The sequence below is a fragment of the Typopeltis vanoorti genome, chromosome 24, assembly GCF_054136105.1.
Source record: "Typopeltis vanoorti isolate ZY-2024b chromosome 24, IOZ_Tvanoo_1.0, whole genome shotgun sequence".
In the NCBI taxonomy this organism is placed as follows: domain Eukaryota; kingdom Metazoa; phylum Arthropoda; class Arachnida; order Uropygi; family Thelyphonidae; genus Typopeltis; species Typopeltis vanoorti.
This window is the reverse complement of record NC_143572.1, coordinates 43,760,259-44,048,616: the sequence shown is the minus strand read 5'-3', so window position 1 is coordinate 44,048,616 and position 288,358 is coordinate 43,760,259. Positions and strand designations below refer to the sequence as shown.

The window sequence follows — 288,358 nt, the reverse complement described above, 5'->3', positions numbered from 1 at the left end:
TTACTAATATTGAAAGAAGTTGCTTTCTTAAAAATAAATGTGGTTATGATATTATATCCTGATAATCTTTTCGTTTCTAACACCTTCCTAAACATCCATTATATTGAAATAAATATTGGGACAGCACAGTATTTCAGAGATACCTGAAACAACAAACATTTCAGAAACATGTTAGCCCTCCTTTGCCCTCATACTTTTCATTCTTCTGCAGGCACACCCTCCATCATGCTATGAATCAAGTAATTTGAACTATTCTTCATTCACTCTGATCTAGCTCATATTGTTGGAAAACAAGTCAGCAGACCTGGCTGGCATCCCAAATGTGTTCTTTTTTTTTGGTATGAGATTAGGACTGTACAGGCTAGTTAATATTTTTTACATTTCTTTTCAAACCACGTATCCAGAGCACTTGCACTTTGTGTGTGTGTGTGTGTGTGTGTGTGTGTGTGTGTGTGTTATTGAAAGAGACGGGTGCATTCGATAAAACTTCTACAATTTAGGAGTCATTGCCATATCCAAAAATGTTGCGTATTTTTTGGCATTCTTTCATGCATGCAATACAACCAAAGGTTATAACAGCTCCAGATCATTACACCCCCCCCAGCTCCAAACTACACAACTGAGATGATGCCATTGGGCATCCAGAGATATACACCACATTATACTCACACTCACCCACCCCATCGTAAAAGTGTATAAAATAATTCATCGCTCGATCACGAAATACTCACGTCCTTTCCATCAGTGTGGTTCTTGCTGTTCATTGTCATGTTTTTTTTTGTTCTGTGAAACTGAATTCCGGAAAACTATTTCAACTTCTAGTGGATTCTCAAATTAGCCTGCTGATATCAGCTGCCTATGCGTTTTTGGGCTGAAGTAACACCGTCACATTTCTATTGGCTGATATTATTACCTATAATTATTGATCTGGAATTGGGTTGTGTACTAAATGATTTTTACGTGTTGGCATGCAACTGTTGTCACCAATAATAGGAATTCATGTTGATGTAGAAACGAAAACACGTGGCAAAATCTTAACTTTGTTTTAAAGTTCTGAAAAAGATTCGAAGTAATTGTTAGTGAAATAATTTCCAGCAGTTGCTTGTTTATTCGACGAAATAATAATTGGATTCTGCTTCATCGGTAATCAAATCTTTTGGGGCATATACCTAAATTAAGATTCATTTCTTAATCATTTGTTGACTTAAAAGTAATTTACTCCTGAGAACAACTCGCTACTAATAACAGAAGACGTTATTAGAATTATCAACTAAAAGAATGGGTCTAGGAGATTAAATGAAAGACGTTTGTCTCACTGGATTTCTGCGAATTAGATTCACGTGCAGCATAATAAACCAGAGGCGTAGCTAGGGAGGAGCGGAGGGGGCGGTCTGCCCCTGGTGGCACTTTGAACCTTTTTGAACTTTTGCAGTTAATTCTAAAATACAGTCTCGAGAACGCATTTCCAAATATTGAAATACTACTGCGAATTTTCCTCACAATTGCTGGAAGTGTTGCTAGTTGTGAGAGTTTTCCTAAATAAAATTGATTAAGAATTACCTACATTATTATGAAATAGACTTCGCCAATGTCATCGACGATTTTGCTAACAGAAAAGCAAGAAAAATAACATTTTAGAATGTTGAAATTAAAGTTTTACTTCAAAAATAAACATAGTGTTTTAATTTATTTCCCTATACGTCGTTTTGACTTTTTGTAATATTTTTGGTGTGTATTGAGAGGGGCGGCAAACTTAGGGTCCGCTTCGGGCGGCAAAAGCTCTAGCTACACCACTGTAATAAATTATTCATAAAAGAATACTACTGCGTTGAAACAGCCTGCGTCGATTTTAAAAACGGCTCATCATTGCTAGGCATGTTTAGATCAAATGTAACTGCCAGACTTAAATTGGTAATTTTTTCAATTTATTTTACTTCTAAAAACAAGGGGCTTTGTCACCTGGTGTTCAACTATTGAAAGAGCCTTTTCCATAAGCAGTAAATATCAGTAAAGTTATTTTAACTTTGACTAACAAGAACTTTAAGTGAAACTAACAATAGTTATTGTTATTGTTATTTTTTTACTTAAATAACAATAACAATAACTTCAGAGTTATTTTTACTTAAAGTTAATAATAACAGTAAAGTTATTGTTATTTTTAACTTTAAGTAAAAATAACAATAAAGTTAATTTCTTTTATTTACGTAATTAATTAACTGTTTCGCAGTATTTCTCTATTTTTATTTTTATTTAAAAAAAAAGTCACCAGAAATCCACAAGAAATTAGTTTGCTTAACGCCATCTAGGAGAGAAATATTTAACTAGACACACAACGATTTCGCTTGAACTATTATTATAAATTTATGAAACGTGATTAAACATTTTCGCAAATTATCTTTATCTTGGAAGGTCAAAAGCAGATGTTGGCCAATCGATATTAACGCTTTGAAAGGCTCTTAATAATACAGCATATTTCTAGAGTTTGTGGCATTTTAAAAACATTTGTAGAAGTATTGTATTTTTAATTCGGCAAATCGCGTGATTTTTTATTTTCATTTTTTTTTAAATTTTACTGGTGTCATTAAATATTCTTATCTTCGGGATGTTATGGAATACCTTTATATTTGAGGTTTTGACCTTTGACAACAGCGGCCGAACTACGATTGTTTAACTTCCTGATGTGAGTTTGCACTGAAAGAACGTTTTCAGAATCTCTCAAGATTTTTACTAAATTCTTCTAAAATCAAACGTCTGCCTGCATTGGCGGATTTGTTGCTACCTGCTACAATTGTCACTTCATATGTCGCTTGCTATTACAGATATCATCGATTTTTGCCGATGTCATATACGAGTATATGGCAACCCAACCTTATTCAAGAACATAAAAGAGAGTCATGATGCTTGTGAGAAGTTTTATATATATATAAACTGTCATATATCCTAAATGATAATAAGTGAAAACCATATTGTGATAAGTGAAAAACATCTTTATAAAATAACGTACGTTAAAATGTTTCAGTCATTTATTTTGGATCGGAAGCAAAATATGCGAGCCATGCGTATCATAACAATAACATGTTCATCTTCAAATCTTTCAATACAATAAAATAGTTTATAAAATAATCCGTTAACGACTTTCATTCCCTTATAGGGGATAGGCAGACGTTTTACTCCTAACTTTAGGAAACTGAGGGAGCATTTCAATCTCCACTGGCAGCCAATCAGAGATGGCTGGCCCATGTCTATCACTAATGTTAAGCGGCATTAAGTGAAGAGACGACTGACAAGTGATGCGATCTCCTGGTCCTTAATCTTAATACAATGCCTGTAATAGAGTGGGTTCTAAGGTTAAGTTTCTTGAGTTTACAAGAGACTAAAAATTCGAGTTTCCGAAAGAAAAATCCACTTGTAGTTGCGAGAGATCGACTTACTCGGGAACGGGTCGAATAAATGCTTAGAAGGCGATCCTTAGTCGACAACTAGAATTGAATTTAGGCGTTTCTTCGGACAGCCTAGCGATGTGGATGCAAACTTCACTTCCAATGAGCTACACAGGCATTTGAAATGGTTTAGCTTGTAGACAATTTCTATGTTCTAATGTATAGCGTAAAAATAATAAGCCTATAAATTCTAGTATATCGTAAGGCTAAAGAAAGGGTAAAATTGTCACTCAGTGAGGATGCTGTAAATATTATGCATTTTTCTCAATTTTTGCTTAATTTTACCTAAATGAATGTTGAAATCAAAATAATCCCTTGATCAGTTTAACATTATGTCTTATGTTTGCAAATACACAATCTGCTAAAATTGTCAAGCAGAGTTTCTTTAACCATAAGTAACCTTTTGAAGATGGCGAGGGAGACGGGGGGGGGGGGGAGTTTGCATCCTGTGACCTTTCACTCATAGCAAACTCAAGCTATCCGTGAACCGGCATTTCAGGAGAGACCACACGCCAGACATCCATCTCGTGATTATAAGTCGTAACACTCGTATTATTATTACTATAAGCGAAGAGCTTTTTTTTAAGATGCGGAAGAATCCCTACGCGCCAGAAATCGATGCAATTGGTCGAAGAAAGGTTTAGAAAAAATTCTTCTAGTTGGCGACTGGAATCGAACAAGTGAATGCCTTTCTTCGGGCAACCTAGTATGCTATGGAAGCAAACGGCATTCCCACAGGGCTACACAGGCAGCACCTACATAGAGTATTACATAAAAACAAACATAATGATTTCAGTTAATTGATTTTTTGGTTTTTAATGCGTTCCACTTAAAAAAAAAAAAAAGCTTTTATACTGTGCGACCACAGATGCGAGACCCCTCGACACTTCTGCTCATGGCAGAAGGCGAATCCATTCCGATAATGGGGTAATCAATGCGTTTTGTGGGATGAGTGTTTATTATTATACGTCGGAAAATTATCTTATTTTTTAATGAAAATTCTAGTTCTTAAAGGGGTAACTATTTTGCTTGTACAACAGTTGGAAGATTTTACGTATAAAGCACGTGATTTCGCGTGTTTGATAACGAATTCGTACATCGCCTTATTCCTTTCTCCCTTTCAATATGAATTGACTCTTCTTAGCAATCTGCAGTGACGGCTCTCGATTCTGTGGTCGCACAGTATACATGTTTAGTGTTTACTACATTATTATTTTAGTGAAAAGAATATACAAACAAACAAAAAAAGTGAACATGTGTGGGAGAAAAGAAATTACTCAGTGGTTTATGTAAATGGAGAAAAATTATTCTCTCCATCTGTGTAAATGGAAATTTCGCATTAAAATTTCAAGTTTCCATTTAGAAATAAGTCTGCTAAGAGAGAGAGAGAGATGTAATTGGCGAATTGGTTAGAAGGAACCTTAAACTCTACCGAAATAATATGCCGACTCTTATTATGAAAGCTAAGCCCATATACGTTTATGTGTATGCACTTGGCTTAGTTCCATTCAGGGGCGAATGCTAGTCTTGAAATTCACGCTTGCTCCTGTTATCATTCAGGGAGTGAGAAATGTGATTGAAGTCTGATTAGCGGAATAATGAATTACTGACCATTTAAAACTAAATATTTAGAAATGTATGTACATTTAATCATACAAATACAACATTTATTTTACAAATGATGTTCTATCTTTTTCAATTTAGCTACTTGAATACAAATTCTTCAAAGGCCTGTGTAACTTTTCTAAGCCTTTCTTCGGCCGATTCCCCAGTTAATCTATCTCTGGCACAAGCAAGCAGGTTTTTCCTCCCGGAAACTTGGGGTTTTTATCCCGTAAACTCAAGAAAATCGATCGCAGTACCCACATTATTTCAGACAGTAACATATCTTGTTAGGGTTAGGTACCAAGAGATGGCAGCATTTGTTTGCCAGCCTCTTCGTTGGTGGCTGCTATAATTAGTGATAAACATGGGCCAGCTATCTCTGATTGGCTACCGGTGGAGATTGAACTGCCCACTCAGTTTCCAAAAGCTAGATAGGGTATAAAGACCTCGCCTACTCCCATAAGGGGAATAAAAGGCGTTAGCTGATTTTTTTCTATTTTTAATACAAATTCTACCCTACAGTTCTTCTTTATGAACTGGTGAATAACATCGTCATAAAAAGTTGGTTGTAACTTAATTTTCCCAAGCAACACACACACTGGTAAAGGCTGGCTGAAGCTCACTGGCTAGAGCTACTTTCACTGCGTAGGGCCTGTGTTTAAGCAACAGGGTCAGATGACGTGGAGGAAGCGGAAATGGCTATGCGCGCACATGAAATCACAGTGCTGAAACGAGGACCTGGATGCTCCCACAACCGAGAGAACCAAGGTAGTTTGACTAGCGTCGGCCTTCGATACCTTTACGTCGTCGGCCTTTACACAACGCAAAGCTCAATTATTGCAGCGCAAGCTTAAAACGTCTTTTGTCTACAAAAATAAAAGCCTAAGTGGAATGCTTATAAATGCATGCATTTATTAACAAATAAATATTACTTCTTTCTCAATTAATGAGCTTGCGCAGCAAGCATGGAGAATTCGCCACTGGTTCCATCAGATGTCAACTTGTCCTAAAGCAATAATTCCATAGAGTGTATTTTTTTTTTTAATTTTCATCATTAATACATCTCAAAGTGAAGCCTTTGACAGATTTGGTATTTATCTTCGTCAACTAGTCCATCCGAAGACAGTTACATATTACTCTTCTTTTGCGACAAAGGCGTGTTGCACAACACCCTGTTAATTCTTGTGTACAAGGACATTACGTCGAACTAATCTCTCTTTCTCTCTTCAGTTGAAAAAAACTGAATAATTAAGGAACAGATTGAAGCAAGAAGTACACCACAAATGATAAACGATACAATACGTTTAGCTTTTTTTTTTTTCCATTTAAACAGGACAGTTGATAGGTTTGATGATTGTCACGTTATGGTTTCCTTGTGAACATCCAGGCCTTTCAGCAAGTACCTTAAACATGTTTTGTAACTGAAGGTAGAGGTTTCCAAACTTTCTCGGTTCACATTGTCCTTGGTGACTTAGTAATTTTTTAACGGCTCCTCTAGGCCAAAAGAAATACCTAAGAGTGCCGTTTATTAAAATTTAACTAAGTAAAATTGCCTAAATTTTAAAATATCTCATGAAACCCTGGGAGGTTGCGCCTCATAGCTTGGAAACCACTGACTTACGGTCAGGACCAGCTCAGACGTTGGTTTTTCGAGCCTCAGACTGACTCCCCGCACTCAAAGGGAGCCGCACTTTCAAATATTTAAGAAAATTTGATAATAGAATTTTTGATGTTTCAGAGATGTATTGATATGGGAAATATTTTAGCATATAACTATATGTACTGTATTTAATGTTTCTAAATTATGTTTAATAAAATTATATTATATAAATCAAGTGGATATTAAATCCAGCAATATTTCGACGCCGAATGCAGAAACTATGAAAGTTTCGTATGAAATTTGACCAGAGAGCTTACGGAATACATTCACCGGCATTTACGAGTTGCCTTAGCCGGACCTTATAAGAGAGACGATCGCTGCCCAAGCGTTCATATATTCGCCTTCTATTTGTCCATTTTGATAGGTTTCACTGGCCTGACAGCTGTTTCGAACTTGTTGGTTCTCCTTTGAACTGGTGTGATATGCAGAAATTTCATTCTGTATCTACTAGATGGCAGCACAAAAAATAGTAATTACAGTGTTATCTCGCTAATCCGAACCTCTTTAGTCTGAACCCTCCAGTAATCCGAACTGCGGTTTGAAAGAAAAAAAAAGGTTTTATTTATTACGTATTATTATTTTGTGTACTATTATTTTTATTTAATAATTATTATTTTAACTATTATTATTTATTTTATTATTATTACGGTACAGTATTTTTTTCATACTGTCAATTGCACGGTTATACTGGAGGCCTATTTTGATTTATTGTGTGTTCACGTTTGTATTTTTATACTGTAAAGTACGTACTGTATTGTCGGCATGAATCACAAATATACACAAAAAGAGGAAATTCAGAACATGCATAATTTGGTTAAAAATATAAATTCAGATGTTGAAATTTTACAAACAGATGTTACAGAATGGGTTACAGATAGAACCGAAAGTGAATTCGAAATCAAATCAGATGCTGAAATTATAAATATGACGCTACAGAATGAATTAGAAGACGATGATGACCATGAAGAACTCAAAGAAAAAAAAGTAAAACGTGAAGAGGCAGCTGACAGATTTAATATGTGTATAGAATGTGCTAAGCAGAATGATACGCCATTCCACAAAATTTTGTTGCTAATGCAACTCCGAGAAGAAGCATTCGAAAAAAGTTTAGTTTCCAAGAAGCCAAAGAAAATCAGTGACTTTTTTTTAGAAAGAAATAAAAAAACTCTTTTTGTGTGTGTTATTTTGTGAAACTTTTTTTTGTACAAGAAAACGATATTTTTTACGCAAATTAAGTTACGTACTGAACTATGCAATTTTATTAAATCAGAATCCTCATCAATACAGGTACATACAAATTAAATTTTTTACTAAAATAAACTTGTGTACCGTTTTTTTTTTTTGTTTTGTTTTGTTTTACATTACAGTACAGTAACTTTTTTCTATCAGTTAATTTATTTATAGAATTAAATTGATGTACCATTAGAATCTGATTATTTTTTCTTAAACGCTAGTTATTGTTGTCTCTTGGGATGAAATTCGCTAATCCGAACTTTTCGCTAATGCGAACGGGCACGGTTTTTATTAGTTCGGATTAGCGAGATAGCACTGTACTACAGTTAGATTGGCATGTTACTTTGATCCAAACGTACATTGAATAAAAATGAAAACAAAGTAGCGAACTCCTCAACTAAAGTAATGATCACTCATTAATTCAAGGGCTGAATTAATCGTTAGGCAATGCACGCAAATGCATAGATTGTAATGAACCCCATAATGTGTTGTAGAGAAGTCACTCCGCACTTAGATGTGTGGAGCGACTTACCGCTGTGGAGGTGGATGTCATGTAATAATAAGACCAGGAAGTAGCTGTGATTAATTACTAGAAACATGGTAAAACATGTGATTATTGTGATCACATAAAGTTTAACATTTTATTTTAAATACTTTGTCTGAAACAACAGAATGAAAGTAATAATAATAATGGTTGCATCACTGTGGAAAAGTAAGTTTCACTTGTTGAGAATCATTAAAATTAATACCAAGAAATGTTAGTGAAAGCTGTGTGAAATAATTATTGCACTTTAATTTATACAATACAATTATTGTTTGTATCCATTTACTGTTTATTAACTGTATATGTTCTCTGGCTGGTTGACTGTTTATTTAGGAAGAAGAACCAAAGCTTCCGGAAAGAAAAACTGATATCTCCACACAAGAGTGGATAACTCAACTACAGTTGAATATTGACTATAAATCCTTGCAACACAGACACTAACTGGATTTGAATCCACGCTTTTCCAGCTATACAGAAACAGAAAGATCATTTCCAAAATTAATGAAGTTAAAATTTAGAACTATAATTTAAGCTTCTGAACCATGCTGAACATCAGAGCCAACACTATCTTAGGATTTTTGCAGTAGTCAGTACTGTGCCTCACAATAATAAAAGAAAAGCAATTACTATACTTAGTATAGATTACTACATCACATCCTAGAAAATAACACAAAACAAAAGTCTTGGAAAGTTGCAGCTTTATATGGGGGCAGTGCACCGTAGACTAGTTGAAGAATGAAATGACTATACTCTAACACTAGTTGGCCAACCAGCCAGCATGGTTAGTGTATTCACCCTCCAGCCAAATGGCTGTGGGTTCGATATCCTGTCTGAATACAGGATATCGAACCCTGTATATCCTGTCTGAATACAGGATATACAAGAATTTTCACAGACAATCACAAACATCCATGCTGTGGGCATGGATGTTTGTGATTGTCTGTGAAAATACCAGTGTTGGTGGGCAGTAGATGGTGTTGGTGTAGATGATGCGGTTCGCTGTAGTTAGTGGAGACAGGTTTGTAGAGTATGTGCCCTCCCTCGATGAGTCTTTGGACTCCTTGGAGATGTCACGTAATAATAATTCACTTGTTCAGTTTACACTAAATCAAGCAAAATCAATGAAGTAAACATTTAATATCATTGATTTTGCTGATTTTTCACTATTTCTGTTTTTATTAAAAATTAGAATAACATAAGTTTCTGCATAAAGAATATAAAAAATTAGATTAATATAAAGTTAATTGTAAACTGCAATTAAAGTTGGTATTTAAGTTGAGCGTAATGGACTGGATAATAGATTAAGGAGATGGATAAGAGACCGAGTATCTGATAGATACCAACAAGTTGTATATAGAAAAGCCAAGTCTTAAAAGAAGAAAGATGTGGGAATTGAGATATGAGGAGTGATAGTCGACAGGGATCAGAAATTCAAGAAATTACTGCAAGACCACATAGCATATTGCTGTTGTGATGAGGAAGAGGATGCTTGGCAAACAGAAGCTCACAATGTATATTAGAAGTGGTTTCTAATATATAAGGACTCGATCTCACCATACTTGGACTATTGCACACAAATTTCCTCACTTAGTTTCTGTAGTGTGGGACTCTAGAGAGAGAGAACTTTAAAATATCACTTGTGAGGAGAGTTGACATGCTAGAAACATTTAAGTTGGCAAGGAGATTATTCATTGATGATAGTAGTGCAATTTTATCTAGAGAAAGCATTGAGAGAAAGAGAGACAAACAGAAGAGTGCAGCTTGATAAGATGTTTCTATAGGCCTGGGAATGAATGCAAAAGGGTTATGACGAGGAAATGCATAAGAAATCAGGATGGCAAACAAGAAAACGGTTGCGAGCATTTGGAATGACAGCCCAAAGAACGAAGCCTATATAGAAAGTATATGTTGTCTACTAATTGCATGTCTTCTTCTTCCAGTTTCCCTGCTTTGCAAGATGAAAATTCATGGCAGTTCCATATGACACTGGCTAACTCCTTCATATATAAAATAAATCCTTATAAAGGATCTTCACATTCTATGTGGGATTTGAACATAGGGCATCATGCAGATAAGAGAGGGATTGTTGTTATGGTAACATTGGAATGAAGAGATGACATCCAGGAGCATGGAAAATAAATTTTGAGTTTTTGAGAGACATACTTTTGGCAATATTAGCAGAGAAAAAAAAACAAGGATTGAGAACCATTAAGTTGTCCATAGCATCAGATATGTTATGTTACTGCAAATGAGGTTTCAAATTGCTTCTGTGAAGAAAGGGTATGTAGTATGTAAAACTATAAAGCTGGTGATTATGGAATGCTCAAGAAAGAGAGAGAGAGCTTGGAATGAGGAATTGGGTGGAAAAGAGATCAGTGCTACATCGGCACGCACTGATCAAGAACTGTTCAACAGCAGCAATTTCTGATGTATTTTGAATATCAAGAGGGTATAAGATGGGTGTAAAATGGATAAATAGAGAGATTACCATGCAGCCTGGAAGAAGAAGAAGAAGAAGGCATTATGAGGACAGCATAAAGCAAATGGTAATAATCAGTTGTATGTAGACTATAAAGAATGGATAGGAAGGTAACTCTGAGTTGGTAAGGGTAGCCAAAGTATATAACAAGCAGCAGGTCATTCATGTGAAAGGAAAAAAATCCAAGAGTTCTTCTTTTGATATATGCTAGTGAAGAAAGGGTGATTAGAGTTGTATGGTGCTGGTTGATGAGAATGTCACTACTGAAGATGATGATATAACTGAGATGTTTAATCTCTCAAATGTGATACAGATGAAATATATCAAAAATATAAGCTTAATATATATATCCATGTTATTTCAATAGTATCCAAATGTTATAAGAACTTTATGGGCACTCTGCATCCATGTAATTATTGATGTGTAAGCACTTCAAGGCCAGTTCCCATTAACCACCAAACTGGTGGTTAATGAACAATTCATCAAGGTATTTCATCCCCATAAGTGACATCTTGCAGAACTTAATAACAAAGGGAATGACTGAGGAGGGATTGAAAGTGAGTGAGCAGGAAGTATATGCGGAATTAAATGAACTCCATGTGGATAAGGCAACAGGACCCAATGAGATATCACTGTATGTTTTAAGGGAATTTTCCTGCAAGTTAGAAAAAGCATTGATAGGTGATTCTTTTTGGTGAAAAGAATCTTTATATGGGATTTTTCAGTTGAAAGTGAGTTAGTTAATCCCATAAGGAGGTAGCAGAGCCCCCCCCCCCTTTCCTGGAAACTTAGGTTTTTCATCCTATATAAGAAAATAGATTGGTCATAGAACACAAATGCAATTAATAAACAAAAAAAAAATACTATTGGTGGATGGTGTTGTGTGTAGATGGAGATCAAATAGTGGAGATGATAGATTGTGTGGAATGGAGTGCCCTCCCACAATCAGTCCTTGGATTCCATGGAGATGTCATAATATATGTAATAATAATAGATATAATAATAATGTTATAATAGGTGTAATAATAATAATATATTAGAACAGGGTGATAAACGTATCCGATAAGGGGGATGCTGGTGCAGTATTATATTTAAATTTTACTTCACAGTTTAATCAACAACTAGTTTTGTGAGAGTTTACAAAGACTTTGGTAAACTCTCACAAAACAAGATGTTGATCAAATTAGGAATGATGGGTTTAGATAGCAGATTAGTGAGTTAGATGAGAGATTGTCTATGAGACAAAAGGTTTCCGTAAGTTGTATGAGACAGTATATCCTGGAAGAGGAAAATAAATAGCTATGTGCTGCCATAATCTGTTTTTAGACCCGTTTAACTGGTAATCTAATGTTATTGAAAGAAGGAAGAAGGTTAGATGAGAATATGTAGTTGTTTTTTGATTATGCAAATTTGGTAGAACTATGAGGAGTAGAATAGATAGAATAGCTATAGCTTTACAGGAGGATTTGATAAACTTTCTGATGGGAAAAGGTGATCGGCACTACCAGTTCAATTTTGTGAAGTGTAAAGTTTTGAAATTTGGAAGGCGAGATGGGATGCGAAGTATCAAACTAACCTTGGAGGAGTGGAGGAAATAAGATCTTTGGGAGATGGTGGACAGAGCCTGAAATTTAGAGGTCACATTGCTAGAATAGTGAAGGCATTATAATGGATTACGTCAGTGATTAGGAAGATGTTCACATGTAGAAGTAACAAGATCATGGTTTCACTGTGTCAGGTATTTTTTATTATTATTTAAGAAAATACCTTATTTTAGATTACCTTTTCTTCTATGATAAACCATCATCCTTTGAAGTTAGATTTCAGTAAATCTACTAAAGCAGTTCAAAAAAGGAATATTATTGCTTGCATCAGAATTTTGAGTTTGTGTTATTGCCTTATACCTGCAGTGGTTCAAACAAGTTATTCAAAATTCTTAAAAGTGAGATATTTTGATTTTGAACCTAGTGAGATTTTGATACTTTGCCATTTCTTACAAGGTGATTATGTTGCAACATTACTGATAGATAAAACTGATCTATTAGCATCTTACTAGTTTTTTTTTTTTTTAACGAGGATTGAACACTTGTGGTATATGTGGTATTTACAAACATAATTGTGGTACAATTATGTTTGTAAATTATTGTATGGGCATGTATGTGCTCTTCTGGCCAGTTTGCTGGTTTTGTTGGATGAAAAAAAAAAAACTAAGTTTCTGCCAGGAAAATTTGTTACACTTCTGTGTGACTCTGGCTAACTCACCTGAGGTAAAAAAAAAATCCTTATTAATGATCTTTGCATCCTACACAGAATATGTACCAGAATAATTCTAGTATTATCCAATTCTAGTTAATATATATTCATTGTCTTGATTTTCATTTATTATAAGACTCCTGAACAATCCTGATGTAGATTTTACAAATTTTAAATACAAGAAAAAAAAAAAGTCTTTTGTATCAGGAGAGATTAGCAAAAAATGTGTAGAATTTTAGCAGTTGGTCATTGTTTAAAATAACAGAGTAGAAGGAAGGGATAGTGTATTATGAATGGAGGAAATTCAAATTCATGAAATATCATTCTCTTGATATAAATGAAATAGGGGACAGAATGGAATACCACTGTTTCACAGAAAGTTCTGGAATTCAAAAATAACATACACAGTGTGTCCATTAAGTAATGACACAACAATTATTAGATCAAAACAAAGAACTATATTTGGAATTGTCAATTACACAGATTCAGAATAATCTCCCTCCAACCCCCCACACAACACTTACATCTGTCATGGTAGAAGTCCCGAATGGGAATCTCCATCACTGTCTGGGTCACACTACACTGGATGTCCTCAATGTCACTAAAGCACTCCCCTTTGAAGGATCAATTCATCTTTGGGAAGAGGAAAAAGTCTGCGAGAGTCAAATCTGGTTAATAAGGGGGATGTTTGATCACACAAATCGACTTCGAAGCCAGAAACTGCCTTCACAGGCAGCACACAGTGCATGGGCATGTTGTTGTGCAACAGAAACCAATTGTTGTTGTGGAACAGTTCTTTCCTGGCACGTCGCATGTAGGCATATAGACAGACATTGCATTACTTCTAAATAATACTGACTATTCACTGTGATGTTCTCGGAAACAAATTTGCAGTGGATAATTCCAGCAGCATCAATAAAAACAATGACCACTTGTTGTCACGTGTCTTGACATGTGATTTTTGCAACCTGACTTTCTTCTGCCAGAGAGAAGTCTGGCATTTCATTTCATTTCCGGATCAAACAGAAAACACTAACTTTCATCACTAGTGACAATTCTTTGCAATGCATCACGATCTTGATCAATCAGATGGATGAAATTTTGACAGCATGCAGTCCGGTGCTCTCTCTCTCTTTCTTTTCATGTGTCAACATGTGAGGCACAAACCCCTAAAAAATCTTACTTTTGTGCAAATCTCTTTCTAAAATTAATCTGGCCATTTCCTTACTGACACCAAGATGTACAGTGAATAGACTAGTGGTTATTCTCCTATCATGGGCAATAATTTTCCCTAGCTTCACTACATTTCCATTTGTCCGTGCAGAAAAAACTGGCTGTTCATAGCGTGGTTTATCCTCCAGAAACTCCTTCCCCTCTTTAAACATTGAAAACAATGGAACACTTGTGCATGGTTCAGATGTTCATCGGCCTAAATTTTTTAGGTCTTTGTACACTTTTGTAGCAGTTTTTCCTAATTTACAGTAAAATTTTACCACAACTCTTTGCTCCATGATGCAACTTCTGACACACTCCACTCACAAACCCTAACCTGACTCGAAAGTTGCACCTGCAATTATAACACACCCTAGTGTTCAAAACTATAAACACATTTATTACTTTTATTTGAAGGGCTGTCCTGTAAAAAAAAAAAAAAAAAAAATCAATCTCATTGCTTAATGGGTACACTGTGTATAATGTCTATTTCTTTTTATGCCACTGCAATGTGAGGATGCAAGTTGTCACTCTTTCTCTCTCTAAATTGTAAAACAATAAAATTCTTTAGTACAGTCATATTTGAAGATATATTGAGTATAATAAAATCATAACCATAAGTATAAAAAAATCATAATGAAATCATAGCATTGCTGGCCTGCTTGGCCGAGTGGTTAGTATATCCATGCTCCAGCCAAAAGACTGCAGTTTCAAATCCCATCGTGGGCATGGATGTTTGTGATGGTCTGTGAAAATACTAGTGGTGGCGGTGGGCGGTAGATAGCATTGGTGTAGATGATGATTGTAGTTGCGATTCATTGTAGTTGGTTAATTGAGTGGTGGAGACAGTGTTGTAGTGTAGGTGCCCTCCGTTGATGAGTCTTTGGACTCCCTGGAGGTGTCATGTAAACAATAATAATAATAACAAACTACCAGCCTAGTTAACTGAGTTCTCTCAAACCTGCAGGTGAGTTTGAATTCCATTATGGCAGTGAAGTGATAAGCCAAGATCCATGTGACCCACCCCCCCTTTACAAAAAGGCACTGGTTACTATTATCATTATTAGGAATGCCATTCACAACGTAGCTATATATCTACCTATCAAGTTAAAAGAAATTCAGTACTTCAACTCCACTGTTGTTACCAGTTCATTACATTTCTCTAACACATGTATAATTAGAAAACCACTGCTGATTGCTATACTTACTGATTATTTATACACCTTTCACCAGTAAGACTCAATTCCACTATCTTGTATTTACTAGATAGGTCCTTTAACTAACTTAGCTGTAACACCTTGCAAAAGTTGTTTCTAACAAAATGGATGATAACTGAAAAGCAGCTACCCAGGGTTAGAAATACTTTACTATATGCCATGGACAAAACTAGCAAAACCTGCAACTGATACCTTATCTAACTGAATTTCCACCATTACTAATGCCAGAGAAGAGATCACTGCCACCTGACAGGCTTCATATATTGGTGTTCTGAGTAGGTGCTGTTACTTTATCAGTTGAATATGTGCCAACCAAATCCTTGATATTTTGAAGCATTTTCTGGTAAAGTTAGTCTGGTTATGAAGCCATCAACAACCAACCTACCTTTCACTTCTAGGCTTCAAATCTGAGGAAAACAGACCCCCCCCCCTTTCCATTAAAAAAAATTGAAGGCTAGATTTTTTAGTATATCTAAGAACTAAGCACTGAAAATTCTAAAAGCAATGAGAATTCTAAAGCTGGCTAATTTTTTTTACATCACCTTCATGCACAAGAGGTTGCAAAATCTATAGCAGCATTGTGTGTGTATTAGGGAATTTTATCTTGACTTCAGCTTGCAACCCCTGAAGTAAAGATGTACAGTTAATATATTATACAATTAATAGTAGCTTACTGTAACTTATTCATAAAAATACAAACAAGAGGATTCTATTACATGTGAAATTTGAAATTTCTTAATTGTTTTCTTTTTGTGTGTGTGCATGTGTGAAGTAAGACTAACCAGTATTAATTAATTAATTAGTGCAAGTGCTGGTTCTTTGTTTATATATATATATATATATATATATATATATATATATATATATATATATATATATATACTCTATAATATATATATATACTCTATAATATAAAATGATAAGCTTTTTTTGTAACGTTTTTTTGTCAAGTTATTTGAAACGTTTTGAAACTCAGGGGCTACCCTGAGTGTCGAGTCTTCAAAATTCGAGTCATCAGAATTCAAGGAGAACTGGCCTACCAGTCCGCAATTCGGGGGTGGGGGAATCGCCCCCCTTTTGAGTTCTCAAAATTCAAGTCATCAGAATTCAAGAAGAACTGGCCTACCAGTCTGCAACTCAGGGGAGTTGGGCACCATAGATGCCCCCCCCCCCCGGGGGGGGGGGGGGCAGAACCCCTTTTCGAGTCATCAGAATTCAAGGAAAATCGGCCTACCAGTCCGGAACTGACGCCTACGGCGCCCCCCCCCCCCTTCCCAGGTTCCGGGAAGGGGGGGGCGCCGTAGGCGTCAGGGGGAAGAGCCCCCCCTAGTATATATATACTACTGCAGATTGAAATATTCATAAATATTAATAAAATTTATTTTATCAAAAACAGTAGTAGTTGAAACATTTTTTGTAATAAATGCTGAAGACTATTTGGTAATAGTAAATATTATGTTTGATTGTTAAATAAATTGCATCAATGTTAATTTTCAAAATTTTTCATTAGTATTCATAATTTATTATTATTTTTTTCTATTATGTTCTTTCATTTTAACAGTAATGTCTTTATTGTTTCTTGTCCAAATCATTTTTTGTTTATTTTCATTTATTCACTAGGTGGACCTTTGCAAGTATCATAAGTAGACCATTTTGTGATTTGAAGTTCTTAGAGGTGATAATGCCTTAATGTTAATGTTTTCTAGTTAGTGTAAAACCACATTATCTAATACAGTTTCACACTCAGGATTTAATCTTGGACGGGGCCGAGTTGAGTAGACGTTTTGCGAATACACACTACACATCGCATATGACCTACAACTGAGCATCTGCAGTGATCGCTAATTCATAAGTAGCACACAACACAAATAAATAAAATGAATTTTAATTAGGAAAAGATTTTTGGAAATTTTTCTAGTGTTTTTTCCTTTTCTTTGGGGGGTGCCCAGGCCCCTTTCCCCCCCCCTCTGGGTGTGCCACTGATCTAATAAATGAAATAAATCATCATCACTTGAAATTTGGTTCTATGTTTCAATGAACAAAGGGTGTATATATATATATATAGTCTTTATGACGAGGCAACTCACAATAATATCAGGGATTTCCAGAAAACACTGAAGAGGATAGGCCTGAATATCAACAGGTTAGTGTTTCTCAAGTGCTATAAATTCCATGCCTTCTTTCCTAAGTTTATCTCCTTTAAAGAAAACATTAAAACGGAACGGGCTAGAAGGATTTATCATAGAACAAAGTTAGATCTTCTTGCCAAGAGGATATTGGATACTAAACGCACTCTGGCTTTGTTATTTAGTAAAAAAAACCACATTATCTCAAAAAATTGAACAATCTCTAGATGGTGACAGTTGGAATTTTCTTAAAGTGAGAATTGAATCTCATGCCACCAGAATTCAAAATGACAATAAACTGAAACTTGTTAGAAAATTCGAAGCCCTTAAACAAATACAAAGAAATTCAACTTCTTCGAAACCACACCTCCATCCCGACAAAGTTGTTATTAACAAATCAAGTTATAATCTTTCCAAAGCAGAGAAAAGTGTCCTCAGTAAAGGCCTAAATTTTGTTTTATCTCCTAGATCTATTCCTAAAGAATTATTACTTTCAAAGATTGAAAAAGCTACCTCCTTTCTTCCTACCCAAGAGGCAAACCTACTCTGCATTGAATCCATTTTCATCATCAGTAACGCCAAACCCCCTACAGACAATATCTCTTCATTGGAACAACAGGCTATTAAAAAGTTAAAAAACAACAAAAATATAATTATTCTTCCAGCAGATAAAGGCAACGTGCCACAGTTCTTAACATTGATGAATATCATAACAAGATGATGGAATTGTTATGGAGTGACACTTACTCGATCCTTGAGAGAGATCCCACCTGTGAACTCCACAACCGGACCAACAACCTACTGAAAACTACCTCTGAACGAACTACCTATACGCCTTTCTCCTCGTTCTCTTCATCCGCTTATTCCACGTTTATATGGACATCCTAAAATTCATAAAGAAAATATCCCACTTCGACCTATCGTAGAAGGAATTGATTCTCCAACATATAACTTTTCAAAATATCTGGCTAAATCTCTCAAATATTTTTCTAGTAAATCACTAAAAATTAAACACTTCCTTAATAATAATTTAATAACATTAAATTATTATTAACAAAGATGAAATCATGGCAAGTTTTGATATAGTCTCCTTATTTACCAATGTTCCTACGGACGAAGTGCTTGTACTACTCAAAGATAAATTATCTAAAAAGATCATGGCCTTACTTACTCATTGCATCCAATCAGGATACTTTAAGTTTCAGGACACCATCTATAAATAAAATTTTGGCCTTGCAACAGGTAATCCATTGTCACCTGTACTTATGAACATCTATTTAGAAGATCTGGAAGTTAAAGCCATCTCTTCTTAAAAAAAAAAAAAATCAGCTAACGCCTTTTTATTCCCGTATATACGGGAGTAGGCGAGGCCATTTAGCCCTATCTAACTTTTGGAGACTGAGTGGGCAGTTCAATCTCCACTGGTACCCAATCAGAGACAGATGGCCCAAGGCTATCACTAATTAAGCGGTACGCAGTGAAGAGAGACGGCTCAAATGTGCCGCCATCTCGTGGTCTCTAACCCTAACACAATATATTTAATGTCTGAAATAATGTGGGTTCTACGGTCGATTTTCTTGAGTTTACAGGACGAAAAACCCGAGTTTCCGGGAGGAAAAACCTGCTTGCCCGTGCCAGAGATCGACTAACTCGGGAACCGGTCGAAAAAAGGCTTAGAAAAATTTCCTCTAGTCGCCGACTAGACTCGAAACCAAGACTTCCTTCGTGCGGCCTAGCGCGGTGGTGTGCAAGCGCCACATCCACTGAGCTACATCTCTTCTTATCCTTTAAAACCAAGAATTTGGAAAAGATATATTGATGACATTTTCCTGATTTAGAGCCATGGCTGTGAATCTCTCCTGAACTTCCTAAAACATCTGAATAATCAGCATCCGAACATAAAATTTACAGCCGAGTTTGAAGCTAATGGTTCTCTTCCTTTTTTGGACATCAAACTGACCCATTCCTCAGAGATATTAAAAATCTTGATTTACAGAAAAGCTCCCACACCAACAGATATCTCCACAGCCACTCCCATCATTATCCTCCTCAAAAGTTTGGAATCATTTCTACACTAGGACATCATGCCCGCTCTCTTCTTGATGATGAGATAGAACTTAATAAAGAACTCAATTTTCTCAGGTCTACTTTTCAACTAAATGGTTATTCACAAAAAACAATTGACAAATTCTTATTAAATCCACCCAATCACAATAATGAAGAGACCAATAGGATGAAAGGTAATATTTCTATACTATACATAAGCTCTGTCTCACCCAAATTGACCAAGATTCTTAGGAAATACAACATAAGAACTTTATTTACTCCTCTTCCAAAAATTCGCTCCTTAGTGAGCCATCCAAAACCTAGACATCACAACATTAAATATCCTGCTGTTTACCAGATTTGGTGCAACTGTGATATACCATACTTTGGCCAAACAGAGGAATCAATCGAGTCACACATTGATGAACATAAGAGAGACGTCAGTTACAGGAGAACACGAGCCAGTGCTTTTTCTAGTCATGTTCTGTTCTCGGTCAATTCTAATGAAGAAAACCTTAGCCATACAGTCCTATGGGAGAAATCTGATAACATTTTCCATTGCCAGGATGAATTAGAAAGATAATAGAATCAAAAGAAATCATTCTCAATCCCCTACATCTCAACAACAACCTGAGTTACAACCTTTCAGACTGTCATTGTGCTAAGATCAAATATGCATATGCCCAACAATGAAGCCAATGAGAGAACAGTTTTGAATGCGCAGACTTCAAGTATATATATGCTAACTTTCCATGTTGTTTACAGTTATTTCCTCTATGTTTACTGGTTATTTCTTCTGTAATGTGCACCTGAAGAAGGCTGATACAAGCTGAAACTAGTTGTGCTATTAAACTTTGTTGTCATTTTTCTCGGTTTCTATTCAGTAAATATTTAAATTATATATATATATCTTCTTCTTCTCTTCCATCTAAGTTGAGTCTTCTTTTGAGCAGGATCTTCCAGTCTTCTCTATTCCTTGCTGTCTGAAAAAGTTCCTTATGTGTTCTGCATCCTGAGATGTTCTTTATTGATTTATATATATATGTATATATATGTAGAGAGTTTTTTAACTTGGGTATATTATGCATTCAAGATACCAAATAATTTTATATAAACTTGGTTTTAATCCTATTTCCCAAGTAAGCAAACAGTTGAAACTTGACATATACTTGTCTGTTTGCTTACTTGGGAAATAGGATTAAAAACCAAGTTTATGTAAAAATACTTGGTATTTTGAATGCATATATATATGATGAGATGCCCAGCTTCTTGCCCAGCTTCCATACATGAAAGCTGGGCAAGAATGTGGTTAGCAAGGGTGTTAGAGCTAGGTTTTTTACTTGGAGAGTGGTGAATGAGTGAAATAAGCTGCCAGAGTCTGTTGTGGGTGCTATGACTATGAATGAGTTCAAGGCGAGGTATGATAGATATACTGTGTGAATGTCGAATAGTTGTTCTTGACATGATGTTAGGGCCTCCCTCGATGAGTCTGTTGACTCCCTGGAATTGCCCGTAATAATAATACACACACACACACACACACACACACACACACACACACACACACACAGTATATAGGGTATAGAGTGGCTGGGAAATACTTGCAGAATTGTATTTTCTTGAAAAATAGCTTGGTATTTAAACTTATTTTATTTATTTATTTTTCTACATGAGGAAATTAATCTAATAATACACAGGTCTAATTATTTTTTGTTTCAGACTGTTTCTGCTTATTTTGAAAGCAGTTAAAATATAATCAAATTTCTAGAAAATATGAAAATAGCACATTTGTCACTTTCCTTCATCTAAGAAAGCATTCATTCATGAACAGCCAAAACTTTCTAGTAGCTTAAGACAAGTACATTCTACCTTAGTATTATGAATATTTAAAATCTAATATTTAAAAATATTTCTGTCTGTTATGTAGTGGAGTCTTCTACTGGAATACTGCAGGGGAAAAAAATTACATCAGAAATAAAAAGTTACACTATCATTTTTAAAAGCAATCAATTGAAGCAAATTATTATTATTATCATTACCATACAGACCCCTTTGATGTCAATTACTTGTGAAATTACCACAGATCCTACTTAACTATGCCCTTTCATACTCTCAGGCAATGTAAACCAATCACTCTCCATACAAAAAAATCTACTCTTCAGTCCCTGCTCACACCTTCCTTTATGCAACTTCTGATAATATCTTGTTCTCCCAATCTTGTTTTATGCAAAATCTCTTCCACAGTAATATGGTAAAATCTCTTTACCAACTTATATGTTTCAAGCATATAAGCTCTCCTTCTCTTGTCCACTGATAATCCACTGTATTTATTATTTTTATCTAAACATCATGTCAGGCACTATGCAACATTTGCGCAGAATCTATCATACTTTTCTTTGTACTCGTTCACAGTCATGGCACCCACAATAGACTCTGGCAACCTATTCCACTCATTCACCACTTTCCAAGCAAAAAAACCTAGTTCTAACATCCCTATTAACTACACTCTTACTCAGTTTCCAAGGATGACCTCCAGTTCTCCCATCACCAGACCTGTTCTGAAAAATCTTGTAAAAACACTTCAGTAATTTATGTCTCAATTATATCACCCTTTTCTGCCTGTCAACCATTTTCTGTAACCCACAAATCTTCAACCTGTTCTCTTAAGGTTCACTGCTCGTTTGGTTACTGAAGAATACTTTGCTCATCAAAGTATTCTTCAGTAACAAAGTAATCTGATGAGCTGCTTTAGCCACTTTTGCTATGTGCCTTCTAAATTTTAACTCTCTATCCACTAACACCTCCAAATTTCTGGCTTCATCAATTTCCTGGAGTATAGTTCCACCAATGTGGTATAGAGCTGGAAATCTTTTCACACCAAATTGCATAACCGTACACTTTACCACATTACACTGACATCAGCCACGTGGTTAGCCTAGTGGCCATCTGCTTCTCCTGGGAAAGGAGTGTCCTGGGTTCAATTTCCATTGGCGACATGAGGAGCTTAAGGGTCTTTCTCAGTCATAGCCAAGTTAGCCGGTCTTCAGCATGGACTGCAGGGTTTTTCTCTCCAGTTTATCTGGAGATTTTTCCTCCTGCAAGCAGGCAAATTGGCCCCGTGAACCCATGCATCTACAGACATAGGACACACTGGGAGGCATAGGCTAGTCACCTTATCCTCAGGACGGATATGGCTTAGAAGGGCAAAGGATAGCCCCGTAATAAGCCACTAGGCCTAATATGTGAAGGGAAGAAGAAAAAGAAACTGACATCCATTCTCCTTTGCCCAGACTGCTAGTCTATCCAAATCATCCTGCAAAATTTTAACATCATCTGTATTAACTATTGCTCTACCCAACTTTGTATTATCAGCAAACAACTGAATAGTTAATCTCACATTCTTTCCTATATCATTAATGTATAAATTAAACAGTAGCGATCGAATAACAGAGCTCTGTGGCATGCTACTAGTCACATGCCTTCTTCTGGACTCTACTCCTGAATAAACTACTCTCTGATATCTCTCCATCAACCATCCTCTTATCCACCTTACCAACCCTATATCCGTCCTCATGTGCTGCAGTTTACTGATTAGAATTCCATGTAGTATCCTGTCAAAAGGCTTTTGCAAAGTCCAGCAGTATCACTGTAAATCCATTACCTTTATCCAACTCAGCTACCACTGTATTATAGAATGTGACAAGTTATTGAAGCATGACCCACCCTTCACAAAACCATGTTGTGCCTTATACAGTATCCCATTTCTGTCTATCCACTCCTGTATTTTGCTCTTGACTAACTTCTCCAGTACCCTGACAACAACTCCTAAAAGGCTGACAGTTGGTAATTTGCTACATCAGTCTTGTAGCCTCCTTATGCAGTGGAACTATTTCTCCCTCTTATAGTCCTCAAGGCCCATGATCCACCTAAATTGACAGTTTTTGTAACTGTAATTTTAGGATAAGGTGGTCTTATGCCTAAATATTTATTTTTGTGTGTAAATTGTGTGTTCACCTGATTGGTCTGCCTGGTTATTGGATGAAAACGTTTCTGGGAAGGAAAACCTTGGCACCTCGCCAGCTAACTTCCCCTTCAGTTGAAAATTTTTGATTAAGGTTTTTCACATAATAGATAGGATTCAAACCTAGATCTTTTTAACCAAAACACTGCTATTGAAATTAACTAAGATGCGCCTCTTATCCATTAGGCTTTGCAGATAGCAATCCCACAATCTCTTCTCATACCCACTATTACAGAGATCTGATACCACCTTAAAAGTTACTCTTCTCTAACCACTCTTTCCACAATATGTTCATCCTCTAGAAAATGAGGTGACATAATCTGTGCACAGTAATCCTGATAAAGGCCTTAAACAGTGGAACCATCACCTCTTTATTTCTATTTTTAAGTGTCTTTCTAATCATCATTGCAGAATGCACCTAAAAACAGAATAAAAAATATTAGGACTAAATTAATGCTATCATAAATGTTTGCTTTTGTCTTTTAGTCTTATAAGCTTGCTTCTTGACATAAGTTTGAAACTTATAATTTTTGGTATTTCAGTATCAGTTTTATTTATAATAAAATTTTATAGTCATTCTGTATTCCACAAAGTGAACTTGCATACCTGAACTGTTGAAAGGTAGTTATAGGGTTGAGGGACACTGAGGGAGTTCTTTTCTTGGTGGAACAGGGGGAAGGAGCAAGGACAAGGGGCCATCTCCAGAAGTTATGAAAGGATGCTGTGAGCAAGGGGGGGGGGGGGTGAGGAGTGGTTTCTTTGCATAGAGAGTGACTGAGCTGTGGAATGCATTGCCTGATAGAGAGTGGCGAGAGCATGAATGATCAATGAGTTCAAGGAGTGGTATGATAGACTTTGTGTTTTCTAGGAAGAACCTTCCATGATGAGTCTTTTGACTCTATGGAGGCCTGAATCATAATAATGATAATAATACCTGAAATACTAGTTGCAAATTACTACTAGAGTAATTCTCCTGTACAATAAAGATATCCAGTTGCTAAGAAAAACAGATTTGAAAATCATGAAAGTCATTATGCATACCAGCAAGTGGACTAAATGTCACTGTAGTGCAAACCAAAGTAAGATGCCTGAATCTGAAAATTATTAGTATTAATATTAATTTTATTATACTGAAACCTTTGTAAAGTTAGACGACTCATCATGGGAGATCAGCACTAGCCATTATTCACACATCAACAGTCATATATCACCTTAAATTAATTCACTGACAAAGCTCATGACCTTTTCTGGCAATCCATTCCACTTATTCACCATTCTTCAAACAAAAGAATCATTCCTGGTAGTCTACTACTTGTCCCATAATAACTTTCTTATTTCTCTTGTTGATGAGAGAGAGGCATGGGAATGCTAGAAGAGAGAATAGCAGTAGAGGAGAGGGAATGAGAGAGACCTATGGGAATGAAAGAAGAGGAGAGAATGGAAACAATAGGAGAGAGGGAATGGTAAGAGGTATAATGTATGGTGACTCAATGATCCGTAGTGTTCAAGATAGGATGCGTGAGGAGTGTTTGCCAGGAGGAACAATAGAAAGGGTGGCTATGGCAATTAAGAGAGGTGAAAGGGTGGATGAGATGATTGTGATGGTAGGAACAAATGACTTGAGTGGTAATGTAAGTCGCGCAGCGAGAGATATGAGATTTTTGCTTGAGGCTGTACAGAAGAAGACAGAGAGAGAGGAAAAATAGTGTACATGTTGCCTAGGTATGATAATGATGAAATGAGCAGAAGAGCAGTAATATTGAATGACATAATAGCTAGAATGTGTGACAAGAGAGGACCAGTATATGTGGATGCTTAGAGTGCGTTTGAGGAAAGAGAGGAATTGTATGCGAGAGACCGCTTAATTTGAATGAGGAAGGACATAGACATCTGGAGAGATTGCTGTTCTGAACGAGTCAGTGTGTCCCAGGGAGGAGATGATAGCGGGGGGGGGGGGGCTCTTGTGGGAATGGATACTTGGGAGAAGGGAGACGACATCAGGTAACACTGAGCCCAGTGGAGTCTAGAGGGGATAATGCTGGGTATAGAAACAATGGCATTTATATGCTTTATACTAATACCAGGAGTATCTAGAATAAGGGAGAGGAATTGGTGGTGCAGATAGCATCAGCCTGGCCAAAAATTATTGGGATCACTGAGACGTGGTTGACAGAAGGGGATATAATAACAGGAATAGAAGTCGCTGGGTACAGCATTTTTCGGCAGGATAGGAGGAGAAAGCGTGATGGTGGGGTACTGCTTATGATAAGTGACGACTTATGTCCTCTAAGAGTGGGGGCTTTGGAAGGCAGTGAGACAAATGATTTTGAGAGCATATGGTGTAAGGTAGAAGTGGGCAAGACAGGATATTTAGTGGGGTGTTGCCACAGACCCAGGAGCACAGAGGATGGGGACCAGGAGATGTTTAGACAGTTAAGTTTGGCAAGTGCAAGAAGAAGAAGAATGATTGTTATGGGAGATTTTAACTACAGTAGTATAAATTGGGGAGAGAAAGATGCATGTAGCAATAGAGGAATGGAATTTCTAGAATTCTTGAGGGACAAATGTCTTAGGCAACATGTAAAAGAGGGAACAAGAGGTTCAAGAGTTTTGGATTTGGTTATAGCATGAGAAGAGTTGATAATAACTAAGATGACATCTCTCCCACCAGTTGGAGAGAGTGACCATATGGTTTTAACTTGGAAAATGAATAGACATGCAGGAGTATCAAAGAGACGGGAACTTATGTGGAATTATAAAGCAGGTGATTATAATAGTCTTAGACATCAACTTTGGGAAGTTTCATGGAGGGAGGAATTGGAAGGCCATGATATCATTAGTGCGTGGGAAATTGTGAAAGAATATTTGTTAGCAGCAATGGTAAGTTGTATACCACGAGTGAAGAAGAGGACACAATTTGGAGTAAAGTGGATGACAAACAATATTAAACAGGAATTGCATGTGAAAAAGAGGCTATGGAAGAGATATAAGGAGACAGATGAAGAGAAGATGCATGAAAAATATAAGACACAAGCCAGAAGAGTGACTAGTGTGGTAAGGAAAGTGAAACTAGAATATGAGAGGAGATTGGCCCTAAGATCCAAAGAAAATCCTAGGGAATTTTTTAGCTATGTGGACAGTAAGAGGAGAAATGACTGTGGAAGAATGATATTGTGGGATAAAAATGGGAATAGAGTGACTGATGCAGAGGACATAGTGGAATTGTTCAATGAACACTATTGGAGTATTTCATCCTAGAGGAATCAGTTTTAATGCTAGAGGGATAGGGCAGGTTCGAGGTTTAGAGGTACAGGAGGAGAGTGTGTTTCAGATACTGAGTACTCTGGATGTCAGTAAAGGTTTGGGACTGGATGGTATTTCACCACGAGTTTTGAGAGAATGTGCTAGGGAACTGACAGTGCCTTTAACCTGGCTTTTCAATGAAAGTCTGGCTGTGGGAAAGGTGCCCAGGGAATGGAAGGAAGGTAAGATGGTGCCATTGCATAAGGGTGGTAACAGACTGGAAATGTCTAATTATAGGCCAGTTTGTGTGTCATCAGTAGTTGTTAAGATCTTGGAGAAAGTAGTGAGGGACCATATACAGCATTGGGCAGATGAGGGTAATGTTATCTTTGAGAGTCAACATGGATTTGTGAAAGGGCGCTCTTGTTTTAGCAATATGGTAGCCTTTTATAATAAAGTTACAAGAACAAGATGAGGGAAAGGCATATACTGCAATTTTCTTAGACTTAGTGAAGGCATTTGACAGGGTGCCACATGATAAGCTGATATTTAAGTTGCAGCACATGGGTCTGGATGTCAGATTGGTCAACTAGATTCAGGATTGGCTGTCTGATAGGTATCAGAGAGTTGTGTATGGTGGAGCAGTTTCAAGGAGGCAGAGGGTTACAAGTGGGGTCCCGCAGGGCTCATTACTAGGACCTATATTGTTTAACCTTTATAGCAATGACATTGCAAGGGGATATTCAGTTGTTTGCAGATGATGCGAAGCTGGGAAGGATTATTAGTAATAGTGCAGATGTGGTAGCCCTGCAAGAGGATCTGAATAAGCTAGATAGAAGGGCAGATGAATGGGGGTTTCAGTTTAATGCAGCAAAATGTAAGGTCTTGAGGTTTGGGAAACATCGATGGGATGCTGCATACTCTATGGGAGGAGTTATACTGGAGGAAGTAGGAGAGACAAGAGATCTGGGGTTGATGATTGATAGAAACCTGAAGTTTAGGAACATATTGCAAAGGTAGTGAAGGTAACACAGAGGATTGCTGCAATTATGAGAAGGACACTGACCTTCAGAGATAAAAGGGTTATCATTCCGTTGTATAAGTCTGATCAGACCACACTTAGACTACTGTTCTCAGATTTGGTCCCCAGGATTTGAAGGGGATAAATTAACTGTGGAAAGCGTACAAAGACGGATGACAAAGATGGTTTCAGGACTGTACAATTTTGGTTATGAGGATCGGCTGAGGGAATGTGGAACTGCAGAGTTTGGTGGATATAAGAAGGAGAGGTGATATAATTGAGACTTTTAAACTGTTGAGAGGTGGTTACAGGGTTGACACTGGGGAGTTCTTTCGCTTGGTTGAACAGCGGGAAGGAGTGATGACAAGAGGCCATCCCTGGAAGTTACGAAAGGAAACTGTGAGCAAGAGGGTGAGGAGTGGTTTCTTTGCATGGAGGGTGGTTTAACCGTGGGATGCATTGCCTGATGGAGTGGTGAGAGCGAGAACGGTCAATGAGTTTAAGGAGCGGTATGATAGACTTTGTGTTTCTTAGGGGGAGACCTCCCCTAGATGAGTCTTGACAGACTTTGTTCTTAGGAAGGACCTCCCACGATGAGTCTTTTGACTCCATGGAGGCCTGAATAATAATAATAATAATAATAATAAAAAAATGTGTTCTTCAACATCCATGTGATCCTCAAAGCAATTTTGTCCACCTTTTTGCAATATGCTTTCTGAATCTTAACACTTCCTGTCTGCCATCCTGTCATTCCTCCCAATCCTTAGTCTCATCAGTTTCTAGCATTTCACTTCTGTCAATTTAGTACACAGCTTTTTGTATTCTTTTCTAAGTGGTATAAATTACATAGGCAATACCTACACTTTAGAAAGCTGTGCTGCCTCCTTCTCCTCCCATGGGATATTATATTTCCATCAATCCATTCGTTCCCAAATTCTGGCTTTAACCAACTTTTCCAATACCTTAACCAACTCCAGTGAGATGCTGACTGCTCTCTAATATGCTACCTATGTCTTGGAGCCTCTTTTATATACTGGAATTAGTTTGCCTTCTTTCCACTTCCTTGGTCCTATCCCATCTGAGACTTAAATGAAACATCCTAGTCAAGGACATGCCAATTCTTTGGCACTTTCTCATAACACAAAGGCTGATTCCATCCAGTCCTAGAGCTGTGTTCACATTAAGAGTTCATATCTTAACCACCTCAAGTTCATCACCCTCTATACCCCAGTGCTTGTTACATTAACTGTTGTGTGATCTCCACTTGAATAATACACTCTTGCAAAGTGATCAGTTGATATTTTTACCTCTCTACCATCTGCATTCATCGATGCTATCCTAGTGTATTCATTCTCTTTTTTACTCTTCACATTGTAAAAGAAAACACTGAGATTTTCTTTAGTCTGCTTGGCTAATTTCCTGTCATTATTTGATTTTGCCTTCTTAACATGCATGTCATTCTTCTTGCCTATGCTTTGTACTGTTCATAAGCTTGCTGATCACGTTTTCTTTATATTTCCTATACAATATTTTCTCTTTTTTTTGCATTTCCTCTGTAATGGTGCTACTCATCAAATTAAATAATGCTACTTGTATTCCTAGATATGCAGTTTGATGCTATTTCCCTCAAACACTTCTTGATAATTTATTGTGCATTACCAACATCCTTTTCTTGCAGATTATTTCTCTAAGCCGTCTTCTAAGTTTAACATAATCACTAGCTCTGCAGTTCCACACATATCCCTTCTTAACAGAAAATTCCATATATTTTACCCCCCTCCCAGGTCAATCATTGCATTATCATCCTCTCCATTCAGAGGGAAAGTTCATAATAATAACAACCTTGGTTATTATTATTATTACACCTGACAATTCTCCATGTAAAAACCTACTCCTTACATTCCTCTTAATCACACTCTCACACAAATTCCAGAGACGGCCTCTGGTTATTCCCCTCTCGCCTTCTACTCTTTTAATAATCCCATCTGGATTAATCCAATAAAATCATCTCACCAACTTAAATGCCTCTATCATATCAGTGTTTTATACAGTGGCACAACCATCTCCTTATCATTACATGTTAGTGTACTTCTTATCATAGCACCACTATGATGTTGCAGTCTTTGCAAAACTTGCAATATGCCCTCTAAACTTCAGTCTACTGCCAACCATCATTCTCAAATCTCGAATCCATCCACTTCCTGCAGTACAGCAAAATCAATATAGTGCATAGCCTTATGTTTCTGCACTCCAAAATGTAATGCCTTGCACTTATTAATATTAAAACTACAACTGCACTCTTTTGTCCAAGTCAAAAGTCTATTCAAATCTTTCTGAATGAATTTAACATCAGCAATGCTACTTATAATACTCCCAAACTTTGAAGATCACCAGTCAGTCCACATGATATATCATAAAAAAAAAATTTAGTCTTAATCCCAGTGATCATGCAAAAAAGAGCCTCAAGAATTAAAAAAAAAAAAAAAAAACCTGAATATTTGTGCTGAACAAGAATAAAGTCAAAAGAGAAATGCAGTTATGCTGACTGGCTTTTAATAATTTTCAAGAAAAAAAAAACTGTCAGCAGAAATCAGTCACAAGAGAGACAAGAAAGGTGAAATGAATTTCCATGAGAAGTAGATGGAAAGATTTTGGAGCATTTGATTAGAAATCTTTTGGACATTGACAATAATTAGGAAAGGGAAGTCAGTTTTGGTTTAGAGACTTAGTTGCTGCACAAGTTCCAGAACCTTCCAAAGATTTTGAGGGGTGCTCCAGTGGTCAAACATCAATACTGAGTACTTACTAATCCTCCTAAAATATAAAGAGATGTACTTGCTTTAGCTTGACTTTTAGGAAGGGAATATGTAGATCATCACTGCTGATCAAGGTGTATTGTGCTGCTCCATAAAAACTCTGTGGCACCAATGAGGTTGTAAAGCTTCAGTCAAAAATGTTTTGGGGGATGGAAGGAGAAAGGCATAGAATTCAGAATACTATCAGGAAGAATTTTTAAGAAAGTTTTGGACAAAAAAAAAGTGATTAAGACAGAATAAACCCCTCACTCAATACATTAGTGGTCCTGACTATTGGTAAGTTTGTATACAGTTGAGCTCAACTGCATTGCTCCTACTCAGTTGAACATAAATTGCCAAGGAACTCTTTTTTTGGGGGGGAGAGAAGTTTAATGGAAGGGATCAATCAAATGCTGGCAATAGAAACAGAGCCTTAATTTAACTGTGTTTGTCCACCTTTCAACTGCTAGGAAACAGCATGAGGGAGGAAGAGAGGAGCAAGAAGAAAATAACTAATAAGAAATTTAAGAAGAAAGAGCTGTACAGTAGCGAACAAATTAATCCAAACACTCACATTTTATTATGAGTTCAAGGAGTGGCATGTTAGACCCAACCTAGAAAACACAAGCTTACCATGCCACTCATTGACTGTTCGTACTCTCACCACTCTATCAGGCAATGCATTCCACGGTTCAACCACCCTCCATGTAAAGAAACCACTCCTCACTCTCTTGCTCACAGCTTCCTTTTGTAACTTCTGGGGATGGCTCCTTGTCCTCACTAAATGAAAGAACTCCTCGGTTTCAACTCTGTAACTACCTCTCAACAGTTTAAAAGTCTCAATCATATCACTTCTCTTTTTTCTAACTACCAAAATCTGCAGTCCACATTTCCTCAGCCTGTCTTCATAACTAACATTGTACAGTCCTGATACCATCTTTGTTATCTGCTTCTGCACCCTTTCCATCTTAACCCTTTAACTGCTACGGTCGAGTTAACTCAAGTGTGGAAAAAAATGGCACCCTCAAGTGGGCACTCCTTGCAGATTATGCAAATTTTATAAAACACTATTATTGCCATTTTTGTGAGTGAACAAGTGTATATCAAGAATGTATGATGCTGTCCAGACTTCTTACTTGTAAGAATTTTAATTCATTTTATTTATAAATTTTTTGCAAAATTAATTCAGCACATGGGACAATGTCAGTAGAATATAAAATCAGCAGTTAAACGGTTAATTTATCCCCTTCAAATCCTGGGAACCAAATTTGAGAACAATAGTCCAAGTGTGGTCCGATCAGGGCTTTATACAACTCTTTTATCTTTACAAGTCAGCATCCTTCTCAGTATTGCAACAATCCTCTGGGATACCTTCACCACCTTTGCAATATATTTCCTAAATTTTAGGTTTCTATCAATCATCATCCCCCAGACCCCTTACCTCCCCTACTTCCTCCAACAGATTATGCATCCTCCCATCGATGTATCCCAAACTTCAAGACTTTACATTTAGCTGCATTAAATTGATACTCCCATTTATTTGCCCATCTCTCCAGTTTATTCAAAATTCAAATCGCAGGGCTACCACATCTGCACTATTACTAATAACCCTTCATCATCTACAAACCACTGAATATCTCCCTGCAATCCACTGACAGTGTCATTGATATAAAGGTCAAACAATATAGGTCCCACTACTGAGCCCTCTAGAGCCCACTTGTAACCTTCTACCTCCTCAAGGACATTGTACCCTTCCCCCATACACAACTCTCTGATACCTATCGGATAGCCAATCCAGAATCCATTTCACTAACCTAACATCTAAATCCATGTGTGCTGCAACATAAATATCAGCTTATCATGTGGTACCCTATCAAATGCCTTTATAAAATCCCCCCAAAAAAAAAAAAAAAATGGCAGAAGATGCCTCTCCCTCATCAACCACTCTTGTTACTTTATTATCAAAGGCAATCATATTACTAAAGCAAGAGTTCCCCCTTAACAAATCCATGTTGACTCTCACAGATAACATACCCCTTATCTGCCCAATGCTGTATATGATCCCTTACTAATTTCTCTAAGATCTTAACTATTGATGAAACACAAACTACTTTAGAGTTTGAAGCTTGCAGTCTGCTACCACCCTTATGCAATGCCACTATCTTACCCCTCCTTCCACTCCTTGGGTACCTTTCTCTTGGTCAGAGAAAAGCCATGATGGCTTTTCTCTCCCATTGAAAAGCCATCATGGGAGCTTCAGTTCTTTAGCACATTCTCTCAAAACCCGTGGCAAAATTCCATCCAATCCCACTGCTTTATTGATATCCAGAGTACTCAGTATTTGAAACATGCTTTCCTCTTGCACTTCTAAACCTCGAACCTGCCATATCCCTCTAGTATTAAAACATACTTTTCTAGGATTAAATACCCCAATAAAGTGTTTATTTTTAAAAAATTTCAATTTTGCAAGAAAATAAGTACAAAAATTAAACTCCAACTTTACCTAATAATTTATATGTGCTCCTCTGTTCCTAATAAGTTCATTAATTTGCTTAGGCATGGACTCTACCAACATAGGACACATTTTTCTTATTTCTTCGTCTCGAAACCATACTTTTATAATGGATTGTATTAAGTTATCTTTTGTATCACAATTTAATTTTGCAAGTCCCTTTTTCACTATGGCTCACAAATTTTCTCTTGGGTTAATGTCAGGAGAGTTACCTGGCCACTGGAGCAATTGAATGTTGCGATTTTTGAGGAACTCTTTCACTTTTGTGAAGTGTGGCATGGAGTGAGATCCTGTTGGAAGATGAGTTCTTTGTCTTTCTGGATCTGTGGGACCACTCTTTTCTCCAATATTTTATGTATTGGTCACTTTAATCATACCGTCAACAGGCATGAGTAATCCTGGACCATCATGTGTAAAACAACCTGGAACATCTTTTTAGTTAGGTGTTTAGACGTTTGTTGAAGGTGGGTGGGAGAATCTCAGCCACTGATTAGCAAGCATAGGGTACTTTGACAAAGAAATGGCTCTCATCTGAGGATATAACCTCCTCCCACTTCTCAACAGTCCAATCTTTATACACTTTTGTCCACTGGAGCCTCTTTTTCTGCATAGCCTTCATCAATAGTTGTTTCTTTTTTTGGTCTATGGGCAGTCCTCCCTGCTTCCAACAGTCTTTGATGGACTGTCATGTCAGAAACATTAATCCCACTAGTTGCAAAGTCTCTATTTAAGTCTCCAGCATACAATCTTGGATTCATTTTGATTTTCCTAAACTAGTAAACGATCTTGATTAAGTGTAGTTTTCCTTTTTTGCCCAAATTATTATTATTATTATTATTATTATTATTATTATTATCATTATATATTATATTATATATATTATATCATTATATATTATAACAGAGTCAGAGACTCATCATGGGAGGTACATTGCACACAATGCTCATCCAATCGTGCCTTAAACTGATTCAGTGTGTCTACATCCACAACACATTCAGACAAATACATTCCACTCACCAACCACTCTCCATGCAAAGAACCTACTCCTCTGCTCACACCCTCCTTATACAGTTCCCTGCAATGTCCTCTTGTCCTAATCCCAGACTCTCCCATTCTATGAAAATTCTCCTCCATGTCAACGCGATAACAGCCCCTTACCAGCTTATATGTACGTCTCAATCATATCCCCCCTTCTTCCTATTCACGAGGCTCTGCACCTTACATTCTCTCAATCTGTCCTCATACTCCACATTCCAAAGACCACTGACCACCTTTGTGAGTCTTCTCTGGACCCTATCCAACATATCCTCATCACCATGAAAACTAGGCGACTAAATCTGTTCACAATAATCCATATGAGGCCTGATCAAGGTCTTATACAATAGTATCATAACCACCCCATTTCTGCATGTTAGGGTCTTCTACATTAATTGCCATTATCCGATGTGATATCTTCTTCACAACTTGTGCAGTGATCTCTGAATTTCAGGTCCTTGTCCACCATTACTCCTAGATCTCTCATCTTCTCTACTTCCGTGTTAACGTTCCCCCCCCCCCCCCCCAACTGTATACTTGGCATTCCATCATTGCTTACCAAATCTTAAAACCTTACACTTTGCAATATTGAACTGACAGTTCTACTTATCTGCCCATTCAAGCAATCTATTCCAGTCCTCTTGTAAGGCCATAACATCTGCTCGACTCTGCATTGCTCTCCCGAGTTTTGCATCATTTGCAAACAGCTGCATATCACTAGTTAACCCAACCCAATATCATTAACATGCAAATTGAACAACAATAATTACCCCAAAACTGACCACTACAGCACACCGCTAGTGACCATTTCTCTTTCGTGATACCGCACTTACATATGCAACTTTCTGATATCTATCCGACAGTCAGTCACTAATTCCAACTCAAAAGTCTGTGTTATCCAATCCCATCTGATTCGATTTATATAAGAGCTTGTCATGTGGCAGTCTATCAAAAGCCTTTGCAAAATCTAAGTACACCACTGTATATGCATCTCCCCTTTCCAAGGTATTTGTCACCTTGTTATAGTACATAAGTAAGTTAGTGAAACATGATCTCCCCTTAACAAACCCATACTGATAACCACAAAGAATACTGCTGTTATCAACCCATTTCTGTATCCTACTTCTCACCAATCTTTCCAGTACCCTTCACCACAACTCCGAATATACAGACCAGCCTATAATTTAAAGCTACAGCCTTATCACCACCCTTATGCAGTGGAACAACTTTACCCCCCCCCCCCCCCCTTCCACTCCCTTGGAACCTGTGCTGTTGTAAGACTTTTATTAAAGAGGCATGCCGATGCTACTGCCAATTCCCTGGAACATTCCCTTAAGATGCATGGTGATATGTCATCAAATCCTATTGCCTTATTGACATCAATCTTATTTATTTCCTCGAATACCTCCTGCTCACTCACAATTAAGCCATTCTCTCCTATGTCCTCTACACTTAAGGTCCTCATGATTCCACCCTGATCAGGATGAAATATGCTTATACATTGATCCCTGAATACCTCAGCAATGTCTTCTGCAGCAGTTACCATTCTACCACTTTCATCCATTAACTTCATCTTACCATGATCATTCTTCCTTCTACTTGCCACATATCTAAAAAAACTCTCTAGGGTTTTTCTTTGCCTCATTTGCCAATTTCTGCTCATACTGTACTTTTGTTTTCCTCACTAACTGAGTCACTCTCCGGGCTTGTTCTTTATACTCGTCATGTGATTGATTATTACTATTATTCATCTTGTACTCCCTCAAGAGTACTTTCTTTTTCCAGATTTCATGCTTAAGCTCCACATTCCTACATTTTACACCTACCTTATTCAGCCTTTTGGCCTTCAGAAAAAATTTTTACTTTTCTTTCAGGAGAAAAGGTACCTATCTCCCTAAACCTCTTTAAAATTGCATTAACTACCCAAACCAACACTACACTCATTGGCAATTTGTGTTTTTAGTCATGGATGTGTGCTGAGAAAGAGTATATATATTTTTGAATGCTTTCTTGCAGATATATCCATTTTATAGCTACACAAAATGAATAAAACACTACAAATGTCAATTGGTTTACACTAATAAACATGCACAACACTATTAATAAACATCGTAGAGACAGTTTAAACGCACAGCACTCAATCAAAATAGTAAACTAAAACCAAACTCAAAATTATTGTGAACTGAAACAAAAACCAAATCAAAACCAAAAACTTGCAAAAATTCGGCTTGTTCAGATTAATTTGTTCACTACTGTAATTCTATAATATATCATTCCCCTTATGCCAAAACAGTGAATGTGCATTTTACCATAGTCATTGTTTCATCATTGCAAAGTGGGAAACACATTTTTGTATGGCAACATAACTACACATTTTTCATTGCACAGATTTTTCAAAATTAATTCAGATCTGCACTTAAGTCTAAATCATTTCTGCACATTCATGATTTTGGTTAGAGGAATGATATATTACTGTACATGTCAAGTAATTTTTTGAGCTATCTTAGAAATCTTAGCAATATGTCCTCTAAACTTCAACTCTCTGTCTACCACCACCTCTAAATCCCTAGCTTCATCTATTTCCTGGAGTACAGTTACATCAGTGTGGTACACTGCTTGTAAGCGATGTATCACAAAATGCATAACTTGACATTTCTCCACATTAAACTGATGCCATTATCTTTTGCCTATACTGACTGCTTATTAAAATCATCCTTCTAGCACTCCACTTTGCCTTGATTAACTATTACCCTACCTAATTTTGCATCATCAGCAAACAACTGAATATTTCCTTTCAGATAATTTCCTATATCCTTTATGTACAAATTAAATAGCAGTGGTTCTAACACAGAACTTTGTGGCACACCAGTAGTTACCTGCTTTTGCCTGGATTCTACTCTTTTGTATACCATTTTTTGATATCTGTCCAGCAGTCACCCTCTTATCCATAACCAGATTTCCATGTGTCAAATGCCTTTGCAAAATCCAGCAAAATCATCATGTAGCCATTTCCTTTATCCAACTTGGCTGTTACCCTGTTACCATGTTGCCTGTCACAGAGTATCATATTTAAATTGTACATATTTGGTCTGATGTATTAAAATAAAGAACTTTTATTATTAAAAGACCAGAAGATAAATGATAAAATATACAAAGAGCCAACAAGTTTCACTAGCCACTGTCTAGCATTTTTAAGGCTGAACTGGTGTGAAAACAAATGCATTAAGTTACATTTAAAACACACACTTTAGTAACTGTAAGGCCATTACATTTGATCATTCATGTTTGATGGCGTGCATGTGTTCGAATGCTTCAGTCAGAATCCAGTACATGACCACGTCTTGTTTAGTTTTTTGCATATTGTAGTTCTGTTGAACTGAGAGAGATAATGAGATTTTTCCATATGTCTTTAAGAATAATACCTTGATTTCTATTTAAATTATTGCCTGTGCGTAGTACCACAGCTACTTCTTTTAAAGTTCTGTGTCTGTAGTCATTCTCGATGTAAGGCATAGAACTGTTTTTCCAATCTATAACGTGATTTGATGTTGAGAAATGATGAGCTAAACCAGATGTGATGATTCTATTATGATTGACATCCCCCACATGTTCCTTCTGTCTTATTTCAAAACTTCTAGAAGTCTGACCAATGTAAGAAAGGCCACACATGCATGGAATTTCATATACTCCAGGACATTTGAAGAAAGGTACCTCATCTTTGGGTGATCTTAAGATTTGTCTGATCATGGTAGTTGGTTTAAAAACAACTCTGATGTTATGAGCTTTTAACATTCTCGCCAATTTTGTGGAAACTGAATTAATATATGGAATGACAGCTGTGGACACATATTGGGGCACAGTGATACGTTGGTGGTTGTCTTTAAATATTATTATTATTATAATTATTCAGGCCTCCATGGAGTCAAAAGACTCATCGTGGGAGGTCCTTCCTAAGAACAAAGTCTGTCAAGACTCATCGAGGGGCGGTCCCCCCCTAAGAAACACAAAGTCTATCATACCACTCCTTAAACTCATTGACCGTTCTCGCTCTCACCACTCCATCAGGCAATGCATCCCACGGTTAAACCACCATCCATGCAAAGAAACCACTCCTCACCATCTTGCTCACAGTTTCCTTTCGTAACTTCCAGGGATGGCCTCTTGTCATCACTCCTTCCCCCTGTTCAACCAAGCGAAAGAACTCCCCAGTGTCAACCCTGTAACCACCTCTCAACAGTTTAAAAGTCTCAATTATATCACCTCTGATTCTTCTATCCACCAAACTCTGCAGTCCACATTCTCTCAGCCGATCCTCATAACTATCCTTGTACAGTCCTGAAACCATCTTTGTCATCCGTCTTTGTATCCTTTCCACAGTTAATTTATCCCCTTCAAATCCTGGGGACCAAATCTGAGAACAATAGTCCAAGTGTTGTCTGATCAGAGACTTATACAACGGAATGATAACCCTCTTATCTCTGCAGGTCAGTGTCCTTCTCATAATAGCAGCAATTCTCTGTGTTACCTTCACCACCTTTGCAATATGTCCCCTAAACTTCAGGTTTCTATCAATCATCAACCCCAGATCTCTTGTCTCCCCTACTTCCTCCATTATAACTCCTCCCATAGAGTATGCAGCATCCCATCGATGTTTCCCAAACCTCAAGACCTTACATTTTGCTGCATTAAACGGACACCCCGATTCATTTGCCCATCTATCTAGCTTATTTAAATCCTCTTGCAGGGCTACCACATCTGCACTATTACTAATAATCCTTCCCAGCTTCGTATCATCCGCAAACAACTGAATATCCCCCTGCAATCCACTGGCTATGTCATTGATATAAAGGTTAAACAATATAAGTCCTAGTACTGAGCCCTGTGGGACCCTACTTGTAACCCTCTGCCTCCTGGAAACTGTTCCACCCTACACAACTCTCTGATACCTATCAGACAGCCAATCCTGAATCCAGTTGACCAATCTGACATCCAGACCCATGTGCTGCAACTTAAATATCAGCTTATCATGTGGCACCCTGTCAAATGCCTTCACCAAGTCTAAGAAAATTGCAGTATATGCCTTTCCCTCATCTAATGTTCTTGTAACTTTATTATAAATAATAGCCATTTGTTTATAATTTGTTTATAATTAAATAGCCATTTGTTTAAAATGTTAGAAGGGTATCCATTAAGAGACAGAGTGTTAGCTATTAGTGACAGTTCTCTCTGTACATCTGCTTCTTTTGAAATAGACCTTAAGGCTCTATTACGGAGCATGTGAATGATGCTGTGTTTTTGTGATCTATGATGGTTGGACGAATAATGTAGATATCTACTATCTGTGGGTTTCTTGTAAATGGACAGTTGGATATTGTTATCTTCTCTCCTCACTAGGATGTCAAGAAAAGGAAGTTCTTTGTTCTTCTCTAGTTCTATAGTGAATTTGATCTTATTGTGTAGTGAGTTGATTTTGTTCAGAAACACGAGAAGGTTTTCCATGGTATCCTTCCAGATGATGAACACGTCATCGACATATCTCCACCAAATTGATGGTTTTGGTGAAATGGTGGAAAGAATATCTTTTTCAAGTTTTTCCATAAAAAGGTCTGCACATGGTGGTGACAGGGGGCTACCCATGGCTAGACCTTCCGATTGTTTGTATACAGTGTTGTTAAATTTGAAGAAATTTGATTTCAGGCAATGATGTGAAACAACTGTGTGATGTCTTGAAGGAAAAGATCTTTCAGAATGTTGACTACCTCTACGATTGGTACATTAGTAAATAAGGACACTACATCAAGACTAGCCATAATGTCTGTTTCTGATATTTTAATACTCTTGATTTTTTCTACAAATTGTTGAGAGTTTTTAATGTAGGTCTCTGTGTGTCTAATTGTTCCTTTCATTAATTTTCCCAGATGCTTTGCTAGTAAGTACGTAGGTGAGGATCTTCCATCAACTATTGGACGAAGAGGTACGTTTTCTTTATGAATCTTGGGAGCCCCATAAAGGCGTGAAGTAATAGGATGTAATGATTTAAGTTGTTTTTTAAGTTCATCCGACCAACCGGTCATATTGCGGATCAGAGCGTTAGTCTCCAGATGATTACTCATGATGGGATTTTTATCTAAGACTTGGTAAGTGGAACTGTCTGCTAGTAACAAGTTAATCTTATCAAAGTAATCTTTCGAGTTGAGAATGACCGTTGAATTTCCTTTATCGGCTTTTGTTATTAAATGTCTTTGTTGTTACGTAAGTTGCAGATAGCTTTCTTATCATAAGGAGTAATATTAGGTATTGGTGGTTTTGCTGAAGCAAGAATAATCGTACTATTGAACCTAATAGCATTTGCTGTAGCCTCTGGAAGAGGAAAAAGACTTTTTTCTATCCCACATATGAAATCCATTTTAGGGATAAAATTAGGGGAGATGGCAAAATCGAAACCTTTTTTAGGATTTCTGATTCATGATTAGAAAGCTTGTAATCTGAAAAGTTAAAAATCACTTTGTTGTTAGGTAGACTGTGGTGCGACTGGAATTTTTTCTTATACAGAACTTCGAATTTTTTAATTTGTCTGATTTTACTCGTTGCGAAAGTTTTTTCGTAGCTACGATGTAATATGTGGTCTATATTATTCCAAGTCATGTAGTCCAAACTGTTAGATATGTCATCAAACTGATCTCTACACTTCGCGTCAATAATGTTAAGCTCATACCTGGTATGTTGTATCCCTTCTCTTATTAGCGCTAACGAAGTCTCGTGGTATATTCTTTTTGCTGTTGCAGATTGGATATGCCCTTTTACTACTAAGAACTTCGGGATGATAGCGAAATCTCTACATCTCTTCAGAAATGTAAGGTGGTTTAGTAACTTAGCGTTTTTGCATTTGTTCTTCTCAAAGCACCGAACTTTATGTTTCATTTGTGAACTTAAATTGTACATATTTGGTCTGATGTATTAAAATAAAGAACTTTTATTATTAAAAGACCAGAATGGAGACCCTTCTAACATTTTAAACAAATGGCTATTTAAAGACAACCACCAACAACGTGTCATCACGGTGCCCCAATATGTGTCCACAGCTGTCATTCCATATATTAATTCAGTTTCCACAAAATTGGCGAGAATGTTAAAAGCTCATAACATCAGAGTGGTTTTTAAACCAACTACCATGATCAGACAAATCTTAAGATCACCCAAAGATGAGGTACCTTTCTTCAAACATCCTGGAGTATATGAAATTCCATGCACGTGTGGCCTTTCTTACATTGGTCAGACTTCTAGAAGTTTTGAAATAAGACAGAAGGAACATGTGGGGGAAGTCAATCATAACAGAATCATCACATCTGGTTTAGCTCATCATTTCTCAACATCAAATCACGTTATAGATTGGAAAAACAGTTCTATGCCTTACATTGAGAATGACTACAGACACAGAACTTTAAAAGAAGCAGCTGTGGTACTATGCACAGGCAATAATTTAAATAGAAATCAAGGTATTATTATTAAAGACATATGGAAAAATCTCATCATCTCTCTCAGTTCAACAGAACTACAATATGCAAAAAACTACACAACACGTGGTCGTGTACCGGATTCTGACTGAAGCATTCGAACACATGCACGCCATCAAACACGAATGATCAAATGTAACGGCCTAACAGTTACTAAAGTGTATGTTTTAAATGTAACTTAATGCATTTGTTTTCACACCAGTTCAGCCTTGAAAATGCTAGACAGTGGCTAGTGAAACTTGTTGGCTCTTTGTATATTTTATCATTTATCTTCTGGTCTTTTAATAATAAAAATTCTTTATTAGAGTATCATATTCTTATCCACCCATTCTTGAATTCTATTTTTGACCCATTTTTCCAGTACGTTTACCACCACTCCTGAGATTGGTCTATAGTTTGCTACTGCAGTCTTAGAACTTCCATTATGCAAAGGAATTATTTTGCCTTCTTTTTACTCTCTTGGAACTCTACCATAGCTGAGACTTAAAGAGCCTAGTCAGAGGTATTGCCAGTTCTCTTGCACATTTTCACACCTGTATTGGGATTCTGCAATATCCTAAGAACCTCCAATTCACTACCTCTGTTTCCACATAAGCCTCTGTCACATATACTGCTCAAATTAGAGGATATTTTGGTTTTCTTGTAAATTATAAAGTTATAAAAATAATTTACAAATGTAACAACAAGCCATGCAAGGAGCATGGCTTGTTGTGTTCACTTCCACAGTGCATAATTATCACTTCAATCATAAGCTCGTGTCACTTAATACCGATTATTTTGTTAAAAATGGCAGATGAATATGATATTCTGGAATCCATGACTTGGAGAGCCACTGGTCATTTAGAAGCTGGACAAATGCAACAAGTTGTGGCCCAAGTGTGTCTCATATCATATTGTAATTTTGAGACTTTGTAATCGCTTTCTGGAGATGGGAAATGTTTGAAATCGTCTTCATGCTATAGGTTTATATGCTCGACGACCAATGGTTTGCATTCGACTTACTGCAAATCACAAAAGAGCCTGGAGAATTTGGGCACAGGAGCACTGCAATTGGACAAATGAGAATTGGGCTCATGGACTTTTTAATGGCAAGTCCATGTTCAGTCTGTAACCAGATAACCTATGTATCTTGATATGGCATGAAAGTGGAACAAGAAATAATCCATAGTTTGCTCGTGAAAGACCCCAACATCAAGGTGAGAGTTTGATGATATGGGCTGGAATAAGTATAAGTGGCCATACCGATCTCTATTTTAACAGAAACGGTTCCTTACCAGCCCAAAGGTATCGCGATGAGATTCTGGAACCTATAGTTTGTCCATATGCTGCTGCAATTGGCCAAGAATTCATTTTTATGGATGAAAATGCTTGTCCGCACCATGTAAATTTGGTACAAGAGTGGTTTGAGGAAGAAGGTATTGAATGAGTGGACTGGCCTGCTTGTTCACCGGATTGTAATCCAATCGAATATGCCTGGGATACTTTAAGTAGGCGCATTTCTGCTCGACTGGTGCTACCACAATTGCTTCAAGAGCTCAAAATTGCTGTCACAGAAGAGTGGAGAAATATCCCACAAGAACTGTTTGATCATATCTGCTACATGCAATCAAGATATACTGCTGTTTTGGTTGTTAATGGAGACTATACACCCTATTAAAAATTAACAAAACGTTTTTGGCTATTCTTGTTGTTATTCTTATTAAAATTATTTCATACTAAAATGTATAATTTGTTAAATTTGCAATAAATATCAATTATTTAAACAATATCTCATCAATTACACCCTATCCATAAGTAAGAAATATTTATTCATGTATAAAGTACCCAATAGTTGTAATTATTTGCAGACATTTATAATTATCCGACAGAAACTAAAATATCCTCTAATTGTTTTGAGCAGTGTATGTTACAGCATTGACCTTATTTGGATGATATATCTTTGCAAAGCGGTCAGTAACTCAACTATTTCATCTGCTTCTATCACCTCGTCACCATCGGTACTCATTAAAGTTATTCTTGCTCTTACTTGCTACGTAATGAAAGAACTCTTTGGGATTTCCTTTGGCCTGCTTGGATAGATTCTTCTTATAATCTGATTTGGCTGTCCTTGCCATGTTGGTCACCTTTCTTGCATGGCCCATGTACTGTTCAATTTGCTGGTCACCTTTCTCCTTATATACCCTCCACAGCATTTTCTTTTTCTGCAGCGCATGGCATGCTTAATGATATTACCCATCCATTTAACTCCTACCTGATTAACTTTCCTTAGGTATACAATTTGATATTGCTTCCTCTACATCATCTGCTATTAGCGAAGTCTCACTAATGTCTATAACTTATGGCAATGTTGCACTAACCAATGCCAAAAATTTCTACCCTTTTGTTTCTGATTCTTCTGGCATTAGTATATAGAAACTGCAGCATCCCTTTAGGCCCCAACCATCTTTACTTCCTGAATTGACTACCCTATTCTTGCTTGAGAGACTACATTCTGCAATTGTTGGTCATTCTCACACTCACTCGCCTCATGGGTGCCTTCACATACACTCACCTGCATCCACCGTAATTGCTTAAGTTTTCCTGAATATATATGCTTCAGCATTCTTGGTGAACAAAACTCTCTCTAGACAGCTAATACCAAAACAATTTAGATGCAGTCCATCAGCATTATACAGATCTTTCTTTCTGTAAAACTCAGACCATAGGTCCACAAATCCTACATCATTTCTTCTCCAACCTGCATATTATTTGTTTGCTATCATTGCCCTCTCCTCTATCATAGCATGGCAGGAGACTTACAATTTTTGCCTTCTTGCTCTTCAGTTTTGCTTTGTCCAACAACTCCTTCACATCTTCTCTCATAGAATATTTCTCACCTCTCAGATCATTAGTGCCAACCAAGACAATAGTTCTTTCACTTTACCTTTCTGCATGCATCTAGATGGCATGACTAATAGGATTAATTTTTGTGCCAGGGAAACATGATTTTGTCATACTTTCATTAAGTACTCCTCTGATCATAGAGTCTTCTTACATAATTTTCTCCTTATCTTGTTTTTCTTGTTTATCACATGATCTTGATTCTTACCTCAGACCACCTACTTCTTTCTTTTCCCAGCCATGCTAATCTCTTGATGCTTCTGCAACTTTTCAATTTCACACTTTGTCTTATTAAGGATGTTCTGTTCACAATTTTTCTATTACTGTATTTTTCTCTTTTAAAATAGATACATTGTTTTATCAAAAAGAATTTAAAGAATACAAACCTCTCTCATCATAAAAAAAAGTTTCTATTTCTTATAATTTAATTTAATTTAAAAGAAATTCAAATGCCCATGTTATTTAAAGTACTATCTAAATACTCCAAGCAAGGTAGTTCCATTCTCATAGCAAGATAATGGCCAATGCTTAAAACGTTCTTCTATCCTTTGCATCTTCTTCAGAACCAGGTAACTGTTCACTACCTTCAGATACTAAAGGTGAAGCAGTAAAACCATGTAAGACACGTAATATATCTGTCAGTTGCAGGAGGAAACATTCTAGCTTCCAGAAGAAAACATTCTGCCACCTCCATCTGAGAATGGCTTACTCCACTTCTATTCTTTGTGAGAGAGAGACAGAGAGTGAGTCACAAGAGAAATGACTAACAATTACCTCTGTTTTATAGAGAGGTATAAGCAACTGTTTAAGATGTTCACTATAGAGACAGCAATATCTACCCTATAGGACATATATTATTATTATTCAGGCCTCCATGGAGTTGAAAGACTCATCGTGGGAAGTCCTTCCTAAGAACATAAAGTCTGTCAACAAGACTCATCGAGGGAAGGTCCCCCCTAAAAAACACAGTCTATCATACCACTCCTTAAACTCATTGACCGTTCTCGCTCTCACAACACCATCAGGCGATGCATTCCATGGTTCAACCACTCTCCACGCAAAGAAACCACTCCTCACCCTCTTGCTCACAGTTTCCTTTTGTAACTTCCAGGGATGGCCTCTTGTCATCACTCCTTCCCGCTGTTCAACCAAGCGAAAGAACTCCCCAGTGTCAACCCTGTAACCCCCCTCTCAACAGTTTAAAAGTCTCAATCATATCACCTCTCCTTCTTCTATCCACCAAACTCTGCAGTCCACATTCCCTCAGCCGATCCTCGTAACTATCCTTGTACAGTCCTGAAACCATCTTTGTCATCCGTCTTTATACCCTTTCCACAGTTAATTTATCCCTTTCAAATCCTGGGGACCAAATCTGAGAACAATAGTCTAAGTGTGGTCTGATCAGAGACTTATACAACGGAATGATAACCCTCTTATCTCTGCAGGTCAGTGTCCTTCTCATAATAGCAGCAATCCTCTGTGTTACCTTCACCACCTTTGCAATATGTCCCCTAAATTTCAGGTTTCTATCAATCATCAACCCCAGATCTCTTGTCTCCCCCTACTTCCTCTAGTATAACTCCTCCCATAGAGTATGGAGCATCCCATCGATGTTTCCCAAACCTCAAGACCTTACATTTTGCTGCATTAAACTGACACCCCCATTCATTTGCCCATCTATCTAGCTTATTCAAATCTTCTTGCAGGGCTACCACAACTGCACTATTACTAATAATCCTTCCCAGCTTCGCATCATCAGCAAACAACTGAATATCCCCTTGCAATGTCATTGATATAAAAGTTAAACAATGGTCCTAGTACTGAGCCCTGTGGGACCACACTTGTACCCCTCTGCCTCCTTGAAACTGTTCCACCATACACAACTCTCTGATACCTATCAGACAGCCAATCCTGAATCCAGTTGACCAATGTGACATCCAGACCCATGTGCTGCAACTTAAATATCAGCTTATCATGTGGAACCCTGTCAAATGCCTTTGCTAAGTCTAAGAAAATTGCAGTACATGCCTTTCCCTCATCTAATTTTCTTGTAACTTTATTATAAAAGGCTAGCATATTGCTAAAACAAGAGCGCCCTTTCACAAATCCATGTTGACTCTCACAGATAACATTACATCTGCCCAATGTTGTATACGGTCCCTCACTACTTTCTCCAAGATCTTAACAACTACTGATGACACACAGACTGGCCTATAATTAGACACTTCCAGTCTGTTACCACCCTTATGCAATGGCACTATCTTACCTTCCTTCCATTCTCTGGGCACCTTTGCTGAAGCCAGACTTTCATTGAAAAGCCAGATTAAAGGCACTGTCAGTTCCCTGGCACATTCTCTCAAAACTCGTGGTGAAATACCATCCAGTTCCAAAGCTTTACTGACATCCAGAGTACTCAGTATCTGAAACACACTCTCCTCCTGTACCTCTAAACCTCGAACCAGCCCTATCCCTCTAGCATTAAAACTGAAACTGACTATATATTAGCATGTAATAAGGCAACCAGCATTATAAAGTAAAAAGAGAAAGAGACCTTGGACTTTGTCATGCTTAATTTTGCCAGTATTTTTGCACCAGAAGCTCAAGAAGGAAAGTCAACATTGCTTTCCCTACATTTTCTTTGGCAACAGCTTCCTTAGTGAGAGACAGAAAGGTTTCTACTGCATACTCATGAGCGTTGTGTTTTGTGTGTAGTGGTGATAAGTCTTATTTTCTTACATAGCATCAGTATATTCTTCTTGGTATTGTGTGAGATGTTATAGGCTTAAAATATATTATATCAACATGGCGATTTGTTTGACATGACTACCAAATGGTTCCAGTGCTGCTATTCACAGATACAGCTAAGTCACATAATCACAGTGATCATTTCTGATTTTGGCACTGGCAGCAATAATTGTTAAATCAGATATTACTAAGGTGGCCTGTTTTTTGGGATTATCTTTGGTTGATGCCATCCTGTTTTTGACATAATACCATTCATGTGTAGCTTGTGGTAAATTTGGCAATGATTATTATTATTATTATTATTATTATTAAACAAGACCTCATGGAGTCAAAGACTCATCTAGGAGGTCCTTTTATCTCACACACATCTCATCATACCGGGTCTTAAACACATTCAAACTCCTTGCAGACACCACACTCTCAGGCAAGGCATTCCAATCATTCACAACTCTGCACGAAAAAAACCTGCCTCTCACTCCCCTACTCACACCCTCTTTATACAGTTTCCAGGGATGACCTCTGGTTCTCCCCTGATCTCCCACTATTCGCTGTAGAACTTCTCCACCATTGATCCTATAGCAACCCCTTACCAACTTGTAGGTCTCTATCATATCTCCCCTCTTCCTTCTCTCCACTAGTCTCTGCAAATTACATCTTTTCAATCTTTCCTCATACTCGACATTCCAGAGGTCAGAAACTACCTTAGTCAGTCGCCTTTGGACCCTTTCCAACATCTCCTCATCCTTCTGAAAACCAGGTGACCAAATCTGGGCACAATAGTCCATGTGTGGCCTAATCAAAGCCTTATACAATGGAACAAGAATCTCCCTACTTCTACACGTCAGTGTCCTCCTCATCATTCCCAGAAGTCTTTGTGTTGTCTTCACAATTTTGGCGATGTGACCCCTAAATTTTAGATCTTTATCCACTATCACTCCCAGATCTCTTATTTCCTCTACTTCCAACAATATATTCTTACCAAGCATAAATTCTGCATCCCATCTTTGTTTTCCAAATTTTAAAACCTTACATTTTGCAACATTGAACTCACACCCCCATTTGCTTGCCCAATCACTCAATTTATTCAAGTCTTCTTGCAAGGCCACAACATCTTCACTACTCTTTATGGTTCTTCCCAACTTTGCATTATCTGCAAACAACTGAATATCTCCATCCAAATCTTCGCCAATATCATTAATATACAAGTTAAATAGTAATGGCCCTAAAACAGATCCCTGAGGCACTCCACTAGTGACTTTCCTTTTCCTGGATATTGCACCCCCATACACAACTTGTTGATACCTATCAGATAGCCAGTCTCCAATCCAATGCACTAATCTAATATCCAACCCCATCTGCTCTAGTTTGACTGTCAACTTATCATGAGGCACTCTATCAAAAGCTTTTGCGAAATCCAAGTATATTACTGTGTATCCTTCTCCTCTGTCCAAGGAAGCAGTCACTTTATTGTAATAAGTAAGTAGATTACTAAAACACGACCTCCCTTTAGCAAATCCATGCTGTCCATCAAAGATTATACCATTGTTGTCAACCCAACTCTGGATTCTAGCTCTCACAAGCTTCTCCAACAACTTAACCACAACACCCGACACACAGATAGGCCTATAGTTTGATGCTTGAGTTCGATCACCTCCTTTATGAAGTGGCACAATCTTGCCCTCCTTCCACTCTTTAGGGACTTGACCAAGTGCAAGACTCGTATTAAAAAAATATGTCAAGGCAGGTGTCAACTCTCTGGCACATTCCTTCAGAATACGTGGTGATATATTATCAAGTCCCACAGCCTTATTTACATCTAGTTTACTCAACTCCCCAAACACCTCTTGCTCACTTACAGTCAGTCTCTCCTTCCCATCATCAACTGCTCTTAATCTCTCCATGAAGTCACATTCACAAGATTGAAAGATCTTTATGAACTGCTCATTAAGTATCTCCACCACACATTCTGCAACAGCTGTCTTTATACCATTTCCTCCAATCAATGTCATCCTTCCATAATCATTCTTTCTTTTGCTGGCTACATATCGAAAGAACTCCCTAGGATTCTTTTTAGCTTCATTAGCTAACTGCTGTTCATACCTCTCTTTAGCTACTCTCACCAACCAAGTCACTCTCCTTGCCTGGTCTTTGTAGAACTCATGAAATTGGTTACTTCCACTTCTCTTATGCTGCCTCCACAATGCCCTTTTTCTCTGTATTGCATGCTTAATCTCTTTATTCATCCATCTCACACCTAACTTATTTAACCTTCTCACCCGTGGTATACATTTAGACATTGCATCCACTAAATATTTTTTGAAAATCCCCCAAGCTGCATTGATCTCTTTTCCAGCTAACTCCTCATTCCATGCTACACCTGCAAGCTGTCTCCTGAGCTCTTCATAATCACCCCCCTTGTAGTTCCACATATACCCTTTTTTCACAGGGGTCCTTGCACTGCTGGCAACCACCCAAGTAATCACCTCATGGTCACTTTCACCAATTGGTGGATGATTTGATACCTCATTGATAATTACATCCTCCAATGAGATGACCAAATCCAAGACCCTTAATCCTCTTGTGCCCTCTGTTACATACTGTCTGAGGTAGTTATCCCTCAAAAACTCAAGAAACTCATTTTCTTTACTTCCAGTTGCTATCTCTTCATTCCAGTCTATATTGCCATAATTAAAATCACCCATAATGATCACCCTTTTCTTATTTGCTTGGCTTATTTGACTATACATTTCACTATCACCACCATCCACATTACCAGGTCTATAACAACATCCCACCAAGTATTTGATTCTATTCACCTCTATCTCACACCATACTGCCTCAAAACCACTGGCCCCATTTCCCCCTTGCATCTCTACCTTGTATGGACATAACTCTTTCTCTATCATCAATAGCACTCCCCCTCCCTTTTTACCCCTTCTATCCTCACGAAACACATCATACCTTTCCATCTCTATTCCTGTCAGGATGTCATCCTCATCTAACCATGTCTCACTTATTCCGACAATCTCTGGGTGCACAGACGCAATTAGTGCAACCATTTCATCTGCCTTGTTTCTTATACTTCTAGCATTGGTATACAAACACAACAACTCATTTCTGGATCTACAGCTAGTTCCACTGATACCACTCACTCGATGTGATCTCTCCATGCTGGACTGGGGCCATTTCCCTTTCTGCTTCTTCATTTTAGAACCCTTTGCAATTCCATCTGTTTCCTTTTGATCCCTGATCATCCCATTACTTTCCTGCCTACACATTCTCTCACCTCCTCTTGCAGCATCCACCTTTCTCACGCTGTGTATCCCTGTCCACCCTGAGCCTCCCCGTTTCCCTGCTCCTCTTGCACACCCATTCTCTCATTATCTATACTCATACCACTCACTTCCACATTCATTTCCACTCCTTCAATCTCTCCTGTCTTACTCTCCTGCTCTTCCACATCACTCCCCTCTTGATCTGATTCATTCTCTCTATTCACTTCTCTACCTTCCAGCAGCAGTCTCTCCAAGCGACTCACACCATAACCACTCAAATGCAGTCCATCGCTCCCATACAGCTCACTTCGTCCCTCAAACTCATTCCACACATTAACAAACTGTACTCCCATCTCCTCACACATTTCAGCCAGAATATCATTCATAATCCTTGCTCTCCGCCTCATTTCACCACAATCATACCTAGGCAACACACTGACCACCCTTCCTGTCACACTATTCTCCTTTATCTTTCCAAGCAGTCTCCTGACATTCATTTTGACATGCTCTTTGTTCTCTCTCAAATCATTTGTTCCAATTAATACAATTAACTCTTTTGCTCGTTCCCGCCTCATGTTCAATGCCTCAATCACTCTACTCATTTTACCGCCTGGAAAACATACCTTGTGCATTTTATCCTCTAGCACACCTTTAATAATGGAGTCGCCATACAACGCCACTCGCTCATCTTTTGTTAACTCTTTCATGCCATCATGATTTATTTTAATAGTTTTGACCTGCATTCTCTTAATTTCATTCCGCATCCATTTCATTTCTTGCTTCATCCAATCCAATTCACCTTCTGAACCTCGCGACACATTCACTCTATCATTAAATCTTTCTAACTTTCTAACTCTCGACCCTCTCTTCTCACTTTCCCTCTCATTCATCCTTCTTTGTTTCCGTACTTTCGGTCCAAATATCAGCAGCATTTATCCCATTTTCATCACTAGCAAAAAAAAAAAAAAAAACAGACAAGACAGTCAGACATCTTGATTAAAAGATGTCCAAATGATGTTCAAAAAACAAGTACAGTGCATATTCTAAATTTGTGTTCTGTTATATGTACGAGGGGGTACCTAAAAATAGCTGTAATTATTTTTTAAAAACATTTTTATTAAAGTTTATAATACCATATTCTAGCCTCCCTCAAAGTACTCTCCATGTGAGTCAATGCACTTGTCCCAACATTTTTTCCACTGCTGGAACTGTTCAACTGGAATATTGTTCATGGCCACCAGCGACTTTTCTTTCACTTCGTTCACATCAAAGAATTGCTGCCCTTTCATGGTTTTCTTTATCTGTCAGAATAAAAAAAAAGTCACATGGAGAGAGAGATCGGGTGAATAGGAAGAGTGGGGGACAACCACCATGTTGTGTTTCATCAAGAACTGTTGGACAGATAAGGACGTATGGGCTGGAGCATTGTTATGGTGCAGCAACCAATCTCACTACTCCACATTTTTGGCCATTTTTTCGCACACTATCACAGTTTTCTAGAAAACGTTGAGATGAAAATGTTGGTTCACTGTCTGTCCAAGAGGAACAAATTCTTTGTGTACAATTCCATTCACAACAAAAAAATAATTGAACATTGTCTTGATGTTTGAACAAATTTGACATGCATTCTTGGATCTCAGTAAATTTGCATGTTTCCATTGGCTTGATGCTTCTTTTGTTTCTAGATCATAACTGTAGCAACAAGACTCATCCCTGGTCACAACTTTTGAAAGAAAGTTCTGGTCATTAACAACTTGCTCCCTCAAATCCCAGCAAACATTTACATGATTTATTTTATTTTATTTTATTTTTATCCTTTGTGAGCAAGTGAGGCACAAATTTAGTGAACATGCATTTCATTTCCAAATCTTCTGTTAAAATTCACTGGCACAAACTCCATGACAAATTTGTCTCTTCAGAAACTTGCTCAATGGTCTTTTGACAATTTTTATTGATTACCTGGCAAACCTTTTTTATGTTTTCATCATTTCTGCTTGTCGAAGGTCAGCCAGATCATGGTCTTCAATTGACATGTCCCCATTTCTGAAACAGGAAGACCACTCAATTGCATTTTTATTATTATTATTACGGGTATCTCCACGGAGTCAGTAGACTCATCGCGTGAGACCCAAACTAGCAAAATAATATCTGTCATATCTCTTCTTGAATTTATTTACAGACGAAGAGCTCACAACTAAGTCAGGCAATGAATTCCACTCATTCACCACCCTCCAGGCAAAAAACCTTGTTCTAACACCCTTGTTAACCACCCTCTTCTTTAATTTCCAGGGATGACCTTTTGTTCTTCCATCACTATCGCACAGCTGAAACATTTCCCCTGCATCAATGCTATAAAAACCTTTCAGTAATTTAAATATTTCTATCATATCCCCTCTTCTCCACCTATCAATCAACCTCTGCAATCCTCAATCTATCAATGTAGGGAGCATTTTTTACATTACTTACCAACTTAGTCACTCTTCTCTGAACCCTCTCCACAGCCTCCTCATCTCCAAGGAATCCAGGTGACCAGACCTGAGCACAGTAATCCAAATGTGGAAGTATCAACGCTTTATAAAGGGGAATAATAACCTCTTTATCTCTGGATGTCAGTGTGTTCCTCAACAACCAAGTAATCCTATGTGCAATCTTGGACACCTTAGCAATGTGTCCTCTGAACTTCATCTCCCTATCTACCAACACCCCTAAGTCCCTAGCCTCATCAATCTCTTGGAGTACTGTTCCATCAATGTAGTACACAGCTGGTAATCTTTTAATCCCAAAACGCATGACTTTACACTTTTCCACATTGAACTGACATCCATTACCTTTTGCCCATTCTACCAGCTTATTTAAATCATCCTGCAAACTTTCAACATCGGCTTGATTTTTTATTGTGCTACCCAACTTTGCATCATCAGCAAACAACTGAATATCTCCCTAAGCCATTTCCTATATCATTTATATACAAATTAAACAACAATGGCCCAAGCACAGAGCTCTGAGGCACACCACTGGTCACCTGCCTGATCCTGGACTTGGCTCCTCCATATACCACCTTCTGTATCTCTCCTTGAGCCATTCTCTTATCCATATCACCAATTTAGTACCCATTCCCATCTGCTCCAATTTGCGTAACAGTGTTCCATGGGGTATCCTGTCAAAAGCCTTAGCAAAATCCAGAAGTACCACTGTGTAGCCAGTTCCTTTGTCCAACTCAGATGGCATTTTATTATGAAAAGTTAATAGATTGCTAAGGCAGGATCTACCTTTAACAAAACCATGTTGGCCTCTATAGAATATCATATCCTGATCCACCCATTCTTGAATTTTGTCTTTAACTAACTTTTCCAATACTTTTACCACTACTCCTGAGATGGTGATTGGTCTGTAATTAACTACTGCAGTTTTAGAGCCAGCCTTATGCAAAGGAACCAATTTACCTAACTTCCACTCCCTAGGGACCATACCAGAGTTCAAACGTAAATTAAATATCCAAGTAAGAGGGGTTGACAATTCATTTGCACATTCACGTAACACCCAATCTGATATTCCATCTAGGCCTACAGCAGTGTTTGCATTTAAATTTTGCAATATATTAAATACTTCTGATTTCTTAGTTTCAGTTCTCCCATTAGTTATTGCTACAGGTACAGAGATATCCTCACTTTTGAAAAGTGATCACTCAGTAACTCGACTATTACATCTGATTTTGTCACCTCAATACCATCAGCACCCACTAAAGTTATCCTTCCGAAGTCATTCTTCCATTTACTTGCCACATAGCAGAAGAACTCTTTGGGATTACCCTTGATCTCTTTGGCTAAGATCTTCTCATAATCTGATTTAGCTTTTCTTACTATGCTGGTAACCTTCCTAGCTTGAGCCTTGTACTGCTCATGGGTGTACTGATCACCTTTCTCCTTGTAAATTCTCCATAACATTTTCTTTTTTGCAGGTCAAGCTTGATACTACTGCTCATCCATCTAACGCCTGCCTTGTTTGACTTCCTGACCATGGGGACACAATCTGATATTGCTTTCCTCAGATACCCGCTGATTTTATCCCATGCACTGCTAACATCTTTCTCCTGCAATATGTTCTGCCATGGAATGGCTGCAAGTTCACTCCGAAGCTTGTTATAATTGTCTAACCTGTAGTTCCATATAATAATAGTTTCAGCTTCAGTTTTACCCAAAAGAAAACAAAATTTCACACACATTCTCTATTCCTTGTGGTCAGCCATCACAAAATTGCCAAACTTGCTTGTAAGCACTAACAAAAAAAAGCAGCCAGAACAATAAACCAGTTCACACAGGATGATGCCACTTGCTGGACTGGTGTGGAAAAACTGCAGTTAAAGATGATGCCTAGCAGCAGCAGCAGCATCTGTAACTAGAAAACTCATGTGCATGTGCCAAGTTCAGATTCTGTTTATATTTGGATACCCCCCCCTTGTATGTGAAGTTATGTGAGATGGTGCAATTGCTCGCATCTTTGTGAAACATACAAATTGTCCATTCATTTATCACATTTTTCTTAAATTTTATGTTAATCCATAAAATATTTTCTGCAATTCTATTATGACTGCACTGGTTCCTAAAGAGAGTTTTACTGACTAGAAACTGATTTCATTTTGAATTGAATTTACCATAAACTGTCTTGTATGTAATATGATGCTGAGTCTTGAATTTCTCAGTTCATCTACTAGAAGCTTAGTTAGCAAAAATTTCAATTTTTGCTAACTGAAACTGAAAGTGAAACTGAAACTGAAAGTTAGCAAAAATTTCAATTTTTGCTAACTTTCAGTGCCTTTTCTAGAATTAATAGCTCCTCCAAATGAGATACTTTTTTTTTTTTTTTGTATAAATGGAACAATACCTAAAATGATAGTCCGTAATATTGTGTCAGTCCTCCATATTTTGCTTAGACTTCATTGCCATTTGCAGTTCATGTTCTGAAGATTCAATTTTTTTTAACAAATCCCTTAGACTGCCACTCAACAAGTTGGCAAAAAACTGGATAGAATTAGATAATAGGTTAGTGAGCTGGATGGATGAAATGGCTGTGATATAGGCATCAACAAGTTATACATCAGTATCCTGTAGAAGGAAAGTTTCCAGTGGACTTGCCCTAGGGATCTGTTTTTGGGACCAGTATTATTTACTTGTATGTTAATAAGAGTAAGAGAGATTTAAATGGGAATATGTAGTCAGTGCCATTTACAGTGCAACTGGTGGATAAAGATCTGAAATCGAGAGGACACATTACTAAAATTGTATGTATATCACAGCAGATTATGACACTGATGAGGAAGATGCTGACATGCAGAATTAAAAAGGTTATGGCTACACTGTGTGTAAAGCTTTTATCAAATCAAGCCACATATATCATGTGTACAGATTTGGTCACTTAGTGTTAAAGGGAGTCAGAAGAGGGTCTGGAGAAAATTGAATAAGATAGTGTAGGTTTCTGGGATGTTGGGTATGAGGATAGATTGGTGGAAAGCCATTTGCAGAGTCTTGTGAATAGGAGGAGGAGGAGGGATGATATCACTAAGACATATAAGTTGATAAAGGATTGTTACCAGTTAAAATTGTGTGGAAAAGATTTTTCCTGGAATAGAGAGAAACTGAGGTGGAACAAGAGGCCAAGGAGGATGTGAGCAGAGAGTAAGGAACAGGTTCTCTGCATGGAGATTGATTGGTGAGTGGAATGTATTGCTGAGGGTGCAAAAAGAGTGAATGAGTTTAAGGCATTGAGCTTTGTGTGTGAGGACTTCCCATAATGAGTCTTTTAACTCCATGAAGATATAATATTGATAAAATAATAATATTTATGTTTTCCTTAACTTAAATTTTTTCAAAGGAAACTTACACGCTTAATTTTTATTCCTGAAAGACTGGAGAGTATAAAATCATATGTTACTAAAATGCATCCACTTTTTGAATATGTCCACTAACGAAGATTTCACTGTATTTTAAAATCATTCTGGAACGTGATTATCTAATTTATAGAGCACAATATCAAAGCAACTTATAGTCATTATGACCTCAGAAGTAATATAACAGTGAGCTGCATTTATTTCAATTTCTGGAAATATATATTCTTATTTTAGAAAGAAAATTATTATTATCCAGGCCTCCATATAGTCAAAAGACTCATCTTGGGAGGTACTTCCTAAGAAACACAAAATCTATCAAGACTCATCGAGGGGAGGTCCCCCCCCCCCCCGCTAAGAAACACAAAGTCTATCATACCACTTCTTAAACTCATTGACCGTTCTCACTCTCACCACTCCATCAGGCAATGCATTCCATGGTTCAACCACCCTCCATGAAAAGAAACCACTCCTCACCCTCTTGCTTACAGTTTTCTTTTGTAACTTCCAGGAATGGCCTCTTGTCATATTTATATAGGCATGTAAATACAAAAGGTACCAGTTATTTTAAAAATGTTATTGTTCCATGTTGCCTCTTTAATTTATATTTTAATTTCACTAATGGATTCATGATGCATGACTAGAATCTGATGTTTATTACTACCATGAGAGTTAATAATAAACATCACATAAATAATAATAATAAACATTGTAAAAACAATCCCTTCCACTCAGAGCATTCTCAACCTAAAATATTCTATATAACTGCCAGTGGTATATGGGATGGCTGAAGGTGATATGAATGGCTATGATTACTGTGAAATCTTGCAATGAGGTGGGTGTAGGGAATGACCAAGCTTGTGTCCGATTATACATCATATATAAATGCATGTGAAGCTGTTGAAAGAGAAGGATATAATTACATGGATACAATGTCAGGCTATATTTGTATTTTCAAGGAGGACAAAGAGAATGGGAAGGAGTATTGCTGATGACAGTAGAATTCATCAAGAAAACAGAAGCAGGGGTCATTATCATAGCCAGCACATCTGAAACTATATGGTGGAAGTAGAGCACAATATACACAGTTTAGTGCATCAGCAAATTGTCTCGATGAGTACAGGTTGAATAATTATCATGTGTGTTGAGTAATTATCAATGTAGGGAGAAAACTTCATCTATAATGCATAGATTGGAAGGAGGAAATGGACTTTATGCAGTTACTGAGAGATGATTACCTAAACCTATAATGCTATGCATTATGGGAAGGGTCATACCCAGACCGGTTTTGACCTTTATTGAGGTCTCATCAGTGGAAGCCAGACCCAGAAGTGATACCAAAGTTGAAGTAATGCAGAAGTCATATTTTTATATACAAGTTGCCAAATGTGGTATCACCTCTGGATCTGGCTCCCACTGATGAGACCTCAATAAAGGTTGAAACCAGTCTGGGTAGTGACCCTTTCCATAATGCATAGCACTATACATGTCTGTAAGAGATGTGCTTTGTATTATGGGATACTAAGGCAAGTGATGTGAAGTCATACCACCTTTACCACAAGTTGCCCCAGTCCTGAAGATACTTCAGGTGCAAACTTTGTTTGCTTACACTTGGATAAAAAATTAAACCACGTGTATAATTTCTTGGTATCTTTAATTTATGATTTTTGTTGTTTGGTATCTAGAGCAGGAAAGCTGGCTTATCTAACCACAGCCCAACTATGGTACTTAAATGTACAATAATTTTACAACCTTTGGATAGGTGTCTCTCTCTCTCTCTCTCTCACATACGCACAAAATACTAATTCAAAAGTAGCCTCTGAATGGAGAGAAAAATCGTGCAGTCTTGACTTGTGAGGTGACTAAGCATCTACAGTTTCTGTTCAAAAGGAATATATGTGGAACTACAGAGCTGATGATTATGGCAAACTTTCAAAGCAGCTTGAAGTAGTACCACAGAGTAAGAAACTGCACAGAGCATTCCACAGACCTATTACATCCATGGTTACTTGCTTCTGAATCCTATGGAATGTGCAAATGCAGTTAGCAAGCACGAGGACTTGATTTCTTTGCTTCAAGAGCTGAATGAGTAAAATGTGTTGTCAGAGGCAACTGTGAGTACTCTGTAAGATAGATATTGTGAATAGTGATGTGTGGGCCTCCCATGCTGAGTCTTCAGACTTCATGTGTCTGAATAATAATAATAAACTTTAGAATTTAATAGCCACTATTTAAATTTCATTCATAATAATGCACATGATCCTTCATTGTTAGGCTGTCTGCTTATATCAACTTAAATTTGATATCTTACCAGGTTCCTCCCATTATCTATACTAAATAAACATGTCCCACATTCCAGAGTCTATAAGGATGGTATGTTACAGTGTTGTTTTCTTTTCTATCTCTTTTTCAATAAGTTTTATAATTAAGCTATCTGAGTTGTATTGAAAATGATGAAGTGGTAACATGCAATCTCCCAAGAAAGCATAAAAATCTCTGTTTTAATTAATAATATGTTATGATATGACTGTTCAGATTGGAGTTGACATATAAAAACAAAATAAAATTAAAAAGAATTTTAAAATGTATTAGGAAACATTTAATGTAATAAATTTATTTCCGGGAATAAATAAAAATCCAGAAAATAATTTCAAGTAATATTTAAACTTACATGCACAGATCACAATGAAGGCAATTCAGATGACTGGTAGTGAGTACATTATGAGTTTCTCTCCAATATTTCAAGGAGATTCTTCCTTTCTGCTCAAGTATAAGCAGAATTACTGATTACATCTTATAAATTTAAACAACTATACACTTCCAAATTGTCTTGCAAAAATATCTACTTCACCACTTAATGAAGCCTTGTCTGAAGTAGATTAAAAAACACATATTTTTTCACTTTTCACAGTGCTTTTATGAAAACCAAATGTGTTATAATCAGTTTAAACTTCTAAGGAATTGTGTACATACATTGTAAAAGTTACAAATTTTGCCAAGTGCAGTGATTAAAAAACTGAAAACTGGATGCCAAACATTCAGTTACAACCTTTGTTATATCTATTCATGTTCATTCAAAATGTCTGTTAATCAGTAAAATTGTAGAATCATTTGCCTAATACAAGACAAATCCAATGTTTAATCCCAAAATGTAGTTCCCCATAACATCCTTTCTATAAAACACGTACAGCTGACTTTACTGGACAGACTGGTGGACTGTTGGAGGAAGGAAAGTACACCTTGATACCATAACTGGGGTGTTGCAGGTGATATGCCATTAGGTGTAGCAAAGTCCACTGACCTGGAAGTACACTATTACACCTTCTCTTTGGAGCAGCGCATCATCTAGCTGTGTTGTCAAAGTTTATATCATTCCCTCCACACACACATGCACACACACACACACACACACACATACAATTAGACACTTGTAAAATGCCATTTCTTCAAAGGCAGCATGTTTATGGGTTGGTCCTCAAGGAGTGGTATGTGGGCTGACTTTCTACTGGTTCATTTCACTCTCTTTCTCTTCCTGTTATATTCCCTGGAGTTTGAGTACATCTAAAAAAAGTAAAAATAGTCCCCCATTAGAAATATTTAACTTGCTCTATCATATCTAATATAAAATTTATTTATGAAAATTGTACAGATACAAGACATCTATATCAGTTAACCATGTACCAACTGTGCAGCAAATAATTGAGAAACTAATTATCAACGTCACTGTTTACATGATAGGAGACTATCACATAAGTTATTAAAAGATGAACATGGTTAGAATTGATGTGGAAACATTATTGCTTAGTTTAGTAACTGTTAGTAGAAATAGTGTTATGATTATTCAAGAGGGTATTATATATATATGTATATGTATATGGTGTACATATTTATTTGGTAGATAATGTTATGAAAAAATTTGTTTGAATGACTATAATACCAAGAATAAAGTTTAATGCTGAGATACTACTAGTTTCGTTGAACAAAATTCAACTTCTTCTTCTTCAGGTATCAAAGACAAAGAATTATGTAAAATAACAGACATAATAAAATTACATGAACAGAACTAATATAAAAGACCAAAGTACAGTTTAAAACAGAAATGCATTGGAATTCCAATTAAAGTTGACTACATTCTGACGCACACAACAGTCCAATATTGGCGCTCTCGTGACAACTCTCGCTTGTAGTCAACTTTAATTGGAATTCCAGCATGCATTCCTGTTTTAAACTGTACTTCGGTCTTTTATATTAGTTCTGTTGATGTAATTTTATTATGTCTCTGTTATTACATAATTCTTTGTCTTTGATACCTGAAGAAGTTGAATTTTGTTCAACGAAACTAGTAGTATCTCAGCATTAAACTTTATTCTTTTTATTCTCAGTATTATAGTCATTCAAACTAATTTTTTCATATATATATATATATATATATATATATATATGACAGAATGATCATTGACTCGGTTAACATACATAGTTTTATGAAAAATATTGAATGACTGGAACCGAGATATATATATATATATATATATATATATATATATATATATGTATCTATATGTATATATAAAGAATTGAATGACTAGAACCGAGATTTAAGTAAAAAGGTTTAAATATAAAAACATGACTAGTTTTGGCTTGTAACAGCCTTCATCAGGTGACATTATAAAAGAAAGAAAAAACACTGAAGCTTAAATAAACTATGAACATCATAGAGAGTCTCTATACATAATTGACATTAAATCATTGTGGTTGTATTTAAAGCTGTTCTTTCGTTTATTGTATTGTTGGGAAAGTGCGTGCTAGTAGCATCTCGTGAACGCCAGTACATGATTACAGCTAAATGACAATCTGGGAGGTTGTAGCTCAAGTTATTATTTAGATGAACAGGATTGAAGATGATTTCTCTAGATTCCATGATTTTTCTCTCTAGTTCATCATTGCAACAGAAGATGTTAGTAGATTTTTCCCAGCAGACTTTGTGACTTTGGTTTTCATCATTAGGATTAGCTGAGAAAAGGATATGACTAGATAATGCACTGGCTCGTTGTCTCTTGTAAGTAATTTTAACTTTCCCAACAATACAACAAACAAAAGAACAGCTTTAAATACAACCACAACGATTTAATGTCAATTATGTATAGAGGCTCTCTATGATGTTCATAGTTTATTTAAGCTTCAGTGTTTTAGTGTTTTTCTTTTTTTTCCCCTTTCTTTTATAATGGTCACCTGATGAAGGCTGTTACAAGCCGAAACTAGTCGTGTTTTTATATTAAAACCTTTTTACTTAAATCTCGGTTCTAGTCATTCAATTTTTTATAAAAATATGTATGTTAACCGAGTTAATGCTAATTCTTTCACACACACACACACACACACACACACACACACACACACACACACACACACATAGTATAAAGATGAAATATACATACAAAACAAAAAATCCATAAACCAGACTTACTTGGATGATTCAGAGAGATTTGTTCATGTTAACAAAATATTAACTTGAACAACTTTTTCTTCATTTTATTCTTATTGTTATTATAAGGGTATTTCCATGGAGTCAGAAGACTCATCATGGGAGACCCATACTGACACACAATACCTACCATACTTTCCCTTAAACTCGTTCACTGTCAGGACATACACAATGAATTCTATAATAATAATAAAATATAAGTCAGCATGGCTAGCCTATATTTTATTATTCTTATTATTACGTGACACCTCCAAGAAGTCCAAAGAGTCATTGAGGGAAGGCACCTACTCTAGAACTCTCTATCTCCACCAACTACAGCAAACAGCATCATCTACCCCAACGCCATGGGGCGTTGCAGGTGATATGCCATTAGGTGTACCAAAGTCAACTGACCTGGAAGTACTATTACACCTTCTCTTTGGAGCAGCGCATCATCTAGCTGTTTTGTCAAAGTTTATATCATTCCCTCCACACACACATGCACAAACACACACACACACACACACACACACATATATATAATTAGACAATTGTAAAATGTCATTTCTTCAAAGGCAGCATGTTTATGGGTTGGTCTTCAAGGAGTGGTACGTGAGCCCACCACCACTTGTATTTTCACAGACAATCACAAACATCCATGCCCACAGTGGGATTCGAACTGCTGTGGGTTAGTGTATCTGCTCTCCAGCCAAAAGGCCGGATGGCAGATACACTAACCACTCGGCCAACCAGGCCAGCATCTTTTTTTTTTATTCCTTTGTATTAATTTCTTTTAATATTAATAAGAGAATGAGCATGACTAAGTGGAGTACCTCAAGACTCAATACTGGGGCAGGCCACTACTCTTTAATTTATATTAATGATATAGGGAATGATTTAAGGTTTTAAAGGAGACACACAGCCAGCATGGTTGGCCGAGTGGTTAGCATATCCTCTCTAGCCAAAAGGCTGTGGGTTTGAATCCCACCATGGGCATGGATGTTTGTGATTGTCTGTGAAAATACTAGTGGTGGTCAGCAGTAGATGCCGTTGGTGTAGATGATGAAAGTAGTTGTAGTTGGTGGATTGGGTGGTGGAGACAGAGAGTTGTAGTAGAGTAGGTGCCTTCCCTGGAGCTGTCATGTAATAATAATCATAATAATAATAATAAGTTGTTTGCTAATGATGCAGAACTGGGAAGAGGAATAGTTGATAAAGGTGATGTAGATATCCTGCAGGATGATTGAATAAATTGGCAGTGTGGGTTAAAAACAAGAGTTGTAAATTTAATGTTGCATGAAGCAAGCCCATATAGAGCCAATTCCAAAAACATTAATAAGTGTCTATCATCAGACTATTGACTTATTCCTCTAACCTCAGCGTTGTCTCGAGTAATGAAAAAGGTCATGAACAGTCAACTTCTTTGAAATTTAAGAGAACTAACAACTAATAACCAATATGGATTTCTCCAATCAAGATCTACAGCAAATCTCCTGGCTTTGCCTTCCTCTACACATGTATAATGGAAAGGTTTGAAGGAACTTGTGCTGTTATGCTTGACATTTCCAAGGCATTGTCTAGGGTAGAGATTCCAAAACTTTTTGGTAGGAGACCAAATTGTTTGGGAATAAAATATAAACAGTTTGGGACCAAACTGTTTATATTTTATAAACAGTTTTTTTAGAAAATGTTCCAATTGTCTTGAAATATTCAAGGTCTTGTCTTTGTCACTTTTATTAGTATGCTGTTTTTTTTTTTTAAATGTTCTTTCATTTTTGAAGGTTTCATAGCATCATTACTAAATGTTTTCTCACATAAAATACACATGGCTCATGTTTCATTACTGGGAGAAGACACAAACCTGAAATTTAAATATTCTACTGAATATTGAGCACTTCTTTTTTGCACCAGGCATGATCATTAGGGGGTTTTCTGTAAGAAATTATTGCAACCCAACTCGAACTCTTGCTAGAATAATTGTTTTAATAAGAAACTATTACAACAGAATGAATAATCCACTCCCAAACACTGCAGAACGAAAATATCCAATGACACTAGAAATAGTACTGGAGTTTGACGACAGCAATGGCGGTAAAAGGAAAAAACCTAGCATGAGCATTTGGAATAAAATCTGCTTGGACACTAACTACAACAATTTATGTTTTCAAGGGCACACAGTTGATGTGCTGCCAGGTGCACAAGGATAAGCCACTTTGCTGACTGCCTGAGTTAACAACTTGTTTTGTTAATGACTTGAGTTAAATTCTTGTTTCATATACTAATTCTAGATTTCTAGAATTATCTTTATGAAGAAATATTTTTCTTTAAAGACCCCTAAAATAATCTTACTGATTACCACTGGCTTTATTAGGAACTAAAGATTTCCTCAAACTTGCCCAAGTCCCCCCCCCCCCCAAAGGGTCGACATTAACCACTTTGGGAATCCCTGATATAGGGTACTGAGGGCGTCTCAGCAAATTACCAACTTATGTCCTACCTTCTTCCCTTCATAAATGGATTGTTAATTTTCCCTCCAGTTCACTACTTGTGATAGCGAAAAGTATTCTCTCTTTAGATTTTCCTGTTAATGCAGGTGCCCCTCAGGGCTCTGTTATTTCAACCATCCTTTCCTTGTATATATAAAGATGACCTGCTCTCATTGATCTCATATTCTATTCACAGTTTTGCTGACAACAGCACTCTTCACTCACCCTACTCATATGACAAACCCTGCAGTGACTCAAACACCTCTAGCTTTAAGATAATCTCGAATAAGTGCCCTAGACCAGGGTTTCCCAAACTGTGTTCTGTGGAACACTGGTGTTTTGCAGAAAGTGAATAAGTGTTCTGTGAAAAATTATCAAAATTAGTATGAGCTGGAATGGTTTTAAATACTGTGACAGATTCAAACATGTTTGAAAATCATTTTGTGTGTGGTTTGTGCTATTAACCCTTTAACTGCTGAGAACGTATTATTACGGGCTCAGAAATACACGCCTGCTTTGCTGAGCCCATATATGTAAGGTTGGTGCTCTTTATATATTTTGATTAATTTCTACATAAATGAATGTGTGTTAATTAGCATAATCAAGTGGACACACCCTTGATTATGCAAATGTTATAAAACACTATTGTTGCCATTTTTGTGAGTGAACAAGTGTGTATCAAGAAAGTATGATGCTGTCCGGGCTTCTTACTTCATTAAGAATTTTAATTGATTTTATTTATAATTTTTTTGCAAATTAATTCAGCACATGGGACAATGTCAGTAGAATATAAAATCAGCAGTTAAAGGGTTTATAAAATATAAAATCAGCAGTTAAAGGCCAGCACGCAATGGCCTTGACTCAGCGCTCACGGTTGTCGACACCTCCAAGTGCAAGTGAAGTACAGAGGTATCTATTTTAGGAAATGTGGTGTCGCAAGCAAGGTCAATGCGATGCGCTGCAGCCTGGCACGCCTGTCGTGTGCACTGTTACAATTTTGCGATGCAATACAGTTCGCTTAGCTTTACATTGAATACAAGACCAATGATACTCGACTCTAACCAAGGTGTTCCGTTAAAATTTCAGGATTTGTGAAGTGTTCTGTCATAAGAAAAATTTTGGAAAACACTGCCCTAGACCACACTCCCCCTCCCATTGGGGCAACAACCTGGTCACCTTCAATGCTTCCAAAATGCAGTTTTGTCTGTATTCAAAAATGACCTTAATTCTTCTTCACTAATCTTTGATAATGCTCAACTTAACAGTCAAGACCAGATCCCTCTTGAATTGACTCTTGCTCCCAGTTTTTCTGCCATAATCACATCTCTTCTATGGCATCTTCAGCTTCCAGAAAATTTGATATCCTTTTTCACTCAAGACATTACTTCTATTCAGTCCATTTGCTTACTCTGTACAAATCTGCCCAACTTGGAATACTGCACAAACATTTGGGATGGTATACCTAAGACCTTTTAAAAAAAAAAAATGATGCAGTTCAGAAGAGAAGTCGGTTAATTGATGACTCCTCTCTCTTAGACTCTGTTCAACTACCATCTCACTGATAGTCAGTTTCTGTTGTGTCTCAGATATTTCCACAGGTGTTGTTCAGCATCCATTATGTCCCCATTTCTGCTAAACCTAGGAACCTGAGCAACACCTGTTCAACATCCTTTTACAGTTGAACTGCTGACTCACTGAACCTGCTATTCCCTTTCATTTTTTATTCGAGCTACCTATGTTCTGTGGAACACTTCACTCTTGACCCTACTAGCCTACGCACAACATTTATTTGTTATAGGTCTTTGCAGCCTCTCCCGTGTGGGAGTGATACGAAAAAAGTGGCAATGTGCAGGGATAAGGATGATACGTACACAATGGATATATATTTGCAACATAACTTTGCAAAGACCTTTGACAGACTTTCATGTGAAAAGTTAGTATTTAAACCGTGGGAGAGATGGAATTAGATAGCAGTCTGATAAATACTGAGAAGCCGTATCCCATAAGAAATGGGCAAGTTATATATTGGTGATGTTCCTTCACCAACTGTGCAGATCAAGCAGGCACAAAATACTGATTTAGAAATATCTTTTTTTTTTTATTATTGTTCCGGGAAACTCTAAGGAGTCGACAGACTCATCGAGGGAGGCCCTAACATCATGTCTGGAACAACTATTCAACATTCACACAGTATCTATCATATCTTGCCTTGAACGGTCGTAGCACCCACAACAGACTCTGGAAGCTTATTCCACTCATTCACCACTCTCCAAGTAAAAAAACCTAGCTCTAACACCCTTGTCAACCATGCTCTTGTCCAGCTTCCATGCATGGCCCCTAGTCCTCCCACCACCAGTCATATTTTCAAAAATATCTTCTGGATCAATCTTATAAAAACCCTTCAGTAATTTGAATGTCTCAATCATATCACCTCTCTTTCGTCTATCGTCCAATTTCTGCAACCCACAAATCCTCAACCTATTCTCATAAGGTTCATTCCACAGACCTGCTATCATCTTGGTCACTCGTCTCTGGACCCTCTCCACTTCCTCCCCATCACGAAGAAACCCTGGTGCCCATAACTGGGCACAAGTCCAGATGGGGTCTTATCAAGGCTCGATACAGAGGAACAACAACTTGCTTCTCTCTGCATGTTAAAGTATTTTTCATAAGCCAAGTGATTTGGTGAGCTGTTTTAGTTACTTTTGCAATGTGCCCCCTAAACTTCAACTCCCTATCCACCAGCACTCCCAAATCCCTGGCCTCATCAATCTCCTGGAGTATGGTTCCACTAATGCGATATACTGCTGCTATTCTTTTCACCCCAAAGTGCATAACCTTACACTTTGCCACATTAAACTGACATCCATTTTTCCTAGCCCAGTCCTCCAAACTATCCAAATCATCCTGTAAAATTTTGACATCCTGTGCACTCACAATTGCTCTACCCAACTTTGCATCATCAGCAAACAAGTGAACACTTCCTCTCAAATCCTTTCCAATATCATTGATGAACAAATTGAAAAGCAGTGGTCCAAGAACAGATCCTTGTGGCACACCACTAGTCACAGGCCGTCTTTTGGACTCTACTCCTGAATAAACCACTCTCTGATATCTCTCAGTCAACCACCCTCCTATCCATCTCACCAACCCTATATCCATCCCCATATGCTGCATTTTACTGATTAGAATTCCATGTGGTATCCTGTCAAAGGCCTTAGCAAGGTCCAGTAGAATCACTGTAAACCCATTACCCTTATCCAGTTCAGCCGTCACTGTGTTATAAAATGTGAGCAAGTTACTGAGGCCTGATCTACCCTTCACAAAACCATGTTGTCCCCCATACAATATCCCATTTTCATCTATCCAATCCTGTATTCTTTTCTTGACTAATTTCTCTAAGACCTTGACAATGATCCCTGATATGCTAATCGGTCGGTAATTTACAACAGCGGTCTTGGAACCACCTTTATGCAGTGGAACTATTTTCCCCTCCTTCCACCCGCTCGGGACTAACCCAGACCCGAGACTCAAATTAAACAAAATGGTCAAGGGTACTGACAATTCATTAGCTGCTTCTCGTACTACACGAGCTGGTATACCATCCAACCCCACAGATGTATTGACATTGAGGTTATGCAATAGACTACTCACCTCCACTTCATTCACCACAATTCCCGTATAATCTACTGGTTTATTCGTTTCTGCAATGTCACCACCTGGATGATATATTCTTGCAAAGCTCACTCAGTAACTCAGCTATCTCAACTGATTCAGTTACCTCCCTACCATCGGTATTCTTTAAAATCATTCTGCCATGTACATTTTTCCTTTTACTTGCTACACATCTAAAAAACTGTTTAGGATTCTCTTTAGCCTGCATGGCCAATGTTCTTTCGTAATCCTTTTTTGCTTTTCTTACCACACTCGTCACCCTTCTGGCCTGCGCTTTATACCGTTCATGTGCCTGCCGGTCACCTTTCTCCTTAAATTCCCTCCATAATTGTTTCTTTTTTTGCAGCTCAAGCTTAATGGTGTTATCTTCAATGATCTTACACAAATTATATGTACCAAAATATCATATAACCGTAACCATTCTCCAAACAATCTAGATTTTTTCCTTACTGGTGATCCTTCTTCTTCTCCTCCTTATAACTATAAGAGACCTCCATGCATTTCCTTGCAGGTTAACAGGGCTTCTGATTAGTATCCAATCCTTACTAGGTATCTACTAGGATACTGAACAAATGATGAAGGAGAATGCTATATTTGATTGTTGTATTTGAATTACTCAAAGGTGTAAAATTTGGAAGAGAAGGATAATGCTTACCTCCTTTGACTACAATACTGTTTCCCATTGTAAATATGGGCAAAAAAAAGTTATAAATTTATCTAATATTATATATTTAAAACTTGTCTATATTATACATAAAAACTAGGCTAACACTTCATTTCACACTTCATGCATGCAAAACAGACGAAACTCAGAAAACATTTGGAAGAGGAGGACAAGGCTTACCTCCTTCGACAACAATCCCATTGTAAATATGGGTAAAAAATTTATAAATTTATCGAAAATTATGATGACAGCAACTCATGACAAATGACAGCATTCAGTTGAATCGGTTGGCACAATAACCAATCACAGCCTCTAGGTGATATTGTCTGAAAGCTTGTCCTGCTTTGCTTTCAGAGGTTTAAAACTACTAGAATGCTAAGAATTTGACCTGATGCACCATCTATACATCTTTTCAAAGGGCTCAAAGGTGTATGTATTTTGAACACACATATGGGCTATTAACGTGAATGTGATGCAATGTTTACACATTGAAAAGTATCCTTTTTCATGAAGTATTAGTCATGGTACCAATGTTTCAGTTCAGTATTTATTCTTTTCAGTGTTTACAAATGAAGTGCAAAGCATTCTGTACTGAGGGCATTGCAGGCCAACTATTATATTAATGGAAATTTGCTGCAAGTAGTTAATGAACTAGAGAACCAGGATTGGATAATGGATAAAGTTTACAGATCACACTGCTAAGGTGGTCAACGTCATCACATCAGATAACTGCAGTGTTGAAGGAAACACTAACTTGTAGGAATTAAGAAATATTCTACCACCTTATAAGGTTTGATAAGACAATATCTCAACCACTCTGTAGAGGTAGATGATATGCAGATGATGCTATGCATTACAAAAGGTATAATAGAACTGGTGATGCCTCAAACTAGGCTCTTTTCTTTCAACTTTTGCATGGTCTTAAGGTAGTAGAAAGAGGGCAAAAGAGTTCTGTTGCATAATGGAAGATACAAGACAGAGGTAACAAATTATAGACTGATCTATATTTCAGGAGTGGTGGCAAAAGTATTTGAAAAGTTAGTTTAGGGCAGAATTCAGGAATGGGTGGATCTTGCATTAGTTGTTTACTCACCTTTTACAATAAAATGACGCTCAAGTTGGATAAAAGAAATACCTATACCGTTATACAGCTGAACTTTGCAAAAGCATATGAGGATACCAGATGGAACTCTATTCTGTAAATTGAAACAAATGGAGATAATATGAAGCTTCCACAGGATGGCTGTGGAAAGACATCAAAAAATAGTATATGGCAGATTAGAATCAAGAAGACAGGTGACCAGTGGTGCCACAGAACTCTACTGGTTGTTATTATTATTATTATTATTAAGGCCTCCATGGAGTCAAAAGACTCATCGTGGGAGGTCCTTCCTAAGAAACACAAAGTCTATCAAGACTCATCGAGGGGAGGTCCCCCCCCCCTAAGAAACACAAAGTCTATCATACCACTCCTTGAACTCATTGACCGTTCTTGCTCTCACCACTCCATCAGGCAATGCATTCCATGGTTCAACCACCCTCCATGCAAAGAAACCACTCCTCACCCTCTTGCTCACAGTTTCCTTTCGTAACTTCCAGGGATGGCCTCTTGTCATCACTCCTTCCCGCTGTTCAACCAAGCAAAAGAACTCCCCAGTGTCAACCCTGTAACCACCTCTCAACAGTTTAAAAGTCTCAATTATATCACCTCTCCTTCTTCTATTCACCAAACTCTGCAGTCCACATTCCCTCAGCCGATCCTCATAACTATCATTGTTTAATTTGTATGTTAATGGTATAGGGCATATATGGCAAACCTATGGCACGTCCAAGAATTATGTTGGCACGTCAACGATTTACAGGTGATATCCTTTTATATGCTTATAAATTATTCAACCTTTTTTTTTTTAATTGTTACAATACATACAAGTTAAATTTTGTTTTACATGAGAGAGCAGCTATGAACACATGCATATGATTGGTGTGGTATTAACAAAAAATCATGTGACCCAAAGACAAAGGCAACCGACAATTGTTAAGTTGAAATGCTAATTCTCTTCAACCGAATTCCATAACATCTGAAACTGTCATAACAACATTCACTATATATTTCTTAGTTTTAACACATTCATTATGGGGTGTTGTTTATCGTTCTGACGGAATCTTTTAGTGGCTGGCTCAACTCACAAAGTTTCAACCCTTGGTTTAATTTTATTGCTGCTTGTATGCGTTTGAGCTGGCAGGGGAACTCACACATGTGTTATATGGCATATTTCAATTCATGGTAGAATTTTATTTGAGGTTAGCCTTTGCGATCTGTCATAATGACATCGAGAATTTCAAATGCAATAAAACGCATTTAAAATAAAATGCAATGAGGGGGACGTGATTCATTAGTTAGTGCCGTTTTTGTTCCAGCTGTGTCTAATTGCACTATTTTTTGAGAAATATATTGCACAGACTGCAAAAGCCTCTGTACCGTATTCAGGGATATAATAAAACTGCTTGTTTTTCTTGCATCTGTAGTATAATGGCTGTTGGGGAGGGCGTGTTGTTAACCGCAGGGAGCAAGTTACTATTCGCTCGATGTGATAGTAAACATATTTAAACATTATTCGTGTGCAAGGCATATGCAACACTTTTTAATGTCTTTTTTTGTAAAGTAAAATCAGGGATGCCAAGTATACACCAGGGGGAGTTATTTTCGAGTAAATACGGTAAGCGTTTTGCCGACAAGTTGACATCCTTCTGCTGCTTCCCCTGCTCAGCTAACTTCAATGGTGAGTCACAACACATAAATATTTTTCTCACTACCATTTTTTTTTTCAAACCACCATCATTAAAATCAATTTAATAATACAATAATCAATTTTACACTGAATAATATTATAAATTTATATATAAATAAATATTATAAATAAAATATTATTTATAAAATTATAAATAATTATTTATAAAATATTATGAATAAATATATATATTATAAATAAATTAATTAAGTTAGGTTAATTTTTCCCCTATTAAAAACTGTTTGGCTTGTCAGCGACTCGATTGGTACATTTTTTGCATGCGCCGGCACGTCAACAACTCGATTTGTAAATTTTTGGCATGCGCACATAAAAAGGTTTGCCACCACTGGTATAGGAAATGATTTGACAGGGAATATACAGATTATATACTGTGAGGGAATATTGGAAAATAATGATGTAGAGAACCTGCAAGTTGTGTACGGTTGACCCTCACTACTGCAAACTCGTAGAAATTACAGAAATAATTTATTATTATTATTATTTTCCTAATCCATGGAGATTAGATCTTTGTGTTGACATCTCATGATGAGTCGCAAGACTCATCATGAGATGTCAACACAAAGTCTGTCATACCACTCCTTAAGCTCATCTACTATCTGCATGTTCACATCCTCTCAGCCAATGCATTCCATGCTCCTGCCACTCTCCATGCAAAACACTTACTTCTTACCCTTTTACTCACCACTTCCTTTTTATTTGTTATAGTAGGTAATCTGCTATAATAAATTTCTTTTAGAATAGATTATGCCTATGGGGTTTTTGTTGGGACTTTCTAGTAGTTTGTTATTGTGAGTGAGTTTGTTATAATGCTGCTTGCTGTAGTGAAAGTCAACTGTATCACACTGGTGGAAGACTAAATTTTTTTGCTTGCACATTGGTGATAAGTGGGAATGAGTTGCTAGAAACACTCATGAGTGTTCTATTGGTTAGTGTGAGCCTCCTGCAGTGAGTCTTTGGACTCATGGATGGACTCTGCGTAATAATCATGCAAATGATTCTTATATTTGCTTCATTGGGTTTGATTTTTTTTTTCTTCCACTACCTATTTAATACTAGCAATTCTTCAGGTTTTTCTCTCTCCTATTGAAAACTATGCATTATTGCTGTCACAAAAAAAAAGAAAAAAAAAAAGGAAAAAAATATATAAAATTTTGCATTTTATGTTCTAGGAATTGTTAAATTTATCTAAAACATGTACCTAATTATGTTAGTTCAATTCTGTGAGAACAGAAAGAAGAGTAGACACATTTAAACAGTTTATGTACAGCATCTTTTGAATAAAAGTCTCCACAGATCCTGATAACATACAAATAACCGATAACAAAACGAAAGTTATATAAATCACAAGTGGTTATCTTTCAGTTTTGCTGAAAGATAACCACTGGAATTATGTAAATGACTTGCACTGTTCCACAGTTTGTAAGAACAGAAAGAAAAGTAGATGCATTTAAGTGTTTATGTACAAGCATCTTCGTATGAAATATTTGAAATCAAGTTAAAAAAATCAGTGTATCATTTTTTGTAATGTAATCATAGTAATGTTGTCTTAGAAGACAGAAATATAAGATCTGATAATGTTGGAGTCTTGACAGGTAACAGATTGATTTGGAGGAAAATTGTAGATAGGAAGTTAGGTATGATGTAAATATTTCATGTAGTACTATCATATCCTGTACACCCCTAGAGGGCACATGTCAGGAATTTGATGATGATGATCATAGTAATGCAATAGAATCTGTGAGGTCAGTTATATTATACAGTATTTTCATTATATATATATATATATATATATATATATATATAATATGATTTACAGACTATTTTAAACACATAATATTTAACTGCAACTTACTCTCAGTTTTTTATGAAAAGGTAAATCTTAAATTAGCTAAATGTTGCAAAATTCAGAATCTCTAGTACTGCATTTAGAAGTTATATTTAATACTGCATTTTAAAATAATATAATTATATAGTATTCAACGTAAATGAATAAATAAAATTAAAATAAAGTTACTTACTTCTTGATTTTCTCAGCAGCTTATTAAAATCTGTTTCATCTGAAAAATGATTTTTGAATGCAACTTTTAAAAATCAAATTAAAAAAATGAGTATATCATTCTTTGTAATGTAATCATAGTAATGCAATAGAATCTGTGAGGTCAGTTATATTATAAAACAGAAAAGCTTTTCCTCTTGTCTTTTTTTTTCAAAAAAATAATTCTCACTTTTGTTAAAAACTATAGAATAATGGTAGGTCCATGCCTTATGCTGAAATAAGTGGTGAGACAATGTTATTCAGATTACTGCACACATTTCAACATAGTGGAGCATTCTTTGACTCTGATCACACTTTCCACCCTTTCAAGGATAATCTGTGATAAGTATTTGGATCATTCTTCCTTCAACATGGCCAAACCATGTACTATTACTGTATATGCTGGTCTGGCCTGTAACTAAACATTCCACATTCATCCCAAAAGATGTTCTATTGGGTTGAAATTAAGATGCAGTCAGGCCAGTCAAGTTTTTCTAGATCATTTGCCTCAAACTCCTTAGTAGCACTTTTGTCAATTTAATTCCAAGTGAACAGTATCTCCATTCTCAAACCAATAAATACCATTATGGTACTAAAACTTATGGAAATCTTTAGATGGTGATAATATTCATTGCCCACTGTGAGACCATCATTCTGCTTACTGAAGGTCGCCTGAAAAACTATCATTTCTCGAGTAAGATTATTCTGAATTATCTAATCGCTGAGTACTAATTTGGTGTAATTTTTTATGTGAAAAATGCATATGGACATAAGTGGGAATTATCAATTTAAAAAAATGTTGAAATATGACATGGAAAGAGAGATGGATCATTTCCACAAACTACCATATTGTTGGAATGCACTGCATTTATTATGAAGTGTTTCATATATCAGTTGCATCCTTCAAACGCTGCAACTTTGGTTGTAGTGAATATACTGAAGGTGAATAAGTTATAGCATTCCTTGTCCATGAAAAGACTGAAGATGACTTCAGTCTTTACATAATTCCATTACACTTCTACCAAACAAACTAGTAAGATGCATGTAGGCATAAGGTATTCTTGTGCCTCCACCAAGTCATTTCCAAGTCACTGTCCATCCAAGCAGAAAAGAATATAGCAATTTATCATTCCATATCACAGACTTCCAATGAGCTATGGACTAGTCACAATGGTTGTGACACTGGTGTAATCTATGCTACTGACTATCATGATTGATGTTTAGCTTATGTGCAGCTGCTTTCCTTAGAAACCAAGACTGCACATTTCTTTATGTAATCTCCTACTCTTTGAACACCTGATTAATTCTTTTGGCATCAAATTGCTGAAATCTCTGTACACAACTGAGCATCCTTTGGTCTCTTGTTGCTTTTTCTGTGCATTTCTTGACTGAGGTGGCACCCTCACATTTCTATTCACCAATAGTGTTGCTTCCATTTGATTTTAGGTGATACAGTTTATTACCAGTGTGTGTGTGTGTGATTGCAGTTTATTACCAGTGTGTGTGTGTGTGTGATTGCACACGTATGTGCATATCACAAATAGGTGATAGGCCACTGATGGCATCATGTAATAACACCTCTTTCAGGGTCCATAAATTTTCCACATGCCACTGACAGTATTCAGATGCACAATCAGCTCTAGGGGTTTATTATTGTTACTCAGGCATCTCCATGGAGTCCAAAACTTATTGTGTATGGTCAACTCTCTTTGAACTTATTCACTGACAAAGCATTCACAATCAATATCACTCATTCACCATACTCCCAGCAAAAAATCTAGTCATCATGCCCTTGCTACTGACCACACTCTTGCACAATTTTGAGAGGTGACTCCTTGGTTCCTCCCTTCTTCTCATGTATTAAAAAATTCTTCTGCATAAATCCTATAAAATTCCTTTATTAACTATTAGTTTCTATCACATCTCTTTTTTTTTCTGCTGTAAATTAAACTTTAACTTATAAACTTTCAGTCTGTCCTCATAAGGAGCATTTCACTTACCATTTTGGTCACTCTCATATAGATCCTCTCCAACACTTCCACATCTCCAGGCAAACAAATCTGTGTACAGTAGTCCAGATATGGTTGTATCAAAGCTTTATAGAGAGGGACAATAACTCTTTATTTCCTTATCTCTACTTATCCCTGCCTGTCCAGCTGGCTGAGTGGTTAGCATGTTGACTCTCCAATCAAGAGGCTGAAGGTTCAAATCCCACCACTGGCATGGATGTTTGTGAATGTCATTAGGTGGGAGATGAAAATTCATTGCCTGGTGTGGGACCACTTTTCCACTTATTGCAGGCTTGAAGTAGCTTGAAAAATTTCCTTGTTTAGTCTTTTAGAGCAGGATTTTCACATTATGTAAAAAATGAATAAAATACAATATATATATATATATATATATATAATCAAATAAAAAAACCTTTTGTAGGTGGGAGTCACATAAAAATAATAAAAACCACTTGTATGTTCTATGCTACTCTCAAGCAAAAAATCTAGTCATCATGCCCTTGCCACTAACTACACTCAAACAGCCAAAATATGGTATTGAAGATCACCATTTTTTAGCTGCTTTGCAATATACCCTCTGAACTTCAACTCCAACATCTTTCAGATCCAGCCTCATCAATTACTTGTCCACTTCCATCAACATGATAAACAGCTTATAATTAAAGCGTATAAGGTAGCATGAGCATTTTAATATTTACAGTGACTTTTTATATTTATAATATGTTAACATTTACAAAGAAAATTTTGATGGTGTTAAGAGCAGTACAAAATATGTGATTGTTCATAGAAAGTTCATTCCTTGTCCTTATATTCTGATTATTATTCAGATTTGCTGCAAAATAAAATCTACATCCATATGTCATGTATCACTGTTAATAAAGTTAATAATGCCATATTATTGTATACTCTCCAAAAAAACCACAAAATAACAGTTAAGTTCTGTACAAGTCAGCATGATAATCGAGAAGTTTGTAAAGAAAAAGGTCACATAGAAATAGTAATAATAAACTATATCAAAGCATTTTTGTTTTAATAAGATTTTTTGCAGATTTAAAAGACTTCTGTGGCAAAAAGAGACTGGAATATTCAATGTGAAAGCAGTTAATCACATAATGGTCATATGGATGAAATATATCAATTCACTGTACTGTTTCAATAGTATCCAAATGTTATTTCAATTTCAATAGCACACTTTGCATCCATGTAATCATTGACATGTAAAGCACATCAAGGCTGGTAATGGAGTTAATCTGAGAAATTTGTGAGGACTTCTTAGTTTACCTAGAATTGTGATAGCAAATTCCAGCTGCAAAATTTTTGTTTTTACATTTGTGAAACATTTGGCATTTCAATAAATAACGTTCAGTGATTTAAGAGCCATACCACACACATATATACATACCATGTCAATATTATTATTATTTTATTGCATCTTGATGGAGTCCAGGGACTCATCATGGTAGACCCAAATTAAACATTATACACACAAATCATATCATACCTCTAATTGAATCCATTTGCCATCATGGAACTCACAACCAATTCTGGCAATCCACTCACTCACCACTCTCCATGCAAAAAATCAGGTCTGCACACATCCCTAATAACCACACTGTTACACAACTTCCATGGATGGCCCCTAGTTCTCTATTTGTCATATATTGAAAAATTTCACACAACTCGTTTAATATCTTAAAAAGTTTCTATCATATGGAATACATAAATAGAAAAAGCCATCAAAAGCCTGAAATGTGAAAGACAGCTGGAGTAGATGATATTCAACCAGAAATGCTCAAGTATGGAGGTATAAAAGTCTTACAGTGGCTGCACTGCATAGTTCAGAAGGCCAGGACAGAGGAATGAATTTCAGATGATTAGAGTAGAGCTCTCATAGTACCGATATATAAAAAGAAAATAAAACTGAATGTGAGAATTACAGATGTATTTTCCTACTGAGTGTTCCTAGTAAGATTTATGCAAGTATACTTGAAACGAGAAGGATTGTGGAAGGGAAGCTTGGTGATGAACAAGCTGGATTCAGGCCAAATATAGGTCAGGATCAAATTTTTATGTTACGACAAATAGTTGAGAAATTGTGGGAATATAACAAAGATCTGTATTTAAGTTTTGTAGATCTGGTAAGAGGTACACCCTGTTAGGAATCTACTTGGATACTGAACGAACGAGGATGGGCTGGCAATTTGGGATTTAGCCGACCAAATTGTATTCTTATTAGTTTAAACCAATATACAAAATGATGGTCAACATGACAAAATTTCATGCCAGCTGGGGCATCGCCCGGTTAAACAAGGCCCCCGTTATTTTCGCCAGGGAACCAGGGCAAACAGTGAAAAGTCAGCTACTGGAACAAATCTGAAATCACACCCCAACTCAATATAACCAGAGTTAAAGATTGGTACTATCAACATAAGAAGCCTGAATGGCAAAGAAATGGAGCTAGCTGAGGAATTAGATAAGTACCAGATCGACATAATAGGGGTGACTGAAACAAAAAAGACAAAAACTGGTGAGATCTTTCTGAGCAATAAATACAAAATGTTATATTCAGGCAATGACAATCAAGGAAAAGAAGGAGTAGCCATAGTATTCAACACAAAATACGAGGCTAATCTTCTTGAATGGCAGTCAGTCTCAAGTAGAGTAATGTGGGCAAATATGAGAATGGGGAAATGGACAATGAGACTTATTTGTGCCTATGGTCCCACAGAAGGTTCTACTAAGTTGGTCCTTGTTGGGGATCTAAATAGCAGAGTAGGAAACGATTGTGAGACATACAAAAATATTTTGGGAAAATTTGGAGAAAAGAGCAAAGCTAATAATAATGGCAAATATTTGTTGGATTTCTGCTCAGGACATGGACTGGTTATTACTAACACCATGTTCCAACATAAAATGTGCACAAATTCACATGGAGAGAAGAGGCAAGGAATAAGAAAAGTCTCATTGACTATGTTGTTGTTGATAGTGCCCCTGGTGCAGGACACCAGAGTGTACAAAGGATTTGAATTTCATATTGAAAAGAATAACACGTAAGAAAGTTTTAAAGCGAATAAAAGTTGAGCAGCTCTCAGATGTGAACTGTAGACTAAAATACACAAAGATTATTGAAGAAAAAAATGAAAGAGTTTGAGAACAGGAGTCAAACCTTGGAGATTCAGTGGCAAGCCTTGAAGAAAGCCCTGATTGATTCATCTAGAGAGGTATGTGGTGAAGTTGTCTGCAAGGATAGAAAAATTTAGAACTTCATGGTGGACACAGGAAGTTAAAGAGGCAGTGAAGGAAAAGAAGAAAGCCTAAAGTTCCTGGCAAATAAGTCAGCTTGTGCTCTTAGAGAATACAGAGACAAATGCAAGAATGCTAAACACTGTGTAAAACTAGCTAAACAAAAGTCATGGGAGGACTTTGGCAAGAATATAGAAAATAAATATCAAGAAGGTGGCAAAATATTCTGGAGGGTGTTGAAGAAGCTTAGGAATGGAGGAAAGAGTGCTGTAAAATGAGTTAGAGATGATAAAGGTGACATGAAAATGGGAGAAAAAGATATTCTTGAAGTATGGAGTAATTACTTTGAAAAACTGCTAAATGAAACAAGCAGTGATGACAGCACAGTGGTAAAAAACACTGACCAGGCATGCAGTCAGGAATGCATATCCATACTTGAAGTAGAAAAAGCCATCAGAGGCTTGAAATGTGGAAAGGCAGCAGGAGTAGATGAATATTCGACCTGAAATGCTGAAGTATGGTGGTATAAAAGTCTTACAGTGGCTGCACTGCATAGTTCAGAAAGCCTGGACAGAGGGACGAATTCATGATGATGATTGGAGTAGAGCTCTCATAGTACCCATATATAAAAAGGGAAATAAAACTGAATGTGAGAATTACAGAGGTATTTCCCTATTGAGTGTTCCTGGCAAGATCTATGCAAGTATACTTGAGAAACGGTTGAGAAGAATTGTGGAAGAAAAGCTGGGTGAAGAACAAGCTGGATTCAGGCCAAATAGAGGCTGACAGGATCAGATCTTCATTTTACAACAAATAGTTGAGAAAGCATGGGAATATAACAAAGATCTGTATTTAAGTTTTGTCGATCTGGAAAAGGCATATGACAAGGTGCCAAGAGAGAAGCTATTCAATACGCTACAGTTATATGCTATCAGTGGGGCATTATATCAAGCAATACTTAGTCTTTATTTGAGTTGTAAGTCAGCAGTTAGAATTGAAGGAAGTACAGGAAGATGGTTTATTGTTAAATCTGGTGTGAGACAAGGATGTACATTATACCCTCTGTTATTCATTATCTATATGGATCACATGATGAAGGAAAGTGGTATTAAACATGATATCAAAATTGGAGATGTTAATGTCAGCGCTTTGCTTTATGCTGACGATGTTATACTTCTAAATAAATCCACTACAAGCCTGCAAGATTCCCTGACTAAATTGAATAACTGTTGTAGTAGATATGGTATGAAGGTCAGCAATAAAAAGACAAAGACAATGACAATAGGCAGAATCGTTGAAAATGTTACTTAAGTATAAAGAGCTAATAAGCTTCATTTCGGCAATGAAAACATTACTTAAATTATGGGGATATTAAATCCCACATAGTTTTAAAACTGAATAAGAAACTCAGAGATTGGAATCAGAGAGTTTCTTGCCGAATATAGTAAACTATAAAGTATCGGCGACACTAGCGTTAGCCAATGCAAGTGATCCTAGTACGTAGTACAATACCTGGGCAACTCGTTGCAAAGGTAGGGGAAGTTCAGATCGCTATTCTTAGGTATTTTCCCATAATGTAAAAACACATTTCCTAGGAAATGTATGCTGTTATTACATTATGGAGGGAGGTCACTACCCAGACCGGTTTCAGCCTTTTTTGAGGCTTCATCAGTGAGTAGCTAGACCTAATACTAAAGTGTATAGTGAAAAGAACTTATGTACTCTGCGAACGAGTTTTCCAAACGGGTGCAACCATTAAGTTACTTAAGTATAAAGAGCTAATAAGCTTCATTTCGGCAATGAAAACATTACTTAAATTAAGCTATGTGGGATTTAATATCCCCTTAATCCTCTGAATCCTCTCTACCACCTCCTGGTCCCTAAGAAACCCAGGTGACAAATCTGTGTGCAGTAGTCAAAATGTGGCCAAATCATAGTCTTATAAAGAGGGGTTTTATTAGCATGTTTTTCAGCATCCCAGTAATCTCTGAGCTATTTTACCTCTTCTTCTTCTTCTTCTTCCTATCATGGAATATAGGCCATGTGGCCTGTTCCGGTCTCATGCCATCTCTTTCTTGGTCTTCTATTTTACCAACTTTTGCAATATGTCCTCTTAACTTCAACTCTTTGTCCACCATTATCCCTTAGTCCCTAGCCTCATCAATTTCCTGCAATCCAATACAATCCATAAGATACGCTTATGCAACCTTTTAAACCTGAAGTGCATAACTTTACATTTTGCAATATTAAATTGACAATCATTATCCTTTGCCCACAATGCGAATTTATTTAAATCATCCTGCAGGATATCTATATTATGTTTATCAACCCAGCTGACCAGATCTGCACACAGTAGTCAAGATGGAATCTTATCAAGGCTTGATAAAGAGGAATAATAGCCCACTTGTCTCTGCTCATCAAAGTATTCTTCAGTAACCAAGTAATTGTATGAGCAGCTCAGCCACTTTTGCTATGTGCCCTCTAAACTTTAACTCTCTCCACTAACATTCCCAATCTCTTGCTTCATCAATTTCCTGGAGTACAGTTCCATCAATGTGCTATACAGCTTGTAATCTTTTCACCTCAAAATACATAACCTTACACTTTGCACTACTAACGTCTATTCTCCTCTGTCCAGACTGCAAGTCTATTGAAATCATCCTGAAAATTTTTAACATCATTATTGCTCTACCCAATTTTCTATTATCATCAAACAACTAAATAGTTCTTCTCAGATCCTTTCCTATATTGTTAATCTACAAATTAATTATATAGATATTTCTGTGGTTGCTCTTTAATATAACTAACATCCATCAGGAAATATGATGATGACTACCACAGTCATTATAAACATCATCATTTCCTGATATGCACCCTCAGTAGGCATATTATTATTATTCAGGCCTCCATGGAGTCAAAAGACTCATCAAGGGGAGGTCCCCCTCCCCCCAAGAAACACAAAATCTATCATACCACTCCTTAAACTCGTTGACCGTTCTCACTCTCACCACTCCATCAGGCAATGCATTCCATGGTTCAACCACCCTCCATGCAAAGAAACCACTCCTCACCCCTTGCTCACAGTTTCCTTTTGTAACTTCCAGGGATTCAACCACCCTCCATGCAAAGAAACCACTCCTCACCCCTTGCTCACAGTTTCCTTTTGTAACTTCCAGGGATGGCCTCTTGTCATCACTCCTTCCTGCTGTTCAACCAAGTGAAAGAACTCCCCAGTGTCAACCCTGTAACCACCTCTCAATAGTTTAAAAGTCTCAATCACATCACCTTCTTCTATCCACCAAACTCTACAGTCCACATTCCCTCAGCTGATCCTCATAATTATCATCGTACAGTCCTGAAACCATCTTTGTTATCTGCCTTTGTACCCTTTCCATAGTTAATTTATCCCCTTCAAATACTGGGGACCAAATCTGAGAACAATAGTCCAAGTGTGGTCTGATCAGAGTCTGATACAATGGAATGATAACTGTTTTATCTCTGCAGGTCAGCATCCTTCTCATTATTGCAGCAATCATCTGTGTTACCTTCACCACCTTTGCAATATGTCCCCTAAATTTCAGGTTTATCAATCATCAACCCCAGATCTCTTGTCTCCCCTACTTCCTCCAGTATAACTCCTCCCATAGAGTATGCAGTGTCCCATCAATGTTTCCCAAACCTCAAGACCTTACATTTTGCTGCATTAAACCGACACCTCATTCATTTGCCCATCTATCTAGCTTATTCAAATCCTCGAGCAGGACTGCCACATCTGCACTATTACTAATAATCCTTCCCAGCTTCGCATCATCCACAAACAACTGAATATCCCCTTGTAATCCACTGACAATGTCATTGATATAAAGGTTAAGCAATATAGATCCTAGTACTGAGCCCTGTGAGATCCCACTTGTAACCCTCTGCCTCCTTGAAACTGCTCCACCATACACAACTCTCTGATACCTATCAGACAGCCCATCCTGAATCCAGTTGACCAATGTGACATCCAGACCCATGTGCTGCAACTTACATATCAGCTTATCATGTGGCACCCTTCGCTAAGTCTAAGAAAACAGTATATGCCTTCCCCTCATCTAATGCTCTGGTTACTTTATCATAAAAGGCTAGCATATTGCTAAAACAAGAGCGCCCCTTCACAAATCCATGTTGACTCTCATAGATAACATTACCCACATCTGCCCAATGCTGTATACGGTCCTTCACTACTTTCTCCAAGATCTTACTAACTACTGATGACACATAAACTGGCCTATAATTACACACTTCCAGTCTTCTACCTATGCAATGGCACTATCTTACCTTCCTTCCATTCCATGGGCACCTTTCCCGCAGCCAGACTTTTGTTGAAAAGCCAGGTCAAAGGCACTGTTAATTTTTAGCGTGTTGATGACACCTAGTTTTTGTGTTGGGTGGTGGTAGGAGTTTATGCGTATATATTGTCCTGTATGTGTGGGTTTTCGGTAAACAGAGAAAGAAAGATTTTAGGTTTTTGATAGTTATTCTTGGTGATCAAGACATCACACTAGAAGATATTTGAAGGTTTTAGAGGGGAGGAATCTAGGGCAAGTTGCTCAAAATTGCCCTAGATTCCTCCCCTCTAAAACCCAAAGTCTGGCTTAGATACGTTGATGATGTTTTCACGATCTGGTCCCATGGCCGCCAGACATTAGATACATTCCTTAGCCACCTAAACAAACAACACAAATGCATACAGTTCACAATTGAAATTGAAAAACACAACACACTTTCTAGATACACTTGTCACACGTCTTCCCTCGGGCAATCTTTCCTTCACTGTTTACCAAAAACCGACACATACGGGACAATATATACACATAAACTCCTACCACTATCAAGATCGAAACGTCAGGATAATAAAAAAAGTTTTTAACATGGTTGTAAATTCCATAAAATTTGTAAAACAAATCTGGTCTTGACTTTATCGAAGATAAGGGGAGAAGAATTAAGATTTTTTTTTTATGATCATGTGGAAAAAAAAAAAAAGAAAGACAAAATTGTATTTTGGAATTTTTAAATGATGATGTTGAAAAAAAAAAAAAAAAAAAAAAAAAATTGTGTTTTGGAAGCATTGAAGGTGACGAGGTTGTTATCATTCCACTGAAGGGGTTGTATGAAGATCAGAGTTTAAGGCACTGATTGTAGATGATTTTGAAGCTTGAGGTGTCTGAATGGCAAAATTTTTCATATGAAGAGCACTATCATTTTTAGCAAACTGTGAATAGTTTTTGATCCCAATGAGAGAACATTTATGCATATGAAGAAGAGTGTGCAGAGTAACAGAGCCCTGAGAAACACCTGCATTAATGGGAAAATTTGAAAAGAGAGAGAGAGAATACCCTCCATTATTATAAGTGGTGACCTCACTGCAGGAGGCCCATACCAACCATTATTCATACTTCTCCTTGAACTTGATTCTAGGACTCATTCCACAACTCTAAAACTCATTTCACCACTCACTAAGCAAAATATCTATCCCTCATGCCTTTACTAACCACATACTTAAACAATGCTAGGGTGACTCTTTGTTCTCTCCTTTCTTATCATTAAACCATTTCTTTGTATCAATTTGATAACACTCCATTAGTAACTTATATGTTTATATCATGTCTCCTCTTTTCCATATATATTAACTAAACTATGCAGCATACACACCCACAAACCTTCAATCTATCCTACAAGGAGCATTCTACACATCTGCTGCGATCTTGATCTCTTACCTCTGGATCTTTTCCACTTCCTCATCCCCCCTCCCATAGAACCTAGGCTACCAGATCTATACACACTAGTCCAGATGTGGCTGCATCAAAGTCTTATAAAGAGAGATAATAACTTTCTTATCTCTGCTTGTCAGTATAATCTTCGACATTCAAGTTATTATTACTATCATCAGACTACCATGGAGTCAAGAGACTCATTTCAGGAGGTCCCACTCACACACGCAGCTCATCATATAATGACTTAAATGCACTCACCACACTTTCAGCCAATGCATTCCAATCACCCACTACTCTCCACACAAAAAGCCTACTCATCATGATTGCTTACATCTTTATACAGCTTCAAGGAATGGCATCTTGTTCTCCCCCATCTCTGGCCATTCTATTAAAAATTTCATGCACATTAATATGGTAATTACCCCTTACCTAACTTCCATAACTTGATCATATCTCCCTCCTTCTTCTATCCACTAGACTCTGTAATTTGCATTCTCTCAATCTGTTCTCATACTCAATATTCCAAAGACCCAAAACTAATTTAGCCAGTCATCTCTGAATCCTCTCCAACTCTTCATCCTTTTGAAAACCGACTAAATCTATGCATAGTAATCCATATAGTCCAATCAAAATGTCATAGCATAACCTTATGCTATGACATTAAACTGGCAACCATTATCCTGTCCCATAATTCCGTCTACTTTAATCACCCTATAGATCTAGACATCACCTTTATTAACCACTGCTCCCAGTTTTGCATTATCAGCAAACAACTAATTTCATCTATGATCCTCAAATCATTTCCTGTATAATTGATATACATATTAAATAGCAGCAGTCCAAGTACAAAGCCCTGTGGCACATCTCTAGTCACCTACCTCCATATACTACTCTTGAAATGTATCCATCAACAACCCTCTTATCCACATCACAAGCTTCATATTTGTTCCAGTTCATGTAACACATTACCATGTGGTATCCTGCCAAATAACTTTGCAAAATTGCAGATTCACCAGATAGCCAGTTTCTTTTATCCAACACAATTGTCACTTTATTATCAAAGTGAGTGAATATACCAAGGCAAGAACCTTTAACAAAACTGTTCTGTCCTCCATTCCCACCAACCATTCTACATCACCAGCTTCCTATTTGTTCTAGTTCATGTAACACATTGCCAAGTGGTATCCCGCCAAATAACTTTGCAAAATCGCAGACTCACCAGGTAGACAGCTTCTTTTATTATTATTATTATTATTTTGGGCAACTCCAAGGAGTCCTTAGACTCATCTAAGGAGGCCCTAAACATCATGTCAAGAACTATTCAGCATTCACATAGCATCTATCATACTTTTCTTTGAACTCATTCACAGTCATGGCACCCACAACAACAGATTCCGGCAGCTTATTCCACTCATTCACCACTTTCCAAGTAAAAAACCTAGTTCTGACACCCTTGCTAACTACACTCTTGCTCAGTTTCCATGGATGGCCCCTAGTTCTCCCACCACCAGACCTGTTCTGAAAAATTTCCTCTAAATTAATCTTGTAAAAACTCTTCAGTAATTTGAATGTTTCAATCTAATCACTCCCTCTTCTGCCTATCAACCAATTTCTGTTACCCACAAATCTTCAACCTGTTCTTGTAAGGTTCATTTCACAGACCAGCTACCATCTTGGTCACTCACCTCTGGATCCTCTGTACCTCCTCCCCATCACCAAGAAACCCTAGCACCAGATCTGTGCACAGTAGTCAAGACAGGGTCTTACGAAGGCTCAATAAAGAGGAACAATAAGCTGCTTGTCTCTGCTCGTCAAAATATTCTTCAGTAACCAAGTGATCTGATGAGCTGATTTAGCCACTTTTGCTATGTGCCCCCTAAACTTCAATTCCCTATCCCCCAACACTCCCAAGTCTCTGGCTTTGTCAATTTCCTGGAGAACGGTTCCACCAATGTGATATACTGCTGATAATCTTTTCACCCCAAAATGCATAACCTTACACTTTGTCACATTAAACTAACATCCATTCTTCTTAGCCCAGTCTGCGAATCTATCCAAATCATCCTCATTGGCAAATAACTGAACAGTTCCTCTCAGATCCTTTCCTATATCATTAATAAACAAATTAAATAGCAGTGGTAAAAGAACAGAACCTTGCAGTGCACCACTAGTCACAGGCCTTCTTTTGGACTCTGATATCTCTCCATCAACCACTCTCCTATCCATCTCACCAACCCTATATCCATCCCCATGTGCTGCAGTTTACAACTGTCACTTTATTATCAATGTGAGTGAATTTACTAAGGCAAAAACCTTTTACAAAACTGTTCTGTCCTCTATTCCCACCAACCATTCCTGAATTCTGCCTTTGACTAACATCTCCAGTACCTAAATTACCACTCCTGAGATACTGCTCAGTCTGTAATTTTGACTTCTGTCTTGTATCCTCCTTTATACAACAGAACTATTTTTTCCCCTTTCCACTTGTTTGGGATCCTACCTTAGATTCAATTTAAACAGTTGGGCTGAGGATTGCCAAATTACCTTGCACATTTTTTGTACAATGGGCTGATATTCCATTTAATCCCATGGTTCTATTTGAATTAATTTTATGCAGTATCCTAAGCACCTCCAATTCATCTATCTGTATTTTCACATCGGTCCCTCTCACATCTGGCACTGCAATATCACCTCTTGGATAAATATACCCTCGATCACTCAACTTAACTATCATCACCCTACAATCAGCATTCATATAAGTTATTCTTCCACGGTCATTCTTCTTTTTACTTGCCACATAGCAAAAGAACTCTTTGGGATTTCCTTTGGTTTATAAGCCTAATTTTCTCTCATAATCTGATTTTGCATTTCTTACCATGCTGGTCACCTTCTTTCCTGCAATATGTACCATTCATGACTTTGATAATAGCATTTCTCCATATATGTCCTCCACAACATTTTCTTTTTTTGCAGTTCCTGATTAATGAATGATACCACTAATCTTGCTAACTCCTGCTTGATTTATCCTCCTAACTATGGGTACAATTTGATATTGCCTTCTTCATGCATCCCTGACCATCCTTCATGGCACTACTTCAAGCTGCCTTTGAAGCTTATCATAATCACTTACCCTATGGTTCCATATACACCTTTTCTTTAATGAAGATTTTCATGTTTGGCAACATCCCTAGTCAAGATAGCATGGTTACTCTCTCTCCAGTCAGAGGCAATGTGGCTGCTATCTTAAATATGGAAAGATTTTTTGATCCTATGATCAGATACAGTACTCTCTCAAACTCCAAGTCCCCTTCATCACATGCTATTTAATGTAATTATCTCTTAGTAGGAGGATAAATTCCATTTCCTTCTTGCCATGTGATCTTTCCAATCTTTGTCCCTGTAGTTGAAGTCCCCCCAATAGTGATTACTTAACCTGCATTAATTGTGCTAATTTACTGATGCACATCTTCCCTTGCACCCCCTACAGCAACAACCAACTGTATATTTTGTCCTGTTGGTCTCTATCTCACACCAGATTTCCTCAAATAAACTGCCTTCTACATCTCTGCCTTCTTGATGATCCACCCATTTTGGTTACAATTCATATGATATTCATCAGCAGTACCTCTCCCTGTGTCCTTTTCTCTCTGTTGCTCTTTCTTTTTTTCCATTCCCCCTGAAATACTGTACCTCTCACAAGAATCCCTGTAACTATATCACTTACTGTCCACCAAGTCCCACAGTGGCTATAACTTTTGGCAGGATTGCATCAGCCATCGCCTAAATCGCCTCCTTATTTCTTATTCTTATGACATTAGAAATAAGTTGTGGGATACTGCAGTTTATGTTAAATACATGAACTGCAGTGTCCCACAACTAATTTTACACCTCGTATTGACTTCTTCTTCTTCTCTCCCATAGTCCTAAATGGACCGTTGGGTCACTCAGCTGGTAGGTGATATTCTTTGTTAGCCTCCTCCAATCATCTCGGTCTCTTGTTCTTGATGTCAGTTGAGAAAGGGAGGAATTTGTCCATTTGTTGATGTTATCAGTCCATTTTAATCGAGGTCGGCCCCTAACCCTTGATCCCGGAATGATTCCTTCTAGTGCTTGCTTTGGAATGCCATTAGCCCTCTCCACATGTCCAAACCATTTCATCTTTCTGACAGATGAATATTTTCCGAATAGAGTGAGAATATTTTCCCTTTTTATCCCCGTCTATTGAATCAATCAGTTTTCAGACATTTTCATTGGTTTCATGAGTGGTATAGGGAATTCTCAAAAGTATTCTGTAAGTTTTCATTTCAAAAGACAGGAGTCTCCTCTCATCTTCCCTCAATAACGTCCAGGCCTCCCTCACAACCATACAAGAGGATAGAATTCACCAAAGTGTCAATTAGTTTTAGTCTGGTTGTGATTGCTATTCTGTTATCTCTCCACAATGGTTTTAACTTCTGTAGAGACATGGTTGCCTTAGCAATTCGGTATTTAATGTCGGTTTTTGAGCAACCATCTTGACTCAACGTGCTTCCTAGATAAGTGAACTTGTTTACATTCTCAATTTGTTTATTGTCAGTTTGTATCTTTAATTCAAATTTTGAATTAAAGTATCAGTTTGTATCAAATTTTGAGGTTATCATTGTTTTTGTTTTTTGCAGGTTTATGTATAATCCATATTTTTTTAATGTTCTAAAAATGTGGATGGCTATCTCTTGTAATTCTTCACTTTCTGCCAGAAGATCAATATCGTCTGCAAAACGTAAGTTGTTTATTCTTAGTCTGCCAACTACTATTCCAGTGTCATATTCATGAAGAGCTTCATCTATGACATATTCCAGAAAACAATTAAAAAGAAGAAGGGACAAGATGCATCCCTGTCTTACCCCCGTTCTGCCTGGAATGGTTCACTAGATTCCATATTTTTTGGCCATTCTTGCACTCACTTGCCCTCAGGTGCCTGCTAGTTCCCCTGACTTTGCACTTCCACTCAGTGAATAACACTTTTCTGGGGCACTTAACTCCAAATTCATCAGTATTATCTAAATCCTGTCTGTCAAATTCAGTCAACAGGTCTACAAACTGTACATACACCAGAGAAAAAGCATATGATAAGATGCTAAAAGAACAGTTGCTCAAGATGTTACAATTACGTGTTGGAAATGGAACATTGTACAGAGCAATATACAATTTATTTATAAGTTGTAGGTTGGCAGTTGGAATTGAAGGATATAGAGGAAGATGATTGATTGTAAAATCAGATTAAGACAAGACATTATGAAGGAAAGTGGCATTAAAGCTGATATAAAAATTGGAAATATTCAACTCGGTTATTTACTTCATGTAGATGAAGTTCTCTTCTTCTTCTTCCTCCTTTCACGAATTTAGGCTGGGTGGCCTGTTTCAGTCTCAGCCCAGTGTTTCATCAGCCTGCCTCTGTCTCTTTGACCTTTTGATTTGTAGTTCATCATCTTCAAATGAAGTTATATGCCTAAATAAATCCACTACAACTCTTCAGAACTGTAAATTGAATAACTGCTGCATCAAATTTGTCATGAAAATTAGTTTAAAAAAAGTTTAAAAGTAGGCAGTAATAGAGCAAACATCAACCACAAACCACATTAAATATTACAGCTTGTTCACATAGTTTTTAGTGAAGATGACAAGTTAAATTTGGAAATATATAACAGAATAAGGAAAGATGGTATGATGCAGAGCCAGATGAATAAATCTGTGGAGTAAAAGAGAAAATTGCCAAAATACTAAACTAGTAATATATAAGACAGTGTTAAAACTAATTTTACCTTGGTTCTGAGAATTGGTTAGAAATAAAACAGTCATTTAAAGACTAGAGACCACAGATATGAGAGAAGTTCTGAGAAAAATTTGGAGAATGAACAGATGACATTAATGGCAAAAATCATATTAAAACTGAAGATACTAGAAAGAAACTTGAGATTGTTGGCATTCAAGAATAGGTAAGCAGAGTAAATCTAAGGTGGTACAGTTAAATATAACAGAATGGGAAAGGTTAGCAAAATAGGTTTGACTCCAAGACAGTAGGAAAAAGACCCAGAGGTAGATAAAGATTAGCTGAATTGATGGGTTAGTAATGCTTTAGTAGACTGAATGTAAGGTGCGACATATTTGACTTCCTGAGAAATAACACTATTTTGGAAGAAATTGTTGATAGGAAACTAATAATGTAAACTTAATCAGTACTATCATAGTATCCTGTACATCCCTTGAGAATGTATATCATAATGATAAAGTGTTTATGAACACAATGATTCACTATAAAGCAATCCTTTCTATTTTCCCTTTTGTGTTAGGCACACACAATGGCCTGTCATGGCTAAGTAACTCTATCTTCATGGAAACCTAATTTTTAATGCACTCTCAGGTCAGTTAATCTCCTATCTGAATAGCATTATAATGGTTATCAGTTCATGTGTTCTGGTTGGTTTGCGTATTTTGTGGAATGAAAAACCTGAGCTTCCAGAAGGGAAAAATATTTTTCTACATCCGTATGAAACCAATTAACTCATCTTCAATTAAAAAAAAAAAATGATAAAAGGTTCTTATTGTCCTAGATGGGATTTGAACCTGCCTCTCTCTCTCTCTCTGGCCAAATGGCATTGTTGAAACCAACTGAGCTACAGAAGCTCTATAAAAGAATCTAGCACAAAATAAAAATTGTATTTATAAATTTTACAGCTGCATGACTTTTCTATGTTCACTAAATAAATAATAATTATTATTAAGAGACCACCAGGGAATCAGAGACACATCAAGGAAAGCCACATTGTAACTGCACCAGCTGTCATACTTGTTCTTGAATTCATTCACACTATCTACACACACACAACATCCAATGACAATCCATTCGAATCACACATCACTCTATGAGAGAAAAATCTAGTTCTCACCCCCTGCTTGATGACATTCATTCTCAACTTCCAAGGATGCCCTCTCATCATTACCCTCCATAAAATGAAAAATTTTATCTACTGAAATCTTGTATGACCCTTTCAGAAGTTTGTAAGTCTCAATCATATCACATGCCCCCTCCTTCCTCTTTCTCATGTTTGCTAGTGTCTGCAGTCTCCAAATTCTCAATCTTTCTTCATAATCAGTGTTCCACAATCCTGATATCATTTTTAACAGTGCAAGGAAAGTGCACTCTTTCCACTGTATCAGAATTACTGTGGAAACCAGGAGACCAGACTCATGCATAATATTCTAAGTGAGGTCTTATCAAGTAAAGAGGCAAAATTATCCTCTAAGCTGTCTTTTTAATCTTTGCTGTATGGCTTTTGAACTTCAACTTCCCATCTATTAAAACTCCAGGATCCCTTACCTTATCAGTTTCTTCTAACATAATCCCTCCAATATAATATGACACTGGATATCTAATCAAACCAAAGTGCATTACTTTACATTTGCTAACATTGAACTGATAACCATTTTTGCATGGCCACAATTCCAGCATATTTAAATCACTCTGCAAGTATACTGCATAACAGCTGCATTCCTGATTACCATGCCTATTTTTGCATCATTAGCAAATAGCTGTATACTCCCTGTCAAATCCTTCCCAATGTTGTTAATATACAGATTGAGTAACAGATTTAATAAATTATATATCATTGGATGATAATACAATTTCATCATCTAAGCAGATTCAAACAGGTTCTGAATTTCATGAATACTAATGCACTGGCACTGTTGATTCATGGATTTTGTCTGAAAACAATGTAATACACTTAAAAGTGAAAATGGAATATAAATCTAATATTCCTTGATGCTGAAAGCCAAATTTACAGTAGAGTAATGTTATGAAACATTTAAGTATAGCTCTTGAATATATGCAGAGAATGATATATGACTCACTGAATAATTTTGGAAGTTCTATTTTTCAATTTATTAACATTGCAATTAAAAAACAATCATGAGGGACATTACTATCTTAATGATACTAGTCTTGCAAAAACACTAAAATGTTTTGATTTTCATTAAAAAAAATGGAAAATGTCGTTGAATAATTCGTTTAACTACCATGCTAACAATTTAAAAAACAACTTGCTCCTGCAAATCACTTTTATCATTATGCACCTAGTCCTGCAAATTCTTAATTCTCCGATATTTCTTTCAAAGCAACTGTTCCAGATATGCTTTAAACATATCCTTTTTTTAATCAGTTATTTAACCACATAGTCTATTAGGTTTTAATTTTTTAGTTAAACATCAGCATGAAACTTTAAAATGGCTACTTCCAATTTTTTCTAAAACAATTTTCTGATTCAGAATGTTTGTCTATAAGAGTACATAAAAGAAAATACCTTTCATCAAAGTTTTTTTTCCTTCTTTTTGAATCTAATAACCTATATGATGAGCTAATGTTATTAGTTCATGGAAAAAGGTCAGATGCTTGTTAATCCAAGTTGACAAGACTTGAAATAGAGTATATCAAAGTTGTGTGGTGTTTGGCAAATATTACTCATTGGGAAAAAAGCAAAGGCCAGGTTAATCTAGTATCTAAAACCTGATACCAGTTAACTGACAGGTAATTTGCTATTTCAGACAATTTGCATACTTTATGCAACTTCCATTGCCTTTTACACACATTTGTAGGCGACAGTGCTAGAAGATGCTGATGTTTCTTGATATAAAAATGTTATTTAATCTTCTGTGGTCTCTGATTTTAAAAAATACAATTCTTGAACTTTATTTTTTGTAGTCAACAAATGGAATGGAATAGAACAAAATACTGACAGTCAAAGCAATCATTAGTTAACATGCATTTAGTTTGTTATTTGTTCTAGTGTATACTTACCATGGTACTTTAATAGAGTAATGTGAAACTTACCTACCCTATCATAGGAGATGTGCTAGCGTCGTATTTTGGTAGCTGCTTTTATCACAGATTTTGTCTGGTTGTTTGTTTCTGGACTAAGTTTGCAGCCAGGAACAGTAAAGATAGAGACCTCTGGTGTCAAAATAGAAATGCAATAATTTAAAATTTTGTAAAAATTCCAATATTTAGTTATAAATTTAAGCAATGATAATGATACTTAAGAAAGTATCTACCAATTTTGTATTTCTCAATAGTCCAAAGTCACTAATGAGAAATTTTAAAGTTCTTACATATATATATATATCAAAGAAAAACAAGAAATAAGTGCAGAAAGCTGTTAGTACTCTACTAAGATTTAATAGTGGAGAGCCAGGGGAAAAAGAGTTTTATGTGAATCCCATCCACAAAAGATTGGAAATTTGTAATATTTAGTACCATGGTTGGGATAAGGGTGAAATAAATTTCTAGAGACTACACATGGAACTGTTCCAAGTCATTTCAGACCTCCAGTAAGCAGGTGGTGGTGGTTATGCACTGATTGATGCTATTCAATTGGTCAACATTGTCGGAATTAGACTAGTAAGCATTATACTAACAAATGAATGTGACAAACATGAGTCACATATGGCAAGAAGCTATTAAAAAGATGTTTCATATAAATAAGCCAGAAAATGAGGGGAAGGTAAAATGACATTGGAAGAAAATACTAGGATATCAGTATACAGCGCTCACAGAAGTGAAACTACAATGAAGTTAAAATTATTAATATAGTGAATCATCAGAAGATACAGAAAGACATTGTGCAGTAAGGGATTATTATTACTATTATTAGTTTCAGCCTTTTACAGCCTTCTTCAGGTATCCACTAAAGGTAGAACACAGTAATAAAAATTGAAGTTACAAAAAACTGAGAATTACAGGCAAAAAATGCAATACATAATTGACACACAAACGTTGTATTTTTCAAGTTGTTCTATCTAACGTGCTATTGCTTGTTGCATGCGAGCTTGCAAGTTCTCATGAACGCCAGTATTGAACAACTGCAGCATGGCTATCAGGGATGTTGTAACTCAAATTGCTGTTCAAATGTTCAGGATTTAGGAGAATTTCCCTGGACTCCATGATTTTCCTTTCAAACTTATTACTGCAATGGAAAATGTTTACAGATTTATCCCAGCAAACTGAGTGACTCTGTAGATCATCATGAGGATTGTTTGAGAAAAGAACATTGCATCTGCCCGATCACATGGATAGGGCAGATGCATGTGATCTTTTATAGGAGATGTCTCTCTTATGCTCCTCAATACGAAGTTCAACAGTCCAAAATAAGGAATATGACAATCGCATCTGAAATATCCAGGTGTTTACAAGCATAAAAGATCACATGCATCTGCCCTATCCAGTCATGTTCTTTTCTCAAACAATCCTCATGATGATCTACAGAGTCACTCAGTTTGCTGGGATAAATCCGAAAACATTTTCTGTTGCAGTGATGAGTTTGAAAGGAAAATCATGGAGTTCAGGGAAATCCTCCAAAATCCTGAACATTTGAAAAGCAATTTGAGTTACAATAGCCATGCTGCAGTTGTTTGATACTGGCATTCAAGAGAACTTGCAAGCTCGCATGCAACAAACAATAGTGCATTAGATAGAACAACTTGAAAAATACAATGTTTTGTGTCAATTATGTATTGCATTTTTTGCCTGTAATTCTCAGTTTTTTGTAACTTCAATTTTTATTGCTGTGTTCTACCTTTAGTGGATACCTGAAGAAGGCTGTAAAAGGCTGAAACTAGAGAAATATCAATGCCATAATTGTATCATTTTCATTAAAACTTCATATTTTATCTCGGTTTAAGTCATTAAATAGTTATTCTTTAAAATGTATCATTACAACCGAGTAGAAGCTCAGGAATACATATATATATATATATATATATATACAATTAAAAAAAGTTAGGAAAGATTAGCCGATTTATAAAGTACTATCTCCCATAAAGGGGATAGATGTAAACCATCGGATCTGTTTAAGTTAGGAAAGTGAAGTAAAGTTTCACATGTTTCTTTATAAAGCCGTTCCATAAGGAACTGACTTTTGTGAAGGACTCTTGTCTTGTTCCATGATTATAATTTTAATTACAGTATCTAAATCAAATGGACAATAGCATACTATTCCAAAACTGTTGTAGAGATAGACTGCATGAAATCGAAATAGGCCACTTAGTTTAAAACTGTGACAGAAAAAAATTAAGAACATGGTGGAGAAATTAAGAGATCTGAGGGGTGATGGTGAATAGGGACCTGCAACTTAGAAAACACACTGCTAAAATTGTAAGGACAGCACAGTGATTTCTGGCCATGCTGTGAAGGACAGTGACTTGTAGAAGTAAGGCAATTAAAGTTCCATTTTATAATTATTCTTTGACACCTCCAGGGAGTCCAAGGACTCATTGAGGGAGGGACACCTGCTCTACAACTCTGTCTCCACCATTCAATCACCAACTGACCGCAACTACACCAATGCCATCTACCGCCGACCACAACTGGTATTTCCATAGACAATCGCAAACATCATTGCCCATGGCTGGATTCAATCCCGCAGCCTTTTGGCTGGAAAGTGGATACACTATCCACTCGGCCAACAAGACCCGTAATGTGGCCTAAGCATGGCCTTATAAAGGCATGCTTAGGCTACATATGGATAACTGTGCGCAGATTTAGTCACTTGGTTTTCAAAAGGATGAAGAGATATTGGAAAGGATCTCCAGAGTATGACAATCTACAATGGTAGTTTCTCTTGAATATTAGCCTCCTTAGCACAACTGGAAGAATGATGGTACATTATAACACCCTTCACTTGAAACAGGTCTAAGTTCGATTCTCATCATGACGAGAGGAATCTATGTTTTTTTTTTGTCGGTTTAAGGTGAGTTAGCCAATCTCACATGGAGATAGCAGGGTTTTTCCATAGCAGAAGATCAGATAGCAGAGAGCTCAGGGTTTTAATCCTGTTTACAGGCAAATCAGTCTTAAGAACACACACAATTTACTGACAAAAAATACTAGTGGTGGTGGGCAGTAGGTGGCATTGTGTGTGTAGATAATGATTATAGAAGTTCTGTGTATTTGGTGGATTAAATGGTGGAAACAGAGAGTTGTAGTAGAGTGCCCTTACCTCGATGAGTCATTCTATAGACCAGAGATGATCCCTTGTTCTCTTCCTCATGTACTGAAAAAAAAGCCATTGTGTCAATCCTAAAAAATCCCTTTAATAACATACGTTTTTAGCATGTTACCTCTTTTTTTACCTGTCAGCTGGTTTTTTTTTTATTTCCCACAGATTGAAGATCCATGGGCTTCACAGGAAGCAATCAATATACCTCTCACAATCTTGGTCACCTGCATCTGAATCCACTTCACCATTACTTCATCTTCATGAAATCCAGGTGAGGTGACCAGATATGTATGAGATATTCATTAAAGCCTTATAAAGAGAATAATAAAGGAATAATTGTCAGTAAGCTGATGTGCTATTTTAGCAATATGCCTCTTACACTCCAACTCCTTGTGTACAATCCCCCCCCCCCCCAGATCCATGGCCTCATCAATTTCTTGCAGTTTAGTTCCATTGATGTAGTACACAGCTTATGATCTCTTTATCTCAAAGTGCATGCATGGCCTTACACTTCGACACATTAAACTGACAACCATTTACCTTTGCACATACTGTCAGTCTATTTAAGCCATCCTGCAGGATCTCTATATCACTTCATGGACCATCACTTTTTGTATCATCACCACCAGAGAACTGAATATTTCCTCTAAAATCATTTCCTATATTACTGATGTACAAATTAAAGACCAGAGATCCAAGTACTGGCTCCTGTAGCACTACTAGTTACTTACCTTCTCCCAGACTCAACTCCCCCAATACCTCACTTTTTGATACCTGCTCATTATTATTATTATTATTACACCCTTCATGTAGTTGGCAGACTCATCATGGAAGGTTTAACCAACTGACATTTATCATAAAAAAAATCTTAAAATCCTTAACACTCCATGCATTAAAGACATATTCCGGTAATGTGTTCCATTCACCCAGAATTCATCCACATAGACAACTGTGCACAGAAGGCGAGAGGGAAAGAACCAAGGGGCCTTTGGTTCTTCCCCTGTCCCCTTCTACTCTTTTTTATAATCCCCTCTGGATTAAGTTGATAAAATTCCCTTACTAACTTAAACATCTCGATCATATCATCTCTTAATTTCCTATTCACCAAAACTTTGCGCTCTCCACATTTTTTTACTCTCTCTCTCTCGCTCTCCACAGCCAAGATTCCAGAGTCTTGATATTGTCTTAGTCACTTGTCTCTGAATCCTCTCCAATATTTCCACATCAGAATGAAAACTAAGTGACCAAATTTGAGCACAACCACTTCCTTATCCTTACATGTTAGTGTACTTCTTATCATAACACCACTATGATGTGCAGTCTTTGCAACACTTGCAATATGCCCTCTAGACTTCAATCTACTGCCAACCATCACTCCCAGATCTCGAATCTCATCCACTTCCTGCAGTACAGCACCATCAATACAGCCCTATATTTCTGTACTCCAAATGCAACACCTTGCACTTATTAATATTAAAGTTACAACCACACTCTTTTGTTCAAGTCAAGTCAATTCAAACTTCCTCAAGGGAATTAACACTGGTAGTGCTACTTATAATACTCCTCAACTTTGAATAATCAGCAAATAACTGAAGATCTTCCCAGTCAGTCCACATGATATATTATTTACAAACAAGTTAAACCGCAGCAGCACTTATTTATTTATTTATTTTTTTTTTCTTGAAACACTGCTCCATCACACACAACTTACTGGGTATTGTTCAGAGAGCCAATCACCAATCCATCAAACTAATATACTGTCCATTCTCATCCTCTACACATTTTGCACCAACTTATAATGTGGTAACCTATTAAATGCCTTTTTAAAGTCTAAGGATATTGCTGTACGAAGGTGGTCTGAAAAGTTCTTGGCCTAACAATGAAAAAACAAATTTATAATTTCAAAATTATTTTAATTTTCAACATAATCTCCCTTAACACTAATACATTTATTCCAGCGATACTCCAGGGCCATTATCCTGTCCCTGTACTGGTTCTCAGTAAGATCTGCAAAATAGCCCTCTACAGCTGCTATCAGCTCTTGATTAGAAGAAAAATGCTGACCAGCGAGGAAGAGGTTTTAGTTTGGGGAAGAGATAGAAGTCAGAGAGAGCCAAATCTTGGGAATAGAGTGGATGCTCCAACAATTCATAGTGCAGATCCCTTAATTTTCCCATTGCTAAAACACCTTTGTGGGCATGTGCATTGTTCTGATGAAACATGATTTTTTTCTTCTGCAAACCAGGTCTTTTCTCACGAATTTTAAAAGATCGGAAGAATATTCCCCAGTTATTGTTTTATCCTTTTCAAGATAATTAATAAACAAAATGCCTTTAGCATCCCAAAACACTGATGCCATGACCTTTCCTGCTGATGGAACCGAATTTGTCTTCTTTGGTGCTGAATAACAACTGGCTTCTGTCTGCTGTTTTGACTGCTGTTTGAATTCTAGTGTGTAATGATGAATCCAAGTCTCATCCATAGTAATAAATTGACACACAAAATCAGTTTTATTCTTGTTAAAATGCTCCAAACACTGTTCAGAGATTATCATGCGAGTGCATTTTTGATCTGCTGTGAGCAAGCACAGCACTCATCTTGCACAAAGCTTTTTCATTTGCAATTCTTCATGCAAAATATATCCTAGATGTTCTTTTGAAATGCTTATAGTCTCAGCAATTTCATGCATTTTGACTTGCTGGTCATCCAATACCATATCATGCACTTGACCATATCGTACAGCGACATTTAAACTCAACAGCCCATTTCTTAATTGTCGAAAACGAAGGAGAAAGGTGCCCATAAACTTTTATGAACTTTGAATGAATTTCTTTTGACGTTAAACCCTTCTTTTACAAAGAATTTTATAACCGCACGATACTCAATTTTATCCATTTCAAGGGATACAGACAACACTTTTGCTTCAAACAACTGTATAAAACAAACTACTTGATAGAATGACTTGCAATTTCACATAGATGCTTATATCAGATGTACCAACTTAGAAAAAAATTCTTGCTAATAGTGTTGCCATCTATGATCGAGGCCGAGAACTATTCAGACCACCCTCGTATATGAATCTCCTCTATCTAATACACTCGTTACCCTATTATACAATGCAAGTAATCTGCTAAAACAAGACCTACCCTTTACAAACCAATGCTGACCATCATAGACAACCTTATGTCTATCAACCCAATCATGTATTCTATTTCTAATTTTTCCAATAATTTGATCACAGTTGAAGGTATTCAGACCAGCCTATAATTGGAAACTTCTGTTCTCAAACCATGCTTGTGGAGAAGGTATTATTTTGCCTCCTTTCCACTCCTTAGGAACCTTCTCCACTGCAAGACTTTCATTAAATAACCAGATCAAGGGAATAACTAACTGTTGTGCACATTACTTAAAAATACATGGTGATATATCATCCATTCCCACACCCTTATTAACATCTAACCTAGTCAATACATGATACACCCGTGATTTTTTCACTTCCAGTTCTCCTAATATTTGCCTACCTTCTACATTTTGCACAACATCATTTACACCAGTACGATCTTCTTCTTCCTTTCAAGTCTAATGGCCTGTTACGGTCTCTTCCATCTTTTCAAAGGCCATCCTCTTTATGTCAATATCTCTGTATTCTCTCTGGGGAATCTTCCTTCATTCATTCTTTCTGTATGTTGTCTCCATCTCTCTCTCTCTCTCTATAAAGCTAGATGTAATGTAAGATAGATATCACTTCAAGTTCCTTTAAAGATATTGCTATTTCATTTGAAGTCTAGTCTGTTATATCCAGCTGTTTTGCATGGGAATCTCATTTTAGAGCTTATCAGTATTTTTCTGTCTGCTTCTGAACCATATGTTAGGACAGGTCTTGCTATTGAGTTATGGATTCTTGTTTTCTTGTTTATTCTATTTGGACTGAATATCTGATTAATAGTTTTCGTTATTCCTATATAATTGGTTATTTTATGTCATGTCTTTCTCTCTTTTATAAGATAAATGGTAGCCTAGATATTTGAATGTATTATTCTGTTCTATATTATCATCATTGATGCAAATTTTGCTTCTAATTGGGTCTCGGCCTTTAAATGGCATGACTTTGGTTTTGGAAGTGGAGATTTCCATATTGTATGTTTTTGCTATTTAATTTAATGAAAAGGGTGCTCACTGTAGTGAATCTTCATTATTTTCAATTACAACTTGATTATCAGTGAATAAAATTGTATCAATGTTGGTGTAATCATTTATTTGAATGCCAAAACTGGTTGTTACAGAATATGAATGTACAAATGCATTTATGTTCCATGATTCAGATTTTTTGTGTGGCTATCTTTATTTTAATTTGGTTATTGTTATATATATTGAAAATTGCTTTAATTAACTGGTTAGAAATGTTGTCATCTCTTAAAATTTCCAGTATATGGAAATTTTAATAAGGTACTGCGTAATAGGGTACTGCTTAATCACTAATTAAGCAGTACCCTATTACGATGGACTTTATCAAAGGCTTTTTTATAATTGATGAATAATACTCGTATGTGGGTCTCTAAATTGAATTATCTTCTTTTTTCTATCAGAAACTTGAAAGTGAAAAAAAAAAGGTGTCGGTGCAGGATCCACTTTTACAGAAACCGTTTTGTTCCTCTCCAAAAATATTTTCATAATATTTGGTTAATTTAGCCTTTAAGAGACTTGAATATATTTTATATCAGGTATTTAAAAGGCTAATGCCTCTATTATTTTGACATTCATTAATATTGACTTTATTGAAGATAGGAATGATTATAACATTTTGCCCAAACTGGCAAAATGTTATGATCTATTATTATTATTTAAATAATAGATCATTCACTGTTATTATTCAAATAATAGTTTGAATTATTTGCAGATAATGGTTCCGAGAGTGGATTATAATCAATTGTCTTATATGATTTTGTAATCAATCAATAATCAACTGTTATAATCAATTCTATAATATTTAAGCCAGTCCTCCAAAGGTATGGTATTGATCTTGATCAATTCTCTAAGGTTATTATTCATGTAATTTTATATGTTTGTGTTTGAGGTTTATCAATATTGTTTTCTAAATTGGTAACGAAATTTAAAAAATAAAAAAATCAGCTAACGCCTTTTTATTCCCGTATAGGGAGTAGGCAAGACTGTTTTAGCCCTATCTAACTTTTGGAGACTGAATGGCCAGTTCAATCTCCACTGGTACCCAATCAGAGATAGCTGTCCCAAGCTATCACTAATTAAGCAGCACACAGTGCAGAGAGACGGCTCAAGAAGTGCTGCCATCTCATGGTCCCTAACCCAATTTATTTAATATCTGAAATAATGTGGGTTCTACAATCGATTTTCTTGAGTTAATGGGATGAAAAACCCGAATTTCTGGGAGAAAAAAACCCACTTGCCCATGCCAGAGATTGACTAACTTGGGAACCAGTCGATAAAAGGCTTAAAAAAATTTCCTCTAGTTGCCAACTAGATTTGAAAGTAAGTCTTCCTTCATGCTGTGCTGCAAACGCCACATCCACTGAGCTACACAAATTGTTCCATTGAAATCTTTCTGTTATGCTTTTTGATATTGCTCTTTTGTGTTTATATTCAATTTCATCCTCTATTTTGTAGTGCTTAACCATTTTTTATATGCCTCCCTTTTTTAATTATATGATTTTCCTTATTTCTTGGTTCCAGTTACAAAAACCTTTTTTCTTTTCCATTGTTTTTTCATTCCCAAGATTTCTCAGACTGAATCTCCTAAAATATTGCAGAGATTATTCCACTCTTCATTAATATATTCATCTGTGGGTAGTTGCTGTAATTTTTCATTTATTTTTTTGTTGATATAGTTTTCTTTTATCAGAGTCAGATAATGAGCTGAGTTTGAATTTAACTTCTCAGTTGTCTAATGGATTCTGGTACTTTATCCATCTTGGTGGGGGAACCCATATTGATGCCACACATAGTGATCTGATTCAATTTCAAAACCTTGGAAGACTCTAACATCAAGAATGAATTTATCTATTTTATTATTTGCTATAGTATAGTCTAGAATAGATTTCAATCCTCTTGCTGACCATCTTTTTATGATGAAACAATGTTCATAAACAATGCTGACCATTGTTTATGAACATCTTTGTGTTTGAACATTGTATTCATTATTCTTAGATTATTGTAGATAGAGCGATTAATCTTTGGCCGTTTCTATTTTTTTACTAATTTTCCAAAAGTTCTGACATGATGTATGATATGATATCTGTTCTCTATGAAAATATTATATCTCTTGTTCTCTCCATATATCATTGTTCACCAACAAAGTCTTGCTGATATATACAACTTTTGGCTAAGATGAACTAACCAATGCCAAAAACTCCTCTCTCTTATTCCAAATACTTCTGACATTACTATATATAAACTGCAATACCCCTCATCTCATGGACTCCCTTATACCATGTGTTGATTATCACACTAAAGTTAAGAACCTGGAGAGCTACATTCAGCATCATGTGATACTGCTCCCTTACACACACCCCTAGGATGCTTGTGCTAAACTAAACAATGTAGTTTCTCTGACACTGCATTTCAAAACTCTCACTGCAGAATACTTTCTCAAGACACTTAACTCTGAATTCATTCAAAGAAAAACTCTTCACCTTATATAAGTCCTTCCATCAGAGTCACTCCATACATCCACAAACTAATTATTAATGCACAGTTTATTTTGCATCAAGGTATAATTCATTTAAGATAATGCAAACAAAAATCAGTTCATGCTCTTGATGACTTCAATTTGTTGCAAGCTTGAATAAGAACTAGCAGCAAAGTTCCTTAAATGTTTGATTTGTAAAGAATTTTCTTCATTTCCCCAAAAAAAAGTTTCCCATTATTTTTGAAATTTTTAATATTATGTAATTTTTTGTTATTTTACAACCAAACTCCACATAAAAAATAAGCATCATAAACAGAGGTCACCCTTCCTCTATTCCTATTCACATGATTTATCAATTATTCTCATGAACTTCAAAAAGATTAATTATATGAGAGATTCATTCTATGAATCTCTATTACAACAAATGATTCATTGCAGCATTTTTCTGAATATATCCTTCAGATATATTCAGAAAAATGTTGTAATGGTATAATGATGGGAGTTAAATTTTTACTATGAAACAGAGAAAGAAAATATATTTAAACATATTTTAAATGAAATAAACATTTCACATAATTAAGATCTAAAAGGAAACTCACGTTCTGGCAGCTCATAAATTTTTGGTGCAAGATCTTTGAAATAAATATGATGTAATGCTTCATTAGCTGATATCCTATAGCGAGGCTGAAACTAATTAAACACTTTTTTACATTACTAAGACAACAGAAGAACATAACTAATGATCTAATATTATTATCATTATTATGTAATCTCCAAATCAAACAACTTACTTGTTCAATACTTTGCACACATCCTCTTAATATGACTTCCAGGGATAGCATATTTGTTCATATCCTTGACTTCTTTTGATGTTCTATGAAAAATCTTTTCTGCATTAATCTGGTATAATCCCTTACCTTACCTTACCTATCCTCTTCACTCCCTGCGGAGCATAGGGCCTCAACCATTGACTTCCATCTGACTCTATTCAATGCTTCTTTTTTGATCTCTTTCTAGGAACATCCCAGCCATCTTGCCTCTGTCTCTAGTTCTCTTCTCCATGTTATCCTGGGTCTACCTCTTTTCCTTGGGGATTCAATTCTAGTGCAATTTTTGCTATTTCTTTATCTGGGCTCCTGATTGTGTGACCTATCCAGTTCCATTTTCTTTTAGTGATTTCATTTCTGATGCTGGTTTGACCTGTTCTCTCCCAGCTTCTATGTTTGTTATTTTATTTGGCCAGTATATTCCTAGTATCTTCCTCAAGCATTTGTTTATGTAGACCTGTATTTTATTTATGTTTTCCTTTGTTAGTGACCATGTCTCAGCTCTGTATAGTAAAACTGACTTAACAATAGTGTTGAACAGTCTAATTTTGGATTTTAATTTTATTTCTTTGGACCCCCAAATTTTTTTCATTATACTGAATGCAATCTGTGCTTTCTGGATTCTATTTTGTATGTCCTGTTTGGTTCCTCCTTGTGTGCTGATCACTGATCCCAGGTAGACAAAGTTATCTACCTATTCCAGTGTTTTCCCTAGTATTTCAAAGACTAATTCTTGTTTGGGATTTATCTTCATTACTTTAGTCTTGTTATGATTTATTTTCAATCCACATTTATTTGCTTCCTGGTTTAAATTATCTATTTTCTTTTGGAGGTGTTGATGCTGTTGTGCCAAAGGGCTTATATCGTCTGCAAAATCCAGGTCACTGATTTTATGTGACCATCCCCATTGAATGGCAATTCTTTCTTCAGATGTTTTCCTCATCACCCAATCAATAACAATCAGAAAGATGGTTGGGGAGAGTATACATCCTTGTCTTACTCCTATGTTTGTTGCAAATGGTTCTGATAGTTTGCCATTATTTATTATTTGGATTTTGTATTTTTCGTGAGTTTTCTTTGTTATATTTATGATTTTCTGAGGAATCCCATAGTGCTTCATTAACTTCCATATAGTCTTTCTGTCTATGCTATCAAATGCACGTTCAAAGTCGATGAATCCCAAGTATAGGCTACTCTGCCACTCTATTGACTGTTCTTATATTCATTCTTTCTAGCAAAATTCCAGTAAATACTTTACTTACAACATTTAGAAGTGAAATCCCTCTCCAATTTTTACAAAGTGTTATATCTCTCCTTTTTGGCAGTTTCACCAGGGGTCCTGTATTGCAGTCTTCTGGCCATTCCTCCTTTTCCTATATCTGATTAAATAGCATTTCAACAGTAGTGTTTATATCTGCTTTAAGTAGTTCAGCCTGTATATTGTCACTCCCAGCTGCTTTATTGTTTTTTGTTTTCTTTACTGCCTGAGTTATTTCTAGTTTAGTTATAGCTCCTGTATTTATTTAAGTATTTCTTCTTCTGGTATTTCTTGTTCTAGGTTTTCTATTTCTCGATTTAAAATTTCTTGGAAATGTTTTATCCATCTTTATTCTATGTCTGCTTCATTTGTGAGTAACTTTCCTAACTCACAAAATCATATTTATTTTTTACAGGCCCTTCTCTTTTAAAACTCTTCCCAGCTAACTTTCTTGTTATCTCAAACAACCTCTTTGGGTCAAATTTACTTGCTGCTTCTTCAGCCTCTTTACATATTTCCTTGCACTTTTTTTTACCCATCTTTATTCTATGTCTGCTTCATTTGTGAGTAACTTTCCTAACTCACAAAATCATATTTATTTTTTACAGGCCCTTCTCTTTTAAAACTCTTCCCAGCTAACTTTCTTGTTATCTCAAACAACCTCTTTGGGTCAAATTTACTTGCTGCTTCTTCAGCCTCTTTACATATTTCCTTGCACTTTTTTTTACGTGTCCGTTTTTAAGCCTGTATCTTTCATTTATCCTATTTCTTTTGTTTTCTTCTGTACTTTGTAGAAGTTTATTACATAAAGCTTTTCTTTCTTCACATAATTTGATGGTTTCTTCAGAGATCCATTGTTTGTGATTCCTACTCTGCCTTCCCAGAACTTCTTCGGCTGTACTATTAAATATATTCTTTATTTTTTCCCAGTTCTCTTCGATGTCTATTTCCTTATGTTGTTCTACAAGGCTTCCATATTTATTCCTTAATGTTACTTTATATTTGTCTTTAGTATCCTTGTGTTTCAGTTTGGATATATTGTATTTAATTCTTTGGTTCTTGTCTTTAAATATTTTTCTTAGTTTCATTTTTATTTTTGCAATTAATAATAAGTGGTCTGTAAAGGCATCTGCACCTCTCCAAACTCTTACATCCATCAAAGAGGTTCTCCAAGGTCTGTTTATTAAAATATGGTCTATTTGGTTTTTGGATTTCCTATCTGGTGATATCCAAGTCTTTATGGATGATATCCAAGTCTCCAAGTGTTTATGGATGTCTTTATGTTTAAATACGGTTCCTCCTATGATCATATCATTGAAAGTGCAAAAGTCTTTTAGGATTTCCCCATTTTCATTACAGTTTCCTAAACCTTCTTTTCCCATTATTCGTTCATATCCCACGTTACTATCTCCTACTTTTGCATTCATGTCACCTATAATTAAAAGCATATCTTTACTTTTTACTTCATTGACTTCTTTCTGCAGCATGTCATAGAATTCTTCTTTTTCTTCTGTTTTGCATTGTTTGTTGGTCCATATATGTTTATTATAGTCACATTTCTGTATTTAGTTTTAAATCTAGCTTTGATGATTCGTTCAGAAACTGGTTTCCATTCAATTAGTGCTCTTCTAGCATCTATTGTTAGCATGAAAGCTACACCTTTGCTATGTGTGTCATCTTCATTTTGGTTTCTAGAATATAAAATGTATTTGTTTGTTGTTAGTTGGATTTCTCTGCTACCATTCCATCTTGTCTCATTTAGACCTAGTATTTCTATTTTGTATCTGTCCATTTCTCTGGTTAGTAAGTTAGCTTTTCCACTTTCATACCAAGTCCTAATATTCCAGCATCCAATTTTGGTTGAAAGTTTTGGGCTAAAGAGGTTTTTTCTTGGAGTTTTCCACCTGTGATCTTCCCCAATGGGGCTTTCACTGGCTTGCTTCATTTTCCCTCTTGGTTTTGTGTCAGTTTTCCAACAATGGTTGAGGTTTCTGTAGTAATATGTTTTTTCTATATTATGGTTGCTAGCCACAAGTACAACCCTCCTCCTTTCTCATCCGGGCTTGGGACCAGCAATGGCGGAGTTGGTATAATCTCTTAACCAACTTATATGTCTCGATCATATCATCCCTCCTCATCCTATCCACCAGGCTCTGCAGAGAGTGTTCTCTCAGCAGTCTTCACATCCAACATTCCAAAGACTTAGCACTCTTTCCAAAATGTCCTCACTAAAATCTTTAGTCTCCTTACTTCAAAACCAGGTGATCAATTTTGTGCAGCAGTTCATATGTAGCCTAATCTGAACAGTGTACAGGGAACTATAACCATTTTACTTGTGCATGTCAATATCCTGCTCATCACTGCCATAATTCTTACAATGAGCTCCATAAACTTCAGGTCCTTATCTATCATCATCCCAGAATCCATCAACTCCACCTTCTTCAATATATTTCTATCAACTGGATGCATTATATTCTACCACTGCCTCTCAAATTTCAAACCTTACACTTGGGAACACTGAATGAGTAGTCCTATTCATTTGATAATAGTCAATTCAAATCTTCCAGAGCCACAACATAGGCTTCACTCCTCATAGCTCTCCCCAAATGTGCAGTTGTTTGCATCACCTGCAGACAAATTTAATTTCTTTGTCATCAGTGCCATATTTCCAGGCCTGTAGTAACATTTCATTAATTATCTCATCCAGTCAAAGTGAAACTTACACCATGATGTCTTAAAACTACTGCCACCATTTCCCATCTGCATCAGCTTTGCATGCAGACATAATGCATGTGCATCACCAAACTGCACTCCCACTTCCTTTTTTTTTTTTTTTTGTCCTTCCTATCGTCATGAAAAACAGCAACCCCTCCCAACCCACACACACACCTCATATTTAATAAAGAAATCGTAACCTTGCATTTGGATATATCTGAAGGATATGCTATCAGTATATCATTCACATATTTAAAGTGAAACGTGCAAACATGTTTTGCTTTAAATATCAGTAATTTTCAGGTGAATTAGCTCAATGAATGCATTCCCCCCCCCTTTAAGTTACTCCAAACAAGTAACTTATTTTGGGGATCTATAACCAAGACATCTCCATTACCATGAAGATGACCTTATAATAATAATATATGATTTCACAATACACACTTGACCAGAGATTATTATTATTAAACAAGACCTCATGGAGTCAAAGATGTTATGTGCATACACTTGGATGGGCAAACAGGCAGAGCAGAGTAGTGTCAATAGGTGTTTGCATTATTGTAAAGTGCATATAATAATAATAATAATTATTATTATTATTTATTTTTTATTTTTTTGATTTTTTTCAATTGAAGGTGAGTTAGCCAATCTCATATGGAGGTAGCAAGGTTTTTTTCTCCCAGAAGCTCCAGTTTTTCATCCCACATACAGACAAATTGGCCTTCAGAACACACGTAATTTACAGACAAAAAATACTAGCTGTGGTGGTGGGCAGTAGATGGCATCGATGTAGATGATTAATAGTAGAGGTTCGGTGTAGTGGTGGAGATGAAGAGTTGTACAGTAGGTGTCCTCCTGTGATGAGTCTTTGGACTCCTTGGAGGTGTCACAAATAATAACAATAATTATTATTATTGTATGAGCACCTCCATGAAGTCTGCTGAAAAATAGAAATACTTATCCCCCCTTAGTAATCCGGTCCAACATTATTACACTCAATAAATTTATTATATTAATAGTTAATTGTTAAAATATTCATGGATTAGTTGAATATAATTCTTAACCAACCATAGAGTCAGGTAACTCATTGCAGGAGGTCCTACTCAACCATTAACATATCAGCCATGCTATATTTTAAATCACATTTTCTATACTCAGAGTAACCAGTACCTTCTAGGAATGCATTCCACTTCATCATGGCTTTTCCATGCAAAAATTTATGTCTTGCTGCCCACCACCTTTCTCACTATATATATATATATTTTTTTTTTTCATAAAACTTGCAGAATGCCCTCTCATTCCTCTATTCCTCCATTCTATAAATAATCCCTTCTGTATTAAATCGGGCAAAATTCTGTCACTATTATTATTATTATTACATAACACCTCCAGGGAGTCCAAAGACTCATTGAAGGAGGGCACCTACTCTACAACTCCATGTCTCCACTAATCCACCAGCCACAACTACCTTCATCATCTAGATCACTGCCATCTACCACTGACTGCCACCACTAGTATATTCATAAACAAACATCCATGCCCAAGGCGGGATTCGAATCCGCAGCCTTTTGGGTGGAGAGCAGATACGCTAACCACTCGGCCAACCAAGCCGGCATAACTATCATATCATTTCTCCTTGGCTTGTCTGTCCCACTCTACAGTTTACACTTGACTTATCTATAACCAGAATTCCAGAGTCCCCTAGTCATATCTGAGTCTTCTTCAGAATTTCTGATCAATGCAGGACCAGCTGACTAAATGTGTATGTATATACAGTAGTCCATGTGTTGCATCAACTATTTAAAAAGTGGAATAATGACGATCTTCCCGTCTCCATTTGTCAGCATCTTCCTTATCATAGTTGCAATATGCTATGTGGGCTTTACTGTTTTCAAGATGTCTCCTGAAAATTTCAGATCCCTGTCAACTATCATCTCTAGATCCCAAATCTCATACAGCTCTTAGAGTATAATTCCACCAATGCAGTATGGCAGCATTACATTTCTGTGCTATGAAGATTGCATTTGGCAACATTAAGATGGCAACTCCTACTTATCTTTTCAGGCTGTTTCTCAATGAATATGTTCAAAGAGAGGTATGGTTAGTATTGTGTAAGTCAGGAGATACCTGTATAATAATAATCATAATAAAATTAATATTTTTAATGATTCAGCTGTTTCTTTGTTTACTAGCCACTGCATCAAATTTATAAGCAGAAAGCATAATTTAAAAGTAATTGCAAAAAAACGCCAATTCATCAACCTCTGTTCTCACATCAGTCCCTGTCACCTCTGCCATAACAATATCTTCACTTGGATGATATACCCTTGCAAAATGGTCACTGAGGAACTCAACTATTTATCTGCTTCTGTCACCTTGTCACCATCAGCACTCACTAAGGTTAATCTTCCATAGTCATTCTTCCTCTTAATTGCCACTTAATGAAAGAACTCTTTGGAATTTCCTTTGGCTTGCTTTGCTAGATTCTTCTCGCAATCTGATTTGCTTTCCTTTCCATATGCTGATCACCTTTTTTTCCTGAGCCTTGTACTGTTCTTGAATTTGCTGGTCACCTTTCTCCTTATATACCCTCCACAGCATTTTCTTCTTCTGCAGCTCATGCTTAATGTTATTACTCATCCATCTAACTCCTGCCCGATTAATCCGCCTTACCTATTCCTCATGAGTTACAATATCTCACAAGTCAAGACTGCATGGTTACTTTTGCCAATCAGAGGTAACGTGGCCACCTTGGTTACCTGCTATCTCAAGTAATTATCTCTCAGTATGTATTTCTTTTCTGCCATATGATCTTTCTTCCTTCCAATATATATATCTCCATAGCTGAAGTCCTCCATAATAATCACTGGACCTGCACTCATTGTACTAATTTGCCAATGTATGTCTTCCAGACAGTAATAGCCATGATGTAATTTATTTAGATTTCAGCAATCTTTGTAGATGCTGAGGAAAACAAATAGATATTGATGATTACCTACTGAAATTAGTAGAAAATTGGTTGCCTGATAGATGACAGAAAGTAGTAGAGGAGTAGCCTTCTCTCGATGAGATGGTAAGGAGTGGATACCCAAATGGCTTTCAGTATCAAGACCCCCTCCCCCCTCTGTTTAATATAATAAACAAAGGAAGAGTCCCAAGATGAGTAACTAAATCAATATTAGGATTTTAAAATGTTGGTTATATGAATAGATTGAGGGAATCTAAATTGCTGACTTTAGTGGATAAGTAGAAAAGAGATGTTTAAGTCAGTGGGGGAAAGGAGGAGAATTAATATAGAATGGATTGTACAGAAGGTGAAAGGTGAGGAGGGGGGGAGAAGAGAGAGAGAGAGAGAGAATGAGGCTATTCCTAGAAGCTGTGTAAAGATGTAAGGGAGTAAGGAATAGATTTTTTATATGGAGTGGTAGGTAAGCTGAATTCATTGTTGTAATGTGTTGTGAATGCTAGGAGTGTGATTGTATTAAGGCTTATATCACAGTTGCTTGCTAACTTGACATTATAACATGGAAGTTTGTTATAATAATAATATTCATTAATAATTTAGATTCAAAAAATTTCTCTTTGCTGATGGCATTATTATTATTACCACAGTCCTGTGGTAATAATAATTACCACGGATCTTCATATTCATGCAAATTGTTGTAGGCTCAAAACAAAGTCTGTCATATCCTCTTTAAATTAATACACCATCCCATCTCATCTCACCACTCTGTCAGGCATTGTCCATACACCTAACACTTTCCATGCAAAAAAAAAAAAAAAACTACTTCTGCAATGTGTCCCCCTGAACTTCAAATTTGTGTCTACCATTTCTTTTGTTTTTCTTTTTAACATCAATTCAAGCAACAAAAGGTGATAACCTACAGTATATTTATTATGCTGGATAGGTTAAGAGTTAAATAATCTGGGAGCCCTACTCTAGAGACCAAGCATGGAACTTTTTCAAGTCACATCAGGCCTCTAAGTAGAATAATGATCTCACACCAGATAAAAATTTTCTACCTTCAAGTTGAATGAACATGCTTTAGAAAGATTAAATCAATATAAGGATTTGGACATTTTGGTTGAAGAGCAGTTAGGATCAGGAATTATAATAGCATGACAACTAGTAAAACAGAAAAGATATAGGGTTAAATTAAAACAAAATTCAGTTGTAGGAGGGAAAGATGTTATAACATCCTTATATGTTTTACTCCTGCACTGATTCAACCTTAGTATCTTCTTGGGTGGCTCACAGTGATGAGACCTCAATAAATATTAAAAACAGTCAGGGTAGTGGCTCATCCCATAATGCACAGCAATTTACATATCTATAAGGAAGTATGCTTTTCATTATGGGATACTAAGGTAAGATGTGAAGTCAACAGCCTCTGTATGCAAGTAGATTAGTCAATGAGATACTTTATGTGCACACTTTTTCTGCTTATACTTGCATAAGGATTAAAACAAGAATATAAAATCTTATCAAGTATCTTTGGCCTTAATCATATAACTATCATAATACAACATGATAGTTGTATAATAATTCTAGCATCTTGCCCAAATCCCCTGCTCTCTTTCAACCTCGATTCATTTTTCTCCTCTCCGTTTTAATGTTCTTTCCAGACATCTTTCCAATTATTATTAAGTACATCATGCTTCTTGTTATCCCAGTTTCATGAGCCAACACTTTCTTTCCACTTTTATTAAATAGTTTATTCCAGTAATAGCTAAGTTGGTAAAAGTTGTTCATAATATTAAGCCTACCAATACTTGAGTTGCTGAATGATTATTTTGCAAAGGTGTATGATCCAGGTGCAACTGCTGATGTGACAGAGATGCATGTCAAAATTGAGATGCATGAGCAGAAGGTGTTTAGCATATTGAAAAATATCAATGTGAATACAGCAGTAGGACTGGATGGCATGTCAGCCTGTTTACTATGTGAACGTGCAAGAGAACTGGCATTGCCTCTGATGAAGTTGTTCAACTTGTATCAACTCTGGCAAGGTTCCAAGGAAGTGGAAAAAAGGGTAAGATCATTCCATTACATAAAGGTGGCTCCAAGACAAAAGTAGTCAAATACAGATCAATTAATATTTCAGAAGTGATCTTAAAGTATTGAAAAAGTTGGTTAAAGTTAAAATCCAAAAGTGGGTGGATAGGGATATGATGCTGTATAGTTGGAAGCATGGCTTAATAAAGGTAATTAGTAATTTATTCACATTTTATAATGAAGTTTCACTGGAATTGGGTAAAGGAAATGGCTACACTATGACACTGCTGGACTTTGCAAGGGCATTTGACAGCCACATTGAAAACTATTCCCATTTGCTCCAACAACAAAAGTTGTTGGAGCAAATGGGAATGTATATGAAGCTAGCAGCATGGATGGATGGGGGAGGGGACTGACAGACAGACACCAGAGAGTAGGGAAATGATATAGGGAAAGATTAAAGGGGGAGGGGGGAATGATGATAATACAAAACTGAGGAGGGAAGTTGATAAAGGTGATGTAAATATCTTGCAGGATGATTGAAATAAATTAGCATTGTGGACAAAGGATAATGATTGTCAATTTAATGTTGCAAAATGTAAGGTTAGGTTAGGTTTTTGGGTTTAAAAGGTTTCACATGGTCTGTCTTATTTATGGTATTGGATTGCAGAAAATTAATAAGGCTAGGAACTTGGGATAATAGTGGATAGAGAGTTGATAAGAGGGCATACTAAAAAGTTTGTAAAACAACTGAAATGATTACCTGGATGTTGAAAAATATGCTAGAGAGGATTTGGAGATGAGCAACCAAGCTGGAAAGAGATATGCTCCCTGTTGAAGGTGTTTGGGTGACAAAGTTTAAAAACACACTACAGATGATTTAGAGACGAGTGACCAAGCTGGTGACAGATCTGTGAAATGCTCCCTATGAGGATGAGTTGAAGGTGTTTGGGTTGCAAAGTTTAGTTGATAAGTAGGAAAGAGGGGACATGATAGAAACTTCTGAGATATTAAAGGGGTTTTATATGATGCAAAGGAAAATTTTCAATATATGATAAATAGTCAGAAAACTAAGGGTCATCTATGGAAGTTGTGTAAGAGTGTGATTAGTAGGGGTGTGGGGGAGTAGACTTTTTGCTTGGAGTGTGGTAAATGAGTGGAATGGATTAGTTGTGTGTGCTCTGACAGTGAATGAATTTAAGGAGAAGTATAGTAGGTTTTGTGTGTATAAAATTAGTATGGGTATTCCATAATGAGTCTCTAGACTCCATGAAAATAATGCATTATAATTATTATTATTATTATTGTTCCGGGAAACTCCAAGGAGTCGACAGACTCATCGAGGGAGGCCCTAACATCATGTCTGGAACAACTATTCAACATTCACACAGTATCTATCATATCTTGCCTTGAACTCATTCACGGTCGTAGCACCCACAACAGACTCTGGAAGCTTATTCCACTCATTCACCACTCTCCAAGTAAAAAACCTAGCTCTAACACCCTTGTCAACCACGCTCTTGCCCAGCTTCCATGCATAATAATAATAAGAGTTGCAGCTCTGAAATAACAGTTAGTGTTAATCCAACAAAAATTAAATTAAAATATCATCATCAAATTCCTGACATGTATCCTCGGGTGGGGAGTGGAGTTCAGAATATCCTGATAGTACTACATGGCAAAGTTAGATATCATTACTAGCATGCTATCAACAATTTTCTTCCAAATTAATCTGTTATCTGTCAAAACTCCAATATTATGAGATGTTGTGTTTCTGTCTTCTAAAGGCACTGCTTACTGTATTAATCCACTTAGATATTGGTCTTCCTCTGAATCTTTTCCTGGCATCCTGACAAAGAACACTTGTTTTGCTAACCTTTCCTCTCCCATTCTGTTTAAGTGACCATGCTACTTTAGATTAGCTCTGCTAACAGTGACATATTTTCCTAATATCTTCATTTTTAATATGATACTGCCATTAATACCATCTGTTCACTTTTCTAATCTTTCTCAGAACTCTCATTATCTGCAGTCTCCAGTCTTTGATCAAGTGTTTTACTTCTAACCCAGCTCTCAGATCCATAAGTTAAAATCTCATTTCGACCTCTCATTTTTGGTCATTGTCTTCATGTACCTATTTTTTTTTTAATGAATTAAACTAGTATTTACAATTTCTGTGGGTATTTCTTTCCCATCTCATATTATTATTAAGAGAGACCTCCAGGGAGTCAGACTCATCGAGGGAACATATCAAACTGCTTTTCACTAAATTCCATCATACAGTTTTTGAGTTGTTATCATTTTTCTCTGTGTAGCTGAAATGTTTTACTTTTTTTCATAGGATCTCAGTATGCAGTTGATGTTTTCAACATTTCTGCCTATTTTCATTGTCTTTGTTTTTTTACTGCTAGAGTGGTATGATAGACTTTGTGTTTCTCAGGGGGGGACCTCCCCTCAGTGAGTCTTGACAGACTTTATGTTTAGGAAGGACCTCCCTCGATGAGTCTTTTGACTCCTTGGAGGCCTGAATAATAATAATAATAATAATAATAATAATTTTCATATCAAATTTACTAATCTTTCCTGGCAAATACATCACATCAATTGCTTCCTTGCCTCTAAAAACCTCAGCATTATTTTTGCTGAAGATGCTATTTTTTACCCACCAAATATCGGATCTGTCCAAATCTCTGATGCTGTGCAGAGGAGTACAGTCTAGGTGATCAATAATCCCTCTCTCAGTGACTCACTTCAACAACTGTTTCACAGTTCCATTTCAGCTTTTTATATCTCTTCAGCAAGGAATTCATGACTGCTGCTTCACTAAACTGATATCCATCATTTCCTCTGCTTTCCATTAAGCTTGCTGAAAGAGCAACAGCTACTATCAACATCATTTTACAGTCCACCTTTGAACTCTCTGAACCTACTTCTCTTCCTCTTTTATACCAATCGCCTCTACTCTCTAGACCACAGCCTTCCTTATGAAGAATTCTCCACAACTACAATGTTGGGAATTTCTTCAAGGAAAATATTAACAGATTTCTTAACTCTTGCCTAAACATGGCACCAGTGTTAAATTGTGAATGAAACTACGTTGTGTAATTTATTTTTTTTCATTCACATTTAACATTGCTTATTATGTATTAATCATGATTTGTATAAAAAATATTTATTATTCCTTAAATTAGGATTACTATTTAAATATTTATTCTAAACTTAACCTACTATTAATTTATTAAGCAATAATATGTGCAGAATTTATAATAACTAAAATATATAAGATGTAACGAAAAGTATTATTATAATTAATTCTATACGTAATAAAAAGCTGATTAAGTAGCTCAAATATTCTGTTTATTCTTATTTGTGAAAATTTAACGTTATGTAATCACTCATGTAGTAGTAGAGCATTGTATTACATTAGCGAAATGTTTGCATTCATTTGTTGTCATGGAGACGCATGAAATAAACAAGCACGAGTCGAAGAGAGCGTGACCTTCGGACTGAAAGGAGAAGAAAAATGAGAGAAGATTTTTAATTAGAGAGAAGAGAGGAAGTTTTTGCGGAGCGCAAAGGAAGGTAGGATACAAACAAAGGAAATGGAAGAAAATTATAAGTTCTCTAGGGCAGAAATTCATGAGAATAGTGTTTAGAAGTGAGCCAAAACATAGTGAACCATAAACTTAGTTGCAAGTGAAGTCAGCTGTGTTGTAAAGGAAAATTAATGCCGTAACCGGATAAATAAAGAACTGGACATTCAATGAAAAATTCTGATTAGTTCCAGTTAGTCTAGGATTACGTCTTAATTCTATGGTGCCCTGAGAAGAATTATATTGAAATTAGCTAGTTTGAGAAAAGTAAACAAGGAGAATTATCAATGCCTTATTGATGTGCTTTTTTTTTAGGGTAGTGAAGCGTGACTAACAGTAGTTCAGTTAAATCGGAGAATTTTTATTAATGTGTTCCGCTAACGTAAATAAGTTAATTCATAAGTGTGCTCACAGTTAATTGATGTATTGAAGATTGTATCTGGTAAGAGTAGTCATACTTGTTTGTTTGTTCTAACATTAACATGTCTTCGAAGTTCAAAGTCCGGAATAAGATTGCATGGAATATTGTCTACCTTGATTAGTGTTTCCTGTGAATTTTAAACATTAAGTACAGCTGATAGATATGTGGAGACTGATTAAATAAGAAGTTTCGTTTTATTAACTTGAGTTAAGAAAGCTTGTGATTTTGAAACTGTGAATTGTATGTGAAAGTTTAGAACATTGAATTGGCATGAGTGACTTAGCAAGATGTATTAAGTTGATTGTATTGTTTCATTTTAAAGCAGAATTCTTGCATTTGTCATATATATATATATCATATATTAAATGTTTTATTTTGTTAATCTAAATATTGTGTTTGCCTGAATTCCTTTTTATTGCACTGTTCATAAATATTCGAATCTTGCAGGAACCCCGAGTGAAATAGTAAATAATTCGGCCTAAATAAATGAGGAGACTGCTAACTTAATTAAAAATTGATCCTACTATTTTATATAGACTAATCTAAGAATAGGGTGGCGCAGTATAATTATAAATTTCCCTACTTTTGGATCGGTGATCAATTTGCAATTAGTTGTTTTATTGATAAGAGTGACTTGAACCAAGATGGCGGATTTAGAACATAACATGAAAATAGAACGTCACGACAAATGGCGCAGTCGACAGGATGTGATTTAATCGATAGGAATTAAATTTAACAACTATAAGTGAAGAAATTGAATTTTTAGTGATAACAATCATAGAAATGCTCCCTGAAATTTTAGAAAGTAAATTAAATAAATCACAGTGAACTGGTTATAATCTGGAGTCAGGCAAAAATAAAAGTTTATTTTAAAGTAGAAAAATTATATTAATTGAATTAGTAATTTATTAATCACTATGGCTGTTACATCAAGCTCTGAAATGAATGATTGTGAATTCTTTCGTATGGTAAACCCGCAACAGCTTTTTCCCCAATTTTCAAGTGAAGAATCGGATGATGTACTATTTTTCTTTACCTATGTTGAAAAACTTAGAGAAATAGCAAGTTGGACTGATTTTCAATTGCTAGTTTTGATTAGAAGTAAATTAATAGGTAAAGCAAAAACATTCTTATATTCTTCTCCAATACTTCAGGAAACCTTAGAATACAAGAAATTTAAGGATGACCTAATTTCTAGGTTTTCCCATACTAAGTGCTACATTCAAACCCTTATAGAGCTCCACGAATGCATGCAAGATGACAAGGAAGATGTGACTAATTATTTTAACAGATTGGTGAACATTGCTAAATCTATGAAGGTGTCCCCTACAGAGAAACCTCACTTAGATTGGATTGTGTTTCAACAATTTCGACTGGGATTGAATAAAAAATTAAGAGAGGTCATTTACAAAAAAAAAGGCTGTCAGTTTAGAAGCATGCTATAGTCTGGCCAAGGAAAGAGAGAAAATATTGGAGGAAATGCAACAAATATACTCCATGAGACAATCACTTATACAAGACTGTAATGATCATCTTACACCCTTACCAATTCTTGAATACCTTTCAAACTGTAAAAAAAGGAAAGAGATTAAGAATGAGGAAGTCAATGTAGATAACTCTATCACCTTAACTAACAAACCAGGTTCACTAGACTACAATTCCCAAAGAATGCAAAGTGTGACGATGGCCAAGGAGAATGGTAAGTTACCTTTAACCCTTGTACAAGGTCTAATTGGAAAGATTCCATGCAATATCCTGTTAGATACTGGAGCCCATATATCAGTTATTTCTAACTCCATGGTGAATAAACTTGTTGATGATTTTTCTGATAACATTACCCTAATTCAGAAACCAGTAAAAATCATGGGAATTGCTAAAATTGAACTGATTGCTACAAGAAAAATAAATGCTGAAATTTCCATACCTTGTTTTCCAGTAGAGTTCTCACACACACACACATGATCTCATTATCCTTCCAGAAGTTGCTGACACAAATGACCAGATTATACTAGGACTAGATTTCCTAGAGAAAAATAAATTCATGTGTGCCTTTGCCTCTGAAACCATTTCCTTGTGTGGTGTGAGTTATCAATCAATGTACAATGAAGACAATAAAAAGAAACTATGTGACAAAATGGAGGTTGAAACCTTAAACCTTGAAGATGGATTAAGTGATAAGAAAAGAAAATTATTGCACGAAGCTATTAATTTAGCAGAATCAAAAACTGATAGAGCAGAAATAAGGAAATTCATTCTATCAATCTTTCAAAAATATCCTCAAACATTTACTGAAGATATTAGCTCATTGACCTGTACAAACAAAGTAGAGCATTCCATTGAAATCACTTCAGACACGCCTATCTATACTAAGCAGTACAAAACCCCCCTTAAATATCTAGATAGACTTCAGATCCTTCTGAATGATTATGAAAGAGCTGGGATCATAGAAAAGTCTAATTCTAGATGGAATAGCCCCTTTTTGTTGGTAGAAAAGCCAGATGGAAGTCTCAGATTTGTATTAGATCTGCGTGAGATTAATAAGGTCACTAAGCCCATTGACTTTCCTCTATGTAACAGAGAAGAGCTCCTGACTAGTCTAGAGTGAGCAAAATACTTTTCAAAACGACCTAAACTCTGGCTATTTCCAGATACCTCTTAGAAAGGAGGACAGACAGTTTTTTGCCTTTACCACTCGATGGCAAAAATACCAACTCTGTCGGCTTCCTCAAGGGGCCAGAAATTCAGCTATGAGCTTCCAATGTCTGATGAACACTGTGCTCTCAGACATGTTAGGAAAGGGAGTCATATGTTTCCAAGATGACCTATTAATTTACACCCCAGACTTAACATCACATGAAGAAATTTTAGATAATGTATTAAATAGACTAAATTTGTCACATCTATCGTTGAAGTGCTCAAAATGTAAATTCTTCATGAGAAAGGTTGAATACCTAGGACATGTTGTCAGTGAGGCTGGAATAATCCCCACTCAAGAAAACATCTCTGCCATTCTGAAAGCGAAAATACCCACCTCTGTGAGACAAGTACAAAGGTATTTAGGAATGGTAAACTTCTATAGAAAATTTATTCCAAATTGTTCTCAAATAATGGAGCCCATAATTAAATTAACTAAAAAGGGGGAAAAGTTCATTTGGGGAAAGGAACAGGAATCTGCTCATAAATCTTTAAATTTAGCATTAACTAGATCTCCTGTCCTCACTCATCCTACTCTTGGAGAACCCTTCTATCTTGCAGCAGATGCCTCGAATAACACCATTGCAGCTGTAATAGAACAAAAGAAGAAAGAAGAGATTAGACCCATTGCTTTCCTAAGTAGAAAACTATCTGCATCAGAAAAAAAATTACTCAGTTATTGAAAAAGAAGCACTAGCTATTGTATATGCCTTAAGGAAATTCAGATACATGTTACTGCGACAAGAAATTTTTTTAAGATCAGACCATAAACCCCTAACCTTCTTATCCACAATGAAGGATAAAAACCAAAGGATTATTCGATGAGCATTAGAATTACAAGAGTTCCAAATACAGATATGTTATATTCCTGGAAAACTTAATGTAGTTGCTGACTACTTATCCAGGGCCTTAGATGATAAAGTAGATGAAGATACCAGTGCGAAAGAAAAGATAATGAACTTGAGAGCCGAGGAAAATGAGGGACAAGAAAACACAAGAAAATCCCCACACCTTCAGAATTGGACCAAATTCTCCATTATAGAAGCACAAAAATTAGATCCAACATGGGGAGAAATATATTGACGAATCAAAAATGGGGAAAGAATCTTGGAGGAACACTCGTTTTTGCAGTCCTTATTTTTGGATGATGATGGCCTCTTGATGGCAAAACATGATATCACCAGAAATTGGAAGAACAAAATAGTAGTTCCTACTGTCATGATTCCTTGGGTGTTATATACCTTTCATGATGCTGATATAGCAGGACACCAAGGGTTCTTTCGGACATGGGGGAGAATTAGAAACAGGTATGTGTGGAAGGGAATGAGATGAGATGTTGAAAGTTATGTGTTTTCTTGTCATCTATGTCAAAGAAAATCAAATTACGGAGGAAAGGCTCCTCTTCAACCTTTCCCTATTCCTAGTCGCCCTTTTCAAGCTTTGGCCATGGACATTATAGGTCCACTCCCTACTACCTCTAAAGGAAACAAGTATATACTTGTTGTAATAGATATGTTCTCTAGGTTTCCTGAAGCCACAGCTATGAAGAATCAAACTGCGCAAACAGTAGCTGACAAGTTGTTCAAAATGATCATTTCAAGATATGGAACCCCCCAAACACTCCTCACTGCTCAAGGTTCAAACTTTACAGCTGAAGTTATGCTTCAATTATGTAAATTACTAAAGATAAAAAAACTTTTCACTACTCCCTATCACCCTCAAGGAAATGGAATGTGTGAAAGGATGAATCGTACGCTGAAACAAACCCTATCCAAACTTGCTGATAATCACTTGTATAATTGGGATAATTTCCTTCCATACACACACCCTTTTTGCCTGTAGGACGGCCCTGCATGCTGCTATAAAAGAAGCCCCTGCTGTAGTTTTATATGGTTTTGAACCACCATTTCCCAGTGACTTCAAGGACACACATGCAAACTCAGGATTCCCAGACATTGATGAGTACCTTAACAATATGATCTCTGAAAACAAAGTTGCATATGACCTAGTAGCAGAAGCCAGTCAAAACAGCTCAATAAAGGCTAGAGCCTATGCAAATAAACTAAGAAACTATAAGGAATTAAAACCTGGAAACTTTGTACTTTTGCGACAAGATCATAGTAATAAGAAAACAGGAAAGTTTGGAAAATGTGCAATAGGACCTTATGAAATTGTTGAAAAGACATCTCCTATCAACTTTCGAATAAGAGAATCTACAGGATTGAAAAGAACTCTGATTGTCCACTCAGACCGATTGAAATTGTTCAAGAAGAGACCTGACAAATTGGTCTGCCTAGGAGAGGCAATATTGGGAAAGGAAAGGAATTATCACAGAAAAAGTAATTACAGAAAGAACACAAATATTACAAAACAGCCAAAACACAGTAGTATCAATGCAGAACATGAATTGAATTCGGAAGAAACGATCCCATACTACAGACATAGAAGACACGCAGAAATTGATAATGATAGTGATAAGAGATTTAATGAGAATGTGAAAGAGAATAAATGCACTAGACATAATAAAGAAACAAGTTTCATTCAAACTAGATACTACTTGAGGAATCGAAAGGGAAATATGTAATCCAATTCTTCCGTGAGGGAGTCTAGTGTGAAAAGAAAAATTTTTCTTATAACAAAAATTTTTTTAAAGAAAGGGTGAGCCTATGTTAAATTGTGAATGAAACTACGTTGTGTAATTTATTTTTTTTCATTCACATTTAACGTTGCTTATTATGTATTAATCATGATTTGTATAAAAAATATTTATTATTCCTTAATTTAGGATTACTATTTAAATATTTATTCTAAACTTAACCTACTATTAATTTATTAAGCAATAATATGTGCAGAATTTATAATAACTAAAATATATAAGATGTAACGAAAAGTATTATTATAATTAATTCTATACGTAATAAAAAGCTGATTAAGTAGCTCAAATATTCTGTTTATTCTTATTTGTGAAAATTTAACGTTATGTAATCACTCATGTAGTAGTAGAGCATTGTATTACATTAGCGAAATGTTTGCATTCATTTGTTGTCATGGAGACGCATGAAATAAACAAGCACGAGTCGAAGAGAGCGTGACCTTCGGACTGAAAGGAGAAGAAAAATGAGACATGATTTTTAATTAGAGAGAAGAGAGGAAGTTTTTGCAGAGCGCAAAGGAAGGTAGGATACAAACAAAGGAAGTAAAAAAAATTATAAGTTCTCTAGGGCAGAAATTCATGAGAATAGTGTTTAGAAGTGAGCCAAAACATAGTGAACCATAAACTTAGTTGCAAGTGAAGTCAGCTGTGTTGTAAAGGAAAATTAATGCCGTAACCGGATAAATAAAGAACTGGACATTCAATGAAAAATTCTGATTAGTTCCAGTTAGTCTAGGATTATGTCTTAATTCTATGGTGCCCTGAGAAGAATTATATTGAAATTAGCTAGTTTGAGAAAAGTAAACAAGGAGAATTATCAATGCCTTATTGATGTGCTTTTTTTTTAGGGTAGTGAAGCGTGACTAACAGTAGTTCAGTTAAATCGTTGGAGAATTTTTATTAATGTGTTCCGCTAACGTAAATAAGTTAATTCATAAGTGTGCTCACAGTTAATTGATGTATTGAAGATTGTATCTGGTAAGAGTAGTCATACTTGTTTGTTTGTTCTAACATTAACATGTCTTCGAAGTTCAAAGTCCGGAATAAGATTGCATGGAATATTGTCTACCTTGATTAGTGTTTCCTGTGAATTTTAAACATTAAGTACAGCTGATAGATATGTGGAGACTGATTAAATAAGAAGTTTCGTTTTATTAACTTGAGTTAAGAAAGCTTGTGATTTTGAAACTGTGAATTGTATGTGAAAGTTTAGAACATTGAATTGGCATGAGTGACTTAGCAAGATGTATTAAGTTGATTGTATTGTTTCATTTTAAAGCAGAATTCTTGCATTTGTCATATATATACAGGGTGTTCGGGATAAATTTGACATATTTATAATTAATTATATTTTTCCGTAAGTTACATGTATTAACACACACTTCTCTTCATTTAAAAGGTTGGACCCTTCTTCATTCATATACAAGATGTCAGAAAGGATGGATAGCTGGAACCCACCTGAATCATGGAAGAGAATAACTTGTATCATGATGATTCGTGCCGGCCATCAAAATAAGGATATTTCGACTGCTGCCCAATGCTCCCTGAATACATTAAAAACAATCAGGCATGAACTAGAGACTTGCAATGGTGACTACGAGGATGTAGCAAGAAGAAAGATCCCTAGCAGACGATCTGATTGCGTTCGTACAGCAGAATTCCTCGCAAATCTGCAGGAACAGGTGTTGAAGATCCCTGGCATTGGAATTCGGGCTTTGTCACGTGAAATGAATGTTGCAGCCTCTACTATGAAGCTTGCACTCAATGAAGACCTCCGCTACTACTCATACAAGCGCCGCAAAGGTCAGCTGCTTACAGAAAAGGCCCGTGAAAAACGTTTGATAAACGCGAAGAAACTTCTAAGCAAAGTGAAACATCCTGCGGAACCACAAACAATCTGGTTCTTTTCCAATGAGAAAAACTTTTGCCAGGATCAAAAACACAACACGCAGAATAACAGATGGCTTGCATACAGTACAAAGGACATTCCTCGTGTAATGCAGACTAAATTTCCCCAAACTGTGATGGTTTTCGGATGTGTATCCTCTGAAGGCAATGTGATGCCTCCGCATTTTTTCCAAGAGGGCCTCAGGTTGACTTCAGATGGCTACGTGGAGTTGCTAAACACTGTAGTCAAGCCCTGGATAGCAAGGGTAGCCAATGGTAGGCCGTATGTATGGCAGCAGGATTCGGCCCCTTGCCACACCTCTGGGAAAAGTCAAAAATGGTTGTCTGAAAATTTCTACGACTTCACCAGTCCAAATGTTTGGCCTCCAAACTCCCCAGACCTTAACCCCATGGATTATTTTGTATGGGGCGCAGTTGAAAAAGACACCAATCGCACTTCCAGTAATACAAAAGCCCAGTTAATGGATAAAATTAAAACAGTTTTTGCGGCCCTTCCCAGGGAGACTGTAGCATCAGCTTGTTCGAGGTTCCGAAGCAGGATTGAAGCTGTGATCGATGCTAATGGTGGTTATTTTGAGTACATCTTGTTGATAGTATTGTAATTAACTCTGCCTGTAATGTTTTTTGTCAATTCATTAAATTTAATAGATACAAAGAAGATTTTCTTTTTCCTTACGAAACTGTCAAATTTATCCCGAACACCCTGTATATATCATATATTAAATGTTTTATTTTGTTAATCTAAATATTGTGTTTGCCTGAATTCCTTTTTATTGCACCGTTCATAAATATTCGAATCTTGCAGGAACCCCGAGTGAAATAGTAAATAATTCGGCCTAAATAAATGAGGAGACTGCTAACTTAATTAAAAATTGATCCTACTATTTTATATAGACTAATCTAAGAATAGGGTGGCGCAGTATAATTATAAATTTCCCTACTTTTGGATCGGTGATCAATTTGCAATTAGTTGTTTTATTGATAAGAGTGACTTGAACCAAGATGGCGGATTTAGAACATAACATGAAAATAGAACGTCACGACACCAGTATGCTGTAGATTCTGCAACCTCCCACGTGTGGGATTATATATGTGCTTGCATGTATATGTGTGTGGGGGGGGGGAGATAGAACAAGAGGCCATTCCTAAAAACTATATAAATAGGATGTGAGCAGAGGAGTGAAGAGCAGGTTCTTTTCTGCCTATTTTCATTGTCTTTTTATTGCTGATTTTCATATCAAATTTACTACAGTTATTCAATTTAGTTAAGGAATCATGAATTCTGTATATATGTGTATTGGATGGTTATTTTCATGTTACAATTGGTTTGGCTGCACTGCTGATAACTCAGTATATGGATTACCTGCTATTTTATTTTTTATAGTACTAATTATAATGTAGAAATTGCAGATAATTAATGGCACTTTTCCAATTCCTGCATGCTATCTTCTAGCAACAAGTGTACTTCCATCCCATCAACAAGATATTTTTCTAGGCTCAGTGATAGATAAAATTCTGCATTTAGCCCACACTGGAGTGTATCAGATTGCTTACAAGTGTGGATTATTGTATTTTGGCCAAACAGGTAGATCAGCAGCCACCTGTTGTGAACATTTAGACTACACTAAGTTGCACGAGACAATTGGGACTTGCAGAGCATGCACCACCACCAGACATAGTGTTCTTTGGAATAAAATTAAGGTTCACCATAAAAGTGCTAATCTCCTGGAACGTCTATGCAAAGAGAGTTGTAAGATCTTGCTACATTGACTAAACATAAATAGAAATGATGACCTTAAATTATCTCCCTTATTATTATTATCATTATTAACGTCTTACCTCCATGGAGTCAGAAACTCACTGTGGGAGTCGCACACTATCACAAACAAAGCTCATCCAACTGCACATTAAACTGATTCAATGTGTTATACATTCACAACACACCCAGGCAGTGCATTCCACTCATCAACCACTTTCCACGTAAAGAACCTGATCGTCACTCCTCTGTTCACATCCTATTTATGCAGTTTCCAGGAATGGCCTCTTGTTCTATCTTCCTCTACTATTCTATGAAAAATCTCTTCCATGTCAACCTGATAATAATCCCTGCATAGCTTATGTCTCAATCATATCCTCACTCCACCTCCTCCTCCTATTCATGAGGCTTTGAGATTTACATTCTCTCAATCTGACCTCATACTCCACATTACAAAGATCACTGACCACCTTTGTGAATATTCTCTGGACCCTTTATAATATATTCTTATCTCCATGAAAACCCGATAACCAAATCTGTGCACAATAATCTATATGAGGCCTGATTAAGGCCTTAATCAGGCCTCTGATTCTTCCATGGGAGATCACAGGGGAACCAGAGGTCATCCCTGGAAGCTGTATAAGGAGGGTGTGAGCAGGGGAGTGAGAAGCAGGTTTTTTTTTTTCTTTTTTTTCATGCAGAGTTGGTTGTGAATGATTGGAATGCCTTGCCTGAGAGTGTGGTGTCTGCAGAGAATTTGAGCGTGTGTTTAAGGCACGATATGATGAGCTGTGTGTATGACAAAAGGACTTCCTAAATGAGTTTTTGACTCCATGGGGTCTTCGGATAATAATATATAAATTTTTTTATACAATGACTTCATAACCTCTCTATTTTTGCATGTCCGGCTCTTCTGCATCACTGCCGTTATCTGATGTGATGTCTTCACAAATTGTGCAATGTGGCCCCTGAATTTCAGGTCCTTGTCCACCACCACCACTCCCAGATCTCTCATATCTCCTTTAAAATTTCCCCACCAAGTGTATACTTTGTATCCCATCGTAGCTTACCAAATTTTAAAATCTTACACTTTGCAACATTGAACTGACAGTTTCACTTACAAGCCATTCATGCAATCTATTCAAGTCCTCCTGTAAAAGGTATAACATCTGCTTGACTCTGCATCGCTCTCCCCAGTCTTGCATCATCTGCAAACAGCTACATATCACCAATTAAACCCATCCCAATATCATTAATATACAAAGTGAACAACAGTGGTCCCAAAACTGACCCCTGCAGCACACCACTGGTGACCTTCCCATTTTGGGATACTGTCCCCCCATATGCAATTTTCTGATACCTATCTGACAGACAGTCACCAATCCGACTCAGAAGTCTGTTATCCAATCCCATCCATTTCAATTTATTTTAACAGCTTTGTGTGACAGTCTATCAAAAGCTTTTGCGAAATCTATGGATATCACTGTATATGCATTTCCCTTGTCCAAGACATTTGTCACTTTGTTATGGTTCATAAGTAAGTTAGTAAAACATGATCTCCCTTTAACAAATCTGTACTTGCTTTGTGTTTACAAAGCAAGCTGGGTTCACTGCTTCATGAGGTTCCCACCAAATTCTCTACCTACCACTGGCACAGAACAATGTGTACCATAACTTGTTGGATCATGACTTTTCTCAGTTTTCCAGTGTCCATCCATAGTGTTCCTGACACTACTGTAGACAAATTTTCCAGTTCTTTGCAGAAATCAGTAGTTTCCATATAAGCATATGAATGCCAGTACCAATCCTCTTCAATTTCCTGCACATAGTTCAGTGGGATATGGATTGGGAATGGCCTTCATTAAATGCTTTGGTCAATTGTTGCACACAGGAAGTTCTATTTGTCCATGCAAGCCTTCTTAGACTATGGTGATCTTGTTCTGACAGAGGACCACAGTTATGGCTCTTATACGGGAGCAGGCTGGGTCTAGTGGTTACTTCTGTTACATAGATGTATAATTAAGGACCACTTACGCTATCCTGTTCTTTTGCCAGCCTGGCTGGCCAGTGGTTAGCGTGTCGGCTCTCCAGTCAAGAGGCTGTGGGTTTGAATCCCACACTTGGCATGGATGTTTGTGATTGTCTGTGGAAATACCAGTGGTGGTGGTCGGCAGTAGATGGCGTTGGTGTAGTTGCCGTCAGTTGATGGATTGTGAGTGTTGGAAGCAGAGTTGTAGAGTAGATGCCCTTCCTTGATGAGTCTTTGGACTTCCTGGAGGTGACAAAATAATAATAATAATAATAATACAAGCAATATAAGTTATTTTTCCACTGATTAAACAGCTGGGATAGCTCACCTTTTGAAAAACCAGTCAGCTCTGCTGTTTTCCAAATTATGACTCCAGCCTGACAGGCATCCAGAATAAGCCATTTATGGAACTTCAAAAGATTATTTGTTTTTCCCAATGTGATCAACACTATTGATGATTACTAACCAGCAGCCTAGTTGCCTAGAACATATGGTGATGCACATGACCAAGTATTTTGCATACATGCTGTATAAGTGACAGTTATGTACATTGCATACAGTGACCAGTATTTGTATATACACACTATAGGTTCATATGAAATTCAGTTATGATATCAACAAGAAATTTTGATTCTTGAAAAAAACTGGAAAGTGATAAGGCTATATTTTTTTTTTCAACATGCTAGACATGTGGAAATTATCAGTCTCGCCTACTTTTGTTTCATGGCAAGTCCCCCTCCCCCCACAAAAAAATCAGTTTGTTGCTCACTAAAAGGTATAAAAATGAAATGTTATATTGCAGAAGTAGAAACAGCTAAAGAAATAATGAATATATGTATATATAAACAGGTAATTGTTCAAGTCAATCAATAAATATACAAATATTTAAAAAGTAAAAACAACCAACTGTTCAAGTCATTTCCATGCAATATTAAAATTGTATCATATGCTTATACAATATGTATACTTACTTGAAGAAAACTAGTGGCCAATTTTTCCGCATGGATTATATCTTTAAGTCTTGGAAATGTTGCAGACAAGGGCTGTGGTTTGTGTGTTCCAAACTTTTCTAATCATAAAAAATTACAGATAATTAAAGAAATTCAGATATTATGGATATATCCTCATTTCACACTTAAATAACTGAAATTATTATTATTATTATTATTATCTATCTCCTTGGTTCCCTGGAGATATCAGATACCAAACCAGCTGTCATACCTTCCCTTAAATATATTCACACTGGATGCACTCACTACCCCTAAAGGCAACCTACCCATTCATTCCCTGCTCTGTGAGAGAAAAACCTAGCTCTTACCCCTTTTTTGACTGCGAAGAAACTTAACTTCCATGGATGCCACTGTGTTCTCTCTCCACCTTCTATATAACAAAAAATTTCATCAGACGATATCCTATAACACCCATTCAAAAGTTTACAGACCTCTATCATATCATCCCTCTTTCTCCTGTTAACCAGAGTCTGTAATCCACATACTCACAATCTGTCTTCATAATCTAGATATAATCTTTGTAACTCTTTGTGAGAAAGGTGGATGCTCCAAGAGGAGGTGAGAGAATGTGTAGGCAGGAAAGTAATGGGATGATCAGGGATCAAAAGGAAACAGATGGAATTGCAAAGGGTTCTAAAATGAAGAAGCAGAAAGGGAAATGGCCCCAGTCCAGCATGGAGAGATCACATCGAGTGAGTGGTATCAGTGGAACTAGCTGTAGATCCAGAAATGAGTTGTTGTGTTTGTATACCAATGCTAGAAGTATAAGAAACAAGGCGGATGAAATGGTTGCACTAATTGCGTCTGTGCACCCAGAGATTGTCGGAATAAGTGAGACATGGTTAGATGAGGATGACATCCTGACAGGAATAGAGATGGAAAGGTATGATGTGTTTTGTGAGGATAGAAGGGGTAAAAAGGGAGGGGGAGTGCTATTGATGATAGAGAAAGAGTTATGTCCATACAAGGTAGAGATGCAAGAGGGAAATGGGGCCAGTGGTTTTGAGGCAGTATGGTGTGAGATAGAGGTGAATAGAATCAAATACTTGGTGGGATGTTGTTATAGACCTGGTAATGTGGATGGTGGTGATAGTGAAATGTATAGTCAAATAAGTCAAGCAAATAAGAAAAGGTTGATTATTATGGGTGATTTTAATTATGGCAATATAGACTGGAATGAAGAGATAGCAACTGGAAGTAAAGAAAATGAGTTTCTTGAGTTTTTGAGGGATAACTACCTCAGACAGTATGTAACAGAGGGCACAAGAGGATTAAGGGTCTTGGATTTGGTCATCTCATTGGAGGATGTAATTATCAATGAGGTATCAAATCATCCACCAATTGGTGAAAGTGACCATGAGGTGATTACTTGGGTGGTTGCCAGCAGTGCAAGGACCCCTGTGAAAAAAGGGTATATGTGGAACTACAAGGGGGGTGATTATGAAGAGCTCAGGAGACAGCTTGCAGGTGTAGCATGGAATGAGGAGTTAGCTGGAAAAGAGATCAATGCAGCTTGGGGGATTTTCAAAAAATATTTAGTGGATGCAATGTTTAAATGTATACCACGGGTGAGAAGGTTAAATAAGTTAGGTGTGAGATGGATGAATAAAGAGATTAAGCATGCAATACAGAGAAAAAGGGCATTGTGGAGGCAGCATAAGAGAAGTGGAAGTAACCAATTTCATGAGTTCTACAAAGACCAGGCAAGGAGAGTGACTTGGTTGGTGAGAGTAGCTAAAGAGAGGTATGAACAGCAGTTAGCTAATGAAGCTAAAAAGAATCCTAGGGAGTTCTTTCGATATGTAGCCAGCAAAAGAAAGAATGATTATGGAAGGATGACATTGATTGGAGGAAATGGTATAAAGACAGCTGTTGCAGAATGTGTGGTGGAGATACTTAATGAGCAGTTCATAAAGATCTTTCAATCTTGTGAATGTGACTTCATGGAGAGATTAAGAGCAGTTGATGATGGGGAGGAGAGACTGACTGTAAGTGAGCAAGAGGTGTTTGGGGAGTTGAGTAAACTAGATGTAAATAAGGCTGTGGGACTTGATAATATATCACCGCGTATTCTGAAGGAATGTGCCAGAGAGTTGACACCTGCCTTGACATATTTTTTTAATACGAGTCTTGCACTTGGTCAAGTCCCTAAAGAGTGGAAGGAGGGCAAGATTGTGCCACTTCATAAAGGAGGTGATCGAACTCAAGCATCAAACTATAGGCCTATCTGTGTGTCAGGTGTTGTGGTTAAGTTGTTGGAGAAGCTTGTGAGAACTAGGATCCAGAGTTGGGTTGACAACAATGGTATAATCTTTGATGGACAGCATGGATTTGCTAAAGGAAGGTCGTGTTTTAGTAATCTACTTACTTATTACAATAAAGTGACTGCTTCCTTGGACAGAGGAGAAGGATACACAGTAATATACTTGGATTTTGCAAAAGCTTTTGATAGAGTACCTCATGATAAGTTGACAGTCAAACTAGAGCAGATGGGGTTGGATATTAGATTAGTGCATTGGATTGGAGACTGGCTATCTGATAGGTATCAACAAGTTGTGTATGGGGGTGCAATATCCAGGAAAAGGAAAGTCACTAGTGGAGTGCCTCAGGGATCTGTTTTAGGGCCATTACTATTTAACTTGTATATTAATGATATTGGCGAAGACTTGGATGGAGATATTCAGTTGTTTGCAGATGATGCAAAGTTGGGACGAACCATAAAGAGTAGTGAAGATGTTGTGGCCTTGCAAGAAGACTTGAATAAATTGAGTGATTGGGCAAGCAAATGGGGATGTGAGTTCAATGTTGCAAAATGTAAGGTTTTAAAATTTGGAAAACAAAGATGGGATGCAGAATTTCTGCTTGGTGAGAATATACTGTTGGAAGTAGAGGAAATAAGAGATCTGGGAGTGATAGTGGATAAGGATCTAAAATTTAGGGGACACATCGCCAAAATTGTGAAGACAACACAAAGACTTCTGGGAATGATGAGGAGGACACTGACGTGTAGAAGTAAGGAGATTCTTGTTCCATTGTATAAGGCTTTGATTAGGCCACACATGGACTATTGTGCCCAGATTTGGTCACCTGGTTTTCAGAAGGATGAAGAGATGTTGGAAAGGGTCCAAAGGCGACTGACTAAGGTAGTCTCTGACCTCTGGAATGTCGAGTATGAGGAAAGATTGAAAAGATGTAATTTGCAGAGTCTAGTGGAGAGAAGGAAGAGGGGAGATATGATAGAGACCTACAAGTTGGTAAGGGGTTGTTATAGGATCAATGGTGGAGAAGTTCTACAGAGAATAGTGGGAGATCAGGGGAGAACCAGAGGTCATACCTGGAAACTGTATAAAGAGGGTGTGAGTAGGGGAGTGAGAGGCAGGTTTTTTTCGTGCAGAGTTGTGAATGATTGGAATGCCTTGCCTGAGAGTGTGGTGTCTGCAGGGAGTTTGAATGTGTTTAAGACCCGGTATGATGAGATGTGTGTGAGATAAAAGGACCTCCTAGATGAGTCTTTGACTCCATGAGGTCTTGTTTAATAATAATAATAATAATAACTCCTCTTTGCAACCTTTCCACAGCTTCTTTATCCCCTTCGAATCTGGGAGACCAAATCTGCACACAATAATCCAGGTGTGGTCTTATCAAAGTCTTATAAAGAGGCAAAATGACTTCCTTATCCTTACATGTCAAGGTTTGCTTCAACATCGCAATTATCCTCTGAGTTGTATTCGCAACTGTTGCTATGTAACCTTTGAAGTTCAAATTCCTATCCACCAGTATGCCACGATCCCTTGCCTCCTCAGTTTCTTGTAACACAACCCTGCTAATATGCCACTGGAAATCTCATCATGCCAAAGTGCATAACTTTACACTTATCAACATTAAACTGATGGCCATTTTCGTTTGCCCAAATTTCCAGCCTATTCAAATCATTTTGTAAGTGCTGATATTCAGCACTTACAAAATGTGAATAAGTACAAACAAGAAGAGAATGTTATGAATAAGAAGCTAACTGCAAAAGAACTTGAGATAGTTTTCAATCACACTGAGCATGATAAGGAAATTTTGTTTGATGCTGATCCTGATATGGAACAAAGCTTTGAAATCCACCAAAATCTTGATAAAGTGATCATCACCAGCTATCAAAATTGCATCATAAGATGAAAAAGTTGAGCACAATTCAAACATCTTTACTTAATTTTTTTGTAAAAAAGTAGCTCAATCAAATGTTTAGACATCAAATAAAAATTTAAGGAATTGATTTTTATTAACTTTGATGATTTTATCCTCATAATTTTTTATCCTTATAATTTTTAATTATAAAAAATTACAGTATAAACTATATTAGAGCTTATTACTGTAATATTTTTTTCCAAATTTATGCTAACTGATGGATGAATTATAATTATTCCTATTGTTTATTGTATTCGCTTAACGTGCATTAATTGATGGATTAATTAATTGTGAGTGAGGTCTTCCTGTATGAAGAGAGGTGTATACATAACAAAATAAATATATAATCCCCTATTATATCAGCATTTAAAAGAGTTTCAGTTGCTTGGAACATCCTAAACCATCATTTTCCTAACCTCTTTAGGAATGACATTTTGGATGCTGTAATGTATTACAGAAATTTCTAGAATGCTAAGCTTTCCTTTGGCATATATATATACTTCCCATCAATTAAATAAGTGCAGGAAAGGAACAGAAATCATGGTAGATGTTTAATGGAATGAAAATAAGAACAAGGAATGAATTAAACAAATTAACATTTAACTACCTAAATGGCCACATGTATATGTGGCCATTTAGGCATTTAAATATAAAGAAAGTTGTGAAGCCCACATTCACAGTTCAAACCTCAACAAAAAGAACTGCCTTAAACTTTCCCAATTTGGGGAAGTCTTCCTCATTCCTGTGTTTCTTAAAATTTTAATTATTTTTTATTTCTTTGAATTTTAATAATTGTAGATGGAGTTATCCTACTACAGTTGATGGTATAAATTTTCACTCATTTGCAAATTTAAGTGTTGTTCTTATTCTATTTATCTCTTTTCAACTGTATTGACAATGGCTAGGCAACCTAGCCAAACATTCTACATAAATTCTACAAAAATAATTTTTCCAAATGTAAGTGTAATTCCGTTACTCAATAACATTTTATCATTATATCTTCTGCTTACATTTTGATATTTAGATCTAATTATTATTATTATTATTGCACCCTCCATGGCAGACTCATCATGGGAGAATTATTCAACTGATGACATATTTATCATACCGGATCTAAAAATTCTTAATACTACTTGTACTAACAACACATTCAGTTGTATTCCATTCACTGACAATTCTCCATGTAAAAAATCTACTCCTCACATCACCCTCTGCAATCCACATTTCTTCAACCTCTCTCTCTCTCTCCGCATCCAGCATTCCAAAGTCCAGATATTGTCTTACAGCTTTGCTTTATATTGCTACTCATCCACTTAATCCCCACTTGGTTTATCGTCCTGATCCTGGGTATGATACTTCCCTCAAATAACTCCTGATCATTTTCCATGCACCAGTGACGTTTTTGTAGTTTGTTATGCCATGGAACTACTCCAAGCTACCTCCTAAGTTTGCTGGCTTTGTCCACGTATGTTCCCTTCTTAACTAATAACTTTGTGATTAGCAACCTGCCAGGAAAAGACTGCATGGTCACCATCTCCAATCAGGGCAGCTACCTTTGTTATGGATACATCTTCTGATGCTGTTATCAGATCTAGCATTTTCACACTAGGTCCCACCCATCACGTGCTGTTTTAAGTAATTACACCTTAGTATAAATGCCATTTATAAGTATATTTATTTAAGTATAAATTTCATTTATGCCATTGCCAACTTTTGATTTGTCCTTTCCTCTCTTCAATCTATTTCCCAATAGTTGAAGTCCTGCATTCATTATGCTAATCTACTGATGCGTGGCATTCACATCTTTCTCTACACACACACACATACCTCTGTTCTATAGCAGCAGCCAACAATATATTTTGTGCCCTGTACTTCATACCAGATAGTCACAAGTGAGCCATCTTCCTCAGTCCTAAAATCCTCTTTCATTTTTGTCTTTGCTTTTGTTGTAATTCTTCAGTTATTATCAATAGTATACCCCCACCCTTCCTATTTCATCTATCTTCCCTAAAAATGCACCACCCCTTACATTCTATCCCTATATTATGTTGTCAAATAAATCACTCATACCAATAATTTTTAGCTAAGTTGAGTTGACCAATGCCAAAACCTCTTCCTTTATTTCCAATGCTACTGGCATTCATATACATGAATTGCCCATGAACTCCAAAACTATTCAGATCCAATCTACAGTATTAGTCATGTGCAAGTGTTTTCATCCATCAGATTCACTCCAGACTTCTATAAATTGCACACCATTTCTGCACAATCTTCTCACTGACTCATTCACAATCATGGCCCTTCTCAATTCATTCATATCATACTGTAGCAGCTCACAATCTTTACTCTCTCTCTCTCTCTCTCTCTCTCTTTCTCTCTCACTCACTCTTCTTACCCTACCCCAACATCAAGCAACTCTTTCATATCTTCTCTCACTGCAGATTTTTCACCTATCAAATCATTCAATGCCTGCCAAAGCAATTAAATGTTTTATTTTCTCTCTGCATACCAGCTGATTTACTGAAATGCTTAATCTCTGCACCTGAGTAATATGCTTTCATCATGTTCTCACCAAGTACGCCTCTGATCACAGAATCTCCATGCAATGTCCTCTCCTTCTTCCCCCAGTTTTTAGCTCTTGCATTCTCTCCTCCCACTCACGTTTCCTTTCATTCTTTTCCCTTCTGCTTCGCATGCCAGTGTTGCTATGTTATTGTTGTTATGAAGTTGCTCAAACTTATGTTTGTTTGTTTTTTTCCCTGTAAAGAGCTGTACTTCTCCATTCATTACAACCAATTACTTCTTTCATCATTTTATTCATATTTTATCCACTATCACTCACTTCTTGAACTAAATAGTTTAAAATAAACAAAAAAAAAAGCAGAGTAAGTTTAAATCCTCCATAGTGCATCACCACAAATTTGCATTCTATGGTGATCATCAAATGCAATAATAATGATAAAAATAATTATAATATACTGAGGAGGTTCTAAACTTAATACTAATTATTATTATTCTAAGACCCCTATGGAGTAAAAGACTCATCTAGGAGGTCCTTTTATCATCACACAGCTCATCATACCATGCCTTAAACACACTCAAATTCTCTGCAGACACCACACTCTCAGGCAAGGCAATCCAATCATTCACAACTCTACAAACAAAAAACCTGCTTCTCACTCCCCTGCTCACACCCTCCTTATACAGCTTCCAGGGATGACCTCTGGTTCTCCCCTGATCTCTTACCATTTTCTGTAAAACCTCTTCAACATTGATCCTATAACAATCCCTTACTAACTTGCAGGCCTCTATCATATCATCCCCTTTTCCTCCTATCCACCAGACTCTGTAAATTTCATCTTCTCAATCTTTATTCATATTCAACATTCCAGAGATCAGAAATTACCTTAGTCAGTCAGTCATCTCTGGACCCTTTCCAACATCTCTTCATCCTTTTGAAAACCAGGTGACGAAATCTGTGCACAGAAGTCCATGTATGGCCTAATTGGAGACTTATACAATGGAACAAGAATCTGCTTATTTCTACAAGTCAGTGTCCTTTGCATCATTACCAGAATTCATTGTGTTGTCCTCACAATTTTGGGAATGTGTCCCCTAAATTTCAGATCCTTATTCACTATCACCCGAAGATCTCTTATTTCCTCCACTTCCAACAATATATCCCCACCAAGCATAAATTCTACATCTCATCTTTGTGTCCCAAATTTGCCAGCAAAGGTTGGTTGATTGGTAGAGCCTCTGCTACTAATGGCTCACGCAAAAAGCTAAGCAAGTTTGAGCATGGTTAGTACTTGGAAGGGGATCAATTGTTCGATGCTGTTGGCACACTCTCCCTCGATGAGTCTTTGGACTCTCTGGAGGTGTCAAATAATAATAATAATAATAATAAATTTTAAAACCTTACATTTTGCAACATTCACTCAATCTATTCAAGTCTTCTTGTAAGGTCACAACATCTTCTATACTCTTCACGGTTTGTCCCAACTTTGCATCATCTGCAAACAACTAAATATCTCCATCCAAATCTTTGCCAATATCATTAACATATAGGTTAAACAGCAATGCCACCTAAAACAGACTCCTAAGCCATACCACATAATCATGAATAATGGTACAGAATGTAGTACAGGATCATTTTAATGAAAGGCATTAATTATCATTATTACTTAATTGTCATAGAATGAAGACTTATTTCAAGAATCTTCCTATTCCTATCACTCTTACTCAACACCTGGGAATGATTTTTTTCTCCTATTTACCAAGCTTTGTAGCTTCAATTCCTAGAGTTTATTTTTCCAGATAACATAATGCAGTATATTATTTTAGTTACACATCCATGAACATCTATCAGAATCCTCCTCTCTCCACACACACACCACCACCATGACACACCTCTAATCAAGATATGTCCTTATGTAATAAGATAATTACTTTCCTGTTTGCTTTTAGCAGTGTACCTTATTTCACTAATCCTCTGCACTAGCACTGATACTTTTCAATGTGTCTTCTGCCTCTTTAGCTCATTATATGTTGCATCAGATGTTTGTATAACTGTTTCACCAACATAACGCAGGACTTTCTGCCTCTTTAATTCCCGCCATATGTTCTTAAGCTGGCAAAAGTGCACTGATATTCATTTTTATCTTCCCAATATCACTTTATTTAAATCTTCTGAGAGAGAGATTCTGGATTTATCCCTTATAAATCTACAAAGTTTATTCCTCAGACTTTTCCTTACCATTAAACAAACTAACTCCCTTAAATTTTTTGTAATTAATATATTACAATATTATCTTCCCAATATCACTTTATTTAAATCTTCTGAGAGAGAGATTCTGGATTTATCCCTTATAAATCTACAAAGTTTATTCCTCAGACTTTTCCTTACCATTAAACAAACTAACTCCCTTAAATTTTTTGTAATTAATATATAATATAAATTTCGAGTTAATGGTCACAAAATTTATTCCACTTGTCATTATTTTTTTAATTTTGATATCCATATGAATTCTTATATTGATGAAGATCAAAGGTTTTAATTTAATTTGATTTAAGAATTTAAATTCTTTCATTGATAAGATGTATTTTTTCATTCTTAAACTGATAAAATAGTTTACCATTGGCCTTTACATTGTAAAGCCAGTCATAAAATATACAAGGATTATGCTTACTGTCAAAATAAACGGTTCTGTAAAAATTATTCTTTACTTACAGCTAAGCTGAAATGATTTTTTTTTGTTAGTACGCCTTCATGCATGAAAAGTTACGTTTTCAATGTGCAAACAGATAGAGACAAAGAGACCACTGCACGATGCTCTCTAGCTAGGTGTAATCTGACTTCTGGGCATTCCTTACTCTAAGATATATTTTCGTAAATTTATTACAAATATATTTTATAATTAATTAGGTTTGGTAAAGGTATTCAGTGGTTTTCTGACAATGTCACACTGCCCTCCAGGAGGATCTGAAGCAACTTGGAAGCAAAAGTAGATGAGTAAGATAAAATAGTTTACTGTTCAATAGTTCAATGTAGTTATTATTATTATTATTATTATTTGTCACCTCCAGGGAGTCCAAAGACTCATCGAGGGAGGGCATCTACTCTACAACTCTGCTTCCACCACTCACAATCCACCAACTGACCGCAACTACACCAACGCCATCTACCGCCAACCACCACCACTAGTATTTCCACAGACAAATCACAAACATCCATGCCCACTGTGGGATTTGAACCCGCAGCCTCTTGACTGGAGAGCGGACATACTAACCACTTGGCCAGCCAGGCTGGCAAGTTAAAATGTAAGGTTTTTTTTTTTCACTCTGGAATTCAGAGATAGAAGACCAAATATTGCATTGGTAGGCTGTGCTGTAGGAAGCAGAAAAGACATTAATCTTGAAGTGAAATGAATAAGGTGCTGAAGTTCAGAAGACACATTATTATCGTGACAAAGACAACTAGGAGGAGTGCCACTCTATTATGGAGGACTTTCACAAATAGACTGCTGCATAAGGATTTGAACACATCACTCCTAGCTGTGTACAGATTTGGTTATCTAATTTCATGATGATGTAGAAATCTTAGAAAGGGTACAGAAGTTGGTAATGAAAGTAATTTCAGAACTGTAGAGTGAAAGTTTTGATATCTTCATATCAAAAGTGTTGACTTACTGAATAAAAATTGCAGAGCTTGGTAAATACAAGAAGGAATGATATGATCAGTGGTATGATAGATTCTATGGCATTTAGGGTGCATGTCCTATAATGAGTCATTTGACTTTAATTAATAGTATTATTTTTATACAGTTTGAGTCATCTCAGGATGTGCTTACTCTCTATAGGCTAAAATCTCTATCATACCATGCTTTTAATGCATTCAGCATCAATTCCTGTATCATCTGCTCTAGTAATGTATTCGACTCACTCAAAAAAATCTACTTTCATTCCTTATTCACAAGATCCTTATATATATAAACCTAAATGTGACCTGATCAGTATCACATACAGTGACATTATCACCTCCTTTTTTTTTACTTGTCCATGTTCTTTTCTTTACAGCATAATACATCTCATTTCATATTCCATGGTCAAAGTGCATGGCCTTATATGTGCTAACATTGAATTGGTATCCTCATTCATCTGCATATCCATGGCACAAAGCTATTTAATTGTCTCATAGGAATGCCTTATTAAAGTTCTCTGCCATTACTCCCCATTTGAATATCCATTCTCAAACCCTAAACTATATCATAAATATATAAATTAAACAGTGCACTGGTAGCCTTCTGACATTACTAACCCATTCACAACTTTGCTAGCTTCAATTAGTCAACCATCCCTGAATCCATACCAAATCTACTATTCATCCCCCCCCCCACACACGTCTTCAATTTCAACAGCAATTTCCATGTAAGTATTCTATCCATGAGCTTTACAAAATCCAGAAAAAATTACTATATAAGCATCTCTCTGTCTTTCTATTATTGATGATAGAGAAAGAGTTATGTCCATACAAGGTAGAGATGCAAGGGGGAAATGGGGCCAGTGGTTTTGAGGCAGTATGGTGTGAGATAGAGGTGAATAGAATCAAATACTTGGTGGGATGTTGTTATAGACCTGGTAATGTGGATGGTGGTGATAGTGAAATGTATAGTCAAATAAGCCAAGCAAATAAGAAAAGGGTGATCATTATGGGTGATTTTAATTATGGCAATATAGACTGGAATGAAGAGATAGCAACTGGAAGTAAAGAAAATGAGTTTCTTGAGTTTTTGAGGGATAACTACCTCAGACAGTATGTAACAGAGGGCACAAGAGGATTAAGGGTCTTGGATTTGGTCATCTCATCGGAGGATGTAATTATCAATGAGGTATCAAATCATCCACCAATTGGTGAAAGTGACCATGAGGTGATTACTTGGGTGGTTGCCAGCAGTGCAAGGACCCCTGTGAAAAAAGGGTATATGTGGAACTACAAGGGGGGGGTGATTATGAAGAGCTCAGGAGACAGCTTGCAGGTGTAGCATGGAATGAGGAGTTAGCTGGAAAAGAGATCAATGCAGCTTGGGGGATTTTCAAAAAATATTTAGTGGATGCAATGTCTAAATGTATACCACGGGTGAGAAGGTTAAATAAGTTAGGTGTGAGATGGATGAATAAAGAGATTAAGCATGCAATACAGAGAAAAAGGGCATTGTGGAGGCAGCATAAGAGAAGTGGAAGTAACCAATTTCATGAGTTCTACAAAGACCAGGCAAGGAGAGTGACTTGGTTGGTGAGAGTAGCTAAAGAGAGGTATGAACAGCAGTTAGCTAATGAAGCTAAAAAGAATCCTAGGGAGTTCTTTCGATATGTAGCCAGCAAAAGAAAGAATGATTATGGAAGGATGACATTGATTGGAGGAAATGGTATAAAGACAGCTGTTGTAGAATGTGTGGTGGAGATACTTAATGAGCAGTTCATAAAGATCTTTCAATCTTGTGAATGTGACTTCATGGAGAGATTAAGAGCAGTTGATGATGGGGAGGAGAGACTGACTGTAAGTAAGCAAGAGGTGTTTGGGGAGTTGAGTAAACTAGATGTAAATAAGGCTGTGGGACTTGATAATATATCACCGCGTATTCTGAAGGAATGTGCCAGAGAGTTGACACCTGCCTTGACATATTTTTTTAATACGAGTCTTGCACTTGGTCAAGTCCCTAAAGAGTGGAAGGAGGGCAAGATTGTGCCACTTCATAAAGGAGGTGATCGAACTCAAGCATCAAACTATAGGCCTATCTGTGTGTCGGGTGTTGTGGTTAAGTTGTTGGAGAAGCTTGTGAGAACTAGAATCCAGAGTTGGGTTGACAACAATGGTATAATCTTTGATGGACAGCATGGATTTGCTAAAGGGAGGTCGTGTTTTAGTAATCTACTTACTTATTACAATAAAGTGACTGCTTCCTTGGACAGAGGAGAAGGATACACAGTAATATACTTGGATTTCGCAAAAGCTTTTGATAGAGTGCCTCATGATAAGTTGACAGTCAAACTAGAGCAGATGGGGTTGGATATTAGATTAGTGCATTGGATTGGAGACTGGCTATCTGATAGGTATCAACAAGTTGTGTATGGGGGTGCAATATCCAGGAAAAGGAAAGTCACTAGTGGAGTGCCTCAGGGATCTGTTTTAGGGCCATTACTATTTAACTTGTATATTAATGATATTGGCGAAGATTTGGATGGAGATATTCAGTTGTTTGCAGATGATGCAAAGTTGGGACGAACCATAAAGAGTAGTGAAGATGTTGTGGCCTTGCAAGAAGACTTGAATAAATTGAGTGATTGGGCAAGCAAATGGGGATGTGAGTTCAATGTTGCAAAATGTAAGGTTTTAAAATTTGGAAAACAAAGATGGGATGCAGAATTTATGCTTGGTAAGAATATATTGTTGGAAGTAGAGGAAATAAGAGATCTGGGAGTGATAGTGGATAAGGATCTAAAATTTAGGGGTCACATCGCCAAAATTGTGAAGACAACACAAAGACTTCTGGGGATGATGAGGAGGACACTGACGTGTAGAAGTAGGGAGATTCTTGTTCCATTGTATAAGGCTTTGATTAGGCCACACATGGACTATTGTGCCCAGATTTGGTCACCTGGTTTTCAGAAGGATGAAGAGATGTTGGAAAGGGTCCAAAGGCGACTGACTAAGGTAGTTTCTGACCTCTGGAATGTCGAGTATGAGGAAAGATTGAAAAGATGTAATTTGCAGAGACTAGTGGAGAGAAGGAAATGGGAGATATGATAGAGACCTACAAGTTGGTAAGGGGTTGCTATAGGATCAATGGTGGAGAAGTTCTACAGCGAATAGTGGGAGATCAGGAGAGAACCAGAGGTCATCCCTGGAAACTGTATAAAGAGGGTGTGAGTAGGGGAGTGAGAGGCAGGTTTTTTTCGTGCAGAGTTGTGAATGATTGGAATGCCTTGCCTGAGAGTGTGGTGTCTGCAAGGAGTTTGAATGTGTTTAAGACCCGGTATGATGAGATGTGTGTGAGATAAAAGGACCTCCTAGATGAGTCTTTGACTCCATGAGGTCTTGTTTAATAATAATAAATAATAATAATAATATTAAAAATGCATTCAAATTACCAAAACAAGCCGATTTCTGTCCTATGAAAAGATTCCTGTTTTCATGGCAACTCCTTTTATTAATTTCTGGTTTTGTATTCTATTCTAACAAACTTCTCTTCACCTTAACCACTACCACAACTGAAAAAAGTAATGACCTATATTTGTCACCACTGATTTAGATCCTCTATTCTACCTTTAGGTAGTGGCATTGTTTTCTCTTCCTTTCACTCTTCAGGTAATGTGTCTGTTTCTTGACTTTTGTTGTGCAAATAGGCCAAAGACAGTACTATTAGCTCCTTCATACACTCCATTAATATATTTTTTGATATCTTATCCTATCTATCTATAACCTTGTTAACATCATGCTTATTTAGTTCCAAATATTTCATGAACTCTGTAGTCTTTCTCTTCCTCCTTCAATAACGATAATAATAATATCAAATAGTCTGGTCCTCCCCCAGCTAATTGCATATTTACTCTATTATTATATAAAATAGAGTAATACACCTACATAAAATAGATGTATTATCCTATTTTATACGATTGAGAATATAAAATTTTCTAAAAGTTTTCTATCCCTCTTTCTTTCTCTCTCAAAGTTATTTACAATATTACTGGAAGATTTAAGATTACTGATAGATTTACTTACGAGGATTGTAATTAGGAAACTCTGAAACTCCATCCCATGTTTCTTCTGTAGGAGTCCCAAGAACCTAAAATAAATAAATTGATTTAAAATTTAAATATAACTAAAAAGTAAAAAAAAAAGTCCGCGCGGTTAGCCTAATGGCTATGCGCTTCGCAACCATATGCCTGGAGAAGGAGTGTCCTAGGTTTGATTCCCGTCAGTGACGTGAGGAGCTGAAGGATCTTCCTCAGCCATAGCCAAGTTAGCCAGTCTTGGGCATGGACAGCAGGGTTCTTTCCCCAGTTTATTCTGGGGTTTTTCATCCCGCAAAGCAGGCAAACTGGCATTGAGAACTCAACACTACAGGCCATAGGATACACCGGGTCATAAGGCTGACCACCTTATCCTGTAAACGGAGTGAGGTCCGATGATCAATGGACCCTCGACACCGCAAGGTAAAAGAGGGTATAAGGAAAATGAGATGAGAAAAGTAAAAAGAGGAAAAAATTAGAATGTAATTTATTAAAATGGCTTTTAATAAATAACAAAAAAAGAGGCAGCATAAAACATACCTCTTTTTTCAAAGAATTATTATTATTATTAGCATCTGACATCCATAGAATCAAAGGACTCATTGCAGGAGATCCATAGGCTCTCATGCAGAAAAATCATCAAAGCATGCCTTAAACCCATTCACAGTTTCTGCACTCACCAAGCTCTCAGGCAATGCATTCCATTCACCAATCACTGGTCATACAAAGAACCTGCTTCTAACTCTCCTGCTCACATCCTCCTCCTCCTTATACAGCTTCCAGGGATGGGCTCTTGTTCTATCCCTTGTCTCCGACTGCTCTATGAAAAATCTCCTCCACATTAATCTGCTAACAACACCTCGCCTACTTATGTCTCAATCATATCCTCTCTCCTCCTATTCACAAGACTCTGAGACATTCCATAGACTTGACATTGACTTAGTAAAGCTTCTCTGGACTGTCTCCAATACATCTCAATCCCCCTGAAAACCAAGTGACCAAATCTGGAACAGTAGTCCACATGTGGCCTGATCAAAGCTTTATAACAAGGGAACCATAACCTCTCTGTAAAAGCAGTTCAATATCCTCATCATTATTGTCATAATCCATTGGGATGTTTTTACAGTTTTAGCAATGTGATCCCTAAACTTGAAGTCTCTGTCTACTATCACATCCAGATCTCTCATCTCTTCCACCTCCTTTAAAATTTCCCCATTAACTATATACTCTGCATCCCAACCCTGCCTAGCAAGTTTCAAGACCTTGTACTTTGCCACATTAAACTGCATCCTCCTGCAAGGCCATATCTGCTTTACTTTTCATAGTTCTTCTCATCTTTATATCATCAACAAACATCTACATGTCTCTAGAAAAGCCAATCTCAATGTTATTAACATACAAATGTCTATGATCTATGTTTCCAGGAATCACCAGAGGTTTACCTGTTACAAAAATCAATCATACCAATATGTTGTATATTTAATACATTTATATCTTCTTTAAATTTACTTTATCCTTTGAAAAGTATAGCTTCCACAATCATCCTTGTCACATTGCTCACTGGAATGTGACAAGTGTTATATATTCTAGTTATACACTCTCAAAATTTATATACTTAGAAGACATCATTATCATGATCAAATTCCTGCTATGTATCCTTCTAGGAAGTATAGATACTATAATAGCACTACATGATTAAGTTTGCATTATTACTAACTTTATATCAATAACTGTTCCCCAGAATTAATCTGTTATTTGTCAGATTCCCAATATGGTTAACATCTAAACATTTCGAATTCTATGATGCTACTAATTGCAACAATCTATCTAGATCTTGGTTATCCTCTATGTTGTTTCATAGAAGATAACCAAGTTGTGTCATACAAGCACCAAATAGCTATTTTGCTAGCCTTTCCTTTTCATTCTGTTAGGGTGAACCATACCACTTAGATTTGCTCTGATTCATTTTTGAAGGTTAACAATGTCACATTCCTTTCTAATATCTTCATTTTTAATATGATTTCAAACACTGCTGCCATCTGTTCACTCTCCAAACCTGTGATTGATTAACTGTTTTAAATCTGACCCAATTCTCAGATCCATAAGTTAAAATAGGTTTGAATACTGCCTCATACACTGCTAGTTTAGTGTTTAGCTAATTTATCTCTTAGATTCTCCATAGCTCAGTTGGATTTGATGGAGCCCCTTTAGTGAAAGGCCTAGGTTTGAATCCCATCTATGATGTGAGGAACTTTTATCAGAAGACCCACACTAACCATTCCTCACACAATACTTATATTTATCCTTAAACTCATTAACTATTGGGGCACGCACAACTACCTCTGTCAATCCATTCCACTCATTCACCACTCTCCATGCAAAGAATCTAATCTGCACACCCTCGCTATCCACAATCTTATATAACTTCCAAGGGTAACCCTTTGTCTTCTCCCTACTTGTTGTGTACTGAAAAATTTCTTATCTGTCAATCTTATAGGATCCCATTAGTAACTTATAAATTTCTGCCATGTTCCCTCTGCTCCACCTGTCAACTGAACTCTGCAATCCACAAACCTTCAATCTATTCTGCAGACCTGTCACCAGCTTTGTCAGTCATCTCTGAATCTTCTCCACCACCTCCTGATCCCCAAGAAACCCAGTAACAAAATCAGTGAACAGTAGTCAAGAGGGATAATAATTTCCCTATCTTTACTTGTTAGCATGTTTTTTCAACATCCAAATAATTCTTTGAGCTAATTTTTCAACTTTTGCAATATGTCCTCTGAATTTCAAATCTCTATCCACTATCACATCTGTCCACCATGTGTTTGTGAAGAGTAGTGTGTGTGTGTGTGTGTGTGTGTGTGTGTAATTTTAGGATTTTTAAAGGTTTAACATTGGTTTTATTGTACACTGTATTCTGGATCATGGTGTCAATGTGCAAAACAATGGTGAGTGATTTTAATGTGCATGATTATGTTTGATGCAGCATGTGTGAAATATATGGGCTTCACAGAACGAGATATTATTGAAAAGAAAAGTAAACTGGGGAAATGCGTTTGTTGAAAGTGTTTCGTAAGTGAATGTAAAGTATAAAAAAGGCAAGAAGAGTGATAATGGTGACTTGAAAGACAAAATACATGATAATGCGACTGGCATAGTTAATGATGCAAGCAGTATGAGTGATAATATGAATGATGCAATAGAAAATGAAGAGAATGATCAGATGGTAATGGAAAGAATGCACACTTATGTGGGGGTTCTTCACAGGACAAAATGTGAGATTGAGTGCTTGGAAAAATGCCTGGCAGTTGGTATGACACAGAAGTGAAAGAAAGGAGAGAGAAAGCAAAGCATGAAAGAGCAACAAGTGTGAAAATAAAAATCGGATTTTGTATCGTGATTCATTGATATGAGGGGTCCTTGAGGAGAGTGACGACATTGTGTTTTCCTGGAGCTAAGATTAAGGATGTCAGTGATCCTGTAAGTATGCAGAGAGGTAAGGTGAAAGAGATGATTATTTTGGCTGGTACAAATGATTTAGCAAGTGACAAGTGTGGTATACAAGAAGACATGAAAGAGTTCCTAGTGCATGTGAAAAAAAGAGAGAGAACATGAAAGTTGTGAGTCTGTTGCCACAGTTTGATAGAAGTGAGCTGAGATGAAGAGCTATGATAATGAGTCAGTGTTCACAGATTGTGCAGGAGGAATGGTGTGGAGTTTGTGAATTGGATGGAAGAAAGGAGTTATATAGAGTGAATGGCATACATCTAAATGGATTTGGTGACAGGAGGCTTGAGAAAGTGTTGGTCACTGAGAGTTTAGAAGTACAATGTCAGGGAAACTAGAATGACAGGAAGTTTTTTTACCTTGGGTTTGTTATAAGTTAAAGATACCAAGAAATTATATACTTGGTTTTGATCCTTTTCCCAAGGAAGCAAAAGAATGTTTTGCGCATGAAATATATTCATGTCTGAGCTACTTGTATATGACTTCTGCATTACTTCAACCTTGGTATCTCTGACAGGTCTGGCTCCCACTGATGAGATCTCAACAAAAGTCAAAACTGGTCTGGGTAGTGGCCGTTTCCATTATGCATAGCATCATACAGGTCCGAAAGGGGGATGTGCTTTGCATTATGGGATACATACCAAGGCAAGTGATATGAAGTCATTAGCCTCTATATACAAGTAGTTCAGACATGAATATATTTCAAGTGCAAAACATTGTTTTGCTTCTTGGTATCTTTAACAGAATAACAGGAATAGAATGTTTAGGGGAGATGCAGGTGAGCATGGGTACAGTCAAACCTAGAAGTCAGTAAGTGGGAGAGTGATCACATGATGCAAAATATAACACCCCAGGTTAACTTTAGTTGGCTAAGTAACACAAGGTGTAAGGGAGGTGGCAGGATCAAGGGGATATTGCAGTTTATGGCTGAGGAGTTTTTGGCATTGGTAAGCACAAAGGGGTGTAAGGTATGGGTAGTAGGGGTAGCACCTCTGCCTACTCTGCAGTCGCATCAAAATATTTGGTGGCTGGATGGAATTAGTCCCCACTGCTCATACAACTCTTACTTATGGCTCCAAGTAGCTGGTAGAGTGCACCAGCGGCCACACCCTGGGACCATGCCTTGACTGGCATGCAAAACTAAGTGAGGGTATCAACATTTTATGCTGTAGTGAAGGAGAGCGTCTCCTCCTTGTTGCACTTGAAGACTGGAATGGCAGAGTTAGCAGATGACCAAAATTTAATTTGACAATGGTAATGAAGGCATGACATCAAACTATGTGATATAGTCTGGGCACACTCCGAGACAAAACAGAGATGTGGCTAGTCACCGTGGAAGAGACAGGAACCTCACCATATAACCTTCTGTAGTAAACCATGAAACAGAGAACCATAGAGACATAAGCAATAGAGACAAGGTTGGACCCTCTGCAACTTTTGTCTCTTGGAAACATTACAGGGAAGAAGAGAAAGAAACTCAGGAACATCAGATGGATACTATGAAAATAGCATATGACAAAGATACCTTAAACCCTCCAGGGAGGGTATCTCCTGATCCTTCATGTCTGAAAACCAAGAATCTTCTCTTAAGGCTTGCAACTTGGAATGTAAGTGTTGGGAAGTTAGATAACCTTATACAAGAACTTGAAGCAATGAAAATTGACATTGCTGGTATCAGTGAAGTTAAATGGACTAATAGTGGAAAAATAAACAGAAAGAGCCATTCAATCATATACTCATGTGGAGACAGTCATAGGAATGGAGTAGCATTTGTACTAAAAAATAAGATTGGATTCTGGCCCATAAGGCTTATGGGCCTTACTTGGATTCTGGCCCATAAGCGACAGGATAATTGCATTAAAAATTGCAGCTGAACCTTTTAATATTTTTATTATTTAAATATATGCACCTACTTCTGATTACCCAGATGAAGATGTAGAATGTTTCTATGAAGACATTCAAAATGCACTAAACAATGCTAAATCAGATGACATAACTATTGTTATGGGAGATCTAAATGCTAAAGTAGGCTCAGAAAAAATCTCTTCCTGCATGGGAAACCTGGACCTGGGACATAGAAATCCAAGAGGAGAAAGATTAATTCAGTTATGTGAAGAAAACAATCTGGTAATAGCAAATACTTTATTTAGTCACCCTCCTAGAAGACTTGACACATGGAAAAGTCCTGGAGACAGCTGTAGGAACCAGATTGACTATATGATGATTAAAAAAATATTCCGGAATAACATCTTACAAGCCAAAACATATCCAGGAGCTGATATTGGATCAGACCACAACCCCTGTGGTCATTAAAGCAGCAATAAAATTAAAGAAAACAATGAAACATCTAAACATAGAAAAATATGATCTTGGCTCCCTTAAAAATTAAGAAATACATGATAAATTTTTAAAGGAACTGGCACAATTCACTGCTGTTAATGTTCCTGATCCCACCAAGTATCCTTACCCTAAAGATGAGATTGAGGATAAATGGCAGAAATTTAAAGAAGGCATAAAAAAGGCAGTAAAACAAACAAGGATGAATTTTCAGTATCTTGGATGAATGACAAGATACTGAAAATGATGGAGGAAAGAAAGAAACACAAAAATCGTCCTAAATACAAGAACTTAAAGAAGGAGATCAGGAAAGAATGTAGGATTGCAAAAGAACTATGGCTCAACAACAAATGCAAGGAAATTGAACTTCTAGACAAAAAGCACAAAACCAGAGAACTTCATGAAAAACTTAGGGAGCCAACTAGTAAAAGGGTAGGCTCTCATTGCATTGAAGATACCAGTGGAAACATCCTAATGGAGAAAGACAAAATAAAGGATAGATGGGTAGAGTATTCAAAGGAACTCTACAATCATGATAGAATAGATAAGCCAAAGCAAGAAGATTTGGAGGAGCCTACTATTCTTACCTCAGAAGTAACAAATGAAGTAGGAAACTGAAACCAGGAAAAGTTCCAGGAATGGATGGAATTATGGTAGAATATTTAAAGGCTTTAGATGATAAGGCTATAAGATCACTGACTGACATATGTAACAAAATATACCAAACTGGACACCTGCCAAAGGATTATAAGCACTCGATGTTCCTACCAATACATAAAAAATCGAAGACAATCAAATGTGAAGAGTACAGAACAATCAGTCAGATAGCAAAAGTTATATTATACAGGGTGTTCGGGATAAATTTGACATATTTATAATTAATTATATTTTTCCGTATGTTACATGTATTAACACACACTTCTCTTCATTTAAAAGTTTGGACCCTTCTTCATTCACATACAAGATGTCAGAAAGGATGGATAGCTGGAACCCACCTGAATCATGGAAGAGAATAACTTGTATCATGATGATTCGTGCCCGCCATCAAAATAAGGATATTACGACTGCTGCCCAATGCTCCCTGAATACAGTAAAAACAATCAGGCATGAACTAGAGACTTGCAATGGTGACTACGAGGATGTAGCAAGAAGAAAGATCCCTAGCAGACGATCTGATTGCGTTCGTACAGCAGAATTCCTCGCAAATCTGCAGGAACAGGTGTTGAAGAACCCTGGCATTGGAATTCGGGCTTTGTTCGTGGAGTTGCTAACTGTAGTCAAGCCCTGGATAACAAGGGTAGCCAATGGTAGGCCGTATGTATGGCAGCAGGATTCGGCCCCTTGCCACACCTCTGGGAAAAGTCAAAAATGGTTGTCTGAAAATTTCTACGACTTCACCAGTCCAAATGTTTGGCCTCCAAACTCCCCAGACCTTAACCCCATGGATTATTTTGTATGGGGCGCAGTTGAAAAAGACACCAATCGCACTTCCAGTAATACAAAAGCCCAGTTAATGGATAAAATTAAAACAGTTTTTGCGGCCCTTCCCAGGGAGACTGTAGCATCAGCTTGTTCGAGGTTCCGAAGCAGAATTGAAGCTGTGATCGATGCTAATGGTGGTTATTTTGAGTAAATCTTGTTGATAGTATTGTAATTAACTCTGCCTGTAATGTTTTTTTGTCAATTCATTAAATTTAATAGATACAAAGAAGATTTTCTTTTTCCTTACGAAACTGTCAAATTTATCCCGAACACCCTGTATATCATCCTAGAAAGAAATAAACATAAAATAAAAATGGAAATTAATGAAACACAATCTGGTTTCCAGGAAAATAAAGGAACTAGAGAAACTTCAACATTAAAACTATTATAGAAAGATATCTGGAGAAGCAGAAAGAAGTCTAATGTTTTATTGACTACACAAAGGCCTTTGACAATGTACAACATGAACAACTAATCAAATGCATCAGAAATTTAGGAGTAGATGATAAAGATACCAGATTACTGATAAATCTATATTGGGAGCAAACTGCCTCAATAAAAATATCAGGAGAAATCTTGGAGGAATTCCCAGTAAAGAAGGGTGTCAGACAAGGCTGTGTTCTTTCTCCTATAATCCAACAATTAGAAGAATTTAAAGGAGGCAGGAATATAAACAACTTAAGATGTGCAGATGACACAGTACTGCTAGCTGAAAATAAAAAAGTTCTTCGAAACCTACGAGAAGAGATGCTGAAGCTTAATTTCAACTTCAAAAAAAACCAAAACCATGCTGGTAACAAGAGAAAAAGGGAAAATACCCGATATAAATATTAAGATCAGAGGAAATACTTTAGATCAAGTAGAGAATTATATATATTTGGGTCAACTAATTACAGAGAATGGAAAGTGTGATAAGGAAATATTAAGAAGAATAGAAATTGCTAGATCGACCTTCATTAGCATGAAAAACATTCTGACCTCACACAAAAACATGAATTAGGCTGTCCAAATGCTACGTATGGTCAACACTGCTATATGGAGCAGAAACCTGGACAATATCAAAATACTATGAAAATAAACTAAAAGCCTTTGAGATGTGGATCCTCAGAAGAATTCTTAGAGTCCCATGGACTGCCAAAAAAACTAATTTAGAAATATTAGAGATGATTGGAAAAGATAGGAATCTGTTGAAAACCATCTACTTTGGTCACATACTATGGCATGAATCCCTACAAAAAAACACTTCTAGAAGGAATGATACAAGGAAAAAGAAGAAGAGGAAGACAGAGAGCAGATTGGATGGGAAATATTAAGGACTGGACCTTTTTGTCCTATGAAGAATGCAAAAGAGAAGCACAAAACTGTACATGGTGGAAGCTCATGGTAGTCAACCTCATGGGAGGAGATGACATCTGACATGATATGAGCACAACTTGGCCAAAAGTTATAAGCATTAGTAACACATGGTTGACCGAGGATGATATCATCATAGGAACAGAATGCAAGAGATAGTGTCTTTGGAGAGGACAAAAGGATGCAAAGGACACTGACTTGTAGAGATAAGGAGATTCTTGTTCCACTGTATAAAGCTCTGATTAAGCCACACATAGACTAGTGTTTACAGATTTGGCCACCTGGTTGTCAAAAGGACAAAGAGATATCGGAGTCCAGGGGTGACCAACTAAGGAAGCCAAAAAGAATCCCAGGGAGTTCTTTCAATATGTAGCCAATAAAAAAAATAATGATTATGGAAGGATGACACTGATAGGAGAAAATGGTATAAGAACATCATCATCATAAGTATAAGAACAACTGCTGTGAAAGATACAGTGGAGATACTTAATGAGCAGTTCATAAAGGTCTTTCATTCTTGTGAATGTGATATCATGGAGAGTTTGAGAGCAGTTGATGATGAGGAAAAGATACTGACTGTAAGTGAGCAAGAGGTATATGAGGAATTGAGCAAATGTTAATAAGGCTGTGGGACTTGATAATATATCACCATGTATTTTGGAGGAATATGCCAGGGAGTTAGCATCTGCCTTGACATATTTTTTAATATGTCAAGAGAGGAAGAGGGGTGATATGATGGAGACCTACAAATTAGTAAGTGGTTGTTATAGGATCAGTGTTGAAGAGGTTTTACAGAATAATAAATTTAGTTTAATCCTTTATCCAAGTGTAAGCAAACAAAGTTTGTGCCTGAAAATATCTTCAGGACTGGGGTAAGGTAGTGCAACACCAGGACTCTGAGCAAAGGTGGACCGAACCCTCATCACTCCTTGTCTCAGTATCTCCCATAATGTAAAGCACATCTCCCTGCAGCCATGTATACAGGTTTTACAGAAAATTGTGGGAGGTCATCCCTGGAAACTATGTAAGGAGGGTGTGAGCAGGGGAGTTTGAAGCAGTTTTTTTTTGCATGCAGAGCTGTAAATGATTGGAACACTTTGCCTGAGAGTGTGGTGTCTGCAGAGAATTTGAGTGTGTTTAAGGTGTGGTATGATGAGCTGTGTATGACAAAAGGACCTCATAGATGAGTCTTTGATTCCATGGAATCTTAGGATAATAATAATAATTATCTGACTCTGAATCCTCTCAACTTCTCTGTTGTATATTCATTTTCTCAATAAATCCAAATAATCAGATCTCTGAACAGTAATTTGAGTGTGAGATTTTTATCCTGGCTTTATGCATCAGAATAATTATTTTCTTTCCTCTGCTTCTCATAATTGCAGAAATCCATGGTATTGTTTTTCTTTTTTTGCAATCAGTTCTCTGGACTTTTACTTTTTATCTGTTCATCAACCTTACTCTCTTTGCAAAAATGCAAAATATTATGCTTGATATTTTGAATTGGTTTCTATTCTTGTCTACTCACTGGATCAAGTTTGTGAAAGACTTACTATACATAGGCCTTCCCAAACTTTGCATTATCTGTAAATAACTGGATATTACTGTCATAGCACCATATCATTGACATTACTCCACGATGCATTGTTTTACATTTAGTAGCTATGCTAAAATAACATAAAAGTATTTTAGAATAATCATTGTTGTTGTTATATGAATTCAACAATTCATGTAGGAAAAGTGGCAAATAAAAACAGAAAAACAAAATTATAAACATGATGTAACAGATTATTTGTTTAAACCAGTTTGACTTTTAATCTTGTTGTACAAGTCACACTCATTACAAGAAACAAAAATTAGCACCAGTATTCTGTTGAACATACCTGGAATTTCAATATTATAATCTGAACTTAAATTTTTGCTTTTTTTTTTTTTTGAGGTCTATCAGAATGGTCTTACATTATAACTTATTCAGTAATAATCAGAAGTTAAAAATAGAAATTTACCCTCCATATTTTATCCAGCTGATCCATAGTGTCTTTCATTCCCTGAAAGGCTGCTTTCCCAATGATCATTTCCACAAATATACACCCAACTCCCCTGAAATGCAAAGAAAGTAATTATTATAAAAGAAGCATGTTTGATAGCACATTAAATTGAAATTACTGCTATTGGTAATAATTATTAAATAATCAGCACTGTTTTTATATATATATTAGATGCCTTAGAAACTACAGGAATAATAAACTGTTCTTGTAGTTTCTTATAGGTTTGCTCTAGTGAGAGTCAGCTGTGAAATTCAGAACTAAAAGTTGGGAATTTCACAACTTTTTGTTGTAATCTGTGTTATAATCAGCTTGTAATCTTTATATCCCAAAATGCATAACTTCACACTTTATACATTAAACTAGCAGAGTATATAAATCATTCTGCAAGTTCTCTACATAGTGTTGCTTAAATATTACACTGCCCAATTTTGCATCACCGTCAGCAAACAACTGAATGGTATTGTTTTAGATCCTTAGATCATTTCTGTATCATTAATGTACAAATTAATGATCAATTAAATAAATTAATGTTAATTAAATAGTAGCTATCTAAGCACTGAGCTTTTCAGCACACTGCTAGTCACCTGCTTTCTCCTGGATTCTGCATATCCATAAGTCACCTTTACATCCATGTCACCAACTTCATATCCATCCTCATTTGCTCTGATTTCTGTAACAGTTCTATGGTATCCTTTGAAATTCTTGATCCAATTTAACTGTTACTATTATAAAATACAAAGTTTGTGCAATGGTGTCCAAAAGCTAAGGATGAACTACATTTTTACCTATATATTATTATTATCATCTGACCTTCATGGAGTCAGAGACTCATCATGCGAGATACACACTATTGCACAGAAATCGAACCTTGCCTTAAATTGATTTAATGTGTCTACATTCACAACACACTCAGCAATGCATTCCACTCATCAACTACTCTCCAAGCAAAGAACCTATTCCTCTCTTCTGTTCACACCCTCTCTATATGATTTCCAGTGATGGTCACTTGTTCTAACTTCCTCTCCCATTCTATGAAAAATCTCTTCTGTGTCAGCTTGATAACAACCCCCTAGCTTATATGTCGCAATCATACCCACTCCCCCTTTCTCCTATTCACAAGATTTTGCAGCTTATATTCTCTCAATATGTCCTCATACTCCACATTCCAAAGACCACCTTTGTCAATCTTCTCCAGGCACTTTCCAACATATCCTCATCACCATGAAAACCCAGCAACCAAATCTGTGCACAATAATCCATATGAGGCTTGATCAAGGTCTTATACAATGACATCATAATCTCTCTATTTCTGCATGTTAGGTTCCTCTAAAACATTGCTATTATTCGATGTGACATCTTCACAACTTGTGCAATGTAGCACCTGAATTTCAGGTGCTTGTCCACTATCACTCCCAGATCTCTCATCTCCTCTACTTCCTTTCAAGTTTCCCCACCAAGTGTATACTTTGCATCCCATCATTACTTACCAAATCTCAAACCTTACACTTTGCAACACTGAACTAATTGTTTCACTTACCTGCCCATTCATGTAATCTATTCAAGTCCTCCTGTAAGGCCATAACATCCACTTGATTCTGCATTGCTGAAAAAAGTTTCATGACTACAGCCAAATGTGGACATAAATTTATTGCCAGCATATTAATAATTATATTACACAAAAAATGTGTTATAAATTTCATACAAATTAATTGTAATACTTTTTTGACAAATGTTACAAATTTCCTAAGGACGTAGTTAAGGAATTAAGGGCTTACAGAAAATTATGCAGATAGACGTTTCAGTATGGAATATGTCTACCCCGAACTGCGATGCAGCTTTCACAATGTCATACCATTCTTAGCACCAAGCAATTCAAGAGTTCTTGAGACAAATTTGTCCACTCCTCCCTCAGAGCAAGGATAAGGCCTTGTTTGTTTCTGGAAAGTAATTTCTAGCAGCAATGCATCTCCCTATTGCATCCCAAATGTGTTCTACAGGGTGGAGATCTGTGAATGTGCTGGCCACTTGATTCGATTAATATCCTCGGTCTTCAGGAGTATTTCCAGTGCTCGTGTACAATGTCGTGTGGCATTGTCATTCATAAAAATGAATTATTCACCTATAGCACCGCAAAACAATCAAACATGATGTTGAAGAACTTTGTTGCAATATTGTTTACCAATCAGTCCTTTTTTTTTTTTTTCCCAGCACTTGTATCCATTAAGCATAATGCCTCCCCACACCACGAATCCAGCACCACCATAATTATCCCTTTCAAGAATTCTCATGATGGTAAGTAGTACCACTTTCACGCCACCAGATCAAGTGTCATCTAGAATCGGAGGAAAGAATAAAATGACTCTCATTTGTAAAGTGTACATTAGCCCATTGGTGTCTTGTCTAATTTTTATGGATAAACACCACTGAAAATGTGGTCTACAATGAGCTGTAGACGTATGGACAATGGACGTATAGGCCTACTTGTTGCAGATGTCTTTCCACAGTTTGTCGAGATATCCATGTACTGTGCTTGAATGGAGCTGACTTGCAAGCTGACCTGCTGTGGTGCATCGATTATGTTTTCTTGTTAAAACCAAAAATCTGTCTTCATGCTCTGTGCTAGAGTGGGGCAAGCATCTTACAAATATCTGGAACACATTCCATTGGTTAACATTGCCCAGAAGTTGGATACAACGCTATGTGAGATTCCAAAGTCTCTGGTAATATCAGTAATTCTGTGGCCTTCTTCAAGCTTTCCAATAATTCTTTCCTGCATGAAATCATCTAGATCAACCTTATTCCATCATGAAAAGAGCTTCCTTCAAATACAATTCACTCAGTGCAGCCTTTTGCCTTTTATCCTGTTGAGTGCTACCACATGACCCGTTCGTGCACATTTTGAAATTTTGAATGTGTATCCGCTTTCTACTCAAAATCATCAGTTATACAAATTGCCACAAACTGATTCATCTGAATTTGCAGTTATAATCTTCAGAAATAGTATTTGTCCTTAGGTTTTGGACATTAGTGTAATTACCAAGGCATAACCATAAGGCATAAGTGAAACGATAAAGTTCTACTTTATCGTTTCACTACTCTATATTACCACTGAAGTTCATAACCATTTGGATTCCTTTTTCTTATACAATATTTTTCATTCATATCAGAAATCACATGAAACATAAATTAATTGAGCACACTACTGTGACCAACTTATTATACTGTTTTGCATAGTGGAGCATGGCTCACTCAGAATATGAGTGGTGACTAAGCCATGTTGCCAGATGTAATGTTATGTAATTATAAAAAGGAACCAGACTTATTTTGTGAAAAAGAAATAATTAAGTAATAACTATGCCACATTTGTATATGTATAATTATGTGATTACAACAAATGATGAAAAGTAGTCATCATAGCAAAATGGCATTCTTGCTACCAAAACATATTTCCATATTTAACAATATTACATTGCAGGAGTATAGAAAATCATTAATGAAAACAGACTTCTCACAATAGGTCTATTAGTTACATGAGATTTTTAGTGCAGTTTGAATTACTAAGCAACATGCATTTTACATGCACAGAATAATTCATCATCATCACAATAAATTTTAATAAATATATCTGAGTAACATTTCCCAACTGGTATAGATTTTAGAATCAGTTACCACATGTCCAGTGACGTAGAATAATTTGTTGATCCCAAAAGCACATCAGGTGGACGATACCATAATGTGACTACTTCATGTGAGAATGTCCTGCTGGGTACAGATTTTGCACGAGCCAGACCTTTAAATAAAGTGCAAGGTGTAAATATGCAAGGTAAAAAATTGATTGAGCTGTAAATATAAATATATATATAATGTTTAATATATATTTAAATGGAATTTAAATTTATGTGGAATTACCAGGCTGGTAAGTATGACAAGCTTAGGAGTGTGCTTGGCTCAGTGCCATGCCATGTAAAACTGCAAGGGCTGGATGTTGATAGTGCATGGATGGTGGTTAAGAAGTGTTTGCAGGAGGCAATGGTTGACTGTATACCAAGAGTCCGAATAACAAATCAAGTAGGGGTTAAATGGATGAATAACACTATTAAGCTTGAGCTGCAAAAAAAAAAGAAACAATTGTGGAGGGAATTTAAGAAGAAAGATGACCAGCAGGTGCAGGAACAGTATAAAGCTCAGGCCAGAAAGGTAACAAGGGTTGTAAGAAAAGCAAAAGTGGATTATGAAAGAAAATTGGCCATGCAGGCTAAAGAGAATCCCAAACAGTTTTTTCAATATGTTGCAAGTAAAAGGAAAAATGTTCATGGCAGAATGATTTTAAAAAATGCTGAGGGTAGGGAGGTAACTGAATCAGTCGATATAGTGGAATTACTGAGCGAGCACTTTGCAAGAGTATATCATCCAGGTGGTGGCATTGCAGGAATGGAAAAACCAACAGCTTATACTGAAATTGTGATGAACGAAGTAGAGGTAAATAGTCTATTACAGAACCTCAATGTCAATACATCTGTGGTATTGGATGGTATGCCAGCTCATGTCGTATGTGAAGCGGTTATAGAATTAGAATTGTCAGTGTCCTTGACCATTTTGTTTAATTTGAGCCTCGGGTCTGGGTCAGTCCCAAGGGACTTAGATAGATTGGAGTTCTGGGCTAAGGAGAATGGATGTCAATTTAATGTGGCAAAATGTAAGGTTATACATTTTGGGGTGAAAAGATTAGCAGCAGTTTACTACATCGGTGGAACTGTACTCCAGGAAATTGATGAGGCAAGAGATTTAGGAGTGTTGGTGGATAAGGAGTTGAAGTTTAGGGGGCACAATGCAAAAGTGGCCAAATCAGCTCATCAAATCACTTGGTTGCTGAAGAATACGTTGACGAGCAGAGACAAGCATGTTATTGTTCCTCTGTATCGAGCCTTGATAAGACCCCATCTCGACTACTGTGTCCAGATTTGGTTACCTAGGTTTCTTCTTGATGGGGAGGAGGTTGAGAGGATCCAGAGGCGAGTGACCAAGATGATAGTAGGTCTGTGGAGTGAACCTTATGAGAACAGGTTGAGGATTTGTAGGTTGCAGAAATTGGTTGATAGGCGGAGGAGGGGAGATATGATTGAGACATTCAAATTACTGAAGGGTTTCTATAAAATAATTCAGAAGATATTTTTGAGAACAGGGCTGGTTGTGGGAGGACTAGGGGACATCCATGGAAGCTGAGCAAGAGTGTGGTTAGTAAGGCTGTTAGAGCTGAGTTCTTTACTTTTAGAGTGGTGAATGAGTGGAATGGGCTGCCAGAGTCTGTGGTGGGTGCTGTGACAGTGAATGAGTTTAAGGTGAGGTATGATAGATACTGTAATGTCGAATAGTTGTGATGAACATGATTTAGGGCCTCCCTCGATGAGTCTAAGGACTCCCTGGAGTTGCCCGTAATAATAATAATAATAAATAGTTGTGTTGTTTAGGATAAATAAATATAAAGGAAGTGTTAGATTATGATAAGAAACTGAGTTTTGTAACTAATTTAGTGTTTTACTGTTGCACAACACTGCAGAGACAAGTTACTGGACACTGAACATAGAGATCAGAACATTGTAATCAATGTTCATCAAGCAGCATTTAGTAATAATCAATCATTTATCTTTCTCAACCATATTTATGTGAAAGGAGACCAAACATAAAATTTGCAATGATGAACACAATTTGTTTGCTATATCACTAGTTTTAGCTGTGATACACAAAGTATTTTTGGACATAATTATTATTCATAAACTAATCCCATGAAATAATTCTGTTAATATAACAAAGATTATATTAAATTAATATAATTAATAAATACTTATGATAAATGATTATCATCAACAGATAATAATAAATTAATATACTTAACATGTTAATGATAAATTAATATAAATAATCAATAGTAATATCAAATATAATTAGTTCTATTACCAGTGGCACAGAAAAATCAGATCCTTATTCCAAGCAATATGTCAGCTTCTTCCTCCAGTTATCAACATATGCTTGAGGATAATAAATATTTTTTTTAATATTATTAACTAATTCAAAGGAGAATGTTTTATTTATATTTAGGCTACTTCTGAGAACCTCCATAACTCGGTTGTTTTAGATAAAGTCCTTTTGTTAGAAAGAACTGGATCTAAATCACATCTAGGATTGAGGAACCTTTCAGGGATTTCCAATTGAAGATGAGTTAGTTGGTCTTGTACAGAGTTGAAAAACCCAGAAACTTTGGGTTTTTATATCCTTCACAGACAAAAACTGGCCATAACAACACACATAACTGACAATCATAATACACTATGCAGGGAGGATTAACTACCCTGTCAGAGCATTAATTAGGTTTCAAAGAATTTAAGTTACATAGGCATGACAGAGAATTGAGCCTAACATGAAACAAAAAAATGGGAATTAAAATGGGAATACTAACCTCATCAAAACTGTGTATTGGATTTGTGGTCACTGCAGAAATTCATTGATAATTACAGATGAAGGAATAGCCATGCATAACACCAGTGTTAATGGAAAGTTTAAAAAAAAAGATCCATTCAACATTATGTGTAATGTGCATCTAGACAGAAAGCTGTGACCTAGTTGCAAAGGTCAGAAGATGCCAGCCTGGTTGGACGAGTGGTTAGCGTATTCGCTCTCCAGCCAGAAGGCTGCGGGTTCAAATCCCGCCGTGGGCATGGATGTTTGTGATTGCCTATGGAAATACTAGTGGTGGCGGACGATAGATGGCATTGGTGTGGTTAGTGGATTGAGTGATGGAGACGGAGAGTGGTAGAGTAGGTGCCCTCCCTCAATGAGTCTTTGGACTCCCTGGAGGTGTCAAATAATAATAATAATAATAAAGATAGACCATATCATTGGAACTTACTTAACAGGCCTCTGTGCCAAATCCAATGAAATGCTTTAGAAATATCAAGAGCAACTATTTAAGATTCCTCCAAACATTTCCATGGTTTGTAGCATAAACAGATTGAACAATGGCTAAAATATAGTTCAAACTATTGTATGATTTAACACATTGAGTCCTAGACCTACTGGGACTTAAAGACCCCTGTGTCATGACCATTTTTAGCTCTATTTAAAAAAATTACTGTGCAGTATTTCTATAGAATATCCAAATAATTATTTTTTGTCTTTTAGTTTGCATCTCTGACGATTAATTGGAACAAAAATTTTTAGTTATACATGTGGTATGGGTTCCAGAAATGGGTTGCAAGAAATCAAGGTTTTTGAAAAAAATAAAGAGTAGTTAATACTTTTTTTTAATTTATTTCTTTAGTGTTTTCAAAATTCAACAAATTCAGTCAAAAGATTGCTTAGATATTACATAAATAATGAAAATTATAAATAAAATTTATGTGTGTTATTATTATGATGAAAATATCATTTTCAGGCAGGCGTTATGATATGATATACTAATATAAATTCCCTTTTTTATTAATGAAAGTCAACCATCCTCATGAATAATGAAGCTGAAGGTTCAAATATAACTACAGTACAGTCTGATAATGAATTTCAAGCATTTATTATTATTTTTGGAATTTTTAATTTAGTGATGTAAATATACATCGATGGGATTGTGGGTTTATGCATGACTGATGTATATTTATATCGTAGGGCTCAAAGTGTTAATGAACCCCTCATCTCTCAATGGATATTATGAATTGACTTGAATAAGAATTTAATATGAATCATTCAAACATATTGCTTCTCTTACAATTTTAACTACATGCACTTTCTTCCACTCAACATGTGAAAAGACATATCTGATATGAATAGTAATAACTGATTCCTGACACACCACCTCATCAACTGCATATGTTAGTAGTTTAGGTGCTCTGTGCTGAAAACTTTGTGTTTGTTAGTAACATTCCTCATAATTAAGTAGGAGGATTAAGTAATAGGTAAGAGGGTGAGATATGTATAGTGGGGTAGAGTGCGATGAGTCCTTGGAAGTGTCATGTAATAATAATAAGAAGAAAAAATATAGTAGTACCATAAATGTAATGGTACTTTATGGTAGTACCATAATCCACCTATAAAATTAATGGGTAGATTAATTTTATAAGCTACCATTAGAAAATGAGATAAATTTTAAATTAATTAAAATCTATCCATGAGTAATGAAATGAAATAAAAAGTAATGAGCTAAGTTGGTACTGTACCATTATTACTAATCTTAAAGTTTGCTCGACTTTTAGCCAATTTTGAGGACAGACTCTGCTGAGAACAGAAAGTCCAAGACAATCATCCCCACCACCACACACATCAAGGAGCTTTCAGTTTCCCCTATTAATTATAGCTTTTGTAGGGGCTCCAAAAACTTTCATTAAGTCTACTAAAATTAGATAAGCCAGGAACCATTCTCTGAAGACCTAAAGTAACACCCTAACTATGTTACTTTAAACTTCAAAATTCGTTACTTTAACCTTCTAAATAACCTTCAAGCTCATAAGCAAGCTGGTTATGTTCAGAACATTATTATTATTATTGTTGTGTTATAAAAATTTATCATGTTTTTTTTTATTTGTTTTAAATATTTAGAAAATGTTATTGGTTTAAATCACACTAGGAGACACAGATATTTGTGACTGTTTCTTGGTGGTAGACAAATTTCATTGAATGACATGAGACTACTGCCCTGCTTATTATAGGCTAACAAAGTGCCCTCCCTTGCTACATGTCTAAATATGGCCTCATTATCAGTGTGACATGTCAAGTATGCTTTCTCTTGTCCTCTCCAGTAAAGACAAGAAACTGAAGCTTCTGATGGAGAGGTGGAAAATCCATTGAAAATATCCACATGTATATCCACAGGGGAAAAAATATTTAATTGATTTATTATGATGTAAATACAGGAATTGCATTTGTGTCACATAAACCATCATCAGTGTAAGAGAATAAATAATGGAAATTTATATTCAACATTTTACATGCAATGAACAGTGGTTATCTTTTCATGTGCAGGCACAACAATGCTAGATTATGAACTATGCTATCACCACTTTCATTTACTGCAAACCTAATTTCTCTGACAGCTACTTTCATGTAATTATATGTTTCATGTAATTTCACATATCACAAATATATGTTATCACAAAATCACTGCTGTCAAGAGCCCATACTCTCTCTTTTTCAGAAATGTCTCTTCAGCAAGAAATCTCTATTATCAACCAAATCTCTCTCTCTCACTCAATAGTTACAATCCAAAAATCATAAACAAAATCAACTGTTTTTCTCCTAATTCTATGAATGAGAATAACTCAAATAGGATTTCCAAAGAGATGACTCTCAGAGAATTTCCATTCTAAATATGAAAGGCACTTCTGAAAATGTTTCTCATATTATCATTAAGAAATTCCAACTTGTTATCACATAAAACCTATCAGCAGTCTCTTTTTACCTTCTCCAAAAGACAAAGTGCACTCCCAGGTTGCTGCCTGGAGTCTATCAAATTTTTTGCAACTTAAACTTATTCTACTTGAGCTACCATGGTCATTTCATTGCTAAATGTATTTCTGAACACCAATCTTACATTGAACTGAATAAATGCCACAAATCAGACCTCATATTAATAATGATACTAAGATGCTACAACTACAAATTTGAATGTGCATATATATATATGGATCCCAATAGTGCAATAACTTATAATCTAGCATCTTCTCATGCTTGCATGAGAGGAAGTCTGACCTTGTAGCAAAGAGAGGAAATGAATCGGTCATTATCAATCTACAGGGCTGTAGATGTTAGGCAGCTATTCATTTCCTTCCACTGTGAGAAAATTGCTTACTATGATGAAAACTAAGACTTGTTGTGTCTAAGAAAGAGAACCCTATTGTACAATTTATCTCTTGAACTGTAACCAGAGGTGTATGGTGTTAGCGAAGTTATATGGACTTACTAAGCTTTTGACTCTATTTACTTTCTTTGTGTGCCTTGTAGGGCACACTGGTGATGCAGCTAACTCACTAAAGAATGATTTCTCCATTACCCAACATCTGGAGTTGAATAGTACAAGGTACTGTAGGGACTCAGGCCTTTTCTTGCCCAATATGGGAGAGAAGGGACACAGTATGATTTAGACTGCTTTCAGTGCAAAATTAGAAAAATATAAATAAATTAAAAACATAAAAGGCATAAATTTTATTGTTGTTGTTAGGGAGGGAGATGATGGCAAAGAGTAAGGGGGATGAAAGACATGTACTCACTAAGTTATTAAACTTTTTTAACATATTTTATTGAGCCAATATAATTTTACTAGTTGTTTAATATAATTTCATTCAATTTTTACTACTAATCTTTGTTTGTAATTAAAAAAAAAAAATCCCAAAATTTTTTTCTACTCTGCTGTCATGCAAAGCATATTGTCTCACTCTCCTAGTGTTATGATCATTAGTTGAAAACCACTTGCTGGTACATACTGGAAGAAAATAAATTTTAAAAAAATTCAAGGGAAAAACGATTATTATTATGACTATATGACATCTCTAAGAACTCATAGTGAGAGGGTACTCCAAACTACACACTATCTAAAAATATACGGGAAGAAAATCTAATATCTATCTATTTAATCGACCATCTAATAACCTACTACACACTACCATCTATGCCAGTGGGCAGTAGATGGCGTAGCCAATTTGCCTATGCGAAATGAAAAACCCTAGTTTCTGAGAGCAAAAATCCTGCTACATCTGATCTCTTACTGCAGAGGTAGTAATTTTAATCTGAAAAAGCCATTTAAAGATTCCACGGATCAGAACGAGAATGAACTCAGGTCTAATGAATGGATGCAGTGTCCCTTCATTCTTCCAGCTGTGCTAGGGAGGTGCTAAATAAGTAATAATACGATACATTTAAACGGTAATAAGTTTCAATGTTTACTTACTAAAATAATTATTAAAATAATATAATTGGAATTATGTAATTTTGAAATTTACATCAGTTTACAAAAAGAAATTACAAGAAAAATTTGTTAGCTGGAGCTGTTTACGCGAAATTGATGTTGATGACACCAAAATTCAACTTGATATATATTACACTCAGGATCAACCTTCTCTATAAAGGGGCCCGGGTGCAAGAAATCTTTAGGGGCCCTAGAATATTTTTCAAAGGTAAAAATTAAAGGATTCGAAATAAACGTATTGTAAAACCTCTTACCTGCAAATGATTTGGGCACAGGAAAACAAACAAAAAAAAAACATTTGAAATATAACACGTTAACATAACATTTACTGAACACAAAACACTAATATAATAGAGAAACACAGAGATATTATTATTACTGGGGCCCCTAAAATCCTGTCGATAAAATCCCTTTAGTTATAAGCAAAATTAGAAGAAAAATAAAAAATAAATAAATAAAAAATACGTTTCCGCAAATGTGTACCTACTGTGCCCACTCGATCGTGGGGCCGGGGTACATTGCACCCATCGCACCCCCCGAGATGGTCGGCCCTGCCTACACTTGTACTTGAATGATTCTAAAAAAAAAAAAAAAAATTGTATAGTATTTCTTCCAAATACTATACAACTAAGGCTTAATTTTGAATTTAATGACCTATAAAATTAATTTTGTAGCTTAATCATTAGAAAATAAGCTTTCACCGTTGACAGTTCAATGCTGTTGAATTAATGCTAAGAATTAATCACACAAAATTTTTTTTGAAATCAAACACGTTTACACATGGTGACGTCTTACAATATCATCATTCATGCGTTCGATTAAGTTCATCCACCTGTATCCTTTATCTAAATATTCTTTTCAAACAGCAAGACGAGCTAGCAAATACCTACCGAAGTCTGCAAGCTTCAATTCTCCAACTTCGCTGATCAATAGATTTTGTGGCTTCAAATCCCTAGGAAAAAAAATGAAAAAATGATGAGAGTGAAGAACGTAAAAAAAAAAAAAAAAAAAAGAAAAGACGGGTAATATCTTGCACTTGCACACTAGAGCTGTTTGCTAGACTTTGGCATCGCTATGATCTCCCGAGAGATTCCTATGGCATTATAGCAAACGCCAGCTAAATTTCAAGTTTGAATTCCCAAAGGTAAACTGTTGTCAGCAGAGAAAAAGTTAGTGAAATCGCTGATTTGATAAAATGACTTTTTTTTTTCTTTTTTTGTCCATTGCTATACATCGTGACGTGACGTCATATGCTGTAGAGGAATGCTAAAAGTATAGGAAAATATTTCATACGAGAAAGGTTCGATTACTGAAAATCCTATATACTAAAACGCTATTCTTGAAGTAAATGTTTTCAATCAGACATTGCAATAAATATTATTTTTAAAGAGTTTTGTTGCACTTGAGTTAATAATGAACTGTTCATAAAATTATAATTTGTTTTGTGAACCCAGGCATTCTCACCATCAGACCTAGCATCGTCTTCCACAACTGACTCCCGTGAAAGAGAGCCACCCATTCAATAGCAAAACAGTTATATTGCCGTAAATAATATTGCATGTTACAGCCAGGGTGACCACATCTAGTCACGAATACTTCGCAACACTGTTTTCGGAAAAACAAAGCGAGGAACGGGACAGAAACAAATTCCTCCCATTCATACCTAAGATAACCCAGAAAGAGGCGGAAGAATTTGACATCCCGATAACAGCAGCAGAATTCAGGCAAACAGTAAGGCATTTACCAGACAAGAAATCCCCAGGAGAAGACGGTCTTACAAACGAATTTTACAAGCACTACTTCCAAAAATTCGAGCATTTATTTATGAGAATGACCCAAGAAATATACCAAACACAAATAAAACCAGACAGATTCAGCACAGGGTACATCACACTTATCCCGAAAACTTCAGACAGAAAAATTAAAAGACATAAAGCAATGGAGAGGGATAACACTTTTAAACACCGATTACAAGATCATCTCAAAAATCCTATCCAATAGAATCCAAAAGTACCTACAGAAATTAATATCTCCCGCACAGACTTGTGCAATTAAGGGCAGAAATATAGCAGACACAATTACTCATTTAAGATCAGTATACGAGTACTGCAGTCTGACTGACAAACCCTGTGTCCTACTAGGCTTGGATATAGAAAAGGCGTTTGACACCATAAGCCACGTATATATATTCAAAGTTGTTGAGGAAATGGGATTTGGCCCAAAATTTAGGAACTGGCTGCAAACTTTCTACGAGAATGCAGAAAGTCAAGTAATCGTGAACAGGAAGCTATCCGCATCTTTTAAAATGAAATGCTCAGTGAGACAAGGAGACCCCCTCTCTATGGCCCTCTTCGTCCTTGCACTAGAACCAGTCATCAGAGCGATCAACTCCAACAAAGAAATCAAGGGAACAAACATTCACGGGGAGAGCCAAGCAAAAATATTGGCATATGCTGACGACATCACATTAACCCTAGAGACGGAAACATCCATTGAAGAGTCAATGAAATTACTAGACGCCTTTGCAAGAGCTTCTGCCCTGAAAGTAAACCTGAATAAATCTCATTGCATGCTAATAGGAAAATGGGAAAAGAACCCTGAGATTCCTCAAGGCATAAGAACTCAGGAATACTTACCGGTTCTGGGAGTTAAAATAGGCGGCCCAGAAACGTATGAAAAACAGTGGAAAGAACTCCACGCAGCTGTTGCGTGGAAAATAAATACTATGCGCCCAAGACAACTATCTGTAAGAGGAAAAGCGCGAATATGCAATATATATTTATCCTCTCGCATCTGGTACAAAGTGAACAACATCCCGTACCATGGGCAATGGGCAGACAAGATCCACAGGCTGTGCGCCACCTACATCTGGGGCTCTCGGTACGAACCGATGAGGAGAACAACGCTCTTTCACGAATTAGAAGCAGGAGGTCTAGGTCTAATTAATATCCACTTAAAAACAGTTATCAACAGAGCGAAAATGGCAGAAACAGCAAAAAGTCATACCATGGATATGCAATAGCATTCCTACAGAAATGCCTTCCACACAGAATAATCAGCACAATGCCAGAGATTCACGGAAGAGTTCCCAGAATGTTTACAGAGATGGCGGAGGGATACGTATTTGTAACAGAGCGCATCAACACTGAAACCTTAATAAGTCAAAAAACAAAAGCAACATACTACAAACTAAGCAGAACAACCATTCCCATACCACAACATAGAGAATTAAGAAGAGGACAAATCACACTCAGTCCGGTATTAAACAATATCTTCAAGCTCCCAATACATCCAAAGTATAAAACCTTCTTCTTTAAAGTACACCATGCCTGCCTACAAACCAAGATGTGGATAGTGGCTAAAGGTGGCATGCAACATGTCAGTTTTGCCAGGAACCGGAGACACTATACCACCTAATGTTATATTGCAAGGAAGCAGAAGTAACTTGGAAAGCCGTTAAAAGATGGCTTCCAGAAATCAAAGTAATCAATGAAGAAATGTTATTCTGGCTAAAAGGAAAACATATAAACAGGGTGCAAACAATTGTTCTAATCCTAACGATGTACGCAATTTGGGCTCACAGGTGCGACCAAGCGTATGGAAGGGAAGACAGTCCCGGAACAATATCGAAATTACATCACTACATCCAGGAGGAGATCACCAATTCGGTCCAGTCCAGAAGAATGACTACAGAAGAATGGACACACTTTACCTCCAACCTTACATCAGATGAACCCTCCAACCAACAACAGAACGACACCTTCATCACTCCTAGTGGAAATGGGGCAAATCGGAAGTAAATTCGGAAGGATACTAACTCTCCACCTCCATCAGAGGAAACAGCACCTGAGTCACTTGGAACAGATCTCCTACCGCAGGAAAAAAAAAGTGCTCTCCTACTTCATTGCATGCGAATGTTATTTCGCTGTACAGATGTATATATGGTTTATCTTGTAGAATACATAGATTGCTAAATATATAATAAGTGTGATATATAATTATATATATGGTATGTAAATAGAATTAACTGTATATTTAAAAATATATATATATATATATATACCTTAAATTATACCTAATTATACCTTAATTGATGTAATAGTGAAAATAATGTGTATGTAACTAACAGATGAGATTCCCTGTTTATAAGTAAAGGAAGTTAAGGCATTTTAAGAGAACAGTAATGTAACAACTACATTATAACATGATGATATAATATAAAATGAAACTTCGATTGAAATAATGGTATAACAAATGTATATATTGTATATAGAATTCATTATGATGTAAATAATTGCAAAAGTTTATAATAAAGTTGTATAAAAAATAAAATAAAAAACCCACATCTAGTACTTTCGTACTAAATCTAGTACGTTTTATAAATGTTTAGTGTTCTAGTACGCTCACCAACAGATCTAGTACTTTTTTCCCTCCCGAATAATAATAATAATAATACAACAACAACAATATGAGAGTTAGACATGAGTTTAATATTTTTCTCTTCTCCCACTTCCCCATATGTCACATTCAGTGACACAAGAATGATTTCTCTTTTTTTCCTATCGCTAGTCTCCCCCCCCCTCCTGTATTCGCGCAATCCGAACTGGCATTAGCCAATGAAAATATATTCTTCGCTGTTCAAACACTTCTCGCGCGTTATAAGAAGTCCAGTGTTTTTATTAACAAAAAGTTGTTTAATTCTTCATCGAAAATATTATTATTTAGATTTTACTTTTAAACATGGACAAGTAACAAGAAAAACTTTCCAAAAAATTTCAGAGGAAAATGAGTCAATAAAGTACATAAACGGGCTATTGAAAGTGAAGATCTTAATGCCAGCCCTTCCCTCTCACAAGAAACCACTCCTGACACAGGTAATTCAGATAAAAGAGAAAGTGATGCTAGTTACGATTCAAATTCAGGTTTGCAAGGCTCATCTAAAAAGATGAAAAAATCATATAAGCAAAAATTCAAAGAAGAATGGTTGGAGGATCCCTTTCTTAAATCCTGGATTTATTCAGGTAAAAGTAAAGGGCACACTGCTTATTGTAAATTTTGCATTAATAGCATTAATGGTAGCAAACGTCTATTGATTCGTTATGCAAACACTCCAAAACACTAGCAGAATGTAGAATCTAAAAGAAGCTCACCAGGTATAATGTCATCGTTTAAATCCAGTTCCAAATAATAGTCGGAAAAATAAATTAAAGAGGCAGAATTAAGATTATGTTCACATGATTCAGACAGGTCCCTTCCGTACAGGGGTGCAAGAGTGCAAAGAACCTGGGCGGCACAATTTAGGGGTGGTATAATCAAACACGTTCATAAAAAATAGGGAATAAATAATACACTGAACTGTTTGTGCATATTTGTCACCTTCGAATGTGAAGATTTCAGTGAGGGGCTAAGTCGCTGGGTAGTTCAATAAATGGTACGAGCTTCAACACAACTTACTTTAATCACTGCTCTCAGCACTCTGAACAAACATTCTATGAATTTCTTGAGTTTTCTTCTCGATGGACTGTGTTTCACTCAGGATATCTCCATGAGTGCAGGTCACAAAGATGCCTCCGACGATCTCGAGCCTCTCTTCCATGTTATACCCACAGATTTCACTAGTGGATCTTCTAATCTTGTAGGTGGTCTTCCTGGTTTTCTCTTATTCTTGTTGCCAGTTGAATATTCTATATGTCCATCTATTATTCCTGAATCTGGCTATGTGACCTGCCTATCTTATACTTCAGTTACCATATCTTTTATGCCTGATCGCTTTCTTAGTTCCATGATTCTAACATGTTCCATTTTGTTGATGTTACAGATCCTACGTTCCATTGCACGCTGAGTTATTCTGAGAGTCTCTTCTTCTTTTCTTGTCGTGTTCCATGTTACATTACAAGAGTATGTTTGTTTATTATATAAAAATAAGTTTTTTTTTTTACTATTTGTGTTTATTCTTTATTTTAATATACATTCCTCTTAATGTGCAGTATAATAAAAATGATTTGTAACGTGTTATTGTACTTCGGGATCCTTTAATTTTTAATGGAAAGGGGGGGGGCACAAAAAATTTGCACTCAGGCGCAAACCAACGGAACTGCCCTGGATGACGAACACAATCTGCTTTCGTGGCTTATGGATACTCTTCCAACTCTATTGAAAACAATTGCTCCCCTGATAGTGAAATTGCTAAGAAAATACAGTGTGGATGCACTAAATGTAACTATCTTATAAAAACTGCTTTGGCTGTAGATTCAAGTAATGAAATCTCAAAAAAAAAAAAAAAAAAAAACCTCCTTTGATGAATGGACTCCTTTTGACAAAAGAAAAATTGAAACATTCATCAGCTACAGATTTTACTGTTTCTGAAGAGTTAATTAATTTAGCAAAATCTGATAAAAATAATGAATAAATACTTACAGTGTTTTTCTTATGGGTGGGAACTCCTGTATATATGTAAATAGCGTAATAAATAAATGAAAATTTAATGTTACACTATTTTAAACACTAAAATGAGACTAAAAATTATATGGTAAATTAATACGCATGTGAAGTGCTAGAGTTACAACTGGGACTTCTGTTATGATGATTATCTCATATACAACTGCAGCTCTTGGACTCATAGATGATACAAGATGTGGGTTTCGACTTTTTTTTTTTCTTTTCATATTTGTTGTACATGTGTTAATTTAGCGGTTTTACATCGAGTTCATCTATGATAATAAGGTAGTCATATCGTATAATGTCTTAAATAGAGTGAAACGAAAGTAAATGAAAATTTAGAACTTTTTTTTCAGATCTAGTACCTTTTTCCTGTATAAGTTTGTACGAAATATTTTTGTTGGGTGGTCACCCTGGTTATAGCTCAGTGTATACTGTGTATGTTGCGCTGTAGTTGTCGTGTCAGTTCTCAACTAGGTACCAACCGTATTTGAATAGATAAAGTCAGTACTTTTCGCTGATACTATCAACGTATAGATAATTAAATGTGTTACTCGCAAAAAAAAAAGTATAACATAGAACTCAACAGCGTTAATAATCTCTGTTATAGAGTTATACGTTATACTTTTATATGCGTTCGAATTATTGTTTATTGTTACCATTATAATTCATTTGGCTAGTAAAATCGATTGCCATGCCCGAAAGTAAGTGTAAATTTACGAATCCTTGATGGAAAAATTTCCTTTTTTTTTTTCTTTTTTTTTTTTTTTAAAAAGAGTCACCAACATATGAACATTGAAATAGTTCGGAGCACTTAATGTAAAGCACATTTCCTATCGCACTTGGAAGACATTCCGATGTATTGCAACCAGGGCGGCTCGTGCATAGGCACTGCGGAACTGCAGCACTCCCAATTTTTCTCGATATATAAATATATTTATTAATTTATATTTGCTGGTAATTAATTTTATCATCAACAATCCTATACAGTTCTCTTATTTTGTATAAAAAATAATAAAAAATTCATCTTGTAGCACTTAGGAGGGCGAAGGACGCTAGCAGCACTCACATTGCTACGCGCGCAAGCATATGCACGTCATAGTGAGCTATTAGCGTAATGCGGCACTGTCCGTCGCGCAGTTCCAATGTTGTTTATGTGCAGTTTGCGGCAGTAATAGAGTGTTCGTAGTGCTTATCGTGTTTACTCCGTCTCTTTAAATATTTGGACATTACAATTAAAGATAAAACATTTGTTATAGTTTTTATTTTAGAACATTATTGGGGTTATTGACAATTTTATCGATAATAAACAATAATTTTTAATTTTTTAAAATTTTTACCATAATTTTAATATTTTATCCAAACATGTATACACTGTGCTTACAGTGTGTATGTATATTTCGAAAGTTGCAGCACCCCCACGATTTCAAGCCACGAGCTGCCACTGATTGCAACGTATCAAAATAAAGCAACACAACAAGCGAAAGTCCAAGAGAAAAAAAAAACTGATTTCAAAAAATAATATATATGGGAATCGAATAAGAAATTCTTGCTGCTAATTAAGAAATATTTCTCTATCATAGAACAAAACATGATCATAGTTTTCGATCGATGGATTTCGGAATGCAGAACCACAATAAAAAAAAAAAAAGTGTATGACAAAAATGTTTTCTTGATTCTAGACCAAAACAGAAGCAATAATTGTGAATGTTTTTTTTTCTCTCCCCATGGCCAATGGATTTTAAGTAATGGTTTAAACAGATCAAGTTACATTTGTGACCCTGCTAGTTGATAGCATGAATATAAAACCACTTCTTTATTTTTTTTTTTTTAACGCTGTAAGTTGCATTGCTTCAGCAGAGTTTTCTCTTTAATGAATTTATTGTGGATCAAGGAGAAAAATCGACTGCATATTCACACTAAAATCAAGGAAAATTATTTCCAAAAAATGAAGTGCAATAATTTTCACGAACTGTTTGTGTGTACAGAAAAAAAAAAGAATAATAAATTTAAAATAATCAGCTACCGCTTTTTAATCCCGTATATGGAGTATGCAAGGCTGTTTTAGCCGTATGTAACTTTGGGAGACTGAGTGGGCAGCTCAATCTCCACTCGTAGCCAATCAGAGATAGCTGGTCTAATTAAGAGATAGCTGGTCTAACTAATTAAGCGGCACGCAGTAAAGAGACGGTTAACAAGTGCCGCCATCTGGTGGTACCTAACCTTAACACAATATTTTTTAATGTCTGAAGTGTGTGTTCCACGGTCGATTTTCTTGAGTTTACGACGAAAAACCAGAGTTTACGGGAGGAAAAACCCGCATTCCTGCCAGAGATCGACTAAATCGGGAACTAGTAGAAAAAGGGCTTAGAAAAAGTTCCTCTAGTCGGCGACTAGAATCGAACTCGTCATGTCCTTTCTTCGGGAGGTTTTTAGTGCTGAGGAGGGTAAACACCACTTCCATTGAGCTACACAGTGAAAAAAATATTTAAAAAATGATACATTCTTCTGAAGAGTATGCATAGCTCAGTGGAAGTGGCCTTTGAACTCCATGGCGCTTAACTGCCTGAAGGAAGACTTCAGTTCAAATCTAGTCGACGACTAGATTTGAACCGAGCAGTTTCCGAGTTAGTAAATCCCTGGCAGGAGCAAGTGGGTTTTTTCTCTATTAAACTGAAGTTTATCATCCCATAAACTCAAGAAAATCGACCGTAGAACCCATACTATCTCATCTCAGACAATAAATATACAGGATTAGGGACCACAAGATGGCGTCACTTATCAGCCACCTCTCTTCACTTGAACCAGATATTGTTGTGACAGGTTTGGGCCAGCTATCTCCAGTGTGTTTTATTTGTTTTACATCCTTTCTGAAAAATATATAAGAGATAAACATGCAAGCTGATTTAGCTACTACAAATTCCAAGAATCAGAAACTACTGAGACTTCAGGTATAAATTTTGAGGTTCATGTTATATATTTTACTTGAAATTTCACTTTTTTTTTTCAGATGGAAGGAAGTTTATGATATCGAAAGAACTTTGCTTCTAGAGGCAGATGAGGGGGATATTGGTGATATCTGAAGGATATCTATAATCGGAGAATCATGGCAAGTATGGATAAAGAAGAGATAGATCCATTGTATAACTAATCAGGCCACATTTGAAGTTCTGTGCAGAGATCTGATTACCTGGTTATACTAATGATATGGAAACGCTGGAAAGAGAGAGAGAGAGAGAATGTGTGTGTGTGTGTCGCAGAGGCAAATAACAGACTGTTTCCGGATTCCAGGATACTGAGTATGATGAAAGATTAATGGAATGTGGTCTGCATAGCTTGGAGAAGGAGATGTGATGTGACTGAGACATTAGTGAAAATGTCTGGTAAATTGGTGAAATTACTGATTGGTTGATTTGGATTTACGGCCGAAGCAACTGAGGTATGAGACCATTGTTAATTGCGTGTACTCTAATGGCCAGTTTTCCGGGAGGGGAACCCTGCCATTTCCGTAATTGGTGAAAGGGATCTATTGGTATATACAGGGGAATTAATACACAGGGAAATGGATGCGGGAGAATGAAAGGTCATTCTGGGAAACTGTACAAAGTTGATATGAATAAGGAGAGGAAAAGGAGATTCTTTGCATGGCGATTGAGAAGGAGTAAAATGTATTGCTGGAGTTGGGAGTGAATGCTCCAACGCTAATATCGTCAAGACAGATATGACAATTGCTGTGGCCTGTGAGTGTCATGGAGGTTTGGAAATAAACAATTATATCTTTTGAAATATCTAATTTTGTTCCAATTTACATTAATGATTTTTGCTGTCAAAACAGTGAATTTTAAGTGGTTGAAAATATTTTTTAAAATGTTTACTGAAGACATATCAAACCCATCCAGTCAACAGTTAATGTCCCATTTTTTATTTTGTTTTAAATTATCAGAAATCAACTAACACCTTTTATTCCCTTATAGTGAGTCGGTGAAGCTGTTTTATCGCTATCTAACTTTTGGAGACTGAGGGGGGGGGGGTAGTTGTAGTTCAATACCCGGTAGTCAATCAGAGATAGCTGGCCCAAGACTAACTAATTATATGCTGCATCCAGTGAAGAGAGGCAGCTAACAAGTGCCGTCATCTCGTGGTCCATAATTCTAACACTATACTTACTGTTTGAAAAAAGTGAACCCAAGTTTCCAGGAGAAAAACCCGCTCGCTCGTGCCAGAGATCGACTAACTCAGGAACCGTTCGAGAAATGGCTTAGAAAACGTTCTTTCTGTCAGCGAATAGAACTGAACTTACGAAGCTCTTTCTTCGTGCGTCTAGCACCCTGGAAGGCACACACACCACTTCCACTGAGCTACATATTACCATCCTAATTTTAACCATAAATTATAAGCTAGATTTATTAGCTTAGAATTATAGGCGAGATTTTTCTCTCAGAGGGTGGTGCGTGATTGGAATGGACTGCCATTAGATGTTGTGAGTGCAAGCAGTGTGAATGAATTCAAGAATAAGTATGATAGCTGGTTTGTGTAGTATGTGGCCTCCTTCGATGAGTCCCTAACTCCGTGGGGGTCTCTCTTAATAATAATAATTCCAAAGAGAGGAGCTCTCACTAAACGTAAAAATTGAAGGGGAATTACTCTATTTTCAGTATTCCAAAATTGTTTTGTAAAATTTTGACAAATAGGATTAAAAGTGAAATAGAAAAGATATTAAGGAATTGAGCAAGTTAGTTTTAGAACACGTGGAAGTACTATAATCACATTTTTACCTTAAAGAACATTTTTAAACAAAGCATAGAATTTAGAAGCTCGTGATACCTAAAATTTATAGATTATGCCAAAGCGTCTGACAGCGTTAATAGAAAAATATTTTGCATAATCATTAGAAGCTATGGAATTGCTGACAAATATGTGAGAATAATAAAAGGATGCATAAAGGAAGTTGTGTTATTGCACAGCAAAAAGCATCAGATTGGTTTGAGATAAAGACTGGGTTGTGTAATGTCTAGTTTACTTTTTAATATTAATTGTACTGATGGATTATGAGAAAAGTTACAGGTGTAAGAACAGGATGGAATACTATGTCACAATAAAAGATCTAGATTATGTAGATTATGCAGACGACATATTTTTTTATATCATCACTACACTGATAATATGCAAGCAATATCAGAAGCATCGTATAAAACAGGTAGGTTTGTCTTGAAATTAATATGATGAAAACAAAAGTTCTATTCAATTTAAAGTTGAATAGCAAATACCGCAAAGAAATTAAATTGATCAACAGGCAGCAGAAATTAAGAATTTTATACTGGGAGTTAATGTTGATACTGAAGGCGATGCTTGCTTTCAGAAAATTAAATAATATGTGGAGATCAAGTACTATAATAAAACCAAAATAAAGATTTTTCAATAGCAATGGCTACCTGGAGGAAGTAAATATATAAATAAATCCTCTATGGCCTTTTATTCCCCAAAGGGAGTAGGCAAGGCCGTTTTAGCCCTATCTAACGTTTGAGGCTGAGGTGCAGTCAATCCCCATCCTTAGCCAATCAGAGATAGATGGTTTAAACTACCAATGATATTAAAAGGCATCCGCGAAGAGAGTAGATACCTATCGCCATCTCATGCTCCCTAACTCTAACGAAATATATAATTGTTTGAAATATCGTGGGTTCTACCCGAAATGTCTTGAATTTCAGGGAGAGAGAAAAAAAAAAACATCTCACATGCCAGAAATCGACTAACGCGGCGGCAACCAGTCGAAGAAAGGCTTATAAAACCCTCGAATTGAGGGCCAGAATCGAAGATAGAATAGTCTTTCTTCGGGTAGTCTAGCGCTATCGATGTAAACATCATTTTCACAGGGCTACATAGGCCTTCCCTAGAGGAAGTAATAAACCTCATATATTTTCGCATGCACTTTAACCATATACGCAAATGTTGCCACCATTACTATTTAAACTACACTATCTATAAGATTATTATTATTATACACTTCCAAGGAGTCCAAGGGCTCATTGCAAGGTCATTCTACTCCACTACACACATAACACCGTCTCCACTACTACTACTACTTAATTCTCCAACTACACACACACCACTATCAACACTATCTACCGCTCCATTCTACGAACGGTCTGTAAACTGCATGTATTCTCATGACCGATTTGCCTGTACGCGGGATTTCCAGGAGAAAAACCCTGCTACCTCCGTATGAAATCGGCTAACGTACCTTCAATTGAAAAAGCTCATATAAAGATTTCTCTCATTATGACGCGAACAGAATCCAGGTCTTTTCCAATTGAAAGGCATAATGTCTCGCTGTTCTTCCAACTGAGCTACGGAAGCGCTTTATATATAATACGCTATATTATTATTATTATTATTATTATTATTATTATTATTACATGACACCTCCAAGGAGTCCAAAGACTCATCAAGGGAGGGCACCTACTCTACTACAACTCTCCGTCTCCACCACTCCTACTAGAAAAAATCATGTACATATCTCTAGCTGAGTCCATATTGAGATATAGTATATCTTGCCACGATTTTGAAATATTTAACGACGAAACTAAACTCATAAAACAGGATAGTTATTCATTCATTCATTTCGTATGGTGATTCAACGATCGTGAGCCCCTTTTATGGGGAGGTACGGCACCATCTCAATTTCCCCTCCTATTTTTATCTGGGATCGGCATAGCTAACAATTCAGACCTATGGCTGGAGGGATTGTCTTAAGTATTTCTGACTGTATCCGTGTGTTCACGGGGCAGGTTCGCCTGCTTGCGGGATGAAAACTACCCAGATAAAGTGCGGGGGGGGGATATACCCCTGCTGTCCACGCCCAAGACCTGGCTATGGCTGAGGAAGATCCTCAAGCTCCTCACGTCGTCGACGGGAATCGAACCTAGGACACTCCTTCCCCAGGCATATGGTTGCAAAGCGCACAGCCACTGGGCTAACCGTTGGGGACAACAGGATAGTGACAGTGTCGTAACGAAAGAGGCGCCCGCGACGGGCGCAACTAGGTTTGGGGCGCAAAACGTATACATTTCTGACTTTTTTGGGTTAGGGGGGCGCAAGATAGACACTTGCCACAGGCGCTTCACACCCTCGTTACGTCACTGGTGACAATAATTCTGTCGAAGATAGCTGGCCCAAACCACCAATGATATTAAATGGCATCCGTGAAGAGAGTACAGTCGATACCTATTTAACGTTCAACATATGGGATTTCTTTTCCATGTAAACATGGCTGAACAACTCTGGAGTTTCAAACTAGCATTCATCTTTTCCAGCCGTCAATAGGCGACAACAACTGACATCCGAATGCAGCAAATCTTAGACACTGCCGAATAATAACTGTCCCATACCAAATGTTTTCATGGCTGATTTGCCTGTACGAGGGATTAAAACCCCGATCTCATAGGGAGGTAGCAGAAAAAATTCTGCTACCGCCCTATGAGATCGTTCATTACACAACGAATTCATCAAATACATTTTCTGTTAATTGCACGTGTTTTCCGCGACTTCCATATGAGATATCTAACGCACTTGCAGTTGAACAAAAGCTCTTATAAAGATTCGTTGCATTATTATTAATCGAATCCGGGTCTTTTACAACCAAGAGTAAGTGTCGCATTAAGCTTCCGAATGCGATATAGAGGCGCTAAAGTAATGCACATATTTATTTTTGAAACATTTTTGATCAAAATGTCACTATAATATTTTTAAAACAATGAGTCGAGAGTGTAAAAATAGTAGAATCAAAGAAAACTTGATAAAGAAACGCCCAGTCATGATACTACATACAACAAAAAATGTCGATTTTCAAGCATTTAACATATGGAATTTCTTTTCCTTGTAAACATGGCCGAAGTTATTGAAGCATTCGTTTTTGATCAATTTACGCATTCTTGTGAGCAAAGCAAGACGTTAAAATCGATGCAAGAAAAATAGTACTGCATAATTTATTTAATACTAAGTCGTATTACGTGGTACGCCTATTCTGAATAGCAGATGCTATTAAAACTAATTTTGTTGGTAATAATTAGAATAACGCGCCCATTGCTATATGAAACAATAATCTGTCCTAGCTTGGCGCAGCAGACAAGTACTGCATGGCGAACTAGCAGACAGCTTTACATCCAAGGCTCCGGGTTGTCGCACTTCGTGGATGGCGAAGGCCATTAGACGCACAGCAATCATTCTGGTGCTGTTGAATCTACTGCGCTAAAGTCACTTTTTCTTGTTTCTTTTATTTCCTCTTAACTATTTGTTCGCGAAGTGGAATTCAATAGAAAAATGAACGAACATTAAACTTCTTGAAGTTTTAAAGTGAAAAAACGTTCACATAACAACGGAGGTGATTGTCTACTTTTGCTGTAAGCAAAAATTCACATCTTTTTAATTCATTTATGACGTTTTAGTAGCAATTACTAACCGTTACATTTCTCTAATTATTAATCAATGATTAATCTTCTATTGATTTCCAGTATTTTGTGGATTGACTACTAAAGATTAATAATAATAATAAAGTTCAAACTGTACTGGTATTAAAGGATCTCACATTCACATATACGAGGTCATTTCAATCTGGCAGATATCTATGTGGCGTAATTAAAATTTTTCATGGAAGCAATTTTAGGAAGATGAACAAATGATAGCAGAAAATTATGATATTTTAAAAAGTAACACAAAAATAAATAGCTTCTGTGTGACTACAACTTATTATTATTAACACGGGCTAGTGCTCGCTTCCGAATTACAGTGAAAAAACCTTTACTAGAAAACGAGAGATGGCGCTGAAGTTCAATATATTTGCGTGTAGTTTTCGCAAAGTTGAATTGCAATTATATTATAATATGAAAATTCTACATAAAACAAATAAAATATTCCAATATATTCTATAATTTATGTTTATTTACATTCTATTCCTTTTAAGTGTTTTGTAATTATGCTGTTGGCTTTGCTACTACTTTACTTTACTTACAGCTTTAAAATTTTTTAATCTTTAATTTTTAAAACGACTTTAAATAAAATACTCAGTCGTTTCATATTTAATCAGGGCCGGCGGAAGCGGGCATGCAGAGCATACGGGCGTCGCTAGGAGGGGTAAGTCGCCGCCAGGGCACGGTTCATAAGTAAATTTTTAAGAAACAAAATTTTTATCATAAAAACAAAAAAAATCTTAAAATGATCATATTAAAATAAATAAGGCCGGATACACCGAATAAAAATTTTAAAAAATTGTATATTGCCACCTCTTTGATCAGCCGGCTGTTTACAATTTTGTAGCGAGAGCAGGCTAAATGCTTGTCTGCAGAATGTTGTGTCTACTGCAATCTTTTCGAATTTTCGTGCAAAACATTTGTCTAGTTAACCAGTCATATGGTACGCATCTCGGTAGGCTACCGACAATAGGGCAGTGCGGCTATTATTTCGTCTTTGTGTCGCGTTGTGTAATAATGTCTTGTGGGTATAAAATAGAAATAGAATCAAAAATTTAAAAAACGTTATCCGATGCACAAAATCGTAATCGTCATGCTGCGAAAGAAGCAGATATTAAGAAACAAACTGAGGCTCTTAATAAATTTGTTAAAATATCAAAATATTCTGATGCAGATTATAACCAACTCGATACATCAGAAATCAGAGTTGAAGAACCGTGCACTTCATCCAGTTTTCATGAAAGTACTATTGCAACTATTGAACAAGATAACAAGACGCATGATTTAAGTGAAAAACAGTTAGGAGAAGATTTAGTTGTAGTTGACCACGAAACTAACACATTGTTAGACTGTAAATTTAGAAGATCCAGGTAAATGTGGAAATATTGATGAAAAATTACGAGTTGTTTTAATTGAAATGGGGCCTGTTCAAAAGAAAAATATAATATATCCCAGAGACACCTATGGTCGTAAATTTGGCCACACGTATTATAATAGAAAAATGGAAAACGGGAGCTCGTGCCAAGAACATGGCTCATTTATTCCGAAACTTTAAATTCTGTTTTTGCTTTTGTTGCAAATTTTTCGCACCTACTGAATCAAGCAGTCTTGTAGAAGGTTATAACGATTGGAGAAATGTAAGTACAACTTTACATAGACATGAGACTAGTTTAACTCACACGAAAAATTTCTTAAAATGGAAGGAACTTGATAAAAATTTAAAAAACAAAACTACTATTGATTGCCAGACTCAAAGCATGTATGAAATGAAAACGAAACATTGGACGAGTGTTTTAGAACGCTTGATTGAAATTATAAAATTCCTTGGTAGCCAAAATTTAGCTTTTCGCGGATCATCTGATAAATTATATGAAAGGAATTAGCCGAACTGTTTGCGAAGTTTGATCCCGTTATGGAAAATCATGTTGAAAGGGCCCTACAAGGAAACAATAGAGTACGCTATTTAAGTAAAGACAGCCAAAATGAAATATTGGAAACTTTAAGTAATGCAATCAGGGATAAAATCTAAATATTATTCCATAATTTTAGACTGCACACCTGATGCAAGTAAAACAGAACAAATGACCGTTATTATTCGCTTTGTTTCCTGTGACAATGGAATTGTCAAGATCAGGGAAAACATTTTAGGTTTTGCAGATATATCAGATTCCACAGGACGTGGTTTATGTGCAACAATAATGGAACAACTGGAAAAATGGAACATTCCCATTGAAGACATGCGAGGTCAAGGGTATGGCAATGGGAAAAATATGAAAGGGAAAAAATATGGCCTCCAAAATTTGCTTTTGAACAAAAATCCTCGAACTTTTTACGTGCCATGTGCTGCTCATACTCTAAATTTAATCATTAACGATACAGCCAAAGTGAATGCAGATACAATTAGTTTCTTTGCAATTATTCAAGAAATATACAATTTCTTTTCATTTTCTTACAAACGTTGGACAATCCTTTTAAAGTTCGTAAAAAAATTAACATTGAAACAGCCATCAGAAACGCGATGGGAAAGTAAAATTAATGCAATCCACCCTCGAGAAATTTACGATGCACTTTTTGAAATTTTAAATAATGAAGATTTTAATAAAGAAACTCAGAATGAAGCACAAACATTATGTGCTAAAATAAAGGACTACAAATTTATTTGCTCTCTTATAACTTGGCATGATTTACTTAACAGAATAAACCCTGTGAGTAAAATGCTTCAAGACAAAAATATGAACATTACACTTGCTTTAGAATCTATCGAAAACTTAAAAATATTCTTACAAGAGTATCGATCAGATACAAATTTTAAAGAAGTTCTAAAAACGGCAAAAGAACTGACTGAAGAGGTGAATGGAGAACAAGAATTTAAAACTGGTACGGAAGTTCGACGACGAAAGAAGACACGTCAATTTGACTACGAGAATCATGACGAAACGCCACAATCGCCAGAAGATAAATTTAGAGTGAATGTAATTTATACACTTCTAGACGTTGCAATGTGTTCGTTAATAGAACGTTTTGAAACAACTAAAAACATTATGATAATTTCAATTTCTTGTATAGATTACTACAAATTAATAACTAAGATTTACGAAAAAATTGTGATGATTTAGAGATTCTCTTGAAGGACGGCGACAATAAAGACGTAAATACAATAGACCTATATGACGAGTTATGTATTTTCCGGGATATTTTTCGGAAGGATAATTTAAATAATCAAAACCCTTTCGATATTCTTAATTTTATTGTGTCCAATAATTTATCTTTCCCTAACTTTTCAATTGCTTTAAGAATACTATTAATCTTAACTGTTATTGTAGCGAGCGGTGAACGTTCCTTTTCCAAGTTGAAATTGATTAAAACCTACTTAAGAACGAGCATGTCACAAGAAAGGCTTGTTAGTTTGGCGTTGATAGCTATTGAAAATGATATATGTGCGGAATTAGATGTTAAGACCATTATTTCTAATTTTGTGAATATGAAATCAAAAACCCTAAAATTTTAATTTAAAAAAATTCAAGTATATTTATGTAATTTAATTTATTTTCTGTTATTCTGTAAAGATGTTATTTTTTGAATACTTATATTAAATGTTCTAATTATTTCTGAATTCTTTTCTTATTTTCCCATCTATCTTGAGTTTCTTTTATTTTCCTAAAAGATAGTTCCACTTATAAAAATTATTACAAGTTACTAAGAATTTAGTAACTTGTAAAATGCAAGAATTTTCTAAACTTTTGTTCAAATAAATTTTAACTTTAATTAAAATTTATTTTAATTTTGTTAGCGATTCGGATCGGTGAGTAGGCTATAATCCCTGTATCATTATCTTCAACGATTAAAGTGAGATGGCTTTATCAAAATTTGCTTTAACTTTTGAGAATTTTTTGAATATTCGGGTTTTTAACGATTCTCCTGCCTAGTCAATACCCCCGGTTCGTTACATTTAGCGAACCAACGTGTGGCTGTTCTGTCAAAATTTATTTAAGAAATTTCAAATAATTTAAATTTTTATTATTGTAGAAGAACCACACACGCCGGAATCGTTACAGGGGCGCTTAGATAGAAATTGCATGCGGGCGGCAAAAACCCTAGCGCCGGTTCTGCAAATTTTAATTAAATATTTCATGAAAAATGTAAAAAACAACTTCCCATATGTAAAAAAAAAAATATGCTTTGCATATTTTTTATATTTTTACGTGATGCGTTTTTGAATGTTTTATTATTATTTAAGAAAAAAGGTGAAAAATTATTGATATGAATTTTAGCAGCGAGCATCCGTAATGAATTCTAAAAAAATTATTAGCGTATAGACTTTAGTTATATGACTTTGCGACAAGTTGTTTCAAACTTGTATAACTCGATTATGCACCAAAATAAACATTTCAGAAATCCCTTACTGAAACTCCTAACTTCGGTTTATTCACATCAATAATTTTTCAGCTATTGGCGATTTTGTGTAATATTTGAGTTTTCATAAACTTCATTTTATATGTTTTCCTGCGCATGATCTCTTTCTAAAATCTATCACCTGCCTTAATACCGCACTCACAACTCACGAGTCTATTTGTAGTTTACGCCCTTTCACTTCCGAGACAATGCCAGATCCAGAGAAGTAAAGAAATGAGAGTTTCCCCCTGAACTCAAGAAATAAGAGCCAAATAATATCATGCATCGAGATATATATTTTTGTGGTTAAGTCTGTTTTCCCTTCCATAATACAAGACTGCTATAAGATAGATCATTATAGGTTCGATTCCAGTCATTGACTAGAGAAACCTATGACTTTTTTTAGGCTAGTTCGCGAGTTAGTCAATCTTTCGTATGAGCAGGTAGTCCCCCCCCCCCCCAAAAAAAAAAAACTCGAGCTTTTAACTCTAACTCAGGAACATCGACCAGAGAACTCACCCTATTTCAGACAATAATAACAATTAGAGTTTAGGATCGCGAAGTGGCAGATGTCTGCAATAATCTCGCCCCAAAGTCTTCAAAATCATCAGCGGCCGTGAACTCAACTATCAGTGGATGACGATTAACAGTGGAGGCCGGCTGCCTACGGATTTTCAAAAGTTACTTAGTTCAAAAATATTCCATCTGTTCCATTCGGGGAATAAAAAGGTGTTATAAGAAATGTTTCAGTGAAAAACTGTCGTAATCTATATTAAAAACACCAGAAATGCTAAACAAAAATAAGAAAAACTTATGCATTTATCGATCAGTCTCCTGGTGCCTCAATTATCTTTTAATGGCTGCTTCCAAACCTTCCATACCAACAATTAGTGGAGCTTTAAAAGTGTAACATTTCATTTATAATATCTTAAATATGTTTGGAGATAATCTGAAAACTTCTAATTAGGAAACTGCTAATTAGATAGCACTCTGTTTGCTACATCCAGTGTACATATCGACGGGAACTATATGAACAGGATAGTCACTGTTCTGTGCGTGTTTGTGAACTTTTCTCAATAATGGGAAAAGCTACGCCAGTGGGGTTAGGAGTGCAGATATCACATCGTTGATTAAAGGCAAACAGTTGTATGGGGAAAAGATTAAAATTTTTGATAATCTACAGTCGTAGTGTTCAATATTGGATTCCACATACATTATCTTAAGAGTGGAAGTGAGTGTTGATAGAAAGGCAATGTAACGGGTCTTAATAATCACGTAATCTTGCAATCACACTTGAGATCGAGGGAGGGAGGAATCACTAACTGGATTAAGAGCCTCTGTTGCTCAGCTGGTGTCAAATACCTTTTGGTTGGAAAGACTGGGATTCGAATCCCGTTTAGGTTGTGAAGAACTTTTATAACGTTGCTTTTTGACTGAATGTGAGTTAGTCGGTCTCATACGAAGTGTCCAGTTTTGCATCCCGCAAAAAAGACAAACCAGTCAGAGTAACACACACACACACACACACACACACACACACACACACACACACACACACACACACACACACACACACACACACACACAATTAACAGACATAACAATCATTGGCCTCAGAGCCTTAGTTGTGTAGGCCGTAATTCCAAATAACAACCAGCTGCCGGGCTTACCAAGGGATGTTTACAATACAGTTCTATGAGGGTTTTTTTTTCGTTTCTGTAATGATATAAAATGTTACGTTATTTTTATCAAATTATTCATAACTAAAATGGAAGCAGAAAATAAATATTTGCCCTAAACGTGCAACTCCTATCCATGTATAAATAATGCCAAACCAGTGATGAAATGTTCAGGGATAAGAGCACCACCATTCGCAGAGCAAAATATGTGCAAGAATAATTTGCGAAGCATATGACATTTCCATTATCATGCTCGACGTCTAGTCAACAACTCTCTGACCTGAATCCTAACCAAGAGATGCGGGATATTCTGTAGACACATAAAACTACGAGCAGCTGCTCACTCGATTTCATCACCTAAAGGCTGTTGTAGCTGGGACTGTGGTCCAAAGTTCATCTGGATGAACCAATTCTGAACGCCATTTCTTTCCATATAGAAGCAGCTGTTTTTAAAGCTGTTATTGTCGTTTTGAATTACGGCCGAAGTAACTAAGATTATGTGGCCAGTATATCATGTCTGTTAATTGCGAGTATGTGTTCTTCGGCTTGTTTTCGTGTTTTGTGGGATGGGAAAAAATTCCAAAATGACAAACTGCATCCTTCCTATGAGACTTTTAGCTGAAAAAGTTTTAAAGGCCAGATATTCTCCATCTCTTCACAGATAAGACTTTTGTCTAGGTACTATGTGTACTTCTTAAGTATGCAAAAACAAAGCCTTATTCTTTGGGACCGCTTGCAAATATGATGATTTCTTAATCCAGAATAAAAATGAACTGTTGCTTGATTGCAGAATGGAAATAGATTTTTATTATTCACAAGCTTTATATTCCCAACTGTTTCAGTACATTGAAATGGAGTGGTTTTAAATAATAATATCCGAATCAGTTGTATTTCAACAGCCAGAAACCTCGAGAACTTGCTTCCATTAATCAGGCCTTATATTTCACCTTCTTTTATTTAAAAAAAAAAAAATATTAAATAAAAATCGCCGTACGTACGATTCCCAGCTTTTATTCCAATCATTAGAAATATATATGCAGTGGTATCTCGCTAATCCGAACTAATAAAAACCGCGCTCGTTCAGATTAGCGAAAATCGGATTAGCGAATCCCCTTCCCCCCCCAAGAGGCAACAATAACTAGCGCTAAAGACAAAAATAATCAGATTTCTAATGGTACATCAATTTAATTCTGTAAATAAATGAATTAACTGATTAGAAAAAATGCTACTGTACTGTAATATAAAACTTAAAAAAATAATATAGAACGCAAGTTTATTTTTGTAAAAAATTTAGTTTGTATGTACCTGTGTTGTTGAGGATTCTGATTTAATAAAATTACATAGTTCAGTTCATAAATTAATTTGCATAAAAAATAGAACTTCCTTATACACAACACAGAAAAAAAAGTTTCACAAAATAACACACACACAAAAAAGTTTTTTTTTTTTATTTCTTTGTAAAAAAAGTAACCGATTTTCTTTTGCTTCTTGGAAACTAAACTTTTTTTCGAATGCTTCTTCTCGGAGCTGCATTAGCAATAAAACTTTGTGGAATGGCCTATCATTCTGATTAGCCCATTCTATACACATATATTAAAACTGCCAACTGCTTCTTCGTGTTTTACTTTTTTTTTCTTCGAATTCTTTATCGTCATCATCGTCTGCTAATTCATTCTGTAGCGTCATATTTATAATTTCAGCATCTGATTTGATTTCGAATTCACTTTCGGTTCTACCTGTAATCCATTCCGTAACATCTGCTTGTGAAATTTCAACATTCGGATTTATATTTTTAACCAAAGTATGCCTGTTTTGAATATCCGCTTTTTGTGTATCACTGCAGTTATCTTCGTAAATTCTAGAAGGCCACAGTTTATTCCATGACGCTCGACAGCGGTGATTCATGCCGACAAGACAGTACGTACTGTACAGTATAAAAATGCAAACGTGAACACACAATAAATCAAAATAGGCCTGCAGTGTAACCGTGCAATCGACAGTATGAAAAAAATACTGAACCGTAATAATAATAAAATAAATAATAATAGTTAAAATAATAATTATTAAATAAAAATAATAGTACACAAAATAATAATACGTAATAAATATTTTTTTTTTCTTTCAAACCGCAATTCGGATTACTGGAGGGTTCGGACTAAAGAGGTTCGGATTAGCGAGATAACACTGTATTTTTAAATTGACTTTCATCGAAATTTTATATACATAGTTTTTAATATTCTGTTAGAGAGAAAAGCTTTAATTAGGTTTCGTCTTTCTTTTCTTCCTTTTTTTTTCTATTATTTCATTGCAAGGAATATGTCTGCAGTCTCTTCTTCAATAGGTAAAAAATAATAATAAAATACTTGGCACATACTGGATTAATAATAGTCTCCTTGTGCATCAACGAAATAGTACAATCAAAAAAAAATTTTTTTTTCATAAATTGTTGTGCTTGCTTTGGAAGATGTTTGTTGCATAATTCAAGGAAGCCTATAAGTTCAGGAAATAAGATTATATGATCTGATTTCGAATTTAATGTTTTTTTGGAACCGAGAATTGTAAGTATCCAAGGGATCTTCTACGTGTTACGTTCTGCATTATTAGCATTAGTTCTATAATATAAATGCACTTCGGGCCTTCGGCATACGGGTCCGAACCTTTTTCGGGTCTCGAATGATGAAACATACATCTAAGGACTTTTTCCAATTCCAATGAACAAGTTGGAAACGATGCCAAGTATTTCCTCAAAGCAATGACATTTCACAAACTTCGTTTGCCTACAGCAAATAAACATCCATCGCTTTCGCAACACAAGCTTGATTTTTAACTAGTTCTTTGCAGATTTCATCCAGCTCTCCTCTATATTAATAGGAAACTTGCACATAACCTGTAAATATGCCAAACAAACCTTCGTGCCCTGCATTACCCAATTTCGATTACAAAAAAAGCCTCTCCTGTAAGCTGAGTGACCAGTTTATCAAAGATATACACCTAATCATATGTTGAATATCTGCTGTTTAACAAAACTTGGTATACTAGGGTGGAATCCATAAACTTCCATAAACGAAGTTTGTCTTCTTCTTCATGGAAGTAGACCGCCATCAGTGCTATACAACCGACTCATTTTTTTTTATCTATGAATAAAGAGGGCAGCTTGCGTCGAAATAAAAGTTTGGGGAATATGCATTTGAGGGTCTTATGAATAGTCGGTGGGATCTACAGGATAATGTGTGTGAGTGTGTAGCGCTTCCGTAGCGTAGCTGGAACAAAGCGGGCAGAACATTGCGTCATTCGATCTGAAAAGATCTTATTTCGATTCTCATGATGACGAGGGAAACACTTACATGACCTTTTTCAAACTAAAGTTGAGTTTTCTCATCTCATTCGGGGACGGTAAATTTTTTTTACATCCAGATACTCAGGATTTTCATCCCGCATACAGGAAAATCGACCATAGAACACACGCAAATAAGACACAAAATAGTTTTAGTAGGCAGTAGATAGTGTAGACAGAGAATCAATTAGTGTAGATATGGATTTCGTGGTGTAAAAGTGCCGTCCCACAATGACGTCATCCTTGAAGGCATTACGTAATAATTAACAATTTATATCTACATGGGTGATACTGTGATCTTTACAATCTTTACAAATTAACATTGCTAAATCTATACATATAATTAACTGTTTATATAAATGATCAAAAACAAACAATCTCTACAAAGTGATTTTCAATACAAACTTCCACTAGATATCTCATAATTGACGCTTAGCCAATGGTGTAACTATGAACCGTAGCAATGCGGAGGGAGAGAGCGTCCAGATAAATTATTATGATTAATGTCTGTGTTCGCTGAAAGGACTTATTGGGCACTACGGAGCTATAACGGAGCCCGTTAAAAGCTTTCAAGGGAAGTGAAAGTGTGATGGGAGGAAGAAAAAAAATCAGAGAGAGAGAGAGAGACACTGCGCTTAGCGATACTATTTAGAGAAGGTAAATTAAGCCTGAAATGCAGACTTTCACTAAGTGATTATTAGTTTTCGGGGATATATATATATATATATATATATATATATATATATATATATAATTATATGATATATTAGCAGCAATAACGAGGAGACTATTTTCAGATGAAGAAAAGTACACGCAGAAGAAATGCAAATAAATTATTCCCTCATCGGTATACATAAATTGAAATTGTTTCATACTATTATGCGTATGAAGCACAAAATTGTGAAAATTAACGATTTTTTTTTTGACAGAACAGTGTGATCTACGTAAAGATCCATCTTCAATACTGTAAGACTCAACTTTCAAACAAATTAATTTCGAAGTATAAAAGTAAATAAATTACTTTTTTCTAAAAGAGATAAATACATGTAGTATAATTGTGTTTAATTGTGCCAGGTTATCGTAAATATGTTTAAAAGGTTTTGCGTAAAAATACAGTATTTTTCGCTAAACAGAATCAATACTTTCTAAATAACTTTGTACCTGTTTTTCCGCGGTCAAAATACAGCTTCCATCCTTCTGATCCAAACACCCGCTCCGAAATTATTATTCTGATCACCGGTATGAAGGTCTTCATTCTCCACTCTACCCAAAATTCCTACTTACTTTCGAAGCCATGATTTAAAAGATGAACTAAGGTAGTTCGGAAAAAATTCGGCATGCTGCAGGTGGCTAGTGATAAGAACATCGGCTTCATACTCTGTCTACACTGAAGCACATAACAATTGCAAATCCAAAACTGACTTTGAAAGGCCAAAAGATAGCGAAAATTCGCCTCCTGTCCAAATGGAAGTCGTATCTTCTGATCCTTTTAAAAAGCAATCGGACACGACTTCTGCCCACCTGCGCTTCTTCCTCTCTCTCACACACATCCAGATGACACTAGTATAGCACCTAAAGATAAAGCTGATGTCCTGACATAATTTTTCGCCTCCAACTCCTACCATACCAGAAACGAAATCTGAAATAACCTAGATGCCAAAAATCCTTCTGGTTTTGACGTACTCAAAATTTGTGTTCAGAATAGTTTTCCTGTAACATCATCTCTACCGTCATTTATCCCAATACATGAATGCAAGCAAATATCGAACCCATTCCAAAAAAAAAAGGGGGGATGTAACCAAACTACCGACCGATTTACCTCGTCTCAATCTGCTCTAAAATAATGAAGAAAGATGACGTTAAGAGGCAACCTTTCCATGAATTCCGCTACTCTAGATTCACAGCTGATCGCTTAGCCTACGCTACCCATCACTGGATGTGCCAAAGAAAAGTTTGGAGAAACGTGTTTCTACTACTCTTGACATTCCCAGAACATTCGATCATATCCGGTATCGAGGTCTGCTAATAAATTTTCATCCTTCGATCTCCCTTCCACCCTCTGTAATCGAGTAGTCAATTTTCTCTCCGGTCGTTTACTTCGTAGTAGAAAGCTCCCTCTCTTCGAACTTCTCCACCAATGTAGGAGCGTTTCAGGAATCTGTCCTATCGCCTACTCTCTTTTTCCTATACATAAATGGCCACTCTTTGATCAATAGTCCACAGTTTTCCTATTCAGCGCCTTAAACACCGATTTCCACACCATTCTCCAATGGATGAGGATAACTTGGTCTCCTACAATGCTACCAAGAAGCGGCCTTCTTTCTCAAAAATGATCTCCTCTCCCCTTCCGTTACCTTCAATAGTACCATCGGTGTTAAAAATAAAAATAAATTAAAAAAAAACTAGGTATGCTTTAACACTCAAGACGTCACTTTTTGCAACTTGGCTAATAACTCTGTACAAATCTCATCCGTCCATCCTTAGAACATTGTTCTCGTATTTGGGGTGTGCATCTAAAATTCCTGATGCTGTTAAGAGGAAAATAATTCGGCTGATATCTCACAGACGTCCTGTTTCTTTTCCAGGTACTTCCATGAATAATTCTTCACCAAAATGGCAACCATTATTTTCCTGTTTTACGTTGAGCTCATTAAAACACGAGCAGCAGTTGGCCGACATCTCTTTACACACAACGAAAATCGTACCAAATTTGCTTCACCCCGGTCTTCTTGTATTTCTATCTCTCTTCTCTGGAACAGCCTTCTTCACGAAGTGTTCCCAAACTTCCATACACGCTACATACACGTGGCACTAATCTGATATTCATTCTCCTTCTATCTCTCATGCGTGGAGTTTAAAAAAAACGTCTTTTGCAAACTGAAAAAGACATTTCCAAACATATTAAAAGCCACTCATACATTAACGTGGCTAGTCAGCGTTGAAAATCAGAGAACCCTATCAGCGAGACGAAATATGTTCCTATTACTGGTATGCAATAAGCAAAGTGGTTTCTAGAGGCCGAGTAAAATCACCTACCGTCTAAAATTATTATCATTATTATTATTTAGCCTGCCAGCTAAAAGGACATGACACAATCAGCGCTAAGAAATTACCGCTAGTGGCTTTTGTGAAACAATAGTACAATAAGAGATAATAGTCTATGCTAACACTCCTATCAAAATTAGAAAAACCACGATTCACCATCGTTTCCAAATCTAATTCTAAGCATGACAAACACATGAAGACTGACCAAATGTACTTCAATAATGCTTATCGTAAATGCATATAAACGTACACATAACGCGATCTACCACAGTTCTCTAGAAGACAAGGCACCAGCTTATACAGTGCAACCGTGAGAAAAGCCATCTCGTGTTTACATGCTCAGCAACCTGCTACTCAACCTAAATAGCTACCGAACACTAAAACACAAACTGTGGAAATGATACTAACAGACTACACCCACACTACACAAAACAGAGACAGAGAGAGAGATCGCTAAACTAGGTCGACTACCTTACAGACGAAATGTTCTTTCTACGATCAGCACCAAACCATAAATAGTAAACGTTAACCCCATTCTCTTCACAAAAGCTTATTCTGGCTTCGGAGGGTGTGGGATTATTACCTCCGCTGCAATGCAATAAAACCATTGTCACAATACCGTTCCACGAGTACTCAGCCTTAATTAGGAAGGCCTTCTTGGTGTAGAAGCGAGAAAAGCATGATATTTGTCTTTCGATTGGAAAGAGCCGAGTTTTCGAATCAATCCCAGGAACCTTAAGAAGAGCTTTTCAAATGAAGAAATGCAGACGGCATCTTTTGGCTTACTTACCTGTGAGAAGTAAGCCGAACGACACCAGCGGGATTTTTCGCCCGCATAATTTATGCAAACCGGTCGCAGAACGCAAGCATTTTAACAGACTGTGGGGTAATAAGGACTTGCCATGCAATTTCCGTAGGTTTGCTTTGTATTCCCGCATGAATAGATGTGGGTATACTAAGCTACTGTTTGTTTATGTTTTAAAATCTCAACAAACTTAATTTAAAATAAGTTGATGAATGAAAAATAATGAAGGAGATTACCTTCTGTAGTACTGACGATGTCCTTTGGCTGGAAAGACTTGGGTTCGAATCTCGCTTAGGATGCCAAGAACCTTCGTAGAAGTTTTCTCCATCTGAAGGTGAGTTTGCCGATTTCATAGGTAGGGAGGTTTTTTCCCTTTTTTTTTTTTTTCGGATTTTCAAACAAACTCGGGTTCTTCATCTCGCAAAATAGGCAAACTGGCCAGAAGAATATGCGCAATGAGGTCATATGAGGTTATATTGTGAGTGGTCGGTGTAATTTAGCGCTCGTGTAAAATCTGTGATTTTTATCTGTTTTATTCTTTTTTTTTCATTAGAAAATTACTGTTTTGTAGTATATCAGAATAGATTTTCGTGTTTTTAGAGTATTTAGTGTCTTTATAACGTATTTTCATTGTAATATTTTAATACTAATTACAGATGTAAAATGGCGTCAAAAAACGCAGAAAAAAGAGATCGCTAAAAAGAACAGCGAAGTAGTGAACAAGGTTTTCTCCACTAAAGATTATTAGACAGACGACAAGGGAATTACAGAAATTCGAGCTGCTTTTAGAGGAACATAGGAAGAACAACAAAAGTTCAGTAGCAAAATGGAAAACAACAAAGCAAGGAATCGGGTAAGTTAGTGGAGTTATAACGTCAAGTTTTCCCGGTGCAAAAATTAAAAATATAACTCAAGTAATTCAAAAATAGAAAAGAAAAATAAACGAAATCCTAGTTGTAGTAGGCACTAAGACTTAAATAGCAATAAGTTCAGTATGAGAGAGGACATAAAAGGGTTGTTGGAGAAGCGAGAATGAAGAGTGAGAAATTAAAAATCGTTAGTATATAACCTACTTATGATGAAAATGAATTACGAAGAAGGGCTATGATTCGATGCGTAGGCTCCGTAGAAGGAATGGATGCGAGTTTTTGCATGTGTGGAGTGAGTTTGAGGGAAGATTGGATTTGTATAAGAGGGACGGTCTACACTTCAATGCGTTCGGCATCAGGAGTCTTGAAAATTTATTAATTGATCTAAGACCTTACACAGAGATGCAGGAAACTGAATTCTGATGGGAAGAATCGTAAGAAATCAGCGTGTAAGAGCGACAATGTTAGGTAACTGTGTTAATGATGGCAATGCTTATTATTATTATTATTATGGAAATGATTATGAAGAGAACGATCCTAGGTTTGTCTGGTTCGTCCCTATCAAGCATGTGTAACGATGTCCGCATAAGTAAGGAACTAGATAAGAACAGAGATCTGCAAGTTGTCTGTGTCATGCAGACCACAGACAAGTGTATGCAAAAGAGCATGAAGGTAATTTATTATGGGTATATACGAATGCTAAGATTATCAGAAACAATGGAATAGAGTTTGTTGCTTTGGTTAATACGTTGGGACCAGTGGCGGCTCGTGGCTTGAAATCGTGGGGGTGCTACAACTTTCGAAATATACATACACGTTGTAAGTTCAGTGTAAATGTGTTTGGATAAAATATCAAAATTATGGTAAAATTTTTTTAAAAAATTCAGTTTTTTCTTTAATTTTATTTATATTTACAAAACCATCCTTTGTCCATTTCGTATCACCTCCAAACAACAAACACGGAAAACAAAATAGTGCATTTTTCGCTTCACAACCACATAGCCAATTTTTCTTTTTATACCACTCTGTATTAAAACTTCTAATGTACTTGTTATCATTGCTTATTCCTGGCTGAGATTTGAATGTCGGGTAAAGGACGGCCTCTTATTTTAATAGAAACTTTCTCAGAGAGAGTCAACCGTGCAAATTTAAGTTTTTGTAGTTCACTTACAGTCACTACTGTCACAGAACGTATTTCTGAGGTCATAATTGTCAATAACCCCAATAATGTTCTAAAATCAAAACTATAACAAATGTTATGTCTTTAGTTGTAATGTCCAAATATTTAAAGAGACGGAGTAAACACGATAAGCACTACGAACACTCTACTACTGGCACAAACTGCATATAAACAACAGTGGAACTGCGCGACGGACAGTGCCGCATTACGCTAATAGCTCACATCTCACTATAACTTGCATATGCTTGCGCGCGTAGCAATATGGCACTGTGGTAAACACAGTGCTGCTAGCGTCCTTCGCCCTCCTAAGTGCTACAAGATGGATTTTTATTATTTTTTTATATAAAATAAGAGAATTGTATAGGATTGTTGATGATAAAATTAAATATGACAAGCAAATATAAATAAATTAATAAATATGTTTATATATCGAGAAAAATTGGGGGTGTTGCAGTTCCGCAGTGCCTATGCACGAGCTGCTCCTGGTTGGGACCTCATGTTGCAGGCATTAGTGAGACCTGGCTATCAGAAGCAGACGATCTAACTGAAGAGTGCAAAGGGTACAGTATTTTTAGGATGGAGAGGAGAGGAAGGAGGTGTGCTGCTAATGATATCAAATGCCTTGAATCCAGTTATAGTTGAGACCTATGATTGTAATAATACTAACAGTGTTTCATGTGGCAGTGAGTTTGAAGCCATCTGGCGTGAGGTGGAATCTAATAAGATCAATTACATAGTGGGGGTGTTGTTACATACCTGGTGGATCGGTTGCTAGTGATGAAGAAATGCATCACCAAATAAAAAAGATGAGCAAGAAAAGAGTAACCATAATGGGAGACTTTAATTATCCGGTAGAATCTCACGATAAGAATGAAAAGGCATTTATTGAGCTGTTGCGGGACAACTTCCTCACCCAGCATGTGACAAAAGGAACCGGAGGTCAAAAAGTGTTAGATTTGATTATAGTGTCAGAGGGCGTTTTAGTTAAAGACGTAACTATTCTGCCTCCGGTTGGTGATAGTGATCATGCGGTACTCACTTGGGAAGTGACTAAGTTTATGAATGTTCCATTCAGAAAAGGTTACATGCTGAACTACAAAGCAGGAAATTATGACCAACTGAGGAGTATGCTGAGTTCAGTGGAATGGGATCAGTTGCTGGATGGAAAGGATATCGACAGTGCATGGGAAGCATTTAAACAGCACTTGAATGATGCGATATCAGAATGTGTCCCGAGAGTTCGAAGAATAAATAGGATAGGAGTCAAATGAATGTGTAATCTTATTAAGAAAGAGATTCTTAAGAAAAGGATGATGTGGAAGGAATACCGTCTGAATAATGATGATGATGTCACTGACGATAATTATAAGCAGCAGACCAGAAAAGCCAGAAGTGTTGTGCAGAAATCTAAACTCCGAGTATGAAAAGAAACTGGCTCTGCAAATTAAAGACAATCCAAAAGAATTATATCGTTATGTTGCAAGTAAAAGAAAGAATGAATTTGAAAGAATAATTCTACTGAATGCAGATGGCATGCGAGGAACTGATGCAGAAGTGATTGTTCAACTAATGAGCAGCAATTTTACTAAAAGCTATCAACCTGGTGTATGCAACATTGAACTCACTGCTGCCTCTTCACCGTATGAGGAAACTCATCTGAATACTAGGACTGATGGGATATCAGCACGGGTGCTAAAAGAGTGTTCAGCTGAACTGGCTCTTCCTTTGACCAGGCTATATAATTTGAGTCTCAAAACAGGGAAGATTCCGCAGGAATGGAAGGAATGTATAGTAATCCCATTGCACAAGGGCAGTGCAAAGACCGTATCCATGTATCGACCAATCAGTATCTCAGGAGTGGTGGCGAAGATTTTGAAAAAGTTGGTGTGCTCAAATTCAGAAATGGGTTGACAGTGAATCTCTACTTTGCAATGAGCAATATAGTTTACTAAGGGAAGGTCATGCTTTAGCAACTTGCCTGACATTCTTAATAATGTTGCCATTGAACTAGACAAGGGGGAATGGATACACCATGATACTTTTGGATTTTGCTAAAGCTTTTGGCAGAATACAGCATGGTAGACTGCTGCATAAATTGCAGAAAATGAATTTGGGTTATACAATCATAGCATGGATAAGAGGATGGCTGACTGACAGATATCAAAAAGTGGTATAAGGGGGATCTGAGTCTGCAACCTTTAAGGAGCTCTTCAAAGACTGTCATCAACCCATTTATTCAAGTTCTCATCATGCTTGTTCTGGCGGTCAAGGAGTTCCCAATCTCAGACACTTCATATGTCAGGTCTGCGATCGTGCATTTTCTACCGCAGTTGGCCTTGGCGGGCATCGCACCTCGAAACATGCAGCCGAAGCCAACGCTGTAATAAGAACAGCGCGCGTCAAAGCACGTCGGACAGTCGAAGGGACAGTTGATGCCCGGGTGGTGGGAACAGGGCACCCACTAGCCTATACCCATAATAATAAAGTAAATTATTATAAAAATAACCAAGATCCAGTTAGTAAGATACGGGAGGAGCATGGGGCAACTCCGAGGTTTACCAGCGCCACCATCTCTTTACATGGCGTATGGAGCGCAGATAGTTATTAGGACTTAAAACAGCTTGGGCTTACGCAGAAGGATATAAAAGTTCTTTCCTTGAGGGCCCTACAGGGCACACTGGTGGCATGGCGTTGCCACCAGAGAATGACTACAATGATAACTAGAACAGGCAAAGGGTGAAACACTTGTAGAGGCTTAGGCCTATATCAAGTCTGGACGTGATGTAAGAGTAGTACTGCCCATAACCAGTACAAAGATTAATAAAAAAAATAAAATAAAAAATAACCAGTGGTGTACCACAAGAATCAGTGCTTGATCCATTGTTATTCAATGTGTACATTAATGATATTAGGAAGGATTTGACCAGTGACATACAGTTATTTGCTGATGATGTAAAGATAGGTAGGGTAATCAGGAATGCTGCATATGCAGAATGATTTGAATATACTAGAATTGTGGGAATGTGAAAATAGCTGTCATTTCAATGTTAATAAATGTAAAGTCATGCACTTCGGCGTGATTAGATATCCAATGTCGTATTATACTGGTTGGATTATGCTTGAAGAAACTGATGTGGACAGGGATCTTGGAGTTTTGGTAGATAAGAAGTTGAAATTCAGGGGCTATGTAGCAAAGATTGCAAATATAACTCAAAAGATAATTGCAATGCTGAAACGAACGTTCACATGTAAAGATAAGGATGTCATTTTGCCTCTTTACAAGGTAAAGATTAAACCTCACTTGGACTACTGTGCGCAGGTGTGGTCTCCTGGTTTCCGTTGTGATTCTGATGTAATGGAGAGAGAGTACCAAAGAGAGTGTTAAAATGAAATCAGGAATGTGGAATACTGATTATGAAGACAGATTGAGAATTTGGACTGAGACACTAGCAAAAAGGAGAAAGATGGATGATATGATTGAGACTTAAAAACTTTTGAAAGGGTCATACAGGATTTCAGTAGATGGTATTTTTAATTTTATGGAGGGTGGGGTTGTGTTGTACAGAGTGGTGTTGATCAACTGCCTTTTGATATAGAAATGATTGTAATTAAAATATATACAGGCATTTTTGCAGTAAGAGTAGAAAAACTAAAAGAATTTTGCGAGTTTGCAGACATTGAGTAAAAAAAAAGTATTGTCATATAGTACTATAAAATTTTAAACTCTGCTATATATGCTCTACAAAATATTCTTTTGATTTAGGCAGGATTGAAATCTTACTTCCTTTCATAGTGTGAAAATTCTTGCCCCAAACTAACCAGAGACTTATTTGAAAAATATGAAATTTCAGCTACAGAAGCAAGTTTGAAATACAAGGAATTGAAAGTAAAATTCATAGCTAGAAGAAAACAAATTCATCCCTAGCTGTGGAAGCAAAATCTGTCTCTATATGCCAACGAAAGAGATAAATAAAGATTTTGAAAAGCATATTTTGAATTTTTATGAGAAACGTATCTCTTATTTAGAAATGTGGGAAAGCAGTCTCGAAGCTACAGAGCAGTTTTCTTGGATACAATTAAAGTGGGATTTTGAGGTTCAGTGGCAAGATGGTGAAGCATCCGCAGAATTTGTTAATTCCATAGTTCCTTCCTAGAAAGCTGTTGTTGACATTGACAAACTTTTTGATTTCAATTATAAAAATAGTACTGTAAGACTTAAAAAGTAAAATTGAGAAAAACTAGCAATCAGATGGGAAAAAAAAGAAATCAGAAGGCCACCTCGAGTGTTGTTAATTTATGAATTGAGGTATTCAAAATGATTAAAACAAAGAGGAGTGAATGTCAAAACTTTGAAAAGCTGATGGAGTTCATCTCTTGCTTGCTAAGATCAACAGCGCCAGTTGAAAGAGTTTCTTATTCGATGAACAATGTTTGGTCTGCTGATTGAAACTGACTTTTCAACTGAAATCAGTTAGTTTCAATCGTCTAATCGTCTCCTTCAAATCAAAGTGAATTCGGATGCGAATTGCTCGGAGTTCTATGAACTGATAAAAACGGACACCATGTTTTTAAAGAAAGATCATTTCTCTGAAAAATACGAATGCTACAATTAAAGTGAATAAATCTTTATTTGAAGGTAAACATTTAATTTTTCTTTAAATTTTTTTGTCGACATTTTTGTCCGTATTTTGCTTTCAGTATAATATGGCAACCCTAATAATAGTTTGCTCTACCGTTTAACAGGGAAGTAGGACAATTTAAACCACACTAAGGAGGAAAATTAAGCCTTTTGTTCGACCATTTGGATAATGAACTACAAAATTACAAAAACTACAGAATTACAAAAATAGATAGGAATCCAAGTGCATGGCCAATGAAGCTATTTTTGTCATTGAAATTCAGGTTTAATTTTGCTAAAAAAAAAAAAAAAAAAAAACTTTAAATGGTTACTTTTTCGTGGCTGAAGTGACATTGCATTTCTTGGTGTAAATGTAACAGCTTAAAAAGAGCTTCAAACAAATGCAATTTAATTAAGATGTTCTTAATGGAGCATATTCAATGCCGCAGGGGATTTTAGCTATTAATAATCCGCGGTACTTAGTGATACGTGACTTGCTGGGATTAGCTTTCCTAATCATAAATTTAGGATAAAGGTCGTCATTCTTATCCCTAAACAGATATTCTTGTATGTGTGTGTTCTTCTGGTCAGTTTACGGAATGATAACCCTCAGTTTTCGGGAGAAAAACCTCTTCCCCTTCCATACGAATGGGGTCATCTCACCTTCAACTGAAAATCCTGATAAAAGTTCGCGTGGCAAACGGGATTCCAACCCAGCACTTTCCCGGGATCCAAAGGGCTTTCTTGAAACCAACTGAGCTACGGAGGCTCTAATTTTATTGATTACATTTTCTAATTTTTATTATTCAATGATAATAATATTTATATATTAATCAGTTGGCAAACCGACCAATAGGTGGACATAAAATTATTCATAGTAGATGTTACTGTATTGACATCACCATAAGAAAACATACTTTTATAGGTCCGAGTTCTTTTCTGGGCGTAGTCGTTTTTAATTTCAGTCATAAAATATTATATTATTATTATTATTATTATTACACGACACCTCCAGGGAGTGCAAAGACTCATCGAGGGAGAGCACCTGCTCTACAAATCTGATTTCACCACTCATTCACCAACTGATTGCAACTACACCAACGCCATCTACCGCCGACTACCACCCCTAGTATTTCCACAGACAATCACAAACATCCATGCCTACGGCGTGGGCATGGATGTTTGTGATTGTGATCATGGATGTTTGTGAATATTAAATTGAAAAAGAAAGGGAAAATATCGTGAAGCAGATAACGTTTCCAGAACATTAAATAAATCATAAGACGTAAAATACATGATTATTATATTCATAGCGACTGGTTTGTTTAGTCATATGACATTCCACTATCAAAGCTTTAATTTGTATTCTAGCAGAGTTTAAATGAAGAACCTTACCTATGTAGCACCCTCCTTTGATGGCAATAGGCTAAGCCCCTGAGCAGCTGGAACAGGAAGAGCTATGGGAAAAGTAAAGACACAAATGAAGATTAATCATAGGTCATCGACGCAAGGTTCCTAAAAGAAATACAATTAACAAGGGCATAGAACGAAGTAAGCTAATGCTAGATTTCCTACAGCGAACAGCGTAAAGCCGGAGACCCGGGGGTAGCACAGATGGCCAACTTGGAGCAGCTTAACCGATCTTCTCACTCTTAGTCAACGAACAAAACAAACGAGCAGTGAGTTGCTCGTACTGGCTTTATTAATTCCGGGCAGCAATTGATAAAAGAAGAGAAATAAATTAATACAAGTAGGACAGTGTGGACAAGATTTTCATTTTTACTATAAGTTCAGTATAATTTTTGGAGCGGCTCACAGATTTAAAACACCAGTATTTAAGATCTTAGACTTTTTAACGATCAATTACGTCAATGGTCAATCATTATTATTATTATTATTACTATTATTACGTGTAATAGTTCTTTTTGGGCCTCCAGAGTGTCCAAGGACTCATCGAGGGAGGGCAATCTACTCTACTGTACGACATTAACACTCTTTCTTTACGCATAGATTAACACCGACTATTTCATATTTTGAAACTAAAAGTATGAGAATTTTTTTATATTTTTACTAAAAAAACTGACGAACCAGATGGCACAGAAAATACAAATAAAATCTAGCAGATATATTAGATTAAAAAAAGAAATACGAGAGCATTTTTTATAGCTATCACTTAGAAACGTGTTTCCACGCTTTCACAAAAAGAGGGCGCTTCTAGTGAGTCTGCGCTATCAAGAATAAGAATAAGAATAAACTTAAAATTTAAAACATTTTAAAGCTAAAAATGAAATATTTTTATTAATAGAGAATAAACAATAATAATCATATTAAACCTTTCACGCATAAAGCCTCATATGAGGACACATAAAAATGATGTTCTCAGATGAGGACATCATTTTTAACATATACAGGACACAAATTTAGCAAAATTAATTAATTCATGGTAATACTGTAAGATTAAATGGTACTGTATCATCATTATATTTTTTTATAAATGAATATAAAAATTCATGCATGAGAGGGTTACAAGTAAAATTATTTAAAATTATTTTTAGAAAGATTTTTATAAACTCTCATTAAATGGTTATTTAAATAATTTACTAAGGATTATGGAAAAGAAATAAAATTATCATTTTAGCTGGTCTTTTGATTTAAAAAGAGCATGCACCACGGCGAAAATTCCATTTTAGTGATTGCTGGTTCGCTTTCGATGCATTAAGCTTCTGACTGTGAGTTATAGTTCATTATCAGGGTAAATCTATGTAGCGTGACAAGTCATAGAGTAGCCTGCTTAAAGCTGACCAGATATAAATAGATTAAATGAATCGACGACAGCGAGAAAGAGAGAGAGAGAGAGAGAGAGAGAATATGAGTGAGTGAAGGAAATTAAGCATGAGAATTTGACTATTCAATAGAACGCATAACTGGTTTTGCCCAATATATAATTCAATGCTGCCAGAGAATAATCCAAATACAAAATTCGGTTATGAGGAATCAAAAAGTCTGTAGGCTTTTTATAAAATAAAAATTACTTACTTCGTGACAATAGGGTTATAATCAAAACACGTTTTATTAAATTCAGATCGGAAAACGTTGTTGTAGTTGAATCTAAGAAATAATAATTTCTTAGATTCAGTGTTGTCAGCTGACGATGGAACGAGACTGTCATCGGCTTTGAAGATAGTGAGATTGGGGAGGAGAGGAGAATGTATAATGACTACAGGCACGGAGCGATGACTGATAAAAGGTCCCAAAAGCATTTCACACATTACTTGTTTTCCAATTCACTAAATAATATAAAATAATAGGATAGTTTCGTTTTTGTTTGTTAAGGCAGATGGGACAATGTTTCCATAGCAACAATGGAGACTGTTGCCATGAAAACATAAATGAAATAAAAGCTAACTATTGAGCAATTTCTAAATGAAGTTATTGTTCCTTCATTTTGGTGTTTGTAGCAAAAAACAAGACTAGTGGTAGGTCGCTAAGTACAGAAAGAACCTATCTCGTGCCGATTTAGATTGGTTTATGCGGTCTTGTATTAGAAATAACAGATAATGGATCGAGTTTCGCTTTACTATTCCACACGAGAACCGAATCAAACAGACATAAAAGTCTGTTTATGACTTATGACGAACAAAGAAAAAATCTTTATGATAACAGGCACACAAGGACATTGTGGAACATCGCCAGCATGCAAAATGTTCTGTTTGTTATCACTACACACACACACACACACATACATATATATAGGGGAGAGAGAGAGATGATGTGCGTATTTGCTGTTAACCTTATGCACGATGAGGGTGCCTAACCATATCCCAATATCGATTCCATTTCTGATATAAAATCTTAGGCTTTGCCGCATTCTGTTCTCATCGTTCTGGAAAAAAAAATCTGCTTGGCCGTGTTCGACGTGTGCCTTCCGCTCTCTACGATATTTACACAAACACGTAACACGCTTCGCCGAGTGCAACTTTTATTTAAAAGCAAGTTCATGAGGTCATCTGTTATGCCGGGATTTTCTCTCCGATACTGCAGCACGCTTTTCGCTTTGCTATCGGGAGATAAGACAACGTTTTGAAGGGTTAAAGTTTCCCAGTTCAAACCCTTCAATTCATCGTTCAGTTAAAGCATCGCTATATACAACAAACGCCAAGAAAGAACGGACTAAAAGGGATCAAGTCAGCAGACTAATGTCGCTTAGCAATCTCGTGGTACGACTCCATTTCCAGAGTGAAGGGTAGTGAAGTGTCTGTTTTAAAATGTTCATCAGAACCTCATCAGCGATGTTGCGCTAGTTAAACAGTGCATTCCCCCATTGCTTATGGAATAATCAAGATCTGTACTTTGCTTATTTAAATACATGAATATCGTACAGAATAATGTATTTGTACGTTTATACTCGTTGTATTCAGATTTCCCGTTTTGTTATATCAATCATGAACTCATTCAATTATGGCCAACGCTGCTGCATTTCAGCTAGCAAAGTCAAGTGGGCTAAATAATAGCCGAGTGATTAACTTAAAGGCTTATCTTTCTATTAGAGCAGTTTACTGAGAAAGTGGCAGCACCAGCGTGAATGTTAGATATATTGTGGTGGGTTACTAAGTTCAGGTTTAGAGTAACCCATTAGATAGCGGGCATTGTGCCAAATACCAGCTTAAGGTCATCAAAAATAAAGGGTAATGTGAAAGAAATTTATTTCGATTTCTAGCGTTTGCTATCACAAACGTTTTCGGCAACTGTGCCTCTTATCTCCTAACACACCATTGATTCGATCTCCAGTCCACGCCATAAGAGTGATGTGCAAAATATCACAAGATGGTTAATTGAGCATGTCTACAAAGTGACCAATGCTGTGTTATAGATTACTTTAGTCCTTACGTATATAACAATCATTCTGGGACGCTGTCTAGACGAATTTTACTGAAATTTGATATGTGGAATTCCTACAAAAATTTATTGAGCTATTCCAATTTTAATTGGACTGTTTGCAGGGGCTCAAGAAACGGATCACTTTCAGTCGAACCATTTGTAGTGGCAAAATTAAACAAAAGAATACAAAAAAAATGTCGACGTGTCATAAATGCACAATAAATTTTCACATATTTATCGAAATGATAAAGCCTCCGTAGTTTAGTTGGAAAGACCTGGTTTCGAATCCGGTCTATGACGCGAAGGATCAGTCCATGCAAAAATTCCGTGTATGAAGAACTTCATCGGGGGCTTTTCAATCGAAGGCGAGTTAGTCTTAAGCGGAAGTGGATGATTTTTATTCCCGGAAACTCAGATTTTGTCTCTCAAAACAGGTAAACCTGCCTATGAACACACCTTTACAGACAGAATACTATGGACAAGAAAGGCAACAGGAAACTACCTTGTTCTACAATAATTTCCTGGTAAGGAACTTATTGTAGAACAAGGTATCCCAACCAACCACTAGGTTAAGGGAAAACATACACATACATCGAAAGTGTCATTATCGTCCGATAGAGGTCTCTGAATAACGCGTATCATGATAGTGCTCGTGAAAATAACAGAAATATCGACAATGGAAAGAAAGTATGCTAAGCCTAATAATGTAATACGTATATGGGTAGTGATTTCGTTGTCAAACCAATTCTACGTACAAGACGGCATAATAAACTCGTCTTTGTTTTCATTATTATTATTTTGCTGCTTATATCAGCTAAACGATTTAAACTAATAATGATATTTTTTCGCTATAAGTGGACTGATTTTATTGACAAAAAATTTCGACTGATAATAATAATAATTTACACTGGCGTGACGAATTTTAATGAAATTTGGTATTCAGGTTCATTTATTAAGATTTTATTGTTTCGCCTTGACTATTCAATAAAATCCGTCGAATAACAGGGGTGTTATATGCGTACGTACGGGAAAGACAATTTTACATATTTTAATTAGTGCTTACACACTTTACGAAACGTAATAAAAAATTTTACGAAACATACCGTTCTAGACGATTTTTGAACCCTTTTCTAAAGTGTTTTCATGTTAAATTAACTTTCAAAAAATGTACATCCAATATTTAAAAAAAAAAAATCTTGAGAACCACAGTGAAAGAATGTTGCAAACTGATTTTTTTAGTCGAAAAAAAAAAAAGTCAAATTAAGTTAGCGGAGTGTGTTTTTTGTAAACATGAAACCGGTAGTTGATTTCCGCTACACTGTTCACAGCACCCCCCCCCCAACACGAAGTAAAGAGACTTTCTATGCAGGAAGTATTCTGATTTCCCTTACAAGCGCGTCCTTTTTAGAAAACACGCAGGACGAGAACTACAAAAGACGAGAAGAGAATGAAGAAGGATTAAAGTCAACAGCTTACCTTGTTGGCGTCAGAAAGAAAACCGGATTACAAAAAAAAAAAAAAAAAAAATCAATCTTTCTCAAGATACCTAAGAAAGAAGTTCTTGATACTACAATGGTGTAAACGAGACGCTTATTCTACAACAGTTTAGGATAAATCCTAAACTGCTGTAGAATAAACAGAACTGGAAATTATGAAATAAGCAACCAACTTTCCTTCTTGTCTGCTTGACAGAACCTCGTTGAGACGTGGAAAATGGGAACTCCGTAATGTTGAAGAGAAGGGATACCCAAGTTATTATTTGAGCTGTTGTGGTACAGATTATTATTATGAATTCGTTAACAGTAGGCCATGAAAATTCCTTATGTCGTGTTTCAGTTTTATGGCAAGATCAGATAAATTACAGCTAAATAAAACGTACTCTTTAGTATTCTCTCGGATCATTTGCAAACTCGTTTTATTGAAGAAATTATTGGTATCTCTTAGAAAAGATAACCCACCCGCACTTAATCATACGATGTATCGCAGACGACGTCAATTCCAGGCGGCAAGAAAATAGCAAACAGATTTTAATTGTGTGTGTGCTTATTTGGGGGGGGGGCGATGTTCGTTTCACCGCAATAATTGGCTAACAGTGCAAATTGCCAAGCCAGAGAACACGGCTTGATGATGTAAGATGGAGAGTTGCAGGAATCGGACTAACAGGAGGGAAAAAATGAATTGAACATGCTCGGAGCATGATGAAAACGTAAGAGTGGAGTAAGTTCATACACTTTATGTTGGATTCCGTCCTTTAATTATTCTGTCCCTAGATAATTGATTTGATGACATTCCCACAATTTCAATAATTAATGAGTGTATATTATAATTACCAAAATGCTTAAAAGAGTATGCAAACATTTCAAATCAAACAGATTTTAGATTTTATTCTTTTTTTTGCCGTTGTGTGTGAAATCCTCTAAATCGTTTTTATTCCCCAAATGGCAGAGTTCGTTTAGTTCTAACTTCTGAAAACCTGCATCCTTAGCTATCACAAACAGTTGAGCTCATAACTGCCGATGACTTTGAAGGCATTGGGAGTGAAAGAACGACACATAACCACCGCCATCTTGTGATCCTAAACTCTAACTAGCATTGGTTCAGAAAACAATGTGGTTTCTACAGCCAATTTTTATAGGTTATGGGATTAAAACCGGAGTTTCCTGGAGGGAAAACTACTTCCTTCCCCTTAGATCGACCAACTCAGAACTGGCTGGGAAAAAAGGCTTAGAAAAAATTTTTTTTTCAGAAAAAAAATTTAGTACATAGCGGTCATTCTTCTGGCGGTTTAGCATTATCGAACCAGAAGTGTTGCCACAAGGCTACATTGCAAGCTTCATAATTTAATACACCTAAATGAAAACGAGATTACTTAGTTGAACATCACTGCGAGCGTGACTATTTAACAAAGTTCTATCCTGGCCAAATAAATTTCTTCAAGAAGTGACTTAGGATGGGTACTTACGTAAAATGTACGCCACAATTTTCAGTGACACAGTGCAATACATAGTGTGTTGAATGTACAGTATGTTAAAATATTTCACATTGATATGTTAAAGCATTATATTAAAGAAAGGTGCTAGAAATTACGACGCATTGATTTAGGGCATTGTTTTCCAAAACTGACTGTTGCGTGTCTTTCATCATAAAAAGTTTGATGGCGGCTGAATTAAATCGTAATTAAGATCATTCTTTAATGATGTCGTGATTTTGGGGGGGGGGGGGTGAAAGGAGAACGAAACATCTAAAAAAATGTCATTCCCTAATGAATGAGAGAGAGAGAGAGAGAGAGAGAAGGTTAGCGTGTACCATTATTTCATTTTTAATTTTGAACCCTCTTTGACATCGAGAAGGAACGTGCGAAGCTATAAAGGATACTTTATCTCAAAGAGGAAAGGAAATTAAAGGCAATCTCTTTCCCCCCCCCCACCTCAAATAGAAAATAAAACAAAACATGGATGTCAATTAAATATAGTCCATAAACGTAACAGTTGAGTCATTTACTTACTTTGACATTTTTGGGATTCAATCCTCCGGCATGTCGTTCCAAATATTGGCTGAGGTCTGTGTGCTACAATAAAAAATAAAAAATAAAAAAAATAAGTCAGAATATAAGCTTTTTGTTTTGTTCTACATTTTGCATTAAGTTTTGTTGTTTATAAAGCACTGAGTGTGCTCTTTTGGGGCCTATCCGTAATGAAATGTATAAACTCAGCCTCAAATGTAATTGCGAAGGAAACGTTATTATTTAGGACTTATTATTATGCTAACAGGACGATGATATCGCTCTTTAAACAACACATGATTCTAAAAACAATACTTATATTGCTTGTATTCGTCATGGTCAGAGATAGCTATACAATGAAAACAGACGAGAACTTTTGTCTGCCTTTTGTTTGATTTCTTTCACCGATGCTCCAAACGACATTTAACACATAAAAAGAGGTAGCGTTCCTTTCTAAGCGATGTCTCTGAGCAGGTCAACGACCACTCAGTTGCTAGGAGATATAGGGACAAAAGAAACCAAGTAGGAGTCAATAATTCTGCGGCTCTCACTGGCCATAATGGCGTCTCTTTAAATGTATGTTATCGACAGTAAAGAGCCTAGAGGAAAATGCATTTTAAAGCTACATCCAAGTTGCCTAGACATTTACAAATCACTGGTAGAAAACTAAATTAATAAATTTCGCTAGTGACTCCTTGAATAGCCATGCTAGACTTCGATCAGACTAAAGGTTATTTACATACGCAAAATTGAGAAAGTATTCTGTTGCGTATATCTAAAATTTTATGAATTGTCTGAAGTTAAGATTAACCACAATCAAATGACATTTATCATTTATATTTATCATGCATATGCTTACGAAAAGTTTAATGAATATTAAAATATAGCAATTAAAATTACAATGCTAATATAATATTAAAAAAAAAAAAAAACTTACGACATATTCAAAGACGAACGTTAGAGTTTCCCTGGTATGGATGATATCATGGAGGGTGACAATATTGGCATGCTTCAAACCTCGTAAAAGGGAAGCTAAAACAAATAGACAAAGATATCGTGTTTTGTATTTGTAAAATAACGACAGCTTTATTTTGAAATATTTTTGTTGGAGTGCCATTTAGTAAACATAAAAGAAATCAAGCGATGATTCAATAAAAACAAAAAATTGCAGTCGTCAATTTTAACTAACCTTCTCTGATGGCAGTAAAAGGTGTACCTTCTTCTGGCTGCAGTCGGATTTCCTTTAAAGCCACAATTTTGTTCGTGACTCTGATAAAAATAAAATAAAAATAATATATAACGTAATCCATTTATAATTTTTACATTATATTATAGGAAAATATATGACTGCCTTAAACCTAAATTTATTATTAAAATATCTAAAATATTATTAAATATTTATTATCTAAATTGCCCTAATAATAATAATAGAGTTCAGTTATTAAATGTCTTAACACTATCCGCTATTTCAAAAATTAAATTCAAACGCTTAATAAGCAAAATTTATACAAACACAAGTTTATCTTACCTATTTATGTGTCTTTGGACTTCCGCCAGGTAGATAAAAGGTTAATCGAGCTAATATAATTTGGGACATGAACTTTACATCGTTATTATGACAAATTCAATTCGCGTGTCTCTGCTTACTTTTGTTGCTATGGCAGTTCATTCGTTAAGCGCAATTAGTGAGATATGTCGTCTGCTTCTCAGCTTATAATGTAGTTTGAGAAGTTTGTCACTGCGAGCGCTGAAGTAAATCAAATCTAATTTCATATTTCTTTACGAGAGACAAGTAGTTTGCTTTCGTGTTAAAGCGTTGGTAATTCTTGATGATTCTTTTGCATGTTGAATGTTTGGAAAGTTTTCGGACACTTATAAAGATAACCATTTATCCCACATAATAGCAGGAAATAACATTGCGTACATTTGCATATTTTCCTCGCCAGACGAACTTGTAGTTCCTTGTAATTTCCCACCAGAGGGATTTCTAATCCAAGAAATCTCGTATATAGAAATCTCAACGTCTGCAAAGATTAGAAACAGGAAAGATTTTCGATTGGGAGTTGTCGAGCGTTAATTTGTTGAAAATAACGTTTGACAACAAGAAAAGCTAATGCTGGAACATATGTCTAGATGCAAACAGTGACATAAAGCAACGATGACACATAGTCTTTGCCTTATATTATCTACACTCTTATTATAACCTCGCCTAAGTTCGACTCTCTGAATCCCGGGGTCATTATATTCCCATTTAGCTCGTGAGATACGATTCCAAGAGCTACTTAGTGCAATACACCGGGGACTCGGCCATTTTGCTTGCCATTAACTTCCGCTACATAGATAAGAGGGTTAATCAAGAGCTCGTGACCAATTTGCCGCTGTTGCTGAAGGAAGTGCGTGATAATTAATAATATGCAAATATTTAATGACGGATTATACACGAAGGATCTTAAGTGGGAGAGGAGGTAGAATCCTCGGTAATCCTGCTTGCCGCTATATCGGAGGCAAATTACCGTCAGAACGTCTTGGCGAATTAAACCCCCATCAGGCGTATTATGTTCGCATAATTCTTCCAGCATATCCCCTCTGTTGCGTTTACCTCCCCACGGCAATAAATAAACTACTGAAGGTTTTAAAACTTAGTCCGGCGGCGTCCCCCTTGATTTCTCTTGCGTTGGCTGAATTATGGTGAGACAACGTTAGCGACCTGCGGGTCAAATGGCGCTTTTTTCGGAGTGGAGGTAAGTGAAGAATTGGCTGGTAACCATATGCGGTGCTTTTAGAAGTTCCTTGGTTATTATTATGTGAGGCAATTTTAATGATTTGTGACAATATAAAGGGTTAACAAGGGCTAGTTGCTTCGCTGATGTTTACATATTGAAGGAGGGGGGGGGGGAGCATTACTGGTAAAAGCACTGTTACAGATAATCTAGTATATGAACTGCAAAATACGAATTTAAATACATTATATACATGTAATTAGTTTTCCTAAATTTTACAATTATATAAATTAATGATTTATGCGATTAACATATCACTAATTAATAATTAAGTAGTTCTAGTTGGTTGCTACTCTCTCCAGCCAACAGGCTGTGAGTTTCAATTTTTACGGTGTTTTGGAATTTTAAAATCTATCGCGTTTTTTTTTTTTTTTTTTAACAAAGGTAAAGATTGCATTTATTAAACTTAAGGTTCCAAGCTTGGATGACTTTTCTATCCATCGATTCAGTCAGATTCCATGAGTTGCCTTGATTTTGATATAAATATCCTCTACTCTCCTCCCCCAACAACAAAACCCTTGACTTTTTTTGTACAGAATTCTGACAATCGTGGTTTTGTTACATGGACGGTATCTCTTATCTTCATTAATAAAATGAAAAAAAAAAATAATCCAAATGTTTGGAATGAGATATAAAAAGTGCCAAATAAGCAACTAACAAGATTTTCTATTTTCAAATTTGATCTACAGAAAAGAGGACTTTTGAGAGATCAGCAAGACATTTATAAACATGTCAGAATTAAGAAGAATATTGTTGCTATTTTATAAACTCTTTTATATGTAAAAGAGTTTATAAAATATATGTTTCTATTATCCATATCTTTGGGATGTTTACAGTTTATCAAAGTGCAGAGATATCAAGTTAAAACCTGGTTTACGACTATAATGGCCAACTTGTTGTAATATTACAATTATAACCAATTGAGGCATAGATTCAAAGTGATTTTCTATGTAATATGCTGTCACATTTATGAAAAGGAATGCGATATTTACATAAGTGTACTTTTTTCCCTCCTCTTAGGAGTACTTGAGATTCAAGTACGTACTAAGCTGAAAATGAATTTCATAAAAATATTTTAGCAATACCATTATTCTATTTGATGTTCAATGAGCATGTATTTAGTAACTAGATTTCGGTGTTATCATCGGAGTAATATCAATGATATTTCTTTTACCTGATAAAAATATTTCTCATTGAATACACTGATGGAGGTAGGCTCTTAAATTTTAATTAAGTCAGGCTCAAGTCCCATATGCACTCGAGATTTCCTAAAGCGTCCATAAGTAACGTCTTAAGTGCTTGTATATTTTTACTTCCTTAAATCGGATTTAATAATACAACAAAACTTGACGCCCTCTTACGTCAGTTTTGCAAAAATAACTTATGCGCACTTAAAGAGAAGAGAGCGCCTTTTAAAGTAGTGTTTTATTACTAACAAACTTTAAATTTAAATCCACAGGGAAGAAGTTTATTTGATCATGCATAAACCACAATAGATAGAAAATGTGATTACCTCTAGTGTATGATATTCCCCACAGATAGTTATCCGAAGAAATAAAAGTGTCGGCATGCATGCTTTCACTACATCGCTTTAATGCACACAGAACGAACATTATAATTCACTCAACTAAAATAATCTTTCAGAACTCTGATTCATAAAATATTTCGTCGCTTCAATCTTCTGCTAAATCGAATTGTGACAGATATCACGTATCACATAAATTCTAAATCCAGTTTACGCCGCGGCCATAATTGTTTGTGTGCCAACACTAGCGCCATCTTCTAAAATCACTAAATATTCTTTTGAGAATAATAACAAGTAATCGAAAAATAAGAATAATTCTACATATGCGTGGAAAAGCAAGAAGATACGAAAATGGGAATAAAATTCAAATATGCAGGTTTTAAATAACCAAAAAAAAAAAAAAAAAAAATCTTAAGCTTAAGTATTAAACCGTTTTTTCTGTTGCTTAACATTTATCTTAAATTTTAAGCAATAAACAAAAAAATCAATCAAAATAGTATAAATACACGTAATTCTTAATTATAAGCGCCTCCGTAGCGCAATTGGAAGAACGACGGTACATTGCACCCTTCGATTGGAATAGGCCTAAGTTCGATTCTCGTCGCGACGGGAGGGATCTTTATCTGGTCGATTTTAATCGATGGTGAGTTAGCCGATCTCATACGGAGGTAGCAGGGTTTTTTCTCCCGGCAACTCAGGTTTTTCATCCCGCATACATACAAATCGGCCCTTCAGAACACACGCAATTTACAGACAAAAATTACTAGTTGTGGTGGTGTTGGAGGTGGGCGGTAGATGGCGTTGATTCGTAGTAGAGGTAAGGTGTAGAGACAGTTGAAGATGTCCTCCCGCGATGAGTCTTCGGACTCCTTGGAGGTATCAGGAATAATAATAATAATAATAATAATAATAATAATAATAATAATAATTATAATACGCTTTACGTAGTAGTCTGGGTAATTATGATATAAAATATTATGCTATAAATAGTACTAGAGATAAAAATCTCCTTGCATTTTTAAAAGTTCCAGTCATAAGCCTATTACTTTGAGTACACCGGATTCTGCATGTATGCATTTTTATTGTAATTGCCTTTTGAAGATCAACTACTTGTCCAAAAAAAAGCTTTTAATTTACGGGTCTTTTATGCTGACAATGAATACTTATCTCTCAGCCAGTTTAAAAGGTGTATAAACATCGAGAAATATATCATGTGGTTTTACTACTTTTTAAATATTCCAAAATACTGGAAACATGGACCTTTTCACCACGTAAGGAATTTTCCTATTATTAATATTGCAATTATTAATCTTAATTATCGTAATATTAAAAAGGGTAGCGAAATTAGGTATTTTCATGTTGTTATGTATGTGAAATTTTGAAAGAATTAAATACACGTAAAATATTTTTTTAAAATATTTAAAAATATAAAGGTATTGGTACCCGTGTAGCCTGGTTAGGTTAGGTCACTATGGAAACAAACAAATGATGTTTGTTTCCATAGTGAGAGGCTGCCCAAGGAAAGACCACCATGGATCTTTCTGCAGTAGGGTTTCTCTGGTGGGTGACTGGAGAAACTTCTTATGAGCCTGTCGTCAGCCATTCCCCAGTTAAAAGATATTTGGCAAGTTTGTGTTTCTCCCGGAAACTCTGGTTTTTGACCCTACATCTCAACAAATCCACCGCAATAATCAAACTGCAGATTATAATACAAATGTTATGGTTGGGCCACTAGATGGCGGCGCTTGTCGATTTCACTCTCTATCCAAAAAACTTTAATTCATTGATAGCTTGGTTTCACTATCAGTGATGGCTGAAGGATGGAGTCCGACTGCGCACCTGTCTTTAAAAGTTATTTAGGACTAAAGGAGCTCCGCCTACCTCTCTCTTTAGAAGAGAGGTAGGCGGAGAGGTAGGATATTTTTTAGAAAGAATGAAAAAAATCACAAAGTGAGAAACTGAGATGAGTGAGAATATATACAAGCCATTCTATAGGCAGGATGATGAATCTCTTTACAGGGATATAAAGATATTTGTTTGTTATAATAAACCCAATCTTCCAGTCTGAAGAGTTTCGAGGATTTAAATGTTTTTGAAATTCTCCACAAGCAATTCTGCTAAAGTAAACTTTATTAAAACTACAGTGGCTTTTTAGCTTTTCAAACCTATTGTATTTTTTTCCTCCATGATTTTAGGCCTGCTATCTTCTGTTGATTAAAAAACGCGAAAGAATAAGGAATAAAAAAGAAACGATAATTTACTGCAATTAAAAAAACGTGAATTATGGGCCTTCCCCCTCTTTTATTTCACTTTCATATTTAAGCAGCAATGTCGAATACAATTATAAATAAAATGAATAAATTCTGAAATGCTAAGGGAAAATAGACGGAGCTCTTTTAGGTAGAGACAGTCCATCTCTGCCCTTATCTTCCCTAACAAGGTGAATTCATGGCTAGCGATGATTCTGAAGTCTTTCAGACGATAGTTTAAACTAGTGATTATAAACACAAACTTATATTATTGTCTGCAATAGTTTGAGTTGTATTGTCGATTTTTCTGAACTATGGGCATAAACACTAGTGTCAGACAGAGAAAAACCCATTACTTGCTTATATTACAGACGATAGCAATAGAAATTAGCAGTATATACACGAAACATATCTGAAATAGCATGAAAAAGTCCTTATGTTGTAGGACAAAAAAAAAAGATTGCCTAAAAGGGAACGGATTATATGATAAAATGGCTCCTCGAATGTTCCCTGAACAAAATTCAGCATGGAATTGTCATGAACCATTTCGTTTTTAAATGAAAAGTTTAGATAAATGCATACGTAATCTGTTTTTGTAAGCTATTGAAATTTGGAGCCATTCTTTAGCAATAAGCAATATAAAATTCCATTTATATTTGGGAGTTTAAGCAAACGATTAATATTACTAATATTATTAAATCACTTTCTTTGCAAAATTTTAAGAATATTAAAAACATCTTATCAAAAACTAAATCAAATATTAATCCTCAGCAGCGCGAATGTGCAATATTAAATAAAATTCGTGAGAATCTCGAAGCGCCCTCATGCGGTTTAAACTAAAATCTATTAGACAGAAGACAAGAAACATCATTCAATGACATTTTTCAAGAGTGCAAAAGAGACAAGCGATAAATTTTTATTTCTTCATCCACCAAAACGTATGAATTGTACAAATACATAACAAAATCGTTAATCATAAAAAAAAGTATTTGCAGAAATGCGTTCTTCAGGACAGGAACGATAAACAGTAACATAAAAAATAACTTTGCTCTTTCCGTTTATAAATAGAATGGATAACTTCAATGAAAGCAGTTTATGTGTTAAGATTTATTTACTGCATCCAAACGCTTAAGATTTTTCTGTCAAAACATTTCGGAAAAATTGTAGTAGGCAGTTTTTTATGTGAAGAATAACTATTACTGGTATTGTTTTACACTTTTATTTTTTACACATTTTTTTGTTCTGACAAAACGGCGTTAGGTGCAATTGAGAGACCTATCCATCACTCACAAACTACGCAAATATATTTATCAATAAAGCACTGTTTGGAAAATTTTCAAATGAATATATTAGTTTAATAATTTTTGTTGTTGTTTGGAAGAAAAACAGTGAAATATCTAAATGCTTTTTTATTGTTTTATTCCTTTTTTTTTGTTTTTTACAACTTTTAGGTTTCTTCATATTTTATCTAAATATTCACTTGTTATTTTATTGGGTGTTTATATAAAAAAAACTTTCTGGGTTCGGGGATATGTATCTCTGGGCATAAATCATAAAGTTCACTAGAGATCTAACCTATGATGGTCTTTCTATTGACAAGCGAGTTTTATCGTATCAAAAACGTTGCTACAAACTGCATAGGCACCCTATCTTTGATTTGTTGTTGTGTTATTCATGTTATAGCTGTTCTATTGTAAATAATAATTACTACTATGTTATCGTTATCAGAACCTTATTGGTAAAAATTCATCTCTTAGAACTTCCGTTAAAAAAATTAATTTTTTAAAATTTAATTTTAAATGAAGTAGTTTTTAATTTTACCATAAATGTCCGAGTTTAAAACAGGGAAACATATTTGAAACAAATCAGAACAATAAAGAAATATTACAGTTTTGTAACTAGAACGAATTCTCATTCTAACTGGTGTACAGGGTTTTTTCTCCCGGAAACTCGGGTTTTTCATCCCGCATACAGACAATACAGACATACGGCCCTTCAGAACACACGGAATTTACAGACAAAAAACACTAGCTGTGGTTGAGGTGGTGGGTGGGCAGTAGATGGCGCTGATGGAGGTGATTGGTAGTAGAGATTCGGTGTAGTGGTGGAAACAGAGAGTTGTACATAGATGTCCTCCCACGATGAGTCTTCGGACTCCTTGGAGGTGTCACGAATAATAATAATAATAATAATAACTAAAGCTTAGGAGAGAATAGAATTCACTAAGCTACCGATTGTCTTATAGCATTAAAGTAACCATTTTTTAAAACGAACTAGTGACTTAAAATTCTATAAATGTAAAGTATTTGTTTTGTGTATAGATATAAGAAGTTAATATTAATAGCGTTTATGTAAATAAAATCAGGTTTGTCAATTAAAGTCAAGAATCACATGGTGATCACGTGATTCTTGTTCTCAATTAGTGCATTGTATCGGATGGCAGGAGATGAAGCGCATCCTGGTGTGAAGCTACCGTACTACTTATCAAATGCCTAAAATGGTTTGAAAAACAAGTTCTATATGAAAGAACTATAATCATTAAATAAAAAAAAAAAACAGCAAAAGGTTATAAATGTGACTCAATTCAAATCACCGTTTTAATCGTGTCATAATTTTTCAGAATAATTCCATCATTCGTCAGATTGTCTGTGAGCTTCTAAAAGCTTTATCCTTCTCCATTTCCTCCCCCCCCGACTAACTCCCGCATTCTTCCACTTTTCTATGCGTAAGACATCACCGAACTTGGCGGCAAACAAGAGCTAGCAAACAGTTTTAAGTGTTGGCTACGTCAAGCGTGTTTCTTTGGTGTAATGACGTTTTATACTTGTCCGAGGAGATGTTAGCAATCCACTGTACAGTGACCGACGATAAATCAAATAGGACTCGGTAGCAAAGAATCTGTAAGCTCTCCTTAATCCTCCCTTTCAGGTCCTCGGGTTTATTGCCTTCCTAGGGGCGATCGGAGAATTAAATTCACTGTAATCCACCTTCGTACAGGATTAGCTTGTTTGAAATATGAGTGCCGTGTTGCCTGTCATGCCAGTATTGGGAAAGTAAATAAATCTTTCGTGTGTTTGTATGCTGAAAATATAGAGTAAAATAAATGAAGTATGTTCCTTCCCCCCCTATCCCCCTCTTTCTCCGTGTCATCTAAGTACTTAGGTCGCTACTCGTTAACGAATCATCAATCTGACAGCTTGTCGTACTCAAGGAGAGTGCAAGTCCAACCACACCCTAATGCTATTCATCTGATTAACCAAATGGGATCTGTCTGTTTAACAACTCAGTAAACAGGAAGGATTTAAGAATGAAAATAGTTCACCTCATAATATTCAATGAGTAACGCATTTGACATCTGTAGAATAAATATCTTAGAGCCTCTGTGGCTCAGGCTCTGGTCTCTTTCGACTAAAGGTGAGTTAGCCGGTCTCATACGAAGGTAGACGGTTTTTTTTTTTTTTTCATCCGGAAACTCGATTTTTCGTTCCCGTGAACACACGCATCTCTAAACATAGGACACTCCCGGAGGTAGGGCCAACCACCTTATCCTCGAAGCGTTCGCTGTTGCGAAGTCTGCAGCTAAAAAGCCTTAAAGACTCGTTGAAAGCTTAAGACAAGACAAGAATGAACATCTTAATCAAAGTGTTTGCAATGAAGCAATATTACATACCTTAAAATGCGTGACAGAAGTGCTAATGGAATTCGAAAAAGAAAAATATCTGTATATTATATTATATATTATAAGCCCCTTAAAATAAAATAATAAAATAGAAAAGAAACAAGATGGTTCGACTAATTACAAAATAAAATAAAATTTCTTTCATGTCGGTTTATTTTCAAATTTACTATAATTTAATTTATTTAAAAAAATAAAAGGTGTTGTTATGTATTTACATTTTCTCAAGAAATATTTTAATATTTTAGCAAAATTTTGAAAGAGCTAAAAATTTATTATATATTTAAAATTTATTTTATTAAGTATAACTTAAAAATTACAACTTCCTCTTCAATCATCGCAATCCTGATTTAAATCTTATCGTAAGCTTGGATGCTTGTCTTTAGTTGGATTGACGGCCGAAGCAACTCAAGCTATGAGGCCAGTGGATTTTGTTTGTTAATTGCGTGTGTTCTGATGGCCAATTGATCTGTTTTGAGAACAGAAAAAATCAAGTTTCGGAAGGAAAAATCTTGCCACCCCCGTGTGAGACCGATAACCCCCCTTTATTAGAAATGCCTCCATAAATTTGTTTATTTATTTGATAAAGGTTCTTCGCGTCATGCACGGGATTCGAATCCAGTTTTTTTCCAAAGAAAAGGTATTGTCGAAACTAATTGAGCTGCGGAGGTTCTAAGCGGGAAATGAATTGCATCACTCGTTGTGAGACCACCACCACGATGGAAAGTCTGCAGTGGCTTGAAAAATTTTCATTTTTGATTTCTAGGGTTTCCAGATTATTTAAAATGATAAATAAAAAAACATCTTATTCCAAAACATGCTACAGATACTAAAATTTTACATTTTGTGGGTTGGAGTCATCTAAAAAAAATAACAAAACAAATGGAAACCAACATAAGTCAATTAAGCAGGTACTCATATGTTTTAAAAGACTATGTTTATCCCAGATTATTTGGAGGCAAAATAGCAGTCCGTTTAAGAAATGAGTGATCTTCTTCAATTCATCCTTCTTTTAGTATGGGTGGAGTCCTCTGATTAGGGGTCACTCCTTTGCTACATTGCCTAAGGGCAAGTATTTATGTCTGTTAATCTGTGTTCATAGGGCCTGTTTTGAGGGGCGAAAAACCCGAGTTTGCACTCACAAAATACACAACTGTCAAACATTTACTAACAACGCCTTGACTACGGTTCGACAAATTGTATTACAAAATAAAATAAAGATTTCTTATATATATTTTTAATATTTTATTTTATATATTTTATTTCCTTATAGTCCTTATAAGGACTGGCTTAAAGGGGCGAAGCAAGAATGCTTTTCATCTTCCCCGTTATCTGTAGAGGACGGTGTAGGGATAAGGTGTTATGAGCTATTAAAGCTCTGATCATGGCAGGAGGGTAACAGCAATAGCCGAGCCTCACTGAGAACTTCATTGGCTACAGCATTGCCATCCATTACCCTCCAAGGGTATTGGATTGAATGAATCAATCCTTCCACCATATCTATTTTATTTCCGTTTCCTAATCTATTCTAATGTAATTTATTTATTTTTTTTTTTTAAATAAAAGGTGTTGTTATGTATTTATATTTTTTTAAGAAATATTTTAATAATTTAGCAAAATTTTGAAAAATTTTTAAATCTATTATAAATATAAAATTTATTTTATTAAGTATAACTTAAAAATTACAATAATTACAATTTAAGTGCAAAGTTTTTTCATACTTGAATGTTAGTATTTGAAGAATGAATAAAACCCATGTTACGTAATGCCATATGATATTCATTCGGTATTTGGCCAGTTTGTGTAATATTTTCAAAGAAATCATATATTATATCAAGTTATATCATATTATACAATAATGTTCGGTTTCTATTATTTTATTTTAATTACCAACGTTTATTTTCAAACTTTTCATTTAAATGTGTAGATACATTAAAAACAAGACAAAAACTGCCAAAGAAATTATGTACACTCTCGTAGTTTTATTTTTAATTTTATTAAAGATAAATTGATGCTCGTCCGTAATTACTGTAATTAAAGTCATTCTATACTTACTCACTAAATCCCTTGTATACCGTAGCATAGGATCCTTCTCCCAGCTGTTCTAACTTGATATACGACTCGGACCTACCAAATCCAAGAGTGCCCTGTAAGAAACAAACATAAAATGGATATAGGAAAGAGTTTTACGATAATAATCCAAAGATTTCTGACTGAAAATATAGCTACATAACCACTGCGTGAATACAGAAATTGGCATTCACAACGAAAAAAACAAAAACGTATTTATAACTAGAATATTTCTTGTTGTTTTCTAACTCTCGAACCCAATATCATGAATAAAGGCTGCTCATTGCGTTATACAATGATGATTTTAACACATCTCACGATCTCTTTTGTTATTGAAGTCGATGTAGTAAAACCTTTTACGAGTCTCTTTTATAGCTTGTTCTTTCAACCTTGTCCTAATATCGCTAAGCCTTTCATCTTCTGTCTTTTTTCTGCCATCAACAAAAAATAAAAACTCCTAACGCTCTTCAACTCTCATAAAGAACATGTTTCTCTGTAGAATGCGCCTAATTTTTGTTAATAACAAGATCTGCCCCTTTTTTAATGGTCTTAGACGCTCTTCTCAAATGCTAGATCTCAAAGAGAAGACAATCTTCCAAAACTAAGATATCTTGTGGGCAATGAAATAAAAAAAAAAAGTTATATGAAAGCTACTTCATTTTTATTCTTTTAAAATCTAGCCGTGCCTCAATTTTATCGTGGGTGTGTTGCTTTTTTTTTTTTTTTCCACTTGCGTCTTATTTCTCTTTCTACTCCTCGCCATACATCTAGAATGGCCACCGTGTGCCCAAGTAAGCGTAGCAAAGGTATCGCCACAGATACAGATACTAAAATATCTTGTTATTGCACTCCGGGGTGAAGAAGAAAATCAGGAAGACGTATGAAAGACGGCCGTAATCTCGTCTGAGGCAATAACACAAAACTTGGCACACAACGGAACTGTAAAGCTTGCTTTCAACACCTTAATGACCCTATCAGTCTTTGATCTTAACACCTCCTGGACCTTAGATCCCTTGGTTATATCATGGCCAGCTTAATAAAGCCCAGTGGAGGTTTTTGTTGTCGTTGCAAAACAGAATGATTATTTCATTTTTTTTAAAAAATCAGTTGATAAATTATATATTTTTATTTACTGTTGTGATGAACTTTTGCCCATGCGCAGTTCTTGTTTTCATAATATTCTCATTACATTGTCTCGTGCTTGTAAGAATGACGTAATAATCACCAACCTTTACGAGAAATTCACGCGTAAAATTAACTAAAATATTAAAATGTAATCATGAAAACAAACGTCTGCAAATAATAAACTGAGGGATAAAGTTTGAAAAGATAATGACACTACGTAGAAATCAATCTAATGGGGCGGGGGGGGTTAGAAGGCTTAGTTGCTAGTTGCTTCTGTATTCAATTCACGACCGAAGACGCCTCATACGCATTCAAACCGCGTGTATTTACGCGGGAAAGGATGAAACCTGAAGTGAATTGAAAAGACGAATGTAATTTGCCTGGGATGTAAAGGCTGCACGCGCCTGTATTACAAATAGTATTTTGTAGCGTAAGAGAGGAAAAAAAAAAAAAAGAACGATGGATGGAGGTTAGTGCCACTGCAGTCTACTAACAAATAACATGCACTCAGATATCGTAGATTATTATTTTGTACTACTTCAAGTTCACATCAATGTACTCCGTGTCAAAAAAAAAAAAAAAAAAAAAATTCGCGTGTTGAAACTATCCTGTTCAACTGGTTGGATCTGTTTTATTTCTGCGGTAGCATCCAGAGAACACGGGGCGTCTGTTATTCAAAAGAGTTGTCTTACCAAAATGGCAAGATCACGTGACACCTTTTCGCGTTACTATGGTAACTCAGGAGTCTTCTCCCGAGAGACATCTGCTACCTTTTTTTTTTTCCCCTTTTTCTTGTGATCTGTTGTGAAGAAAATGGCTCGTATGTCGTCGGAACTATGTCATTTGACAAACGAACTTTGTAACCGGCTCTGGCCAATGGTGGAAGGTCGTAAATGTCAAAAAAAAAAAAAAAAAAAAAGGAAAAAAAAGTCTCCGAAAGAGAAAAAAAATCGACTATCGTTCTCAGAGTGAGTACAACGTTAGGTTTCTTCTTGAGCCCGAGGCTATACTCAACTGGGTAAGCTTCCAATGGTAAATAGCCACGCCAAATTGGTTCCTCTCGACTGAACGTAATAAAAACGAAGCCGATAAAGTAAAATGGACCTTTTGCTTTTCCTTCTTGCTCGCTTATTGACTGTGATTTGCTGGCCACTTTGATCGGATTTCCAACCATGTGTGTGTGTGTCTACGGGCCTAAAGGAAAAAAAGGTATCAATTAATACGCCAGTTGTTCTCTGGAAATAGCTTTGAAAAATTACCTTTTTTTCTTCACGTGTTATTGCATCAGCGTCGAAAATATTGATTCCCGAAAAGCTTTGTTAGTGGAGAACAGTCACATGTTTTTAATCATTCATCTATTTCCACTGCGATAAATATATATAAGACGAAATACCTTCTATTTAGGCTTATTATTTTATTTTTTAATTAACACCAAAAATCAAGAATAGTTGTTTTGGTTTCATCAGATCAAAAAAACAAGAAAAACTAAATTTATTTATTTATTATCCACACCAAACTCTCACACACACTAGATTACGGGGGGGGGGGGATGAGAACAGTAAAAGAACAGAGACAAATGAAAGAAGAAGGCGAGATATATAAAAGACGAAATATTTGGTGTTGATAAGTTGGGATCTGAACTACGTATGGATGTTGACCATCGGCGTATCTTATTCTTAGATGTTTACAGGCAAGCAGAGGAATGGTAGTGGCAAGTTTGATAGAACAGTGCTCACGAACGTACCTCTAAAAAAGGGATTGAGGGAGTGTGTACGAGAGGATGGATCTCAGTTAAGCAGATTTGGGATGGATGTACCACCCCAGAATTGGGAGAACGGACGGAATTCTAACATTTGGTGGTTTTGGAATTTATCAAGTATTCGTAGTGGCGCACTGAATAAGTAATGTTTTGGAGGCTGTGGATGTGATATTCCTGAGCCTAAATAGGCTAGATATGAGAACTGACCCAAGAAGAGAGAATTGATTTTGACTGAAAATTGGAATATTCTGAAACTAAGGGAGTGCGATCTTACTTCAGAAAACTAAGACAGGACTGTGTGTTTTTCCCACCATTGAATCTCAGTCGATGTTTCCTTTAACCCCCACCCATTAGAATGGCAAGGAAATCAGCGTATAACACCTTGGTTTAGGGTGATGTAGAAGCCTTAATTTGAGTACTGCAGAGTTTCTCGAATGAAAAGCGAGTACTCTCATTGGAAAAAACTACGAATAGGATTTGTGGTTAGCGAGAGATCATTGCTTTATAGGAAGAAGAGTGTGGATAAAGCACAAAGCCACGGGGTTCTCCGTCCTTGACATAGAAATCTGATGAAATGATCCACCATGAATGAACAAGAGAGGAAACTGCTAACCTAATCTCAAAAAGCTGGGGAGAGGGAGACTATAAGATAAGTATTTTGGGCAAAAAGTCTTACCTAGGGTGACCACCCAGCAAAAATATTTAGTACCAACTTATACAGGAAAAAGGTATACTAAATCTGAAGTAAAAGTACTAAATTTTTATTTGCTTTCGTTTCACTCTATTTAGGGCATTTTTACGATATTACTACCTCATTATCGTAGATGAACTCAACGTAAAACCTCTAAATTAACACATGTATGACAAAAATGAAAAGAAAAAAAAAAGTCAAACTCATCTCAATGCAGTCATCTATGAGTCCAAGAGCTGCAGTTGTCAATCATCATGACAGAAGTCCCAGTGTAAATCTAGCAAATTTAACATATAATTTTTAAGCGTTTTAAATAATGTAACATTAAATTTTCAGTTATTTATTATGCTATTTACATATACAGAGGTTCCCATTCACAAGAAAAACACTGGAAGTATTTATTCATTATTTTTAGCAGAATTTTGCTAAATTAATTAACTCTTCAGAAACAGTAAAATCTGTAGCTGATGAATGTTTCAATTTTTCTTTTGTCAAAAGGAGTCCATTCATCAAGGGAGTTTGGAGTTGATTTCTTATTTTATTCTTATTTATTATCGCTGCTGATGAATGAGGGAGGCACAGTACAGCTTTAACTAATGTTGTTAAATTGGGAAATATTTGTCCTCCGACAGCATTTTTCATTTCAAAACTTTATTCCAAAATCTCATGAATTCTTGACCTTTTTTTTTTCAAATGCTTCTACAGTCTTCAATAGTTGCCATTCTCTATCCAGTTCTTCATAATGCCCCTAGCTATACGTTTTCTACATCGAAAAACTGACCATTGTTGGCAGGATTTATCTTTTCAATTGAGTCCAAATTACGCGGAAGGAAGAAAGACTAATTATATTGTACTTATTACCATACACAGCAGCGAGTAGTGATACGAAGCCGTCTACAAAACTAATTATTATATGATAGCTTTAAATATTTAAAGGTGTATTGTATATTTTCAAAATTTTAAAAATCATTTAAATAATTTAAAAATATTTTATTAATTTTATATGTAAAATATAATTTGCGTTATTATTTCTAAGAAAATAATTATTTATAATAAATTATACAAATGATATACAACTTTTACACAATCTAGCAAATAATTGAATATAAAAAGAAACTTGATAAAATCACAAAAAAATGAAAAAAAATCCAGAGTTTTTTATTTCGGTTGTTATCTTTGGATTCCAAATACGATAAATGGTAAACTTATGCACCTAAACTTCTTTTATTTTTCATGAGAAAAAGTCAAACTGTATGGTAACAACTCCAATAACACTCAAATACTCGTCATCCGTATATGCTCCATTTAAATGCATTTTAATCTGTATAAAAACATTAATTTAAATGTTTCTTGTGGTTGCAATGCACATAATATATCAAACATACTTGAACATTTTTATTTTTTTTAGAAAGGAAAACGATCTATTTTATGACTATTTTAAGCTTCTACGCTAATTTATCTTTTGAATGGAAGATAAAGTACAATTACAACCAGAAAACAGAACTCGTGAAGATATAAAAGCCCTCTATACTGCCGTTTATTTCGAGTTGAGATTAATAATGATGACGTCACCTGCACGGAAGTTGCTACCACTCCGATATCGCATGACCGCGAGGTAAATTCAGTGGTAGAACACTGATAAAGTCAGTCTACCGTTTCCATCATATGCTCTTGTGTGCCTTTCAGGGTTTTTATTTAAAAATAAGAGATTTGATTGATAAGAATTTACGATACAGAAATAACGATAACACTCGTTTCGGCCATTTGTACCTCCACTCTTTTTTGACACTTCAACTTTGCAGATAAGTGTATGAGTACGCCATCTTCCTTCAGATAAAACAATCCTCAAATGCTTTATTTTTATGTTAGATTCCCCAAGATAGCTACTCTACTGCGGCACTTTTTAATTATTTGTTTAGTAAAAAAAAAGTTCGCCAATAAATTATTTCATTTATTTATAGAGTTCGTTTTCTCTAAAAGATACTTTTGACTACTCAAGAAAATTACCAATGTTATGGCTAATAGATCGATTTTTGTTTTCACTAGACTTATTTCTCTCTCTAGACAACTAGTGGAATAAAAAAAAGCATTCTCAATTTTTTTCATCATTAAATAAGGATAGGTTGCCTAGTATCTGGTTGAATAAGTTCCGTGCTACTCCAGATGTATATATACTCATGAGCCAAAACATCCGTATATGCTCCATTTAAATACATTTTAATCTGTATAAAAACATTAATTTAAATATGTTTCATATGGTTGAAATGTACATTTTAACACCTATTACGACCACCTATCTAATAGAGTGTTAGGCCTCCTTTGGCCAACATAAACGATTGTACTTTTCTTCATATTCACTCCACACTGAACCATGGAAAGTCTCCTAATATATTCTGAGCCAACTAGACGGATTAACGTCTCGAGGTCAGAGAGCCACTATCGTCGATCGGAGGATGATACATTCCATATAATACCACAAACATTCGATGGGATTCAAAACAGGATTATTACGTTTCAGAGGAGTACAAGGAATGCACCTCTCTGCACGTTGCCCGGATTCACTGGGCCACATTGTCACCATTAAAAGCACTAACCTGTTCAAAACAATCCCTCAAGTAACAATTAGTGGTGAAGGTGTTCAGTGGGAATGGGAGACCTTAGTGACGTCCATAAAAACAATTCCCATACTGCCATCAGTAACGCTTCCAGGGAACCGAGCAGAAACAGGCTTCATTGGTACAATGGTCTGGCTCATGAGCGTATGATTCTTATAACTGGAAGTGCTTAGCATAAACCGAAGTGAATTTCCCTACTAAATGGTGTTTAATTATTTACTATTTCTATGGTAGTTCCATTCAGATCTTAAACTCCATGTAGAATCGTTTCTGGTCTGACTACTACATTCTCTTCTAACACGATAATTTATAAGTGAACTTCGACTATACAGGGTAATCAAAATTAAAATATTCCTATTTATGGTCTTGTGGAGAGCCATTTAGTCATTCTACTACCGCAAAACTTTGCAGGAATACATTTTGTGTCTGATATCTGAGAGAGAAAAAAAAAGGAAAAAAAAAGTAGTTCCGAAACTCGCCACCAGGGCGTTGTAAACACTAAATGCATGGAATGTGCATATCACACAACTCAGCACGTACGAGGAGAGTTTGCTCTCCCGAAGGCTGTGCTACCTGAACAATTGCAATGCCGTTGAACTCCGCGAATTTCGTCGCTTGAACAAATGTCAATGAGGTCCACCCTCTTCGTGTGCTCTGCGAGAATGATTAGTCATTTTAAATAAATGGGATTATTTGGAGATTGACCTGGCAGAGATTGCAAACCAGTTCACAACAAGTGAACGAAGTTGCTACTGCTATTGTGGAGCAGGCAATGAATGACAGCGTTGGTTACTGCAATGCACGTGCTGTATCAAGACACATGGATGTGCATTACACAACTGGCTGGAAAAGTCTACGGAAGATTCTGCATTTGCACCCATTCAAGATAATCCTGACACACGAGTTGGCCCACAGGACTTTGAAGTCGACTGACATTCGCTTTAACATTCGTTGTTCCAGTGTGTGGCCGTGGATGATTTTGTACGGAGATGAGGCTCACTTTCACCTGAACGAAGCTGTGAATATCCACCATTGTTGGGTACGGGCTATACAGAACCCACATGCAATCCAACAAATTCCTTTGCATTCGCCCTAAGTTACTGTCCTGTCTGATGCTGTTTTACAGCTTCGTTTATCATTGGACTTTCTTCTTTGAGGACATTCGCCTCCTTTGACCTGTTCACTTACTGCCGAGAGGTATCACGATATGATAAACAATTTTGTTGTGTCACAGCTACAGCAGTGCCTGTGCATGGATTCAGTCATTTTCATGCAAGATGTGCCCCCCCTCCACACATTGGTTGATCCGTATAGGAGGTTCTTCGAGAATTTTTCACGGAAGCCAGAGTGATCAGTCGTGCGTTTCCCACTGAATGGTCGCCTCGTTCACTTGATCTAACCTATGACTTCTGGCGGTAGGGATTTCTTAAAGACGGGGTTTATGGGGATCATCCTGATAACTTCCAAGCGCTGAAAGACAGCATCAGTCCCGACCAGTTGCGTTCTGACGTTGAACACACAGTGCAAAGGATGCAGTTTCAGTCATACCAGGAAGGACAGCACGTTGAACAGTACAGCCAGTGAATAAAAATGTGTTATTTATATTTATGTCGATTTTCTTCTTCTTACACACGAAGAAAAATTACTTCATCTACATTCGGTAAAGTTTGGAAAGCCTTTTATTTTATTTATTTATTTATTTATTTTATTTATTTTTTTTTTTGGATATCGCTTCCGCATGACGTACAATGTATTTCTGCGAAGTTTCGCAGTATTAGGATAAGGGTTTAGTGATAAGAGGCTTTCAATAACTAAAATAAGTTTCTAAATCAGTACTAAAAATACGGAACTGTTTCTAACATTTGTTTAATCTATTTCTAAATTCATAATTTTCTATTATCAGAATTATAACGATATGTACAGCCATATTCTGGATAAATAAAATAAATAGAGAAATACAAATATTCATTTTCAGCTTCGGCTTTGAAGACTGACCTCATTGCTGACGTCCCATGACGTTATTGATGGTTGCGTCTGATTCGTCACTCTTATATTGCGCGCATGTCTGGTTAAGCGTCAGAGATGTATGCATTTTGTGAAGTATGCATCGTCTGCTGTTGATAATTAACTACTATCAAAGTTTTCAAATATAAATTACGAACGACTTACTGCTAATTCCCTTTATGAAGGATCGCAAAATATCCTCTCTCATCAATCACATTATGGAATGCTGTAGGGATAGGCTTAATAACTTGATGTGAATCCAACCTCTAGAGGTCGCTTCCAGCCATTGTTAGTTTCCACTTTCCCCTTCTGACCAAACAAACTGTGCTATGGTGACGTGGAAAATAATGACCACTCGCGATAGCAACACGGTTCCTCCATCAGTGTTTCCACTCCCTTTTTTCCATCCCCCCGATCCAAACTGCGCTTGTTTACAGCTCACCCTCGTGGTTTACCGTCTCGTAGATGTGGTTGCCACTTGACGATGAGTCGAGATGGAGTATTTTAAAGTTTCTCGCCATCCATCTTTCTAAGCTACGTTCAACACCTCTCCACAAGCCACATTTAGATAATGGGTGAGTCCCATAAAACCGCGATACACCTTGGTGGTTGCACGAATGATAGAGGAACTGTCACCATCAAAAAAGGAGGGTGGTGGGGTCTGGAAAATGAAGCGATCCCCAAGCGACGAACGATAGCTCTTTTGGAACACCGAACTATGTCGACCACAGCAGTAAGTTGAAAGTTATGTGCTATGGCCTTTCCTCGTCTGATGAACGGCCTTCTACAAATCACCAGACAACTGCTTGCTTGCTTATCACTGTTGCTACGTTTGTTTTAGGACCTTCCTCTTTTCTCCTCTGTTTCTCTTTCTCTTTTTGTTTTTTTAATTTTTTTAAAAAATCATTTTAAAGATAGTCATTGAGTTACTTTATTACGTTAGTTTTAATTATTCATTTTTTATTTATTTATTACGTCATTTATTCTTTTCCTTTTCAACATTAGTCTACGTGTTTATTGTGACCGAAGACTTTCAAATTCAAATGTCATCAAGATAACATAACGAAGTTTTATGCCATAACAATAACGTGTTTTATAAACATATTTTACTAGATAATCTGCACAGATTATCCTTGAAGATTCTTTCGGCAATTTATCTCTCAAATTCCAGACAATAGATCTTAATCGAATTATTAAAATATATCCACAGTGGCCTATTTTAGTCTACGTTTATAACATCAATTCAAAATATATTTGTCTACGAATCTTTATCAAAACTTTATCAAACGATGTTAAGTACATTTTAGAACAAGGTTTTGGAAACTACAAAATGTACAGCTATACACTAAGCGATATTTTATCAGCTTACAAAGTTGTTTGGAAAAAAAAATAGGTCCTACAGTCTTGTACCTCAGTTAAATCTTTTCCACAGCGTACTATATTTTATGATTTTTGTTTCTCATAAAGAAACATCTATTATGCAAAAGGAAGGCAGTTACGTACTATAGAAGCAGACGCTTTAGTCTGTATTTTCGAGGGGAATATATATTGCAAATTATTTTTGACAATTATTGATACTACTATAGCTGTGATTATTCCTAGTATTTCAGAATCGAATTTACATTCTCAACAATTGAAACAATGTTAGTGAAGTTGACTTTACTACATTGCGCGTGATCTGCTGATTCCTTAGTACGTGGCTCTCGTTTGTTACATATGAGATGCGTTGAGATTTCGCTAATTTTAATTAAGCTAAGTTAATCAATGGATAAATAACGGGTTGAAATCTGCTGGACGATAAAAGTCACAGCAATGTCTTTGATGCGAGTGATCTGTACAGGTGACCGAGGAAGGTGTCCCCTAACGGCAACCTTCCGTTCGTTTTAGTCCTATTAGACGAATTTCCCAGGAGATCGTAAGCAATTACCAGAACCATCTCTATTCCAAATATGGTAGACATCCCATAGAGGTGATTGCGTAAGAGGAGTAACAGGAGAACTTAAAACGATGTTTTAGGACATTATCCCCATTTCTAAATGCTTTAATTTGTGCTGTTTTTTAACTTGAATCCTACCCCTTGAAAGGCCGTAAAACCCCTATTGGTATTGCTGATGGACTGAGGGTTTAAACTAATATTTACATATTTATTTTTTATTCTTATTAATCAAGGATTACAAATACACGTATAATTGTACCTATATTGTCATTGTACTAATATATACTCAAAAATGTATGTGTTATTTTTATAAATTTCAGTTTTCTGAGTTATATATTTCTTATATTGATTATACAAGGAAAGTCATATTTCATCCATTTCGGAAAACTGAGAATCTACTGTATGAACTAAACCTAAATGAGCGCTTCACCGCAAAACATCTTGTCATGTGGAGAAGCGATTATTGCAGGGGATATTTGCAATGCTGCAAGAATGCCACCATCGTTATACATTTTAGTATATTTATCTGTACTTGTGTGGGAGGTTGTATTATTCATAAATTTCGTGTATTTTAGTTTATTTTCAAAACTGTATTAGAGAAATTGAAGTATTCATTGATTTTTCTAAGATAATGTGAAGTGCATTTTATATTGTATTGATGAGTTACTGTAATTTATGATAGGGTAAACCTGCAAATGATTTGTAATTTAATTCTTTTTCTTTATTTTGCTAAAAACCAATCACCATATTGAACTAATAGCAAAGCAGCATCGATCCATAGGTATCAAAATCCGCACTAATTTTTATAAAACGAAATCTAATTGAATTCGTTCGAGGGAGTCCTTTCTCCACAACATTGATTAGATGATTTGCCGCCGTCTACCCCCAGACGAGGGGGGGGGACAGAAGATCCACCACGAGTTGTAATAATTCGTGAGCAACGAACCTATTCATAGATTGTCGTCAGAGAACGGTTTTGTGGGGGGAAAGCGAATTTGCACGCGATTATAATACCCGTGAGCCGTTACAGAACTCCGCAAGTCCGATGGGCACAATATCCGTCAACTACGGACGCAACTGTTATATGCCTTATTAATAAACAAGTTCCGAGGGATGTAGCGAGGAGAGGCAGATTCAGAATGTCAACGGCTGTGTATTGAAATTTTGCAAATAAATATTAATGAGAAGTAAGAACTGATGGGAAAGAAATATCCAAATAATCAATGGATTTCATCCTCAATGTTTTTTTTTTTTTAATCCTTCAGTTTTGTTGACTTTGATGGCGTCAGAAAACAGTGAATAGTCGGTTAGGTGTAGAATAGTATAAATTTTAATTAAGTCCTAAATAAGTGAGAAATACTGGATTATATTTATGTTTTTCTTTGACTGGCCATACCTCCTTCGCAGGCAGGTAGATAATAACGTATTGGTAAGAATTTATTTGCCGCATAGCACATTTTCTCTTTCTTCTCCTCCATACAAATGCTGATACAACTTTGAATTATATGACTATTATTATTATTATTATTATTATTATTATTATTATTATTATTGGAGAAGCTCTAGAAATCAAGAAAAGATGCGAAACTAATGGAAGCCTAGTGTTATTCTTGTCATTTGAATATATTTGAATGGAATAAATTAGGCATACGTACTATAAATATATATGCTACTAAAATCGAGGTTTTTTTTTGTTTAATATTCATCACACCAATGAAAGGTTTTAAACCTACAATACATTATTATTGAGTAGCGTAAGTGACCTAAGAGTTAGATAACCCAAAAACGCATTCCAATATATCGAACAAGGATCTGTTCAAGGCCACTTCAGGCTTTTAATAAAACAAATTCATTAACCATAGAAAAGATTCCCAAATGTCTCTGCTCAGTTTGGGATTGGGACCATAATAGTAGATTTATCCATTTCCAACCAGGCCTGTCAATGTACAATGAATACAAAAGAACTTATGTGACTTTGATATCGAAAGACAGCGTGTTCTTGCAGGGTTTAATACATTTTTCGGATACCAACTCAAGTCTTGAGTTGGTATCCAAGTCCCAAAGAGTCTTAAAGATTATTCAAAGGTTTTAAATTTTTCCGAGCGCTAAGGTGTTATCTCTAATGTGTTACAAGAAGCGTTTACAATCTATAGTCAATGAGAATACACAAGGTGAGCCTCTGCCGACTCTAATCTTGATAAATAAATAAATAATAAAGCGCTTTATTAAAAGAAATATAATTAAAAACCGGAGAGATAGCGATCGCGATTATGCTCAAGTAGAAAGTTATTCTATCGTGAGAAGACCTTAGTAATTGGATGTCGGAACTGTGTCTTGACTAACCGGTAACACACACACACACACACACACACACACACACACACACACACACACACACACACACACACACACACACACACACACACACACACACACACACGACTAGCTACTGTGATTTGTATTACTATTGGCACCTGTATTTTCCAATGTTGTCATAGAAACATAACTTCACTTCCTTCTGTTGTCATAGAAACATAATTTTAGGTCATTCTCATCCAATACGTACTATTAGATAATTTCTAAAAACTATAAACCATTCTATTATTAATACTACAAGTCAAAGTCTGCGCTCTAAACCATCTGAGAATCCTTGAAAAGAATAAAATCTGCAAAAAAAAAGGATTCTATAATTAAAAGTAAAAAACGTTACGGGATGTGTCATCCATTATTTAAGTTTTATTATAATAAAGAAACCGTACGATAATGTTATTAAATGAATTTTAGACTAGAACATATGTTACCACTGCGAAGCACAAGTTTGGATGTGGCTAATTAATATTAAGTCCGCAGTGTTCGCTGGAGGTACTGAGGTACTTGGAAGCAGCCTCCGCTGTTGACAGAGCTTCTTCCATGAGCTAACAAAGAGCAGACAGGAGGGGAGAAAAACGCATTTCTTTTCCCAAATACAAAAGCTGTCTATTCCGAGTAGAATGCCTGAGGTGATGTGTGGTAAGGGGGGGGGGGTATTGCACTCTTCAATAACACCATCTTAAAGTAACTGGATCGTCTAAAGAAGCTTAAGAACGTGGAACATTTTGGCAAAGTTTTAAGTATAAAATATAAGTTAAACCAATGTTTTCCTATCCACTTAGGTAAGAAAGAATGGACATCGTTACTGAAAACCAAAAAATTAATTAAAAAAACCGGTTAAGATCCTTTCATGTTTGATTTTTTTTTAGTTAAACTTGTCGCAACGAATAAAAAAAAGTTTCATTATTGTTAGATTTTTTTATTTTTTTTATTTTGTCAGTTTCGTTTCTGTTTAACTAAACATTGTTGTTACTTTGATTGTTAAACGTTAAATTTATTTTTTTGTCAATTTCTGCTGATGTGTAAACCACGTGGCATTTTTTTTAATGCAGTCGTCTGCATATGATTGTTCCAGATGTCTTCCAAATATCTAAAATTAATTCTGGTCAATATCGATGAAGTAATTCAGCCAACATTAAGAATTATTAGAACATATATCTGAATTCTAACTGTATTTAATAAGAAATTATACGAATAAAAAGATATAATTCCTTTCTAATTTGCGCTTTCACAGACTTTAGTTTTATTTCACAGATATCTTGTTAGTTTTGAAATTTTTTGCAATATTTTATTTGATTTAAACCGTCGTGAAATCGCTTACTTTTATAGTAATAGGAAAAATCAATATCATTAGTATAATCTGAGTACATAGGAACACACAATAGGAAATTCTTCAAATATCTTGCATTATGATGAGAGCACAAATAATGAACAATACGTGAATGGATCGAGAGGAGAGAAAAAATGGGCAAGATAAGTATTTGTGATCTCTACAAAAGCCAAATTGTTTGACTGCAATGAATTTTTACGTTATTGAAGGAATAGAAAGGCCATTTTCCCCGCCTATCCCCCCCCTTTATAAAACGCATCTATTGAGACGTCACAATAATTTAAGCTGGAAACAGGGGATGGACGTCTTTGTTTAAGTGCTGCTTAATTGGTTAGATGGGATAGAATGGGGTGGTTTCCATAGGCGGACTGTTGTCGCTCTGGGCTCTACACGCACACACACACAAAATGATTAATTTTGCGATCGACATGTTAGGAGGGCCGTAAGGGAGATTACTAATCATGTGGACTTTATCGCGAACTTCATCTTAATACAGATCATTTTTCATCCAGATAAAAAAAAAACAAGAAAGTTGCTTCCAGCGCCATCTATGTCGAATGTGATTATACGTCGAACTAAAATCCACAGTTTAGAGAGAAAAGTAGTTAATTTTCTGTAGATGAAATGCAACTTCTGTTCCAGTAGTTTTACCAGCCCATTTATCTAATAGAGATAAGTGCATTGGCAGCCTTCGTAATAACCGTGTTACGTATAATCTACCAATGCCGAGATTTCGATTGAATTATTTGTGCTAGAAAGCTATTATGGTTTATCTTCGTACGGTTATTATTAAACTAGTGATCCAAACCGTGCAAAATTCTTTATCGGTGTGCTATGAATCGAGTGAGGCTTTATTTTTTATGAGGATACGTCAATCAAATCATTTAGCGTCATAGCTAGAAAGAGAATGTCTGACAGTTGAGATATATGGCATTTGGAATACTTTTACCTTCTTAAAAAAAATTATTTCTATTAAAAATAAAAGTAAAATTATATTTTACTTTAATATTTATTTTTTTTCTTTAAAATTTTTAAATTAAAAAAAATATTTTTTAAATATATTATACACCTTTAATTTTTGTATATCATATAAGTATAAGTAATTCTGACAAAAAGTGTTATTTTGAGTGCATTTGTATTATTTTGCATATAAATATAAACTTAATTCTGATAAATAAACTTAATTCTTATTTGGTTAACGATAATTTAGTGAAAGACTTATGAGAATATAATCATTGTATACTCTCGTAGGTCTCATTTTATTCAACTTTCATTGTGATATGATATTGAAGTGACTTTATTTTATTATATTCATTTATTTAATTTTTAATGCTTTGGAGAGAAATCAAACAGCGTACAAATACTCTCAAAACCAGTATTACTACATTAAATTAATGAAAAACATGAAGATATCTTAAAAGGTTAAAAAGGTGCAAATTAGACACAAATCATTCTGAAAAATAAGAAAATGTTGGTGGGGGAAAAATTAAAGAAGTGATAAAAGTTGGAATAAAAACTTTTCATAATTGTAAAGTTATTATCCAATAAAATCACTTCCACTTTTGATTTTGCCAAAAAAACTTTTTTTTTCCTTAGAACGATTCAGTTTTTTTTTTCTTTTAGTTGTTGTATTCGTTGTCCATTTTAACAGCATCATATTAATAAATTGCACTTTGTTATTAAAGTTTAAATAGGAAACACATTTGACTTTGAAATTGAGGGTTCGTCAAGTAATGATAGGTTTACAAAAATGGGGTGTTTATCGGAACTTTTCAGCCCCCCCCCTCGCATTTCCCTGTTCTTAATGTTTTCATTGTCCGCGCGGTTAGCCTAGTGGCTATGCGCTTTGCAATCATATGCCTGAAGAAGGAGTGTCCTGGGTTCGATTCCCGTTGCCGACGTGAGGAGCTTAAGGATCTTCCTCAGCCATAGTCAAGTTAGTCGGTCTTGGGCGTGGATAGCAGGGTTTTTTCCCCAGTTTATCTGGGCTTTTTCATCCCGCAAGCAGGCAAACCGGTCCCGTGAACACACGGATCTACAGCCATAAATACTTAACCCCCCCCCCAGGAGGGGGATCAACTCGCCCCAATAGGGACGGGGGGGGAAAGGGAGGAAACTCCATATGAATAAATAAATAAATGTTTTCATTAAGGATTTCATTAACTTGGAAGCCGAACTACCATTAATGAAAACTCCTAATCGTAAGCCTACTTTATGGATTCTTGGATCGGAAGAGTTCGTCTCTTTTAAGTACTACAACATCAAGACCATTAGTGCCATCGATTTCTATTTGGGCAACTTTCGAATTTAAAAAAACTTACACAATTACTAAAAAAAAATATTTTCTAAAATAAAATAAAATAAAGGTTTCATTTCAGCGATGCAAAATTATATAAATCAAGTGGATATATGGACGCTTGGGCAAGCGATCATGTCTTCTATAAGGTCCTCGCTAGGGCAACTCGTAAATACCGACGAGTGTATTCCCGTAAGCTCTGTCTGGTCAAATTTCGTACGAAACTTTCATAATGTCTGCATTGAAATAATGCTGGATTTAATATCCACTTGACTTATATAATGACTAAAAAGCAGAAAAACTACTTAGCCCACTGTACTATAACGTTTGACCTTTTTTTTTGGCGGGAGTGCCATGAAAAAAAATAATATAATAATTGCATTTCTTATGACTAAGACAAATGTGACGTAATTGTTTCAAAAAAGTTACGCTGTCAATACCGAAATAGGCGAGTCGAAACGTTTACCATCTAACTGAATGCAAAGATAGTATGTACTCTATAGAGATGCCCTGCTCTTCAATTTAACTTATGTCCTAAACATTCTTTTGGATTCAGTTGTTTTGATTGGAAAAAAAAAAGTAGCAAGATATATTAGTACAATGCACTCTCTCAAGGGCTGCTCTATTACGTAAAATCTTTTTATCGGGATCTCCTTTAAATAAAGACTCGGTTTCATTTATAGCGTGATTTATCTTTGTATGTAATCTTTGTTTGCCAGCTTGGTTGGCTGAGTGGTTAATTCCACCGTGCAAATGGATGTAGTTCGGGATTATATAATCTTTAGCCCACTCGCAGTACTCATATACTTATAAGCTAACAGGCACAAAAATCACTCATTCTGATATTTTACAAATCTTGAGTAGAAAATAACTTCAATTTCCTAATACTTTCTTTATCGCCAGAAAAAGAAAATATCTTAACGTTCAGTTTTAAGATATATTAAAACCCAAAACATCATCATTCCCAACGGTCATGTAAAATTTGCTGACAACCAAAGGAGGGGACGAGAAAATAAACCAACGAAGGGAAAACAACATTATTTAAGGGACTGTTTCCTCCATTTTCTCCATCTGTCTCACACATCTACTTGAAAGTCCTCCCACGCACTAGACGACACAAGCACCTGAATCTAAATCATATACACGTTATTGGCAAAGCGTACTGCTTGATCAGAAGTTTATAATACATTCGGGGTTGGGGTGGGGGGATTTTATTTCTGCTTATGACAGATAACGCGGTGGTAAACATGTTCGGTGAAAGTTGAAATTGGACTCGGAATACACAAACAGAAATTCAATCCCTATCATTGAAGCAACAAGTCACTTCGTCGTCCAACAGAAGTTCGAAGACTCCGGATTGTGACGTCATCAACATCAGTTTAGCTTTGATGGCATCCTAACAATTCAAACGTTTCAGGTAGATGTTTATGTAGTTTTCTGACTTCTGTTTAGTGTTATCTTTCCCATAATCCTTAGCGCTCTTAAACGATGGTTTTGCTGACGTTAATATTTATTTTTCAGGATTAAAATTGCAATTAGAGTAACACACGAAAACGGGATTAAATATTTTTGTTTCTTTCGTTCGGTTTCGAGATTACTTTTGCCGTTATTATTTTTCATTTGCCTTCACTTCAATCTCCCCCTGGTGTTAAAACTCGGAAAAATCTTACAAACCTTACTGTTCTTAATTAAAATGGATTTTGTAATTCTGTAAGGCGATGGAGCTAGCCAGCTTAAATGCGTTGTTAGACTTTTTGTCATTTGTAGGAGACGCAGGGAGAGAGAGAGAGAATGGGGGAAGCGGGAGGGCGACTACATAGCGTCCGTAAAACGTGAAACACCAGACTATTAGCAATTCACTAGTTTGGGGGGGGGGGGGAAGGTGACTAGGAAAAAGAAAACAAAAGAAAAAAAAATTCTGACGGGTAAAGAATAAGGATACCAGCGCCCTCTGAAGGATGTCCTCATTAAAAAGAACTCAGTCGATAATTGTTGGAGTATTCGCATGGGAGGAATCATATAGTGTTCGTTAAATGAACAGTAGTTGACCACTCCCTATCATTAAATTTTAAAACTTAACTAAATCTATAAGTAAATGACTTTGTTACTTAGAGGTGTGGATATATATATATATATATATATGGAAAAAAGGGCCTTCTTTTATTTTATTTTTGTTTGTAAGCGTGAAGATGTCGGGGATGCCACAGCTTGCAAGATATCGAATTTTTCAGATGACGTCACAACATATAGTAACGACGTATAGGACGCAAGAGAAAGGAAAATTTTAGGGATTCTTATGTATTTATTCTGAAATAAAACAAAGCCAAACTCAGTCTCGTAATCGCGCTAAAAGGAACGAATTTACCTCAAGAAACTTTGCCATTGAATAATCAAGAAAAAACATTAAAGTAAAATCATGGTGTTGAATTTTATAACAAGAAAAAACCATGGCTTCAAATAGTGCAAGAAACCGTGTTTGTTTTGGATTCAAAAACAGTCTTTTATCTAAACATAATCATAATATCCAATCCTAGATTCGTTTTCAAATGATTGCGGACACTTCTTCGTTTTCCCGAAATTTAGCGGCGTGTTTGTGTTATGAGATTTTTTTAAAAAAAAAGTGGAAAATGATGATTGATGAGGATTAGTCTCCTTCTTATCCCCCTCAGAGGCTTTTAATTCAATGCCCCAAGCTGTGTTGTTGAGCTCGTTGACCTCGTACGAAGTCTGTTTCAAAAAATATCCGAATTACTGCAATTGCGAAGAAAAAGAGAATTACGAGATTCGGAGTTTTTTTTTTCTTTTTTTTTTTCTTATTCTTTAAAGAAAGAACGTTCTTCAGCAAAGCATTTACTCAGAGTCTGCTACTATTGGAAGTATACCCTTTTTTTTGGTGTTTTACGCAATTTTGGTTAATGGTTTGGAGTCATCTAAATGTTATTCATTTATCTTTGTTTTGGAAACCAAAAAGTCTCAAAAAATTCAACGAATATTTTTTGTCCTGTAATATTTTAATATTCTAAGACAAACATATTTTGTCTCATATATTTTATTTTATTTGTTTGTCTTGTAATCATAAAACGTTTCAAAAAATTAAACTCATTGATTTTTTTTGTCTTGGAATAATTTATATTCAATGACAAAAAAATTTTGTCACGGGGAAATATTTTTTGTCTTGAAATTAAAAAAAAAAGTCTCCAATAAACCAGATAGCAATTTGTTTTCGAGATGATAGTAATCTTTAAGATCATCAACTGAAATTCTTTTTTCTAAATCGAAAGAATCACTCAAAAATGTGCGTTTCCATAGCAACATCTCCCAAACTTTCAGTAAATCAAAATGGTTCACTAGTATTTTGTCCAATAATAAAATAATATTTTTTTAAACAAAACGCATCCTTTTTTTTAAATTTCCGACATTCTAAATAAACAGCTAAGAAACAAATGGATTTAAAAAATATAACACCATACAGTATCACATCCATTGCACTGAATTCACGAGTAAAAAAAATTTGTCACCATTAATTAGCACGAAGTCCTCAATGCCAAAAGTCGTAACTTCCACCCTCTACAAAAAAAAAAAAAAAAAGTTCAAGAAATTCTTCTTTGGTGAGGTCAACCGAAAAAATTCTCCGAGGATGTTTGGGAGGTAGATTTCTCGTCCTTTATTGTTGAGGTAGGAAATCTTACTTCGTTTGCACTAGCAGAAGAAATAGATTGCAGACGCAGAGCGTGTTTTTTTTTTTTTTTTTTTTTTTTTTTTTTTTTTTTTGTGTGTCGCAAGGAAGCCGAATACTTCACTCATGTTAACTGCTAATGTTCACAGTTACAAGGAATGTCGACTGAGATTCCGTCTACTTGCATGAACCAGCAGTGAAATTTTTATCTAAACACCGGAGGGGGGAATGCACCTTGAAAGAAAATATACGAAAAAGGTTAATGAAAGAGATGAATGGTTATCGATCGCTACTTCTTTATTCCCTCTATTCTTTATTCATTCTGTGTTTAATCTTTTTTTATTTATATTTTGTTATATAGATTTCTTTTACATTTTTGTCCCATTGTCCCTTAATATTTTATTAAATTTTTTTTTTTCAATTCTTTTTTCGTATTTCATTTTTATACGAATTTTTATATTTTTCCAAGATTTTTTATTTATATTTTTTCTATGGATTTATTCTATTTTTCTTAAACTTATTTTAATACGAATTGTGAAAAGTAATGCATCACTAAATTACTACAAAAAAACATAGTTTAAGGCAAAAAGTTTGTACCAAAGTGTGAAGCCAAACATGGTCAAATTGATCTTCATATTATCCATAGGGAGCTCCGTGGATAACAGCCTAATACTCAGTATATAAATAACAGTTTCAGTAAAGCATCGCAAATGTCTACGCCTCACACAGCAGCAGACGACTTAACTGAGTACTCCAATCGCGATTTTTCTAACTTTGCAAGCAACTTTATTACATGCCTCTCTGGGCGAATAGAATCTGCGATGAATTTGTTATTTTTTTCAAACTCATTTTTATTATTAATATCTCTATATTCGCGTCTATCGTTCACATCTGAAAACGGCTCAATTTTAATTATTTTTAAAACTTTTGTGGCTTTTTTTTTTTCATATTATATATTTCCTTATTATCCTACTCAACACTAGGTGGCGATTACTTCTATTTCAAATTCCACATACGCTCTTGTATTCTGAAGTAGCCTTTTATAGGTGTGATATTAACGACAAAAAAAAGTGCATTTTCCAAAATTGATTACGCGATTCAAATTCTTATTAAGTAGTATAAGTCGATGTGATGATAGAATTATAATTATATTATCATTTGTAAACTGTTTCTCTTTTCTGCAATTAATTGTAATACTGCCTTAATACATTCTTCACGTTTTCTTAGAAGCACTTTATGAAGACACTTTTTCCTCCGGGATCTCAGGTTTTTTCATTCCTCAATGCTATACACCGACTTCAGGTATCTCGTATAATTGACGGAATTTCAAACCGTCTTTTCAACGTTAGTTTTATAACATGAAGTAAAAAAAAGTTCCTATCTAACTGACAAACAATTTTTATTTCAAAATCGATCATGGCGCCCTCTTGCAGGTCGACTGTTACACACGGCCATTATTATAGCAAATATTAGAACATTTACAGATTGAGCTACATGGAAATAGAAAGTGTACGTAAAAATGATTCTGTCTATACATTTAAAAAAAAAAAAGCGTTTTTACATACACCGACATTAAAAAAGTTAAGGAAACGATAAGGCTCTGCATAGAGTTGAATAGAATCGCAAAATGTGACATTGGCCTTTACATATGGATGGAAATGAGGAAGGTTGTTGAATATGGGATGATAAAGAAAAAGAAAAAAGAAAAAAAAAGACAGAAAGAATGCGTTATGTGTATGTGGTGTAGACAGTGATGGATTGGATGTTGGGATGGGCTACGCGAGCAGTATGCAATCAAATATTCGAGTAGGGAGGCTTTGGGTCGCAGATAAGAAAACAAATACTCCCCCCGAGCCCCCCCCCCCCCCAAGAGAAGTTCATTTTGCCCGGAAGACGTTTCTGTACTGTCTACGGTAAAGTGCATGCGGTCAGAAGAAAAACACATCTAAAGGTCTGCATCGAGTCAAAAAAAAAAAAAAAGAAATGACCTTTCTTCCATTAGAAGTAGGGTGAAACAGTGTACGGTTGCCATGGTAATTGGAGCTGTGGGCAGACAGCACGAACCACCAGATTCTAAGTTATTGAGATGTGCAGGTGAGCGGCATCGTTTAATTTGGGGGGAAAACTAGATTTTCGAGAACAACCTGCAATTTCTCCGAAAAGGTAGTGTACGCCCTGCGAGATATAAAAATACACGACCTAGAGGGGGAGCGGGTGAGGGTGGGGGGGATAAGAGGAATATGCGGGCACGAGCGGCAGGTCTCACTCATTTATCCCCGACAACGGGATAAGGGAACAAAAGATACGCACTCATCGGCTGCGTTCGGTTCTCCGAATGGCTCAACTCCACCAGAATATCTTAGATCGTAGAAGCACTCGACCCCGAGTCATCATTACGGTGCATGTTCCGAACCAGAAAACACGTGGCGCTGATCGCTGACCATGAAACGCAAGCGGCGTTGTGTGCTTGATTGGAAAAGCACCCCCGGAATAACAGAGATGATTGGTTGTTGACGAGAGTCTGCAGGATTTAATTGGAGAGGCCCCGATCACCCCTCAGGGCGGATGAAAGTTGTGCGTTAGCTGTAAACACACACAAGGTTGGTTAGGCCTAACGTGCGTTTTCTGTTATCCAAACAACACTCGGTGTTGATCCCCCAGCTGTCGGTGATAGGAGACGTAATAAGGGAAAACACGAGTTACTGTAAATTCATTACACACATATACATAATTCACTACGCCATTATTCTAATATCGTTTCAACAATAGATTAAATAATTAAGATATGCCAATCGTTTGTTGATTTATCTAAGACGGATTTACTTTGTTGTCATTTCAAATATAATTTTTAAAAAAGGAAACAACAAAAATACACGAGAATCGAATGTGAAATGTGCATTCTTGTACATTACGGGCACTACACTAGCGCCACTGGTGGCACAATGAATGAAAAAAAAAAAAAAACACTATAATCAAATATGAAATGTGCATTCTTATACATGACACTACACTAGCGCCTCTAGTAGCAGAAAGGACAACTAATAACTACAACAAAGCGATATCTTTTGGCATCAACAATTACTCGGTTATGATAAGATTGTGTTGTTCGCAGATTGTTTTGGTTCCTGCCTTTCTTCATCGTTTTTCTACCCTTGATCTCATTACGAAGATCTGAATTTCTGTTTATCTTTCATGATTTTTTTTCTGATCAAGACGTCGACAATTCTCTTTTCTCATCAAGTGTGCCATCGTTTTTTTCACGAGATAATTCCTTTATTATATTACATAAAGCCTGCCGAGTTTTTGTGTTTTTTTTTTTTAATCTTTGAAGAAGATTTCAAGAGACGATTTTTCTCAGATTTCCGACGCTAAATTTTATTGCTTCTTATCCGATTGTCAGTATTGATTATTTCAAGCTTTTAATTCATTTTTTTTCAGCCTGGAGGAATGATTCTCTAGTTTAATTTTCTTTCATTTAGTAATGTTTAAGATTCTTTTTTTTTATCGTTATTTCTTCTTAGAATTTAAGCGCGTGATTTTATTTCTTCAGTGAACGTAATTACAAATATTGAACAAAGAAGTTCATTTTTATATCCCGTTTTATCACATCCGATTTTTTTAGATCCATTACAACAAATGAATTCGTTATTTTAATGTCAGTTCAAACATTTGCTTTGTGTAGATTTTAACGTTTTCCAGCCAGAAATATTTTGTCAGTTTCAACAATGAACAGTTGCGCGTTCTTTGCTAATTGCAATAAATACTTGTTTGTTGTCAGTTTCAACAATGAATAGTTGAACGTTCTTTGCCAATTGCAATAAAGACTTGTTTGTTGTCAGTTTCAACAATGAATAGTTGAACGTTCTTTGCCAATTGCAATAAAGACTTGTTTGTTGTCAGTTTCAACAATGAATAGTTGAACGTTCTTTGCCAATTGCAATAAAGACTTGTTTGTTGTCAGTTTCAACAATGAATAGTTGAACGTTCTTTGCCAATTGCAATAAAGACTTGTTTGTTGTCAGTTTCAACAATGAATAGTTGAACGTTCTTTGCCAATTGCAATAAAGACTTGTTTTTTTGTCAGTTTCAACAATGAATAGTTGAACGTTCTTTGCCAATTGCAATAAAGACTTGTTTTTTGTCAGTTTCAACAATGAATAGTTTTGTACGTTCTTCATTTGCAATAAAGACTTGTTGTTGTCAGTTTCAACAATGAATAGTTGCACGTTCTTCATTTGCAATAAAGACTTCATTTGCAATAAAGATTCGGAGTTTTGTTTTTCTTTTTTTTTCTTATTCTTTAAAGAAAGTACGTTCTTCAGCAAAGCATTTACTCAGTGTCTGCTACTATTGGAAGTGTACCCTTTTTTTTTTGGTGTTTTACGTAATTTTGGTTAATGGTCAGTTTCAACAATGAATAGTTGCACGTTCTTTGCCAATTGCAATACTTATTTGTTGTCACTTTCAATAATTCGTTGAAATAAATTTCCAAAATGCAATTTTTTGTGCATTTCAATAAAAAGGTAAGTTTTGTCAATTTTAGCCAAGAAACAATTTTATCACTTTATTTTCCCATTATTGACTCATTTCTTTTGTTCAATCTTAGAAGTAAATAGTAAGAATTGAAATAACATGCGAAGATGTAAGTTGAATCCTAAGTTTAGGATTCAACTTACATCTTCGTTTTACATCTACGTTCAAATTTTTCAATGGCACGCTCCAGTACAAATTGGGAGATGTTCGTGATGCTTCCCGAATACGCTGTTTCACTTTTATAGTGTTTCTCGATTTGCTATGGTAAACTTCAGACTTGACATGGCCTCAGAAATAAAAATTTAAAGGTGTTAAATCTGGCGATCGAGTGGAACATTTTACACAGTGCCCTGTGGAAACCCAATGCTCTAGAGATGTGTTATCGGTCTTTCTCTTTAACTTAGCTTTTTCAATTTTTCTTTTCTTTTTATGCTTATTATTTGTTTCCATTTTCTTTCTTTCTTTTTTAACCCTTTTTTATTTTAGCTGAAGATGAGTAGATTTTTTCTTCCTTTTTTTCCTCTTTGTTTTTGATTCTTTCTATTTTATATTCCTTTTTTCCTCTTTCACTTTCTTTCTTTCTTTTTAATTCGGAATAATTTTTTTCAATGGATAAAGGATACAAAAAGCTGCCAACAACCTATATCATTATATCACTATATGTTCTTTTTTTATCATATTCAACTTATATTTTACATTTATGTGGCTTTTTTCTTTTTCTCTTTACAAATTCGATCATTTTACCTTCGCCAACATCACTTCAAAATACCTCAAAAGACCCCCATCTTTACGGGCATATTTTTGTTACTCCGAAATCCCAGTTAAATAACAGTAAAACTCCAGTCGTTAATAGCATGGCCAAACGTATCTGCGTCGGCTGGGGAATAGCTTCCAGAGAAGCTACGAACCAACACTAATCACGGCAGCTAGAACTAGGTGATGATACACTATCCAATACCAAATCCCCCCAAAGGAAGGGTGCCCAGACAAACAAGCAGCAATACAAACTTGTAATGAGTGTGTGTTTAAATACTAGAGGGACAATTAGAGCGGTACACGAGTACCACTGTTGTTTGAGAGGACCGGAACTAGTGCTTGACAGAAGCGACTAACGAGGCATCAAGAACCATGAAAGAGCGGGTACATGCTGTTAATTATATCGTATTATGGTAGGTAAACAAAGCCGACGTATTGTAAGCCACAGAGCTCAGCGTGTCAAGGAGGTAATTTGGGTTTACATTTGAAAATATTCTCTAGAGAACCACCCACACCACTTTCCTTAATATACCATAGGCTTGTGTGTGTGTGTGTGTGTGTGTGTGTGTGTGTGTGTGTGTGTGTGTGTGTGTGTGTGTGTGTGTGTGTGTGTGTGTGTGTGTGTGTGTAAAAGAGCAAAGGAAATGTTTAGCGTAGAATCCAAACAAAGAATCCATCATTTGCATTGATGCACTTTTATTATTGATTTTAACAGAAACAAATTGAACTGGCCAAGCGTAGTTAATATAGTTTGCCAATAGTTTGTTTCCGATGGCTAATCAAACAAACCCGCTTAGTTTTATTGATCTGCTATCATTAATACATTCGTTTCTATGTACACATTATTGGGTACGTTTCAACAATTCTTCAAATCATTAAAAAATGATTTGAAGTCGATTGCAATAATATAACTGTTTTTAAAAAAAAAAACGTTGTTATTTTTAACACCATTATTAAAGTTATTTCGAATGTTGTCAATTTTTATTCTTTGGGAACATACGTAACAACGCGTGCGTGCTGGTATAAAGAAATGCCACACGAAACACTTCGTTTGGTTGTTAGAAGTTTATGGCGCGTGCTGCTAGCTCGAGAAGAGGGGGAAAGAAAAATGGGAGATTATTTGAGCTGTAGATTGCAATAATGTTATTTAATGCTATTTAAATACAATGAGAATAATGTCACGGAAAAAATGCATTATCAAAAAAAAAAAGGATATTTTTTTTTTTTTTTTTTTTTTTTACAGGAGCTAGAGTTTAATAGCCTTATTTTCATTTAAATAAGGTAGAAAGTCATCGCACGCAAAAGTGCTAGAAGAAATACGTTAAAGAGACGTAATACCAGCAATAAAAGTGTTAATGGTTTAACGTTTTCTTTTTAATTACCCACAATTCTCGGAGACGAAATGTACATAACAGTTTACTTTTTTATCCGTCTCCTAGGAAACCACAACACGTATATAATACTCAACTATCATCCGAATTGTGTCTTCATATTTCTCGTAACTGATTTCTTTAGTTGGCGATATTATTTCTTCATCTATCGTCGGTGGGATTACACGGATAATAACCTCCGTAGATAATTTATAATCCGTACTCTCGGAGATAGGATAGGTGAACTTCTATCCCTTTGAAAGGTTATTTATCTTCGTCTACGCAAAGATGAGAATTTATGGTCACTGGTCATCTGGGTTGCTACCATCCGAAACCCACCCGCTGTGGGTAGAAAAATGAACGGAACTGTCATGTTGGAAGAGGGATAAAGTGGAATGAATTCTCCGAAGGGAATTTCAATTAAGTTTTGATTCTTTCTGTTTTTCGACGACTTAAAGAGGATTTTGAAAGATGAAAGAAATATTTTATATAAACGTGACTAGCGCACGAATAAAAAAACGTATAAAAAAACAAAGTTGCGTGCACTTACTTCGTAGTTTAGACCAGAATTCCTGGAATATCTTCCGGGATCTCCAACACAGAAAAATTCGGACTTTGGTCTTGGCGGCAAACGAGGTCGGACGTCAAAATCGTTAATTTTACCGAAGTCTCGAGTAGAGGGATATTCCCCTGCTGACCATTGGCGCTTGACGGGAGACCGCTGTCCGCTCACTAATCAAAAAGAATCACATATGATATATACGGGAATATTTTTATTGATTATATACAGTGTGACCTGCCTTGATCATCGAGTGGATGTCAAAAATGCTCGCCAGATGGCGCTTCTTCTCACACTTTCTTCTTAGCGTTGATACGTGGTGATCATGGCAGGTACCGCACTGTTTTTATTTTTAAGCTTTTACAGTTTTGTTAACTCTGTGTAAAATATGAATACTCCGCAAGGGATTAATACTTCTTCGCCCCCCCCCCACTCCTCAAATAAAATGAATTCTTTTTTTCTTACCTGATTTTCCAAACTTTTTCAAGTAGCGGTCGAGATGACTGTGGCTGGAACTGGTGCGAGGAAGAGGTCGGTGGATCGAAGAAACGGCTGGAAGGATATTCCCGTTGGGCTCCAGAGGACATCCGGAGATGCGCATGTTGTCTACGGTGTCGGACAGCTGTGTGCAATCCGTGTTCACGGAGGACGGACAGAGGTTGTCTGGCCGGCTGTCTTCCAGCCCATTCATATTCACTTCGACATTCTGTGTTGGGAAGAAGACGCTTTGAAATATATTTCGAACAAACAAAATGGGATTAAATTCGCCTGTATATGTTGTTAGCAAGTAATGAACTGTCTACGGAAAATAAAACATAGACGACAATTAAAAAGTAAACATGAAGTTATAGACAAACTAATATGTATATTGTCACCACCAAAATTTCTCTCGCAAGAACAGATACTACATTTTCATATTAGCGACATGGAGTTGAAACGGCTAATGTGAAAATGTAGTATCTGTTATTACATGGGTTCTATACTTGAAATACCATCCTTTCAAAGTTATTCTCCACGTTTTCTAATTCATTCCTTTTTTTAAGTTGAAACAGTAGGGATGTTGATGGAACAGAAAGAGACATTTTAGTGTTGCAGTTCACGAATATTGTTTTAATGAATATTTCTAACATTTCAACTCCCATGAAGCCAGCTGTCATTTCAGATTATCCGTCAAATTAACTCGACTTTGTTATATAGAAGAAAATGGAAGATTAATCAATATAAGTTTGGGAAGGTGTAAGAGAATATTAGGCCTAGTAACCACGCAAAAGAAAAACACATTGCTAGTAATTGGGAAGTTGTGATCTTCAACCTCTTTGCGCAGATGCAAACGTTTCGAATACGACGGTGGTCTGAAAGGTTCTTGGCCTCGACCATAGATGGCAACACTATCGGCAAGATTTTTTTTTTCTACGTTGGTACATCTGATGTAAGCATCTATGTGAAATTGCAAGTCATTCATCAAGTTTTATACAGCTGTCTGAAGAAAAAGTGTTTTCTGTATCCCTTGAAATGGATAAAATTGAGTATCGTGCGGTTATAAAATTCTTTGTAAAAGAAGGTTTAACGCCAAAAGAAATTCATTCGAAACTCATAAAAGTTCATGGGCACTCTTCTCCTCTCCTTCGTTTTCGACAATTAAGAAATGGGTTGCTGAGTTTAAACGTGCCCATACCAGCCTTGAAGATGATCCACGTGAAGGACGTGCAAAAAAGTGTAACAACACCAGAAATCATTGATCAAGTGCCCAATATGGTATTGGATGACCGGAGAGTCAAAGTTCGTGACATTACTGAGACTATAGGCATTCCAAAGAACGTGTAGAATATATTTTGCATGAAGAATTGCAAATGAAAAAGCTCTGCGCAAGATGGGTGCTCCCCGCTTGCTCACAGCAGATCAAAAATGCACTCGCATGAAAATCTCTGAACAGTGCTTGGAGCATTTTAGCAAGAATAAAACTGATTTTGTGCGTTGATTTATTACTGTGGATGAGACATGGATTCACCATTACACGCCAGAATCCAAACAGCAGTCAAAACAGTGGACAGAAGTCGTTTATTCAGCGACAAAGAACAAAAGGTGTTTTGGGATTCTGTAGGCATTTTGTTTATTAATTATCTTGAAAAGGGTAAATATTATTATTATTTTTCGATCTTTTAACCAGACTAGACGAAAAAATTCGTGAGAAAAGACCCGGTTTTCAGAAGAAAAAAAAATCATCTTTCATCAGGACAATGCACCTTCCCACAAAGGTGTTTTGGCAATGGGAAAATTAAGGGATCTGCACTATGAAATTGTTGGAACATCTACCCTATTTGGCTCCCTCTGACTTCTATCTCTTCCCAAAACTAAAACTCTTCCTCGCTGGTCAGCGTTTTTCTTCGAATCAAGAGGCAATTGCGGCTGTAGAAGGGTATTTTGCAGATCTTGTTGAGAACTACTACAGATACGGGATAATGGCGCTGGAGCATCGCTGGAATAAACGTAATTAGTGTTAAGGGAGATCATGTTGGAAAATAAAAATAATTTTGAAATTATAAATTCGTTTTTTCATTGTTAGGCCGAGAACTTTTCAGACCAGCATCGTACGTCATTGTGAACTCACCAATGAAATAGCAACACTTAACTTTATATTTTTATATTTTATTGAATTTAATTTTATTTCGCGTAACTAAACTATTATAAAAATATATTAATATTTAGGTTAGTTGCACATATTCCCATTATTAATCTACTGTTTGTTTTTATTAATTAAACCAAAATCAATCAAATCGTTGTTCTAAAATAATAATAATAAAAAAATATCGTTTAATGATCCAGACGAACTTTTATCGCTAACTTATTTCAGCATCCCAAAATCCTGCCTCTCTAATCTCTCAAACTACGGCCATCCAATCATTGTTACACTTCGGTGATATTTTAACAAAGACGGGCAGCTGCACCGTAATCTCGGATTTCTCCGCCTTAACTGGCCGGTAGATAATTATCCGGAAAAAAAAAAAAAGAATAGAAGGTTAGATGGCCATTGCATTCTGCACCGCTGCATGCAACCCTTCACCGTAAGAGATATATTGGAGGTGAGGGTCAGAAGTTTCAACGGATCGATTCTTAAGTGTCGGGGTTAGAAAGATAACGGTGTTTGCGAGCGAATGCGGTATCGATGAAATGATATAATAGCCAAAAAATGATATAATAAACCCCCTGGTGGACTATCGTGTGATGTCGAGTGGAAAGCTTGCTGTTAGCTTCATCGGAAGTGTTCCACTTTAGCAAATTATTGATAGAGAGAAAGGCAGAGAAAGTTAGCTTTCGTAAGATAGATCGATGGGTAATTGGATCTTATTACAGAGAAAAGGAAAGTTAAAATTTTTATATATTCAGAGATGTTTGGAAGAATCTTATTCTCTCTTTTTTATAAGTGATGCTATCATTAGTTGTTCCACCTGTCGTTTTATCGTAGTCATTTAGAGATAATTCCCTTATAAAGCATCTCTTCAGATGGTGTTTATGATTAGCATTTACTGCTTATATTAGGAAACTTATCACGCCATTTTCCTTGTGAGGTCATTTAGCACAACCGCTCTGATGACCTAATTTAAACTATTTCTCTATTGATTTGTCCCCTGTAAATGTAATTTCTCTGCAATGCAAGCTGTTGTAAGTAGCGTTATTGGAGAACTCTCTCTCTCTCTCTCTGTATGTACAGGTTGGTTCTTTCGTTACCATAAGGAGTAATTTCATACACAATTTCGGACCTTAGTGGAAATTTCGTATGGAGTGAAGTAGCATCATTGACTAGCTCTCCATTAAAATCTACTCGTAAGAGAAGTAATCATTTAGCAACTCTGGAGGTAATTTGCTTCGTTGTTAATAGAGAGGCTAATCTAAATAGAAAACTTGAATTGTATCTAAATGGTCATAGATTTATATCTTAAATTAGAAAATGGGTTATATGCCATTCCACTCTCATTACCCCTGTAAAGGTGTTTTTACCACATAACATCTTAGCTTTACACCATCGGCATTTCTATAAATATATTGTCTTATTATTCTTTTTCTTTTCTTTTTTTTAACAAAAGGATTTTCGCTACAAGTTAAAGGGACCCGAAATACCTAAAGATAACAGCTAAGACGAACCGTTTTCTCTATGAGGACTAGACGCTTTTCAAAGGGGGAAGATAAATGAACAGTACACAAAACTAAGTAAAGGCAACATCCGAATGCAAGACGCACCATTTCCTCAAAACAAGCCAATAGAGCTCTTCCGTCATCTTCTCTTTCGATTTGTTGAAATATTTCTTCGTACAGCAAGTCTGTGGGGTTGCCTGTAGTCGGAAGACAAATGAAGAAAAGGCAGATAACGTTCGCGTGATAGACCCTGCGGTATTAACCCTGTCAAACAGAACGTATACAAGGGAACGAAAACGACCCGTTGTCGACAAGACAAAGAACTACGGTAGCAACCTTATGGAGGAAAACACTCTCTTGTTCCAAGTGCCTCCCTCCCTCTCTCCTCCCCCCCCCATCCCCCCAGTGTTCATATTGATAAATTACTGAATGTCCGTGCTTCGGCGAACGCCAACCAGATTACGGAGGCATTCAGAAACAAAGACGCAAAGCCTTTAAGCTTACTTGGACTCGGTCCAGTTCGTAAGCTACACCAGGTGTCTCTGGGTGTTTCCAGTTTGGTCGTATGAACCCGAGACTGATCCAGCCACTACGCAGGATGATTTCAAAGCCTATATTGAAATTGAATACTCGAAGAAGAGCAATTTTGCTTTACTAGAAAATTTACAAAATGATTTTTTAAGGCTCTTTGAAAAGTGTCATTCATCACTAGATGGCGTGACTACATCTGAACCTACATCTATGTTTGGATGAAACCGAAAAGAGACACCGTTATTCTTTTCTAATCATTCACCTGTCGGAACAAGGTGAATAGTGCATGCCAGGTCATGGTAAAGACTTCTTCATCTTCATAGAAATTTTAAAAGTCATATAGAATCGGCATGGCATCCGAAATTTCTCTTGTGTATCAACCATTGAATATTGCATTGATTTATTATATTTCTTCTAAAACGATGGTATATGACATGCAACTTGATTTGTCATATACCTTTGTTTAACAAATAATGATACGTAGAAAATAATAATCAATAATTTACATAATTCATAAATGATGTAAATTTCTTTATAGGAGTTTTATTCTCTTTTCTTTTTACATAGTGTTGTTTTCATATAGAGTTGCAGTAGACAAATGACTTTAGTTTGCAACTTGATAAAAGTATTTTAATGATTATTTAAGGAGGTAAGCACATCACACCACCTTTGCATGCAGGTTTCCCCAAGACTACCTTACAATATTCACCATTAGAACTTCAGATGACAAAAAGATCGCAAAAACCAGGAGTATTCATCTTATTCATAGCAAGAAAATTAAAACGTAACCATGCAATGTAAAAATAAGGTTTTTCGATCTTAACATAGTGAGTACGACTTTGTTATCTTGTGTGTTATTGTCCACTAGCATCATGCATTCAGGTAAAAAAAAATCATTCGCTAACTATGATGTATTTAATAACAAAGTATAAAAATATGACGAGGTAACGAGGATATTTGAAACCCATATTTATTTTATTCCTTTTATACCTGCAGAACGTATAACCGAAGTATCTTTACCCGTACACTTGGTAGGATCCTTTCGAAACAGAATAAGAAAATGCAGAGATCAGCTAAGTCTGTTTCTTACTTCATCACCGCGCATGAGCAGCTTCCTCTCTCTTCGGAGGTGATGACATCATCGGGTATTGACAGCGCAACAACAACAACAAAAAAAGAAAGTATTTATAACTCAGCTCTTCCATTACTAAAATCCTCTCGAACCAGAAAGCCTAAAGGTGCTAAGGAGGAGAAAACAAGGCTCTTAATACTCTTCCGATGCCTTCTTAGAAGAAGCTTGGGGGGGTGAGTGGAGGGGGGGGAGAGGAACGGACAACGTCACCCTAGGGAGGACAACACATCACCGTCACGGAAAATGGACTAAAGATTGATTGCCGTCTATAAACGGAAGGGCAGAGAAGGGCACGGTGACGGTGGCGCCAGTCCCGACGTTGCTTAGTGTATCGTCGGCCTGCAGGTAGGAACACGTGACCCACACGTATGTCCGGCGGTTGCTAATGTGACTAAAAGACGAGGGAACATGCGAAATGCTCCATCTGGTAAAAGTTTCCTTCGTTTAAAACTAATTAGCTGACGTTAGATGGATTTCTTGGTGGCTTTCTTGAAGTCGTTCGGTGAATCGCACGTTCGTGATGCTTTTTTTTTTTTTCGCCGTAGTTACCGACCTCCGTAGGAAAATCCGATGGGCAATTAGTGTCCATCACGGACAAACCAGATATGAATAGTTAAGCGCGGTGATATCGGAGGAAAAGTCGTTTCTCGGTATGGTTATGGCGATCGTGGGACGGCACGTGCTGTAGCTAACGGGATATACGTGGGCGGGGGGGGGGTGTCAGAACTACATTTTATGAACTCCGATTGCGGTTGGGGAAACTACTCGGATTCGACATCGTAGTCGAGCTACGGAACTTTAATTTTTCCCAGAGGTACGAACTTGACATGACTAACAAGCGTAAATCAAATTTCTGCGCTGCTGTTTGCAAATAAAGAAAGCGCCACCTACATTGTACGCATCAAAGTGTTTTGCCAATATGTACAGTTAGTGCAAAATGTATAGTTAGTGCAACTCTGACAGAGAATTTTCAATTCTTACCTCATTATCTTGGCTGAACTCCGGAATGATTTCTTCTTTGGACACTGCTGGATAACAGTAATAAAGGAGAAAAACAGTTGAAGTAAATGAACTCAGCAGTAATATAAATCTACATATAATGTACTGCAGATATCTTCACACCTGCTTTCATATACATGTAATGACCAAGGTTATATATGTTAATACGTTATGCAAGTGACATCTACGCATCGTGTAGCAACGCCCTCTATTTTAGAAATATATTCATCTTGCCTCCCTTCTTTTCATTAATAATTTTTTTACAAATAATTATAGTAATAAGTTTCATTTATTTAAATGCAAGGAATAACTATATTTAGATAATATATATTTTAAAATAAAATTTATATAAACAAAAATTTGAAAAAAAAAATTGATAATAAATAAACGTTAATACACCACTAATTTTAAATAATATAATAACTACAAAAAATTGTGACGTCATTAAATAATGTAAAATCACAATATGCAGTATAATGTATTGACAGTTGTAATGGTAAAGAAAAGTTATATTTAAATTTCTTAATCTTAATATTATTATTATTATTTGACACCAGGGAGTCCAAAGATACATTCATGCCCACGGCCTTTTGGCTGGAGAACGAATACGCTAACCACTCGGCCATAAATAAAATTGCAAGCGAATTCTCTTGCAACCGAATAAAGACACATAAAGAAAGTCTTTATTTTATTAATGTATAAAACTTTAAGTAATACCTGGTAGGTTTAAGTGGCTAAATTCATATGATTTGTTGTATACTAATTTCGTTATATTAAAAGCTATGTTTAAGAATCGCAATCCATGATATGTAAATATTTACAAAAAAATATAACAATAAGCATTTTTATTAATCTAAAATATAGTAATAATATAATGTATTTTAAAATGCAAGATTAAAATATACAAATAAGATTATGAAATAAATATTAATACACCAATAAGTTTAAATAATATTTTAACTATAAGAGAAATTAGCGGAAAGTTATAGGGGGTGATTAATACCCTTGGAGGGTAATGGATGGCAATGCTGTAGCCAATGAAGTTCTAACTGAGGCTCGGCTATTGCTGTTACCCTCCTGCCATGATCAGAGCTTTAATAGCTCAATAACACTGTAACCCTACACAGTCCTCTACAGATAACGGGGAAGATGAAAAGCATTCTTGCTTCGCCCCTTTAAGCCAGTCCTTATAAGGACTGTAGAGGAAGTATTCCCTGTGTGGTTGCCGGGATAAGAATAGCAGCAATATAGCTCATGCATGTCGTACGAGGCGACTACAAAATGGGTATGGGTACCCAGGGAGAGTAATGGATGGCAATGCTGTAGCCAATAAAGTTCTAACTGAGGCTCGGCCATTGCTGTTACCCTCTTGCCATGATCAGAGCTTAACAGCTCAATAACACCTAATCCTTACAATAAAGGGGCGAAACAAGAACGCTTTTCATATTCCCGTTGTCTGTAGAGGACAGTGTAAGGATATATATATATATATATATATATATATAAAGGTTTAATGACTATTACCGAGAGAAAAGATGACAAGATATATTTAACAAGATACTACTAGTTTACTAGTTTCGTTACATGAACATCCTCAGGTATCATAATCAAAGAAGTATATAAAAAATTACAGAGACTTAAAATTGTACTAACAGAACAAGTATAAAAAACAGTAGCGTGTTTGAAAAAAATGCAAGTATGAGTTCCAAACAAACGAATACTACGCGCTGTCGCGAGTGCGCCAGTACTGAGCAGAAGCAACGTGTGCGTCAGAGAGATTGTAACTCAGGCTGTTGTTGATATGAGAGGAATCTAGAGAAATTTCTCTAGGTTCAACAATCTTTCTTTCGAGTTCATCGTAGCACACATGGATGTGTGCTACGATGAACTACGATGATTTCATAATGCAGGAGTGTCTCAAGGGTCCCTACTGGCACCGATACTTTTCACGATTTACATGGCGGACATTCCGCACAATCCAATGTCATCTATCATTGCCCTATACGCAGACGACACAGATCTATTAAACCGCACCTTGTCAGCAAGAAACTGCAAGAAAACCTGCAGAGATTAGAGGACTGGTTCTCGGAATGGAGATTGCAAGTAAACCCTCAGAAGAGTATCGCCATGCTCTTCACTAAAAACTCAATATCTCCCAAAGATGACATCTTCCTATTTAATACCAAGATTCTCTGGAAAGCAGAAGCCAAATATCTGGGTGTACTGCTGGACAGAAAACTATCCTTCAGTCCACATATAAAAGCCTCATGTACAAAAGCAACAAAAATCATTGCACAGCTTTACCCTCTTATCAATAGGAATAGCAAGCTGGATACCAAAATAAAACTGCTCCTTTATCAGTTGATGATTCGACCCATTATTAGTTATGAATCCGGAGCCTGGAGCCACACCTCAAGTATAAATATCCTCAAACTACAGAGAGTGCAAAACAAATGTCTGCGCATGATCTTAAACGCACCATGGTATATCAGAAACGTCCAACTCCACCGGGATACAAATATCCCCTACATCTACTCTTTCCAGCAGTCTTCAGCAGTAAAGTTCTTCCCAGCATCCTCTTCACATCCAAATGAATTAGTGCAACAAGCAGCAAATGATGATGAAACAGACTTTTCCAAATATAGGAGACCCAAGGCCATCCTACTTCCAAATGAAGATCTTTAAATTGTTCCCACTCAGGCAGAGCACTTAGCTCATAAACGTTTCCCTACACAGCAACCTTATCAGATAGCAGGGATTATAAAAGCATTTTGCTTCACCCTTATAGTCAGCAACATCTTGCGTAGAGAAAGTAAGAATCCTAATGGATTTAATATAGCAAAGATTCAGGTTGCAAGTTTATTTGTTTTTTGTAGAGAATGAAAAAAAAAAAAGATTTGGTTATTATATCTGGACTGAAGCAAGGAACGAAGCATTCCTAATTTAGTAACGATCAATATGAACACTTCCAACAGTATAATCATTTCGCATCTGCTTTAACTCGAATAGGATTTAAAAATAGAATACTTAAATACATTTCAGTTTTTTATCATCTTAAAATGTTACAGAGAAGTGGTTGGTGTAAAGCTGCATTAGCTCCGTTCAGCTTATGTAAATGACGCTCGAGTGCTTCTTTGCAAGTGTACTTAAAACCAAAACAAACAGGTGATTTACAAAAAATGGGGTGGGGAAAGAAACAAAGCTTAGAAAAAAAAAGGGGGGGTATTAATTCGCTCGATAATCACAGTTAATTTATCCACTAATTTGTAAACACTAACAGAGAATAGCATAGAAATTTCGAAATATTAAGGCGATCATTGTACAGCGACATCTATTGGAGATAATAGTGATTATCTAGTTGGATCCATTTCGGGAAGAAGATGTAGACCAAATGAGGGGTCATTAGTTATGACAAATCCCCTACGAATACCATCAAAGCGGATGGCATAACAAGACATTATTCTTGATCTTGGGCGAGCTGTGTTCTCGGTAATACCTTAGCAACCACCAAATCACCATTTGCAGCCCATGCTTCTAACTGCGAGCTTATTATTTCTCCCGAGCATCCACTGGGGTCTGTATGAGAGGAGGAAGAGGAGGAGGCAGTGATAATCAGGGCAGGTAATAACCTTCGTAGCGCTAACGTAGTGTTCACCTGACAAAATCGCTGTTCGCCAGGCGGTAAGAATTAATGAAGGTGGTTACAATCAAGTAGAAGGAGGGGAATACAAAGCTCACGTGCCTGTTAATCTGGGCGGCCAACTTAACGGTCTTCGGTTACAGGTCATTGGGTTCTTGGGGGGGGCTCGTAAGTAGATGCGAGTTTTAAATGGCATGGAATGAGCATGTTTAATAGGAGATAATATTCATATTTCGCTTTGCAGATCGGCTCTGTTTGCGTCCGATTGAATGATGTTGATTGCTCAACTCCGAGATCATCCGTTGCCTAGGTAACGGATGATGATATGGCGATTCTACTTATTTTTCTTATGTGTTGTTTTTTTTTCGCTCTTTCCTACCAAGATGGCTGATAATGGGCCACGTTTCCTACATGAGCGAAATTTGGACGGACACTAATGGACCATGTTTTCCTTCCTCTTTCTTCAAATGTGCTGAGGGGGTATTTGTCCAAATGGGACGTTGGGGGATTAGTCTTTAGGAGTGAATCGATGTGATAAATGAGTTGTTTAGTTTTCGTTCTAACCTTCGAAAAGCTGTGGACTAAACAGGTTCCTAATTAAGGTTTAGGTTAAGCCTACTCAGAAAAGTTGAAAATTTAGTTCAAAGTAGTATCATCAGTGAGCTAGAGATTAGAACCCTGCTCGGAAAACTAAACACGGAACTTTTTAAAGCTATTTCTGGCCCTCCAATAAGCAGGTACCTCCTCAGTTTCGACGGAGTCCTTGGGCTGGAAAGACCGAGTTCGCATTCCATCTATGACACTAGGAACCTTTATCAGGTTTTTTCATTCAAAGGATAAGTTAGCCAGTCTCATACAAGGTAGAATGTTCTTAACCCGAAACTCAGGTTTTTTCGTCCTTGAAGACAGACAAACCAACCCCGTGAACACACACACATATCTATAGATAGAGGATACTGTTGAACAAAGAAAGTAACGGGAACCCAACTTGATATTTAATAATTCCCTAGTAATGTAGCATTCCAACCATCGACGGGTTGAGAGAGCACACCCACACAATAAGCAGGTGAGTAGTGGTCACACCAAGTCAGTAAAAATCATCTTAAAATTTAGTTAAATTTATTAAAATTAAGTGTTATAATTATAAATAATATAATTTTTATTTATATTTTACTTTTTATATTTTTTTAATATTTTTATGCTGTTGAGAAAAAAATAATGAATATCAAGTTATTTTAATTTCTTTAAAAAAATAAACCTTTGAGGCCATCTTGTCTAATAACTGTGTGTTTATCCTGTTTTGTAAGATATGAAAACCAAAGATTTTTTCTAGAAATCTTCGGTTTGGATCACATTCTGAATAGATTATATAAGGAGTATCTGAGTTTGGTAATATTGTGATAATTAATTATCATAGATTACTGTCGTGTGTGAGCTTCAGTGACATTTTTTTTCTGAATTGAAATCAAAAATTGCTTTTCGAAAACAAACAAAAAAAAATGCAGTTTAAACGTTTTTCTATTACAAGAGAATATAAAACTTCCAATGTTTAACAATTCTCCTCTGGAGTTGACTTCGTAATTTTTTTTAAAAAAAATAATTACATAAATTATCCTAATGAATATGGATTTAAACATGAAATGGAAAATTCTGTTTTTACATTTCATGTTTAAATTTATCTAGTTTATTGATTTATAGAGAAATTTCTTTATATTATTTATAGAGAAATTTATCGACTTTCTCAAAAGATTTTTTCTCTTTCATTAAAAGAAAACAAATATTTTTGGACTGGAAAGAAAAGGAAAAGTAGGATAAGCTAAAGATGTAATCTTTTACACTTAAAGAAAGTGTGGTGATGATAAGATGCAATTTTATGCTCTTATTACACTTTTTCTCACATAATATTGTGGCGTCATCATCATTACGATTTCAGGTGTTGAATTGCATCTCAATAGAAAAATTTAGGGTTCATTTTGCAAATATTCATTCACCATTTAATAGCAAATCGTTGCTATAAAATGATGGGGTTGCATAAAAGAATAAGAGCTGATAGAACTGTTATTATATCTTCGTAATAACGCATTTGGTCCGTTGTTTCTACCACTGTTGGAAACACATCTTCGGATAAGTGCAGCGGAGTGAACTGAGTGCTAGATAATCCTGAAACTCTGGACTAGAAAACATCCATGCCACATTGGTATTCGAATTCTCATCCTGTTGGTTGAAGAGCAGAAGTTCAGCACTCAGCTCAGAACTTCTGAACGGAGTGCTCAAAAGTTCTGAGCTGACAGATGATAGATTTTGTTTTTGCTTGTTTGTTCAAATACGGAAGCGGAACATCACCAGAAATCTATGAAAAAAAAAAATTGTACATTTTCCTGCTCTTTCGTATAGAGTTAATTCAATTATAGATCATTTGCAAACTAAACGTAAATTTTTCCCACTCAGCTTCGACGTAGTTGAAAGTATTTCTGAGCTCAAATTATTTTCAGTTGAACTTTCTCTTTAATACACGGAACGGTCTCAAATCAATCCCTTAGTAGCATCTCCATCCCTATACTATTTAATACAAAGAGAATTGTTCTTTACTTTCGTTTTTCGTAATATTAAATTAAAAGAAAGAAAGAAAGAAAAAAAAAAAACAGCACACGTTTTGATTGATTGGTGCCATATCCGACTGATGTCCTAGTTGCACTTTCCTTAACGAGCTTCATCTTGTGTACTATCATAATAATGAGGTTAACGTCAGAAATATACATCCACCCCCCCCCCGCATAGTAGTCTTTGAATAGAACCTTGTAAAAAATCGGGTGGGAAAAAAAAAAGACCAGCACAGTTGTGGATTCAGATCATCCAATCGAGCCAAAGTACTGCCTCCTTGAAGCAGTCTTCAGAGTGATGGTGTCACTTGGAAAGACCTCGTTTCTACCTCATCTAGAACTTTATAATCAAAGCGAATAGTCGATCTCGTAGTGGACGAAAAGATTTTGAATCTATCATGGATTTGTTATCCTTTAGAAACAAATAAACATCCCGAACTACACCCGAAATGAAAGAAATAAACTCGTCTCCTAGTGTTAAAAGTCTCTTTCTTATCCTAAACACAATAACAACTTTTTTTACGTCCTTCTGTAGATTTTACGTCAAGTAATTTGGTTCGAGTACAGTTCAATGTGGTCAACTAATGATCCTAGTAATCTAGCCATGAAATGTATATGGCCTGATTGTGATACTTCGAGTCTCTCTCTCTCTCTCTCTCTCTCTCTCTAAATATTACTAAAACTCAAAAAACCTTACTCGAAAAAAAAAAAAAAAAACAATTTCCATTAAATCCAAATGCACAAGATCGTCTATAAGCATTTCTTTTCTTTTTTTTTATTTCGTCGCAGAGTTTGTCAAAAGCCTTACTGACCACTTACATACCACAACGACAATCCATCCGCTGAGACAATCCTGATAAAGATAAATAAATAAAAAACGACGGAAAAAAAGAAAGCTAATGTAAAATTCCGGAGATCACCCCATTTACTCCTGCAAGTCACACAGACAAGTGACCGCGAGCAACCTCGTTACACCATTTGCGGATACTCGGGAATGAGTCAGAAGGACTTAACCTTCCGTGACCGAGGTCATTAAGTTAGGAACATTTAGTAAACTGTCCGGTAGGTGGCACGGTGACGCCACGAATTTACTCCCCGTGTCACGAGATCACGAAATCGTCTGTGGCGAAGTTGTTCACCTCCGAAACTGGCGCGTCTCCAATAAATGTGTGTGTAGTGGATGGCGGTGTTTCCCCCCGGAGACTACGTACTCAAAGGGCGTCGGAACTTGAAGAGGAAAAATTGATCCGCAAAAGTATGGGCGGAACATCTCTACGAGGGGGATGCTGAGAAACCAGGGGGGGGGGGAAGTGCTAGGAAATAGATTTATTCAGAACATTTCTCGTACTACCGCATTCCACTAAAAGGGCATCAATTGACGCAACCAAGCTTCCTAAACGAGTTATTTCTAAAAAGAGCGACGTTCGGGTCAAGCGTGTCAATCGCGTTTTTTTTTCCGAACTTCCCATCGCGAAAATTGTACACCTCTCGGAGCATCAACGATAAAGATACTCACCAATATTTCCGAACGTATTCTGCGTATGAGTTATCTCGATGAATTCAATGTCGTCGAAATTCTGTTACTCATTACAAATTACAAAACGGCTTTTCCATTACAATGCACGATGAAAAGTTGTGATTCGGTTGCTATGATAACAGAAAAATATCAGCTTCATCGTGGCATTCGGCTGGTATGGTAATCAAATATCGCCTAATCAAGATTCGGTTGCTTTGGTAACCGGATCTTAGGATTCGGTAACCATAACAACCGCATCCATGTTAGCAAGAATAAAATATTGCCGAATGCAAGGTTTACGCCTCCGGTGTTTGCAAATCTAAATTTATTATGATTTTTTTTTTTTTTTTTCGTTTTGTGTTATGGCGTTTCGTTATTGTACTTCCTAAAATAAATTTATTGAAAATATTTTTGCTTGTGTGTGTGCACGTGCGCGAAATGAAATTGTACAATGCGCAAAAGGTACATGTAAGCTATTTAGTGCTTTCATCCTTAGATGTTATAAGATTGATTAGATTTCTCTTCTCCAGCACAATCAAGAACCGTTAGCGAATGCATGCGCCGGAAGGGGAAAAGGGAGATGACATATGCTGAAAGGATTTGAGATGAAGGTAATGGGACGCATCCCAGGTGACGGAGGTGAAGCCACCACTGTTAGAAACTCTTTGTTCTGTTCAGTAAAAGGTTTTTATCGATCACTTTGCTATTATTTTCCGACTTAGTGAATTTACTAAGAATTAAGCTTCACTGCATATCATATGTTATACAGGGTAAACACATTTACAGGGGTAATTCTACCAGAGGAATGAAACAAACCCATGGGAATATTAATTGTTGTACACATAAGCTAAACAGGCTTTTCTCTTTTAAACTATCAGATTCTATTATCAAATTGAGTATACAGATTCGAGGGAATATTTGCAATCTAATGTTATTTCAGAGTTCACTCTGAATCTCCTACTAAACTAGCCTTCTAACTCCTGCATAATTGTTTCGAAGAATATTTAAACTCGAAATTTCATGTGCCTCAGAACGACACTAAAGAAAATGAAGCTAATCTCTTTCTCTTCACTTGACAGTGGGGAAAATTTAAAGCGTAACTGAAAACGCGAGTGTTGTTGTAAACTTCGAAAATTTCAATTGTGTTAGGAAATTTATTAAATTAAGCTAGATGGATGGCACAATGGACTAACTAGATATACGGTTGGCGCTGTGGCTGGGACAAAGAGCTAGCAGCACGCCATCGGGTTGTCATGACAACGTTTGGAGGACGATCGGGTGTTATTCTCTAGACAACCGGAAGGAATTAAGCCAGTGATGCTAACAGTCGCAAGTTCGTTTGAATGCTAAATATTCCGAAGGGGTATAAATAGCGTGTTATACCGAGAAAGTACATTTACAGGGGCAAGCTTTGGTGCATTTATCATTCGTAACTAGAGAAAATAGAGATGCTTATCAGTGAGATGTAGATTGAAATTTCCTTGCAAAAAAAAAAAAAAAGGAAAAACGAAACAAAGACAAATTAGTCACACATTAATGACTCGTCGCCTTTTTCTTCAGTAAACGTACTCAGGTATATCGACGGCAAGTGTGAATGACCTGTATGTTTACGGGAATATTAAATCAGGTAGCTGCGCATATCCCCCCCCCCCTTTCTCTCTATCGTTACATTTCTGTAGACTGCCTGACTTTTATCGCATGCCAATGATAGTAATGGTGCCCACACGCTAAAAGACCATCGAAGTCACCAATGTAAATCCCCTCAGTGTTGGTTGGTTGGTTGCTCGTGATCTATCACCATCCACCTTCAGGAAGAGGTACTCATCTGTTCAGGTGTCAGACAATGGGACGCCCTGCAGTCATTCCAGCAAAAGACCTAGAGGCGCCTAGAGTTCTGCGAGAGAGAGAAGTACTGACGCCCATCGAAAAAGGCGATGCATTTAAATGGAGTGTACAACCCACATCCCACGCCTTCCAGATAATTTCAGAAATCAATTCGGTCTCTGAGGTGGGGATGTCTGATTGAGTGACAGCACATAAATCCATGGGGACGTTTTAGCTTCTCGAGAATTCTCGGCAGTTCATTTCCCCTACTTTTGTAGTGTGGGGGGGGGGATAGAAGATGAAGTAGAGGGTCGTAAGTGTTCGCCCACTGTGACTGTTTGTAGTCAAGAAGAGTCGTGAAAGGAAGAGATGTGTATAATTGAATATTGGGTCACAGCAATGGTCCTGATGGGATTTGATTCCTTCAATTTTGGTCCTGTTTAAAACAAATCAATAAATATTTCCTGCAATTATATTATGATATCAAAACTAAAATACTAATTCGTTTCGATATCTGACACCCATCTGCCAATGGAAACGATACCTTAGTTAATTTCAAAGTTGCTGAAACGCAATACAACTAGCAACTTGTTTTTTTTTTTTCAATCATTCTTTTTTTTAACCCTTTTTAAAGCAAAATGCTCTCTCTCTCTCTCTCTCTCTAGATTTATTTTTGAAATGCCTAAATATACTTTAGCCAGTAAAATTTGTTTCTTTTGGTTGGAAAAACAGAATTTCGAATCTTAGCTTAATCAAGACTGTCAAGAACCATTTATCTTTACGTATCGGCCTCATACGGAGATGGCAGAATGCTACTTTCAGAAACTGAACTTTCTCCCTCTCAAAAACAGACGATGGTACTAAAATACATATTTGAGAAATATAATGCACTTGTGTCATGTCCTTAGTTATCTCTTCTCGATAGAAAACAACGTCCAAGTACTATTCGTATGGATATTTTCCAAGACTGATACTTTTCGTTAAACTGTTCTAAAATCTATACACGTTTCTGCTTCGAATTACTTAAATTCTGCTTCATTTATTCCTTCTGTTTTTTTATTATTTAGAAACAGCCTTTTTTAAGTATTGGTCGGTTAAAATATCTAAATATATGAGGCCAGTGTATAATATTTGACCCCTACTACCTCCTTGTGAGATTGACCGACCTTCACTTGAAAAGTCCTTGTAGACATCCTTTGTTTGTATGTCCAAAAAAAACAGCAAGCATATATTCTAATACAACATTAATTGGTTGCACCTCTCGCCATTCATAATTCTACAACCTTTGTTTCGGATGATTAATCATAAAACGACTTCTAATACAGCATAAAAAAATAATTGGTTGTTTCTACAGATGCGAATAAATCCTAGAAAAAAAAAACGAATTATTTATTTATAATGCTTAGTTTAATCTCCATAAATGCCTACCTAAGTTTCGTTCATTCATATCTCTTAGGATTTGATTGTATTCACTAAACATTGCCACTAGAGGTCTCCATTATCAACAATGAATTGATTACAGTATCATTTTTCAACAATGCAAAATTTATATTCAGCTTTGAAATGAACAATTAATAAAAACACTTAAAAACAGCAAAAATTTATATTCAGCTTAAAATGAACAATTAATACAATCACTTAAAAAAAACAGCAAAAATAGTTCATAATTAGGCTTACGCTCATAGAGGCATTTCCACAATTCTCGGCAGCCGCAAGTGTGAAGGATGATTTTTAATCGGTCCATTTACTTCTTCGCCTAAACACCAAGTAAGATACTTAAAAGACCTCGCGATTGTGAACGATCGAATGACCAGCTAAGGAGAACGACAAGATAGAAGAGAATAAATGAAGCGAAGGGGAAAAAAAGAAAGAAAACAACCTTCTTCCAATCTGTGTGTGTGAGTGTGTTGTAGTTACCCCCCACACTTCACCATCAGCTTTAAGTCACTAGAGATGCTGATGTAGTCAAAGACGTCTCCATGTGTTTACCGTGGCGGAGACATAAGAGTTCCTATTTATTGATGATATCACGTAGCAAGCGCTTGCAGAAACAACGTACCATGGCGAGCCATATTTCATACCGCTAAAGGCACTATAGCTTATTTCCCCAGAGATAGAATTCTATCAGAAGGAAAAAAAAAGTGGTAATATAACACATAAAAGCGAGCTTAAGCTGCACCGGCTAATATTCTCCGATTTCTCCTAGCTCCGGGAAGAGAGCTTCTTAAATATTTAGTAAGAGAAGGCGTGAAAGAATGCAATAATTTGTCTTAATAACTTTCTAAGATAGTGCAAGTTTAACGAGCCTGATTAAATAAGAACCGCTTATACAATCGATAAAAAGCTCTCTCACTACAGACAGATTACGGATGGGAGCCTCTACTAAGAGGCTTTAGGGAAAAATTGAGCACGACTTTGATGCCCTTACCTGGAATAATCTAGAAATATGTGATTTTCTTAACAACGGATTCGAAATTTCAAGTGTCTCGTTGTGATTGGCGTAGAATAAGTGAATGTGATGGTGACACGTGATGGTCACTTATCCAAAATTAATGGTTAGTGTTTGTCTTGTATGTGATACACTGCGTTGCAGAAGTATATGGAATATAAATATGGAAGTAAACAGAAGGCTTCTTCTTAAGTATTCTGCAAATGAGCAGGTTATTCTCTGTAGCAGAAACTTTCCTTCCGCTCTCTTCTGTTCTGAGCCTTCTCTTTCAAGGTTGTGTACCTGTCTCCATTCAGCGTATCATCTAGCATTGTTTTCCTTACTCTTCCTCTGGGTCTTTTCCCGTCTATTTTTCCTTCGATGGCATCTCTGGTGATTCCATTTTCTCTCGGAATATGTCCGATCCAGTTTCCCTTGCTTCTTTTTATCCTCCTTAACAGACTTCTTTCTTCTTCTACTCTTTTTAAGATCTCTTCATTAGTTATTTTATCTGTCCATTTGATTTTTTCCATCCTTTTCCAAATCCACTTCTGAAAGCTTTCCAAAATCTTCATTTCGTCTTTCTTCAATGTCCAAGTTTCAGATGCACAGAGGGCAAAACTCCACACATAACATTTTATTAGTCTTTTCTTTAAATTTTTATCCATTTTACTTCTGAATAAATTTCAATTTTCCATTAAAGGCATCTCTTTCCATTGCTATTCTTGCTTTTATGTCACCAGTACATCTTCCATCGCTACTAATCACATTCCTAGATATTTAAATGTCCTTACTTGATTCAAATTTTCTCCATTTATTCTTTTCATCCATAGTTGTCTCTTTCCTTGTTATTTTCATTACTTTTGTTTTGCTTATGTTAATTTTCATTCCATAATTGATACAGGATTCCGAATTCCAGTAATCTGTTTTCTGGTAATTCTAAGATTCCAATAATGTAACCTGTTTTGTCCATAAATTCATTAATAAAGTAACCAGGCCATTTAAGCTCACTTACCTACCAACACAGCAATCAATGCTGAAGTAAAGTACGTCTTAATTCACCCCTTCAAACCCAGTGAGAACAAGAAACTGAACGATTTTAGACATTTTTGAACAAATTGAAGGAATACTTTTCAAAACAATAATAGAGGTAAAGCTTCTGGGAAAAGATGAAGTGGTAGATCCTCAATAAGATGGATGGATGAAGTCTTTAGATAGCTGAGCCTTTAGAGAGTTGAAGCCTCCAGAAAAGCCGTCTATAGAACTCCTGGCGAGGATTCTTGTGGCGCAACATCAAGGTGCAGGGTGACCCTACAGCATCTGATGATGTCCAGTGAAACTATGGATGGAAAGGTTTTCAAGGTTTTAAATGGAACTCTCTCTCTGAACCTTTGAATCTTTCTCAAGGCACTATTTAGAAAAGTTTCCAATTTTAAAAATCATGTCTTAGTTGACGTGTCGTATGGCGTAGTGCATTATCATGCTCTTTCTCATCTAGGATGTTTCCATACAAACCACAACACAGTTATTTCCAAAATATCAAAATCTAGAATATCGTTTTACTTCATTGTACATTTCCCGAGTCATCTCAACAAGATTTCGGTCTGAATAAAAAGTTTTTTTTACACCAACATCATCACCATCACTGTCCGCGCGGTTAACCTAGTGGCTTTGCGCTTCGCAACCAAATGCCTGGGGAAGGAGTGTCCTAGGTTCGATTCCCGTCAACGACGTGAGGAGCTGAAGGATCTTTCTTAGCCATAGCCAAGTTAGCCGGTCTTGACGCAGTCATTTTCCCCCAGTTTATCTGGGATTTTTCATCCCGCAAGCAGGCAAAGCGATCCCTTGAACACGCACGGATACAGTCAGGAATACTTAAGACAATCCCCTCCGGCCATAGGTCTGAATTGTCAGCTATGCCGGTCCCAAGCCCGGATAAAAATAGGGGGATTAAGGCGGTGCCGTACCTTTCCGTAAAAGGGACTCACGACCCTTTTATCACCATACGAAATGAATGAATGAATCACCACCACTTAATAGATAATATAACACTAAGGTATAGCTCAGTTCTTCTACCATATAAAACACTTCGCATCAATTTTTCAGCGGTTTATTCTCCAATCACAGAAGTTGTGAGTTGTGCACCATGAGAGTCTAAGTGAGTATGAGATGATGTTTGGATTGTAGTTCATGAATGGAACTGCTGATGAATCTTGAACACTTCTGTTTGCAAGAATTTTCACGTCCCTATTTATTCTTTTATAAATTTATCTGACTGTTTTTTTTGGGGGGGGAAGAGAAGTTCTTATCCTCATCTCCGGTTTCTAGTTCATTTTAGATGTTTTACATGTACTCTCTCTCTCTCTCTCTCTCTCTCTCTATATATATATATATATATATATATATATATATATAGAGAGAGAGAGAGAGAGAGAGAGAGAGAGAGAGAGAGAGATTATTTTTTTACCCAAATGCTAATTCAGCTAAGTACATTAATTATCCACACCGTAATTTTCAAATTACTGATTAATATCTTATAAGATATTAATAATATAAGATAAGTTAATAGCTTAACTTTGCTCAACTACAACTTTGGTCAACCCTCAGATTACGATCCACTACAACTGGGTAAACCTGAAACTTTGCATGGAGTTAATTCTCCCCAAAGGAGAGTATCTCCTAGTAGTTGGCGTACATTATGTAGATACATCTTGTGTTATAATATACTCTACGTGAGGCTGATCTAAATCTATTTCGACCACACAAAAAAAAACACTGCCATCCAAGTTTAATTTGATCTAGCCATGAGCTAAATAGAAGTGTGAGTGTCAGAACTACTTTCAGCACGATAAGACGGTCAGATTTGGCTTTCCCAGCTGGGTTGAGGCCATTAACAGAAGCGTCATTTGACTAATGCATCTTTCCTGCCTTCTTAGTGAAGGTCACACTACTCCTAAGCCAAAACGTCGTTAGCAACGCACGTCCCCCCCTTCCCTTTGAGCCAGATGGTAGCATTCGCAAAACAGAAACACTCGTTAAAGACAAGTCCACACACACACACACACACAAAAAAAAAAAAAAAAAAAAAAAAAACTTAGGCTTTCAGGTTAAAAGCAAAAACAGTTGTATTCAGATAAGACACTGAAAATGGTGACGAAATATCCCCGTACACGGACGCTAATGGGTTTATTCTCTTCCCATACTACCAAATAGTTCCCCAGTATGGTCCGTGTTAATTTCTTTAAAAGCAAATCTCACATGCTTCGGCATCGAACACATTATCGAGCCTTACTACAGCATGTTAGATCACGGGTCTCGTGAGATAAAATCACGCACTCACCCACAACAGTCAGGTGACTAATTCAGCTATTTATATATATAAAAAAGCAAAGCTGTTGGGACATCAAACAAAGTACGAAGTTCTAGGAATTACTGTCTTAAAATGCATAAGTTTGTGCCTTTCTTGAAACTAATTTCGTCGACGAATCGCTTACAAGGAAAATCGCGAAGTTTGCCATTTGCTCAAAGTCTTAAAATCCTACCATCATTACGTATGTGGACGTCATGCCAATTACCAAACTTTTACGACAAAATGAACTTAGAATCCTCTGGGAAATTTGCAGAAACTTGCAACGACAACAACTAACTATTAGAAGGAAATGTAGTATACATCGGGATTATTCTTGTCATAGAAGTTAATCATTATCCACTCCGTTTTCATATAAATACATGTTATGTTAGTGGCCTTGAAACCACGCATCGTTTATTTATTGATTTATTATTAACGATTTTCCAAGTTATTTTGAGAACATAACCCGTTTTCGAGTGGTCCCCACTAGAGGCCGCCGGAATTCGAATCTTTCCATTTTATACGTATTATTTTATTTAAAACAAAAAGAGAGAACGAGCGTATAATTGAGTTCATACATTTTCATTTCCATTGAGTCCTTATCCTTATAAGGACTGGCTTAAAGGGGCGAAGCAAGAATGCTTTTCATCTTCCCCGTTATCTGCAGAGAACAGTGTAGGGATAAGGTGTTATTGAGCCATTAAAGCTCTGATCATGGCAGGAGGGTAACAGCAATAACCGAGCCTCAGTTAGAGCTTCATTAGCTATAGCATTGCCATTTCCATTGAACTGTTGTCATAATTTTATTATAGTATTATGATATATAACACTTATAGGTGCATTTAGTTTATTTACAATTTTTTGAAAAATTTTAAATTATTTAAAGTATTATATAATAAGTTAAAGATAAAATATAATTTTCATAATTATTTGATAGAAAAATTAAACAAATTAAAATTATTAATTTATTAAAACTATGAAAGTAGAATGGATGACATCCGTGAAATGGAAGCTTGCATATAAATCTTTACGTCAAACATTGTTTAACTCATTTTGCTTATCAGGATAATAAATAGATAACTTATAGAATGCCAATAATACCGTTGCATTGGTTATTTTACACGAGTGACTATGATATCATTATTATTTTGTTCTAGAGCATGTTCCAGATTTCTATCAAGGCCTACTTTGGATGGGATTCTTTTTTGTGTTGTCATTGATTAGATTACCATGTCCATTGTTTTATTTATTTTCTTTGTGCAGCTCCTTCTATTCATTTGCAGGCAAACGTTTCCCTATTATCTTCCATAAATAATATGCTGTCTTTGTATGTTTTAATTCGATAAAAAATTATTCATAAAACCATCTCTTTTATAAAGAATTACCAAAAACTGCAGATCTAAGTCTTAGGCTTAAGATAAACTGGATGTTTTTCGAGTCTGTCGATCATCTGATAAAAGAATTTAGGAATAATCACCCCCCTCCACCTCCTGATGAATTTATTTAAATCGACATCATTATAAACATCACCCAATGACGTCATTCAGTATAATTATCTTTGATTAATGGAGCAAAAGTGGATGTTAGAAGAAGGTGATAATGATGGGGACGTCTGTCAAGGCAGGAACCAGGAAAACACATTAAGTTTGCTAATTAATGAGTGCCATGAACAACATCAAAGTTTTTGTTCACATGTTAAGGTTCCGGAACGTGTCTAAAGCAATATTAATAATACAACCTGAAATTACATAAAGCCATGCAGACAAGATGCTATGTCGATAATTAGCTTAATGTGTTCCCACATCTTTAGATAGCACCTCCCAAGATACGTCGAGGGTAAAAAAAAATATTATTTGAGATAACCTCTCCTAATTCCCGCTTTTCCCAACTCCGTTAAAGATGGCTGCAGATTGAACTCACACTGAGGAAGATGTCAAAGTTATTGGTAATCTGTGAAATTTCAGCCGAAATTAAAATAAGTTAGTTTGGGGAAAATTTTAGCATTAGGATTAACTAAGCCTAACGATAGGCTTAAGTGAAACTTGGGTAATAAATATTTGCCAATCCACTCGGCAAATAAATTGTCAAGAAAACTTGTCACATCAAGCTATAGAGTTGTTAATCTTCTCCCTCGTCTCTTTTTTTTTTCTTGAGAACTCAGTTGACATCGACGGAGTCTAAAAATAATAAATGGACTCCATCATCGAACAGTGAACTAAGTCATTTATATACCATAACGCGTGCACATCGATTAGGGGGATGGCCTAGTTTGGAAACTGGGAACAAAGAAAAGCATTCTTTTGTATGGAACATCTTAACATTCCACTGACCGATAATAAAAAAAAAATTAAAAAAAAAACGTAAAGGAATATCAGTTATTGGCAATTGCATTGTTATTGAAATGATGTCTTCTTTTTTTTATGGATTCCTGCCAGAAAATTCACTTATTTAACAGCGTAGTAAAGGTATTTCTGTCTTCTATACGTACATTAGAGTGATAGGCCTAGTTTAAAGATAACTTAATACACACGAATGCTATTTCCGGCCTTTTGTTCGACGATCTAGGAACGATTTATCCATCATTAAATGAAAAATTCTTTTTTTTTCAATAGTATTCAATTAAGAATGTTGAGCAATATTCTCCAAACGAGTTAGGTATCCGAAAAATGTAGATGGCAATTGGAAAAATTAGTGAACAAAGGAACACAGCAGTCGCTTTCAAAGAGATACGTAATTTCTTTTCAAATCCTCATACAACGTGACGTTGTATTTATGCGATGCGCTGGTAGATTTCATTAGTTGCCATAGCAACTGACTGTAGGAGATGCTTGCTCTCATCTGTTGCGACACTAGTAATTTTTTTTAGCTATTATTATCGTACTTGAAGGACTACTATTATTTAGTTTAATTTCTCCAGACACGTGGTTTTTATATTAATATCCTCGCACCAGACTACTACTTATAAAATATACAGGAATGGAAAAACAGCTGTCAAGAAAATGGAGAACTTTATTTTCATCTTTTGCCATCTTCCAAAAAAAGACTAACAACGAAATAAGAAAATAAATAAAATGAAAAGTACAAAAAAAAGTAACTAGGCGGCGCTGCAAGTTCGGAGAATCGGTAACAGTCGAGTTAATACACGGAAGTATGAAAAAGAAGACAAGTCCATTATTGCATTACAAAAAAAAAAAAAAACGAAAGAATCAGTAAATAAAAAAGACTCCAAGGCCACCAACGTGTAGAACCTCTGGTAACAAAGGAAAGGAGGATAGAAGAGACCGCCTTACATGTGTAAGGAATGTGCTAAGACGATGGCCACCAGGCACTTTCCCAGCGCATAGATGAGAAGGTAGCAACTGGTGACTGCGCATTTCCACCAACCACAGCCTTTTCTCCAGGGGTCGTTCGCTATTTATTGACGGTATCGCTACTTAAGAAAGTCATTCGTCATGATCGCCCCATTACCCTTCTTCCGAATTCGATGCATTGCTATCGATGAAAAAGATGCTACGAACCAGGGCTTACCTCACTGTGCTGGGAACACGCAGGTGAGAGTGGGGTGCAAATTAAAAAAAAATCTGCGGGATAAAGAGTTAATATTGGGTATCGTTGAGAGAAATTTAACCGATTTATACATTTTTTTTTTTTTTGTTTATCACATTTCCATCTTCATTTCTCTTTTTTTTTTGCAATAACTTCACCGTTTTGCCCCTTCGAAGCACGCATCTCTGCATGACAGTAATGCAATGCAGGTTGTTGGAAACGAAGGGGGAAGTAGTATATTGTTATCAGTGTCAGGAATGGGGGTCAGTAGAGAATATGAGTTCTCTGTTGAAGTATCATCCCACCAAAATTATACTTTATTATAACGACTTGAAACTCTTAGATATCGTTTTGTTTGAAATTTTGCGCACTTGCAAGAATAGAACTACAGTATCTCATTCAAACGCGATCATTTTATCAATGCCTAGTTGCTTAACGTTCGAAGCAGTTTATCAATAGGGGGGGAATGAGTTGGGGTTAGTCACAAAAGCTCTTTTTTTTATTACTTTAATCATCGTTTAAATTAAAATACTCATTAAACGTTATTTAATATCATTCAAGAATTACAAAGAAACATTGAAGGCCATTTAATTTTTAAGTTATTACGACAAATATTTATATGTTTCAATGATTCAGAAGCGCGTCTAAAATGCACACTTAAGATTCAATTTTATATATTTATATATATGCACACACACACACACACACACACACACACACACACACACACACACACACACACACACACACACACACACACACACACACACACACACACACACACACAAAAAAAATCTTTGGTGTTTAAGCCAACATTTACTATACGCAACACTTTAAGCCCACACTCTACTCTCGCTACCATTACATTCTAAAAGCAACCATCACCGAACCCTAAAAGGCTTGTGCGTTCTTACGTTACATACTGTCTTAGAAACGATGAACTTTCTTTGTCAGTCTTCTCCTGTTTGGTTTTCATACAGATTCCGTTTGAAAAATCTCATTTGCTCGCCCACTCTTTCGCATAAATGTGTGTGTGCGTGTGCACGTTAAGCATGTGTATGACACCAATCCTTGGGCGTACTGTAACTCGTTTTTCTTTTTTCTTTCTTTCCACGCGAGTTAAGGATGGAGATTATTTCTCGTTCCTCCCACTAGGTGAGAGAAGGGAGCAATCCGTTGTGTGTCCTAACTTTATGAGCGGGATGACTTACAAAAGATGCCGAGGCTTGGTGTCATCAATCACGGAATATGTGAGATCTCTTCTGTCCCGCCAGTTGCTTATCGGAACATGATACATCTTACAGGCAGAACGGGAGTTACTAAAACTTGTCAGCAGACTCGCTGAAAGTAGAACGTTTTCCCCCTAATTGCCAAGTGGTTTGTTCGCTAGCTCCTATAATTTTCGTACGCTTCTCTTGTAAATTGCTGGGAGAGTTCGACCATACACAAATAAAACTTTCTTTCTACAAACCCTCATCTTTCCACGGTTCGGTAATGAGACGTTTTAAATAGCGCTGCTCCAGGCAGCCGACGAACCGACACTTGAAAAGAGTTGCGAAAAGAGGCAATCATTGAAAATGGCAAAAGAGTTGGCAGACGACACTTTAAAAAGTTTGAAAAAAAGGAGGACGACATTTAAAAGTATTCTGTTTTGATGAAAGATACAACAAACTATTTCAATTTCAAGAATTTGTAGCAGACGATACTTAAAACTGAGAAGAGGTAGCAGAAGACAGTTTAAATTTATATTATGTAGCAGAAGAAAACGACACCGTCGATTTCAGTAAATAAGTAGATTTCTTTGAAAAATACGTTTCTTTGTTTGTTGTTTTCAAAAGAAAACGACAAATAAAGAAGTAGACATTTCATTTTTTAGCAGACGATATTTTAAAAAACAGCATATTTTATATTCGCTAGAAATGTAAATTAATTATTTTATGAATTGTGTTTGATTTTTTTTTTCTTTTTGAAATAATTTATATTTGGTAGAAATTTAAATTAATTATTTTATTAATTGTGTTTAATTCATTTTTGTTTCTTTCTGAAATTTTACTTTTAGAGATATAATAAATATTTATTTATAATAAAAAAAAGAAGGATTTGATTTTTTTTTTCTTTCTGAAATTTTACTTTTAGAGATTTTTTTTCTTTCTGAAATTTTACTTTTAGAGATTTTTTTTCTTTCTGAAATTTTACTTTTAGAGATATAAATATTTGTTTATAATAAAACAGAGAAGGATGTGACAACTAATCTAAACGGTTATCAAACGACAACAACAACAACAACATCTTAAAGTCCTTTAAAGAACTGGGAGATGGACTGAGTCGTTGACTCTTTATCCCGTCATCTGAATGAAGAAAATCTGTGTGGATGGGGTGCTATTTAGCTAAAAGCTCTAGTCATGGCTGAATAACGGCAATATCCTAGTCTCAGTTAAAACTTCATTGGCTACAGCATTGCCATTCGTTACCCTGGAAGTCCTAAAAAGAACTCTCTTCCTTCACGACAACAAAATCCTTATATGGACTGGCTTAAAGGGGCGAAGCAAGAATGCTTTTCATCCTCCCCGTTATCTGCAGAGGACAGTGTGGGAATAAGGTCTTATTAAGCTATTAAAGCTCTGATCATGGCAGGAGGGTAACAGCAATAGCCGAGCCTCAGTTAGAGCTTCCATTACCGTCCAAGGGTATTAATCACCGCATCTCAAGGTCGATTTTCATCCTCCTCCAGCCACGACAACAACATTCTTAAAAGAACTGGGCGATGGACTGAGTCCTTGACTCTTTATCCCGTCATCTGAATGAAGATAATCTGTGTGGATGGGGTGTTATTGAGCTAAAAGCTCTAGTCATGGCTGGGTAACGGAAATAGCCGAGCCTCAGTTAAAACTTCATTGGCTACAGCATTGCCATTTGTTACCCTGGAAGTCCTAAAAAGGACTTTTCAGCCCACATCACCGACAACAACATAACCATAACCATTCTAAAAGATATTTACGTTATGTAAAAAAAATTAGACGTTATGTAAAAAAAATTAAAGGTGTATTTCGTTTTTGTTAGAAATTTAAATTATTTTTAAAAATCAGTTTTTTTTTAGAATTTAATTTTTTTAAACTTTATTTATATATTTTATTTATGTTTAACAGCTAATTTTAATAATCTAGGGATATCAACTTCTCTTATGTTGGAAGACGAAATGATTGTATGCAATAAAATAATTACAAAGAAGTTATAAAATGAAAGCCAGCAGTCCAAAAGGAAAAACAAACGTTGCTACCACTTCACGATAGTGTTAGCTGGGACCCACTTGTATACACTTTATATGTTTTCTTAATTCTTCCTTAGATTCTCGTAAATGTGTCTGAAAGTAGAAACTCCGAATGAATTAAACCACCAATACACACTTACTCTTAAGAGCAACTTTAGGGATCATCGCATGTTGTTAATGAAGCGGGTGGACCAATTAGTTTTATGACTGTTGAAGCGTCGAAAGAAGCTACCCTGATATCATTAAGTTAATTCCTTTTTTTACGTACGCCAATGCAGAATTTTGTAGAGAAGATTCGTTGCTTGAGTTCCTTTACGATTTCAACGTCTGCTCAATTTGTATTCCATCAGTATATGTTCTAGTCTCGCATGATTAAGCTTTTAAACTTACCAGAGCACTTCAAAGGGTTGTGAATCACCCGAATGACGTATAGAACGCGTCAATTGTGATACTCCATTACAACAATGACTACATTTAATTGTTGATCGCGCGCCTGGCTATCGCGAGAGAAATTAACAAGCCATGAACTAAACAGTGTTAAAGTTATAATTGTTATCTCGAGTCCACCGTTGTCATGACAACCAATTGTAGGTGCTCTATTAGGTAAGCTAAAAACGCATTGTTTAAATGCACTTTTTAACGCAAAATATTGATTAAAAACAACTCACGCTTGACGAATACTTACATAGCCGTCCAAAGCCACAACTCAAGTGTCTTTTGAGCTTCTGGATCCTAGACGTACTCTTCTTATCTTTCATATTCACATCTATATTTAAAAAAAAAAAAAAAGAAATGAAAATTTTGGCTGAATGTGAAGTATACTTTATTAGAAAATTCCCAAATTTAATTAATAAAAATGTTTTACAAATGGCACACTAGGGATTATTTGAGATTGGTATTGCACGCTGCTATGTAATGTTGTTCTAACCATCTCTCTCTCTCTCTCTCTCTCTCTGTCTCTCGTATTAGATTTAACAATCTCAACTCATTTACCATCGAGTTTCCGGACCGTGCGTTGAATCACGTGAGTTGCATGGGAGGAGTCTTAATTGTTATTCCCAGTCATCTTTTCCTGTACAATTAGCGGCATACGAACGTGGAAAGCAGGATTTAATCAATACATCTGTAATGATCATAAGAGGATTTGGGTAGCTACCAGAGAAAGCGAAAGACACAGACAGAGAGAAACTTGTTTTGCTTTAAATCCCCCGCACCGAAGGTTCCGATGTTAGAAAGTTTCCAAACGAAAACAAATCATAAAACTCAAGGATGAAAAAAAAAAAAAAGAATCTTTCGGACCGTGAAATTGTCAGTAGACGGTCGGCATTCCTTGTAGGAGGCTTAGCACAAAGGAATATAGCGGTAGGCCGACTGTTTTGATACATTAAGCACACTGCGATAGAGAGATGCTAAGAAACCCATAAAGCCATGAAATGTGTTCTGATGGAACGGACTAAAAGCCATTATTCCAATACAGAGTTCTGTTCTTACTTAATAATAGGGGTCATACATTTATCAACCTCTTTAAAACAACATACCGATAGAAACATTAGAAGTACTGAGTCCCTTTTTTTAGATTTATTTGAGAAACGACTTCAAGAAAAACATCGTCAGAAGAATAGGATGCCGTTGAATGATTTTCGAGATATCTCTATTATCGCCTTAGATTTCAAATCTGTATATAAGATTTGGGCCATTTATTTTATCCATTGTAGAGCATAAATGCTAACCGCAATAGAATTTCATTTATCCGTATTGTTTGTCAGCCTAAAAATAAAACTAATTTATATAAAAATATTTTATAAATAAAATATTATTCTTTTATAGAAGAATTTTTTTGGAATTTTTTGAAATAATCAATAAAGAAATAAAAAATTATAAATACACCTTTTATTTTAGAAAATCCTATAAGTATATGAATTTACTAACGAAGCAGATTTATACCGAATACAAGCATACAAATGTTTGGTAAAATCATCCCTTGGCGCAATTCTACCAAATATCTGGGAATTCATCTTGATAGACGTCTAAACTTCAAGTCACATATGGATAGTGTTACCACTAAGGCAAGTCAGACTATAGCACAGCTATATCCACTTTTGAACAGGAACAGCTTCCTAAGCATAAGCAACAAAATCTTACTTTTCAAATCGGTAATCAGACCGCAACTAACTTATGCCTCTCCAACCTGGGGTCACACGACTAAAAGCAACATCAACAGATTTCAGATAATACAGAATAAATGCCTAAGAATGGCATTTAATGCCCCATGGTTCATCAGAAACATCCAATTACATCAAGAAGCCAATCTTCCAGATATTAAGACCTACATGACAAGCATTGCAGAGAAATTCTTCACAATCACGGATAATCACCCAAATCAGTTAGTTCGACAGGCAGCGGACTACAAGCCCTCAGATCGTTTCAAACATAAAAAACCGAAATCCTCCATCGCAAGAGAAAGCTGATACAGCCTCAATGCTCACAATGAGCGGGTAAATTACCCACAATAATCTCATCACCCACAATATAAAATCCAGATGAAGGGATAAAGAGTCAAGGACTCAGTCCATCAACCAATTAAGTTCAAGTTCAAGATTTACAAACCTTCAAGGCAATCATTAAAACAGTTTTCAAGTACTTGAAAAAAAGTAGTACTTTGCTATCTTTAATTACCACTATTCGAAGAAAAATAGTTGTGGTTAGCAGAAGTGTATTTTCTCATCCGTTTCTACTTCTGATCTGGTTCTTTATCTACGAACGGAAACTTTAATAAATACTCGGATAATGAGATGGTAATTGAGAGACGTTAATCTAATTAATGGGCCTGTTAGTAATTAATCGAACAGATGGGTATATTAAACATAGCTATTCACTCATTCCAATGGGAGACAACTTGTGGCTGCTAGCATTTAAATGCAAGAAATATTATTATAAGGATAATTGAACATTTAAAAGTGATTTCTATTATTACATTATCCTCCAGTAGTTATCATCGAAATGACCACTTCGAACACATATTAGAATTAAATTATCTAATCCAAATATTATCATAACTAATTATAATCTTAAAAGTTACCTAAATCGTCTAATAACTCTCTTATTTCCAATTTTTACTTCAAATAGGCTTATACACCATTTAATGTTTTGTATAGAAAATAAATTTATTTTGTAGACGTATCCGCAATTTAATAATTAAAATTAATGTTTTTTGTTATTTTTCTATAATCTTGCTAAAGGTATTATGAGAAGCATCACTAATTTTATACGTTATTACTAAATGTAAATCTGGATCTGTACTCTTGTTGCCATGGTAACGCCATTCGGACATGTACGCACGAGGTCTGATAATTAAATAATCGGGATGATTTTAGTGAAGAGCATAATAATACCGTATCGCTAGTGTTGGTTGGGATTTGATTCGTCATGGAAATAAGCAACATTTATCCACACAAACAATTTAAGGCTTGTAAGAATTCTTTTTGTCAGTCTCATTGCTTTTCTTAATCTATTTCGTATATAATATTTTGAATCGTTTTTTTCCCTGTTTTGGAAGAGTAATGTTCTTAAAAATAACATTTTAATTAAAAAACACAAATAGCGACTAAATGTAGTTTTCTTTAGACATGAGACTAGACAGACGAAGAAAGAAATTGGCAACAAGCCAAAGGGGAAAAAAATTAAAATTATTATGAAACAACAACCTGGTTGTCATTTTATTGACGTACAAGTCATTGTCAACTACACTATTTTATATTTTGCTTACAGAATACAAAATGAGTTTGGCAATCATTCTCTAATATGAAAGCATATCCTTACACATAATACTGTAAACGTTTTGTTCAAAATAGTACTACTGAGAAAGAACAAAAACGTATGCAAACATGCGGTAATTTGTATTGGCTTCTCTCCTCCTCTCAATAACTCTGAATGTGTTAAAGAAGCTACAGCTGATTATTATTTGGAGAAGAATGGTACCTCTACGGACAAATGCTGCATTTGAAGTCATTATGAGTGATAACAACGAACTTTAGATGCTCTTCTTCTTCTACGACCTAGATAACACTAGTCAACATCCAGTCATTATAAATTCCTCCTCTTTGGTGTACAGAAAACGAAATCATTGATTAATTCTAAAACCAGATGACACGTTTAATAAAATTAAACAGTTGTTATTCTGAAAATGTAATTATCTTTCTATTGCTAACAGTGATTTATACTTAACAATAAAATATTTTGTTAGCATTAACGTATTTCTAAGCCATGGTCACGCTCCAGCTCCGGTAACAATAAAAAAGCAGTTGTGACGTCATTTGACGTCACAGCCAACGTATTTGAGTTTAAGAATTTTTGCTGGGATTTCGAACTCCGGAGAAATAAACTCATGCTTTATTTTTATTTTTTTATTTTACCAGAAGAAACTGCTCGATGTGTACCGTCTCCGCAGACGATAGTGTCATTGACTGCACAAGCAACGCCCTTATCTCCCCAAATACGTCATGTATTAATAGAAAATATTGCACTGATTGAGTTATGGTTAGTGCCATGAAATGGCGGGGGCTATCTCTAAAGACAATTTATGACTTTTGTAGTACATTATTTTTTAAACTTGATCAATCTGTTCTGGTTGTACACCAATCTCTCTCTCTCTCTCTAACAGACATTAATATTTATGAGCTTCAGAAACTTCAATAGCAAAACGTGGAAGTCATTGAAACTATCGACTGCTATTTCAAGTAACATTTTCTTCGGTTTAAGTTTCAAATGGGGGACGGGAGAGGGGGGTGAAGAAGAAGAAGAAGGTGGGGAAAAGAAGCAAATATTTTCTAAAACTCATCCAAAATTTTTTCTCAAGAAAATTTCGAGTTCATGTTTGATTTTATTTATTTATTTATTTTGTTGAAGGGGAAGTTGTTAAGGTTTCTGTATTAGAAACAATACCGAACATTTTTTTTTTTTAAAAAAAAAGTCGTGTGTTTTCACACACTTCGGCGAGCGAAAAATGGAGGGTTGGCAATCGCATTTCTTTACACTAGCGGGTTGAATAAATAATTTCCAGTATGAAACATTTATAAGTAAATTTCTGTTTTGTAGAATTACTTCCGAAGTATGCAAGGCCCTGTTTTAATAATGTAAAAATACGAAGTGTGCGCGCAAACTCTCTGGAGGTATTACGTTGCATGCAACCAACTGCTTCTTATTATATGAGAGAACGGGGGGGGGGGAGGGACTTGAATCTCTGCGACTCACGTGCAAATAATAAGTACTGACACGGAGTGTGATTAATTTTAGGCTTAGCTTTCAGTAGAACAGTGTTTTCTTCTCTCTCTCTCTCTCTCTTTCTTGGGTTTTACGAGCCCAAGAACTCGATTTTCACATCTGACCTTCTCCGAACAAAACAATCAAACTACGGATTACCACCACAAGAGGGCATCTCATACGGTTCAGTCACTGCGGAAAGTATTCTTTGCTAACGTTTTTAACCTTTTGTATACCCCCAAGACAGAAGAGCTTAGTTGCTTATAAATAATAAATTGTTTTTGCTCTGAGTGCGTTCTGACGTCATCGGTTTAGTGGGAAACAAATACGGTTTGTCGGAATCAACAACCACCAACCCTACACTTGACAGTAAAACGATGTAATTAAAATGGATTGCAACGGTTCCAAGGTTTGGTTGTTTTGTTTTCTTTATGATAGCAAACCAGTATTGTGGCTTAAATCGTTTCGCCATCATTGGATCTCATCAGTTAGACGTTTCGCTTTTTTTTTTTTTTGAAACTAACAAAGCAGTTTGTGTTGTTGACTGGCATTAACTGGACTTGTCGATCATCAAGGAAGGGATACTCAGTACGTGTGTGCAACCTTGAAATAACCTTAGAGATACATCACCATGGTAACCTACGAAAAGACGAATACAATCCATAGGCTGTATCATCTTACGGCTAGAAGTGGGCTGTGTAGGAATATTTTTAAGACAGTACATGATTGAAAATCTGCTGGTCGGGAGGGAGTAGATTTAGAGTGCACAATGAATATGAAGTGTCATGCGAACATTAAGATTTCCGTCCATAACTCACGTAAGAAAAATCCCAGTCCCCTCTGCTCTCAGAGGGGACAGCGTAACATTGTAGACCACAATAAATGTCTAGTAGCATGCTAATAGGTTGGGTATTGACTGGCTCGACGAGATATTCCCTGTACAATAGCCATACTCTGGCTGCCCGCCAAGTGGTCGTATATCGTATTACTTCTTACGGCCTCTGAATATTAGTAGTCAGGACTCGCTCGTGCCTTGTCGGAATGTCAATACCACCATCGCTCTTTCAACGCTGTTTTATTTCCTTCCTTACTAATATTTCAAGACTTTTCGAGAGCAAACATTCTGTAGATACAAAGCCTTGTCTTCGTGCATAATTTTAGGAACTTTTGTTTCATTTTATTTTTATTTATTTAAATAACGTGACTTTTGTTGGGATTCGATAGCGCCACCAATCGACAACTTTAGGAACTAACGAGGCCATCTTTGTTTTGTTTTTTTTACGCTGCAACTGTTGTCAAGATTGGATAGCACCATCTGACGACATCCATCAGAACTAACAAGGTCTTCTTCAGGGTATTCCAACATGATAATTCGACTTAAGCATTAAACTGACAGAGCTTCCGAAATGACCCCCCCCCCCTCCTGCTATTATAATCTACTTTATACAACTGTTCTTCCCACTCATGGGCCGTGATCAAAAATGCGCAATTTTCCTCTCTTTAAATAATGTGACTTTTGTGTGGGAATTCGAATAGCGCCACCTGGCGACATCTTTCGGAACTAACCAGCCGCTTTCTTCTGGGTATTCCAATATGGTAATCCTACTAAAGCATTAAACTGACAGGCCTCCGAAACGACCCTCCCCCCACCAGTTCGTCCCTCCTGCTACTATAATCTACTTTATACAACTGTCCTTCCCACTCAGGTTCTTAATCAAACATTGAAAACGCATTTATATTTCGGATAGTACGTTGCTTCGCCTAGAGTTTTGCCTTTCTGTGGGTGAACATAAAGGTGTTGTTCTCTCTCTCTCTACTGCACTAAAAGAGGCGCCAGAGGGCGCTTGTGTCATTGGCTGGGGGTTGCCTTGTTAAAAGGCATCAAGGCAATTTGCATATAATGACTTTCCCCAACCTTGCCGTCGACAAGGGAAGTCGAGAGTCCCCTCTCATTAAAGGCTACTTTACTCCAATTATCTTACGCTCCCCCCTTCAGCCTGTTAGGTCTAAACTTTTCGATCTTCAACACGCCAAAATCTGCCCATCTGATTTGCATTTTTTCCCCTTGCATCGACATCAACCATTAAACAAAGTAGAATTAGATTGTAAACTGAATATTTTGTTATCAGAATGTCTTTAAAAATTAGCTTAAATTAATGAGGAAGAACTTTTATTATTAAAATATAGGAGGGAAAAAAAAGGTTGATTTTATGTGAATAATTAATGTACGGGAAAATACAAACTTTCACTTATGAAATAACAAAGAACATTCGCTTTTTATACAACGAAATATTAAATTCCTATTTTTATAAAAATAAAAAAAATTCTTATTTGATAGAAATACAAAGGATTTTCTGATTAATTATCCAAGTTTCTATTTTCTTTCTAAAAAAATAAAAATAAAAAAATTCACAAAAAAAATAGAAAATAGAAGTTTTAAAAAAATAAAATAGAAAAGTTGTAGCTTAAAGAGTAAGAAACGTTCTATAAAGATTTATTTCTATTTTTTTAAACAAAGTTGAAAATTTCTAAAAAATATTTGGAGTTCATGTTCTAAACTAAACACTCGTTTCGAAGAATAAAATAGAAATGTTGCACTAAAAATCCATCTTGTAAACATCAATAGAAAAGTATTGCTTTACGAAATAAGAGAGAAAAGTTAGATTTATGAAATAATATTAAACAAAAATGAATACACCAATAAAAGGCAAATGTATGGGCTTCTGGGTTTGTGTGTGAAGTGGTACAAACTAAGGCAACATCAATGCAATGGTTATATACGAATAAACTCTCTGTAAAATGTGCAACTTATAAATATCACTTTATTTGCTATGAAATAATAATGGATCTTTAATATTCTTTTTAATTATTTGTTAAATTTTGAAATTAAAGAGTTTTTAGCTTCGTAATTTGATATTAGGTAATAAACCTTTTAAAAAGCAAAATAAAAATTATAGAATTATACGAAAAAATGAGGAAATTTGGGTGTTCTTTACACGGATTTCACTTCTGCTTTGTAATGTTGTTTCAAATAAAAATTAAAGCTATTTCAACTATTGGAAGATTTCTATGCATTTAATTCGTCATAGCAAACCAAATTTCAATTCCTCCTATAAGGAATTGAAATTTGGTTTGTCATAGCAAATTTAATTCGTCATAGCAAACCAAATTTCAATTCCTCCTATAAGGAATTGAAATTTGGTTTACTATGACGAATTAAATGCATAGAAATCTTCTAATAGTTGAAATAGCTTTAATTTTTATTTGAAACAACATTACAAAGCAGAAGTGAAATCCGTGTAAAGAACACCCAAATTTCTAACAAAAAAAAAAAATAATAAAAGAAAGCGATTCTGCGGCATCCATTGTTATACTATTTTCATTATTACATTTACCATAAAGGGAAAAAATAACAATAATCTTAGTTACACCAAACGACATATAAGTAACAACTACATGTCAATTTCTGATATTGTTACTTTTCTTTTTATTTCCCCCCCCCCACACAATTGTGATATTTAAAGTTGAACTAAATGTGGCGCCAACTACTATTCTAATAGACTCTCATCTCTTTCACTTTCCAGTGGAAATTTTGAACTAATGAGCGCCAGATGGTTCTGACGCAAACACCAAATTACTAATGCAAATAAGAGAGTCGGTTTTGATTTCCTATTAATGGCCTTGTTAGTGGCGAATATTGTAAACGCACCAGAGATACTTTCTACTGAAAAGTCACACCAGATGGAAGAAAGGAGTAAACAGCTCATGAATATGTAAAATGGGGTTACATTAAATGAAATATGGATGTTAATCGGGGCATGCATTAGTCGGCTAAAGAGCGATGGAAAAGTACTTAACAATATTATAAATTGTAAGCACAATATTTGTTGGTTATTTGGGATTCACCGACGATTTTACGCTTGTTATTCTAAATATTAACTCGTGATTAAAATAACGCGGTTTAAACGTGAATAACCTGAGTTCTGGAACCCTAAGGTAGGCTATGATTTTAGTTTGTTAAAATAAATAAACCCGAAAGAAAACTCATTATCTAAGACCGGTGATCCGAGCCTTTAGATTCGGAAGCTTAATTTTTTTTTCCAACCCACGTGTATCTCCTATGCTGCGCCACGGATCAAAAGAGAAATTAACCGAGATCACGTGCTTGATTAAAAAACGTGTGGTTATACGCATGCGCGAAATAGTCAATGAACATTTAGGACGAAATTATAAATAAATGGTCATTCAAATCAATATGTAATTGAAGACTATCGCAGCTACTCGAGCGCCATCTATCATTTCAAAGAGATGTTATAAATAATCATGAATAATCAGAATTTATTTTGATAACAATTAAATGAGTCCATGACTCCCTAGAGTTCTAATAATAATGATAAAAAGAAGAAAATAACCAGAACTATTTCTTTATAAACATCTTAAGCTAAAGAACTAAAATATGGAAGTTTAAATAACCTAAAAATAGAACGTCTAGTGACTGACAAGCCTCTCGTGTAAGAAAACCCATTTACGTCTGTGTGCTCAAGATTTTCTTCGTTTCCATTTGGCCCCCAGAGATAGAGAGAGAGAGAGAGAGAATGAGCATTATGGAATTGCTGTTGGTCATTCATAAGATCCGTTGAAACCATGATTAATGATGTGAAGACGGAATAGCTTTTTAATCGTCCACCCCAGTATCAGATTCCTGTGTGTCGCCAACTCTCTGGCTCTTAACAGACTCAATTCCTCATTTGTCGTCTCGTGAACGGTCTGTCTTCTTCTTCTTAACGGTAATCAAGTCTTACGTCATTAAAGGTGAACTTGGAAGGCCTGCATTGTCGGTAGAACCCAAATGAGTCTCGGACGTTAAACATAGTGGTGAGTAAATGCAATTTATTTTTTTTCCATTTCCATTAACTATTCGTTCCTTTTTATCTTTATAATTTAAAAGACAATAAAAAGATTGGTGGTTGGGAAAACAGGAACAACAAAATGTTCAACATTAATGCTGTCTGATGGTGGAATCACTAATGAGATCACTCAACAATGTTGACGTTACCACTGTATTTAAAACAAAAAAAAAAAAAAACATGCCAATTATTCTAGAGAATCATAAAAATGACATGCGAAGGGCCTAGGAAAATACACCCATTGAAAACAACAAAAAGAAAGTCTTTCATGGTAGCTTCCGTATCCCAATCGGTATCTATGATGCCCTTTTGTATCAGAAACACCTGGGTTAGACCCTTTTAGGGGGAAAAAACCTTCATAACTAGTTTTTTTTCCATCAGAATAAGAGTTATCCGATCTCGTACCTAGGTAAATAGCTTTTTTTACTCTTTTAAAATCTGATTTTTTATCTCCCCAAAATAGGGAAGCTGGTCACGCGCGATTTACAGAAATAATACACTAGCCTCCCAGCCTTAGCTGCTTCGGCTATAATAAAAAAAAAAAAAATTAAATAATACTTATTTCCGTTTTTCTAATATGTCTGTGGTAAACTAAATTTTCACACATATTTTGATTCCATTGTTGTCTTGATTGTTTAGTTATGACTTTCAAATATTTGTTCATTTCACTGATCTACAAATTGACTGTTTCGATTGTTGATAATGCAGTGGCAAAATAACAATCAGAATGGGTTATAAACTAACAATGCAATAGTAGTTTTGCAAGGTGATATCATTCTTTAACACAGTAATTGAATCGATGTCCACTTTTACGTACTCTATAGTCTGATTTTCGCATCCTTTAAATATATTAACCAATTCCATTTTGCTGCATATCATGATATTAAGGGGGAATTTTTATTAAAATAAACAACCACATTTGTTACTATTTCCATGTAAGGTTGAGCACATACCAACTAGGAGTTGAAGACGTTCGGATTGTCTCGAAGTTGCTAGAAAATATAGAACGATGAACAGCAGACAAATATGATAAGACATCTTTGTGTGCCGTTCTTGTGGAAATAGAGATAAGAAAGAAAGCAAATGAGATAAGAGAAAGGTGAACAAAACAGAAAAGAGTTCAAGAATGAGAGAACGAA

The 288,358-nt window shown here is 36.0% G+C and overlaps 1 protein-coding gene across 1 annotated transcript; it reads right to left on the bottom strand.

The window, feature by feature from the left end:
- Nucleotides 1–60,044: 60,044 nt before the first annotated feature.
- LOC150093138 (cyclin-dependent kinase 14-like) lies at nucleotides 60,045–248,780 on the bottom strand. The gene is made up of 16 exons (XM_090414160.1): nucleotides 248,555–248,780; nucleotides 248,081–248,262; nucleotides 221,055–221,146; nucleotides 209,959–210,038; nucleotides 209,707–209,801; nucleotides 208,773–208,835; nucleotides 201,785–201,846; nucleotides 166,455–166,516; nucleotides 158,292–158,412; nucleotides 154,581–154,674; nucleotides 143,882–143,945; nucleotides 129,388–129,485; nucleotides 104,166–104,256; nucleotides 93,743–93,862; nucleotides 73,852–73,890; nucleotides 60,045–60,298 (listed from the first exon to the last, which is right to left on the bottom strand). Exons 1-14 carry the CDS (start codon nucleotides 248,778–248,780, stop codon nucleotides 93,765–93,767), a joined length of 1,428 nt encoding a protein of 475 aa, XP_090270286.1. The 3' UTR covers nucleotides 60,045–60,298; nucleotides 73,852–73,890; nucleotides 93,743–93,764.
- Nucleotides 248,781–288,358: the final 39,578 nt, after the last annotated feature.

What these genes read in the sequence shown, in the direction of transcription:
- LOC150093138 (XM_090414160.1), bottom strand. Translation starts at nt 248,780, where the DNA reads ATGAATGGGCTGGAAGACAGCCGGCCAGACAACCTCTGTCCGTCCTCC. An exon ending in CAAAGGAGGGTGCTACATAG is followed by an intron (nt 166,517 to 201,784) that starts GTAAGGTTCTTC and finishes TTTTTTTCCTAG; the next exon opens with GGATTTGAAGCCACAAAATC. An exon ending in TCTACGTCACTGGACATGTG is followed by an intron (nt 154,675 to 158,291) that starts GTAACTGATTCT and finishes TTTGCATTTCAG; the next exon opens with GGGAGTTGGGTGTATATTTG.